Source organism: Anolis carolinensis, chromosome 2, assembly GCF_035594765.1.
Source record: "Anolis carolinensis isolate JA03-04 chromosome 2, rAnoCar3.1.pri, whole genome shotgun sequence".
In the NCBI taxonomy this organism is placed as follows: domain Eukaryota; kingdom Metazoa; phylum Chordata; class Lepidosauria; order Squamata; family Dactyloidae; genus Anolis; species Anolis carolinensis.
The window spans coordinates 74,084,188-74,331,141 of record NC_085842.1 but is presented as its reverse complement, the minus strand read 5'-3'; the positions used below and the strand labels follow the sequence as shown (position 1 = coordinate 74,331,141).

General features: G+C 39.7%; 4 protein-coding genes and 2 long non-coding RNA genes across 20 annotated transcripts; 4 read left to right on the top strand and 2 right to left on the bottom strand.

Moving 5' to 3' along the window:
* Positions 1–50,172: 50,172 nt before the first annotated feature.
* Positions 50,173–135,721, top strand: pparg (peroxisome proliferator activated receptor gamma). 3 transcript variants are annotated; one of them, XM_003217673.3, is made up of 7 exons: positions 50,173–50,257; positions 95,398–95,625; positions 97,045–97,214; positions 99,122–99,260; positions 108,508–108,707; positions 125,239–125,689; positions 135,263–135,721. In XM_003217673.3, the coding sequence occupies exons 2-7, from the start codon at positions 95,406–95,408 to the stop codon at positions 135,508–135,510; spliced, it is 1,428 nt and encodes a 475-aa protein (XP_003217721.1). In that variant the 5' UTR covers positions 50,173–50,257; positions 95,398–95,405; the 3' UTR covers positions 135,511–135,721. The 3 variants fall into 3 exon arrangements, with proteins under 3 accessions (XP_003217721.1, XP_008103415.1, XP_062826041.1); XM_008105208.3 differs by lacking the exon at positions 50,173–50,257 and adding an exon at positions 50,261–50,357; XM_062969971.1 differs by lacking the exon at positions 50,173–50,257 and adding an exon at positions 78,595–78,827.
* Positions 125,683–153,435, bottom strand: LOC134296069 (uncharacterized). The gene is made up of 3 exons (XR_010002639.1): positions 153,325–153,435; positions 146,675–146,747; positions 125,683–126,019 (listed from the first exon to the last, which is right to left on the bottom strand). It is a non-coding gene; the product is annotated as an uncharacterized LOC134296069 (long non-coding RNA).
* Positions 147,357–180,469, top strand: LOC134296068 (uncharacterized). Of its 2 annotated transcripts, none has more exons than XR_010002638.1 (4): positions 147,357–147,416; positions 160,233–160,380; positions 177,537–177,805; positions 180,364–180,469. It is a non-coding gene; the product is annotated as an uncharacterized LOC134296068 (long non-coding RNA). The 2 variants fall into 2 exon arrangements; XR_010002637.1 differs by lacking the exon at positions 147,357–147,416 and adding an exon at positions 149,110–149,252.
* A 7,032-nt stretch (positions 180,470–187,501) lies between these two features.
* On the top strand, positions 187,502–203,598 carry tsen2 (tRNA splicing endonuclease subunit 2). Of its 7 annotated transcripts, XM_062969975.1 has the most exons (14): positions 187,507–187,711; positions 190,631–190,802; positions 191,430–191,650; positions 192,286–192,367; positions 192,737–192,773; positions 193,148–193,640; positions 194,206–194,283; positions 194,875–194,925; positions 195,809–195,947; positions 199,412–199,448; positions 199,942–200,053; positions 200,810–200,899; positions 201,767–201,860; positions 202,695–203,598. In XM_062969975.1, exons 3-13 carry the CDS (start codon positions 191,462–191,464, stop codon positions 201,824–201,826), a joined length of 1,368 nt encoding a protein of 455 aa, XP_062826045.1. In that variant the 5' UTR covers positions 187,507–187,711; positions 190,631–190,802; positions 191,430–191,461; the 3' UTR covers positions 201,827–201,860; positions 202,695–203,598. The 7 variants fall into 7 exon arrangements, with proteins under 7 accessions (XP_008103418.3, XP_008103417.3, XP_062826042.1 ...); XM_008105213.3 differs by lacking the exon at positions 202,695–203,598 and having other exon boundaries at positions 187,508–187,711; positions 201,767–201,933; XM_008105211.3 differs by lacking the exons at positions 201,767–201,860; positions 202,695–203,598 and having other exon boundaries at positions 187,502–187,711; positions 190,631–190,814; positions 200,810–201,746.
* Positions 202,537–212,811, bottom strand: mkrn2os (MKRN2 opposite strand). 5 transcript variants are annotated; one of them, XM_008105215.3, is made up of 6 exons: positions 211,738–212,811; positions 210,692–210,830; positions 210,215–210,504; positions 208,205–208,254; positions 207,475–207,637; positions 202,537–203,622 (listed from the first exon to the last, which is right to left on the bottom strand). In XM_008105215.3, exons 3-6 carry the CDS (start codon positions 210,430–210,432, stop codon positions 203,379–203,381), a joined length of 675 nt encoding a protein of 224 aa, XP_008103422.1. In that variant the 5' UTR covers positions 210,433–210,504; positions 210,692–210,830; positions 211,738–212,811; the 3' UTR covers positions 202,537–203,378. The 5 variants fall into 5 exon arrangements, with proteins under 5 accessions (XP_008103422.1, XP_062826046.1, XP_062826047.1 ...); XM_062969976.1 differs by having other exon boundaries at positions 210,215–210,599; positions 211,738–212,810; XM_062969977.1 differs by having other exon boundaries at positions 210,215–210,599; positions 211,854–212,810.
* A 2,760-nt stretch (positions 212,812–215,571) lies between these two features.
* Positions 215,572–238,240, top strand: mkrn2 (makorin ring finger protein 2). 2 transcript variants are annotated; one of them, XM_003217675.4, is made up of 8 exons: positions 215,572–215,786; positions 216,553–216,681; positions 218,910–219,097; positions 225,185–225,495; positions 229,474–229,688; positions 230,395–230,505; positions 235,752–235,896; positions 237,905–238,240. In XM_003217675.4, the coding sequence occupies exons 1-8, from the start codon at positions 215,758–215,760 to the stop codon at positions 238,046–238,048; spliced, it is 1,272 nt and encodes a 423-aa protein (XP_003217723.3). In that variant the 5' UTR covers positions 215,572–215,757; the 3' UTR covers positions 238,049–238,240. The 2 variants fall into 2 exon arrangements, with proteins under 2 accessions (XP_003217723.3, XP_008103424.1); XM_008105217.3 differs by lacking the exon at positions 215,572–215,786 and adding an exon at positions 215,833–216,296.
* The last annotated feature ends 8,714 nt before the right edge of the window (positions 238,241–246,954 follow it).

The following is a 246,954-nucleotide window of genomic DNA, read 5'->3' as shown; positions in this document are numbered from 1 at the left end:
TGAAATGAACCATATCGTGGGACCAACAGGTCTGTGTGAGGACCTGCTGTCAGTTCTCAGGATTTTTTTGTTCAGTTTTAAAACACAAATATTGGCACTGTCTGGAAGCGCCCTAAGAAACCCTATGAAATTGATGGGGTTGTAATAAGTTAACAGGTGACTTAAAGGCACATACAGACACACACATAGACACAAGGAACAGGCTTCTCTTGAAAATTTGATGTGGTTAAGGAAATGTGATAATATACTTCTTGCCTGGAAGCCTCCCTTGCAGAAGGTAAGCCAAAGGGCCCTTATCACTGCCCTATATCCCAAGATGCATAACAGATTTATCTGAGACATCCAAATGATGCCTCAAGTAAACCCGGATTAATCTGGAGAAAATTTGCAAATTTCAGTTTTCTCCCGATTTTTTTTTTTGACACCTGCAAAGATCACTTCCTTAAGCTAAGGTACCAAGCCTGTGGGGACTGAGATCCAGGACTGCTTCAACAGTCCTGGAGGACTCCCAGTTCTTTGGGCTCCTGAAGCCTGAAGAAGTGGGATGGTGATGACCCTGTCCCCCCAGCCCCCCATTTCCCCCTTAAAAACTTACTAGCGAAGTCTGCCAACAGCACAAGCCCCTCCAGAGAGTACTCCTGACATGCAAAAATGATGCATCAGGTAGTGAGGAGGAGGGGAATGTCATTTTTGCATGTCAGGAGTACTCTGCAGAGAGGCCTGTGCAGGCACCTCGGGTAAGTTTTTGAGGGGGAAATGGGGGGCTGGATGAATCTAGCCACCCCCCAAGGGAAACCCCGGGGTTTTTGTTGGGGGACACACAAAAGCTTGGGAGAAACTGGGTTAAAATAACCATTCCTCCTGAGATTTTTGGCAGTGTAGAAGAGCCCTAAATTCAGTAAATGACCCCAGTTCTGTCCAAGGAATGGATGAATCAATATATAAAGCAAAGGGAGAGGGGATTGGACTCAGAGTTGAGGACAGCAATCCAGTGCAGAATTCCTCAGAAAAAAAGCAAGGACAGCTATGGAGCCTCCCCCAGCCCCTGATTTTTTCTGAAACATATTTGAAAACACTCACCCTTGTTACATTCTCTCTAATATATCACAGAAGAAAATTGGGTCACGTGGTCAAGCAAAATGTAGCCAAGAGAAAGTAAGAACACGGTTTGTGTTTGCCTTCTGGGATGGGCAAGATCCCCCACCTCCTTTCCCTCTTATGCTAAATTAGCTGTGTGCTAAATGGGTTGCTGTGAGTTTTTTGGGTTGTATGGCTATGTTCCAGAAGAAGTCTCTCCTGACGTTTCGCCCACATCTATGGCAGGCTTCCACAGAAGTGAGGTATATTGGAAACTAAACAAGGGAGGTTTACATTTCTGTGGAAGGTCCAGGGTGGGAGAAAGAACTCTTGTCTGTTGGAGGCAAGTGTGAATGTTACAATTAATCACCTTGATTAGCATTGAAAAGCCTTGCAGTGTGTAAATTTGTGTGCAAATTACTTTTGCATTTGGAATTTATTCTTATAACAATGAGAGTAATCTGAGAATAAAGGGGGGAAAGCAAAAGGAGGAAAGAGAAACTGGAACATTTTTAAGCCAGCTGGATAAGCAAGATGAAAGAAATAGTTTCTGAGCCTTTCCAGACAGCATTATAATGCGGGACAAAGGAATGGGGCAAAAAATTATGGGACCCTTAAGAGAGACCAGACATGGAGCTGTCGGCCCTACTAAATAGTCCCCCGGCATCCTGACAGGTTCAGTTGTAGCTCAAGGTAGACGAGGGACATCTGCCGGAAGTTTACTTTTTTTATTAACTAGCCGAGATGCACTGGACCTCATAAGCACTGATGCACATATATGAATGTGCACACAAGCAGATTTCTCATTGTCTCTCCTCACCCTCCTGCTGCCTTTACCTTTTACCTTTTTAACCCCATTTCCCTTTGGGGTCACTTCCCTGCCATGCTGGTGCCCACTGTGTAAAGTCAAGCTCTGCTTAATTTCATAAACATGAGAACAAAGGAATGGTTGCAGAGAGTTCTCATGGAAATTGCATTCTATTTGTGCGTCCATTTAGCCACCTGTGTGTTGGTGGCTCCAATTGTTTACAGCCCACATCTGCTGTTGCTTGATTTTAAAATGTGCACATGTGCTGGAGCTGTCCACACCAGTGTATAGCAATGAAGTCACATATTTTTCTTGAGTGCAGGGATATACAGTCATGCGAATATGCACATTTTTCAGCCGAAATCAGATTTTAAGTGCACCTTTTAAACACATATTTTTCAGCCATTAATATGATCCAGTACGCATTTTCCGCAAACGTCACCCCTCCTCTTATCTTGGTTTCTTCTGCATTCATCTTGTGTAAATCGGCTGTCAAATTGGGGTTTTGAGAGCATGCTGTTCTCTGGGAGGTTCTCCAGACACCCAAACACACACATCTAAATGAGGTGGAGGCTAAAGGAGAATCAGCAAACATTGTCTTCCTCAAACAGAAATTTCCATGAGTGCATATGCTGCTCAAGGGATTTACAATTGCCCCTCCACATTTATAATAATAAATAATAAACTTTATTTTATCCCGCCACCATCTCCCCAAAGGGACTTGGGGCAGCTTACAAAGGCACTCCAGGATGCAGCATATAACATAAAACAGTACATAAGTATTATTCTGACTCAATAACTTGACTGCAAGCGTGAGGCTGTGGAAGGATCTGTAGCTACCTCCATTTTGACCAGTACTTACACTAGATATATGTTGTCTGACAGTGTTCAACTCAAAGGAGGAGACACAGACAAGATTCCAGATGCTTTAATCCAGGCAAACCTTGCAAAACGTACACAACAGTAGGTAAAAAATTATAAATTCCCAGGAGCTGAGCAGCCATGTTCTCTCTTCAGGACCACAAGTACAGCCCTGAGAGAGAAGGGAAGAGCTATTACATCATAACTAGAGGTCTTCTTCTTCATTCACATAGTCATTTCCGATTCTTTGTGACCTCATGGACCAGTCCATGCCAGAGCTCCCTGTCGGCCATCGCCATCCCCAGTTCCTTCAAGTTCATGTCAGTCACTTTAAGGATACCGTCCATCCATCTTGCCCTTGGTCAGCCTCTCTTCCTTTTTCCTTCCATTTTCCCCAGCATCATGATCTTTTCCAAGCTTTCCTGTCTTCTCGTGATGTGGCCAAAATACTTTATCTTTGCCTCTGATATCCTTCCCTCCAGTGAGCAGTTGGGCATTATTTCCTGGAGGATGGACTGGTTGGATCTTCTTGCAGTCCAAGGCACTCTCAAGATTTTCCTCCAGCACCAAAGTTCAAAAGCATCTATCTTCCTTTGCTCAGCCTTCCTGAGCATCCATAGGTTACTATGGGAAATACCATTGCTTTACCTATGCGGACCTTCGTTGCTAGTGTGATGTCTCTGCTCTTCACTATTTTACTCTATTTTACACTATTTTATCTCTGCTCTTCACTATTTTACTCTATTTTACACTATTTTATCAAGGTTGGCCATTGCTCTCCTCCCAAGAAGTAAATGATTTCCTGGCTGCAGTCTGCATCTGCAGTGATCTTCGCGCCTAGAAATATAAAGTCAGTCACTGCCTCCACGTTTTCTCCCTCTATTTGCCAGTTATCAATAGATGTGGTTGCCATGATCTTGGTTTTCTTGACATTTAACTGCAACCCAGCCTTTGCACTTTCTTCTTTCACCTTGGTGATAAGCAGGAGCTGCCATAGCTTTTTTCAGGATGTAAGCCAACCTTGGGCCGTGCACCCCCCCCCCCCGAATGTACACCCCCCAACCCAAACTTACCAGCGGCGGCAGCAGCGGGTGGCTGCAACCATTGGGTCGCTCGCCGCGGAACAAGGAAGTATTTTGTATTCTTGCGAGAGCTCGCGAGATTTCAGCAAGGTCTCGCAAAATCAATAAAGCAGAAATGGATGTTTTTTCTGAAACTCCCTGGCTTCCTCCATTATCCAGCGGATATTGGCAATTTGGTCTCTTGTTCCTCTGCCTTTTCTAAACCCAACTTGGACATCTGGCAACTCTCGCTCCATGTATTGCAAGAGTCTGCCTTGCAGGATCTTGAGCATTACCTTACTGGCATGTGAAATAAGTGCCACTGTATGGAAGTTTGAGCATTCTTTAGCGTTTCCCTTTTTGGGTATGGGGATATAAATTGATTTTTTTCCAATCTGATGGCCATTCTTGAGTTTTCCATATTTGCTGGCATATGGCATGCATCACCTTGACAGCATAATATTTCAAGATTTTAAACAGCTCATCTGGGATCCTGTCGTCTCCTGCTGCCTTGTTATTAGCAATGCTTCTTAAGGCCCATTCAACCTCGCTCCTCAGGATGTCTGGTTCTAGTTCACTCACCACACTGTCAAAGCTATCCTCTAAATTATTATCCTTCCTATACAGATCTTCTATATATTCTCACCACCTTTTCTTGATTTCTTCAGCTTCTGTTAGATCCCTGCCATCTTTGTTTTTGATCATGCCCATTTTTGCCTGAAATTTACCTCAGATGTTTCTGATTTTCTGGAAGAGGTCTCTTGTCCTTCCTATTCTATTGTCTTCTTCCACTTCCATGCATTGCTTGTTTAAAAATAGTTCCTTGTCTCTTCTGGTTAACTTCTGGAATTGTGCATTTAGTTGGGCATATCTCCCCCTATCGCTGTTTCCTTTCGCCTTCCTTCTTTCTCAGCAGACAACCACCTTGCCTTCTTTGTTTTCTTTTTCTTTGGGACATACTTTGTTGCTGCCTCCTGAACAATGTTGTGAATTTCTGTCCATAGTTCTTCTGGGACTCTATTTATTAAATCTAGTTCCTGAAATCTATTCTTCACCTCCACTGCATATTCACTAGGAATATTTGTGAGATCATATGTAATTGGTCTGTGTATTTTCCCCATTCTTTTTAGTTTGATTCTAAATTGTGCAATAAGAAGTTCGTGATCTGAACTAGTCAGTTCCAGGTCTTGTTTTCACCGACTGTATGGATGTCTGCCAACTTTGGCTGCAAAGGATGTAGTCAATCTGATTTCGGTGTTGACCATCTGGTGAAGTCCATGTGTAAAGCCGTCTTTTAGGTTGTTGGAAAAGGGTGTTTGTTATGCACAGTTAGTTTTCCTGGCAAAATTCTATCAGCCTACGTCCTACGTCATTTTGTTGTCCCAGACCATACTTGCCTGTGATCCTAGTTGTCATTTGACTGCCCACCTTAGCATTCCAATCTCCTATAATGAAAATAATGTCTCTTTTAGGTGTATTATCCAGTAGGTGGTGCAGATCCTCATAGAACTGATCAAATTCTGCTTCTTCAGCAGCTGTAGTTGGGGCATATATTTGGATCACTGTGATGTTAAACGGCTTGCCTTGAACTCGAATGGAGATAATTCTATCATTTTTTGGGTTGTATCCAAGCACTGCTTTAGCAACTTTGTTATTAATTATGAAGGCTACTCCATTTCTTCAGTGTTCCTCTTGTCCGCAGTAGTAGATCTGGTGGTCATCTGTTGTGAAGTGGCCCATTCCAGTCCATTTCAGTTCACTGACTCCCAGAATGTCTATCTTTAATCTTGACATTGTCCTTGAGATGTCTATAAGGAGTTTTTTTTTCTTCAAACCTGAAACAAGGGGAACATGTGGAATAAACAATAGTCAACAATTAATCCGAACTTACAACGAAAGTTTTGAAGTTGTCGGCCACAGCTAGGACCTTACATAGGATCCAAATAAACCAATCTTCGGGTTGGGGAAGCCGCAATTTGCCAACACTTGCAACAACCCACATTGTAGTCCATGAGAATATGTCAGAAGTTTTAGTGCATGGAGGTATGCTCCCCACCATGAGCTATGGATGGTGTCCTTATGAGGCGTTTCCTCTTGGAAGAAGAAGCACCAGTTCAAGATGGGGCCACTCCAGCAGTTTTTCCTCAACCAACTCCTGGTCCTGACCTGTGGGTGGAGCTCAGTCCACTCGCTTCTGGGCCTCAGCCTCCAGCTGAGCCTTTTCCTTCTCCTTCTTCTGCTTGTGCCGTGCTCGTTTGGCTGCCTTGGTGCCACCGAGCGGTTTTGGTTCAGTGCTGTTGATATAGTCCAGGAGCTCATCCACATCCTGATGGTCTACAGCTGGCTCTCCTGAGCTACTGCTGTGCTCTAGCTTTTGAGGAAGCTCCTATTTTCTTTTGGTCAGTCGAGAACGCAGCTGTTCCCGGATTTCGCCATAGTTCCGGCTTGTTGGAGCAGCTGGAAGCGCATTGTGCCCAAAGAACTCACAGTAGCAGCAGTCACAGTATTTCCCATCTTTTTGGGTTGTGGAGGACAAGGTGCAAGAACTACGTTCAGAACTGCTGTCCTCATCCTCACCAAGCCCCTTGTCTGCTTCACACCACTGTGGTGCATGACAGCTTGTACCATTTGGGAACTTGTGGCCCTTACAGGCAGGGTTCCTGATTGTGTTGGACAGCTGATGCAAGGCAGTAGAAGGACCCAAGGAACCACTGCAATGGCCATTGCATGGGTGCGTGCAGTCTACAGGAGGTGGTATCTTCAGCAGTGGCACATTGGCAGTGGGTAGATGTGGGCTCTTACAAGATCCAGTCGTAGGAATTCTGCTCCCGGCTTTTGGACTGGTGGGTGTGGACTGAGGGCAGGTGCAGGTTCTGCATAATCTCTCTCAAATACCTTCCAATAAGTGCTGTGACCATTTGGAAGATATGTGTCTTAAATGAAGAAATCTTAGTAGGCCTTTTCATCATATCTATACAGACATTGCCTATGATAACCCATCCTAGATTGAGGGATTGGGCAAAAGGTGCATCATGTGATCCATTGATTTGCTGGCGTTTTTTGTGAAGTCTGAGAATGTCTCTACCTAGCTGAAGTAGAATATTTGCATTTTTGTCAAGGGCTGGTAGATGGCTATAGGCCTTAGATGAGGGTTATGGAAGGCCACCTCTGGTGTAGGTATCTCCTTTCTGTTGTATTCAACAAGTGTGGGCAAAGGTATCTCCAAATTGCCTTTGAGAGAAGCTATTATGAGTCCACTGGCTCTTCTCCCGGAAACCTCTGATATGCCACTACATGTACCCAAGGTATACGGATAAGTATCACCATTTAAGTTAAACAGATCAAAAAGTTCTGACCTTGCAAGTGATGAGTTGCTCTGGTTGTCTAAGATAGTGTACACCTTCAGTGACTTTTCTGGCTGACCTTTGGGGTATATATTGACTAGGCATATCTTTGCACAGGACTTGACATAAAGATCTTCTCTGCAGACTTCCATACATGAAAAAGATACCTTAGTAGTATTCACTGCTTGACCTGTGTTCTCCCCGCCATGGCTTGTGGGGAACCTCTAGGTGGTGTGGCACTAGGCTGGGATGGATGAAGAGCTTGTACGTGGTCTTCTCTGCCACGCTCTATACACGTAATAGTGATTTTGCAATCTCTAGCAACATGTTCGTAGAGGCACAAAATTTGAAACATATCCCAAGTTTCTTTAGAAGCTCCCCAGGTTCCTGGATCGGTTTCCTCCAGGAAGTCTGTGGAAGTTCCTAGGTGGGGGAAAAGCTCTTGTCTGTTGGAGACCAGTGTGAATGTTGTAAATAATCACCTTTGTTAGCATTAAATGGCCTTCCCAGGCTCACATCCTGGCCTGGGGGAATCCTTTGTACAGAGTCGTTAGCTGCCCATGATTGATTCCTGTCTGGAATTTTTCTGTTTTAAGAGTGCTGCTCCTTATTTACTGTTCTGATTTTGGAGTATTTTAATACTGGTAGCCAGATTTTGTTCATTTTCATGGTTTCCTCCTTTCTGTTGAAGTTGTCCACATGCTTGTGGATTTCAGTGGCTTCTCTGTGTAGTCTGACATGATAGTTGTTGGAGTGATTGAGCATTTCTGTGTTCTCACATAGTATACTGTGTCCAGGTTGGTTCATCAAGTGCTTTGCTATGGCTGATTTCTCTGGTTGAGTTAGTCTGCAGTGCCTTTCATGTTTGAACCAACTATATGGTTCAGATATGTTGATGACACCTTCGCCATTTGGAGCCATGGGGAAGAAGAACTCAGCAAGTTCCTGGACAACCTCAGCAGCATCCACCCAAACATCCAATTCACCATGGAAAAAGAAAAGGAAGGAAAACTGCCATTTCTAGATGTTCTAGTCATCCGCAAACCCAATCAACAATTGGGCCACACAGTTTACAGAAAACCTACACACACGGATAGATACCTTCATAGAAACTCCAACCATCACCCAAGTCAAAACAGAAGCACAATCAAAGCTCTGACAGACTGTGCACAAAGAATCTGCGGACCCCACTTCCTCCAAGGTGAACGAAACCACCTAAACTGGGCTCTACAGGCCAATGGATATTCCACTATGGACATCAGAAGAGCTGTAAGGCCAAGAACAAGCCATGAGAGTAAAGACAAAGATCCACCAATAGGAAAGGTGTTCTTACCATACATCAAGGGAACCACTGACTGCATAGGCAAACTGATGAAGAAAAACAACCTACAAACTATCTACAGACCCACTAAGAAAATCCAACAAATGCTACATTCAGCAGGAGTCTACGGTATACCATGCAGCTGTGGACAAGTCTACATAGGGACCACCAAACGCAGCGCCTAAACACAAGTCAAAGAACATGAAAGGATTCTATATTTTCTGCCACCATTTTCCTTCTAACTCTGCAGGTAACTTGCTGTGACTGTATCTCTGGAGATGGTGAACTGTCTACAGCTGTATCTGGGAGTGTTTATGCATTTTTCACTATTTTGACTCAATAACTTGGCTGCAAGTGTGAGGCTGTGGGAGGATCTGTACTTACACCAGATATATGTTGTCAGACAGTGTTCAACTCAACTGAGGAGATGCAGACAAGATTCCAAATGCTTTAATCTGGGCAAACCTTGCAAAATGTACACAACAGTGGGCGATAAATTCTCAGGAGCTGAGCAGCCATGGTCTCTCTTCAGGACCACAAGTACAGCCCTGAGAGAGAAGGGAGGAGCTATTACATCATAACTAGGGGTACAGAAAGCCAAGAGGGCCAAACTACAAGGCAAACACAGTAAGGCAGATGAATATACCTTGTCCTGGGGCATGACAAGTATTAAACAATATCACATAAAATTGTAACAACAACCACTATCAACACATATAGCATAAATAATTAGCTCAATTAAAAAAAAAACTAGCTGCCATCAATTCACAAACTAAAGTTCCAGAGTGCAACAGGTTTCTATGCCACTAACCCTCCCCTCTATTATCCATCTCCCTAAGAAAGTTTGAGGGATAATATTATTCATGGTAACTAAAAATTTAATGTTACAGTTGCCACATTACTTTTTAGAAGAAAATACGCTGCTAATGCCATATTTGAAAAGGTAGCACATTGTAGCTAACACAATTACTTGTAAGACGTTCTGAATACAAGCCAGAACCAAGTAGCTACTCTCTGACAAGCTTGTTTGGCTGCTGCTCTTGCGCTCTTTTTGCAGTTAAATAAAGAGGGGGCTTTTGGTGTTCAGGTGAGAAAAATGATCCTGCTGCATCAGCGCAGCTTGAAGATCCATTTAATAAGCCAGTTTACAAGGAAAACGCTTTCAACACTATATCATCTAAACTCCCAAAGATTGGCCAATGCTAAAGGCAAATGAATCTCGGGTTCATTAGTTCCTTTCATGTTTTTATTTTATTTTATTTTGTAAAAAGACATGTTATTTCTTAAGCTGTTTTAACTGGCAAAGGATGATGCATGCACGCAGGCCTGAGGTATCAGAAGTCCATTATTGAAACTTAAAGGTGTGCCTATGATTGTTGCAAATCCTCTGGTGATAGCAGGAGCATTGCATAACCCTCTTGCTGACGGCATCAGCATGATTCAGCACTTCGGGACAAATTTCACTTCATTTACTTTCCGGTTAGAAGATGATTAAACACTTTCTCTCTCTCTCTCTCTCTCTCTCTCTCTCTCTCTCTCTCTCTCTCTCTCTCTCTTTTTTTTTTTTCTTTTTGCCTTGAAACAATAATTACCGCTGACAGGATCAAACTGCTTTTCGTTTATATATCAGTTGTATTTCTATCCCACATTTTTCTCCAATGGGTTCAATGTGATGTGACATACATGGTTGTTTCCTTTCTCACACTGTTCTCTCAAAAACTTTGGAAGTAAACTAGCCCCAAGTCACCCAGTACATTTTCTCAGCCATTGAGGATTCGAACCTGGGTCTCTCAAATCTCAGTCTAACACATTGTAACCATTACAGAAATATGGCTGTGAGGCTGAGGATCAGAGATCGTCACAGGCAATTCCTTGTGCACCCCTTTCCCCAATACATTTACAGGAAAGTAATTGAAATCCCAGCCGAAATTACTTTTGAGTTGAACATCAAGGTATTAGATTGCTGCTTGAATGGATATGGACCATAACACCGGTACATTCTTGGAGTGGGGATAGCACCATATTAAAATGGAAATAATTATGCCCCCTTCATTTGCAAGGTACTACTGAGGCAATATTTGCTCTAAAAGAAATAGCACCCTCTTCACATGTCTGCACAGCAAAGAATATTGCTCTGGTGAGATGGTTGGTGCCTTTATGTTCTTTCTGTTGTTCAAGAGAGGCTACATAGTGTAATGTTTTGAGCATTGGACTTCATTCAACTCTGGGTTCTAATCTGCCTCTACCATGAAATATGCTGGTTGACCTTGGGTACCGTGGAGTTGCCATAAGTCGGAAACAATTTGAAGGCACACAGTGGCAACAGATTTGTTCAAGGACACATCCTTTTCTCTCTCTCAGGTAAATCTATGTGTGCTTATGATCACTCCTGAACAAAGAAGTAGTATCAATTTTTTCTTTCTCCTATGGGGACTCAAACAAAATACTGCGCTTCCAATTAAGTGTGTATGTTCTGGCATTCTAAGTAACGAAATCAAAAACTAAACATGGGGATTGCAACACATTACAATGTCCAGCAGCATTTTATTTTTAAAAACATCCAGACACCAGCTTTTCCTCTGTGCTTCTAATAATCCAGTACTTTCTCTCCTATGTGAAATGGTCACTCGCGCGCACACAACCAATCGTAATGATGCGTGAGAAGCTGTCCCATCTGCCTGCCAGCCTGGTTGTGAAATATCAAACGGGGCCACTGCCATCATGAATAGCTCAGGCTGGCAACCATTCAGACTGACGCAACACAAAACACTCCCTGACTGATAAGTTCAAACCATTCTTCTTAAGTATTCATCCTGTATTTTTCGCATAGTGATTTAAGAAACCACTTCCTGTCTTCTGTCAACAGAATTCTATAGAGTATTTACACAAAAGTATTGCAGGGCTTATCAGCACTATAAAGCTATCAGAACTAAATCACTGGGTGATGGCAGCACTTTTCTTGCTTAGACTAAGATGAAACAAGCTCATAATTTGGAAGTAACTGGTTACAAGTTACTTGTAATTTTCTTTTAGAAAAAAAATTAATTGTAATCAAGTTAGATTCTAGTTGTAACATGATGAAGGATTAATAAAATTCATTTGGAAGTGTACCTGAAAGTGAGACAGTTACTCTTATAGGTACAATAGACTCTCATTTAACTGGAACTCAAGCAACCAGAACTCTCAAGCAACTTGCAAAGGTTTATTGACTCCCATTTAACGAAAATTGCATACTGCATTTACAAAGCTGTTTTCATAATACAGCGATTATTTATTTATTTATTTATTTATTTATTTATTTATTTGCAGTACTTTTACCCCAGGGGGGACTCAAGGCGACTTCACAATATGACAATAATTCAATGCCTTTAAAAAGAGAGTACAAAACCAACCATTTAAATGAAATAAAATATTAAAATACAATTAAAAACAGTTAAAACATTTAACTCCGAACAACAGAGTAGATCACATGATCCATAGACGTAGTCCGGGCCATTCCATTAGTCGGTTACACATCTTTCGTATCTATTAAGGTAAAGGTTTTCCCCTGCCGTGAAGTCCAGTCGTGACCAACTCTGGGGATTGGTGCTCATCTCCATTTCTAAGCTGACCTCCAAGGTCATGTGGCCGGCATGACTGCATGGAGCGCCGTTACCTTCCCACCGGAGCGGTACTTATTGATCTACTCACATTGGCATGTTTTCGAACTGCTAGGTTGGCAGGAGCTGGAGCTAACAGCGGCCGCTCACGCCGCTCCCAGGGTTTGAACCTAGGACCTTTCAGTCTCCAGCTCAGTGCTTTAACGCACTTCACCACCAGGGCTCTATTATTGCACCATATTTCCAAAGGCTTGGTCAAAGAGCCATGTCTTAACTTTTTTGCGGATGATCAGGAGGGAGGGGGCTGATCTAATCTCAGGGAGATTAGATCAGCCCCCTGAGGTGGTGGGCTGATCTAATCTCCCTGAGATTAGATCAGCCACCACCAGGGCCACCATCAAGAAGGCCCTGTCTCTCATCCTCACCAATCGTGCCTGTGAAGAGGGCGGGACCGAGAGCAGGGCCTCTCCAGATGATCTTAGATTCCAAGATGGTTCATAGAGGGAGATACATTCAGACAGGTAAACTGGGCCAGAACCGTTTAAGGCTTTATAGGTGAAAGCCAGCACTTTGAATTGTGCTCAGTAGCAAACTGGCAGCAAGTGGATCTGGCGCAACAGGGGGGTTGTATGCTCCCTATGCGCAGCTCCGGTGAGCAATTTGGCTGGTGCCCATTGGGCCAGTTGCAGCTTCCGAACAGTGATACCTTGACTTAATTTGTTCCGTGACTTAGCTCTTAACTCAAAATGCTCTTATCTCAAAGTGAATTTTCCCATTGAAATGCTATCTCTTCCAGCCCCCCGGACTGTATTATATTAAGTTTGTCTTTATTTGTCTTATTTTGGTTTTAATTACTGTCTTTCAATACTAATGTCAAGTCAATACAGAGTTTATGGTACAGTATAATATAGGATATAGCATTAGGCCTGTTTTTAATAGTAGCACTAATTTTTCCTAAATTTTGAAGGGACTAAAAATAATGTTACTTTTTTGAAAGGGTAACTAGAGCTACTTTTTATACCCTTTTAGTATCTTTCAAACTTTACAAGCTCTGAAAAAGTCAGACTGTGGAGTGTTACATTCACCATCTTCTAGTCTTGTGTGGGTTTTCTTTTTGTTTGCTTTGATTTCTGTCTAGATAAGTAATCTGGAAGGGGAACTGCGGCAGAATTCTAAGAAAAAAGTGTTCTTTTTGGTGGTATTTGAGAATACATTTGGGGCAAAGTTTTTCCTGAATAATGAAAGTAGTGAGTTTTAGAAACCTTGAAGGGATTTGGTGACACTATAGGAAAGGATTTGGGGGTACTGGTGAATTAATGAATATGGAGCTAGAGTGACCAGTTTTTTGTAAAAGGAGAGATTGACAGAGAAGCTTCTCATCTTTAATATAGCAGACAGGAATGGCATGGCATTTCCACATTGGGAGTAGTTTTATCTATCAGATTCGAATAAAGAAGATAAAGGAGAATTTTGCCTCTGGTCTTTGCTATTGTTATAATTTGAGGGGGGGGGGAGAGAGAATACACCAATATTCACCAATATTCAAGACTGGAAGTCTTTGAGATTTTGAAATTTCAGAGGTGGAAGGACATTAAAGTGACAGATTTCTCCATTTGTATCTATCATTTTATCTTACCAAAAACATGTGAATACAGCTATAGGCATGAAATAAGATTTGATCTGTTGTGCTTTGTTAACATGGGGCCTTTTTATGCTTAGCAAATCATCTCATCTTCATACCTAAGAGATCTGATCAATGCCGCTGGCCAGGTGAGACACTGGGGAAAACTTTCAGCACATAAATAGAAGATGAAAAACAAGGGTTTTTACCAGAAGTCCTGGTTTCCCACCTATTGGTCAAGATCTTTTGACCTGCTAATGCTGGTAAATGTTAGGTACTTCAATGAAAAAATCCTGCAGGACAGGTCTGTTGAGCTATGACCAATAATGTTACCTTGCAAGCAAAGCAAACCGGATATCCGCAGCAGGCATACCAGAAGGTTCGTGAAGGTGTCTTACAGAAAGGTTGACCAATCAGCTAATTGTAAGGTCAGTTTTTGGACAAATGTTCTGGGAAATATATTGAGGGCATCTGAGGGATTTGTAATCGAACCAACATGTATATGTTTTTTCTCACGTAAGTGATGTTAATCAGCCCCAGCTACTTATTCATGTAGACAGATGTAATGTGTGGACTAGGAAATTGCACAGCAAAGGCCATTTAGAATAGGATTGGCACTCCAAAGGTTTTCCACTTACAGATTCCGTAAACACTATCCAATATTCATCATAATGAGTGATTGTAGAGTTGCCATCCAAAAACAACTCATTTCATTCAGAGCACTCAAATACACCACTTGCAAATCAGACATGCACCATTTTACACTCACTCAGTGATTGCTGGTGGCATCCATGCAGTGGTGCAATTAATTTACTCTAGGTTTTTAATCTAAACTTTAAATGTCTGTGGATCAGCACCTTGGATAGCTCCCTTAAAATTCAAGCCGAGAGTCGGAGCAGAGTCACCACTGCCATGGAGTCACCACTGCTGTGGGCCTCTATTGGCAAAGCAGTCTTCCTGAATTCTAGTGAACCCACCTCTACTCCTAACTGCTGAAGTTCCCTAAGGGCCTCTGAGTCCTCCAATATGGTTTTCATAGGACACAGGTGCCAGAGGGGGAAGGGGAGGAACTGAAAAGAAGATTTATTGTGTGAGCTGAGTTCCGTTTGTTCTTCTCTGGATCAAATTATAGGACCTGAAGAGTTATGAACAAATAACAGCTAACTAGGAGAATAATTCAATGTTAAGCACAAAGCTGCAGAGTAAGCCCCCGTGAAGCATATTTCTGAGTAAACATCAGTTAGATTGCACTGTACGTCCCACTAGTTAAAAGTGTTCCATCATCGCTCTGTATTTACAAGTTCTTCATTCATGGATTCAACCAACCACAGCTTGAAAGCAACCATGAGAACTACAGTGATGTGTACATCTGGCATGTATGTCTTTTCTTTAAGGGATGTCATTATATATTATGGGACTAGAGCATCCATGTATTTTGGTGTTCTGGAACATATATCAAGAGCCCACTATACTTAATTTTCCCTATGAAATAGGACTGAAATGGGTTTCGCTCTATTGATACCATGCCCAATATTAATTAATAATTTTGTCATAGGCTTAAATATTGCAACAGTCTTAACACAAAATTAAGTCAGATAATATATGAGCGTAACATAAAGTTAAGAAACAAAACAGCCATTTGTACTTTATATTTGAGCAATCCGTGTGCAAATGCTATCTGGGTAAATATTATGTTGCCAGTCTGTTATGCTTTAATTTTTTATTGTCTAACTTGATTCTTGAAACTTTTCAATCCAAGTCTTTTGGTGATTTTCAGGACTTAAACCAAGAAACTAAAACAAAACCTTAAAAATAACAGTAGAAGGGGAGTAATTTTAAACACTCAGTTGAAACTGGGCCCCAAATGTTTTCTAGGGCCATGTTTAAAATCTTTGTGGTAACTTAAAATCAAACAAGTGGATTATGGTATACGTTTGTATGGACTCCAGTATGGAGTCCAGTCAATCAGAAAAGTTGATATCCTATGTTGGGAGGCATATGCACACAACTGTATGCAGAAAAATATAGGCACTAGACTATATGGGAAGTTGGACATAAAAAATACAATATGTGAACCAAAAGACAGAAAAAGATAGAAGATACAGTTGTCTTATGTAACTGTTACAGTCACAATAAATGAAAGTTCATGGCACAAAAAATGTATTGTATTTTAAGCTGTTTCAAAAACTTTTGCTGTTATTAAGTATTGCAGTAGAAAGGTAGGATACTTTAAAGTTAAAATATTTATTTAAAAAACACACACAAAGTGAAAAATGAGGTCATGCTGAAACTTAGGGATACTATTTCAAATGATGGCACTAAGTAAATAAAAATAAAATTCCTATAAGCAATAGAACAACCCAAGAAAAGGAAAGAAACTGCAAGAAATGGTTTAGCAATACCCTACGTTTTTTTAAAGACTCAAATCCCATCAAACTCAATGATCTATACTTCTAAGTTAAACACATTCATTGATTTTGCTGTTCTGTTACACAGCCAACAACAACAAAACATTGGTGTCAAATATACCCAAAAACAGATCTAACATTTGAGGCACTAAAATATGTGTTGTCCAGTGTTATATAAGGATCACATATTTTCAGTTCCCATCTTTAATGCGATCTTCTCCAGTACCTTAGGCTGAAATTCTATACTCTCTTATCTGTGAATAATCCCCAATGAATTTGGTGGGAAGACTTCCTTCTGAGCAGCAGTACTGTTTTAAAAACAAACATATTTTTTCAGTTTTTAATTTTATATGTACATTACAGTGTGTTGCTACATTATCCACCAGTATATAAAATGAGTATTATATTAAAGGCAATTCTCAATCCTTTCTAAGAAAGACTGGGTAAAATCTGAACTATGTGCACTGACAAAGCAATAACTTTGATATATTAGTAGCCATTCATAATGTGCGTGCAAGGCGCAGTATCTACCTGGGAATGGGAGACTCCCTGTCTACTTTGCTTTCTGCCACTAAAGAATCAGGCAGTGGTTATATATAACACTGTTCTTTATCTAACCAAGCATACTTTCAACTCCTGGCACTCTTGTCGTCCTGCTGCTCGAACACCATAATGTTGTGCTGAGTCACTTCCTGTTAACCGTTTGCTAATCTTTGCCTTTCCTCTGGGTCAATAAGTTACTCTTACAGTCTCCTGTCCCAACTTTCCTGCGTAGTTTCATGTATACTGACACAGCACTCAGCCCATTTATCTCTGTTTCCCTATTATCATAATATTATTGTACATAATAATCATATGATAAAAGTATTCTGTATAAAAGTGTTTACAGATTTGGTATGGAATGAGAGAAAAAAACAGTACAACCCCCATATTCACATGAAAACTGATTATGTTCAATGGGCCAAACAACAGGGGTACTGAGAATAGGGTATCACTTGTACAGGAGACTCTTGGAGTAGTTCTACATTGACCCAATAAACTGTGGCTGATCCAGCATGACATATGGTGATTAGCCCCAGGAAGTCCCAGTGGCAACCTTATCATCCCCTTTGTGTTTCAGTGGTCTCCAGGCACAACACCGGTCCTATGTGGAGTGAATTTGGTTTGGATGAAGGAAGTAGGAGCAAATGGATCCCACTCCTCTCTCCCCTCCTTTCCCAATCACCCTGGCTGTTGTCACTGTAAGCTACAGCCAACCCATGTCATGGCTAGAGACCACAATGGTATGGAAGATGAAAGGGACAGTAACTGCCATCCCATGTACCCAGGCTGCCTGCACTTGGGAAATGGGATGGCAGTAAGAACAGTTGTGGCCACTTCCATTCCATCAGTCCCTAAGGGCCTCATCACATTGAGGTCCAATTTACAGGTGATAGCAGAGGTGGGGGTTTGCCATGCAGTGTGGCAAATCCAGTGGGCAGCGTGGGGACCCGTAGCCCCATGCCCTTCATTGCCCACATCATCTTCTTACCTATCCCATGGGGTGAGGCGTTGCCATGCCATTCTTTCCTATGGGAGCATAGGAAGCCCCCATGTTCTCCCCCATGCTTGGAGGAAACTGGAAGGACGGCACCCCACTGTGCATCATCTGATGAAGTCTGGCAAGCTCCATCCTCCCAGTGTCCTTCAAGCATCCTAAGACACTAAAATTCTGTAATGTTTTTCCTCTTTTTCCTCTGGGGCTGGGCTGTGGCGCAGCTGTTGAGTAGCTGCCTTAAATCACTCTGACCATGAGGTCATGAGTTCGAGGCCAGCCCGTGGCAGGGTGAGCACCCGTCAATTAAAAATTAAAAATAGCCCCTGCTCGTTGCTGACCTAGCAACCCAAAAGATAGTTGCATCTATCAAGTAGGAGATAAGGTACCACTTATAAAGTGGGGAGGCAAGATTAACCAATTTACGACCTGGAATGAGGAAGTGCCGTCAGTGTGGATGATGAAGCAGCTGCTCCCCCCTGTGGCCAGAATCGAACATCCCCTCAGAAGAAGGTTAACTTGCCTCTGCGTGTGTTTATGGGCATTGAATGTTTGCCCTATGTGTGTTATAATGTGATCCGCCCTGAGTCCCCTTCGGGGTGAGAAGGGCGGAATATAAATACTGTAAATAAATAAATAAATAAATAATGTGACAAGTTCCTTAGTCCAAAGATAGTCTAAATTCTGGTCCAGAATTCAGACTATCCCCTGACTTTTGTTAATGCAATCCAAGGTCACGTTGAGGTGGCCTTACTTCACATTACCTCAAATCAGATGGTGTTTGGCTATCCCCAAGCTGATCTGGGGCTCATCCAACCTAAAAGATCAGTGAATAAGTGAAGCATGAATATGTGAAACCCCATATACTGGTTCTTTTCAGAATAAAAGTTTAAAAGGAAGGTACTTTAATATTGTGGTTTTAATTCTTCCCTATTTAATAGATATGTATTAAATACTATAGCTTAATTGCATTTTAACAAAAAATTATTACCTGTAATATATCCCCTTTTCTGCATGAGTTTTAATTTTTGTAAACTTCTTTGAGTCTTAGTCCTAGGAAAGGGGCACAATATGGAGGAGGAGGGGGGACCATTAGTGAAAACAAAGAAAAGGATAGCTTCCGCTCAATGTACTGGGTCCTTGATATCCATGGCAGGGTGGTCGTGCTTCAGAACCCTCCATGGACACTCATGCCCCTTATATCAAATGGCAAAATCAAGCTTTGCTTTGGGGTTTTTGTTTTTGGAATATTTTCAAGCCATGGATGGTTTAATCCATGCATGCAGAATCTGTGGATATGAACAGGCAACAATATAGTTCCGCTGATAGTGGAGTACAAGATTAGAGGAGAGATTTTCTCCGATTCCTCCTGTACCTTCTTGTAACACCTCCTACATCTTTCTAAAAATTTGCAGGACTCTCAGAATATAGCGGGGAGGGGGTGGGGAGAGGCTCTAGGCAGAGAAGAAAATTTAAGGGACTTACTGCCCTTGATAATTACTCTGGTTGGAAACTGATCCCACCTCTTTATGGAGGAACACATCTTGATCCAAAATGATCATCTTTAACAGATGTACCATGGGTACAAATTAACTATCCGACTTCTAAACAATGGAGTACTCAGTGAACTCAGCTATATTGGACACCATGCTGTTGCAAATGAGTAAAGTCTAGTTCTGCCAAATGAAATGTGTAAAGCGTTCCTATTGGAGTTCTTACCCAGTCAGGAAGGGGAGCAAGAAGGCTTGTCCGATTTTATGCCTTTAACAGCCACACATGCAAATATGAGCTGCGTGATAAAAGTTTATCATGGCAGGATGATAAACTTTTATCACCTGATTGCTGCTGCATATCAAATGGCTATTAAAACCTAGTGAATCAGACCTGTTCAAAACTGGCAAAGCTCTTTTGCACTGTATCTGATCCATTACATTTGTCAGCTCAGATATTTCTTAATGGATATTCACTTCCAGAGGCGGTCCAACCATAAGGCGAACTAGGCACTTGCCTGTGGCGCCATCGTCCCGGGGGCGCCATCGTCCTGGGAGGAGGGCGCCACTCTCCGCCTCCTTCTCCTTTGGGCCTCCCAGCGGCCGCGCTGGGCCTCCTGGTGCCCGCGCCGGGCCTTCCGGCCGGCGCGGACCCACCTTCGCACCATGCGAGCCCACCTTTGGGGCCTTCAGAGTTTGTGAGGTCTGTGGGAACTTGGAAGCTAGGTATGTGGAGTTTATATATCTGTAGAAGGCCCAGGGTGGGAGAAAGAACTCTTCTTTGAAGCAGGTGTGAATGTTGTAATTAATCACCTTGATTAGCATTTAATGGCCCTGTGGCTTCAAGGCCTGGCTTCTGCTTGCCTGGGAGAATCTTTTTTTGGGAAGTGTTAGCTGTCCCTGATTGTGTGCTGTCTGGATTTCTTCTGTTTTCAGAGTGTTGTTCTTTATTTATTGTCCTGATTTTAGAGGGGTTTTTTTTAATACTGAGGGCTATCTGGGTTGTCTAAGTCCACACTGCCCTATATCCCAGTTCAATGTTTAGTGCTAAATTCGCAAGAGAGTCTCACTTATCCAAGCTAAACGGGCCGGGAGAAGCTTGGAGAAGCGAATATCTTGGATAATAAGGAGGGATTAAGGAAAAGCCTATTCAACATCAAATTAGGTTATGATTTTACAAATTAAGAACCAAAACATCATGTTATACAACAAATTTGACAGAAAAAGTAGTTCAATACGCAGTAATGTTATGTTGTAATTACTGTATGTACGAATTTAGCACCAAAATATCACGATATATTGAAAACATTGACTACAAAAATGGCTTGGATAATCCAGAACCTTGGATAAGTGAGGCTTGGATAAATGAGACTCTACTGTATAGTAATTCCTACATAACATTACCATGTATTGAACTGCTTTTTCTATTGATTTGTTGTAAAACATGATGTTTTGGTGCTTAATTTGTAAAATCTTAATGTAATTTGATGTTTAATAGGCTTTTCCTTAACCCTTCCTTATTATCCAACATTTTTGCTTATCCAACACTTTTATTTTTCAGTGATTGGTTGGGGGGGGGGGGGGTGCAGAAATTCTGTTCGCCTAAACTTGAAAAATACCTAGGGCCGGCTCTGTTCACTTCTCTCACATCCAAACGCACACACATATATATGCACATACAAACTTCACTATCAACAAATGCTAATCCTATAAAAGGAAGTTCGAGTCTTTTAAAGACTAACAAACATAGGAATTGTGTACACCTTTCATTTAGCAAGCCCCTGTCCATTTGACGTCTTAAAATTGTATTTTGGGCTTTATGTCCAAACCTCAAGATCTACGGACTAAAAAGTCAAAGTGTAGGGAGCAGTGAGCGTGACCCAATGCCTCTTTACTGCACTAAGACTGGTCCTAGCATAAAGGCTTTTCTGGTTAGACTGTTGATTACTGGGAGACCACAGAAGTTGAGGGCAATACAACAGTTCCATCTATAAGTCACTGTCTCTGTTTGTACTTACAGATTTTGCTGGATTAAGAAATCAGTGTTGTTCTTGAAACACAGCAATCAAGAAGCAAGTCAGCATATTTTTACGAAGAGCTCAACCGTCAGCCAACCAAAGCGAATTCCGCTGCACCACCCACACTCATTCTCTCATCCTCCCCTTCCCCAGAGGAAACACAGCTTCTGGCTAACAATATAAAATTGCACACACACAAAACCATACAGTCTATGAATCTGTCGTACCTATCCTTCATACAAGCTCTCCATATCACCTAAGTCTTTCACCTACATGCAAACACACACACATGTTTTTACATTATAATTTATACCTCTCTTGCTATTATGGCTATAAAATACAGTTTGGAAGAACATACAATTTCTAAAAGCCAAATCTAGATAAAGTTTGAAATTGATAAAAGGACAGAAAATTATATCCATCCAACAAAGATCCATCATTGGTAAAAGGACAGAAAATTATATCCAGCCAACAAAGATCCATCACTTTTGTCAGAGCTAGATACAACACTTAGCAGAAGTCTACCACTTAATGTTTCATCAGTTATTATCCTCTAGGGATATCAAGGCAGTGTACACGGTTGTTCCCTCTTTATTTTCTTGCACAACAATCCTCAATATTGCCAGTTCTGGCTATTTTCTTACTTTTCCACCACGCTAGATCGAGGTGTAAAAATAGAAGCTTTATGTCAAGTTGTGTTTCTATATTTGCACATGTTTAATCTCTCAATAAACTATCAATAGCATCACAACATTAATAAGTCTGTAGAATAACAATCGCAATATCTATAGAAACAATGATGAACAATTAGATCAATGCAAAAAGTTCAAACAATGATTGTGCTGCAGACTGACAAATGCAACAGTCAAAGTACAACCTAAATCAAAAGATTTGGAAGACCCACATAAAGAAAATCTGGTCCTGAACCAAGAGGTTTTCATACCTATTAACATCCCAATTTGGGGGGGAGACTCCCAAGTAATCCTCTGTCATTCCACTTTTTCAAGCACGTTAAAAAATACCAGAGTCTCTCTGTTTTCCTCCTACTTTTCCCTTTTGTCCGCACTCCCTTCAGTTCCTACTAACTGAATTGAAAGTTCAAAAATACATAATTTGTATTAAATTAATTCAGCCCTGGGGAGAATAGAGAAAGGATGCACCTACAGTGTGAATCAATGCAGTTTGGCATCACTCTGTGCTGTTGAATCATGGGACTTTTAGTTTTACAGCGTCTTTAGCCTTCTCTGCCAAAGAGTGCTGGTGCTTCACCAAACTATAACTCCCAGGATTCCATAACATTAAGTCATGGAAGTTAAAGTGGTGTCAAACTGCACTAGATCTGTGTGTACAGGTGGGTCTGCATTAGAGAAGCTGTACCTTTAAATATTCCAGCGTAAGGCTATAAAACTACCTTACAATTGGTCTTGAATCAACCTGTGAGCCAATAGAGCTTATAAAGAACGATTGTCTTATATCGCCTCTAACCAGCACTGATAACAACCCTGATTGCATTGGGAGAGTAGCTGCCTTTTTCATGAGCATTGGAACCATCCAGCCAGCAATATCTGGTTTAGTGCCAGTAGAGGACAGAAGGGAGTCTACAGCAGAAGAAACAGGAACATAAGTAGCCTTCCAGAGGAAGTGGCAAGACAAGAACTCCCCTTTCTCCTTTCTTCCTGCTGGCAAGAGAAGGGGCTGTGTGTATAAGTATACAACAATTCCAGGAAGAAAGAGAGGAGACCACACAGAAGTGTGAGTGCATGGCAAGAGACTTGGGGCCCTTCCCTATATTCCAGAATATCAAGGCAGAAAATCCCATAATATCTGCTTTGAACTGGATTATCTGAGTCCACACTGCCATATATTCCAGTTCAAAGCAGATATTGTGGGATTTTCCACCTTGATATTCTGGGATATAGGACTGTGTGGAAGGGCCCTTGGTGCCTCATCACAAAGACAAATAACCCATCTCTGACACCATTTGCATACAGGTCCCTACAGGATATGATCACATGATGTACAGCCAATTTCATCTGAATCCCGTGAGCACTCGTATGCAAATTATGAGAATCCTGTAGCTTTCAGAAGATGGATTCCTAACCGTCTTCATCCGTCTTCTCTTGTAGCTTTTCTCTTGGTGAGCATCAGTAGCAAGGCTTTTGGGGTGTGATCACGCTCCCGTATGCTTCTTGTGAGCTGTGCCAATGACATATCCCTGGGGGCGTGTTTGGGGGTGGTATTTTTCTACTGCTCAATTCTCCTGCATGGAATAGTCCAGCAGTACACTTTTGCTGGCAGTCAGAGAAAATTTCGAGTAAAGCCAAAGTGTAAGGGAACAAGGAAAGGAAGGATGATGTGGAGGCTATCAGAGAAAAGCTGACTTTGCTCCCCATAAGTCTCCCTTGGCCTTTGCTTTATTGAAGCCTCAAATGCAGTAAATAATACTCCATGAGAAGAAAGGCATGACTGGATACAATTCTTACCACACTGCCTTATACATAAAGGTGTCTTGTGGTACCTCAAAGACCAACAGATTTAATTGACATAGCTTTTCTGAACAGCAACCTACTTCAAATGAAAATTGCATAGCCTTAGTAGACAAATTTTTCTACACACATGAGTATGTGTATGGAATATAACATAAATTCAAAAGCTTTCAGTATGATGGTTCTGGCCCAGCTTACCTGTCCAAACATCTCTTCCCTTATGAACTATCTCGAAGATTAAGATAATCCGGGGAGGCCCTGCTCTCGGTCCCGCCTGTTTTGCAAGCACTATTGGTGGGGATCACTTCTCAGTGGTGGCCCCTCGGCTGTGGAACTTCCTCCCCAGTGACATTAGATCAGCCCTCTCCCTCCTAACCTTCAGAGGAAAGTAAAAACCTGGCTCTGGGATCAGGCCTTTGGAGAATAGCGCAGTGCAATAATAGATCTTGAATATCTGTAATAACTACAGAACAGGCTTAGATTACAATTTCTGGATGGTGTGATTTTAATATTGAATGTAATTTTAATGTTTAATATGTATTAATTTTTTAATTTCATTTATTTTAGCTTATGTTTTCTATGTGTTTTAAAAAATTAAAAAATTAAATAATTGCCATACATAAGCATCTTTGAGTTCCCTTCAGGATATAAATAAGGTAAATAAATAAATAAATGGCTCTTTTAGGGCCTTTCCAGACAGGACCCATATCCCGGGCCCTGACAGATTTTTGCCTGAGGCATCCAAATGACGCCTTCGGTAAAAGTGAAGTAATCTCGAATTACTTTGATACTCCATTGGACTTCCTGAAAGGCACAGGTCTAATGAGGTATGGGCCATGTGGGGACAGACCAGTAGTCTGTCCACACAGCCCAATTTGCTTTTTTTAGGCCCCATGAGCTCAGAGAAGTGAAGAGTGCACCCACCCTTTCTACAATCCACCCCCCTCAAAAAGCCTTAAAAATAAAGGAAATCCTGCTGGATCATCATTAGGTCTCTCTGCAGACTTCCTGGAATGTATCAGTGATGACCAAAAGGTTTGGGGGGGGGGGGAGAAGCGCCCGTGAGGACAGCAATGTGGACGAAACTGGTTTACTTTAACCTGTTTCTACATAATAAATTGCTGTCTGGAAGCTCCCTTAAAAGTAGTCATTAAGTGCCCCAAAAAACCATGTGCATGTTTATAGAGGCTCTTTCTACACTGCCATATTATCCAGATTATCAAAGCAGATAATCCACATTATCTGGTTTGAACTGGATTATATAAGTCTACACTGCCACATAATCCTGTTCAAAGCAAATAATCTGGATTTTGTAGGGCAGTGTAGAAGGGGCCTGAGAGTCAAGTTCCATTGACTAAGTGACTACAGGATTGCACCATTAATCTTTTTTGTTATCACAAGCAAAACTTAGTTTAAGAAATACAATTTCTTTCGGAGATATGCAAACATGAAGACCAAATGAGTAACTGAATTGCAAAATACAATGTGTCTCTAACAGTTTTCCTCCATCTAGTGCCAGTATTGCACACTCTATTAGTACATCTTGCAATCTAAAATTAGGTTCCTCAGAGCCATCATCAACATTGCAAATATGTAAGATTGCACAGACAAAACAAGTGAAAGAAACTATGAAAGAATCCCCAGTGTAACTGTACTTGTAGCAATTGAATCCTTTGTGTGCTTCCTCATTGAAATGTAGAAAACTAATTGTCTTGATACAATATTAAAAAATGATCCTCTGAGTTCCTAATAGGCAGGTTTAAATTCCATTTAATTTAAGAGAAACTTTCATTTTTTTTCTCATTAACTTTTTTTTCTGGTACTTTAATTATTCGGTTGATTGCGATTATTAAGCATATAGCAGAGATTCAAGATCAGCTATGATCAACATACATCTCTCCTTATCTGATCCTCTCCATGCTATCCCCAATCTATTGAAAGTAGAGTGCTCAAAGGTGGGTTTTTTAAAGGAAAATCATTCTTGTGTCTTCTTCTTCTTCTTCTTCTTCTTCTTCTTCTTCTTCTTCTTCTTCTTCTTCTTCTTCTTCTTCTTCTGGTCTCTTCTTCTTCTTCCACATCAAAGAATGCTTTGCAGAAGGTCTATGTCTCAGTGGTACAGTTCATGCTTTGCAGTCAGAAAGACCAGGCTTCTTTCCTTGGTGATTCTAGCAGGGCTGGGAAAATGTACATGTACTGGAGATCTGCTGCAGGTCAAAATGAACGATGCTGAGCCAGTTGCCTGATGGTATAAGGCAGTCTTTCAGTGTTCAAGTCACTGTGTAATGCAAAAATTGTAATCAACAGATCTTGTCCAAAGTGTTACTATTGAAAAATACAGTGCGCCATTGGTATCTGCTAAGGCTGGGTTCCAGAACCGCTTCAGTTCCAAAATCCTTGGATGTTCAAATCCCATTATATACAATGGTGTAAAATGGTGTCCCTTATTAAAATGTAAAAATCAAGGTTTGCTTTTGAAAATTGGTAAATATTGCAGAACCCATAGATAACAGAAGGTCTGCTTATATAGAAGAAAAATTGGTAAGAACTTTGGGGGAAAAAATGATAAATAGTGAGCTCATCAGACATCTTCCTTCCTCCTCCTCTCTCTCTTATGATTCCTAGAATTGTTTCTCTAGATCCCTGTGATATCAGTTCAGTACTTACTGAAGTCCAAATTAATCAAGACAGAAGAATCCTAGAAAGCACTGGATATTGGTACTAGTTTACCTTTTTATAGGTTGGATGGATTATTTATTTTCTAACTTTTGGCATTGTTTGCATTATAATGTAAACAGAGAAGCAAATGTATTTGTTTGGCCATAAGACCTCATATTAAAAAATATATAAATTAGCTTGTAATCACCTTAACTTAAGGAATGACTATTGTGTCAACATATCAAATGAAATACCTTACTTGCAGAAAAAGACTTACCCTAGCAGTAAAGAAAGAGAAAGCCTGTATTTCATATTCTTTACTAGAAACTGTGTTTGACTTATTCTGTTGTATTGTATTTATTTGTTAAAGGGCCTTTGTTCAGACTTACCTATATTTGACTGCTGCCAAGACAGGAAGTCCAGTTCTGCATTCTTGGCAACTTTTCGGGGGGTGCGCTATTGTATTCTCAGAGCACATGTCCTCAGAAAGCTATTATGAAAAAAGCATGAACAGACATTCTGGGCATCAGGATGCAAGGAATGAGGTCCAAGATGATGGTGGTGTGCCAAGTATGGATGTGACTGTTGACCTCATTCAGCCCTAGATGGTACAACCATGTTGTTCTTTACCACCAGATACAGAACGCCCTGTAATAAGGAAAGAAACTGCTTGGTGAGACTAGGGGTAATAAACAAAGAAATCTATTTCTGGAAATATATAATTAGAAAGTAATAGTTTATATTAATTTTCCATTCAGTGTATATGAGCAAGATGAACTAATTTTATATTGAAGGAAGCTGTGTTACACTGAGTCAGATCCTTGGTCCATGTAGCCTAATATTGTCCTACATCACCTTTAACTCTAGAAAACAGATATGAAAATGCACATGCTATTCTTTACACAAGAGAATTAATAAGGGAGATTTTCACTATCGGTCATATAGAAAAAATACATGCTTCCTGTATTTAACTAAAGCAGCTATTCCTTTTGTATTGGTAACATTTTCTTTACCATTCTTGCACATCTCCATTGTTGCAAATGTGTAATAAAAGGCCATATAAATCCACATTTCTAATAATGACATGCACTTCAGAGGGTTTTAAAGCAAGTGCTATTACTAGGATCATCACAACAGCCAAATAAGCTGGTCATTGCATGATGGTCAGGGATATATCTAACTTTCCTCAGACACTGCCACAGTTCTAGGTGGGGAGTGAAAGAAATTATGCAGAAACAAGGAATATTCCCTAAACAACTGGATCTTCTACAGCTACCCAGCACAAGTGCCCAGGTGTATCTATTGTTTAACTGTGAAAAGGTAAAGGTTTCCCCTTGACATTAAGTCTAGTCGTGTTCACCTCTGGGGGGTGGTACTCATCTCCATTTCTAAGCCGAAGAGTCAGCATTGTCCGTAGACACCTCCAAGGTCATGTGGCTTTCTTTTTTTACCTGGAAATTTCCTGTAGACAGTAGCAGAATAGAAACTCCAACCTTGTCTTATTTTACTGTACAATATTTGAAAATGGGAAAATTAAGCTAAAGATATGGTTTAAAGGACTCTAACCTATTGCTCTAATCGGCTATAACTATAAATACAGTAGAGTCTCACTTATCCAACACTCGCTTATCCAACGTTCTGGATTATCCAATGCATTTTTGTAGTCAATGTTTTCAATATATTGTGATATTTTGGTGCTAAATTCATAAATACAGTAATTACTACATAGCATTACTGAGTATTGAACTACTTTTTCTGCCAAATTTGTTGTCTAACATGATGTTTTGGTGCTTCATTTGTAAAATCATAACCTAATTTGATGTTTAATAGGCTTTTCCTTAATGCCTCCTTATTAACCAACATATTCGCTTATCCAATATTCTGCCGGCCTGTTTATGTTGGATAAGTGAGACTCTACTGTACTTATGTTATACAGGCAGTCCCTGAATTACAAACATCCAACTTACAAAGTACTCATAGTTAAGAATGGGGATGGGACAACAAGATGTGAGAGAAATCTACCCCTAGAAAGGGAAATTCACTCCTGGAAGAGTTTTTATCATGGGGAAAAGGTGTCTCCACTGAAGCTTTATCACCAATCCTTGTTTCCATAACAAGCGAAATTTTTCAAAATCCAAATGTCACAGGGGCAGAAAGTGAGGTGAAATCTTCTGAATGGGGGCACAGATAGCAAAACAAACACTACAGGGGTGTTAATCCTTCCCAAAACTAAAAAAGATATATTTTTGGCTGGATTTACACTTTTAAAATGCATCTGTTCCAACTTACAAACAAATCCAACTTAAGAACAAACCTACAGAACCTATCTTGTTCGCAACTTGGGGACTGCCTGCATTCAATATGATATAAATACTAAATTTACCGTAAACCAAGAGTCAATAGCTCACAGACTAGCATTGCTCCTTAGACCACCACTTTGAGCACTGCGGTAAAAGAGAAATGATTGTGTGAACTGTAGAATTATTCTGAGGGTGCTGTTACTCCACTCATAACTTTAAGCTATTTAAGCCATGGGGTTAAAATGTTAGTTCTAGCTATTCCTCCATGCACTAATGCTGTAGATGGCTTGTATTAAGAAGTACATGGCTTGTCTCTTTACTTATTCTGATCATGTCACTATTTACATTGGTTTCCAAGTACTTTTGGAATATAATTTATCTTTATGAACAGGAGGGGGGGATTCTGCTACTCCCTAATTTTTTGTGGGGGAGGGTAGCACTTTGGCATGGATGTTAATTACTCCTGTAAAACAAAATTGAAGGGAATTTCCTGCCAAATTTCATTTTATATTTTATATATTTATACACACCCTACATTCAGTAATCTCACAACATAATGCATGAACTAACATGACTCCAGGAACCACACAGTTGTCTTTCCCTAAAGGAAAAAAATTCCTAAAAACATGAACACTTTTAAAAAGTAAAATATGTCACGACAGCTGATTAAGAAGATAAACAATACTTGGTATTGTGAAATCTAAAAAACACTGAAAAAGCAGAGAAGACAAGCTTAAGAGACTCCTCTAGTCACAAAACTCTATTGCTTGGGGAAATACCTTTTTTGCTCAGTCTCACTCAACATAGACAGCTAATTCAGGAGCGCCTAAAGGAAATATGAGGCTTAATCTTAATCACACAATGTAAAGTGTAAAAGTAGTAGATTTGAGACTAACTCATTATGTGCCTTCAAGACATTTCTGACTTATGATGATCCTAAGGAAGCCCTATCATTCGGTTCTCTGGGACTGAGAGTGTGTGACTTGCTCAGGGTCACCCAACAGGTTTTCATTGCCAAGCGGGAATTCAGACCCTGGTCTGCAGAGGTGTAGTGTGACACTCAAACCACAATGCCACAAAGGAGACATTTATCAGTTGCATCTGATGGAGTGGACTGAGTCCGTGCTAGGAATGTCTTTCTGACAGATCAGTCTCAAAGGTGCCACTGGATTCTTTTATGGCAGTGGTTCTCAACCTGTGGGTCTCCAGATGTTTTACATGCAACTACTACAATAGAAGAGTGAGGTTAAAGCCTTATGTGTCTATGTACCCACAAAGTAATACCATCTGTAGCTCTTAGGGCCCAAATGGTTATGCACCCATGCATTTGGTCTGGGAAAAGATTCTAAGGACTGGAGAACAGAATGGTGCATTAGCAACTGTAAGTATCTTACCACAGGTAGCACTTTCCATGGGCCAAGTAGTAATGACATGGTGTTGAAGGACAGAGGAATCCTTCGCCTTTTGCCCTTAGGGGCCATGGAGGTTGCCCATACTGAAGTAAAATTCAACTCTCTGCCCTGTCAATGTCTGTATATGGAGCAGTGTGTGCATGCGCCAGCACAAGATACAATATCTTGTCCTTGACTTCAGGCAGCAAAATGTCACGCTCCAGCCCTGTTGAGAAACTGACATTCCATCTACCCAAGGGCTGCCATGTTCCCTAGATTTGGTATGTGTTTTGCACGCTGAATGTTCCAGAAAGTACATCTCTAGGGAGTCATGCTATGAAGGAACACATTTCTAATTTCCTCTCTTGGGGTTATGGGTAAGATCTTAGTCGCCGAAAGGAAAAGCCATACAGTCGATACACACAGTCGTCAAATTCCTAACTACATTCACCTACAGAAATATGCCAATTGTTGAGGAAGTATGTTTCACAACAATATAGTTTACATACCATGGATTGTTCACTATAATTATGGCAATTTTCTACTGTGGGATCCATACAGTTATTAAATAAATCTGTTTTAGTAACTACCACTGAAAAAGGGACATTAATTTTGATCATTTCAATGAAATGGCATGGACTTAATTAATTCAGCGTCAAACTGTTATCTACCCTACAGAATGCTCTAAAAGTGGAGCATACAACATAGGAATATGAGTAAGCCCATTTGTGTATTTATTTTTGAAAAATAAAATTCCTCCATTCAAGTCAATTATTTGTGAAAGATAATGCTGGAGAGGAGGAGCTTGTGTAAATCAGTACAGTCAGGCCTCTATCCATGGATGATTGTATCCATGAATTCAATCATCCATAGCTTGAAAATATCCAAAAAATTCCAAAAGGTAAACCTTGTTTTCACCATTTTATATAAAGAACTCAATTTTATTGTGCCATTGTATACAATGTCCAGTGTGAGGTACTATTTTTGTTGCATGATACAAAGTACAAAATGATACCCACTCCATGTACAGGAGAAAAACTATTCACCAAAGCTGTTCTGAAGTACAGTAGAGTCTCACTTATCCAACGTTCTGGATTATCAACGCATTTTTGTAGTCAATGTTTTCAATGCATTGTGATATTTTGGTGCTAAATTCGTAAATACAGTAATTACTACATAGCATTAATGTGTAATGAAGTACTTTTTCTGTCAAATTTGTTGTATAACATGATGTTTTGGTGCTTAATTTGTAAAATCATAACCTATTTTGATGTTTAATAGGCTTTTTCTTAATCTCTCCTTATTAACCAACATATTCACTTATCCAACGTTCTGCTAGCCCATTTATGTTGGATAAGTGAGACTCTACTGTACTTGGAAGAAAAGAAAGTCTTGGAATCATAGAATCATAGAGTTGGAAGAGACCTCAGGAAGTCAGTGTACAAAAAAACAAAACAATAACTGAACATTATTACACAAACTTGAGATAAAAATTAGGTTCAGGGATATCTGATCGAACATTACACACATTCTCTGCCTTCTATTATTTCTCTCTTTGTAAGTTTGTGTGTGTGTGTGTTTATAAAGAAACACAAACCAATACATTCCAAAATGGCACAACTGAAGGAACAGTGTAACACAATAAAGATTTTTTATTTAATTTGAAAAGATTCCTGGGGACTGGAAGTTATCCAGTGTAACACAGCTATAAATATGGGCTGAGGGACATATTTCATTGGGAAATTAATTATGGGAAAAGCCTTTTTTCCCCTATTTTTAAAGGACACATGGGACAACTTCCATGCTAGTTCAGTAGCTATTGTAACAATGGAATTACAAGATAGAAGGGAAAAGAATATGTGGAAATTGCTAGTAATTCTCCCCCTTGAAACCGTATAGGTCAATCTGTCAGGCTACTTGTGGGACTGTGCCTGAAAGATGATAATGTGGACCACCCTGTGATATTGCAACAAATCATGCACAGCTAGCTTTCTCCTTGGTGCTGTATTCCGTAAAAAGTTTTCAGTTTTCACAGATGAAAACTGAGGCACATATGGCCAAGCATTCTCAGAATGTGGTCAAGATATAAACGTTATTAATGAAGAAGAACACATGGGGCGGGGGGGGAGAAGGCTGCAGCAATTTGCTTTTATGTGAGCATACTGGCAAGGGCCACATTGATTTTGTTTTCAGTCAGTTTCTATTCATGTTTTTTCCATTTTGGTGGTAGGGACAAGTAAAGTCCAACTGCCATATTTTAGTGGTATATACCATAGCTGACCCCTATTGAGCTTAGGCAAACAGTATCAGGGTCTGTCATGGGTTGGAAGCAGGGAATAAAACCTTGTGGATGTTAGGGTACAGCTTTTGAAGATTTGGTGCAAAATGCAAGACTTGAAGAAGCCAAAAAAAAAAAAAGGAATAGTTGTGTCTTTTTGTAGTTTCTTACCAATGTGCCCTAGAAGTACATTGGTTATGCTACAGGATTCTGGATGTGAAGTATGAAGTGGACTTTCTGGTTATCATTTTCAAGCTCTTCTGGTTGGTTCTGTTTCTCAGGTTTTGCCCTGATGGACCCCGTGGCAATGTTTAGAAGAACCAATGTGGTATATTTAGTTTTGAACACTGTTTGCAATTATTGAATGATCTGTGACTAAAATAGGATGCAAATCATTTATTTCCTTTCCAGTTTGTAGGGCAGTATAATATTTCATTCGCAAATCATTCACATCTGGGGACATGTAGAAACATTTCTCTTGGCATCTCATTTTATTACATGTTTTAAAAATGTTAACTTTTAAAAGTTTATCATTTTAAACAACTGGGAGGAATTATGCAACTGTTTTGATGTTATCATACTTCAAGTCCCAACATTCCTTGCCATTGGCTATGCTAGCTGGTATTGTTGGGAGGGGAGGGCCTCATGAATTCTCAGCATTCAATCCAGCTGTTAATCCCAACTGGAGTAGACTTTCTGAAATAATTCGAACATGGCAAGTCAATACTTATGTAAACTCTCATGATTCAATGGGTCTGCTGTAGTTGCAACTAGCAACTGTATTTAGGTCAATATCCATTATTTTTGTCATCTTTCTGCTTTTTTCTATTATCGGTGCACCTCTCCCTGCATTTGGTCATTCCCATAATGCCGAGGAACATAAAATGAAAGGACAGAGACAACTGAATTCAAAGGCATAGATACATTTGTTTGGATCAGTATGCAAAGAATTCTTGTAGTGCCTTTGAGAGTTCCACACAGCCATATAACCCAGAATATCAAGGAAGATAATTCACAATATCTGCTTTGATCTGGATTATCTGAGCCCACACTGCCATATAATCCAGTTCAATGTGGATTTTATACAGCTATGTGGAACGGGCCTTATACTATAAATTTATTTCTTTCAGAACAACTAAGGCTGGATCTGCACTGCCCTATATCCCAGGATCTGATCCCAGATTATCTGCTTTGAACTGGATTACAGTATATGAGTCTACACTGCCAAGTAATATGGGATAAGAAGATAATCTGGGATCAGATTCTGGGATAAAATGTAGATCCATATTAATTTAAGCAGAGTGATGTACAAAGACAGATCAAATTTCCTAAAGGGATCTGATTGAAAATTGGCCATTCTTTTCAAACTAGGATGTCTTCACATACTTACCTAGAAGAAACCTCCTAGAACTTAATAGGATTTAACTCTGAGTAGACATGTACAGAATTGTGCTATAATTCTAACAATTCCTGAGAATAGCAAATCTACACTCACCATTCTAATGTCTCCCATGGTGCATAAAGTTTTACCTATGTTTTCGGGATATGTTTAAATGGTTTAGGAACTCCAGTTTCTCTATAAACCCCAGTCCAACATTATTCATGCTCAACTCTTAATGTCTATACATTGGTAGATTTGAATCATCATAAGGTTTTCAAGGCAAAACTTTCAGGAGCGGTTTACTATTGCCTTCTTCTACAAAGTACCAGATCCTGCAGAATTAACTATGGTGCCACTGCCATTCTCTATGACAGATCCTCTTCCAGCATCACTCCCCACTATTATTGCTGCCCAGCAGCTGTTTGGCACATTCATTCCGACTAATCAGCAAAAAAAAAAAAAAAAGTAACATGGGAGACCCCACCAATATTGGTGCTACTATCAGCATAACCTCTTGCTTCATGGGAATACACAGTCCTACCACCACAGAATAGTCACACCAAAATGATCACTTGGAGGTCTCCCACTCATAGGGTTGCCATAAGATGAAGTCAACGGCAAATAAGAATAACAGTAACACATTGCTGTGGTTTCCCAACTGGACAGGCCTTGCCCCCAGGAGGAGAGCCCAAATATTATGTCTGCAAAGGCAATCTGTCATACTCATTTGAGAGACCACTTGTGTTCATGAGACAAAGATAACAGGAGCTTGTTGAAGCATGCAAGCATGACAGTTCCTGAGCTCACAAAATAACTGCTCTCACCTCATACTGGTTACTGTATCTCTTACATTTACAAGTTTTGCTTTTGTGTTTCTAAAGTACATTCTGCATGAAACCAAACCTAGCTCTGTTGTCTAACCAAAAGGAACAAGATGAAACTAGAGTGTACAAGCCCAGTAAATGAGGGGAGGAAAATGATAATGTTAGGCCCACGTTTAACTAACTGTGAAAGATCTGGGAAGATGGATGTACATTTCTTGGTCTATTTTAAATGCTAACTAATTTAAGTGGTTTCTGCTGCCAGTACAACAGGTGTTTTTGTTGCTCCCTACTAGTTTCAATTTCTGTACCTAATTAGGGAGGCTTAATCTTATATCTGGAGAAAACCTTAATCTAGAAAATCGTGCTGCAGAATCAAACATATCAATGATCATGAACTTCAATCTAATGAATATCACCTACACTGTTAGGCCATTACATATGTTGCATATAGGAACTATCTTTGCAAAGTAATCAACCGTGTATGTTTGGCAATAATTTAGACCCCATCTACACTGCCATATAATACAGATTATCAAAACAGATAACCCAGATTATCTGCTTTGAACTGGATCATATGAGTCTACACTGCCATAAAATCCAGTTCAAAGCAGATAATCTGGATTTTATCTGGCAGTGTAGAAGGGGCCTTAGAGGTATGTGAGAGTGACTGCTCTATAACAAATAATCCATTTTTGAGTAAGGTGCTTGAATATGTGATTGATGGATGACAGAAACAGACATACCTTTGTGCCAATCTATTGAATGAGTTCTAGAAAATAGCATTGAAGGATTCCTGTTCAGTTGCATGGCCTGTGGTTGCCACAGAGTTCTATTTTCTCTCCCATTATGTCCATCATATGCATATTGAAACCACTGGAAGAAGGGTTTTTGGCGTGATGTACCTACTACATTCTCATGACAACCTGCTCTTCTTCTTCTTGCCATCAGAGTCAGTTCATGTTGTGTAGACCATGGACCAGTGGCCGAGGCTGTAATGGGCTAGGTGAAGTCCAATAAATTAAAGCTGAATCTGGATAAGATGGATTGATGTTTCTTTATTCTGGATACTGGGTTAGTGATGTTTTTTCCCATCTTGTTTCAATATGTTTATATTTCTTTGTTCCACCCCAAGATCACACAATAGAAGGTAGGATATAAATATTTTAATGAAATAAATGAATCAAACATATAACACAGCTATATGTTATTACATGGTTTTATTTTGCACATGCACTGAGAGAGCATGGTTGACTGGGACTTCCTAAAATATTTTACAGACACAGTGAAATACACATAAATATCATGTTTGGTCCTACACATAACTATTTTTTGAAATGTGTAAAGTGCTAAGTGGCTCATAGATTAATAGTCATCTGTAAGTCTTTAAAAATAAACTTGCTTATTTGTGCAGTTAAACTAATAATTGAGTGCCTTTCTGGATGAGGTCGAAGTCTGAAGTATTTTGTAAAACTGTGTTCCAAACCCATTTTATATAAAAAGAAACAGAACTGAACAATTGGGGCTGTATAGATGTATAGATTTTCTGTTATTTTAAGGAGTAAAATCTTCCCTGTACTAATATTTTATGGTAAATTTTGAAATTTCTCCTTTGATGACACAACTGTAACATGCCTTTACAATAAGATGAGCAATTGCTTATCATGACAAAAGGGATTTTCAAAAGTCTTCCAGTAAGAAAGCAGCTTGGGGCTATCTTTGTTCTGAATTTACCCCAGCATTAGTTGAACTTCCTCCCCTACAGCCCCGCATCCTTTCCAGAATCGATCCCTTTTTCAATATGTCCTAGTATATACTAGAAACTCACAATGTGAGGGGTTTTTTTGTTTTTGTTTTGGTAAATCCATGCTGATATTCACATCAGCACATTAGAGCAAAGTTAGGACCAAATTGCATTATTTTATTTAATCATGAAATTCACAGTTTCTTTAATATAATTTTTAGATCTTCTGCTTTAACCATGGTAAGTTCAGTGAATACAGACCTCCTAATGTCACAAAACTGAGTACCAAGGTCGAAGGTGGGGTTGCATATACATCATGGGCAAATGTCCTAGTGTGCTTAAAAAGCAGTTAAACTGAACAATAATGGAGAGATGCCAAAACGTGAAAGTTACTAAAGATCATTAGAATTGTTGTAGATATAGTGGTGTTCAATGACAGCAGCTGTTTTGGAACAAAAAGGTTACTTCCTGAAAATTATGGCAATTTTCTTCTATGGAAAAATAGTTCACAGCTTGCTAATAATATTGCCTCACATACCATTAAATTAGCTCAAACCTACAACCCATGTAACATATTTTATCTTGTAAAAGATGACATAATGTCAACACTGATCACTTGTTCAAGGTAAATCAGTTGCATGAAATGAAGATGTGACTTGCAGCTCTAGCTGAACACTCTAGCTTTAAAGGGAAATATTGTTACCTTCCTTCTGTCCCTTTATATGTAACCAAATGGATCCTATCTGCAAACCCTTATCTCAAGCCAATTTTGTGATGTGTGAAAAGTACATTAACAAATCTGCTGCTCCCAAGAACAGAAAGAGGTTAGGCATGTGCTCTAACAGTGTCAATAGAAGGAGTAAAACCCGCAACACTTTGTTCTATGTATTTTAAAGTAAACCTTTTCAGTTTCTGAACAGCACGTATTTCACCGCCAGAATGATTTGATTTGATTTATAGTAAGCCTACTTGAGTGTAAAATTGCCCTCTAGATACTAGGAATCTGGCTAGATAATCTCCTGTTCTTTCCAGAACGCAGAAGTTGAAATAGTAGGTGCTGTATGCCTATTAAACTGTGGAATGCATGATGAAAATTTATAGGATGAACCAATGTGAAATATCAAACTGATTAAATATGAACTGAAGGTAGGATATTTAAGGCAGGAAGAAAAACATCAGTCATTTTCCTCCATTTTCTATATATTTTTGTTGTTAATTGCTGTCAAATCGACTTTGATTAATGTTGACCTTATGAATTAGAGACCTCCAAGACAGCCTATCTTCAACAGCCCTGCTCAAGTTTTGCAAACTCAGGACTATGGCTTTCTGTATTGAATCTATCCATATGAAATGCAGTCTTCTTTTCTATTGCCTTCTATATTTGCAAACACTACTGTCTTTTCTAATGAGTCATGTCTTTTCATTATATGTCTAAAGTACACAAACTCAGTTTAAGTATCTTGGCTTCTAGGGAGAGTTCAGCCTTCATTTTCTCTAGGACCTATTCATTGGTCTTTTCAGCAGTCCATGGTATCCAGAGAACTCTTCTCCAGCACCATATTTCAAATAGGTTATTCTTCTTGTCAGCTTTCTTCACTGTATAGCTTTCACAATCATACATAGATATGGGAAATACAATAGCACAGACAACCCTAATTTTATCATTCCGTTTGCTATCTATATACTTCGGAATCTTGTCTAATTATAGCTGCCCTTCCAAATCTTAGTCAGACACTGAAGTCCTATCTCTTCTGGCAGGCTTACCCAGTCAATTTTAACTATGAATTTTAAATTGTTCCATGTATTTATTATATGTATTTTACAGAAATATGTTTTTCGGTATGTATGACAGAATGCTTTTATGATGATATGTTTTAAATATGTTGTATTCTGCCTTGATCCATGAGGAAAGGCGGGTAAGAAATAAAATATATTATTATTACAGTGGAACTTTGACTTACGAGCGTCCCTACTTCTGAACTTATCCAGTTATGAACCGTTGCTCAGCCCTGGTGCCCTAGTGTGAGAGGGAACACAAGCACAAGAGTACAGGGCTTCAGAGGAGCAGCCTCTGTGCCTCATGCCTGTGTGCTTTTGCCAGCGTGCCTCGTGCTCTTGTCTGCTTTGGAAGATTACTGCCTGCTTTCCTGGAGAGATTCCTTGTATGTTTGGCTTCATGAAAAGAGGGAGGGAGACAGAGCAAGGGAGGGAGGCTGGAATGAGTACTGTACTGTACAGTATGAAGAAAATGATGCTTCTGCCTCTTCACTTTGTGCTTCTACCATTTTAAAATTGATCTTTCTTTGTTTATTGTTGTATGTGAATGTGCAAGTTTTGCCTTGCTGTTACACTGGCCAACACACCTTTTGTTGCCTAAAAACACATAACAAAAAATTGGAGCAGGGTTTCAGGGGGCTGGAACAGATTAATAGCATTTCAATGCATTTCAATGGAAACACTTGCTTTGAGTTAAGAACTCAATCAGAGACCGAATTAAACTCTTAACTCAAGGTATCACTGTATTATTATTATTACCCTGTTTCCCCTAAAATAAGACATCCCCAGAAAATAAGACCTAGTAGAGGTTTTGCTGAATTGCTAAATATAAGGTCTCCCCCGAAAGTAAGACCTAGCAAAGTTTTTGTTTGGAAGCATGCCTGCCAAACAGAACACCAGAGCATGCATAATCGGTAAATGTACGTACCATAGAGTGTTGTGCATGGAAATATTGGTAGTAATAAGAAATTCTTGATAGGATTCACAATTTGTCTGGTTATGCTGGTTTGTGATGACAACTACTGTACAGTATATAATAAATGTGAATTTTTCTTCATGGAAAAATAAGACATCCCCTGAAAATAAGATCTAGCGCATATTTGGGAGCAAAAATTAATATAACTGTCCTATTTTTGGGGAAACACAGTATTATTATTATCATCATCATCATCATCATCTACTGCTGCTGCTACTACTTTTTTGACTGTAATCTCCATTCTTATTAATGACCAAGTCAAGGTATGGAAAATATTGAAGTATTTCAAGTATTCATCATCTACTTTAAAGTTATGCAAACTATTTTTGTTTTCCTAATGTTCAACTGTAAACCTTCCTTTGCACTTACTTCCTTTACTTTCTTCAGTAATCAAAGCCTTTGCAATTTTCTGCTAGTAGTGTGGTGTCATGGATGTGATCATCCATGACACGACAATGTAGTGCTCTTGCTGTATATTTTTATTACCATAGTGTTTCTAATTGCTGTAAATAGTTGTAAAAGGTGGGCAGTAAAGAAAATTTACAGAAAAAAGATTAACTCATTCCAAGTGCAGTGCTGGAGGAGCTACTGATATGAACATTTTTATATGAGATTGCAGCCTTAGGATTTCTCCAGACGTGTTGCAGAAGGGAGGGGCAGTCTTCTTAGCAAAGTGTATAATCTCCTTCCATTTTAAAAGACATTGTTTCGTTAACAAATCCCATTAGAAGCATTATGTTTTCCAGCCTTTCTCCTGTTCTGTTCTGTCCTGCGTTCAGAACCAGTCCCTGCCCATTCCATTTTTAATCAGAGAAAACTTTGGAATTGTGGGAAAACACAGTTAAAAGATTAGCTATAGTGCAATTTTGAAAGCCAAGATTATGGACCTTATTCCATTTGGGAGAGGGGTGGGGAAAGTGGGGGGAAATTTAAACCTCTTCCCATGCCTTCCGGTCCTGGATCAGACCAGTGCAATTTTAAACCCCTTTGCCATGATCTGTTGTCCCTTTGAATCGCACCACTTTTAACACTCCTTTCAATGGAATCTTCCCTCCACTTCTGATATTCTTTTTATAGTTAAAATCATATGTTTGGGCACCAACATGATATGAGCACTTATAAAAGTATGTTCAAATGTAAGGCAAAATTATCAGATTATTATAACTTTTTATTGAAATCTCACAGGCACTAGAACTCTATAATCGGTTAAGAAAAGACCTAAAATGTTAAAAAGCAAGCAGTAGTGAAATTTCAAAGGCCTAGATTACCATGAAGGAGAAAATGCAGGGAAAGCAAAGTGATGATATCTTACAGTTGTGCTATTCCTCAGGATTACATTAATTTACAAAAAAAAAAAAACTGTTCCAGGCTCATGCAGGATTTTGTAAAAGAAGTAGATAATAGGAGAGCATCGATAGGAATATGTATTCTTCCACATCACTGAAATGATTTAACACAATTGAATCTGACAGATTCTATCCCACTTATTTTTAAGCACTTTCTCCCATTTCCATGTACATCAAGAGCTCAGAAGACGATTTTTTCCTGGCTCCTGTTCCCTCCTATTCTCAACAGTTCAATGAAGAAAGTACTCTTGCATCATGTGAAGAGCTCCATGGTACTTCATCTTTGAACTGTACTAGAAGTGTGTAAAAATGAGGGTAGGGGCTAGTGTGTGATGAAACCCTTAGAGCAGTGGTTCTCAACCTGTGGGGCCCCAGATGTTTTGAGCTTCAACACCCAGAAATCCTAACAGCTGGTAATCTGGCTGGGATTTCTGGGAGTTCTAGGCCAAAACACCTGGGGACCCACAGGTTGAGAACCACTGCCTTAGAGGTTGCATCTGGATTCAGTCAATAAGCTGCATGGCCAGCTAAGAGCTGATGGTATTAAAAGCAAATCTCAGAGTTGCTGAGCTCTCTCTTTTACATACATCACAGGTACTAACTCTCTCCATTTGCTCATTTGTTCTAACCATACTTCGATATGACACCCCAATTATATGACACCCCAATTATAAATGATGATTAGTACTAATCACAATTGCCTCTACAAAAGTCATGTGTAGGTACAATTAGTTTCAAATAACTGTTACAGGCAATTTTTGCTTTGCTTTGCTTTGACTGATTCACCCAGACACTACACACTATTTGGCCTGTGTTAAGTCTTTTTCAGAGTGCCACAAGACTATTTGCTGTTTTTGGCATGTCTAGTCTACCCCACTGAGATTATCTATACACAAAATTTAGACTGAAAATATTGCAGAACTTTGACATTCTAGGCAGTCACAAAGTGACACAGTTATAGAGGAGGGAACCATCACTGCTGATTACAGGATATTTTAGAAAAACTTTCAGACAATTAAATAGTCTTTCACAGTATTTTGCACACTACTGGTGGATTGTGCAAACCAACGTTTTCCTAGCCTAATGTCCAATTTACTATGGTACAGCTGTGCTCTTTTGTCCTAACTAAATGTATACATTAGTCCCGTTTCAACACTTACGTAAATTTCATTTATTTCTTAAATCTGTTCTCATTGGGACTAACCATTGGATTTAGGCCATTATCACATGCTACTTATAAGGATTAAGAAATGTCTTAAATTCATCAATCAGCTCTTAAATGTCTGTATAATAAACAGCTATTCAATTTCCATCCAAAACCTGGCTCATTTTGATTTTTTCAAAGAAAATTGCTAGATGCAGTATCTTACCCTGAGGATACAACAAAGCAATGATAATAAGCATATCCAGAGGAGTTTAGAGTTTCAGAGAGGAGTTTGCATGATAAGAGCTTGGTCAAATGATGTCATGCTTGAAAAACAGGTCGTCTACTGAACTGGAACTTCTTTGCAGCATGTCTGTACTGGATCAGGGTATGTTCATCTACTGCTTATTTATATGGGGGTTGTATGTGGGGTTTGAAATTAAAGGTACAATATTTATTGTTAGCAATTCTGTTTTTGCTGGTTTCTGAGAGTGCCTGTAAAATTGTGCTACATGCTTCCAGTTTTCTAGAGAAGAGGTTTGTGTAAAGAAAGAGAGTCGTTGCTGTGGCTTCAGGTTTGTTGAGACGCCTAAACTTGCAAGACCACCTGCCTTTAGTGTTACCATATTGGCAACCCTATTAAAATAAAGGGAGTCCTATTGAAATGAAAGACTTCAAGAATGCCATAGAGTTGTACTGGAGAACCTAGAAAATATCTAAAGACGACATTTTTGGACCTGGATAAATGAAGCCACAGGTACCAGTCCCGAGAATACAGGATTGTATTGTAAAAATATTTGTGTGATGTCCTTCAGATCGAGGCTATTCAAATTCAGTCACTGTATCCTGGGGCATCATGAATGTCGAACAGACATGGGCAAACTTCAGCCCTCCTGGTGTTTTGGACTTCAACTCCCACAATTTCTAACAGCCTACCAACTATTAGGAATTGTAGGAGTTGAAGTCCAAAACACCTGGAGGATGAAGTTTGCCCATGTCTCATGTAGAAGGACTTCAAAAGCATGTAGCCAGATTTTTCAGACTGCATTGTATGAAGCATTGTCAGCCGAGTGAAACACATGAAATAGAAGGAGGTGGTTCACATGTCTGAACCTGGTCTTTCAAGAATTCATTACCGTACTCTTAGAAATTATTTATGTATTAAAGCCTTTTTGTGACCTCTTGAAGTAAACATCTAAAAGTCTAATAAAGGGTTAATGAAATAAAGATATCTTTATTAGTAAGAGGCTGAGAAGTAAAGTCTTCCAGTAATAAGCTTAATAATATATTGAAATCTCAATGTGCATTTGAAAACAAAGCACAAAGGAGACCTTCACGTGACAAGCTGTTTCCTTTAAATGAATTATTTATTTTTATTTATTTATTTACCCTATTTATACCCTGTCTTTTCCTACCCCGAAGGGGACTCAAGGCGGCTTACATATGGCAATTAATTAATGCCTCAAAACACATACAAAACATAAGCTAAAATAAATTGAATTAAAAATTAATACATATTAAACATTAAAATTACATTCAATATTAAAATCACGCCATCCAGAAATTGTAGTCTAAAGAGGTTCTGTAGTCATTACAAATATTCCAGATCTATTATTGCATTGTGCTATTCTCCAAAACCAGAGCCAGGTTTTTACTTTCCTTCTGAAAGTTAGGAGGGAGGGGGCTGATCTAATGTCACTGAGGAGGGAGTTCCACAGCCGAGGGGCCACCACTGAGAAGGCCCTGTCTCTCGTCCCCATCAGCCACGCTTGCAAAATGGGTGGGACTGAGAGCAAGGCCTCCCCAGATTATCTTAATCTTCAGTTGCAATTGATGCAAATTAAGAGTGACAATGAACAGTGGACCACAGGGAAGAGCTGCTGAAAATGAAAAAGAAAACACCCTTCCAAACATATATTAGCTCACTCTTATGTCTCACCTTGCTTTGTTTTCTACAATCTCCACTGGGGAGATAAACCTAAATATAATTTATCCACTTGGTACATAGCTATAACCTAACAAACAATATTAATACAAATAAGGGGTACATTGTATGTATACAAGTCTCTACAATAAATTCAGAATAAAGGGACACAATCAGGGATTTTCTGATCCACTCTTTCAGATATTTCTGTAGATTTGTGAGATGTGTAACCAATACAAAATAAGAAAGACTGGTTGCTCATTCTCAAGGAGTTCGTGAGTGAATGAGAAATTGAGCTCATTTTATGTTTGGCATAAAGGTTAAATATTCTGTTTGGCATAAAGGTCTAAATCCAGAATTCTTTTTCTTAGAAAAACATTCATATCTTTTCTAAGTTGCATTTTGCATACCAATGTTTTATGCTTGTATTTGTTCACATACAAGGATTACAACATCAAAATTGATACTAATTTTCTGTCGCCAAGTTAAGTGATAAAGAAAACCAGTATTGTTTCACAAATGTATAGAAGGAACATACCATGGTAAAGAAAATGATATTTTAAAAACCACTAAAAGGTCAACAATTCTATCTAGACTGGAAGCAATTAAGTGGTCAATACTCTGCTCAGTTAGTAGAGAGTGTATGTTAGTCCCCATAAGAACAGAGCAATTGAATCAACTGTTGACATTTAAGAAAGTGCTTATGTAAATGCCACTGGTTTAATGGGTCTACTCTAACTAGGACCTGCTACTGGATTTAGACCATTGGATTTACATCCAAATGGTCTAAAAGCATTAGAGCCCCCTTCAGACAGCTTTGTAAAATCCACATCGAATTGGATTATATGGTAATGTGAATTCAGGACCTTTCCACACAACCATATAACCCAGAATATCAAGACAGGAAATCCCACAATATCTGCTTTGAATTGGGGGCCCTTCCACACAGACCTATATACCAGAATATCAAGGCAGAAAATCTCACATTATCTGAGTGTGGACTAATATAACCCAATTCAAAGCAGATATCCTACAGGATTTCCTGCCTTGATATTCCGGGATATAGGGCTGTGTGGAAGGGCCCCCAGAAAACCCAGGCCATACAACTCAGAATATCAAAGTAGATAATCTACAATATCTGAGTCTACACTGCTATAAATCCAGTTCAGTGTGGATTTTATGCAGCTGTGTGGAAGGGATCTGTGTGACTTGGCAAGGCCACCCAGTGGGTTTCCATGGCAGAGTAGAAACACAACTTTTTCAATAATTTTTGCATGAAACAAAGTTTGTGCACTATTTTAGGCCCCTTCTACACTATCCTATAAAATCCAGATTACATGCTTTGAACTGGATTATATGGCAGTGTAGACTCATTTAACCCAGTTCAAAGCAGATGTGGGTTATGTGATTTGATAAACTGGATTATATGGCTGTAGAAGGGGCCTTGGTTATGTTTATTTTTATTTGCTTTTAATCAGCATATTTCAATATTAACATGAAGTCAATACATAGTTTGGTATTCAGTATGGTATGTAATAGGTTAAGTTTTAAAAGTAACTCTCAAGCAACCAAAAACTACCTTTACTGAGCTCTACCAAGCCCTATGGGTGCCGGTTAACTGAAAGTCTGCTCTCTTTCAAATCATTCCTTTTTAATAATTATCACTGTAGTGAGATTTTTTATACTGTTCTTATAGTTTTGTCACACATTAATTCTACTCTCAGTACTATCCGATTGTGGGAAGGTTTAACTCTGCAGCAGGAAGGCACACAACAAATATTCAAATTCTAAAAAAGAATAATTATGTGGGAAGGCAAATCTGCCCCCATTTTGTTTGCGCAACCCTGCACATCAGTATTACCATATATGGCAGCCTAACAGATTTTTTTTTGTTGAATTAAACAATACTTTTACTTAAAATAGATGTGCTTGTTTCATTGTCTAGTTTTTACTTATGGTGAGAAAGAAGAAATTATAAGGGGCATGATCATCAAGAGCTCAAATCTCCCAAAGTCAGGTGTATGGTTTCCTTTATTGACCCAATCCATCTTTACACAATCCACAATTTTATGTATATAGAATATGGAAAACATTTCTGTTGATTTTTTTGCATTCATTTCATATACCTAATATTATGGGTATTTCTGAATCTTGTACAACTATGCTATCCTAGGACTGTTGTCACTCACATAAAGAAATCATAGTCCATTCACAGTCTGAGTTTGAATCAGCTCATTTAATGATTAAAATGTAACAATCTAAATGGCTAAATAGTGCTAGCATGGTTTGGTAGCAATGGACTATGACTCTGGAGACCAGAGGACAAATCCCTGCTCAGCCATGGAAACCCACTGAGGCCCTTCTACACTGCCATATAAAATCCAGAATTATTTGATTTGATAATCTGGATTATATGGCAGTGCAGATCCAACCTGTAAATTAGAAGTCACTTCAACCCCTTCTACACTGCCATATGATCCCGAGCTTGGGCAAGTTGTTGTTTTCAGACTGCAAATCATAACTAACTTTAGCTGCAACAGAACAGAAAAAAGAAGAATTGGTTTATTTCCCCTGGATGCCCAACAAACGTGTAACACACATACATTTTTATTAAATGGTATTGCAGTCAAGTTTCACATTTCCCATTCTTCTTTTAAAGCAACAAATTTATGAATTTAGCACCAAAACACCGCAATGTATTGAAACATTTGACTATAAAAACATTGACTGCTAAAAAATTGACTACAAATAAAGCTAGAATTGCATAAAATGAACTTACAGTAACAACATTGTTCAAAGTTAAATCCATGAAAAGTTCAGTCCTTGCTGCCTACAGAAACAGCTGGGAATCCGGGCAGGAGACAGACTATGTTGGATAATCCAGAATATTGGATTAGTGAAGGTTGGATAAGGGAGACTCTACTGTAATAGGACTCTCTTCTCACTCTTTCTGAGTAACAAGAAGGATTGGAGTCAGAGGACAATGTGGCTGCTCCTTAGATACACAGTTACAGCTTTCAGGCACCATGGGCCCTATCACACTATGCTGTTATAGTATTATAATATATCACTTTAACTGGTGCAATGGGTTAAACCCTTGTGCCGGCAGGACTGCTGATGGAAAGGTTGGCGGTTCGAATTAGGGGAGTGGGGTGAGCTCCCATTTGTCAGCTCTAGCTCCTACGTGGGGACATGAGAGAAGCCTCGCACACGATGGTAAAACATCAAATATCCAGTCATCCCCTGGGCTACGTTCTTGCAGGTGGCCAATTCTCTTACATCAAAAGCGACTTGCAGTTTCTCAAGTCACTCCTGACACAAAAAAACCTGCCATGGCAACATTACATGGAATTCTGGGATGTGCAGTTTAGTGAAGAGCATTTACATTTCTCAGCCAGAGCGCACTTGGATATCCATCAATCTTTGGGTATGGGAAACGTAACTTGATAATCTTTTGCATGGCTGATAGTATAGCAAAGGTGGGAAACAACACATCCAACTTACAAATGGCTCATAGTTAAGAATGGAGGTTAGACAACCGGAAATGAAAGAAATCTGCCCCTAGGAAGGAAAATTCACTCGAGAAAAAGATATCATGTGGAAAAGAAGTTTCCACTGAAGCTTTCTGACTAATCCTTGTTTCCGCAACAAGCCAAATATTTCAAAATCCAACTATCACAGAAAGTGAGGTGGAATCTTATGAACAAGGGCACAGACAGCAAAACAAACACCACAGGAGTGGAGTTACACTTTAAAATGTACCTGTTCTGACTTACATACAAATTTAACTGAAGAACAACAGAACCTATCTTGTTCATAACTACCTGTAATGATATCAGTGGTCTTGGTTCCAGGACCCCTGTGGACACCCATATCTGTGCCATCATATATAATGAGTAGCATAGTAAAATGCTGTCTCTGATATATGATAGCAAAATCAAAGTTTGCTGTTTAGGATCATTTTTGCTTTGAATTCTTGGATGCAGAATTTGTGGGTATGAAGGGCTAGCTGTATATCATTTTTAAAAGGTAATCCCCACCAAAAAAAATTACAGGAGGAGACTCTGTAATGAATTTAACAGAAAATATAAACTCTTTTGGACCTGTAATATTGAACTAACAATAACAAAACCAGTGGAACACAGTAGGTGCCAAACATAGATACCTTAGCATAGATACCTGAAAGAAGATAGTATGGTGGCCAAAGCTATTTGGAGCAATGAGGAAGAACAGCAAAAGAAACTAAAAAGGAGCAGATGAAGAATTACAGAAATAAATAAGTGCTGGTTACTCAATGGACTCATCATGCTACTTCTCTTGAGTTTCTCGAGAAGTGAAAAGCGCTGTCAAACCTGATGGATAGGTCCAGGTCTGCCCTGGTTCAACTTTGCTGAGCTTCTCTTCGGACACATCTATACTGTTGAATTAATGGACGTTGACACAATTTTAACAGCCACAGCTCAGTGTTATGGAATCCTGGGATTGGATGGCACCAGCACTCTTTGGTAGAGAAAACTAAAGACCTTGTAACATTACAAATCCCATGATTCCATAGCAGTTAAAAGTTTTGTCAAACTGCATAAAATCTACAGAGAAAAAACAAAGCTCCTCCCTCACTCCTGATGGTGTATGGGGTCCACTGAGAGAGCAAGGCTTGGAAGAGAGACACTGAGGTGATGTGTGTGCATGGCCCCGCACCATGTCCATACAAGCCTCAAAATAGCCCTGGGACTGCAATGTTGTTTCTATCCGACACCCTCTACATTCAGGGCCCTATCACACACACTTGCTATCGCATTATCACTCCACTTCAACTGCTGTGGCACCATTCTGTGGGATTCTGAGAGCTGGACTTTGTAATGAGTCTCAGTGCCCTTCCACACAGCCATATAACCCAGAATATCAAGGCAGAAAATCCCACAATATCTGCTCAGATAACTGGGACAAAGTATATTATTTGAGAACACAGAAATGCTGGACCACTCCAATAACTATCATGTCAGACTACACAGAGAAGCCATTGAAATCCACAAACATGTGGACAACTTCAACAGAAAGGAGGAAACCATGAAAATGAACAAAATCTGGCTACCAGTATTAAAAAAAAACTCTAAAATCAAAACAGTAGATGGGAGCCAACACTCTGAGGGCAAAGGAGCCCCAAGGACGGCTAATGACTGAACAAAGGATGCCCCCCAGGCAAGAGACAAAACCTTTCCAATGCTAGGGTTCAGTTAGGGTGATTAACTGAAACATTAATGCTGGCTTCCCAGTGACAAAGGACTCTTGCCATACCCTGGACTCTCCACAGATATATATTTTTTCCTTTCCTTGCCTAGTTTATCCATGTCTCACAGCCTCTGAGGATGCCTGCCATAGATGTGGGCGAAACGTCAGGAGAGAATACTTCTGGAACATGGCCACACAGCCCGAAAGACATGCAACAACCCTTGTGTGTAGACATTCACACTTGCCTCCAGCAGACAAGAATTTTTTCTCCCACCCTGGACCTTCCACAGATATATAAACCTCCCTTGCCTAGCTTCCAACAAACCTCACAATCCCTTAGGATGCCTGTCATAGATGTGGGCAAAACGTCAGGAGATAATGCTTCTGGAAACATGGCCACACAGCTCGGAAAACTCACAGCAACCCAGTGTGCCTTCAACAACATATTGTGTGTGTGTGTGTGTGTGTGTGTGTGTATATATATATATAAACTTCCCTTTCCTAGTTCCAATAGACCTCACAACCTCTGAAGATGCCTGCCACAGATGTGGGCAAAACGTCAGGAGATAATTCTTCTGGAACATGGCCATACAGCCCGGAAACCTCACCGCAATGCAGTGATCCTGGCCATGAAGGCTTTCCACAACACATTGTGTGTGTACTGTAGACTCTCAGTGCTACTACCATGTTTCCCCGAAAATAAGACAGTGTCTTATATTAATTTTTGCTCCCAAAGATGCTCTAGGTCTTATTTTCAGGGGATGTCTTATTTTCCATGAAGAAGAATTCACATTTATTGTTGAACCAAAAAATGAACATTTATTATATACAGTACATTAGTTGTCATCATAAACCAGCATAACCAGACAAACTGTGAATCCTATCAAGAATTTCTTATTACTACCAATATTTCCATGTACAACACTTTATGGTACGTACATTTACCGGTCCTGCATGCTCTGGTGTTCTGTTTGTTGGGCATGCTTCCAAACAAAAACTTTGCTAGTTCTTACTTTCGGGGGAGGCCTTATATTTAGCAATTCAGCAAAACCTCTACTAGGTCTTATTTTCTGGGAATGTCTTATTTTAGGGGAAACAGGGTATCCCACTTTTCCCCCCCAGAGTGCATCTGCGCTGTAGAATGAATGCAGTTGGACGCTGCTTGAACTGTCCTGGCTCAGTGAAGTTGCCCAAGAGTGCTGGTGCTTCACCAAACTACAACTCCTGGGATTCCACAGCACTGAGCCTTGGCAATTCAAGCGGGGCCAAGCGGCATGACTTCTGCAGCGTAGTGTCAATGTGTGGATTGGATGGGGAGGCGAATACCTTCCAACTTCACAACTCCTGGGATCCTACAGATTGGCAAACTGTTGCAGTCATTCCACAGAGTGGATACCCTCGTGTGCTGTGCCTCACTCACTCCACACTCCACCCGCCGCTGCCCGTGTCCTGCGTGGAGAGCCAGGCGCAGTCCGCCTCCTCCCTCCCTCCCTCCCTCCCTCCTTCCTCGGGGGCGCCCGTGTCCTCCCGGCCGTGGGGCTTGGCTGGGGGGCGGGACTGGGGGCGGGGGCGGGCCCTTCTTCCTGCCCATAGGGCGGCCCGGGCGGGGAAGCCCAGATGCCACCAGGCGAGGAGACTTTCCCCAGCCGCGCTGACAGCACCAGGTCAGTCCGAGAGGGAGCGGGAGAGGGAGGGCGCCCGGGGCCGGCACTCTCGGGCAGAGGAGGCTCAAGCCCACGGCAAACTGTCTGAAATCCCTGTTGAGTAAGAAGGGGCCAAGCGGCACCCCGTCGTTTGGGCGCGGGGTGAAGAGGGCGTACCGGGAGCCAGGAAGGTGGCTTATGGCGGGGAAAGTGTCCCTCTTGGCCAAGGGAACCCTCGGGCTCTCACTGGGGTCGCCATCAGGCAACAAGGGGCCTGGGCATCAGAGCGGGGCTTGGTTTCACTTTCTCCGAGGATACGAGACCCAGAACTTATTGAATGGGGACAGTGGGGAGGACGGTGAATCTTTAGGACCACCCTCTCTCTCTCTCTCTCAATCTCTTTCTTTCTCTTGCTTTCCTTCTCTCTCTCTCATACACATGCCAACCCAAGCCCTCCTCTCCGATTCATCAATATAGTTGTGTCAAGGCTGGAAAGTGAAGTTCAAGGACTCAGTTATACACAAATAGTGCAGTGGAGGCTTCTTCTTTGGAGGCTGAACAGGAGACTTGGATGGTGCTTTCCTTGCATGACAGAGAAGACTACATGGCCCATGTGGTCTCTTCCAACTCGTTGATTCTAAGGGGAAAAGGCTCTTTTTGTGGCTCTTTAGCCTTGTTCAGGGGAAGCTTCTGAAAGGGGAGAGGGAAGTGTCCTGCGCTCTTTCCAGCCACAGGTGGGTGGCCTGCCTTTGCATCCAAGTCCAGCCATGAATCTTGCTTCCAGGAGATGCAGTGATGTGTTGTTGAAGGCTTTCATGACCAGAATCACTGGGTTGCTGTGAGTTTTCCAGGCTGTATGGCCATGTTCCAGAAGCATTCTCTCCTGATGTTTCACCCACATCTATGGCAAGCATCCTCAGAGGTTGTGAAGTTTGTTGGAAACTAGGCAACTGGGGTTTATATATCTGTGGAAGGTTCAGGGTGGGAGAAAGAACTCTTGTCTGTTTCAGGCAAGTGTGAATGTTGCAAATTGGCCACCATGATTAGCATTGAATGGCCTTTCAGCTTCAAAGACTGGCTGCTTCCTGCCTGGGGGCTCCTTTGTTGGGAGGTGTTGTTTCTTATCTGTATTTTAGGGTTGATTGATTTTACTGTGGTATGGTCCTATGTACTGATGATTTAAATTATGTTTTCATTTGCTATTGATGTATCTGTAGTTATTGCACCATATGTACTGTTACATTACGAGTGCTTTGTAAGCCACCCCGAGTGCTTTTTGGGAGATGGTGGCAAGGTCAAAATAAAGTATTATTATTATTATTATTATTCCTCTTTTTTTTTAGTGCTGCTCTTTATTTACTGCCCTAATTCAGACTTTGAAGCTGAAAGGCCATTCAATGCTAATCAAGGTGGCCAACATTCACACTTGCCTCAGGCAGACACCCTAAACATTCCACAGACATATAAACCTCACCTGCCTAATTTCCAACAAACCTCACAACCTCTGAGGATGCCTGCCATAGATGTGGGCAAAATGTCAGTAGAGAATGCTTCTGGAACATGGCCATACAGCCAGGAAAACTCACAGCAACCCAGACACAGTGATCTTAATAAGGGTGTTTTGTCTGTTCATCAGAGAAAGCTGGGCTTGTCCTGTAGGATGGGGATGTGCCATCTGGAGTGATGTGTTAAGTGTCCTTTCACAAAACATGTGTCATACTTATGTATATTAAAGCAGGACAGTTTGACCACTGTCTTCGCTGCCAAAACCTCAAGACACCTATATCTGTGGTGATCCTGCAGCGGAGCATGCAAGGTGATGGAAAGGGAGCCTTTTGAAAAGGCGGAAGATTTTTTTTAAACCACAGCCTTTCTCATGTGTTTCCTAACCACAATCGAGAATGTAAATGCATACACTTATGTTCCAAGTATAATCCTGCCATGACAGATATTATACATTGTGAAATATATGATGCCTTGGTGTCATATCCCGAGTCTGCAGGAGTGTTTTGTAAGTTTCCCACTGTCATTTCTCCCAAGGGCATTATGCACTAGAGACTGTGCGCGTTCCTGTTAGTGTTGTAACTTTGAGGCAATATGTATGAGTTATGATCCAACTTGGTAACAAGGTCATAATTTCATACAATTGTGCCACGCGACAGGTTCCTTTTGGTACCATTTTGAGGAGTTTCTTTCTAGGAGCATAGCTCTCATGTTGGGAAAACTCATCTTGGATGATAGCTGATGTCCTGAAGGTACCAGATCCTGTCTGATCTTGGATGATAAGCAGGGTCAGCCCTGATTGGTACTGGGGTGGGAGACCACCAATGAATAACAGCTACAGTAAGCTGTGTTTCAGAGGGAAGAACTAGGAAAATCACCTCTGGGTGTTGCTTGAGAAAATTCTGTGTAATCCATCAGGTTATTATAAATTGATAGGTGACTTGAAGGCATACATACAAAATCAGTATGGTGGCGCTCGGTGTGGGATCATCTGCGAATCACTGCTTTGCTCTGAGTAGTCAGGTGATAGCAACACTGGAACCAGTGCATCCAAACCATGAATTCTGCATCCACAAATCCCGCCATCCATGACTTTAATTTTTTTTTTTAAGATCCAAAAAGCAAAATTGATTTTGTCTTGTTATATAAGGGGCAGCATTCTACTACACCATTTCATATAATGGGATTTGAGTATCCAAGGGTTTTGGTCTCCACTGGAGGTCCTTGAACTAAACCCCAGCAGATACCAAGGGCCCACTGTTTTCACATGTGAAATTGCAACGTGTCTTTGAGCCTGTCTTCTGCCAATTATGCTCTCATGTGAATTTTGTCAAAGTAAGAATGAACATGAAAAGAAAATCAAGCATACATTCCAGCAGTTGTAGGTTTTCATCTCCATATTACAGACTGATTTAAATAAAAGGCAATTTTAATTCTATGTCTGAAAACAGCTTTACTATTCCTATTGGGCATGCCCACACTGAAGCATTATTCCAAAATTATGTTCCTGGGCAACACAAAAATATTTGCTGTGACCCTCATTCTGTAAATTGTTATCCCCTTCAGATAAGCATTATTTTTTTCCCAAAAAGTTCAATAGTTACATTGTTTAAACATATTTATGATTTTCATATATTATGTTCCACTGTAGCTACTTCAATCTCTGATTTAATTCAGTAAAAAGTAGGAACACATGTTCGTACATATGATCAATTTAAAAACACGATAAGGCAAGCACTTGGTTCTCAAATGTCGCACATAACAAAATAAGTGTTTCTACATTTTTCAGATGCAAATGTGCAATTATATTTTTTCCCCATATGTGTTTGATCCCATACATAGAACAGGGGAAAATGCCATCTGTAAATTGGCACATAAAATGGGCAGTGCATGCTAAACTTGATGCTTGATGTTCCTGATAGTTTGACTCTCGAGGTTCTGAATTCTAATCCCATGTGCAGCTCAGTCACATGTATAGGTAATCCAAAATAAATTCTAAAGAGATGCAAATAAGATTACATTTTACAGTACTGGAATATAGGTGTTGCTTTACAACAAAATGTCTGTGTAAAATCCTTTAGGATCATAATACGACACAGCTAATTTAAACATAATTATTTCTATTTTCCTAGTCCTTGTGTCATCATGGATGTATCTTGCAATGACACTGGGCTCTCCTTTTTTTATTCTCTTAGGAAATCCTCTTTCTGATATAAAATATGAACATTTCTGATATAAACGTATTTCTGGAATAAGGTCAGATCAGGCATGGGCAAACTTTGGCCCTCCAGGTGTTTTGGACTACAACTCCCACCATTCTGAACAGCCTCAGGCCCTTTCCTTTCCCCCCTCAGCTGCTTAATAATAATAATAATAATAATAATAATAATAATAATAATAATAATAATAATAAGTTTATTTGTATCCCGCCTCCATCTCCCCCGAAGGGGACTCGGGGCGGCTTATAGCAAAATCAAAATACAAACAATGATAAAATATAAAACATCAGGACAAAACAAAACCAATAAAAAATATACACAATAAGTTAAAAAACACAACACAGAATTAAAACATCAGGTTAAAAACAATGAGGTTGCAATAGTGGATAAGCAAAGTGTACAGTGCACATTATGGGTAACAAATTCATAAATAGATAAAGTGCATTAGAATCATTTAAGGTCACATTAGGTACGGTAGGGAGGAGTCCTGAGTAATATCAATCAATCAGGAATCGGGAAGAGCGACCAATGCAAAAGGTCGAGGAGGATAATAATTGTGATGGAAAAAAGATGATCTTAACCAAAGGCCTTAAGCATCAGCATCTCCTCCTCCTCGCTGAGGGGGGAAAGGAAAGGGCCTGAGGCTGTTCGGAATGGTGGGAGTTGTAGTCCAAAACACCTGGAGGGCCAAAGTTTGCCCATGCCTGGGTTAGACGGAGATAATTATTACAGTACTTAGGAAATGTGCGACTCAGACTTCGAAAAGTATGAGCTGTGAGAGATTGCCCACTTTCACTTAATGGAGAAATTTATTGATACGTTACTATATCTTAGTCTAATGATAAAACAAAATTAAAATTTATTTTTGTTTTAATTAATGAAAGCTATGGTCTGATCACGCAAGGAACAATCTGTTTAGCACGGATACTGTAGAGGAGTGATCAAACACACATTCTAAAATAATTACATTAGTTTTGTTGTTTCTACAGCTCCTTCAAATTTATCAAGTGCTCTACATTTGCAAAATGATTTAATAGATCCTACATCAAGTGCCTAAGAATAGGGGATAAGGGATGGTGTTTCTTCCTTGAAATCATCAGGTAACTCTGTGTTTTCCCTTTTGAAGTCACAGAGTTTACATGGCAGGGAGGGCTGGAGGGATTGCATTGCAGCTTCTTTTGCAGTGCCAACAAATGTGTAACACCAATGAACTTTAAAAAGCATGAGTGAAATCATTTTTCCAGGTGAGCATTCACTTGACAGTAGAGGGAATTAATTATTCCTAGAATTAATATCTATGGCAGGATTTAGGTGGTAAGCCACCCAAGTCTCATCATGTGAAAATATAATATGTTGCTCCCTCCTATTTATTTGTTAATCATGACTTGTGTAAAAATCTGTGTTCTAGCCAAAACTCAAAACACACATGTGGCCCTTCCACGCTGCTTTATAACCCAGAATATTAAGACAGATAACCTACAATATTTGCTTTGAACTGGATTATCTGCCATATAATCCAGTTCAATGTGGCTTTTACATAGCTATGTGGAAGGGGCCATGGTCCATGCTTTATATTTAAACTTTGCGATCACAAATTTTGTATTCACCTATGGGCAGGGAAAATGGACCTTGCATTGTTTTGGTATTGAAATAAATACAGTGAGTGCTTCTAAACCTTTGAGCACACACAAAAGAAATAATTGGCTAGAAATGGAAATTGTGAATTTTGTATATCTAAGTGCCTTTGATTGAGGTGATATAATTCATTTAACGGATCAATTTGAAATCAAAGGCATATTACAGAGCAATCCTATATTGGTCTTTTGTAAAGGAAGCTCCCATTGAGATCAGTTTACTGTCAGATAAATTGGTGTAAAAGTTTTGGTGAATCACTAAATGAACGTTTCCAAAAAATAGATGCTTTCAGAAACAATGTGTGGCTGCTATTAAAAGTTCATTTCCATGTTGGGGAATGTTAGGAAAGGAATTAAAAAGTAAAGTTGCGAATGCCATACTGTCTGTATATAAGCCTGTAGTGTTAGCAGATTTTGGATACTGTTCTGGAGAAGATGCAGAAAGCGGCAAGCAAACTTACCAAAAGCTGGAATGTACTCCCTGTCTGGGGAATGATTTGAGTCTGGAGTTGTTAGTTTTTTTATTCAGAAAAAAGCAATTAAGAGAAGTACAAATGAGAAAGGCATATAAATTATGCACAGTTTGGAGGGAGTGAAAGTTTTCTCCATTTCTTATATCACCAGAACCCAGGGTTATCCAGTGGAGCTGAATGGCAAGAGACTCAACACTGATAAAAGGAAGTACTTCTTAACAAAGCACATAGTTAAGCTATCATATTCTCTACAACAAAGTGTAATATTGGCTGCCAAATTGAGCAGCTCCAAAGAGAGACAAATTCATGGAGAGGAAGGTTATCAAATGCTGCTTATCGTGAGGGCTACGTATTACCTCCCCTATCAGAAACAATCTGCCTCTATATATGAGCACCTGAGAAGTCACTTGTAGTCTTCCCATAGGATCTGGCTGGCTGTTATGAAAAAAAGGATATTAAACTAACTAGCTAGAGTTTTCGGTGGATCTACACTGTCATATGAATCCATATTATCTGCTTTAAACTGGATTACCGAATATGAGTTTACACTGCCATATAATCCAGTTCAAAGCAGATGTTCTGAATTATATAGCAGTGTAGATGAGGACTTGGTCTAACCTACCTCGCATTGGCTTGAACAACTATATGTCAATTAATCTACTTGTTATTATACAAAATATATGGTCTTGCAGTGTTGTAGTTTGTCATACATTGCTATATGATGACATTACAAGTTGCACTTTGAATGGAACTTGCTGGCTGAAAATATATGAACAATAAGTAATATCTCACTATTCCCAGTACAGCTGTATCTTATTAAAACTTGGGGACATTATATGGCTGTGTATGTGTTTGGTTCACCGATAAATTCCAGGTGCTGTGGGCTGTATTTCAGAAGAAGGAACTGACAAACCCATGAGTGTTCCTTCTCATGAAAACCCCATGAAATTTGACAAGTGACTTTAAGTCACACAGATGTGTGTGCCTTTAGAATAGTATGCTGTCTTGAAAGATTCTTTGCATCACAGAATAAATTATTTATATTATTCATAAAGTGGCACGTGCCAAAAAAATCTAATTAACTCCTAGAATCGGCTAACCAATAGTGCTGTAGAGACATACAGAAGACACTTCTTTCCCTCATGATTAAGCTTATCATGTGCATACTGCACAGTCTTTGCTCAGCCAGGACAAAGTCTATGAATTTAGTACTGTGAATCCCAATATCCCACCTTACTGAACAACAAGCAAGTTGCTTGCCATCTTTCTGGTTGATTATTAGCAATAAAAGAAAAAGAAACATCTTTGTAGCTTCTATTCAGTGTTGTAGTTGTCTGTAATATCTGTTTTAGCAGCAGCAAAACAATCACGGATACATAGATAAATCTGACAAAAACTAAGGAATGGTACACATAGTGTCTGAAGTGATATGAAAATTCTGTTATTAAGAAAAAAATTAACTATCTGCCTTAAAGGATGGTGAATTCACTTTCTTTGGAAGTTTTTAAACAGAGGTCTAGTTGTATGTTTCTGCATGGCTGAGGCTTGGACTGGATGGCTCTTATCAACTGTATTCTCAATTGCAATTGCTCTATGATAGCTATTTCACAAGTGCAAGACTTTTATAGATATTACAGTACATTGATTAACATCCAACCTCAAGAGAAGTCACATAGATGTTTAACCACTGGTAATTTCAGGGTGTAAAAAGCATTTAAAATGTTGACAGGTTTTGTTATATTTCAAATTAAATATATCCATCAGTAGTACTTCGACATACATGCAAATTGTGACAATGCCGTGTGACAGTGTTTGGGAAGCAGACATTTGAATTAGTCTTAGCCTGAACTAGCTGAAGCCTTATCATATTTTCTGATCTAGTCTGCAGAGGTGAGATTGTTTTCCTCCTCTGTAATGTAGTTTATTAGCAGAGAATTGGATTGAGCCTCCCTATCCTGCCACATGTCTCCCCATAAGCACATAACAAATGGTTTCATAGAGTCAAGCTGTGAGATATAATCAGCTCTGTGATACTTCCTCTTGACCAAAATAGGAGTGTCTGCGTATGCACACGTGTACTAAACACCTTTACTCCCTGCGATTTGTCTTCTTCATACATCTTCCCACCACTCATCTTGCTGTACATCAGAGAAACTTATGTGAATCTGGTATTCTTTCCCCTGCAATCCATGGATCTAGAGAAAAAATAGAATTTTGGCAAACACATTGAGAAATTGTTAGTCCTTTAAATGCAGAATTTAAACTCTGCATTTAAATTCTCATGGAGGAGTTTTCAAGTGTAATCTGCATCTTTACAGAAGCTGATGTCTCTTTGTGCCGCCATTGCTTTATTTCTACTTTACATGAAACCTAAGATGCACTTTTTTGTTTAAGGGGCTTTAAAAATGGGGTGCACCTTAGATTTGCCTGATGTGGGTTTTTTCTAACTGCCGTACCGCTAAGAGAGGCAGAGACAGAGGAGGAGGCAGAGGAGGAGGAAGGGTCCCAGCGTCAACAGCACTACAAAGTCCCACCATTTTGTCCTTTGCCAAATGTCTGTTTACTGTCTGGCAGAGCTAAGTGCTGTCACCTTCCCTTGCCTCCCCAACAAATCCATAGACTTAGTAAAATAGACTCATCAGACAGATGACTTGCGGGTTTCTTCGCAATCCCTCTTCACCCGACAGGAAAGATTGCACTACAAAACTACATTGAAACAAAAAAAGTATTGTGCATGCAAAGGAAATTCTAAAATATATTTTTAAAAACTGACCTCCTCCCCCCTAAAATTAAAGTTTCAAAAACAGAATGTGCCCTGCATTCAATGGCACCCTAGATTCTGTGAAATACGGTATATCTTCTCCCTCTGATATTCCTTGGATATTACTTCTTTATCTCTACTATAAAAAAACCTCCTATATTTTATTTACTTAGTTTTAATACCTCATTTTAGGCTTACACCCTTACAAAGTGACATGCTAATTGAGTCTTGTTTGTCTGGAAATAGTATTGGGTTGTAGGAATTGTCTTCAACACAATTCATTTTCCACACACTGCTTGTTTTGGCCTTGGGGGAAAGGGGGCTAATCACACGTTCAGTTTCTGCTGACTTTTTCCTGATGGGGGAATGACAAAAGGAGGAAGTGAAAGAAGACTCTTCTTACACAAGATCCTTGTCAAAAATTGTCAGGACCCAGGCTGCAGAACACCAATAACCATGCGCAGAGGCCAGACTCTATCTAATATCTTTATTAAAGAAATATATTAAAACATTAAAAACAAGTGAAGAATATAGTTCAGAAGCAGACCTTTCAGATGAGGTCAAATATAGTCCAGAAATGTATTGTCCAATATAAGATATTAGAGTTCAAAGTTTTAATCCACTTGACCGAAACACACACTTTGCCAAGCAATAGTGTGGGGAAATAACAGAGTCTTTATAGTCCAATGAAGCTTGACAACAAGGCTGGAATTAAACTTGATTCTTGACTTGATCCAAGACTTGAAACGAGGCAAACATGAAGCATGAAACAAAGTCCGTGGCAAAACGTGAAACAAGGCAAGGCTTGAAACTTGATCCGGGAAGCAAGGAACTGGGATTACGAAGTCCACACACGATCTCTCTCCTCAAGCTGATCAATTGACTCCGCAAAGTTCCCCTTGCGACAAACACCTATATTGGGTCTCGTTTTCCCGCCAACAGAACACTTTCCCTAGAGAACGAGAAGCGAAACCCAACTCTGTCCAGATGCATGTCAGGTTTTTACAGAGATCTTGTGTAAGTGGGGTTCTCCCCCCTTCTGCCTCTTATCTTTCCCCTGCCAGGGCTCTCTGAGGAAAAAAGTGATGTACATGGAAATACAGGTATTCCAAAATATGAAAATATGTTTGGTCTCAAGTATTTCAGATAAGGGAGACTCAATATTTTATTTGAAAAGAAATTGGAGGCAATTGAAAGTAAAAAGTGATCATGTCATAACTCTTATATATATGTTCCTGAAAATAGTATCTATCTGTCTATCTATCACATATTCATCATTTATATATTTACTCAAATTAAATTAAACCATTCCTTCATTTTTACACAATTTAGGTCAGATTTGGTTTGACAGGTTTTTATCTATGGGATTCCATATATGAATGTATGCTCTAAGAGTGAGTAATGAACAATATTCATTATGTAGATTCATTACATAAATATATTTTGCAGTGTAGTTTCTGTTCGTTGTCATGAATCCACAGCCTGTAGCACCAGAGTTATGGAATATCTTCTTAACCTCTGAGGGTTGTAAAATAAGTTTCCTCATGCTGTTTTACAACTCAGTGATAATGATAACAAATTGCCTGAGGAATTGAGATGGTTATTTTTCTCATGTTTGAGTGAGACAGCCGCAAGTTTCTCTTGATCTTCATTCCTGTTAGACAGGAAAACATTTAGCTACTGTTCTTTTAACTGTATTTCCATGTTTGCAACTCGTAGAATCTTTAGAAACAGACCTCCTCGAGTGTTTCAATCAACATATATATCAAATTTTAAAATAAAACTTTTTGTAAAGTTACACCATCAAACTGTAGGTAGGATCACATGCGAATGTAATTTTATCCTGTCTTAAAACTGCACACCCCTCTACATCTTTAAAAAGTAGAAGCCTGATGATGATATCAGTCATGTCAGAATTTTCTCCCTTTATGCAGGGATTTTTCCAAAAATAATGTTGAAAAGAACACTTTTTGGGTTGTGCTGCTTAGCTCTATTGAATATATGTGATGGTTTTAAGGCTGGAGTCACAGCTATGTATCCTAGAAAAGAATGCAAAAACATCCTGGAAATTGAATGGAAGATTTTTCTAAGTATATATGGCCCAGACTGGGCTGTTAGAATTACAAAAGTAATCCAGTGCTTTCTTTTTTGGACTTGATCTTGGCAGTGTTTGTGGGCTCTCTCGGTCCTCTAGTGTGGTTCTGTGGTATTCTTCTGGCCCATATATAGTCAAAATACAGGGTTTAATATTATCAGTGTTTTCAGCTATCTGCAGGGGGTTGTGTTGTACTCCTCAAATTGCAAATCCCAGGATTTTGTAGGATGCAATTATGGGTGTCAAAGTGGCATCCAACTGCTCCAACTGTGTACTGTAGACTAGATTCACCCTTGAACTGTCAGTCTGTAGTCTAAGACCTATTTCTGCCTGTTTTACGTTTTTACAGAAATTCAATATGACCCCAAAGGCTGTGGTTGGGTAGTCACTCCATCCTTGAACACCTCATTAGGTCAGCTGTACAAAATTGGCTTTTCGTTTTTGGGAAAGGAAACTTAACTACAACTGAGGCTTCTTTCACGATCTTCTTCGTCTTCATTTTATCTTGACCTCAACACAGGGATTTTAGACAAGAGTAAAGTGAGCAGGAAAGTGGCTCTTCCTTTTCTCTTCGGGTATTTATATTAAGTACTCTATAGCTTCTCAAGTGTCCTTTTATCCATTAAATTATTTCACTAAAAGATTTTGTAAATTTAACTTGCATCAATGTTGTGAAAAGTTACTGTCCAATCTTTACATCACAGGACTGGGCTACTTGTTATTGCTTCAAACAGAAGACATTCAAAGGAAAAATGTTAATTATAGTCTTTAGGAACTTGCTGACAGTTTAAGCAGTGATGGTCAGAAGAACAGGTTTTATCACCTAAGGGCAGGGACTTTAGTTATCCACATTAGAGGGGGGAAAGTGAAGATGTTTGTTTTCTAATATTCATTTGTGCAATGTTTTTTTTATAGAGGGGGGTAGGGGGGGGAGAGAGAGAGTTATGTGAAAAATAGATAGAAAGGAGAAGAAAGAAGAAAGAATAACTGGAAAAAATAAATAAGATGTAGCAAAAAAAAAAAAATAATACCAGTACATCAAAATGGAAAAGTGGCTTCTGACTTTCTTTTTGGCAGTTATAGATATATACAATGTGGTTTTTTTATGTGTGTGTTTTTTCGTTTCAGGAGCAACCTGAGTTGCTTCTGAAGTGAGAGAATTGGCCGTCTGCAAGGACGTTGCCCAGGGGACGCCCGGATGTTTTGATGTTTTATTATCCTTATGGGAGGCTTCTCTCATGTCCCCGCATGGAGCTGGAGCTGATAGAGGGAGCTCATCCACGCTCTCCCCGGGTGGGATTCGAACCTGGCAGCCTTCAGGTCAGCAACCCAAACTTCAAGTCACAAGGCTTTTATCCCCTAGGCCATCGGAGGCTCCTACAATGTGTTTATTGGTATTTGAGATCTAAAGTGGAAGGTATTAGTTCATTTTAACTCGTGTAGAAATCAATAAAAGAGTGATGACTAATACCACTAATGTGTTTAGTAGCACTGAAGTTAAATTTGCCTCCTCTGGACTAATGGGTCTAATGGGTTTTCTCTTTCAATCTTGAAAGCACTGATTGTAAGACCATTCTGGTCCATAGTGCTTAACTGCTGCAATAACATGGGGTTGGAATTCAAAGACCGTGCCCTGTTAGTCTGGGATATCAGTATGCAAAGGTATCTTGTAGCACCTTAGGGCCCGTCCACACAGCCATATAAATCTGAATCTCAAGGCAGAAGAACCCACAATATCTGCTTTGAACTGGAATATCTGAGTCTACACTGCCATATATCCCAGTTCAGAGCAGATAACGTGCGGTTTTATTCAGCTGTGTGGAAGGGGCCTCAGAGGCTGAATGAACAAAGCTGACAGCATGAGCTTTTGGAGACTAAATCTCCTTTCTTAGGTACATCCTAAGATTCTACATGATCCCTTTGCATATTGCTACTCCAGCAGAATGTCACAACAATGACTTTATGTAAGCACCACAGATAGATGTTACAGGCTTTGTTCTGAGGCTTAGGTTGCTGAAATTGAACACTCCTGTAAGGTTAGTTCTGAACAACACATCACATGGTCAGTTTTTGTTTAGTGGAAGTAGTGTTTTTAAGGCTGCAATCCTGTGTGTACTTGCTGAGACCAATTGCAGCTGGACTTACCTCAGAGTAAGCATGCATAGGGTTGTGCTGCGTGTACATTTCCAATCCTCCAACAGGAAGAAAACATGAATACTGGTATATTATTTAGAAAAATCCAGTGGGTACCAGAACAGTCAGTGAAGAAGAATCATGAACAGAAACAGGAGACTAGAAGTTAACAGTGTGTTTTTAAAATTGTGTCCAATCCTTCCTAGGCAAAAGTTTCTTGTTTCCATCAGTATGATTCAGCCATTCCTAGTACTGATTGCTATTTTTGATGCAGAAAATTAAATCAAGTGATAAAGTATTTTTCAATTATAGGCTGAAACCCTATCTTTATTTTCATAATTCATATATCTGTCCTAATAATAGTTCTGAACATTGGTTTCTTTTTATTTGTTTTTATAAAATATGACTCCACTTAAAATGTGTTCAGGGAAGACTACAATAAAAAATATCTGTAATTCATAATGATACATGTTCAAAATATTAAAGTAGCTTCTTGATCACAATTGATAGCCTTTTTGCTCTTTTAGTGCTGATCTCTAGAATCAGGTGTGTCTGATATGCTTATCAGCCATTTCAAGCCTAGCTTCAGGGCAAGATGGTTTTTCAGGAATCCTATGGAGGTATGTGCAACTATCTCAGCTGGAACCACTGCGAAAGAACTAGGTAGTGACTCCGGTGCCTTGTTCAAACTACACAGATATAGTGCTGTGATTCCACTTTAACTGTCATGGCTGTATCTTTTATCAAATCCTAGATTTTGCAGCTTAAATATGGTTATTAGAAATTTCAGTCAGATAGGTCCTCTAGAGAAGTGTTTCTCAAACTGTGCTTCTTCAGGTGTTTTGGACTTTAGCTCTCAGAAATCCCAGCCATCTCAACAGCTGATAGGAATTATGGGAGCTGAAATCCAAAACACCTGGAGGAGCACAGCTTGAGAAACACTGCTCTAGAGCAATGCTGCCCAAAGTGGTGATCCCTAGACTGGTACCAGATCCTAAGCCATTGAGAAACACTGCTGTAGACCCTTTGACCAAATACCAACACCAGGATTTCACAGTGTGAAGTTAGGGTAATTTAGAGAGAAATCATAATGGTTTCAATAAGTAGCATGAAAAGGCCCTATGCTATTCTGTGGAATAACTCTTAATTCAAAGGTAAAGGTAAAGGGTTTCCCCTGATGTTAAGTCCAGTCATGACCGACTCTGGGGGTTGGTGCTCATCTCCATTCCTAAGCCGAAGAGCCGCCGTTGTCCGTAGACACCTCCAAGGTCATGTGGCCGGCATGACTGCATGGAGCACCGTTACCTTCCTGCCGGAGCGGTACCTATTGATCTACTCACATTGGCATGTTTTCGAACTGCTAGGTTGGCAGGAGCTGGAGCTAACAGCGTCCGCTCCCGCCGCTCCCGGGGATTGAACCTGGGACCTTTCGGTCTCCAGCTCAATGCTTTAACGCACTTCGCCACCGGGGCTTAATTCAAAACGTTAGCATTAATGTTGTTGTTGTTTATTCATTCAGTCGCTTCAGACTCTTTGTAACCTCATGGACCAGCCCACGCCAGAGCTTCCTGTCAGCCGTCGCCACCCCCAATTCCTTCAAGGTCAAGCCAATTACTTCAGGGATACCATCCATCCATGATCTTGCCCTTGGTTGGCTTCTCTTCCTTTTTACCTTCCATTTTCCCCAGCATCATGATCTTTTCCAAGCTTTCCTGTCTTCTCATTATTAGCATTAATATCACCCCTTTATATATCTGGCAGAGTACTCTCTCCTAAAGAAGCAAGTCCAGAAGTCCTTAGTGGGTCTTGTGGGAGGAACAGAAAGAGATGCCTTCATTGTGGGCAGCAAGCCATCTTGGATCCCACCAGACAATTAGGACTTGTACTCTTTTCCTTAAGAAACTAGGACAATTCTTTGCTTCTTTCAGTTATGTTATCACCCTCTTTAAAATCAGACATTGCTCTGTGTTTCAGGCTATTAAAATAAGGACTTTATTATGTGATAGGTTTGCATAATTGCACTAGACTAGTTTTGTGTTTGATCTTCCTTTATCACATGATGTTGTAACCCTTCCGTTGTTGCATTGCACTTCCATCATTATTGGATTGTAACTTTTCACAGATAGGAAGAACCTATTAATGATTCCAATGTCACCGCGATTCAATTTTTATTTCTGGTGCGATTATCTCATTCCGCTGCAGTTCCAGTATTCAGGCAGGCATGTCATGTGAGTCCAGAGGCGGTCCAACCATAAGGCAAAATAGGCATTTGCCTGTGGCGCCATCATCCCCGGGGCACCATCGTCCTAGGAGGAGGGCACCACTCTCCACCTCCTTCTCTTTCGGGCCTTCCAGCGAGCGCGCTGGGCCTTCCGGCCGGCGCAGACCCACCTTCGCACCATGCAAGCCCACCTTTGGGGCCTTCAGAGATTGTAAGGTCTGTAGGAACTTGGAAGCTAGGTATGTGGGGTTTATATATCTGTAGAAGGTCCAGGGTGGGAGAAAGAACTTTTCTTTGAAGCAGGTGTGAATGTTGTAATTAATCACCTTGATTAGCATTTAATGGCCCTGTGGCTTCAAGGCCTGGCTTCTTCTTGCCTGGGAGAATCTTTTTTTGGGAGGAGTTAGCTGTCCCTGATTGTTTACTGTCTGGATTTCTTCTGTTTTCAGAGTTCTTTATTTATTGTCCTGATTTTAGAGTTGTTTTTTTTAATACTGAGGGCTATCTGGGTTATCTAAGTCCACACTGCCCTATATCCCTGTTCAATGTTTAGTGATAAATTTGCAAATATAGTAATTCCTACATAACATTACCATGTATTGAACTGCTTTTTCTATTGATTTGTTGTAAAACATGATGTTTTGGTGCTTAATTTTTGAAATAATAATGTAATTTGATGTTTTATAGGCTTTTCCTTTATACTTCTTTATTATCCAACATTTTCGCTTATCCAACGCTTTTATTTTTCAGTGATTGGTTTGGGGGGGCGCCAAAATTCTGTTCGCCTACACTTGAAAAATACCTAGGGCCGGCTCTGTGTGAGTCAGTATGGTTCTCTTTTTCTCCCCCTCCTTCCTCCCAAGGAGGATGAACCAGTGTTGCTTTACTCCTTTCCCTGAGTTTTATTTTTGTTATTTGTTTTGCTGTAATTGTGCAATTGGTCTGACATGAGGAGGGTGCCAGCATGCTGCAATTATGCAATTACATTGGTGCCTTCCATTTGCAAAGCAGTAATGAAATGGTGAAATGGCAGCAGAAAAAGAAGAAAAATAAATAGTATGCATGCGTTATGTGGGGTTGACACAGGTAGAAAGAAGGATCAAATGAGGCAGAACAGAAGACGGATCATAGGAACCTGCATTGAAGAGAAGGTATCAAAATGATTGTTTCTATACCAGCATGCTTCAGGTGGTTGAAACAATGTGATGTGAGTAGTGTTGGTTAAAGAATACATTAGCATGTGATGTTTCCAAATATATTCAAAAGTCCATACATTACTCCTGAGCATTGTGGTGATGATCAGAACAGTATACAAACAAAGCCTAGACTGTTATAAAACTGTTACTGTTGAAGATGCTACAGGACTGTTTACCATTTTTGTAGCAACGGAATATCAGGGCCACTCCTTTGAGACCATCCTGAAAATAATGGGAGACTGCAAAAGAGCCTCTCAGGCCCCGTCCACACAGCTGAATAAAATCCCACATTATCTGCTTTGAACTGGAATATATGGCAGTTCAAAGTAGATATTGTGGGATTTTCTGCCTTGATATTCTGTGTTATATGGGTAAGTGGAAGGGCTCTCAGGCCCCTTCTGCACTGCCAGATAATCCAAGTTATCAAACAGAAAATCCACATTATCTACTTTGATCTGTATTATCTAAGTCTACACTGCTATATAATCCAATTCAAAGCAGATAATGTGGATATTATACAGCTATATAGTGGGGGGCTCAGTAACATCCCAATCTGTTTCTGTATTAGTTTGTCTTAGAGTCTTGTGAGCCATAGGTATCAAACTTTTATTTCCCAGCTCTACCGTTCAGATTGTTTTGTGATGGAGCCAGATGTGCACCACTTTATGTGATTAACAGACTGCTTGATAGTGCTTGAAGTTAGTATATCAAGCATTGAAGAAATTACTTCCAACTGCTAACAGTGCCACACCTTATCTTCAAAACATAATGAGTTAATAAATATATCTGTTACCAATTTCTCCTAATTTTGGAGGAATTGGTTACAAATATATTCATGCATTCATTACATTTTTAACCTACCTTTCCTCCAATGACCTCAAGGTGGCATATATCTGTCTCCCCACCCTTTTATTTTTAAAAGGTCCTTGTTAGAGTGACTGGGCCAAGGACATCCAGTGAGTAGAGACATGAACCTTCGGCCCCTTCTATACAGCTGTATAAAATCTAGATTATCTGCTTCGAACTGGATTATATAGCAGTGTAGACTCAGGGCCCTTCCACACAGCCATATAACCCATAATATCAAGGCAGAAAATCCCACAATATCTGCTTTGAACTGGGTTATCTGAATCCACACTGCCATATATCCCAATTCAAAGCAGAACACATGGGATTTTATTCAGCTGTGTGGAAGGGGCCTCAGATAATCCAATTCAAAGCAGAACATGTGGATTATCTGCCTTGATATTCTGGATTACAGTGTTCCCTCACTTATTGCAGGGGTTACGTTCCAGAACCACCTGCAATAAGTGAAAATCTGTGAAGTAGGAACACTATATTTATGTTAACATTTATACATTATTTTAGTAGTTATACACTATTTTAAGTTTTCATCAGCCAATCGTCTGTTGATAAATCACCTCCTTCTCCTCCTGTTACCACTTGGGTTCCTTTTCTTTCCCTTTGTCTTCTCCTTCCTCTCTTCCTTAGCCTGTAAATTGTAATTTTTTATTATTTATAATATTCTTTTTTAGAGTTATTCGCGAAACAGCGAATCTGCGAAAAGTGAACCACGAAGTAGTGAGGGAACACTGTATATGACAGTGTAGAAGGGCCCTTGGTCACCTGAGTTTGTTAAGGATCCTCAGCCTTAATGACTGAAGATGTGCATCCTTTTGTTTCTTATGTTATTAAAACTCAGAGCTGGGCTATACACGATCTTCTCTCATTCTTTGATACTAGCCTGATTTGCTGCTTTAAGACACTAGCTTTTATACCAAACAAGATTCAGTGACATTTTTATTACCTGTAGCTAAAGATATCAATGGTGCTACCATAAAACAGTAGTCCTTATGATAAATCTACAGTTATTTCAATTTTCACTGCTGAAGCCTCTTTGTTTAATTTGTGCCTTGGCACTACCATTTTTATATTTTGTTTTGTCTTTGTATTGTAGAAATTGCCTTGAGAGGTTGCTTATAAGTAAAATGTGATACTAAAATATTGACAGCAAATGAAAATATTAATGAAAACTTGTATATCTGTGTCCTGTTACTTTTTAAAATATGTATTATGCTGTGCTGTCTAACTGGTTTAAACCCAGTCCATGCTCATATTTTGACTGCTATTTTCACTGTCCTGTGTATCACCACTTCAAACTTTATTTGTGGAAATAGCTTTTGTGCAAATCTTATTTCTGTCTTCCAATTTTGTGTATGAAGGCAATTTTTCTAAAGAAGCAGAGTAACAAGAGTCACATCAAACAGCTGATCGAACGCATCATCCAGTATTACATCCATAGCGTGATGTAATGTTGTGGTTGTGAAAGTCATGTGCACATCTTTCCATTAATTCTGACTGGCAGGATGCTCTTTCTAAGTAGGCAAAGGTTCAAGTAAAGATTTAGAAAACTCTTCCAAGTACCTTATCTTTGTTTTAGAAATTAAAAAATGTAGTTTTCAAAATAAGAAGGTCTTCTCAGGATAGAAAAATGCCGAAGATGGCTTGGAAGCTCTTGCAAGGCTGTGACATGTTCCATGTTTGCAGTATTTTAGAATATCTGCAATATCTCTGCTCTGAAACAAAGAAACATTTTGTTTTCAATATTTTTCAACATAAATTATTTGTGCAAAAACAAGAGTAAGATAGGATTAGATAGGATTTTGCTGAAAAGCATAAAGAGGAAACAGAAACTGAAAGTGTTTCTAGAAAACCACTAGAAAGATTCACTGGAATTGAATATGAATTTGGGAATGTGTGATGCTGAATTTTGAAAGCTATTACAGCAGTGTTTTAAGATTTCAGATACCAATGAGAAACCTCATAGTTGGTCTTGAAACCACCCCTCCAATTTAATCTGCTTTTGAAGTATTGCTTTGGGGTGTTGTCTGAAGCTAGTCTCTTGAAAGGTTTTTTATTATTATGTTGGTATGAATTTCTCTGTAATCCGTTGATGTCAGGGACAAAATCTTAAAGAACCAAGCAAAACTAAGTTTAAGATGTCATCGTTATACTGTTTTTCCCTGAAGGCAATTGCTATATCTTATTTTTCAGGAGGAAAAATGTGTTTCATAGCAAATTAGTTGGCCAAATGGCATCAGATGCAACAAAATCAACAAAAAAAGGTTTCTTCGGTTTTCCCAAATGTTAGAATAACTGAATGTGAAGACTAGAGGACAAAGAGATAGATAAATGGGAGACAGTCCTATCTTAACCTACTGTGCTGAGATATGAATGATATTAAGTACACCAGGATGATACATGAAGGCTTGTATAGTCCCCTGTTATATTAGGATAGGTAAGCCATCATTGAACCTGAGTTAACCTGTCCAGTTAGAGTATATTGGTAAACTACAGGCAGTCTTTCATATTCATGGAGTCAACTATCCACAGCTTGAAATATTTTTAAAGTAATCTCTAAAAGCAAACTTTTCCATTTTATATCAGGGACACCATTTTACTACACCATTTCAAATAATGGGATTTGAGCATCTGTGGATTTTGGTATCTACGGGGCACTCTGGAATCAACCCCAGCAGATACTGAGGGGCCCCTGTATATATAATTATGTATTTTACTATTAAAATTCTGTGTTGAGAAGGAAGTGAGCTGTGTGCATAATCATATACCTTGTGCCTGGCTTAGTTTATTAAGCCAAGATATGTGGCGACCTGACATCATCACAACAACATTGTTAATAGACACCCAGTTCCATAACCACTTGAAGGGGAAGACAAAAAAAAAGATTTCACCACTGAAAAGCCATGTTATGATTATTCAGATTCTCTTCATAATAATTATTCAAGCAGAGTTGACTAACTGGAGACATTTGTAGATTTTACAACCCTGTTGTTGTACCATGTTATGCTCTGTACTTCATAAACCCAAATATATATTGTCCCTGGTGTAATCTACTACCAAGATAGACAAAACATTTTGAAGAGCTCAGATTGAAATTAATGCAATTTTTAAGGCATACACTTTGAAAACACTTTGCAGCATAATCCTCAAACATTCACTGGAGATCTGTTGGAGTTGGGTTGGCTACAGCAATAGAGGTTGGTGGCAACCAGTGGCCCTCCATTTATTGCTCAGCTTTGATTTCCATCAGGCCCTGCTGGCAAACTCAATTGGCAACATGAGCTGTACTCAAATATTTGGTGATTACAAGTAACGTCAACTCGGACTTTCTTGATGTTGTTGTATTGTAACTCCCATAAGTCCAAGAAAGCATGCTGAGTAGTCAAGGAGAAAGACACAGCAACCTTCCCCAATGTGGTTATCGACATGTGTTCCTGGATGTTCCTAAACATCAAGGTCCTTTTCTAGTTCTTTTCCATTTTTAAAATTTCAAAACATCCAGAAGAGTGTCCCTGAATATTTAGAAGCCACTTCTTGTCAGTGCACCAACTAGATTTTTGTAGTTCTAGTTCCATACCCTATGCCATCATTGTTGTTCCATCATTTCTGATATAACTTATTTGTAACACTCTAGTGGCCCCAATGAAAGTTGCTACCAATTTCTGATTTTTGTTTTTACTCATTGGCCACACACAGTCCTTTAAAAATGTCTCTGGTCTGATTGGCTCTTGTTTGATTCCAAACAGAGGTATGTGATCACCTAAATTAAGTGATGATTATTCAAGATGGTAATGAATAGGAAACCTTATTTGTCCATTGTGAGTGACTCAGCTGGTACTCAACTGGATCCAGATCCTCAATTTCTAATATCTGCAGATCATTGCACCCTATATAAGTAAATGGCATAGACAAGAATGCAGACATGCTGAACTATATATGTCCACATCACTGCCAAATAATAATATGGGTGATGTCTGAATTTTTAAAATACTTGGTGGGTCCCTGAATCGTATTCCTGCAGATGTGGTGGGAATACTGTATACAAGCATACCCCAATTAACAAAGCACCTGATAAAGAAGCTCCTGTTTACAAAGTCTTTTAGTGCCTACCTAACCTACCTTTATTTCTTTGTCCTCTGCCCAGTTGCAGGTTTGTGGAGAGGATGCTGTAGGAGTTGCATTGCAGCAGCATTTCTACAGTAAACATTGTAATTAAGTTTGAGCTGAAAAGAATCAGATTCTTTTCAGCTCAAAGAACTTTGATAATTTTGGTTGCCCTTCTGAGGACATATTCTCGCTTGTCAATACTTGAATAATGGTACCCAGAACTGGACACAGTGTTATTCCCATTAAGGTCAGCCCAAGCAGAACAGAGGGGTACTATGAGTTCCCTTGATCCTACTGATGCAGTTTAGGATTCCACAAGAACTATAAGAATAGGTTATCAAACTGACACAACAGAATAATGAACAGTTGTCTCATGATTAAGCAATGTATTCAGCTAAATGAAAAGCTGTTAACAGTGTTTTCATCTGGCTGTAACACAGGGGCAAGAAACCTCTGGCATCTACAGAATATTTTTGAAGTTTTCCATCTATTTTGTAAGCCACATTAGCTTGTGGGCTGGGAAAAAGATGGTACATAAATTAAAGAAGAGTACTGAATGCCAGATCACGACTAAAGAAACACTTCCACATAAGACAGATACAAATGGGTAGATATTGAAACATTTCACAGCTAATTTCATGTTGTTTTGGAGCTCCTGTTTGAAGTGCCAAAGTCAACTTTCAATTGTACAGACGGTCCCCAAGTTACAAACATAACAGGTTTTGTTCTAAAGTTGAATTTGTATGTAAGTCAGAACAGGTACGTTTTAAAGTGTAACTCTAGATATATAGAGATATAGATAAATATAGATATAGGAAAGGGTTAACACCCCTGTGTTGTTTGTTTGCTGTCTGTGCCCCTGTTCAGGAGATTTCACCTCACTTTCTGTCCCTGTGAGAATTGGAGTTTGAAAAATGTGGCTTGTTGTGGAAACAAGGATTGGTGAGAAAGCTTCAGTGGAGTCACTTTTTCCCCATGGTAGGAGTGAATTTCCCTTCCTGGGGGTAGATTTCTCTCACCTTCCGCTGTCTCACCCCCATTCTTAACTATGAGTCATTTGTAAGTCAGGCTTTGTAACTTTGGGACTGGTTGTAATCCCTTCCAATTTGGATAGTGGGTGAGGAGAACCAACCCCCTTTCCCTGAACCAGTTCAAATTCCTACCACCTCTCAGAGCTGCTATTAACTACAGAGGACACTTGCACTCCATATGACTAATTGCTTTGGTGACAAGGAGCAATCTGGATTGGTCTGCATCATGTGGATTACATTCCTCACTCTGTGGTATGGTCTTGATCCATATTTGTGTGTGTGAATGTGAATAAGAAATACACACAGGTACCTACTCTTAAGGTAATTACATGATAATGGAAGCTCAAAATGATTTTGCTCTATGGTAATATAAATCAAAATATGTCTTGCAGGCTGGGATGTTGTCATGGCTTAAGCATTGGACTACAACTCTGGAGGCCAGGGTTTGAATCTCCATTCAGCTATGGAAACTCTCTGGGCAGTGGCAGATAGGGTCTAAAAATATTGGTTATGAAGAGACAAAGAGAGAACCATAAGGTTATCATTTGATTTTTGGATAAAATAAATGAAATTAAAAATTAAAAAATACATAAGTAGAAAAGGGTACAATTAAAATTATTGTGAAATAAATGTATATTTTAGTAGTCACAGTGTACATGTAATGTGCATATTACTGGCAATATACTGTAGATATTAAATGTAAATACAGTAATGTTTAAGGCGGACCACTTGCTTGGTGGCAAGCTGACACCCTGGCTAGTCTGCCACTGTCTCTGACCTTGGGCAAGTCACACACTCTCAGCCTCACAGGAAAGCAAAGGCAATCCCCCAAATCTTACCAAGAAAATCCCATAGGTTGGAAACGACTTGAGGGCACACAATGATGTAATGATGGGTAATGCAGTAGAGAAAAATAGCTTCTTAGAGCACCACACATAGAACATTTTATACTGTATATTGTACATTAAATTGTTTTAATGAAACTGCATTAATTTCAAAAAATGTTTGCAATCCGTAGCTTGGGCAATGAAGTTTCAAATACCATCTGAGCCTCTCTCTAGTTATGTGTGATGAACCTCCAATTTCTTTGCAGTTTCTGCATTTATGTTTTATTTGCTAAACTTATTCAGAAACTGTTCAGCAAACTAGTTTCTAAAACGTTAATTCTTTCTTGTAGAATTTTAACCGCGAAAATGTTGTAGTATTTAGTCTCTGGGAGAGTCAGCCCTAGAGTTAATTTATAACTAAAACAAATGAATCTATAAAAAGAAGAACAGTTACATAAGAAGTGAGGAAAGAAAAGGGAGGCTTAGATAAGGGCTATGTGAACCTATATGATCCCAATGATTTTATGACTGTGGACTTCAATTATAGGTGTGTTGAGGGTAGCAAATCAAAAATCTGTAAATTAATGGGGCACAAATATCTTTATCAAATTCTGTAGGCAGCAAAGTTCAATCCTGCCTTCCGTAAATAAACGTTTAGTAGCTATGCTTGGCTGAAACTATGAATGTCACAGAAATAGAAATGCAGATAGAGAACTGACTGAATCATTTTTCAAACATACAAGCTGATACGGAATTCTGCTTCAACTAAGATTAACCACATTGATTTTTCCTCTTGGGAAGCATTTGGTTGTGTATCCAGTACACTTTTCTTCTCCTAAATACTTGTTATTAATAAAGCAGGGGAGACAAAGGACACAGTGGCTGTACATTCAGATAAATTGTTCCTAAATGGCATATCTATTTTCTATATTCTTCTTAGATGGCATTATCTAATAAGGTTAACACCTTGTTATTTACCAAATACAGACAAATTAGTCTCAAACTAATTGCAAAATAACTGTGTGAACTATTTCTATATGACTTTAAAGTGCTTATTCCTATCTTCTTGCAAGACAAAGTTACTTTCTGATTATTTAAAGTACAATCCTATATTGGCTTGTTGAGAAATAAGCCTCACAAAGTTCAGTAGAGTCTACTTCCATGTATATATGTGAATGAAACCTTTAAAAGGAAGGCTTTGTTTTCTTGAAATGTAGTGATGTAACAAACATATGATTAGGGATATGCACTTTACTTTGTCTATAAAGTGAATAAACTCAGTGTGTCAGTTCCAGTGAGGTGTTGTGAGGAACAGGAAAGCTGCTTACACAGAATTGTCTAGCTTATGAAATGTTTGTTGTACATTTAAATCACCCTATCACACAACTTATATCCATGCAAGGAGATAGTATTTGCTCATGTTGCATCCTTGTTGCTAGTGACTCTTTCCATTTAGCTAGCAAAGTCCAGTGCTGGAAAACATCCCTCACATGTGTGCTTCACGTATCTAAAGAGGGTGAGTATTTTGGATTATCTTCAGTATGGGTTGATTTAGTTCAGTGGTTCTCAACCTGTGGCTCCCCAGATGTTTTGGCCTTCAACTCCCAGAAATCCTAGCAGCTGGTAAACTGGCTGGGATTTCTGGGAGTTGTAGACCAAAATACCTGGGCACACACAAGTTGAGAACCACTGATTTAGTTGATCCTTCTCTTCTGTCCTTTTCACAACAGGTTTCTCATAATATATGTGACACAAAGTGTTTTTTGGGGCTACAGTGCATAAATAAGTTTAGAAATTTTCGTTTAAAAAATCAGATCAAAAACCTGGGTAGAGTTATCCACATATCAATGTAATTAGTACCTCTTTATATAAAAAGGGGGCCCTCTCTTTCTCTGAATAGAGTGGTGAAAGTTGAGAGTTTAGTTCAGTGGTTCTCAAACTTATTTGGCCTACCGCCCCCTTTCCAGAAAAAATATTACTCAGTGTCCCCTGGAAAGGGGGTGTGGCTTAGAGGGGTGGGCGGAGCTGAGCTTCTCCCCTAGTCCAAGATGCAGGGCTGGGAGGGGGAGGTGGGTGGGGCCACAAATGGGCGGCCAGAACTGGGATGGGCGGAGTTACAAGCTCTGAAGCAGGACTGAGCCTCTATCCTTATCCTGCGGCGCCTGCCAGGACACAGGGGGCAGGTCTAGAGGAGGGGGCGGGGCCTCTTCCCAAGTGCCTGACAGGACTGAACCTCTATACCCCTCCCTGTGTTCTAACAAGCGCCTCAGGGGAGGTATATAGAGGCTCAGCCCTATCTTGCGCACTTGGGAAGAGGCCCCGCCCCTGCCCTTTAGTCCTAAAAGGCCTCTCAGGAGAAGTAGATTCTCAACCCTGTCTCAGGCTCTTGGGAAGAAGCCACGTCCACTCCTCTAGCTCTGTACCCTGTGTCCTAACAGGCGCCTCAGCTGCTCAGCCCTGTCTCTGGCACTTGAGAAGAGGCCCCACCCCTCCCCTGGCCCAATCCCCATCTTCTCATAGGTGCCATCACCACCACCCTGGATCACTGCAGTGCCCACCAGGGGGCAGTAGCGCCCACTTTGGGATTCACTGGTTTAGTTTGTCCCAGGCAAACCTTAAAGATTAACTGACCTCCCTCTATTCATAAATTCAATAAATAAATAAATTACAGTTATTTGTTGATAGTAATTTGTTTTAGAAATCAGGATAAAAGCTTTAGTTATTTTACTGTCTTGGTTTGGGTTTAGATTAGGTTAGTTTATTTGGGAAATAATGGGGGACTCTTAATGAACCACATATTGAATAATAAGAGATAGTGTGTGTAAAATTGTCATTTATTACTGCTACTGGCAGAAAAGTGAAAGAGTTTATCTAGAATGGAGTTCCAGGCATAAATAATACCCTAAAAGTAGCAGATCCTACCTAATCTTGGAAGCCAAACAGGGTTACTCCTAGTAAGTACTTTGGATGAGAATTTGGCAATGAAGAACAACTGCTTTAAGCTACCATATAGAGCAGGCATGGGCAAACTTTGGCCCTCCAGGTGTTTGGGACTTCAACTCCCACAATTCCTAACAGCCTGTCAGCTGTTAGGAATTGTGGGAGTTGTAGTCCAAAACACTTGGAGGGTCGAAGTTTGCCCATGCCTGGTACAGGGGAAGGAACTGACAAAACCACTTCTGAGTATTCCTTGCCTAAGAACACACTATGAAATCTTTGGGGTCGCCCTAAGTTGACAGATGATTTGAAGGCACATACATATGTATATGATCATTAGAAAATGTTTGAACTTAAGGAGCGTCCAGACAAAGCTTTTATTTTTACAGATCTGCGACTACAATCTTGGAATTGTAGAGGGAGATGAGGCTTGATCGTTCTGTTTGCATACATTTAGTGTTTTCATCTTTTCCCCGCTTATCTCAGCAAAATTATTATGAAGGAAAGAGCTGCAAAGTGCTTTTGACTGCTTGCAATAGAAGCTATCTTCTAGAAGAAATGATATCCATAACTGACATTGTTCTAATAAAATATAAACACTGACTTTATCTGAATTGGAATTAAATTGAGTTAAATAGTAAAAATATTTACAAAAGCATATTGCTTAAAAATTACACATAGGCTAATGCCACCTCCCTTAGCTTTAAATTGTTGGCGGGAAAAAATTGGGGAAATACCTTTGCTATGTTCCTGTTTTCTTTATGTAACACAACAAATGACATTTTTAAAGATCCATTGAGATACTTAGGACATCTGTTAAGACTTGATGTTCTGTCTTGTAGAAATATATGGAGCTCTCCACAGTTTTGTCGTTGTTGTTTTCCTTATCTGTGAAGGAAGCATAACTACTCCCAATGGAGACTTTTTTTTTTTGCTGTCTTGGTCTTAAAATAATGTTTAAAAAAATCTGAGGGAAAGGTCACATCCTAGTAACTGTGACAATCTAAATTCCCAGGGAGTTTAAGAATGATGCTGTATGACTACTGCACTGACAACTTTCCAGTAAAATATTACTGAAATTCAGCCAGGAAAAGTCTTCAACAATCAAATGAAGTTAGTGGGACAAGGTTTCATGAGGTCCTGAGTTGACAAATGCATCTCCCATTTGGCTTTGGAGCACTTTTCTTTTTGTGGCAGCAATTTTTGCCATAGCTCCTGGTGATTTACATCAAGGTTGGTAGCAACCTGGAGCAGGTTGTATTTTTTTTCTTCCCTATTGTGGGAAGCTGCTCCTTCTAAAAAAGTTACAAATGAATAGATTTTGGAATTCTCAGGATGCTCATTCCTTCAAATAAACAAAAAATATAATTAAGGTAAGCCTTTACCTCAAAATTGGCTTTCCCCCAATTTACAAATTTAAATAAACTTAGTAGATATAGGAACATAAGGGATATGCTAGATTGGACAATATCTAGATCAGCATTCTGTAATGAAATAAGAATATACAATAAGTAACAAGCAGTACATAGCGGTCCAGTTCTAATCTTGACTTAACAAATATATCTCCCATTTGACACTGAGTACTTCTCTATTCGTAGCAATGCTGGCAATCTGGTCCTGCATTCTGTTCTGTTCACACAATGGCCAACCAGTTGCCTATAGCAAAAGCACAAGCATTGAATGTCTACTTAAAATCAATTAAACTACACTAACATCATTAGATTTCTGTTGGCAGATTGGGACCGTGTTAAATTTCAGTTTTCTTGGACCCTGAATTAAGTTTCAAGAAACCCTTACATTAGACTACAAAATGTTGATATTCCTGAGCGCCAGTAGGAAAAAAAAACTAAGAACAGAAAGGATCAGGTACCTGCAACTTTTTCAGCCCTGTTCACAAGATGCATACCAGATCCATTAAATTTCATTATCATTTAGTTAGAGTTGGCAACATTGTTTGAAGTGAAACAGAAATCCAGAGTTTTGAGCTTTAAATAACTGTGTTCAAACCCATGCAGGGCCAAACCAAATATTACTTAAATAGCATGGATAGCAACCACATCTGAGTTCTATAAAATGAAATACTAGTCATGTGCTGTCATGCACACACATGTTCATATGTCTATGACATTGTCATTGGTATTGCCCTCAATTGCAGAGAGGGGAGGTTTGGCCCCCCTCCTTTGTTACCTTTTTCAATAGCATCCCAACAGTATGATAAAATTTAGCTGCTAATCATGAAACTACTGGGAAGCAATTATCTCTGATACTAACTTATAGCAAAGGGCTATGTTTCTAAATACAGGGTTTAAGAATTGTCTGGAAGAATGTCAGCATATCAATAAAATATGTTAATAGTTAACCAGTTTTTATTTTCAATCACTTTTAGACTTTTTTGTGTCAGGAGCAACCAGAGTTGCTTCTGGAGTGAGAGAATTGGCCGTCTGCAAGGACGTTGCCCAGGGGACGCCTGGATGTTTTGATTTTTTACCATTCTTGTGGGAGGCTTCTCTCATGTCCCCGCATGGAGCTGGAGCTGATAGAGGGAGCTCATCCACACTCTCCCCGGGTGGGATTCGAACCTGGCAGCTTTCAGGTCAGTAACCCAACCTTCAAGTCACGAGGCTTTTATCCCCTAGGCCACCAGAGGCTCCGTACTTCTAGACTAAATGATAGTTCAATATTACTATCCCACTTTTTTCCTATCATTTATTTTCTTTTAATCTCTTCCACTTTTTTGGAAGAATAAGAAAGAGAAAAATGCATATAAGCTTAACTTGTATTAGGTACAAGAGTGTTCAAAGCAATTCACAAATTTTATTTCAATAATCCTTCAAAAGGACTATGAAGTAGATCGGTATCACCCTTCATATTGTAGTTGGGAGCAAGGTAAGTGTGGTTTTACCAAAAGCCAGCTAGTGAATTCATCAGTGGGATTTGAACTGGAGGGTCGTGTTTCTCATAACTCAGCCTCTTAGCTGCTATGTGACGCTAGCTTTCTCTGGGCTACTTATTAAGCCATAGTCAACCATGCTTGAATGTACTTGTTGAACCATAAGCTCAAGTTGCTCGACAGGGGCTCATTTTCCAAGTCTCAGACCATGCCTTGGAATGCCTCTCTGAAGACACCGCAGACAATTTTGCAATTTCTTTCCAACATGTATCATACCGTCTCTATGTGCTCATGGCATAAAGGAGGTTGTCCCTCGCCCACACTGTGCTTTGTGCTTTTTTGATGTGGTAATGGAATTCATGTCTTTTTCCACTTAACATGCCTTCATAATTTGCTTGAGCATATGGAAGAGGAATGTGTACCTGTCTGAAGTGGAGTTGTGCATTTCCTCCCCACTATGTCCACAAAGGTTAATTTTAAGATAATTTAAGTCTTCTATGCACATCTAACTAAGGTTGGTAGTTGTATCTGGTAGAATTTTTGCAAGTTGTGTTCTTTGGTATATTGTTTCAATATTATTATAGACATTATTTAGGCATCAAATAAATGTGTATATATTCTTTAGTCACAATAATTATTATTTTAAATCCCTGTTTCATTAGAGATGTGATCTAACTCACTCAGATCCAAAGTAATGATTTAGCTCTTCCCTTACCCTGTTTGGTATGCAAATTAAATTCAAATGTGACAAATGGACATATAGCAAAGTCCAAAATTCACAAAACAATTATACATTTATTGGGAAAACTAAAAAAAAAGTTCAGCATACATATTTCATACTTTTGAAGGTCTACTAGTTTCTTTTCATCATGCAAAGGTGTCAAAAATCATACAGGAATAAAAATGACAATGTGAGCATCACAGGCCTATACAGCATTTTGTCTTAAATGTCCTTCTGTTGTTAGACAATTTAGAAAGATATGAATGCAAGTCTCTTGTTATCAATGCTGTATTTTGCTGTACTGCCAACATATCTACTCCAGAGTATGTTTGTAGATAGATAGATAGATAGATAGATAGATAGATAGATAGATAGACAGACACACAGACACGGGAACACACAAACAATGAATAGTACGGATATAGAATCCCTTATGAAATATTTGATGTGTAATACTTCTGGCTGCAGTTCTGATGTTGTTGTTTATAATGCTCTTTTAAGTAATTAACAGGAGCCTCTGGTGGCCTAGGGGATAAAAAGCCTTGTGACTTGAAGGTTGGGTTGCTGACCTGAAAGCTGCCAGGTTCGAATCCCACCCGGGGAGAGCGCGTATGAGCTCCCTCTATCAGCTCCAGCTCCATGCGGGGACATGAGAGAAGCCTCCCACAAGGATGGTAAAAAATCAAAACATCCGGGCATCCCCTGGGCAATGTCCTTGCAGACGGCCAATTCTCTCACTCCAAAAGCAACTCCGGTTGCTCCTGACACGAAAAAAAGTAATTAACAATATAATTTAGATATCTTTTCACACTGTAAAGTACCCTTTGCTAGTCATATGTTTTTGTTTAATAATAAATAAGCTTGAAAGCATAATGTTTTTTTAATATTGGTGGGGTATTTTCAACATTAGATTACTGATGGGCTTCACTTGCTAAATATTAAATAGTTAGCTTTCCTTTTTGCTATGCATAAGCATATGGAAATGTTCCAGTGACTGGGTTTCAGCACCATATGAACTCTTTTGATTGATGTTCTCTCTTCTTTAATTTGTTAGTCTCCAATATCTGTACATCTCTTTTCAGGTCCTCCGAAATCCCAATACTGAGACTCAGATTAACTGTACTAAATAATGTAGTTCTTGAGCTTCGTTTTCCTTTTCAAGGAACTAAAATCACATTCTGCAAATGTAAATCTTGGGAATAAGGCATAGTGAGGACGTTATATGTTCCAATATATATTTTAAAAATAAGTGCAACTAGTTGAAAATGATAGTCTACACTTTCTATTTCTAGACCAACATGAAAATCCAAAAGGAGATATTCCTTGTTGAAAGCTGTAGGCTTCATGGAATTAATGTGAGAACGCTTGCATTTGTTTTATTCCACAAAGGATAGAAAGAACAGGATGTGGGAAAATGTTGCCTCTAAGGACCCATCTTGGATATAAAATGGTTCCAGTTGGAGATTTGTATATGGAAGGAATGCAGGAAGTGGACTATTCTGATCTGCTTTTACTCTTCACAATTGCATTGGGGACCATTCATGGATCTATCCAGAGTTTATTTTAGGCCATCCCCTCAATGTGGATAGTATATATTACAGGGATGTTGGGTTTTTTGAGGTTTTTGCTGAGTTGGGTTTTCAGTGAATGTGACTATTATTCAGCCTTATAGGCATTCAGTCATCTGGTGAGACTTCTTCTTTAGAATGTCAAATGTTGATGAATTATTTTTATCTGATTTTGTTCAAAAGGAAAATGTCACAGTCACTCCTCTTACGTAATACACCCACATCTGAACCACATGACTCTTAGCAATAGCAGCAGACCCAGGAGGCATGTTGCAGGGGTAACAAAAAGTCATAGCCAGAGCTGCATAGTTCCCCATAATTGTTCCTTAAAAATAAAAAAGGATGATATAAATTTAAGGTATTCAGATCTATCAAAAATCACAGAGATCTTGCCCACTGTTCTTTTTAAAAAAAATCCACATACATGTATGCAGGGTGAAAAATATCTTAAGGTTAAGGTAGGTTATTTCAGGGAGTTTTTTAAAAAATATTTTGTGATGTAGTTATTATAGCTTATAATGTGATGTGGGTGATTCTGGCTTTAGTATTTAAAGCCATATTGTCAAATGCCAAAGTCAGAACTATTCATGCATCATCCTTCCAATTTCTGTACACAGTCATGAAAGCTGGACAGTGAAGAAGGCTGATAGGGAAAAAAATCAAAATCATTTGAAATGTGGTGCTGGATGAGAGTTTTATGGAGACAAATGAATGGAATATAGAGTAACTCAAATCTGAACTCTCCCTAGCAATAAGATGACAGAACTGAGACCGTTGTATTTTGGACATATCTCAAGATATCATGACTCATTGAAGACAACAATAATGTTTGGTAAAATGAAATGAAGTAGAAAAAGAGGGATATATATATATATATATATATATATATACACACACATACACAGTAGATTCTCACTTATCCAACATAAACGGGCTGGCAGAACGTTGGATAAACGAATATGTTGGATAATAAGGAGGTATTAAGAAGAAGCCTATTAAACATCAAATTAGGTTATGATTTTACAAATTAAGCACCAAAACATCATGTTATACAACAAACTTGACAGAAAAAGTAGTTCAATATGCAGTAATGCTATGTAGTAATTACTGTATTTACGAATTTAGCACCAAAATATCACGATGTATTGAAAACACTGACTACAAAAATGTGTTGGATAATCCAGAATGTTGGATAAGCGAGTGTTGGGTAAGTGAGACTCTACTGTATAAATTTGGCTCATACAAGTAGAATATAACATATCCACATTTCCTCATTATTGGGAGATATGGCATAGTTTATAAGACCTCAGCTTGACAATTGATCAAGCATCTTAAAGGTCTCATTTTTAGGATTGTTCTAAGTCAAAGTTAATCTACGGCAATAACAAACAACATGATTACAACAATTCTTCCTATTTAAGGCTTAGAGATTTGAGGTCCAATAGCCCAGTCTTAACCTAGCTGGTTGTCTTTGTAGGCCTTCTGAAAAAAATCCAACTTATGAGGAGTGCCTCATTCATGTAATTCTTCTTCACATGGCTTGGGCCTTAAGACATCAGAATAGCCTGGAGTTAGAAGGTGGTTAGATCTACCAGTTTGTGGCAGAGCTGCTCACCAGGAGGAAGATTTCATCCCCCCCCCCTCACCTTGGGCCTTTCTGTGTATCCAAGGGGTACATATCCCCCATTTCTTCATGGTCTCATGACAGATAGGTATCTCTCACCCATTTTTGCCCATAATGTGCAAGGAATCTGCAAAGTTTCTAGCAAGTATTATATTTTACAGTACCACGAGGAGATAATTTCCAAAGGAGACTAATACAAAAGGGGCGTTACATTAAGGCATTATCATACAGTATACAATTGACAATCTTTTGGAGCTTATCTATGTAGTCCTGCTCAGTGTTTTTCCTAGTGTTAAGTCTGATTGCTTTGTCAATCTTTCCATCCATTGGTTTTAGTGTTGCCTTCTGCAGGCTCAGGAAGCAGTCTTTTCCATCTCCTGCATGATAGGCTCTTTAGACCTTTGAACATGCTTATCATGATTTTTTTAGCACTTTCTTATAGGACTTACCTTCCTTTTTATTTTTTACAGAATATACAATATCACAGTACAGCAACATATCACAATCCAAAATCTTTCCTTATCCCATTGACCCTCCCTCCACTCCCCATGTCACAGATGTTTACATATTACTTCCCTGCCAATCTTCTTTCTAATATTTTATCCTTTACTTTTGTGTCTAATATTACTAGTAATTTCTTCCCCTAATAATTTGTCCAAAATTTTACTTGATCTGTGGCTAGTTTACATTTTCTATTATTTATTTATTATTATTATTTCCAACATTTGTATCCTGCCCTTCTCACCCGATGGGACTCAGGGCGGCTTACAACAATGGCAACAATTTGATGCCCACACAAATACAATATCAAACAATGCATAAAATCCATTAAAACTATTAAATACAATATAAAATTACAATATATAAATTTAAAACATTTGATCAGATCCGTTCGTCCAGAAAACCTTGTGCTGTATCCATAGGTCCATCCGTGTCATCTTTATAATTGATTCCTTGAAAGCCTGGGCACATAGCTATGTTTTTAGGGCTCTTCTGAAGCCCAAGGGGATTGGGATTGTCGGATATCTCTGGGGAGGGTGTTCCACAGCCGGGGAGCCACCACCGAGAAGGCCCATATATCACTGATAAATGGTTTATTTTATATTAATTTTTCCGATAAAGCTATGGCCGTTGATTTACAGGTCCCTCAACATCCTCATCTGAATATGTGTATACACAATATCAGTGTGAACATGCAGTAAACACTGTATTGAACTGCACATGCAAGCATTCTTTGAATGCCTCATATTTCATAAAATGGAATATAAAACAGTGGCACACATAAAATCAGGTTTCTGTTTTAATGGATTTTAAGTTAAACACCATAAAATAACAGCAAGTACATTGGACAGGAAAGGAAACAAAATTTTATTTTACTCAAGAACAATTACTTTGAAGATAGTGACAATGTGTTTCAATACTTTATCCATGTGAAATATTTTTCCTTAATTTTGAGGTGTGATAATAGTTGCAAATAAAATTATCGGTGAATCTCCATCAAAATAGAAGTGCAGCCTAGCAGCCTGTGCTCAAATAAAGCATGATAGATTCTCAGTAGATTAATTACTAGAGAGAAATTGTGTTTGTGTGTGTGTGTGTTATAGGTTAGTAGTACCAAAGGGAATTCATACTACATTCCGAAACTGAAGAAACAGAGTTATTCTTCGACTATTTAGTGAAGGAACTTAACTGCACCAAGTTTAACATTTGTATAGAATTTCATTGGATTCATAGCCTTCCTTTTAAGAGTTCACTGTTTCCATAGTGGTAGCATTTCTATTTTTCTGCAATGAAGCACAGTGGGTCCGTGACAGCTTTACCATAATGAATGCATTTTGTTAATCCGTATTGTTTTCATTACACTGAGGCAAAAATCTGAGTAAATGGGTTTCTTACATGCAAACACACAGAAAGCACTTGCTATATATGCACATGTCAATACATGTTAATACAAGTTGGCATTTCTTAAATAGCATTCATGTGGTTCAAAAGTACAGCTACCTGAAAAACCATTTGGTATATCAATAAAACCTGGTCAGTTTGTTTTTCTTGAGATTGAACAGGTGAGAAAATAAAGGCTTGTTAAGAGAAAGTTTGGCCTGCCATGCTCTCTGCGTGTCAGTTCTCTATGTACCTTGAGGACTTCTGGGGCCAAGCTGAGAAGAGTTGGGAAATTGCCAGTTCAAGAAAGGAGACCTCATAGGCAATGATGAACTAAACTTCATCTGCCCTCAAATGTGGGTAGTATAGAAGTGGGCATACAGAGGCTGATAGAAATCCACACAACTTGGATATCATGGGAAATATATCTACACCACTGACATTTAAATGATTGAAGTTGTTGTGTGCCTTCAAGTTGTTTCCAGCATATGGTGACCATAAGGTGAATCTGTCATGACAAGATTTTTTTCTAGGCAAAGGGGCTTGCTTTAGCCTTCCTCTGAAGCTGAGAGGGTGTGTCCAAATGTCCAAATGTGTTTGCATGACCAAGGGCCCTCTCACACAGTCATATAACCCAAGATATCAAGGTAGAACATCCAACAATATCTGCTTTGAACTGGGTTATCTGAGTCCACACTGCCATATATTCCAGTTCAAAGCAGAAAATGTGGGATTTTATTCAGCTGTGTGGAATGTGCTAAGTGGTTTTCGTAGTTCCCTGAGAATGGTAGTAAACATTTATGGAGAAGTAATATTAGCCTCAGAACCACAGCTGATATGTGTGAAAATATTTGTTGGCCTGACAACTAGCCTCTGTTTCTTTTGTCAGTTGCTACAAGATGCCAGAAATAAGATGGGAAATGCCTTTACCTCTGTTTGTGTATTGTCTGTCCTTGTTGATTGTATAACAACATTAAATATTTGCTGTATGTGTGTTCTGTAATCCGCCCTGAGTTCCCTCAGGGAGATAAGCGGAATATAAATTAAGTATATTATTATTACTGTCTTTTATTTGATTAATTTCTACCATACAATACTTTTAATTCAGAAGACTGTCATTTACATATTAATTTGTCATTGGTGAGGAAAGTATTGTTTCTCTTGCATGCCATTTTCTTTTAAAGCATTTACATATATAACACACCTTGGCTGAAAACAGATTTTCATATTGACTGTAAAGAATGGAAAAAACAGATATACTGTATTTCAAATGTGAAGGAATGCTTTGGCTTTCAGGGGAGTACCAGTTATAACTTGAATGACCCGACTGGCAAATTTACCTCCTGTCATTGTTGTATGTAAATGCTTGGCCAACGTTTCCACTTTCATAAAGTGAATGTGAGATTGCTCGAGAACTAAAAACAGGTTGCACTCATTAGTATGGGGTGTAGCTAGCTGGGAGTAAGTTGCTGAAATATTTCTGTAATTGTTCGTTCTTTTGTCGTTATAAAATACTTTCAGATGAAAATGTCAACACTTTAAAAAAAACCTAGACTATACCACTCCATCATTCAGTTTGACTGATGAATGAAACATTAGAAGATGTCCTCTAGATTGTTCAAGCTGGAGATCAGTTTGAGATTCTCACCATCCCTGCCCATTGATCATTCTGAGGTTTATAGAAGTTATAGCTCAAAGCATCTTGAAGGCAGCAGATTGATACACCTTAGTATTTCATTCTCATGCACCTTGATGCAGTCAGAGATATCTTAGCATAATTCATAATACGAGTTGTGGTCAGGAAGAGGACTGCAAAACTTATTTCAGTCATGATTTCATTCCTGTATAGAATCAAGTTCACAACTTGGGGAATATTATTATAGTCCATGTTTTTGATGGGTGCTCAGATAACTTCTGGACTTGTAGTGGCTTTCATGAACTTCAACTGGTATCCTGTTTCTTTCCATTTTCTAAAAATGCCAACCTTGAGAACCATAATGTATAATTGGACTGGCTCTTAAGAATATTTGGAAACTAGGACTGGCACAAAATGTAGTGGCAATATAGACAGAGACTGAACACTGGGTTTATGTCATGGTAGTCCTGAAAGACCTACATTGACTGCCAGCTCATTTGGGGATCAGTTAATGGGCTGGGTCCTTTTTACACCACCCAATTGTAGTACTATGGTTCAAGTTTAACTGCCATGGAAACATAATGTGGAAGTCTGGGGTTTGCCATTGAGGGGAGGAGATTTGGACTTCTCAGGCAAAGTATTTCTAGGGATTCCAGAAACTATAAGCTCCAGGATTCCATGGAATTCATAGTGCTATAATTGTGTAGTATGAAAAATACTTGGTTTTGGGACCGTAAAGCTTTAAATGGCCTGAGTTGGCTATTTTCTAGAATACTACTTTCTCCTTCACAAATATATCTGCTGAATTCTTCATTAGAAACTGTTCTCCTGTTTGGTATCTGTTCATTTATAGTGTGACATCTATCTATCTATCTAATCAATTTTATCCTTCTCTTCAGGTAGAATCTTTCAGCATGGCCAACAAAATAAAAGCAAAATAATAACAAATAAAATAATGACTATATTAAAATGATAAAATAGAAGCAACCAAAAGAGGATGTAACGCCTCTCTAAACCATGCAGGCTGGGTGGTGCTTTTTGTGTTATGTTTCAGATGCCATGCAAAGTCCTCCCTTTTACTCCCAAGCCTTTAATGTCATTTTATAACAGCCTGCCTCTCTTTTAATTGACTGGCTTGCTTTTTTAAAGTTGAGTTAAACTGCAACTCGCTGGTTTTTAATCTTGATTTTATATAGGGTTTTTAAAAACTGTTTTATATATTTGTGTTGTATATATTTCTGTTTATCTGTAACTTACCTTGAGGCTATGGTGAAAGGTATGGCACACATATTATAAACAAAATAACTCTGAGGGGTTAACTGTAGTAATCTGTTGCAGGAAAATCTGTAAAGAATCTTGTGACATCATAAAGCGTATAAGGTTTTATTTGGCATCAGCTTTTGTGTTGGCACTATTAGCCTTCAGGTTGCCCCTAAACCTTGTAAACATTTATAAAAACCTTACTTATTAGCATGTTCAACGTGTTATAAGATTAAATCTGACCACAGAAAGAGGCTTGCCATGGTCCTGATTAAGAATGTCATGACGGTATGTAAATGAAATATCTTACAATGTTAAAATGTCCATCAAACTTCACATTTTCATAGTCTCAGACTGAGGTATTTCCTGTTGTCTTTTGTTTCAAAATAATAATGGAGATAGTAGGAATTCAACCTGACATCTTCAGATTATAAAATAGCTGTTCTGGCACTGAGCTCTAAGTGAATAGAGTTATTTATGGCATTGGCTGACTAAATCCACATCTGCCATTCTTTGGCTTTATTTTATATGATGACGAGGTTGTGGTTTTGCCTTTAAATCAAGTTTTTAAACTTGTTACCCATCAAGCTACAATACAGTCCGTTCCCTATACGGACTGACTTCAGATTCAGAAAGAGGAAACTGCTCCGTTTTACCTTCCCTTGATCCATAAGGATGAGTAGAGCACTGCCCCACCAAGTAAGAATGATCTATGCATGTTTTCTTACAGGAGGAATCGCCCACTAGATCAAGAAACTCACTTGCAAACTCCCATGTACAATCAACCCTCCACACTCTCCAGAGTTATGGGCCCCAGACCCTGCAGAAGTGAAAAACCACAAATTTTAAAAATGCTGTTTTGTTTAATCTGAGAGAACATCTGAAGTCCTTTAGGTCCTCTGGCATGACTTTGTTTTCAATATCTGGCAAATGATAGTCATTGAATTGCACTGGAGGACTTCCTAGAGAGAACATTTTAATCAAATCCACAAGTAATCAAAGGCTCTGAAGTGAGACCTGTACATAGGGAGGACCGATTGTAAACTCCCTGCCTGTGTTTATTCCCTTTAGTGTAGGGTTGGACAAATGGGAGAGGCTAGAGGGCCACATTAGTACCACCACCTTGGAGGACTCTCCTTCACTTTCTGCCTTCATAAATAATAATGATGATAATGATGATTTTGCTCTTTAATGTTCCCTACGGAGCATGAGAACATTTTGCCATGTTTGTAGGGTTCTTGACATGAAGAAAAGTTCTAAAAATTTTTATAAAAACATAAAATGCTTTTGCCACCTTTACATATTACTTTGATACTGGCCTTCAGTATGAAACTCGATATATTGTACTTTGATCAAAACCTTCCACCTTTTCCTATTTAATTATACCTAATTGGTTGGGGTCAGGTGTGTTCTAAATTTCTAAGGTATGTTTTTTTCCTACTGCTGATTCTACAGCATCAAAGCAAAATATTTGCAAGTGGTGTGTGTGCGAATGTTTAGTTGACAATATAAAAACAATAAGCAATTATGAAAATCAGAAACATAGTTTTCTTGTGTTAAAGAAGGCTCAGCCTGCCTAGGACTACAACCATTGCTGTTAACTACCTTCAAGTTGACTTGAAAGTTCAGCAACCCTATGAATGAGAGACCTCCAGGCAACCCTATTCTCAACAGCTCTGCTCTGTTCTTACAGGCTTGACTGCATCTATCTAAAATGCAGTCTTCCTCATTTCCTACTGTCTTTTATCTTACCAATATTATTGTCTACTCTAGTGAATTATGTCTTCTTGTTATATGTTTAAAGTATGACAGTGTCAGTTTAGTCATCTAAGACTTTGCTCTAGGATCCATTTATTGATCTTTTTTAGCAGTCCATTGTATCCATAGAACTCTTCTCTAGCACCACATTTTAAATTAGTTTATTTTCTTCCTTTCAGTTTTCTTCACTATCCAGCTTTCACAACATATATCGAAACTGGTGATGTGATGATATGGTTCATCCTAGCTTTAGTATTCCATATTTTGTATAATTACTTTGTGTTTGTTCTTCCAATTCCTAGTCTTCTAATTCCTTGACTGCCATCTCCATTCTGATTATTAACTCAGCCAAGGTATGGAAAACTGTTCCCGTATCTTCATTGTTCGGATCTATATCCACCTGTAATGTGGTTTGGAGGCCTGAATTCCAATATTTACATGGCCTTGAATATACTTTTTGTTACATCAGATTAATATCAGATCTTATCTTTTGCTATCACAGAGGGATTTGAGCAAATGAAAATAAAATGCAGAAGAAAGATGACAAAATGTAGGGAAATTATGGTGTAATATCCAACTTTCAAACGGTATAAATAGAATCTTCACTATTTTCATAATACTACTTTAACAAATGTAGACTCACTATAAAATATTGACGTATATCCCAAGTTCTTGTGGGGATTCATGTCAGATGAATGCATTTTGGAACATTTTATTATCAGTTACCATCACTGAAACCTGCAAAAATGTTTCAGTATTGAGATGCTGTGGAAGGGTCTCTTAGCAGTTTCTTATTTGTTGATGATAATGTCTATGGATGTGAAGGATGTTCCCCAAATGTCATGTTCTTGGAGGGAAGGTTGCTTTGACATGTCAAGGTTGCCTGCCAAGAAATTCAGAGTTCCTGCCGTGTGAGAACACAAGGAGCACTTCTTTTAACACAATGTATGCAAAATGTCTTTTTGCAAAATCTGTCCCCTTTGTGAAACGAAGCACTAGGCCACAGCAATGGCAGATTAAAAAGAAAGAAAGACGTGAACAATCTATCCAGTGCTCCTTTTTTATTACATGCAGCAAGGCAGTCATAGTTTATGCCCAAAATGTCATTGTTGATAAATAAGAGGAAATTTCTTGCCATTCACAAGCAAGAAGAAAAATTAAGTGGTTTGTCATTTTCTCATAGAATAACAAGGCAAGTGATGATTCACATCACTTCAAGAATATGGACTCTAGGATCACATTGACATTATATTAGCTTATAGCTATGTTTCTTCTTATTGCAATTTTCCTATTCAGCAGTGCAAACTTACTGGTCACATGCATTTTTTCTGAATCAAATTTTTAAATCTTATTTCTGAAAAAAATAATCTGATAATAAATGACACTATTGGTTATTTCATACAAATTGAACAGCATTGCAAATAAATAAATAAACTGAAGCAACTAGAAGGGTATTGCAGGGTGGGACCAAAAGTCTTCTGGATTTTGGATTTTTTCGAATTCTCCAATACTTATATTTGCATATACTGTACATACATAATACGGTATATGTATAGGAATTAGCAAACACTTCAGATTGCATTTGGAAATGACTCAGATAAAGCCTCCCCTTCTTCCTCCTGGGTCATTCTTGGTTTCTCAGAATGGGAAATGTATAAAGTGTTTCTGTGTATATATATGCTTTGTGGGATCAGATGCTGGGGGATGGAGAGGAAACACAAAAGTGATGAATTTGTCTCCTGGACGTTCAGTTGCCTATTAGCAGGACTGATGGGCTTTAAATGTAAAATAAACAACTATAATTTTAACTGATGACATTTCTGCAGTTAAAGCAAAATGAAAGTCTCCTTAAATGCCCCTTGTTAAACAAAGGCTTGGTCCCAATGGAAAATCTTAATAATGTTTGACATAGCCTTGCTATCATAGTTGCGATCCATATAATTTAAGTATCAGGATATGCTGCATCACAATGCCAACTCATTAATTGGTAATAGTTAGTAAGTCTAATGCCACATTTACTGCATGCATGCTGTTTCATGGTTTTGTGGTGGAGTAGTCGGGTTACCCTCAACACTAAAGATTTCCTTCTGGTGCTGAGCCAAAACATTTTTCTTAAAGCTTTCAGGGGCTAACTTATTTCAAGGGTACATGACCATGGTTATAAGGTTTTTTATAGTTTTAAAAATGGTTTTGTTTGTTGTGGTGTTTAATATGTTTTTATGGCCCAAATTATTTATGCTTTTAATATGAAAAATGTTTTCAGTTGTTTGTATTTGCTCTAAGATCTTGTGATAAAGGGTGTTTTAATAAAAATAACATTTAAAAGATTATTGATTTCACATAGGTGGCTTTCCAGATACAATAAATGTGAACATAGAATCTAGCACATTTCCAGTTTTGCTTCCTCCTCACAAAGCCGAGTTGACTTTATACCACAGCAGTATCCTAAAGAAACCTGAGAATTTGGTGAAGAAGAAAGTCCTAGAGACCTCCTTCAGCAAACATCAGCTTTCACAGGAGACAGAGAATGAATAAAGTCCTCTCTTTTCTCTGTTCTATTCCTAATTTGCTTTAGAAATTTCTAGAGCCAAGCAAAGTGAATAAACTGCTGAATGAAAGCCTCATGTGATGGATGTATCATGTGACTGCTTTGTACTTTATCCAAGTCTCATAATCACTGAAAATTCTTCTAACCTGATCCCTAGCCATATTGACTTGGGAGAAAATCCAGTGGTTTCAGTGGTTCCCCAATGCCGCCTCCCAAAGAAATATGCATAGGATTTCAAACTTCAAGGCATGCCCAGACTCACCCGGGCCATAGAGTTCATTGGCTGCCTTCACTGTGACACCAGCTACTGTGAAATGTTTGCGTATGTCACAGAGGAAGTTAAAAGTTGACACAAGCCTCTCCTCCTTATTCTTACAGTTACAGTTGATAAAACACTGCTGCTTTCAGGATAAAAAACAACTGTTGGACAGAAGGATACAGAAGTGTTGGCTGGTTTAAAGGAAATAGAACCAGCTCGGTTTTATTACATAAAGGTGCAAAGTCCACACATGCTGATAGGCTCCACATTCAGAAGAAATAACCAAAACCCATGATTTTTAAATCTAATCTTAGAATTTTTGAGGTTGTCTAACCTCAAAAAGAGCCAGCATTATCTAGTAGTTTGAATGTTGGACTGGAATTCAGGAGACCAAGGTTCAAATCCTTTTTCAGCCATGGAAAAACCACTGGGTGACCCTGGCCAAGTCACATTTTTTGGCTTCAGAGGAAGGCAATGGCAAACCCCATCTGAACAAATCTTGACAGTGGAGTCATCATACATCCGAAATGACTTGGAAGCACTCAGCAACAATTGAACTGTAGCCCTTTGAGGAAGGATTTTTAATCATAAAGCTTGCTGAGATACCAAGTATTTGGTCTACTTAATGTCATTGGTTAAGTCTTACTTAATATTATTATTAAGTGAGATCTTGTCTGACCTTACAATAACTGTGGATAGTTTTACAGTGTCAGACTTGAAACCCAAAGATTCCTGGCTAAACAGAAAAAAACTAGTGTGCTTTTTTCTTACACCAACAGCATAATGGGTAAAACATATAGCTCAGTGGTATCTCCTCAGGCTGAATATGACCCTTCCCGGTTTTAGTCTTTCCCAATAAGCTCTGGGACACTTTTCATTTTTTAAGCTGCAGATACTTAGGATTGCATGTGAGATCTTCTGTCTGAAAAAAATAGCATGTCTGCTACTACTGGAGCAAGCTCCATCCCCATCTCTGTGGAGCAATGTAATCAAACTCCTGTGCTAACATCATTCCACAACGTGGAGTTTTACAGATGTGTTGAACCACTGCTTCGGGTGTGCCTAGCCTTCCCTCAATGGAGTGATGAGTGTTGTAGTCCATGCATTTGGAGGGGCTTAGGTTTTGGAAGGCTGGACTAGAGGATGCTGATTATACAAGGATCCATTTCAAATATAAAGGGACTCTGAATGTTGTGTAGAATGTGCTCCATCCACCAACATCTTTATGTAGGGGCTGAATTTCCAGTTTAGTGAGTCTGCCTTCCACATAAACAATGAAGTAATAACCATATTGGACACAATCCATGAGGAGACCTCCTACACAATTCTCATCTTACTTAATGGAAGTTATCAGAAATGATTGTGGTGAACCTACTTCTCTATTATACCTATTGTTTTCTAGGTTATCTTGCAACTTCTAATATACATTCTTACTCTGCTTTGCATGATGAAAACATGTACTGCCTCATATACATGGTGTTTTCTAAAGGTGCATTAGATACACCCAAAATTAGTACACCATATCTATATCTATATATGCATATTGCGTTCATGCAACAAGCAGTAAGAGAAGAATGATCTGCTGATAGTTTTGTTCACCATAGGACCTACTTGATGGAAATTTTCCACTCAAGGTGCTTCTGCGCTGCAAAGTTCATCACTGGCAAGATGATGACTAATGAAAAATGCAACAAAACATCAGTATTCACAACTTTTTCCGTACTTGAAATTTATATAGGTGTACATCACAGTTTATGCAAATTGTATTGAAATGTGTTGCCATTTTCTTTATTTTGTTTTTTTTGTTCATTGAGATGGGAAAAGGGGAGCCTCTATATCCTATCCTTCCATTGCAATACTGATCATTGCAATACTGTTTTTTTTTTTAAAATTCTTTTGGCAAAAATTACTGAAACTGAAATACAGTGTTCCCTCACTTATTGCTGGGGTTAGGTTCCAGGACCACCCGCAATAAGTGAAAATCCGCGAAGTAGGGAGACTATATTTATTTTAATATTTATACATTATTTTAGTAGTTATACTATTTTAAGTGTTTATCAACTGTTGATAAATTGCCTCCTTCTCCTTCTGTTGCTGCGAATCCGCGAAAAGTGAACCGCAAAGTAGTGAGGGAACACTGTAGACTATTTAAAGAATAGGAACAATTTTTTTAAAAGAAAGGATTTTATAGCAGAAAAATGAAAAGCACTAGGCGACTTCAAAACCAAAGCTGATTAAAAGATATCCTGACCAGATTTTCTATGTTGAACCATGGTTTATTTCTCATAGTATGTATTCAGAGTGAGTGTCGTATAGTGGTTTGGGTGTTGAACTAGGACATCAGGAGACCAGGGATCAAATCCCCGTTCTGTCATGGAAACCTATTGGATTACCTTGGGCAATTCCCACTATTTCAGTTTCAGGAGAAGACAAGTAGTAAACCAGTATTGATCAAATCTTGCCAAGAAAGACCCATGATAAGTTCACATTAGAATCACTATAATTTTGAAATCACTTGAAGGTACACAACACACATATTCTCTTTAAAAAATTATATATTGGAAACCAAGATTGTTCTTTTGGCCTTCCCATGTTCTCTGCTTATGATGGACTCACTATTTTAGGGCACAAACACTGGACAACTTTTAGTGAACATATGATCTTCTGGTTCTCTGTATTTCTTCAACATATTTCTCAGTCAGTGTTCCTCTATCCATGTGGCAGAGCAAATGGTGTTTGTAATTGTGGACTATTATTCCATTTGTGCTCCAGAATAGGCATTTGCTATTTAAACAAATAAAAATCATACTTGGTTTTCAATCCAACCCTTTCTAGATTTGTCTCATCTCCTTTCCATATCTTCTATTTTCTCATACTGTCCCTTAGACCCTTGTTCATTCCCATTATTCCTTTTCTAGCACCTTAAATTTAAGTGAGCATCAGTTTTAACTACATGGATGCTAACATTTTCTTTCCTAAATTCTGGAGTTTCATTCTTTTTTCTCTTTTTGCTTTCAGGATTTACAATGGTTGATACAGAAATGCCGTTTTGGCCCATGAACTTTGGAATTAGCCCTGTCGACCTCTCTGCAATGGATGAACATTCACATTCCTTCGACATAAAGCCCTTTACTACAGTTGATTTTTCAAGCCTTTCTTCACCACATTATGAAGACCTTGCTCTGGCAAGAACTGACCAAATGGCCATTGACTACAAATATGATGTGAAATTTCAAGAGTGCCAAAGTAGGTTTGATTGTTATTACTTTGGGAGATGTTTCTAGACCTTTTACTTTCAAATAAATATGGGGAATGATAAAGTTTCAGGTTTAGTTAAAACCAAAGACATGAATAAAGTATGTAGAAGATGTGTTTGTTCTTCAAATAATATAATGACATGACAATATGAGGGGAAAGGACATACTTTGAATTAGAGTTTCATTTTAATATTCCACCATTTAGCCAATGTTAATTTCTTCATAAGGCATACCTGGGAAACTTATGCTTCTCTAGACTGAGACTGTAGCTTCCATTGTGCCCTTTAAATGCTCATGTTGACTAGGGCTGACGGTAATGACAATCCAACTACATATACAAGGTCCCGTCTAAAGATTAGTTTGTATTCACATTATTTGGGAGAAGAGCTCAGTCAGCACCTTTGATAGCACCATTAATGTTTGGTCTAAAACTGAAAGCAGATTCACCATCCACTGACATGGAATCCACCAGAGGTTTGGCAATGGAACGAATTGCCTAGAAAAGTGATCGAGCAGGCCTGCACAATCTGCAGCCCTCCAGGTGTTTGAGACCCATTCTTCCAGAAGTCCTAGCCTGGTTGTCCAGTGGCCAGAAATTCTGGAAGCTGGAGTCCAAAACACCTTGAAGGCTACAGTTGTGCAGGACTGTAATAGAGTGTCCTCTTTTGGACGTCTCCAGAAAGTGGATAGGCATCTATCTGGAGGTGATGATTTAGCTCAAGGGTGTCCAGTCTTTTGGTTTCCCTGTGCCATACTAGAGCAAAAATAATTGTCTTGGTCTACACATAAAAATATACTAGTGAGTAAAAAAAGGTCCATGCATAATTTTCATAATAACTGCCAGCAAAAAAAGATCTTAGCATAATAATCCTAATCATGTGCTGCCCCATTCAGAGGGTCATTAAACAGGTCAAAAATTTGTAATCACTGAAATATACACACACACACACACACACACACACACACACACACACACACACACACACATATATATATATATATATATATCTTGGTAATACAATATTATTAATCTTTAAAATATTTTTATTATAACATTTGAAGAAAAGAGAACAGCATAAAACTAATTGGATATTTGACACTCTTTATGAGAAAGCAATGCATTAATATCTGGTTCGATGGAGGTAGTTGCAATTCTCATTGCCCTGGACTGCATGTGGCAAATGGTCAGCAAGTTGAACAAGCCTGCTTTAGAACCTACATTAAACAGGGGATTGGACTAGATGGCTCATTAGTCTAAGATTCTTTGTGAAGGTTAAAAGAAAATGGGGGAAAAGAGAAAATAATGTATTCATGACTGTCAAATATGGCAGGAGATACCTATTGCCAGTGTTAACATGCATTTCAAGTTTGTAGTGATTTCCTCTTTTACAATCTGCCTTTTGTACAGACACTATCAAGCTAGAGCCTCCATCTCCGCCATACTTCTCAGAAAAAGTTCAAATGTACAATAAATCTCATGAAGACACCTCCAGTTCTCTAATGGCCATTGAATGCAGAGTGTGTGGGGACAAAGCTTCTGGATTTCATTATGGAGTTCACGCATGTGAAGGCTGCAAGGTTGGTAGATTTAAATAAGATTATCCTTTGTGAAAATTTGCAGTCATGTAAAATCTTTTAAATCTTTCCAGTGATGAGGAATTTCTCTGTAGAACCACTTATCAATGATTTCTTCTTCTTCTGCACCATTATCAAATGTGATAGAACACTCTGCTTCTGATGATTGATTTTTAAGGGCACTTGTAACTCAGGCTAGAAATTGGATGAACCTCAGAAAGCTATGAAATATCTATCCAGAAAGCATCACATTTTGGGTGCAGGAACAAATAGTCTCACATTCAATTTGGGCATGCCAGCAACCACTGGGTTGATGCTTTTCTCCACAGAATCCTTTCTTCCTTCTGTTTGAAAACAATTTGTAATGAGAGGATTCAACATTTCATTTTACATGGTTACAGATTCTCATGTTATTATTTTTGTGTTAAAACATATTACAACAAAATAGTGCTTAATCCCAAGTCATCATATTTCCATCAAAGCAATAGAAGCAAATTCGATTTTATTCCTGTAGTTATTATGATGATATGTTTTAAATGGCTTTAAAATACAAAACTACCAGTATACATGTTCATAGCATCATTTCTGGAATTGGATTTGTCACAGGGCTGGTTGTTTGCCTGCTTTCACTAACACATCAGAAATATAGACACAATTGAGGTACTGAGCATAGAGAAGAGCTATAAGCTACTGAACATAGCCTCTAAGGCTGGGGAGGACGTCAGACCTTTAGAGGCCTGACGTCCCCCCCAGCCTTAGCGGCTATGTGTTATAGTTATATTTCATCTGTTCTGATCCTGTTTCAGATCCCAGTTTGAACTCTAATTCTTAAAATACTTTTTGGTTTAGAAGTAAAGGTTTTAGGAAACATCAGATTTAGAGAAACCAACCAAACCCATAAATGTTTACATCTCTATATCTCTTAAGCCCAAAATGGAAGCCCACTCTCTCGGCTTTATAAAACTGTGTGATGGACTTGTAGTCGCCACATGTCAGAAATAACCTATAGCAGTAGTTCTCAACATGTGGGTCCCCAGGGGTTTTGGCCTTCAACTCCCAGAAATCCCAGCAAGTTTACCAGCTGTTAGGATTTCTGGGAGTTGAAGGCCAAAATATCTGGGGACCCACAGGTTGAGAACCACTGACCTATAGGCATATAACAAAAAAGTGTAAACCAAGAGGTGCATAGATGTGGAATTGTAATACAGGGCGTTTGAAAAAGAACTCCCTAGTTTTAAGTTAAAACACATTAAAACTAGGGAGTTCTTTTTCAAACACCCTGTACTTTAAAAAGCAAATATTAGGCAGAAATTAGAGTAATTCGTGTGTACTCGGGTCTCTGAAATAAATACAAATATTTTTAAAGAATGAAATTCACTAAATATCAAAAGCTGTTCAGGCACCAACTTTTTAATTGTTTTTTTACTTAAATGACAGAAAAAAAGGTCTATCAAAGCATTTTCTCACTATCTGTAATTTAAAATTCTAAGTAGATGTCAAATTCTTGCAAAGTTATAGCCGAGACAATAGACAATTACGACTTAGCATATATCAGTTATCTTCCATCTTTCCCCATTATCCTACATATTATGTGTTTGTTACTTGGAATGGTGTTATCACAACTACATTCATAAACATATTCATCAGGAAGTAAACTCCACTGAAACCAAGAGGACGTTGTTTAAAACAAACATAAATGAATCTTATGAAATACTACACTGTTCTGTTCAAACGCTTGAGCAATCAGAGTGTATACAATGTAAGGAATTGTTCTTTACATCTTCTGACACAACTTTAAAAGCAGTATCTTTGGTATAAAATGAATACATGTTTTCCCTCTCAGTGACGCCAGATACAGGAAGATTTTTAATGACTAATTTTTAATCCCCATCCCTTTATTCCTATTCAAGGGCTTCTTTCGTAGAACAATCCGGTTAAAGTTAATCTATGATCGATGTGACCTCAACTGTCGCATTCATAAGAAAAGCAGAAATAAATGTCAGTACTGCAGATTCCAGAAATGCCTTGCAGTCGGAATGTCACACAATGGTGAGTGCATAACTTCTTTTTTCCCCCTCGATATATGTAGTACAGACATAGTGGCTTGGATGGTATTAATCCTAATTTTGGTGTGGCGTTTAAGGATCAAAAACAAATTCAGCAGGTATAACCAGAGGCGTCAGAGGAGGCAGCGTTGGACCATTTTCTGAGTTTCTAAAGTTACTTTCTTCCAGAATCCCACAGGCAAAATGGCCAAAGCTTTTTTCTAGCTCTTGTCATTAATTTATTGGTTGCATGTTAGAAAGTATGGCCTTATCACGTTTGGGTGCTCAAACATCTATGCCATGCTGTTTCTTTACAAAGTCATTAACAAAAGTATAAAGGTAAGAGTTATTTAAAAAGTGCTTAAACAGTTCCTAAATTTAAAACATTATACATGGAATTCACTAAAAGACTATTTATGAAGTTTGTTCTCAAAAAGTACCTAATCCATCTGAACAAATTTTACAGGAATCGAAAAAAAACGTTCTAAGGAGATATGTTCTTTTGCTATAAAATTCAATTTTCCAAACCCTGTACCAAAATGAGTTGAAACATTTTGATAGTTTTGACCAGTACATAATATTCTATTCCTAGCCAACAATGTGCTGCCACCTATAACTCATTTTCAATTATTTTTCAATTTGATACCTTTTGGAAGCAAACTCCATATATGCAAACTGTAAAAACAGTATTGCACAGCATTAACATTCAACTCCAATCAGTTTCTAAAAGCCTATATCCCTTTTTGTCCCAGTCATACTTTACACTGTTCTATTAGTTACTAAAATATCTAGGTTCACAGTTGGAAATCTAACACCCCATGAATCAGTTTACATGAATGGTGATGAGTCTCTCAAATAAGACAGATGAGCAGGAAGCAGTATGAACCTAAATTCTTTAGGTATGAACCCACTGTGATTGTTGTAGCATTATTTGGATCCCTGAATTTTCAAAAACTAAAGCCAAAATAGATACATGGTTGAGTGCTAGTTTGCACAATACTGTAAAAAAGTTGAAAAAAGTGTGACCATCCTGCAAGACAGCTGGAAAAGATCTGCACTTATCAGCAGTATGCTTGCTGGTATTTTGCTTGCTGCGTCTGTTATACACAAGCAATGTTTATCATTCTTTATGTTCCCATAACTGCTGCTGTTGTCCTTTTGCTTCACTTGATTATCTTTTATGCTTTTTCTACCATACTGTACATTTTTTCTTTCTCAGAACAAATTTGGGAAGTTCCATCCTGTATTTCCAATGTGTTCCAATGCCTGGAATCTGGACATCAACAAAATTGTATAGACTGATCATTTCCCACATTTTGTATAAAATAATACTACAGGAAAATGCTCTCCAGCCATTTTTCGATCCTGATTGTTTTGTCTGAATGTTTCCCATCAGTTATTAGCGATAAATTATACATTAATGTTGTGATACTTCCACATATTATAACAGAAATTGTAATTTCTACTGTTCTAGTTTTTTGGATAAAAATGGTGAAAACAGGCCTAAAGTATAAAACGTCTTTTTTTAAAAGGACTATACATACCTATGCATGTACATGGCTCATGGTCAGCCACGGTCCAAATTTGTGGCTTGGAAAACTACCCAGTTGTCTAGGTTACAATTCTCTTCTGCTTCCCTGATCTTTCCTTCTTTTCCATTGCAACATTTCTATCAAAGCTTTAGCTCGCTTGGTTATTTGCATACTATTTTAGAAATCAAGATTATATCATTACTGCCTTTTCCTTGTTCTCTATCTCGTGCCCCTTTTGGTTTGTGACTCATTTGCTGATTTGCATCAAATGGGAAGAGGTACATTTTGAGGTGTACTGACTAAGTAATACTTTTGTTACTTCATCTGCATTAGGAAACCTACCTGTGAAGAGAATTTCAAATTGAAATCTACATCTGAAAATGCAGACATTTCTTGAAACATTCATAGGTTTAATGAACTCCGGTGATTTTTAAAAATGAGATAATATGTTATATACCCTTCTTTTGAAGTAACAGAGTACAGATTTCTGAAACTACATTCACTTCACATAATTATTGTTGAAGGGACATGGTCCTGGTAATGTCAGAAACTCAGTTCAACAAGGCTAATAGGGAAGATAAAATAACATGTAATTATAAATTACTTCATATAGAGAAAGATAAAAGATCTGGTGGCTTCTTGTCAACTGGTGGGACCAGATTGCCTATTTGTAATCATGTCATCTCCAGAGACAGAACTGTGGGCTGTGATTTTGAAAGATTCCTAGCTGAAATTACAACAAGCCCTTCACTTTTGTGAAGGTTGAAGTGCAAAATCCTTACAAAAGTAGGAAAACAATGAATTAAATAATGCTATTCTTTATCTGAAACACCTTGCTAGGAATTCCTTAGTCATCCAATGAAACTCTGCAGTCAACTTTTGGCAGAAGATGAACATAGGGTCCCACTGGAGGATCAAGAGATTTCCTAAAAAATAATCAAATGTACAATTGAATCCCCAAAAGTTAAACCTGCAAATGTGGAGGACTGATTGTACACTATTCTATGGCAAGAAGTTCTAGAGATATTGGAGGGTTCCACTTTGAACTGAACAGCAATTAGTATGGATGTAAACAAAGATCCTTTTATGAATACTTTTGTCTCCCATGAACAACATTATTTTGTTCTTGAATTGTTGTTAATTGTCATCAAGTTAGCTTTGACTTCTGACTAGTATTACCCTATGAATAAAATCTTCAAAATATTCTGTTATTGATAGTCCTTCTCGGATCTTGCAAATTTAGGGCTTCCTTGATGGAGTCAATCCACCTGTAACATGGTCTTCCTATTTTCCTCCTGCCTTCCATATTACTGGACATTTCTGTTTTTTCTAATGTTGTTTGTCAGACAGAACACCCTAATCAGGGAAAAAGAAGTTCTTCCATTTCACTTGCTGCCAAGACGATTAAGGATTGTTTGCTGTCTTCCTGCACTGTGCTGTGACAGTTTCATTTCCTACCTATAAGGCTTAGCACAGTGGTTCTCAACCTGTGGGTCCCCAGATGTTTTGGCTTTCAACTCCCAGAAATTGTCTTTTTAAACAGCCGATTCTCTCACACCAGAAACAAATTCAGTTCGCTTCTGACATGATAAAAAAAAATTATGCCCTCATTCCCTAATTAGTATTTTAAAAAAATGAGTTGGCTTCTAGGAGCACATGGGAGCAATTTGGCAATCTTATTGGATGTTCTAAAGTAGCACAAAAATTGAAATTCATTTCCTTTGTTTGTTTGTTTGTTTTCTTCTAAGGATAGCCTGGGAAGTTGCTGTAAAACGTGATCAAATTATGTTCTGCACCTACTAAATCATGTGGCACATTTTGAGCTTTTAAATACATTTTTCATAAGAGAGAGTTTCTGGGAGGTGGGGCTTGTGGGGAAGGGCTTATGCAGCCTTTAAAATTTACTTTCCCAATCTCTGGACTAAATGGTGCCAGAGGATATAGCAGAGAAGAGGAGTGTCGAGGCAACAAGGAATATGAAAAGGAAAAAATGTGACAGGGTTTTGGGGTCTTTCTGTGTACACATTCCATGTTTTTCATTCTGCCAATTTTTAGTGGAGAAAAACACCAGTATTTTACTTCTTCGTTGCTTATGTTTCTTACATCTTTGCCAGAATGTTAATTTTTGCCCCTAGGTGTAAAATTTTGTACAGTTCTTGAATTGTGGCGTACTTTGATGCAAAACAGTCATGTGTAACACACCAGTCTGCAGCCCCATTGAATAAAAGTGGCTTAGACAAATTGGGGTGGAAAAATGGTGGGTAGGAAAGGAATGAAGAAATCTTTCTGGCTCTAAACCCCAAATTTCTGTGTTCATGATCTCTCTCTTGCAACGCTGTACTGTATTTCACTAAAAGAAATTGCCACTGGGATTTAAAAGAATGCATTTGTGCATAATATGTAGTGGGCCCTGTCTAAGCTTGAAAGGCTTAAGAGCCTGGTATATTGTATGAAACTATTTAAAAGATAATCTCCTCTACTCCAAACTCATCATATGAATTCATGGGAAATTTCTTAATATCAGCTTTCCTAAAAGCAAATTCTAATGAAGGTTCTGTAGACTTTGCTTGTCAAAGCCAAATGAAAACAGGAATAGAATGTCATAACATAGAGATGTGTATAATTCAAAATAACTGCAGACAAGACTGGGAAAATATCTTCTCTGTGGTTTTTGCTATTCTCAGTATAAAACGTAGTTTACTGACGCCAAAGGAAATCACAACTTGGGATGGTAATGGCAACAATTCAATTGCAATGAGAAATATTCTCTTGAATGTGACATTTTCTTTTCTTTTTGAGGAAAAAAGTCTTACTTTTAAAATATCTTTGAATGATTTCTTATTGAAACATACTTCATGAGTTAATTTTTAAAAATTACTAAGTCATAACATCATCATGTTAGGCTCTAAGATTCCTATTTGGCATCACAATATAAAACATGACAATCAATGCAAAGATTTGTCAGTTACATTCCATTTTTGTCCATTGGGTAATTGAATAAAACCTTGCAAATGTGCTCGCTCTGCTTATTTGCATTTGCTGATAACTCAAGACATTCCCCTTGGATACAATGTGTTACCACCACCACTATGGCTTCTTAACTGTTTTGTTAAATTTTTTGAATCAAATTCGTCATGCATGTGATTTATAAATTGATAGAAACCCGTGTACTACACATGTTAGTATATGCCTCTCCTGATCAATTTATTAGCTTCACAAATGGAATTAGAAAAAACTGTATAATGTGTTGTCGAAGGCTTTCATGGCCGGAATCACTGGGTTGCTATGTGTTTTCAGGGCTGTATGGCCATGTTCCAGAAGCATTCTCTCCTGACGTTTTGCCCACATTTAGGGTAAGCATCCTCAGAGGTTGTGAGGTCTGTTGGAATCTCAACAAGATATATAAACCTCACTTGCCGAGTTTCCAACAGACCTCACAACCTCTGAGGATGCCGGCCATAGATGTGGGCAAAACGTTAGGAGAGAATGCTTCTGGAACATGGCCATCCAGCTCAGAAAACTCACAGCAACCCATTAGCTGTATAACTTTCTACAAGACAAAACTATTATTTATTTATAAGCTATGAAGGATTTAGGTCTGCCATCAAAAGCCAAAAGGTGTGCATTAAGTTTTCCCCTAAACCTCCTCTCCAATAATGTCTACTACAACCTCATTGTATCTAATAGCATCTGTACCAAATCCTAGTACTGGTGAGGTTGCAAAAGATTAATGCAGTGATAAAGGTTATCTCCCATTATATTCCCATTACAAACTTGAGGCTCAAAGTGGAGTGGACTTTTCAACCACAGACCTGTGTTTTTTTGTTATATCATATTCTACCATCAGGAAAAGACAAATGTGACTCCCTATTTCCTTCCTTGTGACCTTCGGACTTGATTCTTGTGATTCTAATTTAATATATTTAAAAGTAAAAGTAAATACTGTATATATTTGTACTTTACTAGTTATGGTTCAAAGAATATGACTAGGTGTGTGCTTTAGATTTTCAGTACACGAAGTGGAAACAATAAAGCATATATTGAGCATATATATATAGTGAAAGGAGTAGCTCTCGAATCCTAAAAATTATGCTACCAACAAAGTATGCCTGAAATACCAAATCCTTTGGGTGCAGCATAACATTACTAATCATTGACAGAAATAAAGATTTCCAGGAATAATTTAAAACAATTGGAAATCTTCCAGCAAATGTACACTGTGGCAAAACTGGTTCTTATTCATATTGCCAGTTTCTCTCATTTTAATCTAAACAGACCCTTGGAAAAATAACCTTTTAGACTAGAAGCCTTCCCAAATTCCAAAGCCAATATGATGAATTCTGAATCTCATCATATTCTTTTTCATATGTTGGTCTGGGGATCTGAAGCCTCCTTCAGCCACCCACAAGTGTCGTCCACAAGTGGGAAATGGAAGCAGCATGACAAAGGGACACAGCCTGCACTGAAATCCGGTCCTTGTAGTTTATATCACTAATCTAGGAAATTCTCAGATTGTTAAAGGGATTATGTGCTTTACTATGGGTTTATTGCAGGCAAATACAACAGTGTGTCTCGGGAACAGAGGAATTGTCAGTTGCCTGCTTTGTTAAGGGCCATAAAATTTGATGTTCATAGAAATGTGCTGTCAAAATACAAATAATACTGTCACCACCTGTAGAAATCACGCAGCTCTTCACGGATAGCTAGAATACAATCCTATTCTGTACCATGGTGACACCAGCCACCTTCAGTTGAAGCAGGAGCTTCAGAAGTCTGGCTTGAATCCAAAAAAACTTGATCACATGAGTAACAAACCATGTGATTTCTGTTGGATAGGTGAGCAGAAGTTGATCAATCCATTCGATCAGCCCTTTTCCCAAAAGTGGGACTCATGAAGTAATGCAAACTAGATGCAAACAAGCTCTGCAGACAGCTGGCACCATTAAAACGGAGATAATCCATTCTCGGCTTTCATCATCACAGACACTCCTACTATACGGAGGTGGCTGAACTGGACTGCAGAATGAAAAATCTTCACATTTCACTTTTATATGATGCTCAATTTTTTCAGAGCTGGGGGAAAAAATCTCTTCTTAATGTTCAAGTCTTTTTCTCAAGGGACAATGAAAAATCCAGAAAGCAAAAAATCATGGCAAGATAATTCAACTAGATAATACTTGGTGTGATTTCCATCTTTGTGATGCTAAGATCCCCAGGATCTCCAGGAAAGATCAACTGTGCCTGATCAATCGCATTTGCTGAATCAGCATGATTTAAAAGGAATCTATATATGACAGGTAGAAAGGGATAACTAGAAAGGAAAAAATAATCGAAGGTGACCTTTGTTATTTTTCTCCCCATTTGAGGGGAGTCATAAATCCACACATCCTCACTGAATATAAATGGCATCATAAAAACATCGCAACCTAAAGACACTCACCGAAATCCTCTTGCTGAAACTGAATAACATCAATATTTTTCATTAATAATGGAAGTCTGTTTAAGAGATAATTTTGATATCTCAAATACATTGGTCAGCCCAAAATCTAAATCCTTTTGTATAATATGACTAGTCATGATAGCAGGCAAGCCATAGAAAGCCTTCCCAGTCCCAGAGAAGATTTTGCAGATTTCAGACTCAAGTAATTATAAAATAAAGACAAAGCAGGGGAGAAATGTTTCTTCCACTTTTACAAAGAACCATTGCTCAGTGAGTCAAATAGTGTTGCTTAAAAATGATTACAAAAAATTCTGCTCTAAAGCTACTGACTGCAGAGCAGCATATTTGAAATTAATGAGATTTTACTACTGCAAATTGTTTACACCTCTAGCCTAGGAAGGGATTAATGGCCTGCCGATGATGGCCTGCATCGCTATTTCATTCTTTTCATCCAAAATACTGACAAAATTTTTAGTCATTCACCTTAAACGAGTAAGATCAGTATTTTTGGATGCTGGCTTTTTTTTTTCAGGCAGGCTTTATACTTAACATATGAAGCCCCAGGGTTTGGAGAGAAACATTTTACTCAAAAAATGGTGGCAACTTGACAATGATTTTTCATTGGCAGGGATTACTGGCAACTAACTGAGTACATGTACACTGTCCGTTGGGAGAAAAAAGTATTCTGCAGGCTAGAGTCCAGAACTAAAATCAGCAGGGAATAATCCAAGGCTTCTTATTGGATAGATAACAGGCATGGGATATTTTCAGGAAGTGGCCTAAATTTATACTGTCCTTCCTATCCTGGTTTCCTTTCTGATGGTGAGATCCAGAATTAATGCAAATGAGTCCTAAAATTAGTCAAGTGGGATTCCATCCATCATTCCTCATGTTCCTTTTGATTAGGATCCCCTTGAGAGTTAACTGTAAAATAAATATAGGGAAATTGAGATCTAATGATAGCCAATGTCCCTCAATTTAATAATTAGATGCTTCGTGAATTCCTTTTTATCTATCAGCTTTATTAAATATGTTTATATTCTGCCTTTCTTTCAACATGGAATTTAAGGCAGTGTTCAAGATTTTTAAAACTGTTGATACAAAGATTAAAACACAATTAAGCTAAAAAAAACCAAAAAACAACAACAACAGAATTTAAAAATACTATTAAATGATATTTAATAACATAATACATTTTTTAAAAACCTACATTGGTTTTGTAATTATTTCAAGGTGTAAGGATGGTGCTATTTCTGGCCTACAACCAACTGTAACCAACTGAGTGCCAAGGACTTACTTAACAGGAAAGAACTAGGCAACCAAAATGTGGAGACTGTGTCAAGTGATCATGCTGTTCATAAGCAGACAATGGTGGACATTGGGTTTTACTTTTCTTTACTAGAATATTCCCACAAAATGATTACATCTCATTCTTCCTCTCCCTCTTATTTTCTCTATTTTTAGAGTCTGAAATCTTTTGCTCATAAAATTGGCATTAGTGTATTTAAATCTTGCCACACTCTTAAAGTTATTGGCTCTGCACAAACAGTGGCTTGTTGCTTTCACTTGCATATCTGTGCAGAGAACAAGAATTAGACCTTGGCATCTTCCAAATCACAATTTTGTCTTTGTGCTGAGGATATGCCTGCACGGCAATTCTGAAGAGGGACACACATATATTCCACACTTGTGAGTTTAAAATATACTGCAGATCATGTGAATTATGAACAAGGCTGGGGAAAATTACTCTTTGGACTACAGTACCCCGGATTCCCCAGCCAGTATGGCCCCTATACAGTGAGAACAGATGAAACATCTATTATCAGTCCAGAAGAAAGGGTACCTGCGTACCCTTGGTACCTGCTTTCTCTGCCTTCCCGCACTTTCTGGTTTAATCCCAAATTATTTCTCTGAGAAAGCAGGAAACAGTTATATGAGCATGCCTCTATAATGATTCAGACCCCTTGGGTCTGCCTTCCAGCAAAATACTCTGAATTCTCCTGGGGAGTTTTATAACTAGCCAACAACATGCAAACCTATCTTTGCGTAGCTTAGATGCTATCATTGACCGTTCTCTGAATCCTTTCACTACATGTGCATTTTATGAGTTGGTTATTCTTTCCACTCTTCTTAATGAACTTTTGCCATAAAAATCCATTCTGTTCAACTATGAAAGATCATGAAAAAATTATTACAACTTATAAACATATGTTAGCGTGTAGTTTATCATTATTCTGTCATTTGTCTTTCTCCCCCCCCCCCCCCCCCTTCGCCCCTAGCTATCAGATTTGGTCGGATGCCACAAGCTGAGAAGGAGAAGCTCTTGGCAGAGATTTCAAGTGACATCGACCAGCTAAACCCCGAGTCAGCTGATCTGCGATCCCTCGCCAAGCTCTTGTATGATTCATACATCAAATCCTTCCCTCTGACCAAAGCCAAGGCAAGGGCCATCTTGACAGGAAAGACAACAGACAAATCCGTGAGTTTTCTCTATTTTCTGTTCTCTTCTCTGAGGCCAAAAAAACAAAAATACCATACAAGCAGACCAGTATTTTTCTTAGCAAACAAAAAACCCTGCTGCATTGGTAATTACATATTTCAACCTATGGCAGAAACACAGGAAATGTTTTTGATAGTGTAAGTAAACATCATTTGAGAAAAAAGACCGTAATAAAATATTTGGATCCAGCACAAGAATGTGAAGGTCAGCATGACCTTTCTGGAGTTGTTCAGCACCACTTCTTCCTGGACTGTCACCCCTTTTCCATAGGTTATCTCCCATATTATCCAATAGAGCTATCTGTTACAGAATGAGCTGTAACATCCACTTCAAACATCATGATAGTCATGTATAATATAAGCTAACTGGGTTCCTTGAGATCCTTTCTTACGTGGCTGCAGCTTCTGTCACTTCTTTTTCTTTGATTTATAGTGGGATTCTCTGCACAGTTTTACACTTTATATTATAATCATTGATATCTTTGTTCAAACTGTAAGATTTGTATCAGCTTCTCTCCCCCAATTTTAAAGAGGAAATTTTCATTTTGTTTAAGAAAACTCCTGTATACATGGGCTTCACTATTAATTTCAGCGGTACAAGGAGCTATTTGTGATATGGAGCTTTGCTATCATTAAAAATAGGTGGTGAGATAGCTTAGTTTAATTCATTAAACAGGGTTAGAAAGCATGTGGCCCTCCAGGTGCTGCCAGACTGAAACTCCTGACATCCTGCACACTAGGATACACATGAGACACATAAGAATGGCAGTCAATGACAGTTGAAGGACTGCATGATTCCCACTACTGCGTTTAAGACATAATCCTATACCCAGTGGAGTTAAGCATCAAGGACCTCAATTTGGTGCAAAGGTGCAAGATGATACTATTTTGAAAATATAAACTGAAAGTTTTCTCCAGTTATCAAACATTATTTAATTAGATTGAATCCAAAGGTGCCCTTCTGTTCACAACAGGTACCTTCATTATGTTTTCTTGAAAAGGCCTCTTCAACAAACAAAACTTTGATCCCAGGCAGGTTTTATGCACAAAAGCATAAATTAATAATCTTGGCAAATGAATGTGAACTGTATTTAGGAAATGCCTACTGAGTAAAACTGAAGGCTCATCTAATCCATCATAATAATAATAATAATAATAATAATAATAATAATAATAATAATAATAATAATAATAATAATAATAGTAATAACTGCAAAAGGCCACCCTACTGGGATCTGCATGCATCATCCGAAAATACATCACACAGTCCTAGACACTTGGGAAGTGTTCGACTTGTGATTTTGTGATATGAAATCCAGCATATCTATCTTGTTTGCTGTGTCATAATAAAATAATAATAATAATAATCTTTATTTATATCCTGCCACCATCTCCCCGAAGGGACTTAGGGCGGCTTACAAAGGCACTCCTGGGTGCAGTATATAATATAAAACAGTACATATAAAAACAAAACACATAAAATTATAGCAACAACCACTACCAACACACATACCATTACATAAAATAAAATTGTTCAATTTTTAAAATGCAGAAGACCGCTAGGTAAAAAATTGCTGTCATTAATTCACAAACTAAAGTGCCAGAGTGTCAGCCTCATATAGACCCACTTCAGCCTACTCAAGATCAAAGACGTGTTCAGAAATCCATGTTTTTAGGTTGGATAGAAAGGATTGGAGGGTGGGCGCTAACCCAATTTCTTTTGGGAGGGTATTCCAGAGCCGGGCAGCCAACACTGAGAAGGCCCTCTCTCTCGTCCCCACCAACTGTGCTTGAGACGGTGGTGGGACTGAGAGAAGGACCTCCCTGGCAGATCTCAAAGCCCATGCCGGTTCATAGAAAGAGATGCGGTCATGAAGATAGGTTGGGCCCGAAGCATATAGGGCTTTATAGGTGATAACCTGCACCTTGAATTGAGCCTGGAAACTTGTCGGAAGCCAATGGAGCTGCTTTAGTAGGGGCGTGGTATGCACCCTATAGCTATCCCCAGCTGAACTTTGCACTAGCTGCAGTTTCTGAACCGTCTTGAAAGGCAACCTCACATAGAGTGCATTACAGTAGTGCATTCTGGATGCAACTAAGATGTGGACCTTCCAACTAAAGTTAACTAAATGCCTCTAGAAAGCCCACAACTAAGGACCCTTCCAGGCAGGCCCTATATCCCAGGATCTGATCCTAGGTTTTCTTTTATCCCAGATTATCTGACAGTGGGGACTTATTTAATCCAGTTTAAGGCAGAAAACCTGGGATCAGATCCTGGGGTATAGGGCCTGTTTGGAAGGGCCCTAAGACACGAGCTATTGCACCCTTCCCCTCCTGTTGAACTGCTATTGAGGTCCTTGGATCAAGCACATGATATAAATATTTTAATAAATTAATAAAATGAATAGCGCCCAGAGGCACACTTCCTTAACCCTTGTATTTCAGGTGCACGAAACTGGAAAGCTCTGGTTTTTGATGAATTACTACTGCCCAGTTAGCTGAGGTTGTTGAGAATTGGAGACAAATGACATCTATGGGGCTAAGCACTGTTTAAATACTACATAATCTTATCTGAAACAGTGTTTTTCAATAATTAGCTAAGATAATTAATTTATAATTCCCCAAATCCCCCTGCTCACTTTTTAAATAGTAGTATTATCTTGCCAACGGAAAAGGGACTAATCCTAGAGGCATGTTACTTTTTTGTGAATTAACCTTCATTGCCAATTTACCATTTGAGATCTTCTGAAAATGCTGAGATGGATATCATTTCAACCAACTGATCTGTTTGTTTTCAGTTTGTCAATAAGGTCTGCAACATATTTGCTTGATACATTTATTTTCCTCAATTTTTAAGGCTGTCTTTCCAAAAATAGCAATTATGATGCCATATATTTGTATTTAAGAGAGACAACTCATTCAGCTTCTACCCAATTTCTTGACTTCTGTTAGTATTCTTTCATCTCCCTTCAATAGTGCAATCTTCCCTGCCATTTTCATGCTTCTTGTGCATTTAATTTTTATTACTATGATTCTTAATGTAGTATCTTTCTCAGAATTTTCTTTTGTATCTCTTATTGTTTGTTTACGCCTCTTTTGTGCATGTTGGTGTTTATTTTCATTCACGTTTGTATGACACGATCAGCAGTATACATTCTAGGTGAGTTTTTGTTAGTTTGAATGACCTCAACCATGCTAAAGGCATTTTGACTCTCCCACCCATACACTTCTGGAGCATTTGGGAACTGAGGGTTTTTTGTTTTTTTTCAAATGGTGCGGGATTTGTGAGAAAAAGGGGGAAGGCAGTTTGTCCCCTTTGGTGAAGGAATATCCACTTGCAAATCTCTGGATCCAACTCATTGTTTTCAGAAAATAATTTCTGATGTCAGGTACTGTGTTAAAAAGCACTGTATTTTCATAGGAACAAAGGCTGATAAACTATTTTATTTTTTAATATATTTTTATTTATTTTAAAATAGTTTAACACCTTTGTTATACAGCAGACACACAATATTCAATAAATATACAATACATCTCATAAAACTTTTTGTGTCCACTGCTGCTTTCACACTTATACATACTTTTCTATCCTTCACCCCCATGTTCCCCTCCCCCTGAGCCACTTCTTTTACATATTATCTCTCCAAAATTTCATTTCCTCTTGTGGAGGTAATTTTCCATCCATCTTTTTGAATTCTCTTTCAGTAAATTTTCTCCAGACATTATCAAAATCATTTGTTTCCATATCCCTCTTTTAACTTTAACTTACATGTCAGCTTATCATTTATTGCCAATTTCCATACTTTCTTATACCACTCTTCAATTTGTATACTTATCTCCCTTTTCCAATTCCTTGCTATAAGCAATCTTGCTACTGTTGACAGAGTTGAAATTGCATTTTTCTTCTTTTTTTCAGCTGTTTATTATTACATAGTGATTACAAAGCTATACTACTTTCTATTTTAATGTTCATTATATCTTCTATCTCTCTAAATACCTTTCCCCAAAAATCACTTATATATTTACAATGCCACTGTGTGTGTGTGTGTGTGTGTGTGTGTGTATGTGTGTGTGTGTGTGTGTGTGTGTGTGTGTGTGTGTGTGTGTGTGTATATATATATATATATATATATGTCAGCTCACCACAGCCGCTCCTGAATGAACACACGAGACTCTTTGTGGTATCACCAGGAACTTTTACTGTAGGAAACATGAACATCAGAAAAGCCAAGAATGGGAGGCTCCGGCCAACCCTCCTTTATATACCCTCCCCCTCATTTGAACAGTCTCTTCCCGCTCAGTAAAACCCCGCGCAAATTCCCCGCCAAGTCCATCAGCCGTTTCTCCTCCGAGTCCTGGGACGCAGGTGTCTTATCAATGTCAGTGACCCTGAAACTCAGAGCCACATCCAGGCTCTAGTAGCAGGGTTCTGACATGGCGTCCTCCTCCCCTTCGTCCTGGAAGGAAAAGATTAAACACAACTATTGTTCTCCGCTGTCCAGAGTTCCTTTATACTTTTTTAACAGGCTGCAATGGAATACCGGGTGTACCTTTCCTAGGTCCTTTGGTAGCCTCAGCTCATAGGTCACTTCGTTTATTCTTTTTGCTACCCTGAATGGCCCTATATAGCGTGGAGCCAATTTCTTGGATGGGAACCCCAATTTCAGGTTTTTTGTGCTCAGCCAAACCAGATCTCCTTCGCCCAATTTGTCCCCCTCTCGGCGCCTACGATCCGCAAAGAGCTTGTACTTCTTTTGTGTTTCCCGCAATGTCTCTACCACGGTTTGCCACCCTTGCTTGATTTTGGCCGGCCATTCCTCGTCGGTCTGGCCCTCCCCTTCCTTCCACTCGGGTAGCCTGGGGAAAGGTGCCACCTCCTGTCCGTATACTATTTCGAATGGGGCACGACCTGTGGCCGAATGTACGGCCCCGTTAAAAGCCATCTCAGCAAACGGAAGAAGGTCCGCCCAATCATCCTGTCTATAATTGGTGTACATCCTTAAGAATTGGCACAGTGTCTGTTGGGTACGTTCGACCCCCCCGTTGGTCGCGGGATGAAAGGCCGAGCTCAGGTTCCTTTCTGCTCCTAACAGCTGTAAGAATTTTCCCCAAAATTTTGCAGTAAATTGGACTCCCCGGTCACTAATTATCTTGTCGGGACACCCATGTAGGCGATATACGTGCTTCACATACAAATCAGCAAGTTTTTCAGCTGAAGGGAGTTTTGGCAGAGCCACAAAGTGTGCCTGTTTTGAGAATAAGTCCAATATTGTCCAAATGTATCTGTGGCCTCTGCTGGGGGGTAGTTCGCCTACAAAATCCATGGCTACGCATTCCCATGGCCTCATGGGCTCTACCACCTTCTGCAATAGCCCCTGGGGCTTCCCCGGTGGTGTTTTTCCCTCTGCGCATAATTCACACTGCGTGACGTACCCCCTGGCGTCTTTCCTCATTCCGGGCCACCAGCATTGTTTGGCCAACAGTTTAATAGTCCTGGTGGGGCCTAGATGACCCGCACCCTTGTTATCATGGTACTTCCTTAACATTTCTCGTCTTAAACATTCAGGAATATACAATTTCTTATTTACAAACACCAAATCCCCACACAATTCTCCCTTTTCTTTGTTTGTTTGTAACCATTTGTCCATTCCATACGCTCGCTTCAACTCTTCCTCCCATATTTCTCCTCCCCCCGTGGAAATGGCAGTACGTTTGTTTTCTTTGGCCGCTTGTGCTCGAGTTAGTACTGCCAGGCCCCATTGCTTATCAAGAAAAATACTCCCTTCAGATTCCTGAATTCCTCCCCCGTGCTGAGGCATCCGAGAGAGAGCGTCAGCGAGTATATTATGTTTCCCCTGGAAGAATCTGAGTCTGAAATCAAAACGGCTGAAATATTGGGCCCATCTAATTTGCTTCGCTGATAGTTTACGAGGGGATCTTAGATACTGTAAATTTCTATGGTCAGTCCACACCTCAAACGGTGTTCCACTTCCTTCCAGGAAGTGTCTCCAGCACTCTAGTGCTTTTAGAATCGCTAAGGCTTCTCTCTCCCAAATCGGCCAGTTTTTTTCTGTATCGCTAAACTTTTTTGACAGATAGCCACATGGCTTCAGGTTCCCCCCCTCGTCTTTCTGTAGCAGAACTGCCCCATATGCCCGGTCTGACGCATCGCAATGTAATACAAAGGCTTTAGACATATCAGGGTGCTGTAGGACAGGCTCCTCCGTAAAACGCTTTTTAAGGGCTTCGAAAGCTTCCTGGCATTCTATTGTCCAGGTCAGTTTGGCCCCTGGGGCCTTCACTTTGGCTGTTTCTCCCCTACCTTTAGTCTTTAACAAATCCGTTAATGGCAAAGTGAGGCGCGCAAAGTCCTTGATAAATGTTCTATAGAAGTTTGCGAACCCTAGGAAGGATTGCAGCTGCTTCCGTGTTTTGGGGGCTTCCCACCCCCTCACGTCTTCTACCTTCGCAGGGTCCATCGCCACTCCCTGGGAGGAAATCCTATACCCCAGAAAGTCTATCTGGTCTTTATTGAACTCGCACTTGGCAAGCTTCGCATACAGTTTTGCTTCTCTCAACTTTTGCAGGACTTCCCTGACTAGTTCTATGTGTTGCTCCTTAGTCCGAGATACTAACAATATGTCATCTAAAAAAACAAAGACTCCCTTGTACAACAATGGATGCAACACTTCGTTGATTAATTGCATGAACGCGGCGCCTCCGCCGCACAAACCGAAAGGGAGCACACGATAATTGAATAATCCGAATGCACAGGAGAAGGCCGTCTTCCACCTGTCCTCTGGTTTAATCTGCAATTTATGGTATGCTTCAATTAAGTCCAATTTAGTGAATATCTGTCCCTCCGATAACTGGGCGATCAAGTCCTTCACTAAAGGTAGGGGGTATTTATTTCCAGAACTGATTGCATTCAGGCCCCTGTAGTCAATGCAGAGCCTCAGCGTTTGGCCCTTTTTGCGCCTGAACAACACAGGCGCCCCTAGAGGGGAATTTGAAGGCTCTATGAAACCCCTCGCTAGGTTTTTATCAATGTATTTTCTCAGTTCCTCCTTTTCCCTAGCCGACATTGGGTATATTTTTGCCTTAGGAAGCTCTGCTCCTGGGACTAGCTCTATCTTCACTTCAACTCTCCGCTTCGGTGGGAAACTGTCTGCTTCCTTCTCATCAAATACGTCCACAAAATCCCGATACTCTGGGGGTAATTTATCTGCCAGTTCTGCTATCCTGATAGAGTCTTCCTCCCCCCTTTTCCCCGGCTCCCTTTCCACTTCCTGGCTCCCTCCTTCCAACTTCATCCTGAAGATCATGCTCTTATCCTCCCAGTTGATTTGCGGGTTGGCCTGCCCCAGCCATGGCATGCCTAGTATAACATTATAGCTGGCTATTTGTGATATCACAAATGACACCTTTCCTTCCCAACTCCCTATCTTACACTTTACATCTTCGGCACTGTACTTAGCTAATGATCCCGATGCTGTGGATCCGTCCAACTGCGAAAAAGCTATTGGGGATTCTAGGTTCGTTCTTTCGCATCCCAATCCCTCGGCTAATTCAGGGGAGATGATGTTCCTGGAACATCCACAATCCACAAATGCTTTGCAGGTTGCTTGTTTGCTGCCACTTTCCAGCTGAATGGGGACCACTATCATGGCTTTGTCCTGACTTACCAACCCCCCCGAGTGGTGCCTCATCGGTGGTTCTTCCTCGGCGCGTTTCCCTGCCACGGCTCTTGGTTTGGGCGGGCCTCCGCCTTCCCCTTTTCTCTGCCAGCACTCGGCAGCCCTGTGGCCCAAACGGCCGCACACGAAGCAGCCCCTCCTGCTGGTGCTCACGTTCCCTGTCGGCTCCGTTCTCCTCCCGGCTGGGGTTGATCCCTCCTTCCGGCTCCCCTCTTTCATCTGCGGCCGCTGCTGTAGCCCTCCTCGGTGCCTCCTCGCCTGGGCCAGCGATGTCTCGACGCGCCCCGCCAGCTGAATCCATCCGCGCAGTGTGTCAGGCTCATCACGATGCACCGCCCAGGAGAGGATCTCCCGCCTGAGCCCCTCTTTGAAGAGTTCTATCTTTGTCACTGCAGACCATTCCGGCACCTTTTCAGCGAGGCATTGGAACTCCTCCGCATACTCAGATACCGACCTCTGCCCCTGGGAGACGGTCTTCAACTCCTCCCTCGCCCGGATCTGCTCCAGTGGATCTCGGAAACGGGTCTCCAGGGCCCCCATAAAGCGTCGGAGTGACCCCAGACATGGGTCGCGCCGCGCGTGTAGTTGAACGTACCAGCTGGCCGCTCCCCTCTTCAACACTGCACCAATGGCCCGTACCCGGCTGGATTCCGTTCTGAAAGTGTGGGCATTGTCCTCCATATAGCCCCTCACCGTGGTCAGGAAAAAATCCAGTTCAGAGGACTCTCCCCCAAACTCGATCCTTAGTTCCTCTCGTCTCGGTAGGGGTCCCTGTGGTGGCAATCCCCAATCCTCCGCCCGTCGCAAGCCCCCTTGCGGGCCAGTGGGCCCCGCTGCTGCTTCCCTTTGTCCTGTGCCACGCCCGGCATTCGCCAGGGGCACCAGGGTCTCAGTTGGGAGCGTAGCCGGGATTCTCGGAGGCTTTTCCCCTTCGTCGTCACTCTCCTCCACCCGCGTCAGGCTCGTTTGGATCTTGGGCCGGGCACCGGGCTCCTTTCGCATTTCCCTTCCCTTCGGTGCTGGGAGGTCTGCAAAGCCCTGGCTGCTTCCCATGCTCACGTCCCACATTGAGCTAGCCCGGAGTTCCCTTCCTCGCTCCGGCTCCGCCAAAACCGCCAGGCGCTCCATCGCCCTCGACATCACTGCCAGGGTGGTCTCCATCGCCGACATCCTCTCCTCCAGAAACACCATCTTTTGCGGGCCTGGGGAAGGTGAACCTTCCTCTCCTCCGGTGCTATCTCCCCGCACCACTCCGCGCCTCTGGGTTACCCCATTTGGCTGGGCATAAGCGGTGGATGACGCCAGGGCCGCCAGCTGGTGGAACTCAGCGTCCGTCTCGGGAGTGGCCCTTTCCGACCTTCCTCCTCCGGCGCCCAAGAGCTCTTCATCCTCCACTTGCATGTTACACCTCACCGCTACAGCGGGATGGTGTCCGTTTTCTTGGCTTAGTGTCAGCTCACCACAGCCGCTCCTGAATGAACACACGAGACTCTTTGTGGTATCACCAGGAACTTTTACTGTAGGAAACATGAACATCAGAAAAGCCAAGAATGGGAGGCTCCGGCCAACCCTCCTTTATATACCCTCCCCCTCATTTGAACAGTCTCTTCCCGCTCAGTAAAACCCCGCGCAAATTCCCCGCCAAGTCCATCAGCCGTTTCTCCTCCGAGTCCTGGGACGCAGGTGTCTTATCAATGTCAGTGACCCTGAAACTCAGAGCCACATCCAGGCTCTAGTAGCAGGGTTCTGACATATATATATATATATTTTCCTGCTTCTTGGCATCCTCTCCAGCAATGTTTTGAATTGTTTTTGTTTATATTTGCTATTTTTATTGGAGTTAGGTACCATTTCCATATCAGTTTGTAATAATTTTCTTTGAACTCGTATTGATAATTTTTTCAGATGTCTTTGTCCCCATAATTGTGATCATTCCACTTCATTTATTTTCATCCCTAAATAAAATAAACTATTTTCAAAATATTTCAGTTAGAATTCTTAAAATGTAATTATTTCTCTCTAAGGGCAAAGATAGAAAAGATATGGGGCAGATTCAAATGAGGAGGAGGAGGCCACATTGAAAATTAATCTAAAAACAAATCAGAATAATGACTTAATGTCTACCTGATAATGAATATGGATATTATCTGGGATTCCTTTCCTTTCCATTATAGGAGATAGCTTTATGATGACGACTAGCCCTTCTGACTTTTCTCTATCTTATTCTGCCTCCCTCTACCATCACAGTAGTGGACAATGAAGTGTGCAATTAGCATACTCATAAAACAATTAAACATATCACTGTCCCTTTTTCTGAAGAGGGCTTTTATGGATCTAGGAAATTGGCAACTCCTCTTCTCGAGACACTTGTGTTTAGCTGCAAACTGCAGGTTAGAAATTATTCTGTGAGGCATAAGTGTGCTTATAATTGGTATGGAGGAAAGGAATGGATTACGACCTACAAATATTTTTTATCTGCAAAACTGTGAGTTTTATATACGCATAGAGATAAACCCTTTGCACCTGATGCAACATGTATATTTTATGGTTGGTATTTCATTGCCTGTGCCCAAGTGCAAGAAGCAGCTCTGAGTTGGATTTTATGCATGACCTAAAAGTAATTAAAGTAAAATTCAAAAACTCCACACTGTCCATAAGGTTCATTTACACCTTAAATGCCTTCCATTTGGGGCAATGCATACAGTATATCAGATGTCAAGGCTACACATTTGTAAAAGGTATTGCTTAGCATTGGGGCAAAGCTTGGAAAGTGAAAAATATCATTTAAAATAACATTAGCAGATGTGATATAGTTTATGAATTGCCTTTCTGTTTTCTACCTTGAATTGATCATGATTAGACATTCGTATAAACAATGCAAGTGAAATGTAAGGACAATTTATGCCTCATACATGAAAATGTATGAGCCCCTGGTGGCACAGTAGGTTAAACCGCTGAGCTGCTGAATTTTCTGACCGAAAGGTAGGCGGTTCGAATTCGGGGAGTGGGGTGAACTCCCGCCGTTAGCCCCTGTTTCTGCCAAGCTAGCAGTTCGAAAAACATGCAAATGTGAGTAGATCAATAGGTACTGCTTCTGCGGGAAGGTAATAGTGCTCCATTCTGTCATGCTGGCCACATGACCTAGGCGGTATCTACGAACACCTACTACAGAGGTGATGTTGAGGGAAGGCCAGCTGCTAACATAGCCAGTGGTAAGAGATGATGGAAGTCGCAGCCCCATAACATCTGAAAATCTACAGTTGCCCACCTCTCTTTAGACATATAATATGGAAGCTAACACTGAAATGGGTATCTGAAAGTCATATCTTAATCTATGCTAAATTAAAGGGACATAAGGCAGTTGGCCTGGACTTGTTTCACAAGAAAAGCAAACTTAATTGATCAACATATATCAATGCAACAGTAGTGAACCTGGTTTATATATCTGAGATCCTGATATTAATGTTAAGAAGGAAATAAGGAATTCTAAGTATATTTGCTGGCGAAGCAAGCACAATAAGGAATTTAGAATTTCAGCACATATAAAACATATATGCCAATAGAATATATTGCTGTGTGAAACTTTAGAGTATTATAAAACATTGTGACCTTATTGTGCACATTAAAACATCATAAAACACTTCACATTGCATGCTATATTGCTGATTTCCTTGTATATTTCCTTCATTTTCTGCATTTGTGTTTATTTATGCATAGAATTGGCCCTGTTTTATTGTGCCATTATGTATGAAACAACAGCATGGATGACTTTTTCAATCCAACAGGACTTTATAGGCTAAAATCCAAGTATTCAAATATACCGTAAGTGGTCTGTAAATCAACTTCCTCAGATATGAATGACAACACATCTTTTGTATATTATATCAGAGTAACATTGCCCATTAATCATAGGAGGCATGTTCAAATGAATTTAAGCCTCTTCTATGTAGTATTAAATCAATAAGAGACTTCAGCACAAGTTGAAATCCCTCATGTTGAAATCAGTGGGACTTTACAGTGCTTAATGCTTGTTGGAATCTGTCTATTTGTACATATCAACGTCATCTTGAACCAACATATTCCGGTCTCAGTATAAAATTAATTACAACATGAATTCTCCATGGATTTTGCTATCTTGTTTTGAAGCTATGGTGAAAATATTTGGAAAATGTTGTAAAAGTTTCCTCTATACTTAGGATTGTTGCCTCTGGGCATCATCTAACGCATTCATCAAATTCTTGAGAATCCTCCTTTTGTTCAGATTGCTTCTAAACAGCATGGTCAGTGACATAATGTTTTAAAAAATGATGCCATCATGTAATAAAAGTTTAGAGGGGAGCTACAGAGCAATTTTCAATTATTGTAGTGACGTAACTTGGATGCATGGCAGTCCTGTGAATAAGAGGCCTCCAAGTCACTGTATCAAAAATAGCCCTGCTTATATCTTGCAAAAGGAGAACTATACATTCCTTGATTGAATCTATCCATCTGCAATGTGGTCTTATTCTTTTCCTGTTGCCTCCTGTCCCATCAGGCATACTGTATCTTCTTGTAAGTCATGTCTTCCTGTCATGTTTCCACAGAAAACCAGTTTAGTCATCTTGGCTTCTAAGGAAAGTTCAGCCTTGATTTGCTCTGAGATCCATTTATTTGTCTGAGGCAACAGAAACATTGTTCAGATATTTACAAAAGCTCAAGAACTAAAGCTACAGACACTTTGTGGTTCTATGTAAAACTAGCACATTAGGTAAAGGTAAAGGTTTCCCCTGACATTGTCTATAGTCGTTGGTGCTCATCTCCATTTCTAAGCCAAAGAGCCAGCGTTGTCCGTAGACACTTCCAAGGTCATGTGGCCTGCATGACTGCATGGAGTGCTGTTACCTTCCCACCAGAGCAGTACCTATTGATCTATTTACATTTGCATGTTTTCAAACTGCTAGGTTGGCAGAAGCTGGGGCCAACAACGGGAGCTCACCCCGCTCCCTGGATTCGACCTTTCAGTCAGCAAGTTCAACAGGACAGCAGTTTAACCCACTGCGCCATCAGGGGCTCCAAAACTACAGTAGATTCTCACTTATCCAACCTTCGCTTATCCAACGTGCTGTATTATCCAACTCAGTCTGCCTTTTAGCAGTCAGTGTTTTTGTAGTCAGTGTTTTCAATACATTGCGATGTTTTGATGCTAAATTAGTAAATACAGTAATTACTACATAACGTTACCCTGTATTGAACTGCTCTTTATGTCAGTTTGTTGTAAAACATGATGTTTTTGGTGCTTAATTTGTAAAAACATCACATAATTTGACATTTAATAGACTTTTCCTTAATCCCTCCTTATTATCCAACATTTTTGCTTATCCAACGTTCTTTCAGCCAATTTATGTTGGATAAGCAAGGCTCTACTGTAGCTCTCATTTTTTGTACAACAGCTAAGACTTTTTTTTTGCACAACGAAAATAATATAAACTAAAACTAGCACATCAGTTTATATTATTTTCCTTGTGCAAAAAAAAGTTTTAGCTGTTTTCCAAAAAAAAATGAGAGCTTTTTAAACACTAAAGTAGTAAATAGTCTGGATTGCATTGTAGTCTGTAGTAAAGAGTCTAACAACCAGAGCTGAATTTTGAAAGAACTGATGTTATGTTTTTGGTTACAAGGTTTTCATGCATGTTTTGTGCTAGTTATGTAGCTGTCTGAGGACATCTGCCAGTCATCTTGTGCATGTATTTGAACATTGTGAATGACTTTGTGATGCTTGATCATCATATGTTAAGGTCCTGTTTGTGTAATTTATATGGGGTGCATTCATGGGACAATAAACTTTCAGGAACCAATTGCCAGGGTAGAATTTACCAGCATAAAACTAAAAATGGAAAAAAAACAAGCCCTTGTAAAATGGTCTGGCTTTATTGAGTTGATGTTTAAAAGTAGTATAGCCAGAGTAAATGCACCCATTCAGTAAATAATGAGTAAAACTTTTATTATTTGTACTGCAATGGACTTTGTCCTCTAAAACATCAAAATGGTTATGATAGACACAATTTAACATTGTGTTCCTCCTTTTGGTTGTGCCCACATCTACATCACATGTCAATGATTACTAATGGTCAAGTCGTTTGTGCAGTCTGAAATTACTATATAACCAACTTTTCTCTGAAACATACAACGCACGCTGCCACGGCAATATATCCTGTAGGTTACAGAGTCCGTTTGAGCTTCTCTAGTTTGGACTGGTTTGTGTCTTCCTGCAAGCGATGGGTGTTTCGAGCCCAAGTATTTCTTTTCTGATCCAGAAAATCCTGTAATCAAAACATTAGTTTTACACTTTCTTGGTCGTTGTGAAATAACCTACATCCCGCAGTACTCAGTTATTTCAGCACAAGTGGACTGAGGCTCATGTCGTTAAATAGATCTCTGTAATTTGTATCTATGCCCTCATTCATGTTACAGAGCAATTAATAGGAACAGATGTTATTAATGATACGTTGCTTGTTGGAATACAAGTTCCTACTAATAACCTGTGTGTAAGTAAATATTAAGCAAACTCCTTGGGTTGTACCCAATGCTGGTTTTACAGATGAAGGAAATGCCTATCCTTGCACAAGGCATGGCATCAAGTTGTCTTGGATCCTCCCTCCTTGTACTGTAGCCCTGTGAGCCAGATCGCATATGGCTCCATAGGGCCCTCTAACTTTAAGAAGCAGCTTTTACAGTAGAAAAGGCAACCAGTTCTGAACTGGATGACCTGACTTACACTAGTCCAAGTGTAAAAGGAGGGGTGTGCAACATGGCCCATTAGATGCTAGTAGTAGTAGGCTGCAACCAGCATCATCCTTCATCAGTGGTGATGCTAGGGCTGGTGGAGATGCAGTGTAGCATCAGACAGAGCTGGGGAAAATGGGAGAAATCTAGAGAAATCGTCTTCTTTGCATGTAGAATCATCTTCTTTTAAAGAAAACAGAGAATTTACTGACCCCCATCACACATGATCCCCTCCTCCCACCTCTAGCTCAACCATCCACAGAGGAGACACAAGGCATCATTTTTAAGGCAGACACCTCTTCTCTAGGCTCCTCTCCTTTCACTTCCAATCTCCTTACTCTCAATCAAAAGTCTGAAACCTACTAGGCACTAGAACTTTTTGTAGTTGCAACAAATCACTCTGACCAAGAGGTCATGAGTTCGAGGACAGCTCGGAGCCTGCGTTTGTCTCTGCCTTTGTTCTATGTTAAGGCATTGAATGTTTGCCTTATATGTGTAATGTAATCCACCCTGAGTCCCCTTCGGGGTGAGAAGGGCGGAATATAAATACTGTAAATAAATAAATAAATAAATAAATAAAGGGGGAGTTTAAAAAGCTAGCAGTAGTGCAATTTCTAAAGCCAAGATTACTATAAAGAAGAAATGACAGGGGGGAAATGGTGATGTCTTGAAATTGCAATATTCCTAATGATTAAATTAATTTTACAAAATGTACCATGACTAGCTTATGAAATAGGATTTAGGGAGAGAAATGGAGTATTAATGCTTGGTAGAAGACCATCAATAAGAATGCCCATTATTCCACGTCACTGAAGCGATCCAATGCAGGCAAATTTGACAGATCCCATCCCATGCATTCCCCCCCCCCCCCACCCACTTTGTCCCATTTCAGTATGTATCGGGAGCTCAGAAGATGCTTTCTAACCGGCTACATTTCCCCCCATTTGCCTACACTTCAGGGATAGTTCACAAATGAAGCAGCACAAGCAAGAGGAAGAAGTCCCCTTCTGTCGAATGATGGGATCCATGTTACTTCGTCTATGAGCTGTTTTAGAAGTGTGTGGAAACCGGAGAAGGAGGGCTTGCATGTGATGAGGTCCCTAGAGAAACCCAAGTTGTCTATCCCAGTGAAGCTACAATTGAATAAAACCTCTTGGTTTTAAAAACAGTTACTTTTAAAACAATTACTTTAAAGCTAGCATGAGTATTGAAGATGTGCCTCCCATTCCTCAACATGTTTCACTGCATGTACTATTGATTTTAAAGAGAACGGGATGAGTTTGACATGCATATTCTTTAAACACTGGTCACAGATATCATATGAAGCACACACCATATACTGGTATCAAGTTCAATAAAAGGACTTGAGTCCCAGGGCTAGGAAAGGGGCAGGGATATAAATAAATAAAATAATGATTATAGTGTGTGACATGGTCTTCCCTCAAGCACAGTAGTTCTTCAGTGGTAGTTCACAGATTCACTAATGTGAAGTCATCAGGTGGTGTCAAAACAAGCCATTGCATAAACAAGCTCAAGAAAGCTTATGCTGCAATAAACCAGTTGGTCTTATGATGCCACACGACTCAATTTTTCCTTCCTCCCTTTTTTATTTGAAATGCAGATACATACAGAAAATACAAATGAAATCATTTGGAAATGCAATTACTCTCTAAAGTTTATCACAGAGAAATGTTCCCTGTTTTTAAATGTTGGTCTTTTTAATAAATACATTTATATTGGGGGAAATTATGTCTCTGCTTACAGTACCAAAAGTCACTTTGTTTTCAGGGAAGAGTTTACAAAACTGACTTTCTCCAAAAGTCTAGTTCCCTTGCAAGGGAAAATATTATGGCTCTGTAGAAGGTTAAGCGTTTTACTGTTGATTGTTTTTATTTTTCTCTGAGAGTTTATCTTCCAAATTATTCCCCAATTATGTCAACAGAATATATACCTATTGCTTCTTAGTTTCTTTTTGTTCATCAACCAAGTTTCATCATTTCCACTGTCTCTGTGTCTGCTTTCAGTAAGGAAACATGATGATTTCTTTTTCAGCCATTTGTAATCTATGACATGAATTCCTTAATGATGGGAGAAGATCAGATCAAGTGCAAACATTTGGCCCCAATGCAAGAGCAGAACAAAGAGGTGGCCATCCGTATTTTTCAACGTTGTCAATTTCGCTCAGTAGAAGCTGTTCAGGAGATCACAGAATTTGCCAAAAGCATTCCAGGCTTTGTGAGTTTGGACCTGAATGACCAAGTAACCCTCCTGAAATACGGTGTCCATGAGATCATCTACACACTCCTTGCCTCCATGATGAATAAAGACGGTGTTCTCATATCTGATGGACAAGGATTCATGACTCGGGAGTTCCTCAAGAGCCTCCGGAAACCTTTTTGTGACTTTATGGAGCCCAAGTTTGAGTTTGCAGTCAAGTTCAATGCACTGGAATTAGACGACAGTGATCTGGCAATATTTATAGCTGTCATTATTCTCAGTGGAGGTAAGTGTGACTGAACTATACTTGTTCTTGGGCTGGAATGAGTCTTGAGCCAGGAATGCAGTCCTTGTGACTGCCAAACCAAACCCAGCTTGCTGGCTATGTATTTTAGCCCACCATGTCTTTAGGACTTCCTGTTTTTACAGCCCCTGACAGGAAATGAAAACAGGGAAATTTCTGAGTTGCTGGTGCCCTTCTGTGCACAGTTCAGGAGTTGTATTCAGTCTGTTGGAACAGACATTGGTTAGACCCACCTTGAGAACACATACTGTCTTCATGTTTGACAGATAAGCTTCTTTCTTCCAAGGTCTTGATTAATATTATACATTTTCCCTGTGTGGGTGGAGGAAGGCACAACTGAATGAAAAATCCAAAGGTACACATGATGCAAGATCTGGGTTGGGATGCAATTGATTTGGGGGGGGGGGGGATGGGAAGAAGTAGTAAGCCCAATATTACAGATCTTCCCCACCCTACTTTTAACTGCTAAACTGTGAAATTGTTCTTCTGAAGAGCTTCTAAGCATCTTCTGTCATTTATATAGTCTCTGCCATTTATATACCCATAATTATGCGAGTCTTATGTGCCATCAAATCTAATGTGCACCTCAATTTTCAAAACCCTGAAACCAAACAAAGTATTTGCTGCCGAATGTAATGCGCAGAGGCAAAAAGTGCACTCTGTCATTCAGCCTTGGCAGTTGCTGCCTGCTTAGAATTCCTTCTTTAAAAACAAATGTGTTAGAACACCAAAGCTTTCAGCAATGGACAAGAAAACCTTGGGGTGCATCTATGCTGTAGAATGAATCTATATTAACTGCCCTGGCCAATGCTATGGAGTCATGATGGATGTAGTTTCACAAGGTCTTGAGCCTTCTTTGCCAAAGAATGCTGATGCCTCACTAAACTACAAACCCCTAGGTTGCATAGCATTGAACCATGGCAATTAAATTAGAGGTGAGGTCCCTCAAATAAGAGCTCCAGACACTTCTAAAGCAGCTTCCTCTTTGGCTTTGGTTCAGCATTGAGATTACTGCATTACATAAATCTAACGCATACCTCAATTTTGGAAAAGTAATTTAGTTTTAAAAAGGTAAGATTAGATTCAAGTAAATAGGATAGTTTATACAGCTCAGACTCAGACTTTGGTAAGTCACCAAAATGCCCATTGACAGCATCTGTCTACACTGCTTAGTGCTCACAGACCCTGGACTGGCCTTGACTATTCAGATTGAACTTCCTGTTCCACACAATCCATTTTTAAGGAAGAACATTGTCCTATGCTTTAGCATGGTCCTATATTCTTGGGTTATCTGTTAATCCTGACTTCTGGTTATTTCTCGGTCCTATTTCTTGATTTAACCTTCAGGTTTGACCTACATTTGGTTATGACCATTAGTTTTGTCTCAGACTGCTGCTTCTAGAACAGTGCCAACCATTCTGTTACAAAATATAGTGTAAGAAATTGCCTTACACCAGGGCAAAGTAGCTATTAGAATTCCCCTTCAGACACTGTGGCATTAGGATCCTGGAAGTTGTGATCCAGAAAGTAGTTTTCTGTAATCTTTGACCAAGAGTCACAGCTATTGTTACTTTAGCAGAGGTCTCTTCATTTTCTAATTAATGGTGCCAGGGGTTGATCCTGGGACTGTCCAACTGCAAAGCATGAGCTTTACTACTGATTTGCAGTTTCATGCCAGAAACAGTGCCAAGGTTCTCAAAGGTATTTGTTTTGCTTATATCCTCTAAATTCCCACTGTTGATCTTCTGAGCCAATTTGTATTAGCTTGTTTTATTGTGCATTGCTTAGCAATGCTTATCTCGTATCCAGCAACCCTCAGCTGCATCTTTCCATCTCTTTCTCCCCAGATAATTTGACATATGTCAGCTTTAAAACAACTTAAATATTAGTTGGTGCTTTTCTTTCATTTACTTAAAACTACAGCACCATGGAACATTTTATTAGACTATCTAATATCGCATTTAACAATTACATGAGCTGTCAGAATGCTTTTGAATGAGGAAAATGTTGGAACAAGTATATTTTTGGATTGTTGCACAGTATATTTTAAAGGCCAAAACTGCCTTTCAGAATGTTAGATTTTTCTCGTATTAATGGATTAGTTTGGTAACAGTTTGGTTGAGAAAGAGACTGCTAACACTTTATTCTTTAAAAGTATTCAGCCTTTGACTACTTAATGGGTTCTGCACACAAAATGTTTTCTAATTTAGAAAATAATGCTGTATAATTAATTTAAAATGTTGGGTCAATAGTATAATACTCACCCAGAATCTTAGGTATTTGAGCCAGACTCTGTGATGCTCTAGGCTGCGTGAGCACTGGAAACCAGACACCAAGCCAATAAACAATCTAATATCTTTATTAAAGAATTGAAGGAATAAAACAAAAATAAGCAGAATATATAGTCCAACAATAGACCTTCTGGGAAAGGTAAAATATAGTCCAGTATTATATAGTCCAATGTCCAGTATTAGAGTTTAAAGATGATAATCCAATTAACCGAAACACACTCAAACTTCCAAGCAGTTTGGGGAATAATCCAGGTCTTTTGCAAGAGTCTCAGGAAGCTAGTCCAAGCAATGGAGTTCAAGGCAAGGCAAGGCTGAAGAGAGTGGATCCAAACGTGGTCCAGACTTGACTAGAAGGCGAGGCGCAACGCCCGGTCTACTCGAGAGTAGAGCGCCACAAGAAACTAGAGGCGATGTTAATCCTCCAACTGACACGTTGACACCGCGCTGGCTAGCCAGCGCGCAGAACTTTTAAGGGACTTCAAATCTCCCTTCAAAACAGGTGTCCAACACTTTTCCCAAGGGAAAAACTGGCTAGAGACAACATCTCCGCCAGATGTGAGCCTCCCTGGAAACTCTCAAGGGAAACGGGTTAGTCAGAGGTTTCTCTGGCTGCTAATCTCGTGCTTCTCCGTAAATTAGCCTTCTCCAAGCGACTTGTTTCCCAAAACAGCTTCCTATCAAAGGGAGGGGAACCGCTGGGAACAGGCTCAGTTTCAAGGGCTTTTTTAATGAGCTTCGGGCTTGAATGGTCAACAGGGAGCATCTGGAAGGGAACAGAATCTTGCTGATTTGGCATAAACCCCATATCCTCGTCGCTTTGGTCCGCAACGAATACAGGGTCATGGCCCGAGGGTCTCGGGGACATCACAGATTCATCCTCTAAAGCCGTGGTTCCCAGACTTTTTTTTTTTTTTACCAGGGATCATTTTGACCTGGAACCACTCTCCAACATTAGTACCAAAAGGATTATGAGTCAGCTTTTGGTCAACTTTAGATTTGGTTTGGTTATCTGGGGTGCTGATTCAGAAAATTGCATTGGATAGACCACATTAGCTCTAGTTTCTAATCCGGAACATCTAGTAGTCGCCATCTGCTCACCCACAGAAAACCATATTTAATAATTTAGAGCAAGCGTTCAAAGAATAAGTTTTGTTAGCTTCGACTCAGTATGGACTAAGGTTTATGTACAAGGTTTTGTGGATGAATTGCTCAAGTATTTTGTATTGTTTTAAATCTGTATTTAACTGCTTATGTTTTTATTCTTTTGCATTATTGTGTATTGGCATCGAATTCTGCCAGTTTTGTAAGCCGCTCTGAGTCCCTTCGGGTGAGAAGGGCGGGATAGAAATGATGGAAATAAATAAATAAATAAATAAAGTGGTCTATCCAATGCAATTTTCTGAATTAGTACCCCAAATAACCCCAAGAACAGGTCTAAAAACGAAGACACCAAGGTGCCCCCTACTTCTAGGTGCCACGTGGAATGGCTCCGCTTAGTGGGAGGGAGGAGGAGGAGAAGCAGCAGTCAGGAGACTTGTTGTCGCACCTTTTGTAGGTAATCAGCCTCTCCTCTGCTGACATCCCAGTTGCCTCAGCACTATAAGAGGGTTTCGTGAGACCAGTCACTCTCGTTGCAATGATGTAGTAACGGTGAGACTGCAAATCATATTTTAGTTCTTGGGGACTGCTGGCAGTCCATGAACCACAGGTTAGGAATCACAGCTCTAAAGGTAACTGTGAATTACTGCATGTTTATAGTACCCGTGAACTATTGTGTTAGTGCAAAATTGTTAAAGCATTAATATTAAATTATTATTATTATTATTTACTTTATTGTACCCTACCTTCCTCTCCAAGGAGACTCAAGTCACATTTACTTAAAATATTAAACTAAGAAAAAATATGATATGCATTTGTGCCATAAATTCTTATTAACATGTTATTATTACATTTAGTTTTAAATGTAAAAATAAATTAAGCATATTAAATTACCTATAATGATTCTGGATCCCAAATTTATTCCCCTGGATGTCCTTGGACAATCCTTATTTTCTCATCCTCAAAACAAGGCAAAGGCAAAACCTCTCAGAAGAAATGTTGCTAAGAAAAACCCATAATAGTTTCACCATAAAGTTGCCATAAATCTGAAAAGAACTTATACAACAATTGGCAAAGCCCTTTAAAACAGATTTAACGTTGTTGTTTGAAATTGTTATTTTTATTTAGAACTTTGGTTTAGATCCAACCTTTTGGAATGGGAATTGATCAAGGATGCTCTTCCTCTTCCCCGCTGGATGAGAAACATTTTGTGCATTGAGAGAGCCCTTCCAGCCAACACAATTTAATTCTGCACTTATTCTTCTTAACATACAGTAATTTGTGAACCTTGAATTTTTACCAGTACATGAACAGTTGATTATAAAATCCCTTTTAAAAACAAATATATCGATGAACGTAGCAAGAATATTACAGTTTCTGAAATGATTTTTTTTATCGTCTTAAAATAATGGAACACATTTTAATCATATGCAGAACTGATCACTAGCCAACACAAATTTTGGTGCCTTAGATCTATTTCTGGGTATATTTAACCTGCTAATTCCAAAAATGGCACAATTTTCCAGTTTTATTTATGTAGAATTGTGTAATACACTTCTTCGAACCCGAAACCTGATTTGTGGTGTACCCATTAAAGCGAGGCACACAAGTGCTGAATCACCGACAGTACGACAAAAGTTCCCAGCCAAGTACTGATTCTTACTCTAAATGACTTTCAGTAGCATTTGCTGTAAGAGATAAGAAATGCATAGGAATTCTGCCTGTGTACATAAAACATAAACTCATTCTTATGGACCTTTTGCAAGTGAATCATTAACAGAAAGCATGGTTAACACAGATTTTTAAAGAATGAAATTAGGTTTCACATTGAGAGGAATCATCTTTCTAAAACATTTCCCTCTATTTCATCCCTACATCTAAATCTTATCATCAGACTTTTCCCCATAATCTGCAGTGTTTCAGAAATAGTTTTCTATTGAGATTACCTTGTCAGTGGTCTTATTGTAAAACTATGTCTTTGTAAAGGGGTGTAAGTGTGAGTGAGTGAGTGAAACAGAGAGAGTGCACATATGTTTTTAAGGTTCCATAGGACTTCATTTCTGGCAGTCCAAGGGCACTTCTACACTGTAGAATTAATGCAATTTGATGTCACTTTAACTGCCATGGCTCAATACTATGGAATCCTGGTTTAGCCATCGCTATCAAGGAGTCCTGGTGCCTCACCAAACTGCAACTATCAAGATTCAATAGCATTGAGTCGAGGCAGTTAAAGTGGTGTCAAACTGCATTAATTCTATGGTGCAGGGGCACCTTCAGGTGATCTAGTATTTGTTTATTCCAGCAAGCTTCATATTCCAACTAATGTTCAGGGAAAAATAATGTTTCAAAATTATAAAGACTACATTGGTGAAGGGAAAGAGCTCCTAATGCAACCAGAAATAAGTTATTCTGTCTGATTTTTTCCTTCCAGATACGTGCATGTGTAAAACAATGTAAGGTTAGAAATGCATTAAGGTATTAGCCATACTACATATTAATCCGGGGTTCAAAGGAAGCTGGCCTACTATGCATAAACATAGTGTGGTACGTGCTCATTCCCACTCTGTTGATTGACAACTCAACAAAAAATTATGGGTGCCTTGGAGTTTTTTTGAACACTGATTCAGAAAATTGCATTGGGTAAACCTTATCAGCTCTAGTTTCTTGGACGTGGTTATTGTGATTTTCTATAGGCAAACAGATGGGGACTGTATCTCAAAAACTAGGGCTGATAAGGGAAAACTGGTGCCATTTTTTGGAGTCGACAGGTCAAATATACCCAGAAACCGTGAGCAGGAGATCAATGGGCGCGGGCAAGCAACGGGGAGTGAGCGAATGGGAGAAGGGATGGCAAGTTGGGAGCGGACGACAGCTCACATGCCAGGAAAGAGGGTGCAGCGTTCCCCTTCTGGCACGTGTACCGTAGATTAATCACCACTGGTCTAGACCCTTTGTAAAATTCTAGGCATCGGACAGTGTGACTTCTTCATCAAAGCCTGATCTGGAAGCCTCCTTGATCTTATTTTAGAAAGAACACCCATCATTTATGTTGCAATCATATACTGTACTCACTCAACTGGGAGTAGATCCCACTGTGATGCTTACTTCTGAGTGGAAATGCATATAGTTGCATCATTCCGTACTCGTTCTTAAATGAAGCAAACAAATTAAAAATTCTCTAGTATTTCAAACATAATGAGAAAGGGGGGCTATGGACTTGATTATGTGAATTATGCATCAGTCCAGAGGAGTCACGTTCAGTTGTTTCAGTGTACACCCACAGATTTCATCTAATCTTGTTTAAAGCTGTATTTTGTTCCAAAAGTCAAACTAGTAAGGTCTCTTCAAATGTAAAGAATTACTATGTCATTTAGTCATCAAGTGGAGTATGATAAGTAGACTTAGAAACAAATTGAACACACTGGCGCTTGGGTTTATAGTTAAAGCAGAATTTCTATTTCTGCTGCATAGTGTTCCTTATAAAATAGTGATGTGTGGCTTCCAGTTTTAAAAACCTGTATGTTCTTGCTTGAAATGTTTAAAAAGAGAGCTTTAAAAGAACCACAAGGTATATCCATTCTTAGCTTATAGATTATTTCGCTCCTTTTCTCCAGAGTGACTCAGTCACTTTTTAAGTGATTCATAGGATTGGATTGTAAATCCTCACAGGAACCAGTTCAGCCCACGTATCCTCCTTTAAATAAAGGGAAATAGCTGTGATATGATAGACTTGCCTTTTTAAGTTCCTTTATCTGTAGTACATGGTATGAGGAAAATACTTTGAAAAGTCCAAATTACTACTAAGAGTAAATTGTATCAGTTGAAGTTTGCTGAACTACTAGATTTACAGAACTACATTTTTTATCTTCCCATTTTAAGAGATGTTTAAGAAAGGGCTACAGAAATGGACTTTTTCTTCACAAAAACTCTTGTCCAAAGCTTAAAAAACAGGATAATTCATTTTAAGAAATCAAATATCCTGCATCAGCCTTTTCCTGTTCCCCTAATGTCTTCTTTTGGGGAGAGCTTTAATGATGTGGCCATTTGTGACAGGGATAGGTTTTTCTTGTTTCTTTATTTGTGCTTAAATATTCCAAGGCTGAGCATGAGCATTTAGATCCTGAAATGATTATAAGCCACTTATCCAAAGTCAAGGGCAGTTGATACTAAGTCAGCGAGCGATTCCCAAACTTTGGTTCTCTGGGTGTATTGGACTTCAACCCTCAGAAGACCCAGCTATCTTGGCCAAATGTCAGGAATTCTGGACCTGAAGTGAAAACATCTGGAGGCCCAAAGTGTGGTAACCACTACATTAAGCTATATCTGTGCAGCCCACTGAAATGGGATGTACACTAGATGTATGGAAACAGTGGGGAAAGTAAATTCATATTTACTGAGTTCACTTTTCCTTAGTCATTGTGGCTGCTTCTTTCCTTTGGATGCCTAAACTGTATTTTTAAATGCTGAATGGAAGTCTTGAGTTATTGAAATGCTAGAAATTTGGAGACTGAAGGAAAAATTCATGGTGGGAGGCAGAATTTTTGAGACAGTGTTCTCTCCTCACGTACCCCCTTTCCTTTTAACACATAGTAATCTCGGCCCAGGCAGCAGAAGAGTCCTAAAGAGACTACACCCAGCCTGCCCATGTCGTTGGATGGCTTAGCCATAGTTTTACTTATTAACTTATTTTGTTGCATGCATACAGTGGATTTCTGGTAATCAGGATGTCATTTTGTGTTGCCAAGTAGGTTTAGAAGAAGTTATACATTAGCAGCAAAGGCAGTAATAAGTCATTTTGAATTGTTGTTATAACATGAACATCCTGCACAATTATAAGCAGTGTTTCACCAACTATTCAGTTCTTGCATTTGTTGTATTTTTTATTGTTTATTATCTTAAGTTCAATGCGAAGCCAGTAGTTAGCTTTCACAGAGCTTGGGGTTTGAAACAGGGATTGCAAGAGAATTACCCAACAAAGATGATCGTAGAAAGGACTGAAAGTTGTTGGAGCTCTTGTTTGCCTTTCCAAAGCTTCACACAAAACTAAAAAACATAAGGAAATGCCAGGGAACAAAATGCATTACAATATGTGTGAAGGAAAGGAGATGGGTGTATGTTGAAAGAGGGTCTTAGGAGGAAGAGCTAGTGATTGATCTATCTATTACAGTGCTTGAATTCCTATCCAATATCTTCTTGGATGATTTCCACTTGCTTGTGAGAACCTGGAGATGTTCATTCATTCAAAATACTTTAATTTATTCTTTTGTTCTGTTACACCTAAGTGCAAAAGGGAGTATATGATATCCAAAAAAGGGCAAGTAAAATACACATAACTGTGTTGGTGCCTATTTAATCAAGCAGGAAGGGAAAAGTGGGAAAAAGGGTCTACTCTGACCCATGAATAAAGGATGGTGCAAGAATGACAACAGTTGTGACAATGAAGCAGGAAAGATAAGACAAGAAAAGCAGAAAGGCATAAACCCTGATAAAGCTTATTATTATTAAAGCCACCCCAAGTCCCTTTGGGAAGAGGGAGCAGGATATTAATAAAGATTATTATTATTATCATCATCATCATCATCATCATTATCATTATTATATCATTATAGGTCTCTAAGAAATGCACCATCCATTCAGTTGATTCAAGAGAACTTCATAAGAAAAGCTAGACTAGCCGTGTTGAAAATCAAACGAATTACTACAAACCACATTCTTAGAAAAGATGGCTAGGATGGTGTTCAGACTCATATGACATCAGAGTCCACCACAGCATGTTAATGAGAACATCATTATCATCCTAAAAATACTTGAAGTTCTTATTGAATCTTATTCTTTTACCGAGAAAATGATCAGAGCAGAAATATTTGCTGGAGTGTACATCTTAGGGCTGGAAGCTGCTTTAGGAATTATCTTCTGTTGCTGATTCACGAAATATGCATTTCTCACTAAACTCCCATCTCCCTATCTCCTGATTCAGTAAAATAGTGTTCCTTCTATAATAGGCAGTTTGTATATGATAAAAACTAACAAAAACCCTAGCTCAGACCTGTTTATCTCCAACTGCTCCAGTGGTACCGTCTTCGAAATCCTGCAGAAGCCCCTGTGAATATAGTTGACAAGTGTGCTTGTATCTTACTGATTTACATTTTGTTTTGTTCTCTTTTAGATCGCCCTGGATTACTCAATGTGAAGCCCATTGAAGATATTCAAGACAATTTGCTGCAAGCTTTGGAACTCCAGTTAAAGCTGAATCACCCTGAGTCATCACAGCTGTTTGCAAAATTGTTGCAGAAAATGACAGATCTCCGACAGATTGTCACAGAGCATGTGCAGCTGTTGCAGATTATAAAGAAAACGGAGACAGATATGAGCCTTCACCCACTCCTACAAGAAATTTATAAGGACTTGTATTAAGAGCCATAGAATTTCTAATCCACTGACATAATGTACGTTCTTCAAATTGCACTATTTCTTTAAAAGAGAAAATATTACATGCCAAAGAAATTACTGTGAAAAAAACATTTACAAAGACAGAGCTTTACTATTATAGATCTATTTTATGCCTATTGTTTATAAAGACACATTTACCATTTGCTTTTAATATTAAAATATCTATATCAACAAACTGTTGGCAGTTTTCCAGATTCTTTTTTTTCTTTCTGCTTGTTCTGTCTGGTGAAAATTATCACTGAAGTTGCTAAGCTGTGCAGTTAAAAATTCAGCTTCACAATAAAAAACCCTTTTTCTGACAAGATTTTTGAATATTTTAGTAGTGATGTCCTAAACCACTACTAATCTTTAGCACCAGTTAAAGGTTACTGCATCGTCCCAGGAATCACCTATTAGCTACATGAGCTTTGATTTCTTTTTTCATCCATTTTTTTAAAATTCATATGAAGAAACACATTGAAAAGACCCAGAATCAGTATGTTGGTGTAATTTTGGTGTTGGAATAGGACTTGGAATAGACACAGAAACTCGCTGCACAATCCTGGACAAATCATACGTCCTCTGAGAGGAAAACAGTGCCAAATCCCACCTAAATAAAAATCTAACCAAGAAAATGGTAGGGCTGGATAGGTCACCGTAGGTCAGAGTTGATTTGAAGACACACAATATGAACAGACTACAACTCTAGTAATGCCAAACAGACTTTGACATTAGCTGGTTTTGAAGGTCAGCCTATTGAAATGTAGTCAGGATGCCTCTTCCTACTGTCAATACAATTATTATTTTATTTTAATGCAATATGGACAACAATATATGAACATATATTCCCGGGAGCGGAATGAGCACCTACTGTTAGCCCCAGCTCTTGCCAACCTAGCAGTTCGAAAACATGCAAATGTGAGTAGATCAATAGGTACCGCTCCGGCAGGAAGGTAACAGCGCTCCATGCAGTCATGCCAGCCACATGACCTTGGAGGTGTCCATGGACAACGCTGGCTCTTCGGCCTAGAAATGGAGATGAGCACCAACCCCCAGAGTCGGTCACAACTGGACTTAACGTCAGGGGAAACCTTTACCTTTATATGAACATAAGCATCCTTTCTCTGTATGCATTAGTACTTTGTCTTCATATATATATTGTTGCTCATATATGTTGTTATGCACTAATTCCAACACAAGTTCAGTTGGCCTGCTTTGATAAATGTCTTTCCTCTTGTGGAAATAAGCATGAGACCAGAACATTGAATATATTTCTCAAATTGCCCCCAAGATTGAAAACATTGTGTGTGGTGGTAGCAGCATGGATGAGCCTTTTGATCTTGGCAAAATTGGCAGTGGGATCTCTTCATGTGAGTGCCCTCAAGCAAACCGAATGTTGCAAAGCAGCGGGGATTTTTATGAAGGCAGATTGTGCATGTTTCTGACTACTTTATTCAGGCCAGACACATAGTATTTACCGAGTGGCAAGTTGGGGCAAGTGTACCATCTGGGATTCTGAGAGAGGGAAATTGTTGTGTGCTGGGAAAAGGTGGTGACATTTATTACCTCCTGAACTGGAGAGCCCTTTTTTCATGATGTTCAAAGAGATTACGCCCACTTTCAGCTCAGAAACGCATTTGCCCTTTTGGTTTATGAGAGAGAATTTGATGGGGAACTTGAGAAACTGATCTAAACTTGAAGTACAAGAAGTATAGCCCACTTCTTCCCATAAACTGTGTAAGAAGTGGCTTGAGAAACCTTACAAATGAACGGTTTATTTAGAAAGGAGTATTTTAGGAGTTGTAGATGCATTTCAGTGGTAGTCATCATGCAATTGGATGTTGGATTACAACTCCTGGCATTCCTCTCCATTGGGCATCCTGACTCTGATTTATTGGAAATTACAATCCAACAAAATCTGGAGAGCTACATAATTCCCATCCCAAACACAGATCAACACCATGAGCTGAACACTGTTCTGGAGAGCTCCAGTTGTTTTATGAGTTCTAGGTAGCATACCAAGGAAAGTAAAACAAAATTCCCTAAAGGCTTTATGAAGAAATAAACTGTTGTTGCTGTTGTTGTTTTTGTTTATTTCTATTCCACCTTTCTTTCAATAATGGGACTCAAGGCAATTAACAGTATATTAAAATAATACAAGCTAAAAACAATATATAATCACAACAAAATTGTAAATATAAGATTAAAAAGAATTTAAAAATTAAAACATCAAACATTAAAAGTATTTAAATCTGCCAAAACAAATCCCCACATATAAACCATTTAAACATCTTCAATACAGACTCAACAGCCCAACCTTCAGCAATTTGTAAAGGCCTGGAAGAACAAAAATGTTTTTACCTACCAACCAAAAGGAGAGCCATCCTGAATCTGAATCTCACAAGTCTAACTTTGCTTAGAAAGGGACTGACATCTAGTGGCTGAAGATGGTAACACAAGCTACAGTCTGATTTTAACTAAATAAAATTAATACTTGTTATCTGGTAAAAAGCAAAAATAATTCTGAGATATACACCACTAGCTTCACATTACATGCCCACATCAAGTTTCATTGGTTTAGATTTCATAATTTTAAACAGGATGGGCAACATGGAGTTTGCCTTCCACCATTTTTACTAATATTTGATATCTTTAATATACAGTAGAGTCTCATTTATCCAACATAAACGAGCTGGAAGAACACTGGATAAGTGAAAATGTTGGATAATAAGGAGGGATTAAGGAAAAAACTTAAACATCAAATTATGTTATGATTTTACAAATTAAGCACCAAAGCATCATGCTTTACAACAAATGGATAGAAAAAACAGTTCAATACACGATAATGTTATGTAATAATTACTGTATTTATGAATTTAGCACCAAAATTTCGCAATTTATTGAAAAATTGACTTCAAAAACATTGACTACTAAAAGGCAAACTGTGTTGGATAATACAGAACCTTGGATAAGTGGAGCTTGGATAAGCAAGACTCTACTGTACTCTCAAATTGAAATATTGTGTCTTTTGTAGGAAGTCTATACTTTTTGTGCATTCTCTTATTTCTTGGACTACAGTTCCCAGAAGGCTTAGCCCAATGGTGAAGAATCCTGAGGATGCAACTAAACTTCTGGAGGGCATCATTTTGTCCATTGCAAATCACAAAGTTCTCTCTTTTTAATATTATAGATTTTGGAAAGTAAATGACAACTTTGCATGTTTCAGATTGAATTTAACTAGTGCTAAGAATTGAGTACAGTATAGATTTTGTATAAAGAAGAATTTCTGTATCATACTATGAAGGAAAATGTATTGAAGTTGTTTGATTTTTAAAGACATTTGCCTTCTAATTGCTTTAGTATTAATGGAAATGTTTGAGAAACTAGCCATTTATTCTGAAAACTTTAAGCATAAATATGCATAACTTTTTAGCTATACAGCTACATTTCAGACATATCAGTGTTTGAAAAGAGGAAACAAAAATTTCACAGCTGACTTTTGGCGTGTGTTTCAAGAGACCATATAACCACAACAAGGAACTGATGACAGTTTCTAAAACTACTGTTTTCTCATGTGAAATATTATCATAATTTGGATTGGAGTTTAAATATATACTGTTTCTATGGGATTTTATTTATTAAAAAGGTTGTTCTTTTCAGATTCTACATAGGTCATGTTATTTTCAGAACCTCAGGGCTTTGGGGGAAACGTTCCAAGTCATAAATCAGTGGCTGCTTTTTGATCATGAGAGCAAACAAAAGCATTTTATAACATGCAATTAACTGGCATGCATATGTGTGCATGTATGCAAATCTTTTCTTTTTTAAGAAATCTTACCATGCTGTGGCAGTACAAAAAATGTTTACTTTTTCTTATTAAACTATAGCTTTGTTTTTCCAAAGGAATAGCTATGTCACGAAGCTGACAGGCTGGTGTTCTGAAATGTGTAATGAGCACATACACATACCCTTCTCTGTCTTCTAGAAAAGAAGTCCTGATAAATTACATGTCCATGCTACTCACTCTTTTGAGCATATCCCCATACAACAAGTAATTACATCCGTTTACTTTCTAGTTTCTTCACGGGTGTTAACACAGGAATTCCAAAATCTGAAATACTATACTACAAAATTGGCTGGCTGACATAGTAACACCCTTGTTTCTGATGGTTTTGTTTACATAAACATTGTTTCATGCATAAAATTACTAAAATAACGGCAATTCCATTCAGCCATTCCATCAAGGGGAAGAGGGTTCTCATGGAGGTGGCTCCATCAAGGTGATATGGGGGAGGAGAAAGAACGGTCACTATCGACCCAGGGAGAAGTGCAACAGAGTTTTTGCAACCCTGGAGAGGATTAGGTGTGGTAGTCTACAGGACAGACCCCCCAACCTTAAGGTCCTGCTTTTGAACGCCAGATCCGTCAACGGTAAAACAGCTGTCATCCAGGACTTGATCCTGGATGAGGGGGCGGATCTGGCATGCATCACTGAGATGTGGCTGGATGAGCTGGGAGGGGTGAATCTCACCCAGCTGTGTCCTCCGGGTTTTGGGGTGCATCAACAGGCCAGGGTTGGGGGGCGGGGAGGAGGAGTTGCGGTGATCTTTCGGCAGTCCATCGCCCTGATCAGATGCACCGTTCCACAATCTTCAAGGTTCGAGTGTGTTTTCCTGAAGGTGGGAGCCCGAGACAGCATGGGGATTCTGTTGGTGTACCGTCCACCCCGCGACCCAGCAGTCTCTCTGTCCGAGCTAGCAGAAGTGGTCTCCAATGTGGCTCTTGTCTCCCAACAACTTATAGTTTTGGGGGACTTTAACATTCATGCCGAGACCACATTGACAGGTGCAGCTCAGGATTTTATGGTCGCCATGACGACCATGGGGCTGTCTCAAGTTATATCTGGGCCCACACATCAGGCGGGACACACCTTGGACCTTGTTTTTATTGTGGACGGTGGGACAGTCAGAGTGGAAGAGCAAAACATTCTTCCATTGTCATGGTCTGACCATCATCTGATCTGTTTAAGTTTCACCGTGGCCTCTAACCTCCGCAGGGGTGGTGGACCCACTAAGATGGTCCGCCCTAGGAGGCTGATGGATCCGGATGGACTTCTGAGGTTTCTTGGGGATCTTCCTGTTCTGCAGACTGGCAATCCTGTCGATGTTCTGGCTGATCACTACAATAGTGAGCTGACAAGGGCATTGGACACGATCGCTCCCGAACGTCCTCTCTCACTGTGCAGAGTCGAGTCGACTCCTTGGTTCACTGAGGAGCTGGCTGTGATGAAGCGTGCGAGGAGGGGACTAGAGTGCACCTGGAGGAAATCTCGGGATGTGTCCGACCAAGCACGGGCTAAAGCCGCTATTAAGGCTTACTCCGTGGCTTTGCGAGCAACCAGGAAAGCTTTCACGGCTGCCCGCATAGCGTCTGCGGCCAACAGGCCATTGGAGTTGTTCTGAGTTGTTGGGGAGCTCCTGCGGCCCCCTGAGACCCAGGGGCTTCTCGATGACTTGGCAACTCGGTGCAGCGATTTCGCGCACCATTTTGCAGGCAAAGTTGCTCAGATACGCCGTGAGTTAGACTCCAGCTTAACTGTAGTTCCAGCGGAGGTAACCGAGGTACCTGTCTGTCCGATTTTGTGGGATTCTTTCCGGCCTGTTCTTCCTGATGACGTGGAGGGGATTCTTGGGTCTGTGAGGGCGACCACTTGTGCTCTGGATCCTTGTCCCTCTTGGCTGGTTAAGCAGGCCAGAGGGCTTGTTGGATTGGTTTGTGGCTATAATAAATGCCTCCCTGGGTCAGGGGTCAGTTCCATCCTGCTTCAAGCAGGCAGTAGTAAAACCGCTACTAAAAAAGACCTCGTTAAACCCATCTGTATGTAACAACTACAGACCAATTTCCAACCTCCCGTTTTTGGGCAAGGTTCTGGAGCGGGTGGTTGCCACGCAGCTCCAGGAGTTCCTCGATGACACTGATTTTCTGGACCGCTCGCAGTCTGGCTTCAGGCCTGGGCACAGCACCAAGACGGCTTTGGTCGCCTTGGTGGATGACCTCCGCAGGGAACTGGACAGGGGGAGTGTGACCCTGCTGGTTCTCCTGGACATCTCAGCGGCTTTCGATACCATCGACCATGGTATCCTTCTGGGGAGGCTCTCCGGGATGGGACTCGGTGGCACGGTTCTGCAGTGGCTCCAGTCCTTCCTGGAGGGCTGTTCCCAGATGGTGAAGCTGGGGGACACCTGCTCGGACCCCTGGCTGTTGACCTGTGGGGTCCCGCAAGGGTCTATTCTATCCCCCATGCTTTTTAACATCTACATGAAACCGCTGGGAGAGGTCATCCGGAGTTTTGGAGGGTGTTGCCATCTCTACGCAGATGACACGCAAATCCACTACTCATTTCCATCTAACTCCAAGGAAGCCCCTTGGATGCTGAACCAGTGCCTGGCCGCTGTGGCGGACTGGATGAGGAGGAACAAGCTGAGGATCAATCCTGACAAGACAGAGGCCCTCCTGGTCAGTCGCTCGTCGGATCGGGGTATTGGGTGGCAACCTGTGCTGGACGGGGTTACACTCCCCCTGAAATCACAGGTCCGCAGTTTGGGGGTCCTCCTGGATTCAGCGTTGACGCTTGAGGCTCAGGTGTCGGCGGTGGCCGGGAGGGCCTTCACACAACTCAAGCTTGTGCGCCAACTGCGACCATACCTCGTGAAGTCTGACTTGACCACGGTGGTGCATGCCTTAGTTACCTCTAGACTGGACTACTGTAATGCGCTCTACGTGGGGCTTCCCTTGAAGACGGCCCGGAAGTTACAATTGGTCCAACGCTCAGCCGCCAGACTAATAACGGGGGCGAGTTACAGGGAAAGATCTACTCCCCTGTTTAAGGAGCTCCACTGGCTGCCATTCATCTTCCGGTCCCAATTCAAGGTGCAGACCATCATTTATAAAGCCCTAAACGGTTTGGGACCCGCCTACCTTCGTGACCGTATCTCCTACCATAAACCTGCCCGATCTCTCCGATCATCAGGGGAGGCCCTCCTGTCGCCACTACCTATATCTCAGGCCCACCTTGTAGGAACAAGGGAGAGGGCCTTTTCTGCTGTGGCCCCTCGCTTGTGGAACTCGCTGCCCATTGAAATCAGGCAAGCCCCCACCCTTTTAGCCTTCAGGAAAGATTTAAAAACATGGCTCTTCCGGTGTGCTTTCGGAGAGTAAATGTTCTTTGCTACTCCCCCCAATATTTATCCTCTAGACTGGTTCACTATCTGATGTCCCTGTCCCTCGAGGTTTTTATTCTGATCCCTTTCTCACCCAGAGTTTTTAATTTTTAATCTAGTTTTTAAATGTAGTGTTCATGCGGCCCGCCCTTGTTATATTGCTGTTTTGATCTTATGTTGTACTGTTTATTTTATGTGTTGTATTATTTAATTGCATTATGATATGGTTATATTGTATTGTCCTGGGCATGGCCCCATGTAAGCCGCCCCGAGTCCCCATTGGAGAGATGGTGGCGGGGTATAAAAAAAGTTTTATTATTATTATTATTAAAATATAAAATTATCTCCAGGATATGTGTATAAGGAAACAAATGTCATGTTTAGACTTGGGTGCCATCTCCAAGATATCTCACCATGTACTCATATGCAAATACAGGTATTTCAAAGTCCAGCTTAAAAACTAAAGCATTTCTGGTCCCACACATTTTGGATAAGGGATACTCCACCTGTATTAGCAGGCCACAATCTTGCACATACTATTGTCAGAATGAAAGGCCTACTAATGTACCTATGCTGAATATCAGACTCAGGGCGCTACCAGACTGGGCTTGACCCCACAACAAGGTGGGTTTAAGAAATCCACTTCATCCTAGGTTTAAGTCCCTTGCCAAAAACCTGAGCGCCCCCCCCCCAGGGGGGAGGATATGCCTCCAGTAAAAGTCCAACAGGGCCCACATTTTGGGCCCTGTCTGAAAGGAACATTCAGAGATGGGTTGAGAGTTTTTGGCATTCCTCTGAACCAATCAATTGCCCCCGTGACTTGTGGGGTGGAGACAGGGCTATCCCACAGAGAGCTGAATGTGTACACGTGCCTGCATAGACATATATTCGCTTCATTGCACAAACTTTGCAATGTTCATCGGCTCACACAGTTTATATTTGGATGAATGTAAAGACCAGTGATATCTGGGTCTTTGTGATGCCTCAGGCACCTTTGGCCCCTGACCCTGTGACTATTGCTGACCAGGATGAAGAAGACTTTGGTTTTCTTCCAAGTCAGCAAGATTCAACTCCTTTCCAGATGCCTTCTATTGACATTGCTGAGCCAGCACCAATTAAGGATGCCCTTGAAACAGTGCCGGCTCTCCCAGATTCTCCGGATGCGTTAGCGTTTGATCGCAGGGCCTTTTTGAAAACAGAAAGATCGCAGAGACAAAGCTTGAGGAGAAGCGCCAGATTAGCAGAACATGGTGACTATAGCTAAGCCTAGTTCTCTTGGGAAGAATTAGGGAGTCAGGCACCTGGCGCTGTGACTATGGCAAGCTCAGTTCTCTTGGGAAGAATTGGGGAGTCAGGCACCTGGTTTGGGGGATCTTATGAACTGCAATAAAAATATTGCGCTGGGAACCTTCCTTTGCGGTGTCAACTTTACTTCTACTGAGAAGCATCATCGTCTCTAGCTCTTGAAATCCAAGCGGCCTGAAGGTGCGCTTACTCTTGAGTAGACCGGGCGCCGGTCTACCTCCTTGCCCAAGTTTGGACTGCGTTTCAGCTCCTGCACATCCAGTTCGTGCCTTGCCCTGAAATCCTGCTTTTGGACATTTACTCCAGAGAACTCTTCTTTGCCATGTTGCTCCTTTTCCCGACTCAATACTCAAGCCAAGTTTGAGTGTGTTTCGGTTTCGGGACTTTGGACTTTAATATCGGACATAAAACTTTCACTTATTGGACTAATTTTGATATTTCCTGAAAGGTCAATTGCTTATTCAACTTTGCTGCTTATTTCCTTTTGGAACTTTATTTGCTTTAATAAAGATATTATATGGTTATTGGCCTCTGTGTTGGTTTTCAGTGCTCTCGCTGCCTAGGGGTGTAACAGTTTTGGAGTTTTGTCTCTAATCTGCAATGGCCTGGGGGCCACCTCTTATTGTCCCTGATGTAGACAATGACCATCTGCACCTTGTATGCCAGATGTTTGCACTCCACCTTGTGTAATGTTCTCTGTGTGCCTTCCATCTTCCAAGTAGCCCTTCCCAATAGATTCAGGCAAAAGCAAACTGCTGTCACCTCTCCTTGTGTGTTCATCCTCATTAATAAATTTTGCCGTCATGATCATGCTGTAATGCTACATGTCCCAGTTTTCATCTATGAAATATTTTAGAGTTGACCAATGTAAGGTTTATTTACACATAGATGCAAAAAAAAAAATTAAAGATAACACTAATAATGCTCAAACAGATTCCTCTTCCTATAGTATATGATACCATAGGATCTCATATTGGTACTAAAATCAGCTCTTCTTCGGTTAAGATTAACTTCTAATATAGATTGATTGCCTGCTATGTACATCCACACCTCTTTACTGTGGGGCAGCTACAGAGATTTCTCATTTAATTACAGTAGAGTCTCACTTATCCAACATAAGCAGGCCGGCAGAATATTGGATAAGCAAATATGTTAGATAATGAGGAGGCATTAAGAAAAAGCCTATTAAACATCAAATTAGGTTATGATTTTACAAATTAAGCACCAAAACATCATGTTTTACAACAAATTTGACAGAAAAAGTAGTTCAATACGCAGTAATGCTATGTAGTAATTACTATATTTACAAATTTAGCACCAAAATATCATGATGTATTGAAAACATTTGACTACAAAAATGTGTTGGATAATCCAGAATGTTTGATAAGCGAGTGTTGGATAAGTGAGACTCTACTGTAATTTTAATTAATTTTATGGTAGTCCTTATGGCCCCTAGGTCATCTATGACCTTTTTCAGCAGTCCTAATTCAACTCTGTCACTAGTGTGTTAGCAGGCATCAATTCTCCTTTAAGAGGAATTGCCTCAACTCACTCACACTGATGATTTTACTTATATCTCAAATGCAAACATTATAGTCTTGGCACAAATCCTGAATGTCTTTCTAATCAGAGTCATTTTGCTTGAAAGGTTATTTAGATTCACCCCAACATATAATACTTTTCTTAAAAGAACTTTGTGGTCTGCCTCAAAAAGGTATGGACCAAAATACCGTAACACAAAATAAAACCCACAACTTCAAATAAGCATTTTTCACATGACTGGCTCACTCCGTCATCACTGGTAGTATATTGTCTGCACTAGCTACACACAATTAATTTAATTCAAATGAACTATTTTAATTAAAATAAACCTATCCAGCCTTAAGCCATAACAAAATTGTTACAAAAGCTGCTAACAAATCCAATAAAATTGAGTAGAGTCATAATCACATAACACAAGGTGTATGTGACAGACGTACACCCACATCCCTGTAAATATTAAAACCTGTAACTTTTCTTTTTATAGCAGGGAGGAGTTCTGCCTCCAGTGAAAGTCTTTTGGAAAACCTTTTGTGGATTCATTTTTTTCCCAGCGCTTCTGGAAAGACAATTTAGTGTAGCCAGCCATGAGAAGTAGCCTAGTTTTCTGCTTCTAACACGTTGGTCATAGTCTTCCAGGCTATAGAGAAAATCAAATAGCATAACAACAGCCTATGCATTACAAACTTGGCAGCTACCCCTGCACAGATGTTTAAGGGGTCAAACAAAGTAAGAAAGAGGGAAGACTAAAATGAATCATATGAGTATCTGTTATCTTGAAAGGTCTTGTCTTACAGTTTTCTCTCTGTGGATTAGCCTACATCAATGTGGTCCAACCTTTAGTTACCCGAGGGCCAAATGTTAGTATAGGAATGTGAGGGCCAGAGACATTCTAGAAAGAAAATGTTTCTTAAAAATTTAAACCACTAAGAAGGGTAAACTTTTTTTTTCCAAATGTTAAATTAAAATATTTTTCCAGTAAGAAGGGCAAGGGCCAACAAAAATGAATTGGTGAGCCACATGCAGCTTGCAGGCTGTGGGTTGGACCACACTGGTCTACATGAACTAAAAATATTCATACTCACCTCATAGATGCTCTGATTCTGAAATATGACTTCTAGAATGCCTTTCTTATAAAGCATTTCTTTGGGCTTTAACCTGGTTAAAAAAAACCCTTGACTTTTATCCTGCAGTTTGATAGAAAATCCAGCTTTTTTACTCGTAAGACATGACCAGCACTCCAGGCAGTATCACTTCACTATGGAGTTGAGAGCAGAAGTTAATGATGGGCAGAACTGGTTGGTGGGATATGATGATTCCTGTCAGGAAGTGGGTCGTTCCTGGGATGAACTTTTTAAAAGAAGGTCCATGTGTATGGATCCCTGAATAGCAGCCTATAAGCATTTATACACCTACTTCACAGAAAATAAATTTCCATTAGAAGGGATATAAAAGGCTGTGCTGCTCATGGCCATGTGGCCAAAAATAATGCAAAGGAGTGGAAATGTGGACTGCTATGAACAATGAGGTGAGTTTGCTGGGGGAAATGTAATTGTAGAAGCATAATGTATGTAAGTTCATGAATTTAACTTCCAGCTTTCTGGCCATGTCGTGCACAACAATACAACAGGGCAAAAATCTTGATGCTGGTGTAGCGGTCCATTGTGACAGTAGTTTCAGCTTTCCACACTCACAAGGGAAGAGTGGAGGCAGCCAATAGCAAGAGGAGATGGCTTCCCATGCTAATAACTGGTGTAACTTGGCAAAAAGGGGTTCACTCATACCTGGACCAGAGTATGGTGGGTCCTCCCAGTTAGCAGCTTTGAGGTATTGTTTGTTATTGAATTGGTTATGGTTATGACAGTGTGATGGTGCAATGGGATGTAGTGATGACTGTTTGGTTAATTTTCCTAAGAAAATGTATAAATATCTACCTCTGTCACGCTGGCTTTGTACTAGTTATGAAAAATATCCTCTATTTTCTTGCTTCTGTGCAGAGAGAAATAAAAGAGAGTCAAATCTCCACTCTGGTGTGTTTTACACTGGGCTTAGCACATCCAACAAAAGGTGATTTTTTATATCAACATGAAGAGCTGCTCAAATTATTTTCAGCCCCTTCTGATAAATTAAGTTGTCTGTCTTTGAGCACTATACACCTCAAATGGCGTTGCTGTTTGCTCAGAGAGCAAAACCTCACAGGCCAACTCTCTGCAGTGAGATTGGTCCAAGAGAAAACATAAAGATTGCCTGAATTCAATGGAAATTTAAATTGTTGCTATCCACCCAAAAACCTCAACTGGAGTTGGCATAGATGTAGAAATAAATCAGATATCTGTGAAACGCGTCTGATCCAAGTTTTCGCTTCTGGGATTTTTTGAAGACAGGCAGAACAGCAAGTTTAGGGTTGGTGTGTTTTGTGGATCTATTCTTTCAAAAGTGTTTGAGTCCTTTAAGAGATCTTAGTGAGAACTTGGAAACATTAGTTTGAATTACTAAAGTTCCTTAATTAGCACAGACTGCGGCTATGAATGCCAAGCAATTATGAGAATTGTAAGTGGTCCAAAGCAGTAACTTTTCCAAGCTCTGAAGAAATCTTGCTTCAGTGGAAAAGGGCAATGTTTCATACCCATGTGTGTTCCTAATGAACACTGATGGCTCATTATGTTAAAGACAGTGGTGACCCAAGGGATCTTTCTGGCTCAGTGGAAACTGAAGAAAAGCGGGGTGGGGGAAGAGCAATCTGGCATTCTCCAGAGGCAGGGGAGGGAAGGGAAGCGGCTGCCCCATTGGCTCTTGCAATGGGAAGAGCCGGCAGTGCCCTGGAGTATCATGTCCTCCTTGCAGCAGCGCAGATTATTAAAGCCATTCTGTTGTGTCAGCAATATCCTCCGTTTCTTAGTGCTAAATCTCAGCTGGCCATCGCCTGCCAGAAAGAGCAAAGGAAACCTTCCAAAGAGCCTCAGCAACAAAAATATATATACGCTGCCTTAAATATAACAAATGAGGTTGCATTTTCCGGTGAAAAATGTTTCCTCAAATAAAATTAAATGAAATAAAACAAAAAAAGGTGCATGCAGCCAATGCCCCCTGTGCTGAAGGGAAAAAGGAGCAGAATATGGTGGGGAGAGTATAAAATAATCTTCAGATCAGAATAACAATGTATCTTAATTCATTGAAAAGTATCTTTAGATAGGATGACACCCGCTGGATTGTAGAAATTAGAGGTGGATCTCTTTAAGGTTGCATCTGCACTGCAGAATTCATGGTTTAACAGCACTTTAACTCCCATTGGTTCAATGCTGTGGAACGGTAGTTTTACAAAGTCTTTAGCTTTCTCTCCCAAAAGTGTGGGTGCCTCATCAAGCATTGAGACATGGCAAGTAAAAGTGGTGTCAAACTGCATTAATTCAGCTGTGCAGGTGCACCCTAAGTGTGTCTTTTCTCATCTTATGCTTTTCTTACTTCTTCCCCCAAATGATTTTGACAAATATGAGCATTTCTGCTTGTTTTTTTTAAAGGCATTTCTTTTCTTCATGATCAAGAAAGTGGGGAAGGAAGGCAGTGGAAATGTTCCTGGTTTGGTTTCCAGAATTATCCAGCTAATTAGCTAGAGCATTCTGAGAGTTCTTGTTCAGAAAATAATTCCTACACTTTGCTCTTCAGGTGGGATTCCTGCATCCTTGTTGTATGCAGTGGTCAATGGTTTATATCTGGGTCACAAGGCAATTTTAGAGACAGGGAGATATGCAGTCTTCTCTCACAGTGAAACACTCCCATCTTCTCTCCAAGCGGAGCAGCTACTGAGATTGTTTCAGCCCACTAGCAGATGCTCTGCAAGGGATTGTGTGAAGCAACTCTTTGAAGATTATGGATTGGGAGAAGGTTGGTTCAATAGGATTTCAGACCATTTTACCACAGAGAGCAGTAAGTGCAGAATATTTTATCTGGTTTCGGTGACCTATAAAATAGCTGGGAGATTTGGCAAATAGAATTTATTAGGAAGCAAGCGAGAGAGCAGAAGTCATTTTGTTTTTTCTAAGACAGGAAAGATCTTTATAGGCATTTACTAACTGGAAGACCACATCTTTGTGCTGGTACATGTAAGAAATAAGGGGTTAAAAGAACAAGCTTACAAAAGTATATTGGATGGAGAGCTTCATATCAATCCCTTCTACCTATCTGATTTCCCCAGTCCTTATCAGACCAACTTGTCTCTGGATACATCTACATTGTAGGAATAAGTCAGTTTGATACCACTTTAACTGCTATGACTCAATGCTATGGAATGTTTGGAGCTGATATATTTAGCCTTCTCTGCCAAAGAGGGCTGGTACTTTGTCAAACTCCAACTCCCAGGATTCCTTTAAAGTGGCATTAAACTGCATTAATTGTACCATGTAGATGCACTCCTTATGATGCCACATGGAACAGGGATCCTATCTCACAGAACAAGAGCATTTTTAGAACTGTGATCTCACTCAAGTCATCAGAATCAAATCATTTTTAAAAATCTGGTACATTGACCTTGAGTTGGAAAAGGTCTTTTTTACTATTTTGGATCTGACTCAGATTTGAGAGGCATGTTCAGTAACTAGTGTTCCAAATATACTTCCTCCTTCCAAAATACAAAAAAGCTTTTGAAAATCCCAGCAGTGCTGGCCTCAATTTTGGCTCATTTCTATGGGAAAGTCCACATTGTGGAAGTCAATTTCCTTTTTTTCTGATAGGCCTCAGTTGAAGCCTTCCATGTTCGGCAGCGGCAAGCATGGCTTTTTCTTCCCTTCTCTCTCCTCTCTCCCCCCTCCCTGCTTCTCTCTCTCTCTCTCTCTCTCTCTATCTATCTATCTATCTATCTATCTATCTCTATCTCTCTCTCTCTCCCCAAACTCTGAGGCCTGGATCCGCCCTCCTGGGCCTTCTCCCGGCCTCTGAGGCCTGGATCCACCCAACGGGGCCTTCTCCCGGCCTCCAGGCCCTTCTCCTTGCCTGGGAGTCTGCTTATCTGCTTATCTGGTGCTATTTTAAAGCAGAGGCTGGATGGCCATCTATTGGGAGGGTTCTAATTGTATCTCCTTGCCTGGGAGTCTGCTTATCTGCTTATCTGGTGCTTTTTTAAAGCAGAGGCTGGATGGCCATCTATTGGGTGGGTTCTAATTGTATCTCCTTGCCTGGGAGTCTCCTTATTTGCTTATCTGGTGTTTTTTTTAAGCAGAGGCTGGATGGCCATCTATTGGGAGGGTTCTAATTGTATCTCCTTGCCTGGGAGTCTGAGGAAATTTCCTTCCCTGGTGCTTTTTTAAAGCAGAGGCTGGATGGCCATCTATTGGGAGGGGTCTAATTGTATCTCCTTGCCTGGGAGTCTGCTTATCTGCTTATCTGGTGCTTTTTTAAAGCAGAGGCTGGATGGCCGTCTATTGGGAGGGTTCTAATTGTATCTCCTTGCTTGGGAATCTGGGGAAGTTTGCTTATCTCGTGTTTTTTTAAAGCAGAGGCTGGATGGCCATCTGTCGGGAGGGTTTTAATTGTATCTCCTTGCCTGGGAGTCTGCTTATCTGCTTATCTGGTGCTTTTTTAAAGCAGAGACTGGATGGTCATCTGTTAGGACAGGTCCTTTTTTCTCTCTCAAGTCTCTCCTCTTTTTTTCTTTCAAGTCATCCTGCATAAAGGTAACTATCATGTCTCCAGTGGGTTAGTGAAATGATGTCCTTTTGGATTGAAAAAATATTTTCAAGCTATTGATGGTTGAATATGTGGGTACAGAGTTGGTTCAGATAACTTCATATAGCTTTATCAAACCACTTCTTCTTCTTCTTCTTCTTTTAAAATATTTATTCAGGTTTTACATATATATGATAAAAGAAACATGGCAACGCCAAAAGACAAAAGAAAAAGAGAAAAAATAAAAAGGGGGAAAATGTAAAAATAAAATAAAATCAAAAAATAAAGTTCCCTACTTCTGGTCTGTAGGATTCAGGAAGAAAGGCAAGTGGGGTTTATTTATCTGTGGAATAATGTCCAGGGTGGGAGAAAGAGCTCTTGTCTGTTTGAGGCAAGTGTGAATGTAGCAATACAGTAGAGTCTCACTTATCCAACATAAACAGGCCGGCAGAAGCTTGGATAAGCGAATATCTTGGATAATAAGGAGGGATTAAGGAAAAGCCTATTAAAAATCAATTTAGGTTATGATTTTACAAATTAAGCACCAAAACATCATGTTATACAACAAATTTGACAGAAAAAAGTAGTTCAATACGCAGTAATGCTATGTAGTAATTACTGTATTTACGAATTTAGCACCAAAATATCACAATATATTGAAAACATTGACTACAAAAATGTGTTGGATAATCCAGAACGTTGGATAAGTGAGACTCTGCTATACTTTTATTTTTGAGCTATTGGTTTTTTGGGGGGGTGGCAAAATTCGGGGGGGGGGGATGGCAAAATTCGGGAGGGGGCACCAAAATTCTGTTCGCTTACACTTGAAAATTATCTAGGGCCGGCTCTGTTTCTCACTTATGCAAACATGCGAACCTGGAGTGACTTTAGGATCGGTGTGATTTGCTCACTCTTAGATGTTTGCATAACCAGTCTGGCTGCCATATTTTGAACCAGCTGGAGTTTCAAAATTTGGTTCAAGATTAGCCCAATGTAGAGTGCACTGCAAAAATCCAACTTTGGGGTTACCAGCGCTTCAGGTCCTCCAAATCTTGGAAGGGGCACAGCTGGTGATCAGTTAAAGCTGACAGTAAGCAGTCATAACCATCCCATCTACTTGGGCTGACATTTTGAGAGAGAGATCCAGGAGCACTCCCAAGCTGCCAACACAGTCTCTTGGCGGGGGGGGGGGTGTAGCTCCACCCAGAACTGACACACCTCCATCCCCAGATTAGGATCCTTGATGGCAAGCGCCTCTATTTTGTCTGGATTCAGTTTCAATATGTGTTTCCCCATCCAGCCCATTATCTCCTCCAGGCATTCATTCAGAGGAGACACACTAACCTTAGCTGTAGCTGCTTCTGAACTCATGGAGAAATATATTTGGGTGTCATCAGCTTACTTATAACACCCTACCTCATGCTTCCCAGCGATTTCATGTAAATATTAAAAAGCATTGGGGAAAGAATGGCAACTTGTGGGACACCACATAGCAACTTCTTTTTTGAGGAGCAGCTATTCCCAAACACCACCATCTGGAACCTGCCTGATAGGTATGACCAAAACCACTGCAGCACAGTGCCTCTAATACCCAGCCCCTCCAGGCATTCCAGAAGGATACCATGGTCAATGATATCGAAGGCCGCTGAAAGGTCTAGAAGCACCAACAGGGAAACAATCCCCCTGTCGGTGTTGAGATGGAGATTATCCACTAAGGCGACCATAGAGATATCAACTCTGTATTTTGCTCTGAAGCCGATTTGAAATTGAATAGGTCAAGGAGATATGTGTCATCCCAAGACTGCCTGAAGTTGGAGGGCAACTGCCTTCTCAATTACCTTGCCCAAAAAAGGGAGGTTAGAAACTGGTCTGTAGTTATTAAGGTCCAGAGGATACAGGGAGAGCTTTTTCAGCAGTGGTCTAACTACTGCTTCTTCGGGAAGATGGAAAATTCTCCGCCCTGAGAGATGCAATAATAATTTGTTGTATTTGAGATTGAATTGCATCTCTTCTCTGGATGACCAGCCAAGAGTAGCAAGGATCAAGAAAGCAAGTTGTCCACATCAACAGTACTCACCAATTGAAACTGATCCAATGTAATTCCACTCACAGAGTTTCTGGACACCTCGTTGTTGTCTTCTGCTCCAATGACAATGTCTTAGTCGGCTCTTATGCAAGAGATTTTATCTGCAAAGTGGTTGTTAAAAGCATCACAGTGAGCTACTGAAGGTTCTAATAATGGGTTCAGAGGGGAGGGCATCTGGGTTAAGCCTCTCACCACTCTGAACAGCTCAGCTGGGCAAGAATGCACAGACGCAATGCATGCAGAAAAGAAAGCTTTCTTCACTGCACGTATTGCGACCTTATAGAAGCAAAGGTGCTCTCTATACCTTGTATTGTCACATAAAAGTCAAGTTTTCTGCCGTCTGCGCTCAAGTCATCATCCTTCCCATTTCATTCCCCTGAGTGTCTCCATATACCAGGGAGTCTAACTTGTAACGGGTCAGAGAGGACGTTTGGGAGTGATCGTGTCAATAATCCTGGCTAGATTTTGATTCCATTTATTGAACAATGTTTCAACGGGATCATCAGTGATGCCAGCCATAGAATCCTCTAAGTCCTCCTAGAATTTCAAAGGATCCATTAGCCTTCAAGAACGGATCATTTGAATAGGACCTCCACCCCTGCAAGGGTAGGTTGTAGCTGTGATACTAGCCCTGACCAGGTAATGCTCTGTCTATGACAACTCAGAGGTATTGATGACCTCTGCACACAGATCTGTATGTTATGAGCTGAAAATCACATCAAGAGTATGACCTGTTGAATGCATTGGTCCAGAAACCCGTATGGCTATGCCCATGTTTGTCATGAATTGGGTCAATTAATTGTTGCACAAGTAGACATAAACATATTGAACCTTCTGGAAACCACTTGAATGCTTCTTCCAAACCACGTCCATGGATTACTTTTTCTTTCATTTTCCCCAAGAGATATTTATTTATTTACTTATTTATTTATTGTGGCTAGACCTATAGATTTGTGTTTTTAAAAACATTTTGGGGGAGAGCTAGTGAGGCAGTCTTATCTGATCTTCCTTCTGTCTCTGTTTTGCTTGTCACTAATCTTCAATAAGGGATTCTGGAAACAGCTGCTGTTTACCTTACCATATTTGTCATTGGCTGGTTTACAGAAAGTACATCTTCATTATAGAATTAATGTAGTTTGACTGTTGAAAAAAGTTTCCTTGTCAAAGGCTTCGTTAACTGGGATATGTCTGTACTGCAATACAACCAAGCAAGAAAGGAAATCCCAGTAGATATTCTCTTCATTTACCATAAGGAAGCATGATTAATGCTATACAACCAACATTTAGATGAACAGATGAACATTTCTTTAAAAGTCATAACAGTATTATATAAACTACCAACATTTTTGTTGGCTCAAACACATTTTTATATTCAAAACCACACTAGATGCTGAACTTAGTCCAATTTTCCATTGATCACCTTTCAAAGAATTGTAATTCTATTCTTAGTTCATTAACATCAAATTCAGTACATTCCAACCAATTTAGTAAATGACTATTGGTTTCAATTTTTCTGAGGATAAAATTACCATATATACTCAAGTATAAGCCAACCCGAATATAAGCCTTGGCACCTAATTTTACCACAAAAAACTGGGAAAACTTATTGATTCAAGTATAAGACAAGGGTGGGAATGCAGCAGCTGCTGTTAAATTTCAAAAATAAAAATAAATACCAATAAAATTACATTAATTGAGGCATTAGTAGGTTAAATGTTTTTAATATTTTCATAACACTGTAATTTAAGATAATAATAAGACTTTTATCAGATAAGACTGTCCAACTCTGATTACCTATATACTTAAATATAAGCGGACGCAAATATAAGCTGGCTATGACCCTCACTCGAGTAAAAGCCTTAAAAAGAGCTGAAAAACTCGGTTTATACTCGAGTATATACAGTAGTAATCTTGGCTAAATAGAAGTAACTGAGGCATTAAAAATGACAGCCCATTTATGGTTGCCCTTAACATTAAAAGTAGATTTATGCATATCATCTTCAGATATAAACATCTAATAGCAAAACAATGTTAATTTAATATTGGGTCTTGAGTGAGGGAAGATTTGGAGCCAGAGTACTGTATACCCAGAAAATAGAGTCTAAAGGGAAGGCTAAATATAGAATATTCAGTTCCATAAACCGACAACCCTACAAACTGTCTTAGATTTGAGAAGATTTTCTACATGTACAAGGACTGCATTGTTTTATATTTGTCAGAGCAAAAGCTCTTTCCATGGTTTGCCCATAGTTCCCTTATAGCAGTGGTTCCCAACCTGGGATCCCCAGATGTTTTTGGCCTTCAGCTCCCAGGAATCCTTACAGCTGGTGAACTGGCTGAGATTTCTGGGAGTTGTAGGCCAAAAACATATGGGGACTCCAGGTTGACAACCACTGCCTTAGAGTGTAAAAATGGCTGTTTATCATATTTGTTTATGATAATTGTACTGAGTGTCTAAGTGTATTTGGTGTCTGTTCATCATTTCATTTTACAGCTTAGCCATAGGGGGAAAACAATGGCCAATTTGTAGTACAGCCCATCTTGATAAACTGATTAGTCTGAAGCAGGCAATTTATTTTTGTTAACAGCAAAAACATTTCTTGTGCAGAGTGACAATATATTTGTCCCAAATCAAAATTTTGATGTGTAATGGCTTTGTAAAGAAGTGAAACACTTCACTTCTTCAGCTGAAAATAGAATAAGATAATTCCAATGTATACTACTAATTTTCTGGAAAATGATCTTGCATGCATTAGTTTTCCTTCTCATTAAAATGCCTATAGCAAGATAAAAGATGAACCCCAAGGTAAAAATTAATCAAAATGTCAGCACTAGTTGCCGGTCCAGATGCAAACACCCCACACCCTGAACTGGTAAGGGCATTCTTAATGGATTATTGGCATTTTGTAGGTACAGGGGCCTTGACTTAAATCATGTTCTAACCCACTCATTTTTGCCATCCCAATTCAGGTGAAAGCACCGCTGTGGGTTCTCCCCCTCCTCACATCCTAGCCTGAATAACTGTTTTAACATGGCTTGAGTGTCATTTTTTTCTCATGCTTAACCAGTTGGAATGCTATAATTTGAAACAGCTAACCTCAAAACAGATTAATATTATGTGATATTGAAAGGATGTGTTTTCTGAACTAAAAAGTTTACAGATTTCTATTCGTACTTTATCAAAGTTTGACTATGAGGCTGGCTATCTGAACTACTGAGAACAATACGGTGTGCTATAAGTTTTTGTACAAATGGTAAGCATTCCCATTCATGAAATAGATGGCAGCTTTATTCCTACTAGCCCATTCTCTGAACTGGTAAAAAAAAAAAGTTAGAAAGAGTGCTGGATACGGTTTGTGGGGAAGAAGTCCATAGTAATGAACTGAAATTAAGGACCATAGAATGAACACATATACTTTCCACATGCACTAAAACCATTGGACACGTCATTTTCGCAGCAAAACTATTTCTGTGTGAGCAAATCAGCTAACATAAAAATTGTTGTTGTGTGCCTTCACGTTGTTCCCAATCTATGGTGACCCCAAGGCAAAACTATCACAATTGGCACAATTTATTCAGAGGGGGTTTGCCATTGCCTTCCTCTGAGGCCGAGGGTGTGTGCCTTGTCCAAGGGCTCCTAAGGGGGTTTCTACAGCTGAGCACGACTTCAAACTCTTACTTCCAGAGCCACTGAGCAATGCTCTAACCATTACACCACGCTGGCTCTCAGTACCCATCAAATTAAACTCTGTAAAGTAATTGTCCCATAACTAGCTTAGTTAATGAAGACCAGAAGTGTCCATGTGTTAGCAAACAGAAAACAGAGGACTGTCATCTTGTGTGGTTTACTCTCTCTAAAAACCTAGAATTCCCATGGGTCATAAATACATTTTAAAGTAGGACAGAATAAGTAAAATATATTCCATGATGCCCTTCATTTTTCAATAAAACTATTGCTTCTCTGTGATGTGAACATCTAAAATGGTGGAATAGGTCAGCGGTGGATGGTATACTCTAAAGTTAGTGAATACCCTAGAGATATCTGCAATGTGTAGAAAAGCATTTTGAAACCAAGACAATTGTATAATCTTGTCTAAGTTTTTGATACACAATAATGTTTCCAGTCCATAAAGTCATCTGTTCCCAATAATTCCAGAGGACATGATGACCTCCAGTCATTGTTACAACAGGGAGAAATTGCAGAAACTCTGGGGAAAACAATATGTTTTAACATACATTTCAGGAAATATATCAGTCCGTCCATCCATTTAAGAGATTGCTGGGGTATCTGAGGAACTATTGTCAGAATTAAAAGGATCCACCACTGGAAAAAATGTACCTTGTTCAACAACAAGGCTTTGAAAGGATCCTTTACATGGCAGTGTAGATGGAGCCTGCAATTGTTCTGAATAACCTTTCTGGCATCCCTTTTAGCCCAAGGCCCATCCAGACAGGGCCCATAATGCGGAAGATCCCATGGTTTTACCAGAGGCATCCAAACAACATCTCCGGTAAAACCAAATTAATTCGAGACAAAGCAGGAAAATCCTGCTTTGTCCTGAATTAATTTGACACATGGAAAGACCTGGATCTTTCACAAGGTCCAGGTCTTTCCAGTTGTGGGCCTTGTGTGGATTGGGCCCAGGAATTGGGTTGTGCGATGCCCGGGCCTAATCTATACCATTGTTTTGCAATTTCCAGGCTTCTGGAGCCCAGAAAACCCAAGACAGCACCCACCCTCTCCCAAAACTCCCCAGAAAAGGTCCAAAAATCAAAAATTACTCACCAGGCTGCCATGAATTTGCTGCTGCAGTCCTCCTGGAACATAGAAAAAGGGGGCGATTTTCCTCTTCACTCTCCCCCCCCCCCCCCCTTGACACATCAGCAGTTTCATGGCAGCTGGGTGAGTAATTTTTAATTTTAGACCTTTTCTTGGGGGAGTGTTTGGTGTCTGAGTTCCCTGCCGGAAGGGGGGGGGGAGGTGTGTGGATTTTAAGCCACACCCAATCAGGTTTCTTAAACTCAATTGAGCACGGGTTAAAGCCCTGTCTGGAACAGGCCTCAATTAATTGGCCTTTGTGGGGAAATTCAGCTGTCATTCCATTGAGAATCCTTTCAAACATTCTGCCCCTTGACCTAGAAATGTGTATCTACAGTGCACAGTTGGGGGCTATTGTGGTATAGTGATGTGAGTATTGAATTAGAAACTCAGGTTCAAATCCCTGCTCAGCCGTGGAAACATACTGATTGAGACTCTCCCATCTGAAAAAGCAAGCAGTGACAAACTACTTTGGAATAAATCTTGCTTACAAATCTAACTTGTACGATTACTCTAAGTCAGACTGGACTTGAAGGCACATAACAACAATTGTGATATTATAGCAGTTTGATGTTGCTGTAATCACCATGCTGCTGTTTTATGGAATGCTGGGATTTGTAGTTTTGTGAGGTATCTAAAATCTTATGCTGGGTAACTCTAGCGCTGAAACAACTACACCCCCAGAGTTCCTTCAGAAGAACTCCCTCCCTTACTCCTAAACACAAAGCAGACATTTCTAATGGCTTAAATTTTCTTCAAAAATCCCAGAGAAATCAGAAGGGTCAGATTTTGCTTTTGACTTGTGTTCTCCGAGAGTCTTTCGTGGGACAATAACATATATATTTGATGGAGCAGAAGGCAGGAATTACTGGAGTCTTTAAGACATGGATTTTGCTCAGAGTATGAAGCAGCAAATCATAGCTACTTATCTATTGCACACACACATGTTTTCCCAGTGCACTAAAACAATATTCCACAATCAACCTGAGCATCCCTTGTCTTTAATCTTTTCTTTTAAAGTTCAGGTCAGCTCAAGAATGAAATGTGATGGGGGTTTTTTAACCTATACCCAATGTTCCAGTTATACAATATGAAGTTTAGAGTGTTCCAAAGCAGATGGGTTTTAGATATTAGCATCTAGGCTGAGGTCATGATGTACTCAGGTATAAAACTCGCACATTGCAAAATAAAAGGAAACACTTATTTTGGCATGTTGAAAACTGTGATTTACACATTAATAAAGTTAAAAAGGGGGAAAGGTAGATGTCTTTTCTGCATTAGAATTTTGTTGATCGGGCTCATTTATCAGAAGGCTGTGGTGTATGGAACGATGGCCATCTATAGCTCGTTAAACCATGTGCAATTTCTAATTTTAATCTTGTCTGTTCAAAATTTGTAGAGATTTGAAAATTTTAAAAATGCCCCAGTATTCTCCTGTGATATGTAATGATTGCATGAAGTTGTTATTCTTGTTGTTACTGCTTTTATCCCACTTTTTTAGTTTGATATAACAATTAAAACAAATATTAAAAATTAAAAGCATAGAAAAATTCAAAGGCAATTAAGCCATCATGTTTTAAACCAGCTGAAGCAAATAAAAGCAACAACAATAACAAGTGAAATCCAGAGCATTATACAATGTCTGTTTCCCCTGAAAAAATCCATTTTCAGAGGCTTGCTGAAATAAAAGGGGGTTATCTTTTTGTGGAAAGTCATCCTCAGTACTTTGAATTCTATCTGGAAACAGATTGGCAGGCAGTGGACCTGTTGCAACAAAAGAGTTTTCTGTTCCCTTTGGTTTATTTCATTTGCTAGACTGGGAATGAGTCTCTTAGGGCTTTATCATGTGAACCTGCTATTCCACGATGCTATGATAAAAAGCAGATACATACAAGATTGAGCACCCTTGATATCATACCTCTCTTCAGATGCACAGTTGCTCTAATTCATCACGTGTGAATTCATGGTCCTATAGCTGTATTTCTGCATATCTCATCACCCCACCTTCTAATGTTTTTTAATTTTTATTTTAGAGCAACTGCAGAATTCTAACTTTTAAAAACAAACTATCTGGTTTTAGGATAACAATGGGAAGAGAAGGGGAGAGAAGGAGAATCCCACATCCCAGAATCCCACAGTAATAACTTATAATAAGTTATTATTATTATCCTGATGTCACTTTACTGCCGGCATAACAGTGGAAATGAGAAGGGACTTATCGCACCAAGGTAGGTGATGGGAATATGTTGGAATTGAGAGCTATTGACAGATTTTACTAGTCAACAGCTAGGAATGGGGTAGACCAGTAGCAGGATGTTCATGGGCTCAATCTGATAGGGATCATCACCAAAACTGCAATTCCTGCCTCGTGAAATAAAGTCCTGAGCATTAACATTATCTGCTGCTCACACAGCATGTCCTGCTAATATTGTCCTTTTCACTTAGCAATAATGGAGTTCCAGGGTTTATGGCAGAATTTTTTTCCCAGGACTACCTGGAGATCTTTGGTATATGCATATGATTTTCCATCAATGTATTAACCAGAGTTGAGATAACCATTTACTTTTTTAACAATTTAAACCAAACAGGATAGACCCGTGAGCTATTTAAAGGGAGAATAACTACTCCTGGAGTCTTTCTGAAGACATAGTTCTTTTGCCAGAAAAAAGCAGCATGAGGCTGAATGGCGGGATGTTGCCATGAAGCTGAAATTTTCCCACCTCTAATTTATGAAATATTTTATTTAATATATAAAGAAAATATGAATGATATCTGTTCAACCCCTGGCTATATACTGCCTGATATTTCTAGACAGGACACCCTTCAAAGCAACCACTATAGAAAACGTGTTGTATTGCATTTTTCAGATTTTGTATCCAAAGAACAATTATGAGTTGTTCAAGTAATTGTCCTGGGTATATGTGAAGCACATTTATTCTCTTGCAACCAGCAAAAGGTTCAGTAGAAACACATCAAAATGTCAGCGCAACAGCTGATTAGTTTTGTTGTGCTGGATAGGTCATCTAGACAAAATATCAGGATGACAATGGAAAGCAGGAAAGGGACACTTTTGTCTCTGCTGGAGTGATAATACTGCCTTACCACAAGAAGATAATGAAACGATAAAAGGATCAGCAAGAGCACACAGCCTGTGCATGGTTTCCTAATACTTATTCTGTCTGAGCTAAGGAAAACAATGAAGACTGAAATAAAAGTGAAAATCCTAAGGACAGCTCGTTTGACTACTCAGAAGTTGTGTTTTTGAATACATTTGTGGAATTACTAACGCATATGACAGCACACAATCTGGCCTCCTCTGTGGCCACTCATGATATATTTCCTGTACAGAAATGATGGCCATGGTCTTGCATCAGTAGATGGACCATAAAGCACTTCCCAGGTAGAACTATGCCTTTTCTCCCCTTTTCCATCACATCAAACAACACAACTTGCTGCTCACCCCCACATAGCTAAGTTAGATGTGAAGACCAGGGTATACAGTAGTGGGGTATTCGGCCAAGTGTGCAACAACAATGTCATTCTCCATAGCCTTTAAAAGTCTCCCAGGAGTTGCTGAAGGATGCCTTTGTTATTGTGCATCTGGCTATAGGGACATCTCTGGATGCTCTTCAACTGTGTCTGCTCTCCAACAGCTAGTAAATGGCCATGTAGAAGGTCTCCTGCATGGTGGTGTTGTGGATCGTTGTTCAAGGAAGGAATTTAGTTCCTCTCATATGCACACACATACATACAATGGTCCTCAAATCACATGTGCTAATGTTACACTGGTGTATGCCACTAAAGGGTACTAGTTAAGATCCAAGGATGGGAGACAGAATCCTACACTGTCGCTTATAAAGTTCAGGACCAGCCTGAAATGACAATATGGTGTTGCCTTCCAATTTCATGTGCAAAAGCCAACTGAATTGTCAGTAGAAACTTTTTCAATCTTGCCAATGGGACAGCACCTTTAGTACACCTGTAATGCAGCAGCTTAACTTCAGAGACTGGCAAGAGAGGCCTCCACGGCACTTTGCTCTGTTGTTGTGTGTTCTCAGACTGTTTCTGACTTATGGCAATGCTAAGGAAAATCTATCACAGGGCTTTCTGAGATTAAGAATGCATGGCTTTCCCAAGTTCACCAAGCTAGTTTTCATGGCTAAGCAGAGGTTTAAACCCTGTTCTCCAGAGCCATAGTCTGATGCCCAAACCACTACACTGGCCCAACAAATCATGGCATATACCTTCTGCATTCATCAGATGGAACCAAACTTCTGAAAGAAAAAAAAATCAATAGCAACTATGTTGGAAAGAGCACTACAATAACCTCCTTTACCACAGCTCCAATTTGGCCAAAAAAAATACCTCACAAATCCCGCAACAACAAACCAGAGATGAGCTTGCAGCACTGCCTAGTTTGGAGGAAGTCAGCAATGCCATCACTCAACTAAAAAATAACAAAGCCAGCGGACCTGAAAGGATCCCTGCTGAAATCTTTTAAAAAGATTGACCTTAGTGGGTACAACAACTCCACCAGCTCATTGAAAAAGTGTGGTTGACCGAGAAAATCTTTAAGTATGCCACCATCACCATCCTTTTCAAAAAGGGGGAAAGAACAGACTGTGGAAACTATCGAGGTATCTGTCTTCTAACTTCTACTGGGAAAATCCTTACAAAAATCCTTGCAAACCACTTTCTACCTTTCTCAGAAGACATCCTCCCAGAATCTCAAAATGGCTTCTTCCCCTCCAGAGGAACAGTGAATATGATTTTCACTGCATGACAGCTCCAAGAAAAATGCTGGGAACAAAATCAACTTTTGTACATGGCATTCATTGACCTTGCAAAGGTGTTCCACACAGTGATTTGCAGTGCTCTTTGGATCATTCTCCAAAAAAATCAAATGCCCTGACAAATTCATGAACATCTTGCGGCTCCTCCATGATGACATAATGGCAACGGTTTTGGACAACAATGGTTCCCAAAGTGACCACTCTAAACACCTTTGCAGAAGCATACAAAAACTTGGCCTCTCACTGAAGATTGACAAAACCACAGTGCTCTTTCAGCAGGCACTAGTCAATCCTTCTGCAATGCAATAACTACAGCTTAATGGTGCAATGTCAGAAAATGTTGACCATTTCCGCTACCTTGGCAACCACCTCTCCACAGAAGTTAACATCGACACTGAAATACAACATCGTCTGATCTCTACAAGTGCAGCACTTTTTTGAATAAATCAGGGAGTGTTTGAGGATCAAGACATTCATAGTGATGCCAAGATGCTTTTTTATAAAGCTGTTGTCCCCCCAACCCTGTTATATGCCTGTGAAATGTGGACCATCTACAGACATCACACTCAACTTCTGGAACAATTGCATCAGCATTGCCTCTGAAAAATCCTGCAAATCTCTTGGGAAGACAGGCAGCCAAATGTCAGTGTTCCTGAAGAAGCAAAGACTACCAGCATTGAAGCGATGCTCCTCCACCATCAGCTCCACTGGACTGGCCATGTTGTCCAAATGCCTGATCATCGTCTCCCAGTTATTCTACTCTGAACTCAAGAATGGAAAACTGAACATTGGTGGACAGGAAAAGAGATTTGAAGATGGGCTTAAAGCCAACCTTAAAAACTGTGGCATAAACATTGAGATCTGGATATCCCTGGCTCTCTAGCATTCTAACTGGAGGTCAGCTGTTACCAACAGTGCTGTGGAATTCGAATGGGGGGAGAGGGGCATCAAGCCAACCCTGACCGGAACTGCCTTCCATCTGGAAATCAATGTCCTCACTGCAAAAGAACATGCAGATCAAGAATAGATCTCTACAGGCACCTAAGGACCCACCGCCAAGACCCTACACTTGCAAGACAATAATACTCGGCCATGAGGCCTATGATGATGACACCATGAAAATGGTAACAACATGCAAATGTGACACAGTGCTTCCAAATATGCTCCCTCACATCATAGCATATTGGAAATCCCATAACCTATTAGAAATAACTGCACCCAGTCTCTGGGTTCATATCCTTTTGGAAATAAATGGAAACTATAACCTTATTGAAAAGGAAAAATTATGTCATATTCATTTGGCAAATGTGAATCTCCATGAACATGTGGATACTACCTTTTGAAAACCACTAGTCAAGAAAAACATGACATTGTTAGAAGTCAACTCTTTGAAAAGTGATGTTCATAAGCATTCATGTAATGGCACACAGATAACTCGACTGTTAGAATGAAGAACCATGTCTTTAAACTGCCAAGAATAAAGACATGCCACTACAAAAATATATTTGGTTAGCAGAGAATGGTTATTTATTTGCAGTTATAATTGCTGTTGCCCAAAAGATATATACTTCCTTGAAACCTCTTAGCATAAAAAATGCATTCAGAGATTAAAAAAACAAAGTCTTCTTTGAAAAATAACATATCTTGTTTACTCACAAACATCTTGTATTAATTCACCATACAGGCATATTTTTTTATTAAAGTTCAGTTATAGATAGGATTTAGTTCTCTCTGTGTATTGACTACAAAGGCTTGAGAGGTTGCTATTTCCAACATAGCAAGAGCCGTTGCCCAAGTTTGGACAAAATTTAAGCTGGCAGAAGAGAATCTAACTGATACTGATGGCAATGGTATTTCTGCCTATTTATGACTACGCCAAATGACTAAATATTGCAAATCATTGCTTCTCTAGAGATCACTAGAGAAGCAATACTTTGCAATTGCCTTGCATCTGATTGATGGTGCATTATATCGAATAGATCATTTCTGGCATCTTTCACAATAGGAGAAAATGAATAATTTGCTTTCTGAGCAAACAATGTCCTGTCAAAGGCAACTGTCTTAAGCATGCTGTTGCAGCCAAACAAATTAAAGTAATATTCATGTTGGCTATGTGGCAATTTGTGCAGATGGCAGAAGATTAATTCATGTAAAACAATGGGAAGAAGAAAAGAAACGTAACTGCTGAAGTGATGACAAAGGAGAATGGAGAGCAACATGCCTGGCAGAACAAGCCAATATTTGAGTATTCAGATGTTGTTGTTGTTTTTAAATTTTAAAAAAACCTAGTTCAACCTTAGCTTCTTTGGTTACTTTAGAGCAGTGGTTCTTTGCATTTCTTGCCTTTTGAGAATAAGATGGAAGCCATGGATTCTCTCCCCAGAAAATAAAAATAAAAATCCACAAATGCATACACACAATATTTTGCATACATTTAATTTGATTGCGCTTAAAATTGATTTGCTTAGCATAGAGTAGTCTGGAACAGAAAGAAATTATGATAAATACTGAGAGGAAACATTTTACATTAAAATTCATTGTGATTTGGGGGAGTGGGGGACTTCTAACCAATCAGAAAGAAACTGAAGAAAATATGGATTTTTCTACCCAATTTATGCCCCCTCCCCACTTTAGAGGAAAATGAAACTTTTTTAAAAATAAAAGGAAACATAACAGGATTGAGAGCATATGTGGGGAGGAGGCATGTATCTATATGAATTATGTTTCCATTGTAACTTCCCAAGCTCTGGAGACAGGGCTTTTGTTTTGTGACCAGAGCATTAATAAGAGCTTAAATTCTATGTGCCATATCAGATTCTGAAATTATACATTCTGAATATTTATATAAAGTACAAGACTTACTTAATAATTTAAATGGTTATGGAGTGGGGATATTTTGCATCATGTCTTTCTGAGTGTCTGTTTATAAAATGTGAAAACAATAAAAAGATTATTAAAATGCGGCATTTAACATTAACACAACAGCAAGTACCTCTGGTTCTATAGTGACAACTTGATACCTCATCTGGAAGCCATCTGTAATACTGCCTTCTGTCAAAAATATTGGCATTAATATACCCACTGAAATAAAATACAGTGATAGTTGCTCTGTACACACAAAAACTATGAGGAGCACCAAGGAATTCTCTGTGTACAGATGCTAGGGCAAATTCGTTGTTCCTGTTGTTCTCTAGGTGGTGTGTGTCTGTGTAGTCATATTTTACATGGGAATCATCTTGTGTTTCCATATATCATGGGACAAATAAATAGGAAGAAGCATGTAAACAATAATCTGATATTGTTTTTAAGGCTTTCTCAAATAGTGAAATTGTGTTAAAATGATTTCACCTTGCTTTATGAATTTTCTTCTTTGTCGCTAGTAAAACAGTCTGGATGGTCATCTGTTGGGAGTGCTTTGGTTGTGTATAAGGTTGTGTATACAAACATAGCAATGGGTTGGATTGGAAGGCCGTTGTGGTTTCTTCCAATTCTATGGTTCTATGATTCCAAGAAGATGATAATGATATGTCGTGCTCCTCTATTAATTGATGGTAGAAACCATGATTTTTGGTGGTTTTCTCATGGGTGTTGTTGTTTATTCGTTCAGTCGCTTCTGACTCTTCGTGACCTCATGGACCAGCCCAGGCCAGAGCTCCCTGTCAGCCGTCACCACCCCCAGTTCCTTCAAGGTCAAGCCAGTCACTTCAAGGATACCGTCCATCCATCTTGCCCTTGATCGGCCTCTCTTCCTTTTTCCTTCCATTTCCCCCAGCATTATGATCTTTTCCAAGCTTTCCTGTCTTCTCATGATGTGGCCAAAATACTTCAGCTTTGCCTCTAATATCCTTCCAGTGAGCAGCCGGGCATTATTTCCTGGAGGATGGACTGGTTGGATCTTCTTGCGGTCCAAGGCACTCTCAGGATTTTCCTCCAGCACCAAAGTTAAAAAGCATCTATCTTCCTTTGCTCAGACTTTCTTATGGTCCAGCTCTTGCATCCATAGGTTACTATGGGGAATGCCATTGCTTTCACTATGCGGACCTTCGTGGCCAGTGTGATGTCTCTGCTCTTCACTATTTTATCAAGGTTGGCCATTGCTCTTCTCCCAAGAAGTAAACGTCTTCTGATTTCCTGGCTGCAGTCTGCATCTGCAGTGATCTTTGCACCTACAAATATAAAGTCAGTCACTGCCTCCATGTTTTCTCCTTCTATTTGCCAGTTATCAATAGGTGTAGTTGCCATGATGTTGGTTTTCTTGATGTTTAACTGCAACCGAGCTCTAGCACTTTCTTCTTTCACCTTGGTGATAAGGCTCCTCAGCGCTTCCTCACTTTCGGCCATTACTAGTTAAATTCGATCTGAAACATGCAAAGTTTATTTATTTATTTATTTATTTATTACAATAAATCCCACCCTTCTCACCCAACAGGGGACTCATATATAAAACACATATATAAAAATTGTATAATACACTATAAAACAGTTAAAATTATTAACTTACATTGGACATTCATAAAACACATTCTAAGATACAGATGGGCATGTTCAAGTTTAAAGGACTGGGTTTGTCAATTGAGTTCCAGCGTACATAATAATTATTATTGCTGCTAATTGTTATTCAAAAGCCTGGCCCCACAACCAAGTTTTAAACCTTCCTACGGAAGGATAGGAGGGAGGGAGCCTGCCTGACTTCACTGGGGAGGGTGTTCCATAAGCGGAGAGCCACTACTGAAAAAGCCCTGTCTCTCATCCCCGCCAGCTGCACCTGTGAGGCTGACGGGACCGCGAGCAGGGCCTCATCTGATGATCTTAAGCTTCGAGGTGGGTCGTAGTGGGAGACACGTTCGGACAGATATGCTGGGCCAGAACTGTTTAGAGCTTTATAGGCTAAAGCCAGCACCTTGAATTGTGCTCGGTCATTTACTTTCCAATATCTATAATATTAAATAGAGAGTACTTTGTGATTTGCAATGGACAAAATGATGCCCTCCAGAAGTTTAGTTGCATCTCCTAGGATTCCTCACCATTGGGCTAAGCCTTCTGGGAACTGTAGTCCAAGAAATAAGAGAATGCACAAAAAGTATAGACTTCCTACAAAAGACACAAAATTTCAATTTGAGAGTACAGTAGAGTTTGGTTTATCTAAGCTCCGTTTATCCAAGTTTGCCTTTTAGTAGTCAATGTTTTGTAGTCAATTTCAATTCATAAATACAGTAATTATTACATAATGTTATCGTGTACTGAACTGCCTTTTCTATCCATTTGTCGTAAAGCATGATGTTTTGGTGCTTAATTTGTAAAATCATAACATAATTTAACATAAACATAATCACTTTAAAATAACATAATTTAAAATAACATAAATAAATACCATCCATCCATCTTGCCCTTGGTCAGTCCCTCTTCCTTTTTCCTTCAATTTTCCCCAGTATCATTATCTTCTCCAAGCTTTCCTGTCTTCTCATTATGTGGCGAAAGTACTTCATCTTTGCCTCCAATATCCTTCCCTCCAGCAAGCAATCAGGCACTATCTCCTGGAGTACGGACTGGTTAGATCTTCTTGCGGTCCAAGGAACTCTCAGAATTTTTCTCCTACACGACAGTTCAAAAGCGCCTATCTTCCTTCACTCAGCCTTCCTTATGCTCCATAGGTTACTATGGGGAATACCATTGATTTAACTATGCAGATCCCTCATGGGTAGAAGATCATTAAAATGCCTATATGAATGGATTAGGTGGAGCTTCTATTGGAATAATCAGTGTTGTACTAATCTGTTTCATATTCATTTCCTGAAGGAGTAATTTCCTCTACATTCATAATTCACTCACATTATGAGGTAGAAAGAAAGTTTTCAAACAGCTGAGAAATTGTTAGACACAGATGCAAATTCAGACATTTCTTCCAAAATATTTCCACACAATGCGGACACTCATTATTTTGTCTTTCACTCCAAATCCATCATTTCCTGGCTCTGCAGAATGAGCAAAATCATAGGGCAATTGATAGTTGACACTGGAACGACAATGGCAGCTGACAAATCTCGTGTCAGTGGAGCAGTGAATCTGTTCTGAGTTTTGGATAATTAAATTAATTAGCTCTCCAAGGTGTTGAACTATCTCCCACATTAGCTTCAGCACATTGGATAGCACTTTTAAAACCTTGGCCCAGGAATGCATTCACCACCTATTGACCGGAAAGCTCACAAACCTCCACTGTGGAATGATAAGAGTATGTAAACCAGCCTATATAGAACTGAAGAAATAGTTAAATGTACTTACACAATGATTACAAATTGTTGCAAATATGTTCTTAAACAAGGACTTAGAAAGGAAAAAAGGTCCACAGCTGAACTGTTCATTTGTGTGTATTTTTTAATATCAGATGATATATTTTACATTGCCAGATTATGTTATTGATAATTTGGGGGCATTTTTCATTTGAATGTAACATTTCAGAAATAACGATGCTGCTATGTAATATGAAGCAACGCAAAAAGCAATGCAGAAGCTGACGAAACAAGTATTTAATAAAGAATAGGATATCTTCCACAAAACTTTAAATCATTAGTTTGATCTCAACACTGTATCTTGACATGAGTATTTTAAATATGAACATATATGAATGCATCTAAGGGATGTTTGATTCGATCCTGTTTGTGGAAAGATGTTCTTTCAGCATTTACCAAAGTTTACAGGCTAAGTACTCAACATTCCCGTCTTATATCTCTTATCCTGAAGTAAGCATCACCAAATTCAATCAAATTTACTTTTAAAATAGAAATCACGAGGAATGTATGTATTCTGTTATTTATTTTTTGCTTCCTTTAATGCACTTTGACCATCCTTCATTTTATTGAGGATGGCAGGAAACAATTTATCCAACCACAACAGCTAAACAGCAACAATTGTTTTACTCAGTAAGGAGTGTCCTATATATCTGAGAACAAACCAACAATCAATCTCAAGTGGAAAATGTGTGTATCATGGCAGGAAAATTCAAATTCTGGAAATTTATTTTTCATTGAGAATCTTGTTCCTAGATAAAATAGTGGAACATTTGTACATACATAATCTATGGTATGAATAATTCCCATCTTCTTGGGTCTAGAATTTCATTTCACATATCCATTCAGCAAGCATATCTGCATATTTATGTCTTTTTGAAGTGCATAATCCTAAATAGGAATTAAACAAGATTATGGAAAAGTTTCTTAAGACAAATAGTTCAGACTTTTTTATTGTTGCTGCTGAAACCCTTGCCCTCTTAAACACTCAGCAACAACAGCACTGTTTTGTCCAAGTGGCAAGCCAATATTCCTATGTTTTGAAACTTAGTGTTGAAGCAACATCATACTTCATAATTTATTCTGTCATTGGTGTTTTTTTTCAAATTAGTTTTAAGTAACAGGCTTTGGGGAAAATGCACAATTAGTACATCTCATAGAGGAAGGAGATAATATATAGATAACTGGTGCTGCTAAAAACCACAATATGTGCTACTTAGGGGCTGACTAGGGACAGCCATACCCATTAATATAAAAGTCTCTAGATGTTGTTGGATAGCAATTCCTGGCCAGCCTAAGCAACACAGGAATGATGGAAGTTGCAGTTCAGGAGGTCAACATGATTCTCCACTGCTTTAAGCAGAGATAGTCACCTGCAGCAATTGATGAATAACATATTGCTTGTTTGTTATGGGTTATTGCACAGTTATTACTTCTGGAGAGGAGAAGTGGTGCTTGTAGGATTTTCTTCCTCAGGTGTCCAAACAACTAGGCTGGCCTTCAAAAGCATACAGTATACTGTGACTTGACATGGGATAACCACTAGCTTTAGGGTGCAGTTAGAGGGGGAGAAATGGTCACTAATTGGGTTGCTGTGAGTTTTTTGAGCTGTATGGCCATTTTCCAGCAGCATGCTCTGCTAACATTTCACCTGCACCTGTGGCTGGCATCTTCAGAGGTTCTGTTGGCAGTGAAGCAAGTGCAGTGTATATATACCTGTGGCATATCCAGGGTGGGAGAAAGAAGCCTTGTCTGTTTAAAGCAAGTGTGAATGTTGCAATGAGCAAGCTTGAATTAGCATTTGAGTAGCCATGAAGCTGCAAAGTCAATCAGTGAGGGTATCTGCACAGAGGTAGCTTGGCCTCTGTTACCTGGAGGCATCCTCTGTTTTGGAGGGGTGTTTGGAGGAGGAATACCCTTAATTGTAAATACATCCCTTGTAGATGTATCTCTGCATTAGCTGGCCTTGTGGGTGAAAACAGAGGACGCCTTTCTACAAAAATACCATATATACTTGAGTATTAGGGCTGAAAAAGCCCCCTTGGCTTATACACAAGTGAGGGTCCTGGCCAGCTTATATTTGGGTTGGCTTATACTCAAGTATATAGGTAAGCAGAGTTGGACAGTCTTATCTATTAAAGTCTTATTATTATCTTAAATTATATTAGTATCTATTTTTATTTTTGAAATGTACCTATAGCTGCTGCATTTCCTACCCTCTTCTTATACTCACGTCAATAGGTTTTCCCAGTTTTTTGTGGTAAAATTAAGTGCCTCAGCTTATATTCAGGCCGGTTTATACTCGGGTCTTCAATAGAGTTCCGGTTATCCAAGTTAAATGGGCAGGCCCAATCTCGGATAACCAAAACTGACGGATAATGGGGGGGGGGGGCTATTATCCAAGCCGAGGGCTTGGCCAGGCCGCGGGGAAGGTGCCTCGAGGGAAGGAGGCAGGCTCCAGAGGAAGTTCCAATGGAAGATTTCTTCTCCCCGTGCCTTCCTTGCTCACCTTTGAGGAGCTCAAAGTCTCCCACCAGCTGCTCGGAGGCGGTGGACAGCAGGGCAGGCTCTATGCAGAAGAGGGCGCGAAGCTGCAAGGAGGCCCGAGAGCAAGCAGTCGCCGCCGCCACCGCTGTGCTCATGGCTGCCTCTGCTTCCCCCTCCACTGCCTCCTCCTCCTTCGCATCTTCCAGCCGGAGGAAGAGGGAGAGAAAAGTCCTCCTCCATCTCCCTCTCCTTCTCTCGAGCTCCCTCCTCACAACGGCGGTGGCGACAGTGGCTCCCTCTCAGGCCTCCTTGCAGCTCCGCGCCTTCTTCTGCATGGAGCCCGCCCTGCCGTCCGCTGCCTCAGAGTAGCTGATGGTAGCCTTTGAGCTCCCCAAAGGTGAGCAAGGAAGGCATGGAGAGAAGAAATCTTCCATTGGAACTTCCTTCAGAGCCTGCCTCCCTCCCTCGAGGCACCTTCCCCGCGGCCTGGCCAAGCTCCCATGCCTCCGATAATACGACTCTCTGATAACCAGAACTCTACTGTATATGGTACATATTGCCCAGCCTATAGAAGTACTTTTTAAAAAACAAAAACAAAAACAAAAGTACTTCTACAGCCTCAACTGCTTCTGGTATCCTTAGCAAAGGTGAATGCTTGCTGCAACTGAAGGGTTTAAAACAGTTGTGTTAGTGACATTATATCCATGATTCTAGAATTTCTTTTTTGACAATGTGAACTCAGGAATTTGCAATCTACAAAGGAACTTTTCCCGTTGTTTCACTACATAGCAAAAAAAAAAAAGCTGGGCATTTAACTGCAATCTGTAAGAGAGCAATTTAGTCTGAAACCTATTAACATGAATGGAAAAAAATATGTGTGGGGAAACTTGTTAATCCACTGGCATGAAGGTGGAATGCTGGAGTAGTTTACTATCAGAAAATAACTTTTGTTAGGTAGGCATATATATATATATATATGAAATATTGACTGTTTTAAATTACACACAGTTTAATTGTTTTTAAATCTTATATGAATACTTTTGTTTTGATTTTTGTATTGTTTTTAATTTGTTTTGTTTTTAGTATGTTGTTAGCTGCATTGAATCCTGTTATCAGACAAAAGGCAGTATATAGATGAATAGAAACAGAAGGAGGAGAGGAGGATGAGGAAAGAAGAGGATATTAAGCTACAGGTTCATATAGATTGCAAGAACAGGTTTACAAACCTGTTTCGACCATTGTTCTCAAGTGAGATTGAACATTTCTACGATTTATATCCAGAGTGGGAATAACGAGTTCCTCTTGTTGTTGTTGGACCGAGTGTAGCAGCATTCTCACAATTGGCTGTGTTAATTAGGGAAGCTGGGAGTTGCAGTCCTACAAAATCTGAATGGCTGCTTGATCCCTACTCAATTCTATAGTAGTTTCTGTCACAAGGTCAAAATGTGGATATACTGGGTTCTACAATTGTGTGGCTTCTTAGAACTGTTACTATATGTTGGAGAGGATTTCAAGAAGAAGAAAAATGTCTTTAACCAGCTTATCACTTCATAAAAACACATATCATGAATCTAACAGGAAAATAGTATTTAATTCACTCTGGACATGGGAAGCATCTTCCCAGTTCAGAAAACAAGGGTTCTCATCAGTCATGTATAACTAATCTGCAGTCAGTCACTTACAATTGGATGAATTAATGAAAATTTACCACAGATTTGCTGGTGCTTCTGCTTTCTCTTTAAAGGGCTCTGCTATCTCTCAAGAGTGCAGAAAGCCAAGCAAAACTCCCTGGCTGACAATTTCACAACTACTTTCATATTGCGTATAACTGTTGTCACTTTCTTCAAGGGGAGTTTTAGAATGAGCCAAAATCCTGAACTACTCATGTAATTTAAACTCCAGCCCAAAATATTCCTGCAGATAATCTCATGAGTGTTTATTCTCTTTCGAAGAACGTCAAGGAAATGCCACATGTTTAGTCTTTGCCACCTCATGCCAATGTTAAATAACTTCCCCTTGTGAGTACTCTAAGAACCAAGGTTGGAAAATAACTGGAGAACCAAACATGATGCTGGCAAAGTTGAGATTTGTTATTTCTACAGTGTACAGATGGAACAGGATTTGCAGAAGCAAGCAGCCCAGAAGAAGGTAATTTGATGAGGACACAACTGAGCGGGCGGCTCTATCTTATAACCCCATAGTCAAAACAAAGAGAAGATGCTGCTCTTTATCTTGGGCTACTAATGCATCCCCTAGAAATATAACAGTTTATTATTTTCTGTTACAAAATATTTTTGTTATTTTAGAAGATTTTTGTTACAATGGCTCCCATTCTGCATTTCCAACAAAGTCAAGGTGATGGTTCACCCAGTTTAAATGGAAGAAATCAAATTAGTTGAAATGCTCCTTGATTATCGCATTTCAATGAGCAAATGTCCATTGGCCACATCATCCATTTTGCAGGGTAAATCGGTATGTTCCAAAATATTTACAGGCAGGAAACGTCTGTGTTCTACTTCATTTTCAAACTCAAACAAAATCCAGACATTAACTCCTAAGAGAACTTGACATTTCATTCCCCAGTTTGTGACATTGGGTTCATTCTAATAATAAAAATGTTGACTGGGATTTTGCCATTTTCCTTACAAACCAACACTTCTTCCTTTGCTTTTAACATGCTTCCACTCATTTTAGTGTGACATTGGTCTGTGCTCACCTGCCACTAAAGATGGGAAAAGTAGGCAGTCAAATGGTCATGCAAACATATATTTGAAATGGAGCTCTTAGGAAAGTGGTTTTTGCCACTACCACAATTAATCAGAAGAGTAAACAAATCCTGTATTATCTAATGGATGCCCTCTATTAGCAAATACATTAATTTTCATATAGCAAATAAGAAAGAAGATTTCCTATTTGTTGCAAAAAAAATATCAAGTGCTCTGCATGCTAGACCTTCACTTGTTGATACATGAATTCTAAGGGATTTCATTCCATCTCTTGACATGTCTGAGGACTTTTTTTCCATTTTATTGCACCCAGTACATTCCATTGTCTGGGCTCAATAACATGTTGTTTCTTTTTAGTGGGTGGGTATTTATCTTTTTTACAAAAAGGTGATGGGTGGGTGGGATTTTCCAAGAACAGTTCCTATAATGCACGTCATTTACCAAGAAGTCTAGGCATCTTATTTTTGCAAGAGGCCACATGATTATGAAATTTTTCCAAATACCAATGAAATCCAAAGATTGCCCATGGGGGCAAGCGGCGGTTTGAAAAGCTACAAAAATAGTTGCATTCTCAAGGCCATTAGCTTTCTATGTGGTCTTAATTGACGAGCAAAGCTTAATGATGCTACCACTCTACTTTTATGAACGCTCAAGTGTTTTTCCCCAGGAAAATTATTATCTCCTACTTTTTCATAATTCTGTTGAAATCTGACTGAACATCTGTAGCTTGGAAGCATTATTATACCCCAGAATTTCCAAGCCAATGTGGCTGATTTGGCTAGACCTGGTCTTGTCCCTGACTGGTGCAAGTACGGCTGTTTTGATTGACAAGCATCACAGATTCTAGGCCAAATAACACTATGGTCTGCTCCTGCTGATGTGTAAGACCACTAGATATGTAAGGCAAAATGCCATTTTTCTGAACTTATTTTCCTCATATACAAAGGAATCAATGTTGGGAGGGTGGTACATATGTTTGTACATGTCTCTGTATTTAACAACAGAAGCAGAATGTTGGCTTCCCATAGATACTGGTACAGTATTTAGCTAACCACTGTAGGACCAGGATGCTGGACTGGGTGGGCCGACCTTTACTTTGAGCAGAACTCCTCTTACCTCCTTTCATCAATTTATGTGTAATGTAGTTAAGCTCAGAGTTTGGAAAGACAGATTTTAGGGGGGGTATACTTACCAGAATTCCTCAGCCATATAGTCAGTGGCCATGCTAGCTGGGGAATTTTTGGAGTTCCAAAAACGAACTGTGTCTACTTCTAGTTCAGGCCTAAAATTACAAAATAAATCAGTAGCAGAAAAGGATGGTAGTTTACATCAGAGGTGAGAATGTCCAAGGAAGTGTGTTCCTGGTGTTATTAGACTTGCCCTAGTTCTTGGTCTGCCATTCTGTTGGATGCCTATAAATAGCAAACCAAGAGTGTGTTGGACATGTAGTGTCCTTATGCAAGTCTGTCAGGGAAAGGGCAACAATCTTGCATAATATAATTTTCTATTTGACTTAGTCTGACTATTCAGAGAAAATGAACCACATTTTTAGTCCTGATTGCTGTTCTGATTCACAATGTAATAAGCAGAGTGGAAATCACGAGACTCTTGCAAAAGCTGATATAATCTGGCTGGGAAACTAAAGTGGGAGTTTTATTAGCTGGCAGCCCTTTTTCTGCCGACTAATGTGCATTATTGGCATCAGGTTATCATGCGATAGCTCATGACATTCACACGTGTTGCAATGGTGTATTTCACAAACACTAGTCTGATCCATTAAGTAAGAGGGTATTTAAGTTTATTCTCCTACCAAACATTAACAGAAATGGACTTTGCCTTCCTCTGGATAATAGTATTTTGCCTCCCCGTACATACACACCAACATGCTTGGTCAATATCAGATTATTTCCACTGAGTTGCTAGTGACTAAAGAGCTGAAACATAATGTCACTAATCCTATTAGCTCACTGATCTTGGATAAACAAAAATGGACAAATTTCACCTGCTGTCATGGATAATGCACCACCTCTCTGAAGCCTGGCAGTGAGCCAACAGCCCAATATGTCTCCTTAGATATTCCTTTTAAAAAATTCAGATTTGCTTTTGTACCAATTTCAGTTTATTTCAAGTGTGACAGACCTGATAATCAGGAACCTCATTTTAACTGCAACTATATTAAACAAGAGAAAGTTTTACTAAATCATAATCTGAGTAATGTATAAAGGAGCATCCATATTGTAGAACCAATACAGATTGACACCAGTTTAACTGCCATAGCTCAATGCTATAGAATGCTGGGATTTGTAATTTGGTAAGGCACCAGCACTCTTTGGCAAATAATGCTAATAAAGACCTTTTAAATGACAATTTCCATGATTCTGTAGCATTGTGCCATGACAGTTGAAGTGGTGTCAAACTGTATTAATGCTGGGTTGTTGTATGTCTTTAATGTTGTATGTATGTTGTTGTATGTCTTAATGCTACTGTGTTGATGCCCCATTAGGGCTCATATAAACCAGGCAGTTTAGATCCCAGAATAGCCCTAGATTAGCACATTTTTCTTTGTCTAGATGGCCCGGGACCACACCTGCTCTGCCACACTGTCACATCCTCTGATGCCACCAATCCAAACTCCAAGTGATACCCAGGAACTTAAGCTCCATGGCAGGCCTGTAGCGAGGGGGGGGGTTTAGGGGTTCAACCCCCCCCCCCGAAATTTTTCAAGTTATAAAAAAAATCTCGTTTACTCATGAATTTTAACTGGTTAACCAAATCCCCATGCTAAGTCTATGAGATGCAAAACATTAAGAGTCCCTCCAGGCACTATCTCAAGCAGATATTGACAGGTTTGTAGCGGGGAGGGGTATGTGCTAGGGGTTCAACCCCCCCCCCCCCGAAATTTTCAAATCCCCTCCCGAATTTTTTTTCTGGCTACAGCCCTGCTACATGGCCAGTCCCAGCCTATCATGTAACTCTCCAACCACCTGGCCATTGCAGGAACCTCTGCTGATGCCAAGATGCGGCATCTGCATGAGCAGCGAGTAGCGAGTAGGAGTGGAGTGATTCATGTGGGCACCTTTTCTGACATCAACAGATGCATGATGCGAAATAGGCAGGAGCTTGGATGACAGTAGAAAGTAGGAACACTGGCAATGCATGCAAGATGAGCTGATGAGCCCAGGGAAAGGATGATGATCAAATCAGCTCAGACCTGATCCTTCTATGCCCTGAAGCTCCAGGATACTTCATAGTATCTCCTCACATTGTCAAAAGTGGGGCAAACTCATCTTAAACTGACTCCACCTCTGGGATACCCACTAGAAGCCGTTGTGCCTCATGGGAACAGCCAGCAGTCCATTCACGGTGAGTACGGGGTTTGGGGCTCATGTAGATAAGTCTCAAGTTTTTAAAAACATTTAGTTAGCAATTGTTTCCAGAGCCTGAATGTAACTAACTACAAAAATGTACCATTTGTAATTAATTAATTTCCCCCAATATCTAAAATATAACAATGTTACATAATAACTTTAACTTTTTAATGAGGAAAATTTGGTTTTTGAAGGTAATTTTATGGTTATGGAATGTGGCCTCTGAATTTAAAATATTCATATTTCTAAAAAGAAACCATGTATTGTAAATATTTTCAAAACTTTGAAAAAGTAACAATTTGTTTTTTTAAATGTAACTTTAGTGGCAACTATTTAAAGGGCTTGGGGATTTAGAGTGGCAACTTTTGAATGTCACTCTCTAGATGTGCTAGATGTACCTGAAGATGTATTAAGTATGATGCAACATGGTGGTCCTCTACATGGTGAAATGCTTGTAATCTACAATATCAAAGTGAAGAAACCGCAAGTATCTGAGCACTTTCACAAAAAATGACATTTCTGTGCATTTATTCCTCTTTAAAGGAAAACGCAAGGTATCACATAGATTTCTAGCAGAGGCTTTCCACGTTTAAACCAACAGATCAGTGGTTCTCAACCTTTGGGCCCCCAGGTGTTTTGGCCTACAGCTCCCAAAAATCCCAGCCAGTTTACCAGCTGTTAGGATTTCTAGGAGTTGAAGGCCAAAACATCTGGGGACTCACAGGTTAAGAACCACTGCGATAGATGAATGAATATAAATAACACATGACACCAATGACAAAACAGATAACAATTATTTTCTATGAATATAAGAATAGATATAGACATAGATGGTATAGATATAAACATAAAAAGAAGATTCTGATCTTTATGATCAAATACGTACTTGGTTCCTGAATAGGAGTCATTGACTAGAACATATTTTCAGGCACAAGGTTATGAGGCAACTAGTGAGCACTAGTCAACAAGAATGCCTCTTTAAATGCATTTGCTTTTGGGACATGTTCTCAGTTGCACCAATTCACCAGTGAGTGGTCCCATGATCATATTTCCACATTCCATTGTAATTCCAGCTTCCTTAACTCTATCTGGAGAATAGAGAACACAATTTCCATTCTGTTCTGTAATTTATTCACATTGTTTGCGTGTTGTGCCATAGCAACATTCTCTGTTAGTTCTGAACCTAGCCTAGTGAATGATCTAGAGCAGGCCTGCGCAACTTCCAGCCCTCCAGCTGTGTGAGACTCCAATTCCCAGAAGTCCTAGCCAGGTTATCCAAGGGTCAGGAATTCTGGGAGCTGAAGTCCAGAACACCTGGAGGGCCACAGGTTGTGCAGGCCTGATCTAGAATTATCTAGGTTATAATAAATAATTCATTCTCTCTTTAATTGAACGGATTAACCTTTTCATTAGCATAAATACTTTGAAGATGATTGAAAATTTCAACTAGCTGCTTACAAGGAGCACATGCCTCTTTTATTTAAAACAGTTCCACTGGCGGATAGTCTGCTCTCAGGCACAATGCAAAGTGGTAGGTATGACCCCCCAAAACCTCTATAGCTCAGGATAGATGATCTGAAGTACTATACGAGCCTTCCGAGGTTTTGTGATCTTCAAAGAAGGCCCTCATCTTCATCATATTTCTATCACACCTGAGGAGAACATAGGAGAGGGCCTTTTGGGTGGCTCTGAAACTCAGAGAATTGATTATCTTCCTATCTGGTATCTTTCCAACAGGAGGTGAAGACAGTGTCTCTGGGAAAGGCTTTAAAAGTATGCTGTGCTATGTGTATTTAAGGTGCACTAACTGCTGGTAATTGGTTCCAGGACACCTCCCCTATGGATATAAAACTCCATGGATCACTGGTTCTTGACCTGTGGGTCCCCAGGTGTTTTGGCCTACAACTCCCAGAAATTCCAGCCAGTTTACCAGCTGTTAGGATTTCTGGGAGTTAAAGGTCAAAACATCTGGGGACCCACAGGTTGAGAACTAATGCCATGGATGATCAAGTCCCATTGTATACAATGGCATTGTAAAATAGTATCCCTGACATACAATCAAAGTTTGCTTTTTTTGGATTGTTAAAAAATATTTTCAACCCAAGAATGGTTGACTCTGTGGATGCAGCATCTGTGGATATGGAGGACTGCCTTCTTTTTAAATTGCTTTCAGTTATATCATATCTGTATTATATATCTTTTATATGTCTTCTAATAGTCAGTTGACTGTAATAAAAGCTGTTGTTGTTGATGATGATGATGATAGGTGAATATTAAAGGTAGGTATTTTACTGAGCTGATCTTTTATCTATATCTGTTTTAAGTTTTGCAATTTAAAGCCCCAGGGCTGCGGGAAGTTGGCATATAAATAGATATAAGGACCTGCTACCACCAGGTTGAAACACACTTAAATAACAAGGATGTATTGGAACTGTGTGTGTGTGCTTGTAATGATTTAATTTCTGGCATCAATTCATCTTTGGCAAAATCTTTTCAGAATACATTCTTTTTACATCAGAATAAAATTGGCCCCACGTCTTCTCTTTACTGCAGGAATGTTTGAAACAATGCATGGACCTGATTCAGCAAGGTACAGCAATCAAATGCATGTTTTAATGGTCCTTTCTATTAATAAGTCTATTGTCTACGTTGTTGGGAATCTGGCTTATGCTTAGGAACTTTGTTGACCTGGTGCCTGTTTATTGTCTAAAATGTTCTATAAAATTAAGAAACCTCTGAAATAATTCTGAACAGGAGCCTTCATTATCCAGAAAGAAGATAATGCCCTAAATCATCACATTCTTAAATGGTACCAAAGCAAAAAGCCCCTAATTGTCTGCCAAGGAAAACATGTTGCCTTTTCTTGAAGCAAAAATAATCTTAAAAACACCCTCTTGAGAAATGTCCCCCTTTTTTATATTTTCTTTCCGTTTTTTCCCCCATAACAGGAAAAGGTTTGCTGCTTCTTTCTTGAATTTGAAAATACCAGCAGCTTAATATTCCCTTTCTTATTACAGTAAAATGCTGCACGCCAAGGCCTCTACTAGGAAGTGATCTGTTTATTTTAAATATGTTTATGAGCAAGTAAATGCAAACAACTGCTCCGCACAACCCACTGGGGTGCTTTTATGATGGAGAATGCTGCCCTAGTCCACTTCTGACACTTTCTCTTCTTTGACTTGCAAACTGTTTCTTTCCAGTTCAACGTCCTTGACCTTACAGTCTCTTCTGAGACTCTGAGAAACCCCTCTCCAGAGAAATACAATTCTACATATAAAACTTTGCATGCAATTTTATTGTTTTGAAATTGATTTCCTTGACTTAGGCCCCATCTGCACTGCCATATAATGCAGTTTGAATTTGATTGTAACTGTCAGTGCAGACTCATATAATGCAGATTGAACTGCATTGAACTAGATTATATGAGTCTAGGTAAAGTTAAAGGTTATTCCTTGACATTAAGTCTAGTTGTGTCCGACTCGGGGGGTTGGTGCTCATCTCCATTTCTAAGCTGAAGAGCCAGCGTTGTCCGTAGACACCTCCAAGGTCATGTGGCTGGCATGACTGCATGGAGCGCTGTTACCTCCATGCCAAAGTGGTACCCATTGATCTACTCACATTTGCATGTATTTGAACTGCGAGGTTGGCAGAAGCTGGGGCTAACACTGGGAGCTCACCCCACTCCCCAGATTCAAACCGCTGACCTTTTGGTCAGCAAGTTCAGCAACTCAGTGGTTTAATCCGCTGCACCACGGGGGACTCCAATATGAGTCTACGCTGCCATATAATCCAGTTTAATGCAGCTAATCTGCATTCTGAAACTGCATTATATGGAAGTGTAGCTGGAGCCCTAGACTGCACTTTCTAGGTCCTCCAGCTGAGTTCTGTGATATTCTTGAACAAGAAGAACTTCATTTCCAAAAGGATCACTATTGTCTGTGGTTTCATATCCCCTGCGGATATGGAGATTGTACTACATTTCTACCTTAAAATCCATCATGACAGAAAAATATTCAAAAAAATAAGAGGGAAATTAAGGGGGAAACCTTCTTTGTATCCATTTCATGGACTTCCCAAAGACAATCCATGGAACCTATGCTAAGAACTCTTTTTTTCTCCCCTTTCCTTTCAAATTTGTAATGTCTGAAATTTCCTCCATATTTATGTATTTTATTGGAGTTCAAACACTTTTGCAGCTACGAGCCACTTTAAGAAGAAAATCAGTATGAAAGAGGGATACCTCTTTAGGAATATCTAGATCCCCGATGCAACTCTAAGTCTGGAATTAAAAGTAAGCTAATTCAATGGTGTTTGGTTCTATTTGCCATTTTAGGTAACCGTAGTCCAGTTGGAACCATATCCCCATGGATATTAGGGTCTTACTCAGTTCATTTCCCAGTATTTTCCAAGGTCCCAGCTAGACAGCCATAGAATATAATTGGAAACTGCATTATATGGTCAGTGTAGACTCAATGCAGCTGAATTGCATTATATGAGTTTACACTGACCATATAATGAGGCTTCAAACTACAATACATGGTCAGTGTAAATGGGGCCCAAGTCTCCCCAGGTCCAGTCAGTCTTTAGTTACTCCTTTAGCATGCATTCAGACAACATAGTTGACCCTTTCAGGATTTAAAAGTCTATTGAAATTAAATGGAGACCCCTAACAAATATTAGACATCTGCCTTTTTATAGAGAAAATAGTATAAAAATCACAATGTCATGTCCACTTTCTTACAGATGGGTTTCATGCCAGCAGAAAGTAGGTGTTTAAATAAAAAATAATAAAGGATTTGTGAGAATACTTAGTCGTCTTCGCTGTACTGCATTTTTCAGAATATTCTAGTGTCTCAACACTCATGACAACCGTGGAGCCTTAAACATCCACCACTATGTTCAAAGTGAGAACTATACCAGGCAAACGAATATCGTAACCGTGAGACATTGGAATTGGGTACAGGATTGCGATTGACTAGTTAACTCCGGCATGGACCTGTCCCAAGCCTCAAACATTCCTTTGATGTTGCTGGGTTTATAAGCATAATCAGATTGAAGCTATTCCTGAACTCTTGTGTGATATTTAATGCTGTTCATTAATAAATAACTTGGCAGGCCTCGCCTTGTGTTGACATTTTCAATAGGCCATAAAAAAACATTCTCTTGAACTGCTCTGCAGGGAAAGCCAACCTTCACGCAGGGGCCACTAGCCAAAGTTGCTGAAATGGGAACATCTAGTGGCTCCGGATGCTATTACATGCAATTTCGAAAACAAAAAATGAAGGGAAATTCAGAGAAAAATGCACTCAAAACTTCGATTTCTTGGCTTGTTTTTTTTTTCTTGCTGTCTTAGGCCTGGGTCAACTGAATCAATTGTGAGATGCTTTGGCAGGATTTACATGAATCCCAATGATTCAGTGGGTCTTCTCTACTTGGGACTACCCATGCCATGACTCAGAGGATAAGTAGAGTTCAAGAAGAGAGAAATGTTCTTGCCATTTAAGAAAAGCCTGGTATGAAAGACGAATGCTGCAGAATCTATTTATTCATTTAGCACACACCCTCAGGGATCTCCAAAGCTGTCTTTAATTAAAAGCACCGCAGCCCGTTTATTAGCAGGAATGAGGCAATCTGGAGAATCACACCTGTGCTGAAATAACGCCGCGGCCCCAATTGGTTTCCAATCACATTTTTAAAAGCTCATTTTAACCTTTAAAGTCCTAAACACATTTGGTCCAAGGGTACATCCACTCTGCAGAATGCAATTTGATACCAGTTTAACTGCCATGACTCAATGCTGCAGAATTCGTAGTTTTATAAGGTCTTTAGCTGCTATTTTCTAGCATTGTGGTGCCTCACCAAAACTACAACTCCCATGTTTCCATAGCATTGTGCCATGGCAATGAAAAAGTACTAATTCTGCAGTATAGATGCAGTCTAGGTCAAACATGTAATCACAGGAATCTTATTTACCATCTTTTAAAATTCTCTCTTTCATGTTTTTACTGATATATTTCGCAGGTTTGTTGTGATCACCAATTTTAGTATGCTTGTTAAAAATTTCATCTGAGGCTCATTGAGGATGATCATGGCCATAGCTTTTACTATAGCAAAAATAAATCCTCAAAAATACATTTTTATATAATGGTGTCTTTGTCTTCCTTTTTTAACCAACTCCAGCAAAAAGGCATCATATAAATAAAATAAACAGTCAGAATATCCAAATTGCTGTGTACCAGTAGTTATAGTGGAAGCAGTGATGATAGTGGTGATAATGATACAATCAATACATACATACCGTAGCTACTCAAAAATAAGCCTCACTGAGCTCAATGGGCTTGTTCCCAGGGAAGGATCTAAATGATTGTAGCTTCTGAATGAACATGTATAAGCTTGCTTTGTAAACTATAGAACTCAGAAATGTTTTACTGTGTTGAAATATCTCATTTTGCCTAATTGCACAGCTAGCTTCATGTCTCTCTTTGTGAAACCATGCAAAATCAAGAAAGTAAGTTTGTTTTTCATTATTACTGTGGAGTAGTTAAAAAACTAAACTACTTCTTTTGTGTCATGTTCCATGGCATTTAATGCTAAAGTTGCCAACATTTTACAGGAATTTATACCATTTTAGGATTATCCAGAATGAAAGAACAACAAACAAAGTTTTAAGTAGAGTATGACTTCTGTATGTCAGGATACAACCCTGAACTTACTGTGAATACAAGAAACCTTGAATAATACAAAACCCTATTGAAAAGAAAGCCTTCTGCTGGAAGTGTCTTCTCTAGAAATTTGCTAGGTTTTCCAGGGTGACTCTGGGCCCTTCCACACAGCCATATAACCCAGAATATCAAGGCACAAAATCCCACAGCATCTGCTTTGAACTGGGTTATCTGAGTCCACACTGCCATATATTCCAGTTCAAAGCAGATATTACGGGATTTCCTGCCTTGATATTCTGGGTTATATGGCTGTGTGGAAGGGCCCTGGGTTATCTGAATCCACACTGCCATATAATCCAGTTCAATGTGGATGTTATACAGCTGTGTAGAAGGGGTCTCTACAGTAGCATCCAGAAGAAGCATACCTGGATGACTTAGAAAATTCTTAGAAAACAGTTTTTTTGAATGAAGTTAGGTGGGGCTGCCAGTATTGGACCCATGGGTAAGGGTCTTATTATAACCATTAATTTTCAAATATTGTAGAGAAGGATTTTCAGGTTACACATTACAGACTCTACCTGCAATTATTAAAATTCTATTGCTATAACATTTGGACATCTGACCCATGGGCCTTAGCTTGGGGGTCCCTGGTTTAGGTCTTTCAGTATGACTCTGTGGTCAACTTCCACTGAATGCTCAGCATAGGGATCATACAGGAGGACCTAGAGATTCTTAGAATATTTTAATCAAATCCATGAATAATCAAATCCACAAAAATAAAAACTGTAAGTGAGGAGGAACAACTGGACTTGATTAAAGATAACCTATATAACTCAATATGAAGTCTTAGCTGTATGTTAGCCATGAATACTATTGATGACATATGAGGCTGGGCCAGTGCTACTCAAAGTGGCAATCAATGGATTTATACCTGCCTGCAAGGTATTTGGTAATCTTTTGTATCGTTATCCCAGTACTCCCATGCATATGGGATATATTAAGCAAGGTGGTCAGATCATGATATGAATAAACATAACAGTTTAAATAATAAATGTAAGGCCTTCTCGCGGACCACCCTGAGAATTTCAGGGGGTGGCGGGGGCTGAAGCCTCTCAAACTACATGCCTGCCTTGGGGAGAAAGCCCTGCCATGCCTTCCGCATTCGTGCTGCCATGCCACTGTGGCATCCCAGGTGGATCTAACTAGAAGCGTTTCCAAGCGACTTTGTCAAATGTGACCCAAAGGAGGAAGTTCATAGTTTATGTCCCGAGTCATTGCCCTTGCTGCAGCACGGCTGACAAAGGATTAACCTTGACAATGGTTTTTATCACTCTGGAAGGAAACAAACTCCGAGACCAGAAGCTGACGAACTACTGTCAACTGAAACTGAACTTGTTGACACACATTTATTTCCAGCAACAAATGGGCAGTTAATGGTTCTAAGGGCAATAAAGGGCAGTCTCCGGTACTCACAAGTCTCTTTAAATGGCTGCATATACAATAACTAAAATGACTTCATTGTTACAGATGGGAGGGGAAAATGTTTATTTTAGGCAAAGTTAAGAAGATTGTAATAGTCATATTTCTACTTCCTCCACTAAACGTATGTATTTATAAGGGATGTGGCTTTAAAAAAAACCTGGAAATGTCCTCTTCTGAAAGCCTTTGCTTTTGCATAAAAAAGAGGGTGAATCAAGAAGATTGTAATAGTCATATTTCTACTTCCTCCACTAAACGTATGTATTTATAAGGGATGTGGCTTTAAAAAAAACCTGGAAATGTCCTCTTCTGAAAGCCTTTGCTTTTGCATAAAAAAGAGGGTGAATCAAGAAGATTGTAATAGTCATATTTCTACTTCCTCCACTAAACGTATGTATTTATAAGGGATGTGGCTTTAAAAAAAAACCTGGAAATGTCCTCTTCTGAAAGCCTTTGCTTTTGCATAAAAAAGAGGGTGAATCAATCGTCCTGAATCAATTTGTCAACCTTTTGCTTGTGAAACTTGGTGGTTGCTGTCACAGAACATCCAACTCTTTGTTTGTCACGCAAGTCAGATGTTCCCACCTCAACATCTTTAAACTTCCTCGCCCAACAACACACAGTACGCACATCAACACAATCACCATAAACAGCTTGCATTCTCTGATTAATCTCCTTTGGGGTGACACCTGCTGTCTGTGCAGGGTTCCATACTTCGCACTTTAACAACACAACCGTTCAATGCTAAGACTTCCCTCCAAATGGAACTGTAGAGAGTCTACTGAACAAGCCAGTACCTGCCGCATACCAGTACTGCCATCTGTTGAGGAGTTACGAAGGTGGAGGCATTACTTTTCATTCAACCCTCGTAATCCCCCAGGCAGGAAGCAGCCAGGCTTTGAAGCTGCAAGGCCATTCAGTGCTAATCAAGATGGCCAATTGCAACATTCACACTTGTCTCCGTCAGACAAGTTCTTTCTCCCACCCTGAATATTCCACAGCTATATAAACCCCACATGCCTAGTTTCTAACAGAGCTCACAACCTCTGAGGATGCCTGCCACAGATGTGGACGAAACGTCAGGAGAGAATGCTTCTGGAACATGGCCATACAGCCCGGAAAACTCACAGCAACCCAGTGATTTCGGCCATGAAAACCTTCGACAACACATATTCAACTGTGTTTATGACCCACCTCTGGCCATGAAAGACAGGTAACAAACAAAACTTATTATCATCATCATTAGTAGTAGTAGTAGTAGTAGCCTTGTAAAACTACAACTCCCTGAATCCCGCAGCGTTGAACCATGGCAGTTAACGTGGCGTCAAACTGCATCAATTCTACAGAATAGATGCGGCCTTCCTCCAGGGTAAATGCAAGACCACAAATCACTTTGCACTGGCAGGAGTTCCCAACCTTTAGTCTTCCGGGTTCGTGAGACTTCAACTCCCAGAAGCCCCATCTTGACTGGCCAGCTGTCAGGAATTCTGGGAATTGGAGTCCAAAAGAGGCAGAGGACCAAAGGCTGGCAGCCATAGCGTTGACAAAGCGGCGCCTTGTGAGCACCAGCTATTTTTTCGGAGACGGAGCATGCGCGGGAGAGGATGATGTCAAAGACAGAACGACTCCGTTTGATCTCTTTAGGAAACAAGAAGAGCTTCCTTTTTCCGTCGCCGCCGCGGAGCCGGAGCTGCCCTTCTTCCGGTTTTCCTCGGGAGGGGAGGGGAACGGAGGGCTCGTTTGCGCTGCTGGGGAGTGAGGTCAGTGCCAGAGGCGAGGGAGGCGGGAAGCCATTCCTGGGAGAAAGGCAAAGGGAGAGGGATGAAGCGCATCTACACTGCAGAATGAGTGCCATTTGACCCCGCTTTAACTGCCCTGGGTCAGTGTTATAGGATCCCGGGATTGGTAGTTTCGCCCACATCTATAGCAGCCATCCTCGGAGGCTGTGAGGTATATTGGAAACTAGGCATGTGAGGTTTATATATCTGTGGAAGGTCCAGGGGTGGGAGAAACCATGAAAATGAACAAAATCTGGCTACCAGTATTTTTAAAACTTTAAAATCAGGACTGTAAATAAAGAACAACACTCAGAAAACAGGAGAATTCCAGATAGGAATCGATCAGGGCCAGCTAAAACCTCTCAACAAAGGATTCCCCCAGGCAGGAAGCAGCCAGTCCTTGAAGCTGCCAGGCTATTCAATGCTAATCAAGGTGGCCATTTGCAACATTCACATATGCCTCGAGCAGACAAGAGTTCTTTCTCCTCACCCTGGATTTTCCACAGATATATAAACTTCCCATGTCTGGTTTCCAATATGCAGTAGAGTCTCACTTATCCAAGACTCGCTTATCCAAGGTTCTGGATTATCCAAGCCATTTTTGTAGTCAATGTTTTCAATATATCATGATATTTTGGTGCTAAATTTGTAAATACAGTAATTACAACATAACATTACTGCATCTTGAACTACTTTTTCTGTCAAATTTGTTGTATAACATGATGTTTTGGTGCTTAATTTGTAAAATCATAACCTACTTTGATGTTTAATTCCTTAATTCCTCCTTATTATCCAAGATATTTGCTTATCCAAGATTCTGCCAGCCCGTTTAGTTTGGATAAGTGAGACTACTATAGTAGCAGTAATAATAATAATAATAATAATAATAATAATAATAATTTATTTTTACCCCACCACCATCTCCCTGAAGGGACGCGGGGCGGCCAACAAAATACAGCAAAGTGCTGCATATGGATAATACATAAATCTGAAACGATAAAAACCACAGATTTATTACCACAAACATACATAATTACAATGTAAAACATTAAAATTCATAAAATGCAGTCATAGCTGCAGATACCTCACAACCTCTGAGGATGCCTGCCATAGATGTGGGCAAAACGTCAGGAGAGAATGCTTCTGGAACATGGCCTTACAGCCCAGAAAACTCACAGCAACCCTTTGAGTTTTCTTTCACAGGGCAGGTGGAGTGCCTCTTTCACCTCAATACTTCCAGATTTTGGAACACCTGCATTTGCATAAAGGTACACAATCTGGAGATGGGACCCAGCTCTAAATACAAAATTAATCGATGTTTCATATTTAGCTTATTCACATTCCCTAAAGGTAATTTTTATACACATGCCTGCCATAGATGTGGGTGAAATGTCAGGAGATAATGCTTCTAGAACATGGCCATACAGTCCGGGAAACACACAACAACTCTATTTTTAAAATAATTTTATGCATGAAACAAAATTTATGCCTACTGAAAGCGAAGATGTCACTATCTCAGCCACTCATGTGGACCATTTTGGAGTAATTCAGAAACATGAACAAATTATTGTGCACGATGCATATGTCTCAGGCATGGGCCCTCTGGGTGTTTTGGACTTCAACTCCCACAATTCCTAACAGCGGCTGAGGGGGCGAAAGGAAGGGGCCTGAGGCTGTTAGGAATTGTGGGAGTTGAAGTCCAAAACACCCAGAGGGCCCAAGTTGGCCCATGCCTGATGTATCTTGTCTGCAGTGCAAAATAACATGAAAGAACAATGCAATATTTAAAATGAAGAGCAATTTTAACCAACATAAACTTACCAGTAATTCAATCGGCTGATGAGAGTGTCAAGTTAAGGATTGTTGTGTGCTTTCAGGCTTAGGGTGATCCTAAGTATAAAGTTTAGGGTGAGGGCTGGTCTGGGTAAATGAATTGGAGGGGACCTCTGCTCTAAGGGCCCGTCCACATTAGACTTAATACAGTTCGACACCACTTTAACTGCCATGGCTCAATGTTGTGGAATCCTGGGAGTTGGTGTTTTACAAGGTTTTTAGCTTCTTCTGCCAGAGGGTGCTGTTGCCTCACCAAACTGCAAATCCCATTATTCTATAGCATTGAGCCATGCCAGATAAAGTGGTGCAAAACTGCACTAATTCTATAGTAGTAGATGCACCCTTTGAATTCTCTGCCAGAGCAATCTAGGGCCTTACCAAACTACAAGAAACTTCAGTAGCTCAATGGGTTAAACCCTTGTGCTGGCTGAACTGCTGACCTGAAGGCTGGGTTGCTGACCTGAAGGTTGCCAGTTCAAATCCATGAGATGGGTGAGCTCCCATCTGTCAGCTCTAGCTTGCAGGGACATGAGAGAAGCCTCCCAGCATGATGGTAACATATCCAGGCATCCAAATTACAAATCCAAGGATCTCAGAGGAGGATGGTGGATAAAGAGGAAGTATCATTACTGTGAGAGACAGTCATTTTGCTGCAGGAGGAGAAGAGACAGGTTTGCTCATGGTAACTGCAGGGGTTTGGTTCCAGGACCCCCTTTGGATAGCAAAATACTGCTGGTGCTCAAGTCCCATTGTATACAATGATGTAGTGAAGTAGAGTCCCTGATACAAAAGGACAATATCCAGGTTTGCTTTTATGATGTTTTAAAAGTATACAGTATTTTGAAACTGGATGGTGGAATGCAGAGGGCCAACTGTACTGTAGAGTCTGGTGGCACTTTGAAAAATGCACTTATTTGGCAAAAGCCTTTCTGGATGCCAGTTGGCTGCTTGGAGAAACTGGGCTTGAGTCCACAAAAGTTTGTGCCAAATAAAAGTTGCTAGTTTTTCAAAGTGCCACAAGACACTCGTTATTGTTATTGTTGTTTTTCTTTGTATTCTCCCTTTTAGGCAAAGCGAAAAGGAGAATGAAAAATATAACTTTGGCCTCTTTTGCCCCAAATATAAAGGTACTGGGGATCTAAAAAGAAGAAGAAACAAAATGAAACGTGAACCAAGACATGTATTTGCTCAGAAAGAGTTGTTCCAGTTACGTCCGTATGCCACGAAGGAGTAGAATGAGGTGATTAAAAATGTCAGTAGAAATAATGAAGTACTTAAAATGTAGAGACAATCTTAAACTAATCTAGGAACCTAATTATGAGACAATCAAGTCCATGGATCTCCGAAAACTGGGCAAATTGAAGTGATTTCACAAAGGAAAAATTAAATGCCAGAATTTAATCACAGTGGGATTACTATCTTTATTTTTTGGTCTTTATTTGTTTATCTCCAAGAGCTAAGCAAGAGCAAGTTCTTTCTCAAATATTGCAGTCTTCTCTATATCACACAATTAGTGTCTTCTTGAACAGATTATAAAACCAAGATCTATCTAAATTCATTCAGTAACTTCATCAAAGTAATTTCTGATGACAGGATGGAATGCGGAGAAAGCTATCATCCATAGTATGTGCTTAATATATGTCTGTGTCACATCATCAATCTGAATTACTCTATAAATGTTTGTAAATTGGCATGAATATCGGATGGCATCACCACTCTGGTTTTATTCCTTCAGAGCCACGGGATCCAATCAATCCAAGGAAAAGGGTGTTATTGGTTTGAGGTAGATTATAGATCACACCTAAAATGTTTCCACGTGTCAACTCTTTCATGTTTTTTTAAAAAATATGCTTCTTTCGTTCTTTAGATACTGTTGCTGAAGAAGAAACGTAATACAAAATGGCAGAAGCAGTTTTTCATCCTCCAAAAAGGAAGAGAAGAGTTTATGAACCATATGCTTCTCCATTCCCTATTAATTCTTGCGATGGAAGCAATTATGGACCACATTTTAAAATATGCCAAGCTGAAATTGTAAACAATAATGTAATTGTGAAGAATCCAGAAGATATGGAACAACTGTATAGCAAGGTATTCCAACCTGCTTTGACTGTCTAATCCTCTCATATTTAGAAGACTTTGGCTCTCACAGAGTGAGATGGAAAACCTGTTCCTGTTCTTTCCATGTGGTTTCTGACTTCGATATCAAATTTTCTGTTACATGATGCTCAGGAGCCCATTTACTTTGTTCACTGATGTAGCCCATGGCAGAATGTTTAGTTTCCACCAATGTACATATACCGTTCCTTGAGATAAACGGTTTATATTTATGCATTGTTGTTGTTTGCCTTCAGGTCATTTCAGACCTTTGGTAATCCTAAGAGGTTTCTAGGCAAGATTAGTTTAAAAAAGGTTTGCCTTTGCCTTCCTTAGAGGCTAAGAGAGTGTGACTCACAAGTGGGTTTCATGAGCAAGTGGAGATTTGAACCCTGGACTCCAACACTCAAACTTGTACACCATGCTGGGTCCTGGATATTATACCAGCTTGCCTATTTCACAGAGGTTGCCAGGAAAGTACAAGTGAGGCCACAATGAGATTAAAGCCTTGCCACTGACAAGCACTTTGGATTCATTGTCTTATAGGTTTCATTACATAAGCATAGATCTATATGATATCTTTAAATATATTTTAGGCTCTTGGTAACATTTATTTCTTTTTTTCCTAGGGATTTTTTGGGAAAGGTATTCTTTCAAGAAGTCGGCCAGAGTACAGTATTTCAGATCCTGTGTTGGCTGCTAAATGGCAAAGTAAATCCTTCTGAAATGTATTTGAAAGCATGATGTATGCAGAATTGAGCCTGTTTCAGTGGCCCAACTACTGTGTGTTATTTCTTTACTGGTCATTAAACTTTAATAGGATGGAAACCAGTACTTATAGATGCAGTAATATAACAGTCCTGTTTTGTTTCCTCATTCCCAGAAGGGTGGTTAGAAAGATAAGGAAACAAATCTATTTTTCAAATTTGTTTCTAAGGTTGTAATGCTACAGGTGCCTTAGGGTGCCTTAGGATGTCCACATTCTTTGAAGATGTATCTGAGCCATTTTTTAACATTTTTCTGATGTTTTGAACATGTATTTCATGTGCAAAAGCAGTAATTTTGGTTTTTTTATTGCAGAGTTCAATTTTAATATGCCTGTTGTCTCATCAAAAAAGTAAGACTTTTGTTTTCCTGGGGTTTGCATAGTATAAGCATTAATATTTATCCCATTCCAGAAAAAGCAAAGTATTTGTCTATATTTCTGGTTGTTTATCAAATAATATTTGTTTCTACTGCTGCTGCTTAAGAAATATTTTTCATAATTAACTTCTGATCTGTTAGATCAACATGTTTTTAGGAGGCTCACTTTAGAGGTGTGACCCAGAACTGTGGCTATTATTTAGTTTCTGTGGTGTTGTTTGGGCAGATGGGTACCTGAAGAAAATCCTGTGGGTAAATAAATAAATATATTGACAAGAGATCTGCCTCCCGAAGAGTGAGCAGAATCACAGAAATGGTGTTCACATTTTCTGCTTCTTCGCATCGTAGGTACCAGCGTCATATTGAATGGGCTAAAAGCCTTATGCAGGAGCAAGGACTGGATGATTGCACAATTAATGCGCTCCTTCTGGATTTCACCAAACCCCTTAATTTGAGAGAGGAAACTGAAGAGTGCTGTGAATCTCAGAATGAAGGGGCCCTTGAAATGGAGGCGGTTGGCAATGAACCAGAAGACTTAATGACTTCTTCAGAAACCAGTGGGGGAAAAGAACATGGTCTGGAAAGTGACCCTCATTATGATCCACTAGCCAACAGCAGCCCTTACAAATCAGATATAACAAACATAAAAACTGTGGTCAGGACTCATTTGGCAGAACAGCATTCATCAAGTGCACATTCCCAGTCTAAACACGACAGTTGTAATGAAGAAAACTCCCATATTTGGCTTGATAAAGATTATGATCAAGAGTATGTATTAATACAAGAGGAGGAATCAAATGTGTGTCCAACTGAAGCAGCAGCCGGAAATGAGAAATCACATGTAAGAGCACACACTGGTTATTCTTTTGGATGCATGCACTGTTCAAAGGTTTCGTAAACTTTCCTGTGAAAAAAAATTAGAACAAGCCATTTGTAGACATGTGTCTTACACAAGTATAATTTATCCTCTTGACTGAAAATCTCTGAAACCTCTCATCATATGATAAACCATACAGCATCTATGCAATAATGACAGGCTCATTTAATAGAGGTTTCTCATGAATTGTTGAAGTTCAGTTCTTGATTTTATGAACAATAGGTTGTCTGGACAGTCAGTTGTGACATTTACACTGCCAAATTTGTGGTGTCCAGAAATGTAACCCAAATCTATTGTAACATCACACATTAAACATCAAACTTACTCTGACATCAAAACAGGTCAACCAATACCATCAAGAGAAGATCTGCTAGGCAGCAAATATTTCAAGAGCAAAAAAGCAAGAGACTAAGACACATATTTTGTGCAAGAAACTCAGTCCACTATGCTAGTTTTTAGCTAGTTTTAAATAAATGACATAAATGTTTTATTGCTTTCTCATAACTTTGTTTTTGCTACTTTCTTCTAGTTAAACAAAAAAGAAAACTTAGTATGCAGAAGAAATCCATTTCAGATTTTTGAATATTTGCAACTTAGTCTAGAGGAGGTAAGTCTATGAGAGGTATGTTGTTGAATTGGATAATCTTGGGATGTGACTATTAAGCATTGTGAATACTTTAATTGCAAGGAATATGTATTTTTATCAGTGCAATTTTTGGAAGCAAGTAATAGCGATTAACTCTACATTAGAATATCATATGCAGTATTTTCCATCTCAGTAATCCTCTGTTTATTAACTGGAACAACATTACTTGTTCACGCGACAAAAATTCCTTGTTGATTTTTCAACAAATTCCGTGATTCTTCCAGATCCTTTCTGAAGTGAAGAAGTTTACTTCTCTAGTTGACCCAGCGCTTTAGCTATTTATTGATTTTAATATTTATTATTGATTGTATTTACATCCTTTAGTTCATTCTTCTACATGTGTGCTTAAAAATAAGGAGTTGTATCTAAATGTGGCACTCTGTTTTTATTCTTCAATGAGAAGCATGTATGTTTCAGCATAACTGTCTGCAGGCAATATATTGTTTTTGGTTGATTCTTCCCTTTCCCTTTTTGTTGTATAGAACACATTCATCCCAGTACTCTGTGATAAATATAACACGCACTATTCTTTTTGCTGTTTGTTTATTGTAGGCTTTTTTCTTGGTCTATGCACTGGGATGTTTAAGTATCCATTACAATGAGGTAAGACAATGCCTATAATCATCCAGCTAAATTGTGCATGAATAAACTGTTGTTTTGGATCTTACTTTATCACACAGGAATGGACATTGTTGCCTAAGTACAGTTGCTAGTCCCAACTGGAGCAATGGAGCTTATATAAGAATTGACGTACTGTTCAGTGGTTGATTTGGCAAGTTGGCTCTGGTTATTTTTTAAGGGGTGAACAACATTTCCATCACTAGTAGTCTTGCTTTTCTCATAACTGGGTAATGGTTCCAATCCCTCTCAAGTTATATGTGCCTGTTGAATTCAGAAAAATAGGATTGGACAAAGTGGAACTTAAGTAGCTATAAGAGCACACATGCAAAAACAACAGGAAAACCTGTAGACTGTTATACTTAAATTTCAGTGAAATTAATTTCATTCTGTTCCATCCAATGTTCCTGAATTCTCCACCACACTGTAACAATTCAATTTATCCCTAAATAGATTTTGTGCAAGTTTGAGTGATAGCAAAACAGGTGAGAAAGGCTTTAAAAAGCTCACACTACATTGCTCATTGTTCACTATTGATCTTTATAGACAAGGCTCCCTAGACCTTTGGAGGTCATAGGATGCCACTGGTGTTCTCTTTTACATAGCAAAGTAATGTCTGCTTCCATTTGGCCTATGTATTTTCATGGCATTAATTGACTGATATAAAAGAGGAACTCCTGACTTTTTTTCCTTTCTTCTTTCCCTTTATTTTTACTTTATTGAAATGTATAAATCAAACATGTGTTAGTTATAAAATTATTTTTTTTTTAAAAAAACTTTGGAGTGGCTAAGACTGCTTACAACTGTCGACAATTGTAGGCTGTATTCATGCATTGTGCTTATACGGAGGCAATTGCTTTTGTTCTAGGTTCCTTTATCTATTGTGAAGCTATGGGAAGTTTTCAGTGGAGCACAACCCAACTTTAAGGCTACATATATGGCATACCACTACTTTCGGAGTAAAGGGTGGGTGCCTAAAGTTGGGCTGAAGTATGGAACTGACCTCTGTAAGTAATCTTCTTTTCCTATTTGCATCTAGCAATGTTTACTGTGCAACAGGGGAGCAGTTCATGTATTGTAGGTCCTTTGTGTTCAGGAAAAGGGAGTGTCAAAGACAGAACGCCACAAGATCAAAGATAACAGAGTTTATTGGATAACAGAACTCAAAATGCCCGTAAAATACAAGGGCCAGGCAGTATTAGCCTTTAAAAGCAAAAAGGGGCAAGGAAAAACGTTCAAAAGATAAACCGGATTAAACCGGAGTTTAATCCGGGTAAAAACAAAACAGCTTGCTTCAGCCTGGGGATAAACAAAACAGAAGCCGGGGAACAAAGTGTTCAAAAGAATGCAATTAATTGGCAGCAGATTCCTCTCTGCTGCCAGCACTGTGCTTTGAGTAACTTGAGTCACTCCTCCACACAGCAGGCAAGATTTCCAATACACACAGATCAGCCGAGGATTGAAGCAGTAGAGTAGACCCAGTTCCTTTCCGTAGTTCAAGCCAGAAGCAGACGTTTGTAGTTTTCACCAAGTCCGAGTAGGGGGAAGTCAAGCCGTGGTCAGTTCAGTCCGAAATCCAAAGCAGGAGATGGCGTCCGTCAAGAAGACGACGGAAGGTCAAAGCTAATGAGATTAAGCACAAGTTTGCACAAACAAAAGCCCACACAATTCCTCCCGCCGTCTGACCCCAAATTCCAAAACAACTTACGTATCAGCACACGAAAACACACCAGTCTTCAGGAAAGCGTCCCACACAGATCCCAAGCGTTCGTCCAGATTACCTTGCCCAACGCAATTTGCAATTGCTCCCAAGCCTCATTTTATGCCAGTTACAAATCCTCATCACTATCAGCTGCCCTCCTTAACCCGGGCGTTTCCTCATCACTTTCCTCATCAGAGCTGGAACACCTCTGACTACGCCCCACAGCATCCCCAGCTGTGGATCCCGTCCCATCCCTCCAGCTTGTCCATGGGTCTAATCCTGAAGGTCCCCATTCATCTTCCATCCCATCATTGCCAGTGGCACCCAATTCCTCCCTCACCCGAGTCCAATCCATCTCATCCAGAACCACTGGCAATCATCTTCGAGAGTTCTTGGAGAACAGGAGAAGTCCCAGCAGATTGGAGGAGGGCGAATGTGGTCCCTATCTTCAAGAAGGGAAAAAAGAACGACCCAAACAATTACCGTCCGGTCAGCCTCACATCAATACCAGGCAAGATTCTGGAAAAGATCATTAAGGAAGTGGTCTGCAAACACTTAGAAACAAATGCGGTCATTGCTAATAGTCAACACGGATTTACCAAAAACAAGTCATGCCAGACTAATCTGATCTCTTTTTTCGATAGAGTTACGAGTTGGGTCGATACAGGGAATGCCGTGGATGTAGCATATCTAGATTTCAGTAAGGCCTTCGACAAAGTCCCCCACGACCTTCTGGCAAACAAACTAGTAAAATGTGGGCTAGACAAAACTACGGTTAGGTGGATCTGTAATTGGCTAAGCGAACGAACCCAAAGGGTGCTCACCAATGCGTCGTCTTCATCATGGAAAGAAGTGACAAGTGGAGTGCCGCAGGGCTCCGTCCTGGGCCCGGTTCTGTTCAACATCTTTATTAACGACTTAGACGAAGGGTTAGAAGGCACGATCATCAAGTTTGCAGATGACACCAAACTCGGAGGGATAGCTAACACTCCAGAAGACAGGAGCAGAATTCAAAACGATCTTGACAGACTAGAGAGATGGGCCGAAACTAACAAAATGAAGTTCAACAGGGACAAATGCAAGATACTTCACTTCGGCAGAAAAAATGGAAATCAAAGATACAGAATGGGGGACGCCTGGCTTGACAGCAGTGTGTGCGAAAAAGATCTTGGAGTCCTCGTGGACAACAAGTTAAACATGAGCCTACAATGTGATGCGGCAGCTAAAAAAGCCAATGGGATTTTGGCCTGCATCAATAGGGGAATAACGTCTAGATCCAGGGAAGTCATGCTCCCCCTCTATTCTGCCTTGGTCAGACCACACCTGGAATACTGTGTCCAGTTTTGGGCACCGCAGATGAAGGGAGATGCTGACAAGCTGGAAAGCGTCCAGAGGAGGGCAACTAAAATGATTAAGGGTCTGGAGAACAAGCCCTATGAGGAGAGGCTTAAAGAGCTGGGCATGTTTAGCCTGCAGAAGAGAAGGCTGAGAGGAGACATGATAGCCATGTACAAATATGTGAGGGGAAGTCATAGGGAGGAGGGAGCAAGCTTATTTTCTGCTGCCCTGCAGACTAGGACACGGAACAATGGCTTCAAACTACAGGAAAGGAGATTCCACCTGAACATCAGGAAGAACTTCCTCACTGTGAGGGCTGTTCGGCAGTGGAACTCTCTCCCCCGGGCCGTGGTGGAGGCTCCTTCTTTGGAGGCTTTTAAGCAGAGGCTGGATGGCCATCTGTCGGGGGTGCTTTGAATGCAATTTCCTGCTTCTTAGCGGGGGGTTGGACTAGATGGCCCTTGAGGTCTCTTCCAACTCTACTATTCTATGATTCTATGATTCTATGATTCTATGATTCATCCTCCTCCGAGCTCACCAGCCCCTCCTCCATTCTCTCCGTAAACCCCTCAAAAGACTCTTCGTCAGATGGTGCTGCAAAGATATCTCGCAGTCTCTTTCTTTCTCGCTCCTCGAGAGTATCTGACTCTCGAGGAGTCTTACGCCCACGTCTGCCAGTAACAGAGCCATGAGGCTCAATCATAACAGGGAGGGTATGGGTTCGGTGCCTCCTTCCACAAGATTTTTAAAATTATTGTTGTTATTGTTATTATGTTTATTTATACCCCACCTTTTCTCTCCACAAAAGAGAATTAAAGCATCTTACAGTAAAACCAATGCAAATACAATTTAAAACCTAAAATACACAGTATAATCATTACAATTGAATTAGATATTAACGGTATTAAAAATAAATAGTTTAAATCCTTAAAATTGATTAAAAACGTATTCAGAGCTAAAACCACAGCACCCCCTGACATGATATGTGGTCTCTAGATCTGTTCATTTGATCCCTATTTTTTCAATGTTTCTTCATACAATACAATTTTGTTTTGTTTTCAGGTTTGTTGTGCATTCAGTTGAGTTTCACTTTGACCTTTAGGTATTGAGGGTTTGTCTCAGCCCTCCCATTCCTTGTTGACTTGTTTAAATAATTGATGTTCACGCTACTGTAACTTCTAAAATGTTTTATTTATGGGTCGCTGTCATCAGTGGGGATGCAAAGCTTTCTACCATGGACAGAAAGAGCCTGGAAAGATATTGGCAGTATTCATTATTGATATTATAGAACACATTGCAAGCGCAGTGTGCTTTTTATAAATCCCTGTTGTGTTCATTTGTCCCTATTCCCCCTTAAGAGGTTGCCAACCATTATTTCACATTTTAAAATTACATTTTAGTAAGTGCTTGTTTGTTTCTTTCCCATTACAGTGTTGTATCGAAAGGGCCCTCCTTTTTATCATGCCAGGTATACCATTCAATATTTGGATATGTTACTGATTTGTTTGTTTTTTCGTGAATATTATGTTCAACATATACCATTCATTCTATTCAGCAACATGAGAGTTTGTTTCAAAAGAAATATTAGGTGTACAGAAATGACATTGTAATAAATATGCTTAAGATTAAACAAGTATATTTTTATATAAGCTCACTAGAATTATTTAAATCTCAGAGATCGATACTGGATGAACAGTTCATCTTCAGATCTCTCCTGTTATGCCTGCTTTGATACATCGTACATAGCTATCATTAACCTACAGGTAGTGTTAACTATATGATTGTATATATTAGCTGGTCTCAATTACACATACATTCGCTTAAAGGGAAGTTTCAAGACTATGGAAAGTGCAGTCGCTGCACTCTTGGTCAGTAGTTTTTATCATCTCTGTTAGCGAAATCTGTCTCAAATTGCTTTTATAAACCTTGAATTAAAATGGTTGTGTTAATTTGTTTTCTAGTTATTCTGTGATTGTTGAATTAGTTAATGGTGACTTTGAAGGGCCGTTGCGCAGACCTTTCAGCTGGAAGTCTTTGTCTGGGTTGAACAGAAGTACAGCAAATGTTTCCAAGGTTTGTAGTTTTACAAGCATTGTAGTTTTACAAGGTTTTTGGCCTTCTCTGCCAAATAATACTTGTGTCTCACCAAGCTACAACACTTATAATTCCATGACATTGAGCTATGGCATTTAAAGTGTTGTCACAACTGCATTAATTCTACAGTATAGATGCAGCCTTTGTCATTAGCCTCCACAATATTTGTGATTACCATTTGGGCGGGCAAACTTTGCAGAGCTATTTGTGTTGATTTTTACATTCCAGGAATAATTGGTGAGGCAGGCTTATCTGCTTTCCCCCTTTCTCCCTGTTTTGCTGTTTGTGAATGCTCAGGAAGTGGTTTGGGGAGCAACTGCTGTTTACCTTTCTTTTACTGAGGCACAGAGTCACATTAAGATCTTATGAGAGCAGAAGCCCACTCTTTCCCAGCTCAGACATTGTTTATTGCATTGTTTACTGTTGACACTCTACTGAAAATCAACATCAGGGATTCTCCAGCCTCCTCCACCAAGCATTGAATACTAGTCCTGCTAAAAATGATTCATCTATACAGAAGATGAGGAGAAACTGGGCTTGAGAAGGAGTAAAAACTCTTTATGAAAAGAAGGTTCACAGTAAGAACCTTTGTTAACTGAGCTCTGCCTGTAGAGGTAAAATGCAAATCCTGTACCTCTTAATTCGATTATTTTTCTTTAAACCATTCACTTACAGGAAAATTGTAATAAAATGTATTTTATTTTATTGCTAATAACATACATTCTTTACCATCAGGAACTCTTGTTCTGCTATTTGATCAAGCCATCTGATATGACTGAAAAAGAAATGTTATCCCCAGAATGCTTCAAAAGAATTAAAGTTCAGGTATGCAAGCCATCCCGGGATTTCTTGTCTGAAGTCAGTGATTGCCTCAAGGCATTCAAATCCAGAGATAATGGTGTTTGAACTTTCCCCACCTCAGTGAACCTAGATGTTAGCAGGAGGCATCTTAGATTATTGTCTGGTTTGAAAGAAGGATGTTGCTGGGTGAAATATCTTTTTGCCTAACTAAGCAGTTAATTATGAGTATTCCAAACCTAATTCACTTGATTTCCTTGATCTACATGGTTTCTTCCTTGACACTGCAGAAGTACTTCAGTAACAAGTGAATTGGTCTTGAAATTGCACTGCAAAAAAGAAGTCCTTCATGGTTAAAAATCTGTAATGTTATTGTTCTAAAAGCATTTCATTCCATACTTCCAAATATCCTTCTGGCTGTATTATTTTGAATCACAGGTCAGTATGCCATACAGCAGACCTCTTGCAGCACTCTTAAAAGTACAGAAGTGTGCTCTTCAAAGACAGAAAGGGTGAGAGTTGCACTGTTTATGACTCAGCACTTGAGCAGAATTAAAATAACTCTGAGGAACTCACTCATTGCAAAGCATTCATCAGATGCTGAATTGACAAACAGACCCAGAAATTACTTTTACGGGGTGTTTGTATGAAAGGAAGGATAGAAAGATAGGAATGTGGAAGATAGAAACAAGGTGGGAAGTCATAAAACCTGAAAGCCCAGTCAGGAGATAGTGGGGAAGGCTACTGTGGAGAAGATAGGTATTTATCGATTGATGCCTTTATTATCAAAATAAGTCATAAGGCACATCTTCACTACAGGAAATTGGAAATAAATTTTAAAAATCCTTTTGTTGGTACATTTTTAGACTTTAAATTATCAATTTTCTTTTCTAGGAATTGATCCTAAATCGTTGGGTCTCATCTTCCGAACGCAGTGAACAAGAAGAGCTATGATGAAATGGAACTGAAAATTCAGTAATTTTAACAGGTGCAGCAAACTGTTTTCTTATAGAGCTGTCAAAGCATAATGCCTTTTTATAAACTACTATAATATTAAATAATGGTTTGTTTGTTTGTTTTAAAAAAACTGGATTCTATAATACTGTTTTTGTCCATACCAGAATCCCCATCATTAAATTTTTGTTCTCATCTCATTTTTGTTCCTACACTGTAGCTCCAGTTTTAAAAGTACAGAACATTAAATGGTTTATTTCTGCTTTGGAACCATAAAAATGTTTCAAGTATGCAGGGATCGGGCTTTCAGAATCCTTGTAAATAAACCCCACTGAGGCCCCCAGGACTTGTTTCCCAGTAAATGGGCATAAGGATTGTGGCCCTGGAGTATGCAAATCAAAAACATATGCAAAAAGGAACACTTTAGATATTCCTACTATCAGCCTCTGACAACCAAGATTCAATTTATTAAATATACTTGACTGTGAAACAAACTTCTCCCATATGGCCAGTCAAATAATGCCTGGGAATCCTGAGTTTATTGAAAGGGTTATTATGTCTTTAAGTGGAGCTCTACACATGCACATCTTGTCAAAATTAGCAGGGAAAACCAGAAGAGAAATAATAATAGTTTTCACACATGTGCACTTCTTTAAGCAGCATCTTCTGTTGAATGGCAGTCTCCTCACTCATAAAAGGGTTATGCCTAGTTAGAATTGAACCAATGACTTTATTTTATACAGAAATAGGAATAAATTTTATGACACCAAATGTCACTGTTCAGAAAAGAAGAGATAAACTTCTTCAAAGTTAGAAGCAAAGAGATGGGAGAGACAAGGGCTATCCAGTTCAACCCTCTGCTTTGCAGGAACACACAATCAAGCACTCCTGAAAGATGGCCATCCAGCCTGTTTAAAAACCTCCAGAGAAGGAGACTACCACAATCCGAAGTAGCATATTCCACTGCCGAATAGTTATCACATTATAGCCTGAATTCAGGAAGCGATGTATGAAGGTGGAGTAGCCTCTGTGCATGTGGTATGAAGAATTCAGCGTTGTGAAACAGACAACTTCAGTGGGTAATGGCAGAAGCGAAAAAGCCGTGATTCACAATATGGTGCAAAAGGTACGTACATTCTGGAGGCTGTGGTAAAAGTGCTCTTGAACAATCCACAACATTGTGTAACAACTACAGCCAGCCCAATGTGCTGCATGCACAGGTATACACAGTGCAACACATACTACACAACTCACTTTGCACTTGTATCATTGTGCAACAGTGGCATTTCCCTATATCGGCTGCTTTATATTATGATTCTGCATGGGGGTTGCATAATGCCCACTAAGGACTATTGAATTGAAGCCTATATGTCAAGGCTCTGAAGTCTTCTGGACATTAGAGAGTAATTTTCACTGGTCTCCATGCGATTTCCCCGAGTAAACATGCATTAAATCATGTTGTTGTCCCAGCTTCTCATTTTCCTTGTGAGAGAAAAACATGCATATCTTCACCGGATAGTTTTGCTTCAATTTGCTCTGCCTAAGTGCTTTCTTATAAAGTTACATGGCTCCCTGGGGAAGTCTGGCTGTCTTGTTCAGGGTGATCCACAGCATAGAAGCCGCTCTTACATATTTCTTTGTAGATGGTGATATACTTGGAAGCTTTTCTTGTCCGTGGAATCACAAACCTTTCTGTAAACTCACTTTTATTCATTTGCTGCTTCTTCTGGGCATTCAGCACACAGTTAATAAATGTCAGTGCATATGTGTAACAGTTGTGGTGATGTTCTTCATACCTAGTAAAAAGAGGAAGAAAAGAGCTGAAAGAATCTGTGTTCTATGTAATTATTAAATAGTGTGTTAAGTTTGTGATACAGTCCTATCCTTTCGTCATCGTCCAAGGAGGAATATGACCAAATACCCTCCAACGTATTTGTAGCATTTATTACCTTATTCCTCAACCGAGGACCATGTTGAATCCGCAATGAAATAGTTTAAGGATTAAAATCAAAGAGGTTGCATTAAAGGGAATGGAACTGATCAAAATAAAGGTTACATAATATCCTTCTATGATTTTAGATTACCCCTCCACCCCCACGCACATACTTTAAACAAACAGGAAACAGCTATTATATCTAAATTTTCTTTTTGCTGAATATAATGTATCTGTTTTCTGAGAGAGGAATTTATTTATTTATTTTAAGTAGAATGAATATGAATGAATGCTTTTGTAGCCTACTCTTACAGTCTCAGGCCATATGTTTCTGGGTGGTCTTTGCCTAAAACAAAACAGATGAGCAGCTCAACCACAAAGTTTATGGCCTCCTGTTTAGAATCCAGAACTAAATGGGAGGGCTTTTTAAAAGAATGTCATCCTCATAAGATTTACAACCTTGGTTGTTTTTACTGAACTGCAGTAAAGTCACAAATGGATATTTTCATAGTATGCATTGCTCTTATCAAGCTTTGCAAAAATTGGACTTTGCAGCTTCTAAAGGGCCTGAAATCACTAAAACCTACTTTGGACTGTTAGCTGTAGTATAAAGAAATATTTTAAAATCTTGGAACTTATGCTAATTAATCACCAGTCACCTAACGCATTGGTGCTTATTAATAATTACAATCTTTGATTGGTTGAGAATTATTTATACTGTATTTTTTGTTGTAAGCCACCTCAGGTACCTTTGGGGAGAGGGGGCAGGATATAAATGATGGTGATGATGATGATTTATGATGATGATGATAGATTATTATTATTTTTGTCGAGACTAACAGGAAAGCCCACCTTAATAGGCTTCACTATGAAGTTCAAATTAATCTCATTTACAGGAATTTAAAATTCCGATCACCACCGTAATTTTTTAAAAATTTACTTTATTTTCTGCCTTCAAACTTTCTCCTCTACTTCTGGAACAGGGATGGACAACAGGTATATTTTTAGACTACAGCTTCCATTTCCTAACTCAGGATGATGGGATCCACAGTCCAACATGACCTGGAGGGCCACGATTGTTAACTTTTGCATTAAAGCAAACATAGAGAACCTGTGTCCTCCAGTCAGAATCACATTGTTGTTGGCCTCAAACTCCCGTGAGCTGCAGACAATACAGACATTAGGGCTGATGAGTGTTTTAGTCAAAACAAAATCAAGAACCTGACAGATTCCATACTTCTCTCCCAGATTTGGAATGGGAATAAACCCTCTGGAAAAACAAGCCTAATGACGATTGCATTGGCACGTCCAGCAGAAATGGATAATGAAATGTTGGATACTAAACAAAGTTATGCACATGATAATGTTGTCAAAATATAGAGATGTCAGAATAGGAATGATTAAGCAATATGCATCTGTTTAACATCTTAAACATGTTTGGTTTATTAAAAGCTAAAATAAAAATCCTTAAAATTGATCAAGAAAAATAATGTAAAAATTAATCTCCTCTTCAAATCCCAAGAATATCAGTGTTAACACTGAGTTCCTAGCCCTCTTTTCACATAACGTTACTCAAATGTTATGTGGACTGATCAAATACTAATAGATGCTGGAAAAAAGAAAGTTTAAAGCTTGTATTATCCAAAGAACATTTTAACCTGCAGTGATAGTGGACAAGTTGATAAAAAATCACCAAACCCCAAAGTTTTTTCTGACCCATTTGGCTTTGCTTTGTTCATTTTCTAACAAGCAGATCAGATAGTGTACTGGATTATGTCCTACTTTCTGCTGAGTTGTAAAATACATTGAAAAACTATGAGCAGCAGGGTTGATCCACCATCTCCTGGATTGTTAGATCAAAAAGAGAAATCCTGTGTAGATAACAAATAAAATTGATGATGATGATGATAATGATGCAGGTTTACTGACAAGTAACCCTGAGAGCTTGGGATGCTACCTTCTAAAAAGTCATTAATTATAATTCCACATCACAAAATAACTACATTGTAGTTACAAATTACAAATCTTTTAAAACTAATTGAGATCAGGTATGTTCAGGGTGGTCTGGTAACTTGTTAGAGATAAGAAATATGTGCCAGATATTCTGCCCTGCTCTTTCTGATCCAATAAAGGAACTAAATCGCATTCTGTCGGGGGTGCTTTGAATACGATTTCCTGCTTCTTAGTGGGGGGTTGGACTAGATGGCCCATGAGGTCTCTTCCAACTCTACTATTCTATGATTCTAAAGAAAGATTAAAATGGCAGTATGATTGCCTTTTGTACATAGATTGTATGACAAAATGAATGGTGACAGCATTGACAAAATAAGACAAAATCTGGCCTGAAACAAAGGGCAAACTTCCATCCCAATCTCACCCTCCCTTGCCAGCAATTCTATCTACAAAAGGCAAACCAGAAGGAAATTGAACCTTACTTGAAAAACATCAGGGCAGCATATGAGGCATAATGGAGGCCATATGGAATGTCCTTCCATGAAGACAGAGGCAGGGAGCAAAGGAGGAACTGTGGGGAAGGGAAAGTCTCTGCTAACTATGGACTTTATCCTACTCATCCTCCCCCCCCCCCCATTTCTAAACAGTTATAATCCACTGAGGGAACAAGAAATGACAGATCCCACCCCACGTTACAAGAGGAATTCCTGTCAGAGCCCATCATGCTTTGTTAGAGAAACAAAGTACAAAAAAGGGGAATAGGAAGAAGATGGTCAGAGATCATCTTCTGGACTCAAGAGCTGGGATATAACTGGAAATACACAAAAAAATGTGGGATCTCAAGATACCATGAGAGTTTGATCTTTCGTGATGTTGAAGTTAGAAATCTTTTTTTAAAGTGGGGAGAGGGCGGAATCCATTCTCTTGTGGGATAATGATGAAAATGGTTTATAGCCAGAATAAAATGGAAAGGAAAATACAGGGAAATGAATCAGACAATCTTCATGATCAAACTAATAAAATAATACATAGAGCAGAGGTACAACTGTTCCCGGACTGAGAAAGAAGGAGGAAATTGCATATGTATTAGTAGTAGATAAGTATAGAAATGTAAAGGATAGGAAAACGGGAATCATCACAATGTTATATGAATCTACGGGGGGGGGGGGGGACTTTTGTAAAGGTCTGTAACAATGTTATATTTTATTTATATAACCAAATAAAATATTTTTTAAAAAAGAAAACATAATAATTATTAAACATTCAAATTCAGATGGCATGTGATAAAGAAGGAATAACGGGACTACTCGTATGTGCTTTACAACACTACAGGACTAAACACCATGGTAATATAAGATTTCCCTTCCCCCACACACATGGGATAAAGTCCTCAGGCAAATGTTTTGCTGACCTAGAAAAATATCTGTACTTTATACCCAAAATGGTTAGATCCATCAACCTTCTCCTTTGCCTCACCATCATGGATTCATAAACAATTTGACTTAGTGGAGTTTTATCATGACTGCACAAGCTGGGTGTGCTGATGGAAGCCACACTCTTCCTCTTGGGGAGTGTCCTTCTCTTTTAAATGAAACAAATATTACCCTCCTGCAGCAGCCCAAATAATAAATAAGCTTTGAACTGGAATTCTGAGGAGCCATTTCTTCAGCTAAGTGTTTCAAATCCTGCTGTTAGCCTAAGTAGAATCCCCAGATAAAAACTGCTTTCCCTAATAATCTCATCTGTCTGCTGAGTTGCATACCTGTGAGGAAGCCAGATGTCTGCTGCCGAGAATTGTTTGAGGTATAAGTCCCACTGCGAAAGCAGGTCGTACATGTCAGGCTGGACGAGGGGAACGCTCACACATTCTTCCCATCCATATTCTGCTTTGTGAACTCCAGTTTCATTGTAATTGTATACCAAACCTACAAAGACAGCCACAGGGACAATCCAAAGTGCAAAAAAGCACAATGCATGATTAGTGGAAATACTCTTTTAAAAAGGATTAATTGCTGTCTATTGGCAATTGCAATATAAGGCTTGGCAGAAAGGGCACAGTGAGTTGCACACACAGGAAGAATTGCTGCCAAAGAGGGAATCTGGAGATGGGGAGAGTGAGAGACCTGGGGTCTCAGAGAAAGCCTTAAGAGGACATAACAAAGAGATGAGCAGATGAGAAAGCAAGGTGAAGGGACAAGGAGTAATGGCTGCTCTGACTCCCATGGAGAGAAACTGTAGAAAAAGTCTTGTTGTACCAAGAACCAAGGAGCAGAGAAGCAGTGTAGTTTTGGTGATCAAGGAAGGATGTGCAAGAATCTTGTTCCTTGTCTTCGAAGGCTTAGAGCCTTTATAAATGCTTACACAAAATGTTATAAAGGTCTAAATTGTATGCAAACATTTGATTTTCAAAGGTAACACTATATAAAATTAGGCATTTATGATCCACTCAGCAGGAACTCTTATTTCCAAGGTAAATAAAAGGATGCTCTTACCGTTAGTGTTAGTTACTCCAACGTGAAGATCAGAATTTCCATCATACCCTCTGAAAGATGAAATTTAATATATAGAAAATGTTGCAAAACATTCCATTTATTGGTAATTTTACACAAATCCATTGGAATTTTCTGAAAATTCTTATCTAATCCTATGTTATGATTAATATATTCAGAACTGCAGCTTCTAGCTATTGGTTGGCTACATTAATCTATAAATAAATCTCTTCATTGACTAGAAACCTACCTGTTAACTAAGAGGCAAATTTGAAATAACATATACAACATTTTTGATACAAACGTTTCTGAGAATTGTGGATGGCAAACAATGTATGAGGCTTTCTCCCTTCTTTCATACACAAAAGAAATGCCCTTTTAACACAATGAACATGTAAGGAGCAGCATCAGAAGCAACATTTGTATTCATAGGCAAATTGAACTAATAATGTGTTTTATTAGTTCTTAAATGTATTTAATTGGCCACAGTTAACATATCACTGAACATTTTTTAGAGCACAGCTTCTTATGGGGTTCTCTCAGTTCAGTGTTGGGGTCATGAAAATTTGGCAACAGTAAAAGATTTCTGAAAACCACCATTTGCGCAAACCTGTTAGGAACAATGTATAATATTTACAGTGGACTGCAGAAAATGTTTCAGCTGTACTCCACAAAAAGAAAAATCAGCCTATTTACAAGCCTTGCCAATGCTGATTTATTATAGTAAATGTTTGATTTTTATACCTATTTTATATACCTATATACCTGGGGTCATGTAAAAATTTGTTGTGCAGAAAGGGGTCACGAGTGGAAAAAGATTAAGAAGCCCTGTTTTAGAGGAACCACAGAGTTGATCTTGGGAGTTCTGACCCGCGATAACTTGTAACTAAACAAGACTTCAGGACCAAGTAATGGGTTTTTTTTTGTTTGTTTTTTTAATATTTTCTACATAGTAATAAAATGAGAACAAAATTTAACATAAGAAAAAAAACCTCAAAATAAAAAACCCAAGTAATGGTTTCAAGACAATCTTTTTATTTGCAGGAATGGTACTGTTCCATTATCTGGGTGGAGGCCACAAGGTGGCGCCAGACAGAAAAGGACAGTCCATTTTATGGGGGGAAAGGGGCTGAAGGAGTTAAACCATTTCCCCCTGTTTTCCTGTTATTCCCCCACCCATGTCCCCATCATGGAAACAGCCATCGTTTATGATATGGGAAGGGGGAGCATAACCAGTGAAAATGGGGAAAATGGTTTTCCTCCTTCAACTCCCCCACCCTCCCACCCTGCCCCATAAAATGGACTATCCTTTTTTGTCTAGGCCTCCTTTTGGAGTCCACCAGGATAATGGAACAGTACCGCAGGAGTAATTCCTGCAGAATTTACAGAATTTAAACTCTATTCACCCAAAATAATTGAGCAGAGGACTTAAGGTGCATCTACACTGTGGAATTAATGTAGTTTGACACCATTTTAACTATCATAGCTCAATGCTTTGGAATCCTGGGATTTGTAGTTTGTCAAAGCACCAGCATTCTTTCACAAAGAAGGCTCCCCGTGGTTCCATTGCATTGAGCCATAGCAGTTAAAGTGGTGCCAAATTACATTAATTCCACAGTGTACGTGCACACTTAAGAGTTTATTGCTGGGTAGATGGCATACTTTGAATGCAGAATGTGTTAGCCTGTGGCATAGCCCGTTGAGCTACTACCCATCTGAAAAATCCAGGCTGTGAGAGAATTCAGTCTGAAATCTTGGCAAAGGATTGCCAACTGAGAAGTGGACTTGGACATGCCAAATGTTTCAACACAGCTTTATGTTTTGCTTTTGAGCACATAATAAGCAACACTAACCAAATACCAGTGTTCAAAATGTTATTACAAGTCTCAGAAACTTCCATCCAGCATGCCCATGCCTTTAGTGTGGCATTGGGAGTTATAACATCAAAGTTTAATTTTTCCAGGTTCTTCCAAATACTACCTTTGCCATGGTAAAACCACAAACGAGCCATACCTGAGAAATGTTCCTGCAGTAGGTTTGAGTAAAAACGAGCACCTTTCTCTGTGTCCATTGACAAAAGGGCTGGGGATGCTGACAGGTGCTTCTTCCAGTCTCCTGTAAGCCAGACTCTGGCCACATAAAGGGCAGAACTGGGGCACAAACGAGGCAAAGATGTCTCTGTTGCAATGGCTGATTTTGATCAAGCCTCTCTCTGGGTCCAAAGGCTGCATGGCTTCAGCACACTCCTTGTGCAAATGTTACTGGTTTCCTGCTTGGGACAACCTTATTGATAAAGGCTAAGGCTTAGCCGGCAAAATGGGCAGAGGAAGAGAAAGGGCATTAGTTTGCAATGGATTGACAGCCCACAGATCCAATCATCCTTGCAATGTGACAAAGCCTGGCAAACAGGACAGGAGCAGAGAAAAAGAGGGAGGATTCCAGCTGGTATTCTCTTAAAGAGCTAGTGATCCTTTTAAATATTAGTCTTACCTGAGACCTATGCTGCAAGAAGTCTGCTGTACGGATTCATATACTGTATTATGACTGATACAGTTTGTCTATATTGGTCCAGTTCCTTCTGGTCAGCTGTCACGTGGCAGTAGAAGGATCTTTGTATTTTGTCCTTTGCCTGAAACAGAAGAAGGGTAATAAAAGTTTGGAGTTACCATCTTTCTTTCCAGATCAGCCCCATTTGACTTCAGGATTTGTACCAGAGGAATTTGAAAAGCAAGAATTACCATTATTCAATTTCCACAATAGGAATAAGATTTAGCGTTCTAGATTTAATGGTAGATGTTAAACCGCTCAAAATTGTCTCTTGTTGCTACCCTTTAACCAACAGTTTGATGGCCCTTCTACACTGCCATATAATCCAGATTGTCAAGGCAGATAACCTGCAATATCTGCTTTGAACTGGGTTATCTGAGTCCATACCGCCATAAAATCCAGTTCAATGTGGATTTTATACAGCTGTGTGGAAAGGGGCCTGAGATAGAGTTTGTTTCCAAAAGGCACGAAATCCATCTGAACAAATTTTAAAGGAACTGGGGGGTGGGGGGGAAACATGTGCTGAAGATGTCCATTATTTTGGTATAAAATGCAACTTTCCACTAAGCCCTGATTTGATACATTTCGATATTTTGATCTGTGCATAATATTCTACTCCCAGCCAACAGTGTGCTGCCATCATATAACTCATTTTTAGTTTAATTCTGTTGTAATGTTTATAGTCTGCAGGTTTTAAATTGCATATTGCATTGCTTTCACACCTGTTCACCACTTTGAGTTTCTTTAAGAGGAAGAAGCAGAATATAAATAAATATAATAATAAATGCACTCTGCTTTATTATTGTAATTTCTAAGTTATCTAAATAAAAAAACTAACATTAAAATCACAAAGTTACAACATAGCCTGGAGGCTGCACATAGTTTTCTGCCATTGTTCTTTCCTATAAAACATAACTTTATGTATCAAATGTATTAGATGGTATTATAGCAGAATATTATATCAGGGTATAAGAAGAGAGAATACATACACACAGGATGACACTCTATACATCTGAAGTCATTGGATTATATCCCAGAAAGCTTAGAAAATGTAGTTTAAGAGATTTGGAGGGCAGCAGACTCTATTTTATGTGTGATCACACACCTTCAAGGCACCTGCTGATTGAAGAAAATCATGCATTTCATAAGATTTCCTTATGCCATAATTTCCTAGTCTTCCAGGTGTCACAAAATTTTTGCTTCAAACTGAGTGGAATTTACTTCCAAGAAAGACTGTGATTCTAAGCATAAAAAGGAAGAACGTAAAGGAATACCACCACATCATTTAGGCATATTTTTTAAAATTAAACACGAGCTCCTATTTATGCTGAAAGGAACTAATACCAGTACTTCTTTCAAAATTACTGCAATCCTAACCCCTGAACTGTGTGGGTTTTACTTCTGCTTTAAAATATTGTGGGTTGCTGTGAGTTTTCTGGGCTGTGTGGCCATGTTCCAGAAGCATTCTCTCCTGACGTTTCACCCACATCTATGGCAGGCATTCTTGACCTGCATGTTCTTCCACAGTGAGGGCATCCATTTCCAGGTGGAAGGTGGTCCCAATCAGGATTGGCTTGACGTGCCTTCCTCTTGGCCTATTTCTCCCTTTTGCTCTCCATTTGTGAATCTTCAAATTCCACAGCACTGGTGGAAACAGCTGACCTCCAGCTAGAGCGCTCAAATTCTCTCTTGGTGTATATGTCACAGTTTTTAAGGTTCATCTTTAAATCTCTTTCCCTGTCCACCAACATTCCATTTCCCGTTCTTGAGTTGGGAGTATAGTAACTGCTTTGGGAGACAGTGATCGGGCATTCAGACAGCGTGGCCAGTCCAGCTGAGTTGATGGCGGAGGATCATCACTTCAGTGCTGGTGGTCTTTGCTTCTTCCAGCACACTGACATTTGTCCGCCTGTCTTCCTAAGAAATTTGCAAGAATCATAGGGGGGAACGCTGATGGAATCGTTCCAGGAGTTGAGTGTGACATCTGCAGACACTCCACCTTTCACAGGCATACAACAGGGCTTGGAGAACAATCTATATATATAAAAGAGTGATGGCATCACGGCGATTCACAAAACAACAAAAGTACAGGCCCCCCAACCTCAAAATTTGACAACACAACCCATCATCCACGCCTCAAGGTTGATACAACAAAAAGAAAAGAAAAATAAAGTCCTAATTAGAGGGAGAGCAATAATTTTTTTTATCCAATTGCTGCCAGTTTAAAGGGCTAATCTCTGCCCATTTGGTTGCCTAGCAACCAAGGGACAGCCAGGTTTCAGTTAGGGGACAGGCAGATTTAGGCCTCACTTAGACTTCTTCCACAGATTATCTAATTTGCACTGGATTATATGGCAGTGTAGACTCAAGGCCCTTCAACACAGCTATATAACCCATTTATAATCTTATATTATCTGCTTTGCACTGGATTATCTTGACTCCACACTGCCATATAATCCACTTCAGTGTGCATTTTATACAGCTGTGAAGAAGGGGCCTCATATAATCCAGTTCTAAGCAGATAATATAAGATTAGAAATATACAGTAGAGTCTCACTTATCCAACGTAAACAGGCCGGCAGGATAAGTGAATATGTTGGATAATAAGAAGGGATTCAGGAAAAGCCAATTAAACATCAAATTAGGTAATCGTTATACAAATTAAGCACCAAAACATCATATTATACAACAAATTTGACAGAAAAAGTAATTCCATGCGCAGTAATGCTATGTAGTATTTACAGTAGAGTCTCACTTATCCAACACTCGCTTATCCAATGTTCTGGATTATCCAACACATTTTTGTAGTCAATGCTTTCAATATATCGTGATATTTTGGTGCTAAATTCATAAATACAGTAATTACTATATAGTATTACTGTGTACTGAACTACTTTTTCTGCCAAATTTGTTGTCTAACATGATGTTTTGGTGCTTAATTTGTAAAATCATAACTTAATTTGATGTTTAATAGGGTTATCCTTAATTCCTCATTATCCAACATATTCGCTTATCCAACGTTCTGCCGGCCCGTTTATGTTGGATAAGTGAGACTCTACTGTACTGTATTTACAAATTTACCACTAAAATATCACAATGAATTTAAAACACTGACTACAAAAACATTGATTATGAAAAGGCAGACTGCGTTGGATAATCCAGAACATTGTATAAGCGAATGTTGGATAAGTGAGATTCTTCTTTAATATGAAATAATTACTGGGATAGAATAATGCAGAACAATATAATCTCTAAAACCAGGACAGTAAATAAACAGGGGAATTCCACACAGGAAACAATCAGGCCCAGCTAACACCTCCCAACAAAGGATTCCCATCATCAAAGTCTGGAAAATCCTCTGTTTTCTCAGGGCCACAGACAGTAGAAGCACATAAAATATCGCAAACAACACCACTCTGAAAACAAGGGAATTCCAGACAGGAAACAATCAGGGCCAGCTAACACATCCCAACAAAAAATTCACTCAGGGAGGAAACAGCCAGGCTTTAAAGCTGCAAGGCCATTACATCCTAATCATTTTTCCTAATTGCAGCATTCATACTTGCCTCCAACAAACAATCAGAAATATTGTATATTCACAACCTTTAGGAAATAATATCCCCTGATGGCGCAGTGTGTTAAAGCGCTGAGCTGCTGAACTTCTGGACTGAAAGGCCGCAGGCTTGAATTGGGGGAGCGAAGAGAGCCCCCACTGTTAGCCCCAGCTTCTGCCAACCCAGAAGTTCGAAAACATGCAAATGTGAGTGGATCAATAGGTACTGCTCTGGCGGGAAGGTAACGCCGCTCCATGTAGTCAACCCACATGACCTTGGAGGAGTCTACGGACAACGCCGGCTCTCCGGCTTAGAAATGGAGATGAGCACCAACCTCCAGAGTCAGACACGACTGAACTTAATGTCTGGGGAAAACCTTTACCCTTGACCTTAACTACCACCAATTCCTCAATACTTTATTTCCCAGACCACCAGACTTCGCCACAGCAACGCGTGGCCGGGCACAGCTAGTAGCTTTATAAACGAGCATCTTGGTGTCCCTACTGATGTCCCGATCCTCCAACACTCTCTGCTGAATTCAGAAGAATGCTGCACTTGCAGAGCTCATGTGGTTTTGTATTTCAGCGTCAATGTTGACTTTTGAGGAGAGGTGGCTGCCAAGGCAGCAGAAATGGTCAACATTTTTTAATGCTACACCATTAAACTGTATTTCTGGTCTAGCGGAGGGATTGGCTGGTGACTGCTGGAAGAGCAGTTTGGTGTTCTCAATGTTCAATGAAAGGCCAGGCTTCTCGTATGCTTCTGTAAAGGCATTTAGAACGGCTTGCAGGTCTTCTTCTGAGTGAACATAGATTACATGATCATCAGCATATTGGAGTTCTGTAACAAATGTTGTCTCCTGAGGTTAAATAGCTTGCCATCTGTCTGATAGATTATTTCCATGCCGGTAGAAAGCTTCCCATCAACAAGGTGATGCATCATAGAGATGAAGATGGAAAATAAGGTTGGGGCAATGACACATCCCTGTTTGACAAGGAGATTCCACCTTAAATGAGTCACTCTGGGAGCCATTGCGTTGCTGTTCAAGACTGTAGCCATCATGTCATCTTTCTTACATGGAGGCAGGGCCCACCCATTACATTGAGCGGGAGAGGGCGCTCTGCCCTCCTCCCGTTTCCCGCCTTCACCCTCCTGCTGCCGCTCTGGCTCTACTTCTACTCTATGCTCTCCCACTTCCGGTCTGAGTGGCTTCCTTCCACCACTACATCGAGCGCTTGTCTATCTCCCTTCCCTTTCGGGCCGGGTCCCTCCCTTAAGGCTTCCGGCCGGAAACCAATCCCCGCGCAAGGAAGGGCCGGGCGGCTCCCCAACAACCCGCCCCTCCCTCCCTGGACTCCGGCCCGCCTCCAGCTCCACAGCGGCGCTCAGCGGAACCAAAATGCGAGGAGGCGGGCGGGGAGGGGAAGCCGAAGCGGGAGCCGAGCCGCGGGAGACATGAGCACCACGAAGGACGTGACCTGCAGGTCAGAGAGCCCCGAGGGAGGAAGAACAACACACACACGCCCGCTTCCCGGTTCTCCTGCTTGCCTCTTCTGTGGCCGCCCGGCCTTTATTTCCCTCCCTTTCTTCTCCATCTGCCCCCTTGGTCCTTTCCCAGGGACTTCTTCTCCTTCTAGCCCTGATAACAGCCATAAGGAAGCACACATCATTTAGGGAGCCTTCCACATAGTCAAGGGAGGCCCTTGTGAGGCATGTGGGTCGCCAGGCAGTCCCAACTGCAACTCCCATCATCCCTGGCTGGAAAGTGATAGGATTTGTAGGCTGGGCCCCATCCTTTGTGTAGGCCAACTTGGGCTCTCCCTCCAGGTATTTTGCACTCCAACTCCCGCCATTCCTAACAGCCTCAGGGCCCTTCCTTTTCCCCCTCAGCCACTTAAGCCCAAGTTGACCCATGCCTGGTGTAGATGCACCACAACTATTCCTTGATCTCACATTGATAGGCCTTTTCACTTTGCTCACTCTCAACATACTTGGTAAGTTATCTTGTGCCCACCAGAAAAGAAACAGATCTAAAACCCATTAGAAATGGAATAATTGGGTTTAATTTGAATCAAGACTAATTAGTAATCACCTTGGGACCTGTTTCTAAACCCCATCTCTGCTGGTTTTAAATCCTGATATAAATAGACTACAAAGAAGATTGGTCTGCCAAATTTGAAAAGGATGGATGCACAAATAATCTTATCTGAAACGAATTGCTATTTTTTTCATGTTTGTGTTTCGTTCCAGGTATTTTATGCAAGGAGTGTGCAGAGAAGGGAATAGATGCCTATTTTCACACGACTTATCAACAAGCAAACCATCAACTATCTGCAAATTCTACCAAAAAGGACAATGTGCCTATGGAACTCGGTGCAGGTACAAACCGCTAGTTTTAAAAATAGATTCTGAGAATCTTTTGTAGTTGTGTCAATAGTATTTAGGAAAATGTTATCTCTGTAAGAATAGCTTGTTTCTTTAGACCAGTGGTTCCTAAGCTTTTTTTGACCAGGGACCACTCTCCAACATTAGTACCAAAAAGGTTGCGAATCAGTTTTTAGTCAACTTTAGATTCGGTTTAGTTGAGGTTCTGATTCAGAAAATTGCATTGGAAATACCATATCAGCTCTAGTTTCTGATACAGCTTATGCCATCCAGGAGTTGCCATCTGCTCACCCACAGAAAACTATATTTAATAATCTAGAGCTGATCTGGTCTATCCAATGCAATGATCAGCCCTGTGGAAAGGAGCGGAAATAAAAATTAATAAAATAAATAAGTAAATAAAGAGGAGGGAGGTTTGCGGCCCAGATTTTCATTCTCAGAACCACTGCTTTAGACAGATGTGATGGCTGTATTTGCATGGGGAACTCTAGGAAGAGGTTAATGTTCCAGTTTTTCTCCAACCTGATTGGAGCCAGACTGACACAGTTTTGAGAGAACTCTTACCAGCAGTTGGGTCACTATTTTAGAAATCTTTGCAAGACTAACATTTATCTACTACGTACTAGGTTTTACCAAGTTAAATGGGGCTTCTTTCTAGGTAGGAGCCCCCGGTAGTGCAACCGGTTAAACCTCTGAACTTGCTGACTGAAAGGTCGGCGGTTCAAATCTGGGGAGCAGGGTGAGCTCCTGCTATTAGCCCCAACTTCTGCCAACCTATCAGTTTGAAAACATGCAAATGTGAGTAGATCAATAGGTACTGCTCTGGTGGGAAGGTAACGGCGCTCCATGCAGTCATGCTGGCCACATGACCTTGGAGGTGTCTACGGACAACGCTGGCTCTTAGAAATGGGGATGTGCACCAACCCACAGAGTCAGATATGACTAGACTTAATGTCAGGTGAAAACCTTTAACTTGGAGCCCCAGATGGCGTAGTGGACTAAGTGATTTGAAGGTTGGGTTGCTGACCTGAAAGCTGCCAGGTTCGAATCCCACCTGGGGAGAGTGTGGATGAGCTCCCTCTATCAGCTCCAGCTAAATGCGGGGACATGAGAGAAGCCTCCCACAAGGATGGTAAAAACATCAAAACATCCGGGCGTCCCCTGGGCAACGTCCTTGCAGACGGCCAATTCTCTCACTCCAGAAGCAACTCCGGTTGCTCCTGACACGGAAAAAAAAAACCTTTAACTTTACCTTCTAGGTGAGTCCTGTATAGAATTGCAGCGCCAGGATACTTTAGTGTTACGTATCATACCGAGCCATATTCACTAATCTAAAGCTTCAATGCTGTGTATGCTTAGACATATTTCGCCATGGGACTTGCTTCTGACTGTGAAGCCTGCAGTCTCTGTAAAACAGATGTCCCTATCCATGTTAATACTAGTTGCCTGGCTACAAAGACATCATTAGAAATTAAACTCTTATTGGGAGTTAGGAAACAAACCAGGCACAGACTTGGGTTTTTATGCTGCAATGCTTTATCTGCATACCTGAGAGGAAGTCCTAATTCAGAGTGTTCTCACACAGTGGTATTACTAAGTAAATATATACACAGGCACTTCTTATATAGCTAAATTGGAGTCATTCTGAGGTTGGCAGGAACAGGATTTCAGAGTCCCTTGGTGGTGATTTTAATTATATTGCAGTGCCAAGTGAGTTTAGCAAAGTGTAGCACTGAGGCCATATGCCATTCTCTCAGATTGTTTTGGGCTCCCTCAACCCATCAATGCTCCCCAAATCTCCCTCCTGTTTGCAAGCAAAAAGGCTGAATTGCTCTTCCTGGAAGCCTTTAAGAGGCCAGTCACTTCTTAAAATGAATTGCATGTGACCATGCACTAAGTGACATTTAAAAATCAATTTGCTAAACTAGAAGAAGATTTCTGCCACTTCTACCCTTTATGGCATTCCTGTCTGACTCAAAGAGTTTCAGAGGTGCAAAGTTGGCTCTCTCCTCTGCTTCAGATGGGATTTTAGAAAGGTATATTAAAGGCTTGTTAAAACATGCTCCTTTTATCTGCACCATAACTTTTCTAAGCAATAAACAAAGGGCCTTTTTGCAAATGTTATGCCTAGACACTTTAGAAATTCCACAGTAACAGTGAATGTGACCCTATTGATCTAAATGTATGTATGAGTTATTTTTATGTCTTTTTATTGTCTTAAGATATGATCATGTTAGACCTCCTGCGTCTTCTGCATCAGGTGTTGTGGGTGGAACCAGACCGCTTTATGCTTCTGCACCACCATTTCACAGTCTTAACACTCTTCCAGACCAAAATACGCCGGTAACAAAAAATAAAGTACATGAGTCTGGAAAACGGGAAAAGAAAACCTTAGTACTCAGGGACAGAGGTGAGTCGTAGTGAATAGTTTGTGCTTCAGTGTTGTCACTTATTTACTACTTATGTTGGGGTCTCAGTTTTATTTCAAGTCTCAGTTTTCCAAATGGTTGTACAGTAAGTATATTCTTTGGCTAATAGAAATAAAGAGGGATGAAAACCAAATTGCATCCCACCTTCCTTTGCTGTGCATTTCATTTAACACTAATGGTAAAAATGTGGTTTGTAGAAAAGAAATTCATTTATGTATACCAAGGGTGGGTAAGTCCCAGTCACTGCTGCCTGCTTGCCTATTGGCTTAAAAATAACGTGATGCCTTTGATACATATACTTTTTCCTTAACTGTCTCCCTGGAGTCATAGAATATGGCTGTTCCCAGCATTCCATCCGGTAGATTAGCATTGATTCAGAATGTTCAATAGGTGACTTCAGTGGCGCAAGCTGGTGAGCAGCCAGCTAAGACCAATCACTCTGACAAAGAGGTCATGAGTTTGAGGCCAGCTCGGAGCCTGCACTTGTCTTGTCTTTGTTCTATGTCAAGGCATTGAATGTTTGCCTATATGTGTATTGTGATCCGCTCTGAGTCCCCTTTGGGTTGAGAAGGGCGGAATATAGACTCAAGGCCCTACCACACACCTGTATAACCCAGAATGCCAAGGCAGGATAATCCACAGTATCGGCTTTGAACTGGATTATCTTGAGTCCACACTGCCATATAATCCAGTTCAGTGTGGATTTTATACAGCTGTGTAGAAGGGGCCTCATATAATCCAGTTCTAAGCAGATAATATAAGATTATAAATATAATATCTAAAATTACTGTGGTATAATACAGAACAATATAATCTCTAAAATCAGGACAGTAAATAAAGTACAACACTCTGAAAACGGGAATTCCAGACAGGAAAAAACCAGGGCCAGAGAACACCTCCCAACAAAGGATTCCCCCAGGCAGGAAGTATCCAGACTTTGAAGCTGCAAGGCCATTAAATGCTAATCAAGGTGGCTAATTGCAGCATTCATACTTGCCGCACCAAGACTATTAATTACCATTCAACCTGGGCAACCAAGAATTCCACATGGTAGGAAGCGGCCAGACTTGCAAGCAGCAAGGCTATTCAGTGCAATTCAACAAGACAAACAAAGGATTAACCTTGGTAGAAGGCAGTCAGGCTTTGATGGAGTGATACTACTCTGTACTATTAAAGCTGACCAACCAAAGATTCCCCTAGGTAGCAAGCAGCCAGGTTTTGAAGCAGCGAGGCTATTCATTGCAATTCTAGCAGCCCAAAAAACCATTGCCCTAGAACGCAAGTACCTAGCCTTCCAAGCAGCAAGCCTATTCCATTGCATTCCAGCTCACCAAACAGGGATTCCCAAAAGAAGAAAACGGCCAGGCTGCAAGGCTATTCACTGCTATTCCACCTGGCCAACAAATGATTCCCATAAACCACAGCAGTACGTGGCCGGGCACAGTTTGTGTGTGTGATATATCTTCTCTATATATAAATGAGTGATGGCATCGCAGCAATGCACAAAACAACAAAACTAAACACCCCCCAACCTCCAAATTTGACAACCGAATCCATCATCCACGCCTCAAGGTTGAAACAACAAAACATCGCGTCACGAACCTCCACGGGATCTAAAAAAAACAAAAACGAACTCCCGAAACGCGCCATGTGCACTTGCGCAAAAAGGACTCCTCGCGCCAACATAACCATCTTCTATACACTGGATGGCACACTCTGAGCATGGGAGCTTATTCCCACGTAATGGCGCCTTCCAGTCTACTTTACACCCTCCCTCCTCAAAAACACAGCCGGGAGACGGAAAGGGCATTTTCCCTTCCACAAACCTCCATCCACTCACCCCACACTCCTCCAAAACAAGGGCGGGAGAGGGAATGCCCAGCTTTGCCTTTCCCCTCTATCTGTTACCCCTTCTCCCATGACATCACCCCCTGGCCGACAACGGCCGTTCCCCGCGCGCGCCTTGCTCTCAAGTCCCGCCCCCCTGGGGAGCCTGAGCCACTGCTTCTCCTCCTAGCTGCCCCCTTCCCCTCACTTGCCGCCATCATCATTATCTCTCACCAGAGCACCCTCCTCAGCTTCTTCCCCAAGTCAGGGAAAACGCCAGGCAACCACACCGACGACGAGGAAGTCACAGGTATCTCCTCCAGACCTCCCCGAAACAAGCGCGACACCGCCAACCTCCCGCCGGCACAATAGTGACCCTACTTAGGTACTTCATACCTAGGGGATTCCACTGTTGGCCGGCCAACTTGAATACCATTGAATAGCCTTGCAGCTTCAAAGCCTGGCTGCTTCATGCCTAGGGTACTCCACTGTTGGCCGGCCAACTTGAATACCATTGAATAGCCTTGCAGCTTCAAAGCCTGGCTGCTTCATGCCTAGGGGACTCCACTGTTGGCCGGCCAACTTGAATACTATTGAATAGCCTTGCAGCTTCAAAGCCTGGCTGCTTCATGCCTAGGGGACTCCACTGTTTGCCCACTTGAATACAGTTGAATAGCCTTGCAGCTTCAAAACCTGGCTGCTTCATACCTAGGGGACTTCACTATTGGCCAACTTGAATACCATTGAATAGCCTTGCAGCTTCAAAGCCTGGCTGCTTCATACCTAGGGGACTCCACTGTTGGCCAACTTGAATACCATTGAATAGCCTTGCAGCTTCAAAGCCTGGCTGCTTCATACCTAGGGGACTCCATTGTTGGCCAACTTGAATACCATTGAATAGCCTTGCAGCTTCAAACCCTGACTGCTTCATACCCAGGGGACTCCACTGTTGGCCAACTTGAATTTTAGTGATTCTGAAGTTATTACTATTATATTTATTTATACCCTGCTTTATCTCTCCCGAAGGGGACTCAGAGCAGTTAAAACTCAAAAGTTTTCACCTTTTAAGAATTTTTTTAACTTGTTCTTAATTTTACTTCTCAATATCTGGTTAGTGTATATAAATACTGTAAATAAATGGATTTTACTCTTATGCATTAGAGCAGGGATCCTCAAACTTTTCCAACAGTGTCAGTTCACGGTCCCTCAGATTGTTGGGGGGCCAGACTATAGTTCAAAAAACCTGAATGAATTCCTATGCAAACTGCACATATCTTATTCGTAGTGCAAAAAAAAAAAAGAACAATACAATATATAAAATGAAAAACAATTTTAACTGACACAAACCTACCAGTATTTCATTGGGAAATGTGGGCCTGCTTTTGGCTGATCTATATATATAAAAGAGTGATGGCATCACAGCAATTCACAAAACAACAAAAGTACAGGCCCCCCAACCTCAAAATTTGACAACACAACCCATCATCCACGCCTCAAGGTTGATACAACAAAAAGAAAAGAAAAATAAAGTCCTAATTAGAGGGAGAGCAATAATTTTTTTTATCCAATTGCTGCCAGTTTAGAGGGCTAATCTCTGCCCACTTGGTTGCCTAGCAACCAAGGGACAGCCAGGTTTCAGTTAGGGGACAGGCAGATTTAGGCCTCACTTAGACTTCTTCCACAGATTATCAGATTTGCACTGGATTATATGGCAGTGTGGACTCAAGGCCCTTCCACACAGCTATATAACCCATTTATAATCTTATATTATCTGCTTTGCACTGGATTATCTTGACTCCACACGGCCATATAATCCACTTCAGTGTGCATTTTATACAGCTGTGAAGAAGGGGCCTCAGATAATCCAGTTCTGAGCAGATAATATAAGATTAGAAATATACAGTAGAGTCTCACTTATCCAACGTAAACAGGCCGGCAGGATAAGTGAATATGTTGGATAATAAGAAGGGATTCAGGAAAAGCCAATTAAACATCAAATTAGGTAATCGTTATACAAATTAAGTACCAAAACATCATATTATACAACAAATTTGACAGAAAAAGTAGTTCCATGAGCAGTAATGCTATGTAGTATTTACAGTAGAGTCTCACTTATCCAACACTCGCTTATCCAACGTTCTGGATTATCCAACGCATTTTTGTAGTCAATGCTTCCAATATATCGTGATATTTTGGTGCTAAATTCATAAATACAGTAATTACTATATAGCATTACTGTGTACTGAACTACTTTTTCTGACAAATTTGTTGTCTAACATGATGTTTTGGTGCTTAATTTGTAAAATCATAACTTAATTTGATGTTTAATAGGGTTATCCTTAATTCCTCATTATCCAACATATTCGCTTATCCAACGTTCTGCCGGCCCGTTTATGTTGGATAAGTGAGACTCTGCTGTACTGTATTTACAAATTTACCACTAAAATATCACAATGAATTTAAAACACTGACTACAAAAGCATTGATTATGAAAAGGCAGACTGCGTTGGATAATCCAGAACATTGTATAAGCGAATGTTGGATAAGTGAGATTCTTCTTTAATATGAAATAATTACTGGGATAGAATAACGCAGAATATAATCTCTAAAACCAGGACAGTAAATAAACAGGGGAATTCCACACAGGAAACAATCAGGGCCAGCTAACACCTCCCAACAAAGTATTCCCATCATCAAAGTCTGGCAAATCCTGTTTTCTCAGGGCCACAGACAGTAGAAGCACATAAAATATCGCAAACAACATCACTCTGAAAACAAGGGTATTCCAGACAGGAAACAATCAGGGCCAGCTAACACCTCCCAACAAAGTATTCCCATCATCAAAGTCTGGAAAATCCTCTGTTTTCTCAGGGCCAAAGACAGTAGAAGCACATAAAATATCGCAAACAACACCACTCTGAAAACAAGGTAATTCCAGACAGGAAACAATCAGGGCCAGCTAACACCTCCCAACAAAAAATTCACTCAGGGAGGAAACAGCCAGGCTTTAAAGCTGCAAGGTCATTACATCCTAATCATTTTTCCTAATTGCAGCATTCATACTTGCCTCCAACAAACAAAAAAACCCAATCAGAAATATTGTATATTCACAACCTTTAGGAAATAATATCCCCTGATGGCGCAGCGTGTTAAAGCGCTGAGCTGCTGAACTTCTGGACCAAAAGGCCACAGTTTTGAATTGGGGGAGCGGAGAGAGCCCCCACTGTTAGCCCCAGCTTCTGCCAAGCCAACCCAGAAGTTCAAAAACATGCAAATGTGAGTGCATCAATAGGTACTGCTCCGGCGGAAAGGTAATGCCGCTCCATGTAGTCATCCCACATGACCTTGGAGGAGTCTACGGACAACGCCGGCTCTTCGGCTTAGAAATGGAGATGAGCACCAACCTCCAGAGTAAGACACTACTGGACTTAATGTCAGGGGAAAACCTTTACCCTTGACCTTAACTACCACCAATTCCTCAATACTTTATTTCCCATACCACCATACTTCGCCACAGCAACGCGTGGCCGGGCACAGCTAGTAATAATAAAAATAAGATAGTCAAGTTAATTAGGATTGTTGCTGCTGTGTGTCTTCAAGTCCTTTCAGACTTAGAATGACCCTTAAGTCTCAAGTTTAGGATGAGAGGCAAGGAAATGACCTTGGAGTCTCCTGCATTAGAGTGACCAAGGAGCAGAAGCCAGCATGGTAGTGTGCAGATAGACATGAGTTTCATTCTTCATGGTTTGAGAGAAAAGCTATTTTAACCCCTCCTCCAAGGATTCCTTTCCCTTTTCCCATATAAGTCAATCAATGTCATCCAGTTCTGTGGACAAAAATGAAATCTTGCACTTAAAGAAATTACTGTGATGAGAACAAAATTCACCCAACATTAACCTCCAATTACAAGCTCTCCCTTTATGTACAGAATTATATGCTGTACTTGTTGTGATTGGCATTTTGTCATTATGCGGTAATTTGTCCAGCCTTTTAAAAAAAAACACCTAAAATTCATGCTTTGTTGGTACATTGGTCTACTTGATTCAGTTTTGTGGTATTAATGTGTAGCTTGAAATGATAAAAGTTTTCTATTCTTTGAAGATGAAAGTAAATTTCTCATGTTTGAAGTTAGCCAAAAAGATTTTAGTACCTTTAGAATGGAAATGCTGTGAGTCATCACCATGATTTTATAGCCTCCTGTCCTTGAATGAGATCAAATAATTCCTTTGTCCTCTTCCAAGATTTATGCGGATCCAATGAAGAAAGGACGAGATCCAGCTCTCTGAGCGATTCTGCAAGTTGCAGTCTTCCAGTGCTTCCTCCCGAAACAAAGCCCCATTCGTACTTGGATGCAATCCGCAGTGGGCTTGAAGAAGAGGATGCTGAACCAGGGAGTTCGTACATGGATGGTGAACAGTTGTGTCCCTATGCAGCAGCTGGCATGTGCCAGTTTGGTGACCGATGCATCTACCTCCATGGGCAAATGTGTGAAATCTGCGGGTTACAAGTTCTTCACCCCTTTGACCCAGAACAGAGGAAAACACATGAGAAGGTAGAATTGATCAGGAGTATAACTTAAGCTCCATTGTGTACGTTTAAATGTCTTCATTTCTGACTTTAAACTAACAGTAGTTTCCCATGGCATCTGGACTTGGAGAAATGTACCTTCGTTTAAACATGCTAATAACATGCTTTTGGATTGTGGCTTGTTTTTCAAACATAAGTAAAAGCAAACTACTGTTCCCTCGATTTCATGGGGAACTGTAAAACAGTTTTACCTTAAAAACAGGAGCTTTCCTTCTACTACACACAGATACGCAGGAGGGTAAATAGAGAATGTATGCCATGTGGTTTGTTCTCATAGTCAGAAACCTGTTTCCCTTTGTATCCATTCTTGTATGTTCTTGTTAGAATATTTTGTTTTTTTGTCTTTATTTATACACCATGACTGTCTGTAAAGTCTTGTTTTATGTTATCTACTAGATTTGACTGGGCGTATTTTTTTTCAGTGGGAAAGTACTAGGAAATATAACTACTATATGTGAAATTCATTTGTTCTGAAAATATCTATATATATAAAAGAGTGATGGCATCAGGGCAGTGGACAAAACAACAAAAGTACAGGCCCCCCAACCTCAAAATTTGACAACACAGCCCATCATCCACGCCTCTAGGTTGATACAACAAAAAGAAAAGAAAAATAAAGTCCTAATTAGAGGGAGAGCAATAATTGTTTTTATCCAATTGCTGCCAGTTTAGAGGGCTAATCTCTGCCCACTTCGTTGCCTAGCAACCAAGGGACAGCCAGGTTTCAGTTAGGGGACAGGCAAATTTAGGCCTCACTTAGGCTTCTTCCACAGATTATCTAATTTGCACTGGATTATATGGCAGTGTAGACTCAAGGCCCTTCCACACAGCTATATAACCCATTTATAATCTTATATTATCTGCTTTGCACTGGATTATCTTGACTCCACACTTCCATATAATCCACTTCAGTGTGCATTTTATACAACTGTGAAGAAGGGGCCTCATATAATCCAATTCTAAGCAGATAATATAAGATGATCAATATACAGTAGACTCTCACTTATCCAACATAAACAGGCCGGCAGGATAAGTAAATATATTGGATAATAAGAAGGGATTCAGGAAAAGCTGATTAAACATCAAATTAGGTAATCGTTATACAAATTAAGCATCAAAACATCATATTATACAACAAATTTGACAGAAAAGGTAGTTCCATGCGCAGTAATGCTATGTAGTAATTACAGTAGAGTCTCACTTATCCAACACTCGCTTATCCAACGTTCTGGATTATCCAACGCATTTTTGTAGTCAATGTTTTCAATATATCATGATATATTGCTAAATTCATAAATACAGTAATTACTACATAGCATTACTGCGTATTGAACTACTTTTTCTGCCAAATTTGTTGTCTAACATGATGTTTTGGTGTTTCATTTGTAAAATCATAACCTAATTTGATATTTAATAGGCTTTTCCTTAATGCCTCCTTATTATCCAACATATTCGGTTATCCAACATTTTGCCAGCCCACTTATGTTGGATAAGTGAGACTCTACTGTACTGTATTTACAAATTTACCAGTAAAATATCACAATGAATTTGAAACACTGACTACAAAAACATTGATTATGAAAAGGCAGACTGTGTTGGATAATCCAGAACATTGTATAAGCGAATGTTGGATAAGTGAGATTCTACTTTGATATGAAATAATTTCTAGGATAGAATAATGCAGAACAATATAATCTCTAAAACCAGGACAGTAATAAAGAAATAAAGTAAATAAAGCAAGGAAATTGGAAATTCCACAAAGGAAACAATCAGGGCCAGCTAACACCTCCCAAGAAAGGATTCTTCCAGAAAGGAAGCTGAGAAGGCAGTGAAGCACTATGTATTACCAAAGTCATTATTATTACTATCATTACTATCCTTACTATTATTATTATTATTATTATTATTATTATTATTATTATTATTATTGTGTTGCGGTCAACCGTGAAAATGAATACAATCTGGCTCCAAGTATTCAAAAACACTAAAATCAGAATATATAAAAATTAATGTGGTATAATAAAACAGAACAATACAATCTCTAAAATCAGAACACTAAATAAAGAACAACACTCTGAAAATAGGGGAATTCCACACAGAAAACAATCAGGGCCAGCTAACACCTCCCAACAAAGGATTCCCATCATCAAAGTCTGGCCAATCCTCTGTTTTCTCAGGGCCACAGACAGTAGAAGCATATAAAATATCGCAAACAACACCACTCTGAAAACAAGGTAATTCCAGACAGGAAACAATCAGGGCCAGCTAACACCTCCCAACAAAAAAATCACTCAGGGAGGAAACAGCTAGGCTTTAAATCTGCAAGGCCATTATATCCTAATCATTTTTCCTAATTGCAGCATTCATACTTGCCTCCAACAGACAAAAAAAAACAATCAGAAATATTGTATATTCACAACCTTTAGGAAATAATGTCCCCTGATGGCACAGCATGTTAAAGCGCTGAGCTGCTGAACTTCTGGACCGAAAGGCCGCAGGTTTGAATTGGGGGAACTGACAGAGCCCCCACTGTTAGCCCCAGCTACTGCCAACCCAGAAGTTCAAAAACATGTAAATGTGAGTGCATCAATAGGTACTGCTCCGGTGGGAAGGTAACGCTGCTCCATGCAGTCATCCCACATGACCTTGGAGGTGTCTACGGACAACGACGGCTCTTCGGCTTAGAAATGGAGATGAGCACCAACCCCCAGAATCAGACATGACTGGACTTAACGTCAGGGGAAAACGTTTACCCTTTACCTTAACTACCACCAATTCCTCAATACTTTATTTCCCATACCACCATTCTTCGCCACAGCAACGCGTGGCCGGGCACAGCTAGTGTTTTATAAAAAGCACAATTTGCTAAACCATTTTGAGGTTTAGAGAAACAAAACTTTGTAACTTCAGTGCACACATTTCACTGTCAATATAAAACCACCAGGCACACCAGCATTCTGAGTTTGAATACAGGTATTATGTGAAGTGTTGAATTTGCTGTCGGAGTCTCATTCTCAACTGATGAGAAGTAATAAATGGGCCCTGTTGTAAAATCTCACAGTACATCCAAATTGTGTGCACCAATTAGTTCATAGAGTTGGAAGATAAAAGTTATGTGTTTGTTTATCACCAAACTATTGAATGTTTGCCTCTTTGTCTGGAAGCTGCCCTGAGTCCCCCTGGGGAGATAGGGCAGCCTCTAAATAAAGTTTTATATTGTTGTTGTTGTTGTTAACAACATTAAAAGGAGTCCTTATCTTTACCTTGGGTTTTCCTTTTTGTATAATGCTGTTGTTATTGTTAAAAAATATACAGTTGGGCATGACAGAGCAGAATTATGCTTCTTACAGTTTTGCATTCCATTTGGCTTGTTGCTGTTCTATAAAAAGGCTTGAACAAAGTCTATGGGGATAATTTCAGGTCACCTGTGGCCTGCAGCGACTGTAATATAGGTCCGCTGTAACCTACTTTCTCAGCATAACCCTCTAATCTGCAATGTGTGCATTAATATAAACTGTACCACCATGTTTTTGTAGACTTGGCATACTTCATGTGCTGCTTACTGTTCTTCTAAAATGCCAAAGATAGTTATTTTTATGTATAAAGATTTTTTCCCTGCCAAAACCAAAACAGGATCGTTAAACTTCAATACTGTGAGTTTTAGCAGTAAGTTTTTGTTATGATCAGTCTTTTCTTCAAATTGAAGCAATTTATCTAGTTTTTAAGGGGATTTCTTAAGCAACAACATTGGTTCGTATGATTTTTCTTTAATTGATCATTTGGATTGCTACTCTATAAATGGGAATAAGCATTTAATGGGACTTAAAGCCTGAGTAGAGACATAACTGAATTGTAATGGCATCAAGACATACATCTACAGTAACCATTTCTGTCTCCTGCTGCCTTTTAAAATGAAATGATGGCCTTTTCTCCATGTATCTAGATGTGCATGGCAACCTTTGAACATGAGATGGAGAAGGCCTTTGCCTTTCAGGCAAGTCAGGACAAGGTGTGCAGCATCTGCATGGAAGTGGTGTATGACAAGCCATCTGCATCAGAACGAAGATTTGGAATCCTTTCCAACTGCAACCACACCTACTGTTTGTCCTGCATCCGACAGTGGCGGGGAGTCAAGCAGTTTGAGAACCCCATCATAAAGTAAGTTTACGTGGCTCACACTTTCAGAATAGAAATGGTTGTACCTTTCATCAGGTGAAAGTGGCACTGAAAAGGCACATAATATTTGCATGACTATTTGTATAAAATCAGTGTCAATAGTAAGAGAGACAGAAACACCAATGATAGAAGATTGGACAGTGAAGATGTAGGAATTAATAGAAATTGACAAATTAATGTTGTTGAAGGATAAGCTACTTGACACATTCTAAGAAGAATGGAAAACAATTTTATCAATATACTTTGAGGGAAGAGGAAAAACTTCATGTACAGGCTTGAAGATATAAGCTTTGGGATATTCATTTGTAAATGTTAAAATAAGCACAAATAAACTATTTGTTTGATATAAGTGAAAGAAAAATGTTACATTTCTAGAGGAACCAACAAATGAGAAGCGGGAAATCCGCTTTATGTATAGTGTTGCTGCAAGTTTTTCAGACTGTATGGCCATAAAGTCCGAAAAACTCACAGCAACCCAGTGATTCCGGCTGTGAAAGCCTTCGACAATGCATTAATTTATGTATATGTCGGTAGTTTTAGAGTTATAGGTAGAGTAGTGATAGGGAGAATTCCAAGTATGTTGATATTTCAAAGTTCTAGATACTTCTTTTAAGATAATTTCCTCTCTTATGTAGCAAAATCTGTAAAACAAGATTCTCACTACAGTTTTCTTCTTTCTCCATTCAAGATCCTGTCCAGAATGTCGTGTGATTTCAGAGTTTGTAATTCCCAGTGTGTATTGGGTTGAAGACCAGACCAAGAAGAATGAGCTCATTGAAGCATTTAAGCAGGGGGTGGGGTAAGTATGATTAAAATCATTTGGAATCAGAGATGATAAGAGTGGATTTGAGGGTTTTTTTTTAAAAAAAAATGGTTGTCTATATCAATGTTTATTCCTGTGTGTAGGCCATACATGCTTTGTAAGTATCAAAGGACTGTGCTCTGACTTACAAAACCACTGCTTGACTATCAAGCAAAAAGTGGGTGCTAGAAATAATATCATATAAAAGCTGACTGATACAACCTGGGGATTACAACCAGATACAGTGAAGCCCTTACGCTTTGCTACTCTGCTGCTGAGTTCGCATGCCCAGAATGGAGTACATCTCACCACATTAAAACAGGGGATGTGGCTCTTAATGAGACATGCCACATTATCACAGGATGTCTACGCCCAACACCACTGGAGAAATTATACCACCTTATATCTGCCAGGCAGTAGCAGCCAGCAAATGAAAGGACCAAGGCATTGGATAACAGTCAGCATGCCAACAACTTAAATCAAGAAACAGCTTCCTAAGATCCACAGAGATACTTGCAGGAACACCTAAGCAAGCAAAAGTCCAAAAGTGGCAGATAAAAGCCTGGAACCTCAATCAGTGGCTGATACCGGATGAGAAACTCCCTCCTGGGCACACAGAAGACTGGGCGACTTGGAAGGCGCTGAACGGACTGCACTCTGGTACCACAAGATGAAGAGCCAATCTTAAGATATGGGGATATAAAGTGGAGTTCACGACATGCGAGTGTGGAGAAGAGCACACCACAGACCACTTACTTCAATGCAGTTTGGACCGCACTACATGCACAATGGAGGACCTTCTTACAGTAACACAAGAGGCACTTGAAGTGGCCAGCTTCTGGTCAAAGGAAATTTAGCCTAGTGCCAAGTTTTTAAATTTGTGGTTTTTTATACATTACTAGCTGTGCCCGGCCACGCGTTGCTGTGGCGAAGTATGAGGCCCCTTCTACACAGCTGGATAAAATGCACACTGAAGTGGATTATATAGCAGTGTGGAGTCAAGATAATCCAGTGCAAAGCAGATAATATAAGATTATAAATGGGTTATATAGCTGTGTGGAAGGGCCTTGAGTCTACACTGCTATATAATCCAGTTAAAATCAGATAATCTGTATTTTATAGCCAGTGTGGAAGAGACCTAAGTGAGGCCTAACTCTGCCTGTCCCCTGGGCTGAGCAGGTTGCTAGGAGACCAAGTGGGTGGAGCTTAGCCTTCTAACTGGCAGCAATTGGATAAAAACAATTATTCCTCTCCCTCTAATTAGGACTTTATTTTTCTTTTCTTTTTGTTGTATGAACGTAGAGGCATGGATGAGGGGTTGTGCTGCCAAGTTTAGTGTTTCTGGGATGTGTAGTTTTGTTGTTTTGTCCTAGGCCGAAATTTCATTACCCTTTTATATATATACTAGCTGTGCCCGGCCACGCGTTGCTGTGGCTGAGTCTGGTGGTGTTGGTCAGTCTACATTAGGTTGTATTTATGCTGTGACCTCCACCTTCTTTATACTCACATTAGTAGTAGTATTTGAAGTCTGTTACCTTCTTCAATTTTTGTGTTGATTGATAATTGCTTGAGATCCCTGTTGTCTTTGGTTTGTTGTTAGTTGTAATGTCTGATTCTGCTGAGTGCGGTTTATATTTTTATTGTGGTACAATAGTCCTTTTTTTGTTTTGCCTGTGTAGGTGTTTATTATTATTGTTGTTGTTGTGGTCATGAAGATTGGATAAGTTAGATGCTACTGTATTGTTTTTTGGAGGCCCAGTTTAGCACTGACTGGCCTCTCAGCCTCAGTGCCTGGCTGTTTCTTGCCTGTGATGGTGTTGATTCTTGTTGTTGTTGTTATTGTTATTATTGTAATTGTTTTTTTGGAGGCCAAGTGTGAATGTAGGGATTGGGGAGGTGGATGAGTTGTGTTGTCAAATTTGGTATTTGTTATAGTCACAATGCGTTGTTGTGAGTTTTGTGGGTCCGGATTGTGGTTTTGTGGTGTGGTTGTGTTGTTACAACCGGGAGGCAAGGCTTTTGCGTTGTGTTGTCAAGTTTTATATTTCTGGGGTGTTTAGTTGTGTGCCAAGTTTCGTATTTCTGGGACGTTTAGTTGTGTTCTTATAGTCACGATGTGTTGTTGTGAGTTTTATGGGTCCGGATTGTGGTTTTGTGGTGTGGCTGTGTTGTTACAACCTGGAGGGAAGGCTTTTGCGTTGTGTTGCCAAGTTTCGTATTTCTGGGGCGTTTAGTTGTGTTGTTATAGTCACAATGCGTTGTTGTGAGTTTTGTGGGTCCTGTGTGGTTTTGTGGTGTGGTTGTGTTGTTACAACTGGGAGGCAAGGCTTTTGCATTGTGTTGCCAAGTTTTGTATTTCTGGGGCGTTTAGTTGTGTTGTTATCGCATGATGCGTTGTTGTGAGTTTTGTGGGTCCGGATTGTGGTTTTGTGGTGTGGTTGTGTTGTTGTAACCGGGAGGCAAGCCTTTTGCATTGTGTTGCCAAATTTCGTATTTCTGGGATGTTTAGTTTTGTTGTTATAGTCACTGCGCAAACAACTTTATCATTTTATATATATAGATATAGATAACTGTATTCTCAATTTGCTTCTGACACGGTAAATAAAAATAAGTATCAAATTTTAAAAAGTGAATCTGCTGTAGGATTGGAAATGGTTGGCAATCTACTTCTGGTTTTGAAAAACAGTTATTTTCAAAGCTGACATAACAGTCCTAAAGCTTTCAGAAAGAGGTATTTTATCCTTTTTACCAGTATTCGATCAAGAACATGCAATGGTACCACAAAAAGAGCAATCGAATTGCACTTTGTTCGCTTTTGCCTACAGACAGGTTAATACTTTTGAGTGCTTTATGGGCTCAATTGATTTGGTAAGCCTACTGGATAAAGTGGAGCAAGTCAATTTTGATATAAGACCCATTTCTAGTTCATTGCCTGCACTTTGGATTGACTTGCATTTAGTATTGTATATGCAAGCTCCTAATTGTGTTTGTTTTTGAAGAGTATTAATGGGTTTTATTTTGGGCATAATGATGAAGCATCTCTGGATAAGCAGACTTCAGGGTTTCAGAAACAATGCATAAAACATTGGTTTCTCAACAACCCAACAGTCTTACAAAATGACCATAGAGTCTGTTGCTAAATTTAAGGTGAGAGACCTCCATTATGAATCTTTGTCTGGACCCAATGTTCTGGCCACCCTTTATTTCATTCAGAAATGAAAGTAAATCTTGATAAATGGGAAGGTCAGGTGCTTTTGTTTTATGCCATGTTGCATTTAAGCTTATGAGGGCTCCTTGGGAATGTTATGGGAGCCCATGCTCACGGCCTGCAATTTCTATCTCATATGGATCAGTGGTGTTTCTGCTACTATGCCTTTTTGAAGAATGCAATTGTGTAAATATTGTTTCAAACTGAGGGGCAGCATCTGGAAATATCTGTTGATATAATTTGTAGGTTTAGGTTCCAACTTGGAAACAGAAAATTAGACCATAAAGCATTGCAAGAACAGGTTTTTTTTCCAGAATTACAGTGTGGCCTTGATTTTAGCTCAAGCCATTTCAGTGTCTTTATGGGGCAATTTTTAAGCAATAGTTTGTCATTGTCATTCCTTTGCCTAAGGGAATTTCCTCCCCCTCCTAATTCCATTAAACTCCAGTGGAGTTGAGTCTTTGGGCCTCTAAATATGTTGATGTGGAGTTCCCACTATGGCCAATGAAATGAGATGAAGTTAAAAATTTTTGACTTGTCCCCTAGTCTTGGCTTGAGTTGTTGTGCAATTGGGACTGGAAGTTTTGTGAGATAGTTAGAAATATGGAACCAACTCACCATCCAGTGTTTTGATGCCTTCTGTTCTTTCCTGTGAGTGGGCAATAAAAACTGGGGCCAAGAGTTTTTAGTTCTATATGATTTAAGAGTGAGCTGTGTACATATCCTACTAATCTGTCTAGCATTTGGTTAAATGCTTGTTACATTTAACAAAAGGCCAGGTCTTTGATTTGGTGACCTTCACTCTTGTACTCTAAAACATGGTTGTGTGTTTCCGAGAAGGCTAAGCTTTTGTTGTGTATATTACCATGCTCTGTATTTATGCCTGTGTTTATGCTTATCAGTCACATTGGGCTGTGCTATTAATACATCTACAGCTGAAATCTGCAGCTGCTGGTCAGAAGAAGCAGCTTAGGCCTTCGTTGGTGTACTCCTCTGTTTAAAGGGTATAAATCACTAACTCTGCTGGAAAATCAGAGTGTGGGGACTCCAAACTAACAAGAGAAAAAAGCATTTGTCAGGAATTCGTCTGGCTCATAACAATTTGTTCTACTACATTTGTGAAACAAATACACCAGAAAAATCAGTTTGAATTTCTGGAAAAGGTCTACATGCATGATAGCTGACACATTAGTGAGTTTATTATTTCCTCGTTTTTACTAGAATTCTCTATAAAGATATAAACAGGAAAGTTTGCTTTCAATGAAAGCAATGCATAGTGTGAGTGTATTCTCCTCTTAAAACTCAACTCCCTTTGCTACAGGTTGAACTTAACTGGTAAAAGTGCACGACTATATATGCAGATCCTACCGCATCACAATTGTATAGTTAAAACTTCACATTTTAAAAAATCTAATAGAAAAAAGGGAGAGGCGGTTACCGTATGTTCTTCCTCAAACCTCCTATCTTATATTAATATTTGGCCTTGGTTAAAAGGAATAACTGCTTAAAAGGAATAACAAGATTAGTCGAAAGGCAAGAGACCTCAATTTCTCAGCACTTGGGTTTTGAGTACTTGAGAGTTAATGAAGTAGCACAGTCATTTCCTAGTAAATTCACAAAGATCCCTAAAAAAAAATATATCCTTCTGATTTTCCAGAATTTTATATTTGGAGTTTTTACCATGCATACAGAGAAAAGCAATTGCTTAACTTCAATTAGGCTGGCAGCCTACCTATTAGCAGTAGTAGAGTCCTGCAGTGAAGGTTGCATCTGTCCTAATCATATAACAGAAGAAGATAAATACACAATTTGCAACTAAAGCTGGAAATTAATGCTGTACAGCTACCATCAATCATGTGGTATCCTGTCTAGGTTCCTTTCTCTTGAGAGAACTTTTGCTGTTTTTATGTCATTTCTTGTCTTCCCATGTTTTTTATACTGGTCAAGATGACACCAGCAACTTTGACCATGAACTGTGTGGTGTACCTCTTGTTGTAAGTGAAAATATTGCTTTTTTCTGGTTTTCCTGTTCCAGGAGAAAGGCCTGCAAGTATTTTGAGCAGGGCAAGGGGACTTGTCCCTTTGGGGGGAAGTGTCTATACTTGCACGCCTATCCAGATGGAAGACGGGCCGAACCAGAGAAACCGCGTAAGCAGCTCAGCTCTGAAGGGACTGTCCGGGTAAGACTTTCAATCAATGTATTCTCTCTTGGGTCAACAGAAACGCTCAGCCTTAATGATCTGCAATGCTCTGCTATTCAACTGTGTTTATGACCCACCTCTGGCCATGAAAGACAAACAAAACTTATTATCATCAATAGCAGCCTTGGAAAACTACAACTCCCTGAATCCCGCAGCGTTGAACCATGGCAGTTAAAGTGGCGTCAAATTGCATCAGTTCTACAGAATAGATGCAGCCTTCCTCCTGGGTAAATGCAAGACCACAAATCCCAATGCTCTGCTATTGGAAATGTAACTTTTCCAACATTTACAAAAGGTTTGCAAATACTGGTTTAGTACAATTGGGAGATAGGGAATTCTTTGGTTACAATTCCTCTCACTAGAAATTCAACCCCCACACTGCGCTGAGTATCTTTTTTGACAATCCAATCCTTTTATAAACAAGTTTAGTTGGTATTTTAAAGTACACCTGTTTGACAGAATTTTCATGCAACATTCTGCATAGTGACCATGGTTCTAAATAGCCTTGCAAATTGCATATTTACTTGGGTTTGATCATGGGTGTAAGTAACCTTTTTAAAAACTCCAATGAGGTCAAGAACTGCATTTTTTATAATACATCTGTGCCTACAGCCTTGACTGTAATTTGAAGCCATATTTGTGTCAACAACAAATGTAAACAGGCCCTTTCCCCCTCAAAGGCCTGCGGAAAGAAAGGTCTTGTTCTGCTTATTATGTTCAAATGTACTTAGTTGCTTTCATCTGGTGTATATAGGTGGTTGTTGCACACTACTTCATTTCTTCTTCTGTTCAGTTTCAGCCTCTTTGACATCACAGTAGTCTTATTCTGACTGAAAACTAGAGGGTGTAGACACATAATTAATGGCAGTTTTATCATAGAAGGATTAGAATTTCTTATGTCTCCACCAATTAATGACAGGGCCAGATCTCACTTTGCACGTATATGCTGTACCATCTGCCTACTTACACCAAGAATCTGTGGGCTCCTTTTCTCAATGAGGTAGTGAATTCTGTGGTTTTTTGTGGTGATTGCTAGTTTTTATGAACTTAGCTGTGTCACAGCTTACTGTGGAGTTCACCATGTCCAGGCTACAGCCAGCTGTACTGCTCTTTAGAAAGAGGTAAAATGGATATCTGAGGAGTAAAAGGATTAGATACTATTGATTCTTCTTCATAGTCTCTGTGATTCATGCAAAAGGGTTAACTGTCCCTGTGCAGTATATCATTCGGAAACTTCTAGAGCTGTTCTCTAAGTGTTTTGGCATTAGTTCCTCCTCCCTTGATTCATGTAACCAGCCTGATTCCTGCTGAAAATCGCAGTTCCTTTTGGGCTGCTGCAGGACCAGGAACACATTAAAAAAGAACTGTTAGTGAGCTGTTTGCTCCTTTTTGGGTATTTTTTCTCATTTTGTATTCTTTGCATGCTGTGTTGGGTTTTCTTCTTTCAGAATACAATTTTGCCTTTTCCTAGACTCTGTCTTTCAGCTTACTTGGACTGCATCTAGGGAACTAAAAGTTTAAGTGGGAATCGGGTCCATGACGTGGACTCAGAGAAGAGGGGCTGATGCCAAAAGGCTTACATAACAGCTTAGAAGATTGAAAAGTATGTACTGTGTAGGATCAGCTATTCCATTTGTGTGAGTTCACAGATGACTTTAAAAACTAGTTGCAGGCAAGCAATCTCTCCTCCCTGTTTATAGACTTCACAGAGGCATTTGCTTGGCAGTATGTTGACAGAATTGCTGGACAAGAGAGACTTTCAATCTGAAGTAAGAGCTTTCTTTTGATAGAAAGGAATCCCTGTACTACTTAGCAGGAATCAGCCAAGAAGGAGGAAAAGTGTGCTTATATGGGGCGGAGGCCATGGTTCCACAGCTGGGATATAGTCCTCAGAAGCCAAAAATATTACCCCTTGCTGAATAATGCAAATGGTTTCTCAGACATGAAAGGCATTGTCAGAGTTACTTGTGTTTTTCTTTCTTTTCAGTTCCTCAATTCTGTTCGCCTCTGGGATTTTATTGAAGACCGAGAAAACAGGACGGTACCAGTTGCCACTGATGACGTAACTGAGATTGGAGGGCTTTTTATGCGTCTTTCTGGAGCAGATGCTGAATCTGCGGCTCCTCCCTAGAATACCACTAGCTCTCTCATGTTCTTTTCTGTAGAATGCCTTCTGTTTCTTAACTAACTTTGTACTGTTTCCCATAATAATTAGAATTACTGTGCCATGGAGACTGAGGTCCTGGTGAGATTCTAGTACAAATCTGTCACTGTAGAGAGAAAAACATTGAAGCATAATTAAAGGAGTACTTGGTAGATGCAATCACAATAGAGAATCTTTCTTTTTGTAATGCAGACCAACAGTGTGCTTTCTTGTTGAAGGGAAAATTTACTGCCTGGATTTATTTTTTTAAACTTGTTGACATCACGTCATGTGCAAATCAGATACAAGGTATAGAGTGTTAAACGTTATGTGACATGAACAGAAGAAATTTCTTTTTAGAGAAGTTAAATATACGAGTCTTCATCATATCCAAGCCTTGTCAAGTTTAGAAGCAGAGCAAACAAATCAAGTTTTTGTGAGCTCCATTGTTCTGCTCATGGATTTGGATAATATGGATTACTTGGACACGCTATTACCGATATAAACCCTGATTCAGGATTTTAGTGGACACAGACATAAAGCAGTATTTGATGACTGCATTTCAGATCCCCTACGTCACTATATTTTGAAGATGACAAAACAGAACCTCTGTGGGATTCCATAGCAAAAATGTAATGGTGTATTAAATGCCCACTGATTACTGAAACAGTGCCTCTTTTACTGATGTGTGATATGGTTCATGGTATCAGAGGTCCAAGAGGAGAATAAGACAACTTTCCCATCCTCCTCTCAGAACAGGGCATTATTAGAAATACCAAGGGCAGGACCCAGGTAAGGAGTAGCATTCAGAGGTCCCCAGAGTTTGCAGGAAACTGCCCAAAGGTTGTTGATCACTAGGATCTGTGATATTGTTTGTTTTGGGAGAAAAGAAGGAGACATGATTAGCTGTAGTCTGAGTGAAAGACTTCTTCCCAGGTAACATGTACAGTAGCGTCTCACTTATTCAAGCTAAACAGGCCGGCAGAAGCTTGGATAAGCGAATATCTTGGATAATAAGGAGGGATTAAGGAAAAGCCTATTAAACATCAAATTAGGTTATGATTTTACAAATTAAGCACCAAAACTTCATGTTATACAACAAATTTGACAGAAAATGTAGTTCAATACACAGTAATGCTATGTAGTAATTACTGTATTTATGAATTTAGCACCAAAGTATCACCATATATTGAAAACATTGACTACAAAAATGGCTTGGATTATCCAGAGCCTTGGATAAGCGAGGCTTGGATAAGTGAGGCTCTACTGTATGTTATTTTGGGGTGGAAGGTAACTTCATCTGCCACTAGTACAACTTATACCCTTAATAAATTAAGTACCACCATATTAAATGAGAACAATGATTAATTCCCAAATACCAGTTGAACTATACACCTTGATTTCTTTCAGGCAAGGAGGACATAGCTTCATTCATTCTCCAGCCTGCCAGGGCCTACGGGGGCTTGATGCAAGCAAAAGGCGGCAGCCTAGAAATATATAGCAGTTCAAGAACTGTTTCCAGCCACCCAAATATCTTGTCCCCAGTGATAATCTGTCCCATTATTATGGGAGATATTTTCTGTGAGGACTTAAGTCTCCCAATAAGAAATAACAATGGGGCGGGAATTACTAGCAAACAAAAGGCAAAATAGATTCCATTACTGATACAAAAATAGGTCTCCAGTGCCAGCTCGGAAAGATTGTGTTGCAAGGTTTTCAAGGTTCAGTGCATTTGCAGAGTGAATTACTCTTCTACATACACAGACATTTCATATCATATTTCTGACACTGGAAATAGGCCACTGTGTTGCTTTTAAGTGTCCTGACTGACTGACAGGCCCATGATATGACTTGTACTAGAGAGGAGAAACCAAAAGCTTCAGCAGGCAGTAATTTTAGCTTGGAGAGGAGCCAATAGGGTTTCATGGAAGATGAAACAGGATTCTGCTAACTCCTCAAGTTCTAAAGTTACACCTCCAGTTTCCAGAATCTGAACAAGTGCTGCTTGGAGCCTAGGGTGAGTGAGACACCCATTTTTCCTGGTGCTGGAAAGAATTTCATTTTCCATTTTGGCATTCCTTCCCTTTGGGATGGAGTTTCCTAGCACTTGCAAGTAGAGAGAGCCACTGTGTTGCTCTTCATGAGAAGGGGTGCCCTTCCCCGGCTCCACAAAGCCAACCATGAGGTCAGGCTGAGCAGGTGCTCCTCAAAGTCCAATTCCTTTTGCCTTATGTCTCTGTTCCCTTTGTTTCTTGTATTCAAGTAGGATGAAGCAGTAAATACAGACTTCCATTCATGACAATCAAAATTTTAAGGATATTAAGTGCACTCTTAAAGGTTACAGATTCTTTGTGCATTTGTTTAAACATCCGTGAACTCAATCAAGCCTTGCACTTTGCTCTCTAATCTTATATTTTACACTTCATGTCTTGAAAAGACTTCACATCCATTCTCTTCTATTCTGTTCTTATCAATCTTGTGAGGTAAACTGTTGTTTTAAAGAGTTTTGCCATGGCTCAACAATTTTGAAAATATAGTTGAGGGAGACTGCACCAATATGCTTGATTTTTTAAAATACAGTTATCTCAAGGGAGAGTAAAAACATTGCAGAACATGAGCAAAAATATAATTACTGGTTACAAATTGTAAATAATATTGTAAGTAATCTTTCGCAAATATTTTGCATGCAATGTTGGAATGCCTACCTTTAGAAATGAATCTGCAGAGTGGCTAGGAACTCTCAAGTGAGATTGTCTTCTTAAAAAAAATAGAAAGTGCTATCTCCTGACTTCACTTTAGTGTTTAGACTTTTGAGTAACTATTAGATTTGGCAGTTAAAGAAAAGGTTGCCACGTGTCACCAGCAATTATGTATTTGGACTGTTTTTTATACTTTAAGGTAATCTGAGTCTTTTAAACTGTTTTGTGTTTACAGTGGACTGTTGGTATTTACTAGGAGTTGGTTTCAGGATCCACTATGTATATATAATATATATGCCATTACATATATAATGGCATATAAAATGGCAAAATTAAATTTTGCTTTTAGGAAGTTTTTTGGAGGAACAAACTTTTCCAGCCATGGGTACAGAGGGCTGACTGTGTAAGTAAAGAAGAGATGGAAGCATGTTGCAGAAACATTTTTTTTAAATACACCAGGTACTCTTTCCTGGACAACTCCAATGTAATCAGATTACACCGTAAACATTATAAGGCTGTTATGATAAAATGATGAAGAAGCCAGATGTCCAGATTGTACAGCTGGCCTGCCACCTTATATTTTATAATTACAGAACTAGTATCAGATACATAGATGAGCAGCCCCATAACTATCACAGGAACCCAATGCAGCCATACATAGAATGAGGCTGCAGAGCACTTCCTCAAAAATAAGATTAAGCTCTACATCCGCTCAAGATAGTTGAGCAAAGTTACGCAGAAATTAATACAGATTATGTAATACTTGAATTTTGAGAGTAAAGGAATAGTGCCAAATATCCAAAGCCACCATCTGGTACAGCTGTAGAATTATTAAACACTTGTGCTGGCTAAACTGCTGACCTGAAGGTTGCCGATTAGAATCCATGAGATGGGGTGAGCTCTGTCTGTCAGCTCTAGCTTGCGGGGACATGAGAGAAGCCTCCCAGCAACACATCCGGGCATCCCCTGGACAACGTCTCTGTAGATGGCCAATTCTCACACCAGAAGTGACTTGCAGTATGTTCTCAAGTCGCTTCTGACACGATAAAAAGTATGGTAATTTACAGGCACCAGCATGACCATGTATTGGGAGGGTGTGGAAGACAAAGGTGTGGAAGTTCTTCAGGAACTATAAATGTTTTTTAGACACTGGATGACAAAAGGCTGCAGCTCATCTTGACAACTGAACAGTTCTGTATGCAGAGGTATGGCAGATGTTCAGAAACACAACATGGAAGGCAACTGCAACCATTTGAAAGGGAAGGAAGAACTGGAAGAGGAGCCAAGTCTTTGAAATTGCTGCAAACATACATGACAAACATGTACATTCGACGCTAATCCATCTTACATGTGCATTTTCAGAATAAATTGGTCTACATGGATTATAATAAAAGTCCCTGCTTTTTTTTGTGTCAGGAGCAACCTGAGTTGCTTCTGGTGTGAGAGAATTGGCCATCTGCAAGGATGTTGCCCAGGGGACGCCCAGATGTTTTGATGTTTTTACCATCCTTGTGGGAGGCTTCTCTCATGTCCCCAAATGGAGCTGGAGCTGATAGAGGGAGCTCATCTGCGCTCTCCCCGGGTGGGATTCGAACCTGGCAGCCTTCAGGTCAGCAATCCAACCTTCAAGTCACAAGGCTTTAATCCACTACGTCATCGGGGGCTCCAGTCCCTGCTTACTTAGCATTTTGTAACTCATCAACAGGAAAGTAAAAATACAAGCCTCATATGACTAACATAACAAACACATTCATAAATACAGTATGCATAACAGTTGTATTCTATGCATGTCTACTCAAGAGGTGCTGTAGGCTATATTTCAGAATAAGGAACTGCTAAAACTGCTGAGCATTCCTTGCCTAAGGAAAGCTTAGAAAGGTTTATGAGGGCTCAATCAACAGAGATCTTGAAGGCACATGCACACATTTTTCAAATAAATGTTTCTGGGAATTCCATTCCAATAGGAGCTAAAATGCTACACCCCCACATGAATTAAATTAAATTGAGCTTTTAACTCCGAAAATGTCAATAGGACTGATACAAGAATGTTCGTATTTCTTCTTCAAAGGACTTAAATGGCCCCCAAAGGGCCCACTGTGATCCACAGGTATCACAATTTTCACTCCTGGCCTAGTTCAGTCTCAGCCAAGAATTTCTCCCAAGAGCCTGAACTGGGAGAACAGAAGCATTCTAATGCTTGGACTTCTGGATAGCAACAAACTCATAGCCATGCTTCAATGACAATAGGACTGTAATTCTAGTCTAGGTTTTAGTCCAAAGATTAAGTGAGCTAACTTCCTATTCCTACTTGGGGGATATATTAAGCACCAGGAAGCAATCCTTCAAAGTCCAGGTTAAAAGCCTGGAATAGACTTGCTACCCATCTAACATTGGAACCACCAGAGCAAGTTTCTTCAAATAACAAGGGCAGCCATGCCTGCAATCCAACACTTTTGGAGTGTATCAGGAAATTGGGAGTACAGTGCATGTGCAGGGGGGTTGGGGGGGTTACGAGAAGTAGGCCACCAAAGCCAGTGGAGTTCGTGAAAGGCGGCCGGGGGGGGGGGGGGGTGAGTAAGGCTGCAAGGGCCCTTTTTGCCACCACCTCCAACTGCCAGGGCTTCCCTGAGGTCCAACCGTTCACCTGTACTTTGCAGCAGAAATTGCAGATTGGCCTGGTTGAAAAGGGGCCCTGCTGCCATAATCCCCCCCCCCCACACACACACACATACAATTTCTTGACAAGATTTCTTAAAGGGGGAGGGTTGCCTTTATGTTCTGAGTGCACCTTGCCCAAGGTCACCAAGGTCATAGCTTAACAGGGATTTGAAGCATTTTACAATTACATCATGCATGACATCCCCAAAACTGCTGAGAGCATTGCGTTCCTTGCCTTAAAGGGAAGGTGTAGTCCTTTCAGCCTTATAGAACTAATTTCAGACAATAAGACTTTTAGATCTAACTGGGATTTGCTAGGCCTCTGCCTAAAGAGCAGCAGCCAATATGGTTCAATGGGGAATCCCTTTCCACTGCCAACACACAGATATTAACAGTCTTAATGACTCAAGGTGGTTCCCAGTGTGAGCATGCATCTTACATTTTGCTCGCTGCTGGGAGCAGACATGGTCAGATGCACAAGTTCACAGACCCTAGATTTTCTCCCCACATTCCTCTGGATTGTTTTACTCCGTTATATGTAGCAGCCATTGCCCATCAACACTCGCATATAATTTAAGACATTGCTGATCTGATGCAGATTAGGGCTATGGAACCAGTATCTCCTGCCCAGGGATTTTCAGGATAGTACTCCACTCTATAATACCTAAGAAAACCAAGGATTGGTATGCTATGCTAAATGTGAAGTAGGTCAATAAGTTTGTCAAAAAGTGAAAGTTTCCAAAGGAAACTGTATGTGATCTTGAAGTGTATTTCAGAAGGGGCTTACCTAGTTTCTCTCTAGGAGGCATATTTACACATTCCAATGCATGCGAGCTATAGAAAATATCTTGCGTTTTCCTACCAATACACACATTATCATTAGCTTTCTCATTTGGTCTCTATGCTTTGCCTCCAATGTTCATTAAAGGTTTGGTTGTGTTACTTGTGCATCTGAGTGACAGTATAGTTCATGTGTTTCCATACCTGGATTTATTCAGGGGCAAGGACGAATTCTGAGCCACCATGAAATACTTAAAAAGAGTTCCATGGGTTTGTGGTCAACAGGGAAAAAAGTTTGACTTTCTTGCAAATGTGGGCTAGGCAATGCTACTATTAGGTGGACCGGTTATTGGTTAAGCAACCGAAACCAAAGGGTGCTCACCAATGGTTCCTCGTCATACTGTAAGGAAGTGGAATACTGCAGGGTTCAGTTCTGGGCCCAGTTATGTTCAACATCTTAATGACTTGGATGAAGGTTTAGAGGGCATGCTTATTAAGTTTGCAGACAACACCAAATTAGGAGGGATAGCTAATACTCTAAAGGACAGGATCAGAATTCAAAAGGACCTTAACAAATTAGAGAGCTGTGCCAAAATTAACAATGAGTGTCAACAAGGAGAAATGTAAGATACTATACTTAGGCAGAAAAAATGAAATGCAAAGATATATAATGGGTGGTGCCTGGCTTGACAACAGTTCAAGTGAGAAAGATCTTGGAGTCTTTGTGGATGAGAAGTTGAACATGAGCAAACAATATGATACAACAGCTAAAAAGGCCAATGGGATTTTGTGTTGCATAAAAGGAGTATAGTGTCTAGACCGAGGGAATTCATGGTGCCTCTGTATTCGGCCTTGGTTAGACCTCACTTGGAATACTGTGTCCAATTCTGGGCACCACAGTTTAAAAGACACATTGACAAGCTGGAAGATGTCCAGAGGAAGGCAACTAAAATGACCAAAGATCTAGAAATCATATCCTATGATGAGCATCTTAAAGAGCTGGGACCTTCTGGCAAACAAACTAGTAAAATGTGGGCTAGACAAAACTACAGTTAGGTGGATCTGTAATTGGCTAAGCAAACGAACCCAAAGGGTGCTCATCAATGCGTCTTCTTCATCTTGGAAAGAAGTGACAAATGGAAGGCCGCAGGGTTCCGTCCTGGGCCCGGTTCTGTTCAACATCTTTATTAACGACTTAGACGAAGGATTAGAAGGCACGATCATCAAGTTTGCAGATGACACCAAACTGGGAGGGATAGCTAACACTCCAGAGGACAGGAGCAGAATTCAAAATGATCTTAACAGACTAGAGAGATGGGCCGAAACTAACAAAATGGGACAAATGCAAGATACTTCACTTCGGCAGAAAAAATGGAATGCAAAGATACAGAATGGGGGATGCCTGGCTTGAAAGCAGTACGTGTGAAAAAGATCTTGGGAGTCCTCGTGGACAACAAGTTAAACATGAGCCTACAATGTGGTGCGGCTGCTAAAAAAGCCAATGGGATTCTGGCCTGCATAAATTAGGGGTAGAGCATCTAGATCCAGGGAAGTCATGCTCCCCCTCTATTCTGCCTTGGTCAGACCACACCTGGAATACTGTGTCCAATTCTGGGCACTGCAATTGAAGGGAGATGTTGACAAGCTGGAAAGCGTCCAGAGGAGGGCAACTAAAATGATCACGGGCTTAAAGAACTGGGCATGTTTAGCCTGCAGAAGGGAAGGCTGAGAGGAGACATGATAGCCATGTACAAAAACGTAAAGGGAAGTCATAGGGAGGAGGGAGCAAGCTTGTTTTCTGCTGCCCTGCAGACTAGGATGCGGAAAAATGGCTTCAAACTACAGGAAAGGAGATTCCACCTGAACATCAGGAAGAACTTCCTCACTGTGAGAGCTGTTTGGCAGTGGAACTTTCTCCCCTGGACTGTGGTGGAGGCTCCTTCTTTGGAGGCTTTTAAGCAGAGGCTGGATGGCCATCTGTCGGGGGTACTTTGAATGCGATTTCCTGCTTCTTGGCAGGGGGTTGGACTGTATGGCCCATCAGGTCTCTTCCAACTCTACTATTCTATGATTCTAGGGAGGGCACTCTTGAGCCATGGGTTCAAGACAGACATGTTAGTCAGGATGGAAAACATCTCAGTAAAAGTCCCCATAAACAGAAAAGGAGGGACCTGGTCTTGGTCCATAATGAGAAAGGCCACATTAATTTTACCTATGGGGAGTCTCACCTCAGTTCACTAAAAGCCAACTGCAGGGCCAATTGAACTTTAGTTGAATTGGCTGAGCAGAAAATGATCCAAGAAAATGGAATCTCAAATCTCAATTTGTTTTTCACAAAGTGATTCAAAGAGAAGAACAAGCTTCCCGGGTATGTGTCAAGATTTTGGATAAGGCGAGCTCTGGTCTCCAATGCTCTAACTACAGAGGGGCTCAGGGTGTTATGCTATGCCTTCCCACTGATATGCCTACTTGAATGGCACATGTAAAATCTCATTGGGAGCAAAACAAGGTGTGGAGAAAATTATCTGCTGTTTTAAGAAAAAAATACTATTTGATGGTGCTTTCAGGATTTGTATTTCTCCTTTTTTCCTAAAAAAGAAATCAGGAGAGGAGCACATAAGTAGAGAGAATAATATGAAATATAGAATACAAGATAGGGCAACCCAGGTGATTCCAGATTCCAACACCAGTTAAACCATTACACGATGATCATTTGATTACCATTTATCTTCAAAACATAGCTTTAAAATACTGTTA

Coding starts and splice junctions, on each gene's coding strand:
- mkrn2os (XM_008105215.3), bottom strand. CDS start 210,432: ATGCAGCCTTTGGACCCAGAGAGAGGCTTGATCAAAATCAGCCATTGC. Junction 207,638..208,204: donor TGGAGTAACTAACACTAACG/GTAAGAGCATCC, acceptor CTGTCTTTGTAG/GTTTGGTATACAATTACAAT. Junction 203,623..207,474: donor GACATCTGGCTTCCTCACAG/GTATGCAACTCA, acceptor TCTTTTTACTAG/GTATGAAGAACATCACCACA.
- tsen2 (XM_008105211.3), top strand. CDS start 191,462: ATGGCAGAAGCAGTTTTTCATCCTCCAAAAAGGAAGAGAAGAGTTTAT. Junction 195,948..199,411: donor GAAGTATGGAACTGACCTCT/GTAAGTAATCTT, acceptor TTCCCATTACAG/TGTTGTATCGAAAGGGCCCT. Junction 199,449..199,941: donor CCTCCTTTTTATCATGCCAG/GTATACCATTCA, acceptor TTTGTTTTCTAG/TTATTCTGTGATTGTTGAAT.
- mkrn2 (XM_003217675.4), top strand. CDS start 215,758: ATGAGCACCACGAAGGACGTGACCTGCAG. Junction 229,689..230,394: donor TTTGAGAACCCCATCATAAA/GTAAGTTTACGT, acceptor TCTCCATTCAAG/ATCCTGTCCAGAATGTCGTG. Junction 230,506..235,751: donor GCATTTAAGCAGGGGGTGGG/GTAAGTATGATT, acceptor TTCCTGTTCCAG/GAGAAAGGCCTGCAAGTATT.
- pparg (XM_062969971.1), top strand. CDS start 78,746: ATGTCCCCGCATGGAGCTGGAGCTGATAGAGGGAGCTCATCCACACTC. Junction 78,828..95,397: donor TCGAACCTGGCAGCTTTCAG/GTCAGTAACCCA, acceptor TTTTGCTTTCAG/GATTTACAATGGTTGATACA. Junction 97,215..99,121: donor ACGCATGTGAAGGCTGCAAG/GTTGGTAGATTT, acceptor TTCCTATTCAAG/GGCTTCTTTCGTAGAACAAT.